The sequence below is a fragment of the Vulpes lagopus genome, chromosome 21 (genome assembly GCF_018345385.1).
Source record: "Vulpes lagopus strain Blue_001 chromosome 21, ASM1834538v1, whole genome shotgun sequence".
NCBI classification, from domain to species: domain Eukaryota; kingdom Metazoa; phylum Chordata; class Mammalia; order Carnivora; family Canidae; genus Vulpes; species Vulpes lagopus.
The window spans coordinates 7893321-8169458 of NC_054844.1; the positions used below are offsets into that span (position 1 = coordinate 7893321).

At 46.7% G+C, this 276138-nt stretch overlaps 13 protein-coding genes and 2 non-coding genes across 25 annotated transcripts; 9 read left to right on the forward strand and 6 right to left on the reverse strand.

Moving 5' to 3' along the window:
* Positions 1-13946: 13946 nt before the first annotated feature.
* On the forward strand, positions 13947-19479 carry LRRC23 (leucine rich repeat containing 23). Of its 2 annotated transcripts, none has more exons than XM_041736905.1 (7): positions 13947-14069; positions 14163-14272; positions 14694-14947; positions 15522-15652; positions 16322-16458; positions 18500-18734; positions 19372-19479. In XM_041736905.1, the coding sequence occupies exons 1-7, from the start codon at positions 13947-13949 to the stop codon at positions 19378-19380; spliced, it is 999 nt and encodes a 332-aa protein (XP_041592839.1). In that variant the 3' UTR covers positions 19381-19479. The 2 variants fall into 2 exon arrangements, with proteins under 2 accessions (XP_041592839.1, XP_041592838.1); XM_041736904.1 differs by having other exon boundaries at positions 18500-18794; positions 19372-19477.
* A 583-nt stretch (positions 19480-20062) lies between these two features.
* Positions 20063-27939, forward strand: ENO2 (enolase 2). Of its 2 annotated transcripts, none has more exons than XM_041736903.1 (12): positions 20063-20161; positions 21320-21416; positions 21930-22025; positions 22166-22224; positions 22535-22604; positions 23065-23198; positions 23410-23632; positions 24676-24873; positions 25881-26082; positions 26372-26480; positions 26645-26703; positions 27007-27939. In XM_041736903.1, exons 2-12 carry the CDS (start codon positions 21332-21334, stop codon positions 27074-27076), a joined length of 1305 nt encoding a protein of 434 aa, XP_041592837.1. In that variant the 5' UTR covers positions 20063-20161; positions 21320-21331; the 3' UTR covers positions 27077-27939. The 2 variants fall into 2 exon arrangements, with proteins under 2 accessions (XP_041592837.1, XP_041592836.1); XM_041736902.1 differs by having other exon boundaries at positions 27838-27939.
* Positions 27940-32082: 4143 nt separating this feature from the next.
* ATN1 (atrophin 1) lies at positions 32083-44030 on the forward strand. Of its 2 annotated transcripts, none has more exons than XM_041736202.1 (10): positions 32083-32335; positions 36743-36937; positions 37094-37231; positions 37385-37498; positions 38206-40244; positions 40485-40707; positions 41084-41780; positions 42641-42784; positions 43093-43273; positions 43464-44030. In XM_041736202.1, the coding sequence occupies exons 2-10, from the start codon at positions 36911-36913 to the stop codon at positions 43495-43497; spliced, it is 3597 nt and encodes a 1198-aa protein (XP_041592136.1). In that variant the 5' UTR covers positions 32083-32335; positions 36743-36910; the 3' UTR covers positions 43498-44030. The 2 variants fall into 2 exon arrangements, with proteins under 2 accessions (XP_041592136.1, XP_041592137.1); XM_041736203.1 differs by having other exon boundaries at positions 38209-40244.
* Positions 44031-44842: 812 nt separating this feature from the next.
* On the forward strand, positions 44843-46549 carry C21H12orf57 (chromosome 21 C12orf57 homolog). Its single transcript, XM_041736204.1, has 3 exons — positions 44843-45202; positions 45439-45615; positions 46317-46549. Exons 1-3 carry the CDS (start codon positions 45151-45153, stop codon positions 46466-46468), a joined length of 381 nt encoding a protein of 126 aa, XP_041592138.1. The 5' UTR covers positions 44843-45150; the 3' UTR covers positions 46469-46549.
* Positions 44861-44922, forward strand: LOC121480458. Its single transcript, XR_005984976.1, has one exon. It is a non-coding gene; the product is annotated as a U7 small nuclear RNA (small nuclear RNA).
* A 441-nt stretch (positions 46550-46990) lies between the features above and the next one.
* PTPN6 (protein tyrosine phosphatase non-receptor type 6) lies at positions 46991-62639 on the forward strand. Of its 2 annotated transcripts, none has more exons than XM_041735332.1 (16): positions 46991-47255; positions 51569-51691; positions 51890-52084; positions 55423-55612; positions 55755-55871; positions 55978-56091; positions 56235-56331; positions 56753-56832; positions 57012-57161; positions 58682-58813; positions 58937-59091; positions 61259-61326; positions 61432-61583; positions 61681-61772; positions 62146-62266; positions 62451-62639. In XM_041735332.1, exons 1-15 carry the CDS (start codon positions 47242-47244, stop codon positions 62258-62260), a joined length of 1794 nt encoding a protein of 597 aa, XP_041591266.1. In that variant the 5' UTR covers positions 46991-47241; the 3' UTR covers positions 62261-62266; positions 62451-62639. The 2 variants fall into 2 exon arrangements, with proteins under 2 accessions (XP_041591266.1, XP_041591267.1); XM_041735333.1 differs by lacking the exon at positions 46991-47255 and adding an exon at positions 51043-51478.
* A 4570-nt stretch (positions 62640-67209) lies between these two features.
* On the reverse strand, positions 67210-71873 carry PHB2 (prohibitin 2). The gene is made up of 10 exons (XM_041735994.1): positions 71590-71873; positions 71345-71429; positions 70958-71037; positions 69929-70113; positions 69358-69487; positions 69156-69259; positions 68673-68750; positions 68233-68309; positions 67753-67758; positions 67210-67567 (listed from the first exon to the last, which is right to left on the reverse strand). Exons 1-10 carry the CDS (start codon positions 71714-71716, stop codon positions 67540-67542), a joined length of 900 nt encoding a protein of 299 aa, XP_041591928.1. The 5' UTR covers positions 71717-71873; the 3' UTR covers positions 67210-67539.
* Positions 68832-69096, reverse strand: LOC121480470. Its single transcript, XR_005984986.1, has one exon. It is a non-coding gene; the product is annotated as a small nucleolar RNA U89 (small nucleolar RNA).
* An 83-nt stretch (positions 71874-71956) lies between the features above and the next one.
* Positions 71957-78027, forward strand: EMG1 (EMG1 N1-specific pseudouridine methyltransferase). Its single transcript, XM_041735995.1, has 6 exons — positions 71957-72274; positions 76330-76431; positions 76528-76669; positions 77080-77138; positions 77237-77386; positions 77715-78027. The coding sequence occupies exons 1-6, from the start codon at positions 72107-72109 to the stop codon at positions 77826-77828; spliced, it is 735 nt and encodes a 244-aa protein (XP_041591929.1). The 5' UTR covers positions 71957-72106; the 3' UTR covers positions 77829-78027.
* Positions 78028-78225: 198 nt separating this feature from the next.
* On the reverse strand, positions 78226-118352 carry LPCAT3 (lysophosphatidylcholine acyltransferase 3). The gene is made up of 13 exons (XM_041735993.1): positions 118110-118352; positions 84521-84628; positions 83873-83979; positions 83220-83313; positions 83011-83048; positions 82364-82542; positions 81433-81541; positions 80599-80685; positions 80332-80498; positions 79348-79495; positions 79111-79269; positions 78870-78998; positions 78226-78634 (listed from the first exon to the last, which is right to left on the reverse strand). The coding sequence occupies exons 1-12, from the start codon at positions 118258-118260 to the stop codon at positions 78882-78884; spliced, it is 1464 nt and encodes a 487-aa protein (XP_041591927.1). The 5' UTR covers positions 118261-118352; the 3' UTR covers positions 78226-78634; positions 78870-78881.
* Positions 118353-160118: 41766 nt separating this feature from the next.
* On the forward strand, positions 160119-169782 carry C1S (complement C1s). Of its 2 annotated transcripts, none has more exons than XM_041736764.1 (12): positions 160119-160290; positions 161374-161521; positions 161793-162000; positions 162116-162293; positions 163170-163295; positions 163742-163941; positions 164147-164300; positions 164741-164856; positions 165265-165343; positions 165826-165954; positions 167159-167233; positions 168562-169782. In XM_041736764.1, exons 2-12 carry the CDS (start codon positions 161499-161501, stop codon positions 169359-169361), a joined length of 2088 nt encoding a protein of 695 aa, XP_041592698.1. In that variant the 5' UTR covers positions 160119-160290; positions 161374-161498; the 3' UTR covers positions 169362-169782. The 2 variants fall into 2 exon arrangements, with proteins under 2 accessions (XP_041592698.1, XP_041592699.1); XM_041736765.1 differs by having other exon boundaries at positions 161423-161521.
* A 15361-nt stretch (positions 169783-185143) lies between these two features.
* Positions 185144-194429, reverse strand: C1R (complement C1r). The gene is made up of 11 exons (XM_041736823.1): positions 194272-194429; positions 193314-193542; positions 191832-192024; positions 191151-191297; positions 190853-191049; positions 190430-190577; positions 190201-190322; positions 188303-188381; positions 187879-188034; positions 186470-186544; positions 185144-186010 (listed from the first exon to the last, which is right to left on the reverse strand). Coding segments are annotated over exons 1-11 (2118 nt in total). The 5' UTR covers positions 194274-194429; the 3' UTR covers positions 185144-185240.
* Positions 194430-197825: 3396 nt separating this feature from the next.
* On the reverse strand, positions 197826-210488 carry C1RL (complement C1r subcomponent like). 3 transcript variants are annotated; one of them, XM_041736833.1, is made up of 6 exons: positions 210362-210488; positions 209584-209812; positions 203041-203230; positions 201901-202035; positions 201701-201775; positions 197826-200099 (listed from the first exon to the last, which is right to left on the reverse strand). In XM_041736833.1, exons 1-6 carry the CDS (start codon positions 210442-210444, stop codon positions 199327-199329), a joined length of 1485 nt encoding a protein of 494 aa, XP_041592767.1. In that variant the 5' UTR covers positions 210445-210488; the 3' UTR covers positions 197826-199326. The 3 variants fall into 3 exon arrangements, with proteins under 3 accessions (XP_041592767.1, XP_041592766.1, XP_041592768.1); XM_041736832.1 differs by having other exon boundaries at positions 201901-202062; XM_041736834.1 differs by having other exon boundaries at positions 199499-200099; positions 201701-201809; positions 201888-202035.
* Positions 210489-231765: 21277 nt separating this feature from the next.
* Positions 231766-265449, forward strand: CLSTN3 (calsyntenin 3). 4 transcript variants are annotated; one of them, XM_041736707.1, is made up of 19 exons: positions 234144-234722; positions 237163-237218; positions 241354-241476; positions 241911-242106; positions 243941-244149; positions 244419-244568; positions 244794-244979; positions 245414-245695; positions 246487-246599; positions 249068-249230; positions 249813-249869; positions 250594-250751; positions 250885-251033; positions 255318-255544; positions 255851-256021; positions 257091-257236; positions 257458-257593; positions 264120-264322; positions 264556-265448. In XM_041736707.1, exons 3-19 carry the CDS (start codon positions 241401-241403, stop codon positions 264694-264696), a joined length of 2763 nt encoding a protein of 920 aa, XP_041592641.1. In that variant the 5' UTR covers positions 234144-234722; positions 237163-237218; positions 241354-241400; the 3' UTR covers positions 264697-265448. The 4 variants fall into 4 exon arrangements, with proteins under 4 accessions (XP_041592643.1, XP_041592642.1, XP_041592641.1 ...); XM_041736709.1 differs by lacking the exons at positions 234144-234722; positions 237163-237218 and adding an exon at positions 231766-231787 and having other exon boundaries at positions 264556-265449; XM_041736708.1 differs by lacking the exons at positions 234144-234722; positions 237163-237218 and adding an exon at positions 233563-233665 and having other exon boundaries at positions 264556-265449.
* On the reverse strand, positions 233202-237033 carry RBP5 (retinol binding protein 5). Its single transcript, XM_041736710.1, has 4 exons — positions 236785-237033; positions 236322-236500; positions 233982-234083; positions 233202-233545 (listed from the first exon to the last, which is right to left on the reverse strand). Exons 1-4 carry the CDS (start codon positions 236855-236857, stop codon positions 233492-233494), a joined length of 408 nt encoding a protein of 135 aa, XP_041592644.1. The 5' UTR covers positions 236858-237033; the 3' UTR covers positions 233202-233491.
* Positions 265450-276138: the final 10689 nt, after the last annotated feature.

Here is a 276138-nt window from a genome sequence, read left to right on the forward strand (position 1 = left end):
TATTAGACATAGCATATGTTAGTTTTACATTTAGTATTTATAAAATATTTTATATATTGTATTTATAAAATATAGTATGGGCAGTATCATACAATAATGTATGAATAAAATTGTATCATTTTAATTGAAGACAAGAAAATATATCAAAAAGATGTGAACCTGAATATCCATCATCTACCCAATGTGGGTGTTCTTGCCAGTGTGACTACAAAAATGACATCATGACTGTGGGCAGTGGCCTATGATGAATATTAGTGCAGGAGCTGTATGATAACCGGGTGGATGAAGGCTTCGGGGACAAAGAGCAAGCCTCAAACACGGCCGACTCTAGTTCAAGGTTGAGAACTGCACCTGCTCAGCTGCTGGTTGTTTTAAACATGGTATTCACCAGTTGTTACCACTGAATCTTGAACTGCTCAAACATTTGTTGATAACAGCTCAAATATTACATAATGCTACAAGTGGTTTTATCTTGTTACTTTGTATTGAGCTGTAGCAAATACAAAGTAAATGAATCTTAAATTGTTCAATGCATCTTTACATGTGCTGTGTGACCATCACCAAAAAGATCAAGAATGTTTCTAGCATTCCAGAGGTTTCTTCTTGCCCTTTCCCTGGCACTACATCCTTAAAGGTAAACTCCTATTTTAACTTCTGTCAGTATAGATTAGCTTTGCCTGTTCAATTTCATATGATACCATAAAGCATATATTCTTTTGTGCCTGACTTATTTTTCTCACCATTATGACTGTAAGTCCTCTATCTTGTTGCATGAAATGGTAGCTTATTATTTTCATTGTTTTATATTACTCCATTGTATGGACATACTGCAATTTATTCTACTGTTGCTGGCCATCTGAGTTGTTTTCAAACTGTTCTAAAGAAAGCTACTATGTAGAGTATTATACAAGTCTTTTAGTGGACCTAGGCACTCACTTTTGTTGGGTGTATAACTTATATGCAGAATTGCTGAGGATATAGTGTGAACCACATTTAATTTTCTGGTTTCTTCCACAGAGAGATTTTATTCTGAAGTTAAATCATTCAGTGACACCTGCGTGACTCAGTGGGGTAAGCATTCCCAACTCCTGATTTCAGCCTCAGGTCTTGATCTCAGGGTTGTGAGAGCCAAAGAGAACAGAGTCTGATCTCCCATCTGACACTTGCACGGAATGGTGGCTGGCAACCTTCTGCCCAATTTAACTAGTTCACGTTAGATGCACCTATGTTGAAACTCCACGGCATCTCATCAAGTCCAGCTCCATGTTAGATGAGGCTCCTACTTTGAAAAAAAAAAAAAAAAAAGGAATGAAATCATTCAGGTATTTCAGCATTTTTGCAGCAATTTTAACATATTTATGAAGTAGTGATCTGGGTTTCCCTTCCTGTTTATCATATCTTTATCTTCTGGGATGATTTTATCAGTTCCTCATTCTTTTTATTAGTGTTTCTCTGTGGCTTCCAAGTTCAATTTCTTTCACAAAGCCAACATGATTCACTTGCTAGGCCACTTGAACAGTGTGTTTCATTTCTTGGTTAATAGAAACCCCTTAAAATCCTAAACACATTCTTCTTAACATGCATGGGCTGTTTTAAGCTTGATTGTTGCCATGACTGTTTAATATATGTGATGTAACTGGCAATACTGAAGATTGTCCAACTCTTCCAACACATTACCACATTTACTTATTTTTAACAATTTTATGTATGTGACACAGAGTATAAGCAGCCAGAATGGCAGGCAGAGGTAAAAGGAGAGGGAGAAGCAGAGGGAGGAAGAAGCAGAGAGGGAGAGGGAGAAGCAGGCTCTCTGATCCCTGCTGAGCAGGGAACCCAACAGAGAGCTCTATACCAGGACCCTAGGATCATGACCAGAGCCAAAGACAGATGCTTGATTGACTGAGCCACCCAGGCACCCCTCATTATCACATTTAGATTAGGGTCAGCACTCATGGCTCTGGGAGTCAGAGAGGAATCTCACTCATTCCCATAGATGTGGCTTTGAAATAGCAAATCCTGCCTAGGTCAGCAAAGTGAAGGACAAGGGTGATAGTGGGGAGAGGTAGCCTTTTATGTCTTTTGGAGCACGTTCATACAGTGTGGCCCCTCAGATGGTACTGTAGTCTATGCTCAACACTAAAGCCAAAGCCTTTCTCTATAAGGTCCTACTGGATTTCTAGAATGTAGAACTATAAATCCCAATTGTGGAAAGTGCTGCAGTCACCTAGCACTTTGCGTTTAATTGCTGGAGTACAAGCAGATCTTTTTTGTTTTTTAGGGCACTGGCATTTGTATCACTGTAGAACATGTCTGGCTTTATTACATACAGGGCTACACTGCCGCCATGAAAGAGGGACAGAACGGTGGTCACAAGGTCATTAATTGTTTTCAATCCAGGGCCTGTGTTTCTAGTTTGGAAATATAAAAGCAGTTGGGCCTTCTCCCCTGCCCCCACCCCACCCCAAGATACCAGCCTCATTCTATTACAGAACATAGCTATTTGGCCAATAATTGTTTTTAGTAGCTCTGGGTGAGTTTTACTCCCTGTTCTCCTTGGCTATGTTTGAAATTCTTCCACCTGAAGCTGTCTTCTCTGGCAGGAGGCTTGAACTCTGACCTGAGTTTCTTTTTCCTTTCCTTGCCATGTACTGCCATCATTAAGCTCATATACCTGACTCCTTTTTTCCACCAGTAAGTCTAGTGCTCTTTCAGTCTTCATTAAAGGCTTATCATCACCTGTACTTTGCTGTCACTCTAGCAGTTGGGGGAGAACTTGATGACCTGGCTCCCAAATTTGTGGAATCTTGAGCACCCGGGAGGATTTCCTGAGGTCGTATCTACGTGCCACGCTGGGGGCGGACGGACCGCCGCGACTGCCTTCACACGGGGCGTGGTACAAAAGAGGCATCGGAAAACTCTAGAACCTAGTTTTAAAACCAGAATGCAAAAAAATTAAAAAAAAGGGGGGGGGGATCCCTGGGTGGCGCAGCGGTTTGGCGCCTGCGTTTGGCCCAGGGCGCGATCCTGGAGACCCGGGATCGAATCCCACGTCGGGCTCCCGGTGCATGGAGCCTGCTTCTCCCTCTGCCTGTGTCTCTGCCTCTCTCTCTCTCTCTGTGACTATCATAAATAAAAATTAAAAAAAAGAAAAATAAAACCAGAATGCTAGAATTGCGGTCCGCCTCGGCGGACAGAGGATCCGAGAGAACTGGAGCCAAAGAGAACAGGGCCCGGGCCCCGTCGGGCCCCCGCGCGGAACGCTGCCTGGCAGCCTTCGGCCCGATTCAACGGGCTCGCGTCGGGCGCCTTGGATGAGACTCCGCCGCATCTCAGGAAGTCCTCGGCGCCGGGGACCCCGTCTCTACAGATTCGTAACCCGCCGCCTGGGGAGGCTACACGACCCGCCCCAGACTACGGGGCTGCAGGACGGCACCATCAGGACTTAAAGACGGGAGCCGCTCGCAAAACACAAGGGCGGCGACGAAACGGCGACGGAAAATCCGTCGGCCTGGGCGACGCGCGGCTCCCCGGCGGAGCCGGCGGCGGGCGGAGGAGCGGGCGGGGGCGGCCTCCTGGCCCGCCGCGGTCACGTGGGCGGGCGGCCTGAGCCGGGGCTCGCGCGCCCCCCAGCGGCCGCACCCGTGGCCTGCCGCCGCGGAGGCAGCCCCGCCCCCGCCCCCGCCCCAGCCTTCCGGCGCGTCTGGAACGTTCTGCGCCGGAACAAAGGCCCCGGGGCGGAAGCCCGACCCCGAAGCTGAGAACCGGCGCTCGGAGGCGACGGCCCCTGAAGCGGCCGCGGCGGGGGGCTCTGGTTCAGGGCTCCAGAGGGGCGTGGAAGGGCCGGGGCCGTCGGCCAGGTTCGGGCTCCAGGCTTCCCTGCTGGGTCTCTACAGTCAGAGGCCCCCTGTGGTTCCACCTCGGAGTTTCCTTGCTTCGCCCCCTGGCCTCCCTCCCGACCAGTGTAGAGGTTGCCCACTCAGGGAGTGAAGCTCTGTTCACCTGGGAGCGGGGAGGCCGGAAGCAGGAGACACGCCGGTTCCACTAGAAGCGCGAGGGTGGAGGGGCGCGCACCTCTTATGATGATCATAGACGCCTTAGCTCCGCAAACCTCACCTGGGTTGGTCAGCCCATATCCTGCTTGCCAAGTCTAATACGCTTTTGTTTATCCTTGCTTATTTAAAAAATACTCGAGTTCTTCTAGTTTTTCTTCCACCTTTATATCCTTCAGGGCCTCTACTTCTAGTGAATCCCCCCCCTCCTTTTTTTTTAGACATTTTATTTATTCATTCATGAGAGAGAGAGGCAGAGACATAGGCAGAGGGAGGAAGAGACTCCCTGCGGGGAGCCCGACTTGGGACCCCATCCTAATCCTAGGACCGAGGCATTTCGACCTGAGCCAAAGGCAGCTGCTCAACCACGGAGCCACCCAGATGCCCCTTCTAGTGAATCTTAATGGGGTATTGCACTGGCTGGTGCTTGGTTCATTCCTCCTCAATGACTCTCAAAGTGTAGGGAGGAGGGAAGGACGTTTTATCCCTGTGGGTAAATCCAAACCGATGGGAGGATGTCCCCGATTACTTTCACTTTTTAAAAGAACATCGAGGGACACCTGGGTGGCTCACTGGTTGAGTGTCTGCCTTTGGCTCTGGTCATGTTCCGGGGGTCCGGGGGTAGAGTGCTGCATCAGGCGCCCTGCAGGGAGCCTCCTTCTCCCTCTGCCTCTCTCTCTCTGGATCTCTCATGAATGAATAAATAAAATAGAAAAAAATATATATATATAAGCTATATGTAGGTTATGCACTGTACACCATCTACATATACACACTCCTGTGTGTGTGTGTGTGTGTGTGTGTATTTCTTCCTTTTCAGATTCAAATTATACTCGAGACTAACACCTTCCTAGTTGTGATGTGCTACTAAATGATGGCAGGCATGGCGGGCAGAACAAAAAGCCCTAATTTTGAGCATTTACTGAAATGCTAAATACTCCCCCCATGACTGATTTGAAGAGGTAAATAACTCTAAGAACATAGATAATAGCAACATTGTTAGGTGTGAAATTTGCCCTCTTCCGGTCCATATTTTGAAGCTTTAACTCTCAGTACCTCAGAATGTGGTGTATTTGGAAATAGGCCCTTTAAAGTGATGATTAAGTTAAAATGAGGCCGTCGGGTAGGCCCAAATCTGACTGGTGTCAGTTTGAGAAGAGGAAATTTGGACCCAAAAGTGCAGTGCACAGAGAAGACTGTGTGAGGACACTATAAGGCAGTCATCTGCAAGAAGGGCCTCAGAAGAAACCAAACCTACTTACTGACACGTTGCCCTAAGACTTCTTGCCTCCAGAACTATGAGAAAATTAAATTTTCTTGTTAAAATACTCAGTGTTTTGTTATGGCAAGCTACTATAAAAATATAGTAGAAATAATTGGAATGTGATGACTTGTAAATACTTCTTATTCTTAAAATATATATAAATAAAATATGTAATTTATTTAGGGGTGCTTGACCAGCTCAGTCAGTAAGTAGTGTGTGACTCTTGATCTCTGAGTTGTGAGTTTGAGGCCTACATTGGGTGTGGAGATTACTTAAAATCATTTTTGAGAGAGAGAGTGAGCACAAGCATGGAGAGCAGCAGGCAGAGGGAAAAGCAGGCACCCCCCCACACACACACACTCATGACCTGAGCCAAAGGCAGACGTCTAACTGACCAGCTGAGCCACCCAGGCAGCCCTAAAAAAAAATTTAAAAAATACGTAAAACACAATTTAGTTAAATCATATGTATGCAATTAAAAAAAAAATAGTGACTGTCTTTAACACCTGGCTTACAGAATTCATGAAAAAGTATCAGTTCTTACAAGCCTGTATGACCCAGCTTCAGCATATCATTGCATATTACACTGAATTCCAAATTTCTATTTTCAACCAAGAACTCTTCTCAGTGCCAGGCTTATCTAGCTAACCTCCTACTTCTCCCTTTAGGTGACTCACAGACATCTCAAACTTAACATAGCCAAAACCAAATCCTGTATCTTTCCCCCTAACTCTGCTTTTCTTCTGTATCACCATTCAGATGTTCAAACCAGAAACCCTTGGGGTCATCCTTGTCATTTTTTTCTCCCTCAATGACACTTTTCCCCACTGGCCTCCCAGTAAGGAGAGTAATCCATTCTCCCTCCAAATAGATCTTTTTTCTTTCTTTCTTTCTTCCTTTCTTTCTTTCTTTCTTTCTTTCTTTCTTTCTTTCTTTCTTTCTTTCTTTCTTTCTTTCTTTCTTTCTTCTTTCAAGATTTTACTTATTTATTCATGAGAGACACAGCATGGCAGAGACACAGGCAAAGGGAGAAGCAGGCTCCCTCTGGGGAGCCTAATGGGAGACTTGATCCTAGGACTCCAGCATCATGATTCAATCCAAAGGCAGACACTCAACCACTGAGCCACCCAGGTGACCCACCATCTTAAACTTTATTGAATCCTCCACTTCTATTAAATAGACAGGCTATCTATTTTATTATTAGAAATAATAAGGTATGGAGCACCTGGGTGGCTCTAGCTCCTAAAGAACAGAATAAAGTGGAAGTAGTGGTATGTGACTTTGGAGACTGTCATAAAAGGCATAGTGGCTTTCATCTTGGCCTCTTTCTCTCTTGGATCACTTGCTCTGGGGGAAGCCAGCTGCGATATTGTGAAGACAGTCAGGTGGCCCTATAGAGAAGCCATATGGCAAGGAACTATCTTGCCAGCTGTCATATCATGGATGAACCTTGGAGGCAGATCTTTCAGCCTCGGTCAAGCCTTCAGATGATTGCAGCCCTAGCCAACAGTTGGGTGCAGCCCAGCTAAGCCACTCTTGGATTCCTGATCAGAGAAACTGAGATAATGAATGTTGTTTCAAGCTACTACGTTTTGAGATAATTGGTTATAATCAGGTAAGAATTGCATCTGGCTACAACATAGATTCCCCCAAACCCAGTGGCTTAACCTATTTTCTCTTTTATAAAATTAAGTCTCCAGAGGCAGTTCAGAGTTAGTATAAGAGCTTCGTGATAGTTTATATTTCATATGCTGCTCTCTATATTTGTTCTAGCATTTTAGCATGTGGCTTATGTTCTTGCCGTCATCTTATGGTCCCATGTAGTTGCTAGAATGGCAGCCACCACATTCCTGTTTTAGACAGTAAGAGAAGGGGAGAGGAAAAAGGGACTTTCTAGAAGTTTCATCCAGTGACTTTCACTAATAATATCATTGACCTATCAGCAATGCAGGCTAAGAAATATTTTTTAGCTGGGTACAATGCTGCCCCCAGTAATATAAAAGTTCTCTTAGTTAGCTTAATAATGAGAAGACTGAAAAAACCAGTTGAAAAATAAACAGTCTGAATAGACAGTTCTCCAAAGAAGATATACAAATGGCTGATAAACACATAAAAAAATGCTCAACATTTTTAGCCATCAGAGAAATGAAAATCAAAACCACAAGAAAATACCACAGCACAGCCGCTAGGATGGTTAGAATAAAAAACACAGATAATAAAAAATGTTGACCAGGATGTGGCAAAATTAGAACCCTCAAACACTGTTGGTGGAAATGTTAAATGGTGCAGCCACTTTGGAAAACAATGTGGCAGTTCCTTAAAAAGTTAAATATAGTGTTACCATATGATCCAGCAATTCCACTCCTTACAGTTCTACCTGTAAGGAAAAAATTGCCAACAAACTAAGTTGAAATGTCTGAGGTTAGGTTGTATTTGTAATAGATTTTTCACTTTTTTGAAACTTTTATTTTTTATTTTTAAGTAATCTCTACACCTAACATGGGGCTTGAATTCACAACTCCAAGATCAAGAGTCGCATGCTCTACCAACTGAGTCAGCCAGGCACTCCTGTAATAGATTGTTCAAATGAAAATAGTTTCCTTCTGAGGATTTGCATATAACATTAGGCTCTTAGCAAAATGCTTAGTACATAGCAAATGCTCAACATATAGTTGACTGAATGAATATTTTGATACTGTAAATATTTCAGAATGAAATCTCTGTGGCAAGGAATTATGTCCTCCTTTGGAATCTATTCATTATAGCATAGAATTCAATATTTTGATACTAAAAATATTATTTTTGTATTGATATTAATTGGGTATGTAAGCAAGACAAATGAAAACATATGGCCACACAAAAATTTGTATATGAATGTTCATAACAGCATTACTCATAATAGCCAAGAAATGGAAACAACCCAAATATTCATCAATTGATGAATGAAAAAATAAAATGTGATATAAATCATACAATGGAACATTGCTCAGCTCTCAAAAGGGATGAAATACTGGTAGATACTACAACATGGAGGAACCTTGAAAATATGATGCTGGGCAACCCGGGTAGATCAGCGGTTTAGCGCCGCCTTCAGCCCAGGGCATGATCCTGGAGACTCGGGATAGAGTCCCGCGTCCGGCTCCCTTCATGGACCCTGCTTCTCCCTCTGCCTGTGTCTCTGCCTGTGTGTGTGTGTGTGTGTGTGTGTGTGTGTCTCATGAATAAGTAAATAAATCTTTAGAAAGGAAGAGAAGAAAGAAAAGAAAGAAAGAAAGAAAGGAAAAGAAAGAAGAAAAAAAGAAAAAAAGAAAGAAGAAAGAAAGAAAGAAGAGAGAAAGAAAGAAGAAGAAAGAAAGAAAGAAGAAGAAAGAAAGAAAGAAAGAAAGAAAGAAAGAAAGAAAGAAAGAGAAGAAAGAAAGAATACGATGCTAGGACACCTGGGTGGCTCAGTGGTTGGGCGTCTGCCTTTGGCTCAGGGCGTGATCCTGGAGTCCTGGGTTTGAGTCCTGCATCGGGCTCTCTGCATGGAGCCTGCTTCTCCTCTCTCTTCCTATGTCTCTGCCTCTCTCTGTGTCTCTCATGACTAAATAAATTCTTTTTTTTTTAAATTTTTTATTTATTTATATTTATGATAGTCACAGACAGAGAGAGAGAGGCAGAGGGAGAAGCAGGCTCCATGCACCAGGAGCCCGATGTGGGACTCGATCCCGGGTCTCCAGGATCGCGCCCTGGGCCAAAGGCAGGCGCCAAACCGTTGCGCCACCCAGGGATCCCGACTAAATAAATTCTTTAAAAAAAAAAAAGAAAATACAATGCTAAGGTGAAAGAAGGTGGTCACGTAGGACCACATGTTATAGGATTTCATTTATATAAAATACACAAAATAGACAAATCTATAGAGACAGGACGTAAATTAATGGTTACCAGGGGCAGAGGTGAGTGGGGAGAGGGGAGGGACATGATGGCTAAGGGACATCGGGTTCCTTTTTGGGGTAACAAAAAGGTTCTAAAATTGATTGTGGTAATAGTTGCACAACTCTGAATATACTAAAAGCCACTGCATTCTACATTTCATTTTACTTTATTTTTAAAGATTTTATTTATTTATGAGAGACACAGAGAAAGAGAGACAGAGACAGAGACTTAAGCAGAGAGAGAAGCAGGCTCCCTGTGGGGACCCCAATGTGGGACTCGATCCTGGGTACCCGGGATCACAAATTGAGTCAAAGGCGAACGCTCAACCACTGAGCCCCCCAGAAGACGTGGGACTTGATCCCGAGACTCCGAGACCATGCCCTGGGCCAAAGGCAGGTGCCAAACCGCTGAGCCACACAGGTGTCCCAGAAGATCTTTTTTTTTTTTTTTAATTTTTTTTTTTTTTAATTTATGATAGTCACAGAGAGAGAGAGAGAGAGAGAGAGGCAGAGACATAGGCAGAGGGAGAAGCAGGCTCCATGCACCGGGAGCCCAACGTGGGATTCGATCCTGGGTCTCCAGGATCGCGCCCCAGGCCAAAGGCAGGCGCTAAACCGCTACGCCACCCAGGGATCCCCCAGAAGATCTTTTTTAAAAAAATAAAATAATGCTGCTTACAAGCAGTTCAGTTAGTAAGGAAGAAGGGTAGACTGAATAATAGGTAAGCAACTGGCAGTTCCTGCCACAGTTAGTCTCCAAATCATAAAGAGCTCCTAAACATCAATTAAAAAATTAATGATTCACAGTAACATGAAAAACAACTTGAAAAAGCATTTTTTCAAAGGAAACTCTACCCCCAACACGGGGTTCAAGTTCACAACCCAAAGATCAGGAGTCCCATGTTCTACTTACTGAGCCAGCCAGGTGCCCTAATGTTGACAATTTTTTAAAGTTAATATCCAGGGGATCCCTGGGTGGCTCAGCGGTTTGGCGCCTGCCTTTGGCCCAGGGCGCGATCCTGGAGTCCTGGGATTGAGTCCCACGACGGGCTCCAGGCATGGAGCCTGCTTCTCCCTCATCCTGTGTCTCTGCACCCCCCCCCCCATGTCTATCATGAATAAATAAATAAATCTTTAAAAAATAATAATAAAGTTAATATCCAGCAATAGGGAACACTTAAAAATGACCATATGTCCATATAATAGGCAACTATCAGAAAGAAAGAGGTAGATATATGATTAATGATATTAAAGATGTCCAAGACATATTATTAAATGAAAATAATCCTGTTGGTGAACAGTGTGTATGATTGATAGCATTTTTGTCTTTTAAAAAAATCTATATCTTTATTCATAAATGATAGTGATGCTGGAGGGAGTTCATGGACTTGTGTGTTCCTCTATATACACTTCTCTAGTATTTGCATTTTAAGTTTAATTCAATATTACTTTTATAATTCCAGGAAATTCTACCTAGACCATTCTAGAGGAAAGGCTGTCATCAAAGAGGATGTAGACATCTAGCTGTCATTACACAGTGTAGATTCAATCCTCGTCAATGAAACACAAAATAAAACCTCTAGTGGTTCCTCACGGTTTTTAGGATAAAGGCCTTAGTGTGATCAGCTCTGTTTGCAGCTCCTGCCTCATCCCTGTAAGCATACCTACTGTTCCATCCAGTAGAACTACCTACTTTCTTTGCACAGGTACCAATCGGGCTCTTTCTCCTCGAGGCCTTATGAAAAGTGCTTCCTCTGTCTGGAATCTCTGCCCTGAATATATGATATTATCTAGATACGTGTACTATAAAATTATCCCCCGGCACTCAGTAAAAGCTCTGTAAGTGTCAGGTATCATTATTATAACATCTGTCTCATTATATTGAATTACTCGTTTACTTAACCCAGTCAGTGGCTTGTAAGGCTCTAGATGATGAGAACCGTTTTACTGTCTTTGAGTGCCCAGTACTTACAGCCTGGTACAGAGAAAGTGCTTAATAAGAGTATGCTCAGTGATACTTCCCCAATCTTTCTGTCATGGCTTTTTGTTCCCACCTAATATGTCTTCTTCTTTCTTCTGGGCCAGGAAAAAACCACATCCTTTCCCTTTGGCTACATCAAACCACATGGACTCTTCCTTTCCCACTCCAGTAATATGGTATCATTTATTGGCACCGGCATTTCTAACCTTCTCGAGTGTTTTCATGTTTACTGTCTTACTTCACAGAACAATCCCAGGACTGAGGAAACAGGCGGGAAGTGGGGAGGGCAGGGAGATCCTGGCTGAGGAGGGTCAGCTAAGTATAAGGCGGTTTCCCCCCATTGTCTCTTTTAACCTTCTAAGAATTCTTCTGGAAGTGGACATGTTTATTCCCATTTCACAAATGTGAAAATTAAACCTCAGTAAAATCATATAACCTCCTGAGGAACACATAGCTATTAAATGGTAGAGTGGGTTTTGAACCTGGTGTGTCTGACTTTACAGCCCCTACTAGTTCCATGATATCAAGTGAACAGATTTTTTTTAAAATATTTTATTTATTTATTTGACAGAGAGAGAGAGCACAGCACGGGGAGCAGGCAGGCAGGGGAGATGGAGAGGCAGGGTCCCTGCTGTGGGCTCGATCCCAGGACCCCAAGATCACGACCTGAGCAGAAGACAGACGCTTAACCAACTGGGCCACCCAGGCGTCCCTCAAATAGACTTATCTGTATTATCCAAGCTGGACAGGGCAGGAGATAACATGTCCTGATTTCCAGCCCACCACATCTTCCATTAGATCACTTTGCACATTTTATAATATCTGTAACACACAATTTAACAATTAATCATATGATATCTTACCTTGTTGCCTAATTGTTTTATTTATATTAGATTCCATAAGATTGGTACTGTCTTGGGGCAGCCCTGGTGGCTCAGCAGTTTAGCGCCGCCTTCAGCCCAGGGTGTGATCCTGGAGACCCCAGATCAAGTCCCACATCAGGCTCCCTGCGTGGAGCCTGCTTCTCCCTCTGCCTGTGTCTCTGCCTCTCTCTCTCTCTCTCTCTCTCTCTCTCTCTCTCTCTGTGTCTCATGAATAAATAAAATATTTTTTAAAAAAGATTGGTACTGTCTTCCTTTCTCCTGGCAGGAATTGTGTCATAAATATTAACTGCCCTGAGCTTTAGTTTCCTCCTCTTTCAAGTATTTATCTCACAGGATTGATGTAAAAATTAAATCACTTGTGAAAGCATCTCATACAGTATCTGACACAAATGCTCTGGAAATATTTGTTGAATCTTAACTTTTTTCTCATCTCTTTCAACAAGTCACACAGACCTGAGTGCCTGGGCATGGCTCTATCAGGTCTTGTTGTCTAAATAACAACGTTGGATGAGGAGTTTTTCATTGGGCACTTGTTGGATTTTCTCTCTTACTAGCACCCCCAAGAAGTTTGTAACAAACCAGTCCAAGTTATGAGGAAAAGTGAGAAGTAATCTACAACCCAACCCATTGTAGATTGGGTTTAGCAATCTACAATGTACTAGCATAGATTACGCTCGTACTCATACCCCTCAGTTGGTGTAGCTAAGCCTATTTTACAGATGAGAAAGTAGTTTTAGGTAAGCTGCTAGTAAACTGCAGATCTGCCAAGACTTCAACCCAGGTCTTAAGGTACATTGGCCTGGGCTCCTTCCACTCCACCAAGCCACCTTCCAAAGGTCAACTGAGTGCAAGGCTGGGTGGGAGTAGAAACCAGATCACGTACCTTGGGATTTCTTGGTCCTCTTCCCCCTTTAGCTTCAGAGCATATTTCTTTTGAATTCACAATACTTTTGTTTTGAGGATGTGCGGTCCCTTTAACGTCTTGAGCGACTTCGCATAGCCCCACCCATCTCCCCTCCCACTTCTCAGTTCCAAGCCCCACCCACTGCTCCTTGCTACCTGCCAATTAACGCTTGTAATCGGATTGGGAATTTGGCCTCTTTACCGGGCGACTACTGGTCCGCTTGCTCTGGGGCGGATTTTCCGTTCGGTCTGTCGCGGGCCCCTCGAGGCCCTCCTCTCAGCGGTTGCCCCAAAGAAGTAGCCAAGTGTCCCGCCCCCTCGTTGCCATAACAGCAGTACACAACGCCTCCTTGAGCCTTTCCCCTCTTCCAAAACTACCTTTCTCAGTCAGAGCCAAGACCCTCTCCGGAACCTCACCTTTAGTGGAGCAGAGCCAGGGTCTGCGCCCCTTGCGAAGGATTGGGTGGGAGGGTTGGAGACTGCGTCAGTCTGGTGCCCCAGAGGGGACAGGGAAATGGGGCTAGATAGGGTGGGAAAGTAAAAAAGAAATGAATGGAGCATGAGTTAGGAATAGAAAGGAGGGGAGGGTTGTAGGAGGTTGGTAGGGGAACGTGGTTTAAGGAGGAGGTGGGAAGAACTGGGGAGGAGAAGGCCAAGAAGCAGGGAGGCGGAGCTACAATGGGACAGTTGGAGCCCCGCTGGAGGGCTGGAAAGGCCTGGAAAGGCGTACTGAAGGGACAGAAGTCCTTGGTGGGAAATCGGAAGTGGAGGCTGGGAGTCAAAATGAGGTGTTCTCAGGGATAAGGAGAGAAACGCAGTTGGGAGGAGGTCAGGGATGATGGATGGGAAGGGTATCCCGTCAATGGAGGCAAGCCGAGGAGACAGACATTCTTTCTTGGGAGGGGCACTGAGCTTGATCTGTTACTCCAGAGTCGTCAGCAGAGAAGAAAGATGTCAGATGAAGACCTGGAAGATTTCGAGCCAGATCAGGATGATCTGGAAAAGGAAGATGATGAGAAGGAAACAGAGGAGTGGGAGGACTACAAGAAGGAGGGAGAGGAGTACTCAGAGGAAGTGAGAGCATGAAATCCTGGAATTGGTGGGGTCCTAAAGCTAAGGGATCTGGTTGGGCTGGAAGGGGATGCCTGATTCCACTTCCTCTTGCAGTGGATGCCCACGCCACTCACAGAGGACATGTTGAAGGAAGGGCTTTCTTTGCTCTCTAAGACAGGCAATGGACTGGCTCATGCTTATGTCAAGCTGGAGGTTAAAGAGAGGTGCGCTTATGGAGGACCAGGCTGCCGTCGTAGGGCCCAATCTCCTTTCTCACCCTCATTCCTGGGTGTTGCTGCTGGGAGTTTGGATCTCTCTTACTCTGGCCAGTGGAAGGGAAGGATAGAATTTGCTTTTCCAGAACCCTGTGACTCCCCACATTAGAGCTAGCCTGGGGAATTAGACGCTGCAAGGGTATGTTGGGGAATTCCTACTGGGCTCCTTCAATTGTCCATCAGAATGTCGGTTCTTGGCTTTTTGCAGACATATGCCCCTGATCACTGTTAAGAACACACCTATCTTCTCTCCTCCCTCACCACTCCCATCAGTCACCCATTCTTCTCCATCTCCACATTGTCCTCTGCTTTAGCACCTCTGCTTCTTACTGGGTACTTAACCCTAACTCTGGCCTCCTTCATCTCTTAGGGACCTGACAGACATCTACTTGTTGCGTTCCTACATCCATCTGCGCTATGTGGATGTTTCTGAGAACCACCTGACAGACTTGTCACCACTCAATTACCTTACCCACCTGCTCTGGCTCAAGGCTGATGGCAACAATCTGCGGAGTGCCCAGCTGAATGAACTGCCCTACCTGCAGGTTGCCAGTTTTGCCTATAACCAGATCACTGACACTGAGGGCATCTCTCACCCTCGTCTGGGCAGCCTGGATCTCAAAGGTAGGTCCTTAAGTTGGGCTACACAAGGTTCTCTCCTTCATAGCTTGGGGCCAACAGAAGTGGGCAGTGTGGTCTTTGGCTGTGCCACACAGCAATTTCCATCCATCCATCCATTCATTCAGACAGTCCTTATGCTCCATTATGACATTTCTATGTGCTGGAGATGTAGCAGTGAACAAACAAAATCCCTAGTCTCATACAGCTTCCATTCTAGTCAGGGGGAGACAGACAACTATCAGTAAACGTAATAACTAAGTAAATCTATAGAGTATGTTAAGAGGAGATATGTGTGGTGGAAAATAGATTAGGATAAAGGGACTAGAGATAGGCACAGGTAGCAACTGCAAACAGGTTGGTTAGGACAAGGGTCATTGAAAAGCTGACATCTGAGCCAATATTTGAGGGAGGAGAAGGAGTGCCCCAGGGCCCCAGAGGTGTTAAGTCTGGAGCTGTCCCTCCTCATAGCCACCTCATATGGGAGGGAGAGGATGATGCAGAGGCTCCCAACATTCAGGCTCTGCTGCTGAACATTTGAAGCGGCCCTCTGAGTTCTTAACACTCTCCTGCTCCTTAGGGAACCGCATCCGCAGGGTGACAGGTCTGGACCCCCAGAAGCTGCTCAGCCTGCACACACTGGAGCTTCGGGGGAACCAGCTGGAGAGCACTCTGGGAATCAATCTTCCTAAGCTGAAGAACCTCTACCTGGTAGCTCGCTGGGTTAGAGGGTGGTTGGTGTAGGGAAAAGGGTGGTGTTCTGGGGGCCAGGATGCCTGGCTTCTAGTAGGCTCTACTAACACCATCATCATCACCACGATCATTTGGTTCATTTATCATTATCATTTATTGAGCACTCACTTGGTGCCAGATGCTGTGGGGATGCAAAATTAAAACAGACAAGACAAGGTCCTTACTACCTAGCAGGGCTGCTAATGTATAATACATGAGAATAGAGACAATTTGTTTTGACACAGGTAGTAGCATAATTTGCCATAACCGAGGTACAGATATCAAGCCAAGGGAGCCACTGAAATGTTAAGTCTTTTTGACTTGTGAGCTTCTTCATTCTAGGATGGTTGGTGCTGAAGGCATTCCTCCTCAGTGGAGCAGTGAGGGTTCTTGGGCATCTGGGTGGTTTGAAGCATCTCCTCCTGAATCAGAGGTGGCTTTGATGGGATGAGCAGCAGGGGGTTACTGCTGCCTTTCTCTGGACCAGCAGCTTCTCCTAGGCTTCTTTTCTGTTTACACCTATCTCTACCCATCTTCACTCCCCTCCTTCACCCTTCCATCTCCACTCTTAAGTTTCCTGCATCTCTGACTTCTCTTCCCTGTCCCTACCACCTTTTCCCAATCCATGGACTGTATCCTGGGGGCTAGGCCCAGAACATGCTGAAGAAGGTGGAGGGTTTGGAGAACCTAAGCAATCTCACTACCTTGCATCTTCGAGACAACCAGATTGAAACTCTGAGTGGCTTCTCCAAGGAAATGGCATCACTGCAGTATCTCAACCTGAGGTAGGCACCCCTTCCAGGTCCCACCTTGTTCCTGCCCTGGACCAGGAGAAGCTCTTGACCTCATGTTCTTCCCTGGTTCCAAACCCCCAATCCTAGTCCACTCCTAGATTCTCACCTCATTCTTCAACCTGATATTTACCCCTCCTTTCCTGACTGTGTATAGCCTTGGGATCCCTGATTCTTTTTTTTTTTTTTTTTTTTTACGATTTTATTTATTTATTCGTAAGAGACAGATTTTGAGGGGGGTTTCTCTGTGCCTCTTAGACTTGGATGGCTGTTTCCTTCTCCAGACTAAAGAAGTTCTCTGCTATAATTTTCTTTTTAAAGATTTTATTTATTTATTCATGAGGGACACACAGAGAGAGGAAGAGACGTAAGGCAGAAGGAGAAGCAGACTCCCTGCAGGAAGCCTGATGCAGGACTCGATTCCAAGACTCAGATCATGACTTGAGCCAAAGGCAGACACTCAACCACTGAACCATCCGGGCATCCCTCTCTGATTCTCTATTCAATAAATCCACAGTTATTGAGAACATGGTATGTGCCAGAGATGGTCCTCATTCTCAAGGGACTTGCAGTCTGGCTCCAATTCTCTTTTCTTGGTCCTATTCCATGTAAATTTCCACTGCCCTAATACATCTCCTGGACCCCTATTTCCCCTTCCCATTTCCTGCCTCTCTTCTCCTGAGAAGATGGCTCCCTTACTGATATAAAAAAAAAGATGTGCTATTTGAGGAGATAAGAGTATTTGAGAGAAAATCTTTAGATAGAAAGCCACTGGGGATTGATTTGGGGGATTTTCCTCGTCTGATGGAGGATTTTAGGCATGTTTCTTTAAGTAAGATGTCAGGAAATTGCCTGCTTAGTCAACACGGTCAAATTCTCAAAGCTGGCAATGGAAAGAGAACCTCCAAGTAGGGAGAGATGGTTACACCTTGAAGCTCCCAGTTCCTGCCATGGTTCTTAGAGTGATCTTTTGCTAATTAGTTCTGCCATTCTGGTTGGGTAGGGTTGGGGGAGTGCTCTTTTCTTATTGATGGTCCAGATAGAGATAAGAGACCCCTCCCCCCCTGCCCCAGCCTTCAGTGGCTGCTAACTGGGGTTGTTTGGAAGTAAGGGTAGTGGGAAAGAGGTATCTCAATGACTAGGAAATGCCTCTGGGGCCAAAGATACTAAGCCCCCTGCCCTGCAAAGCACAGGACAGTCCAGCACAGAGTGCACGGAGTGCTCCGGTGATAAACTCTTCATGAGGTTTAGTCACCTCTATTGAGGTTAAGGCCGAAATGATTAAACCTGATTTCATAGGCAGCCCGGGTGGCTCAGTGGTTTAGCGCCGCCTTCAGCCCAGGGCCTGATCCTGGAGACCTGGGATGGAGTCCCATGTCGGGGCTCCCTGCGTGGAGCCTGCTTCTCCCTCTGCCTGTGTCTCTGCGCCTCTCTCTCTCTCTCTCTCATAAATAAATAAAACCTTAAAAAAAAATCTGATTTCATAAAGGCATGAGGCAAGAACATGAAAAGAAACATACTGCACAGTGAGGCACATTAGATGAAGCTTGTTCTTCAGGCCAGGAGGCCTCAGACCATCCCTAACCCTAGGCTTCTTTCTGAGGGGAGCACCAACACAGCACCCACCTTCCTGAGCTTAGATCTAGTTCCTGCTCCACTGGCCTGGGGCCTCCTTTCTAACCTTTGATTAGATAAGACTGACAGAGAAGAAGTCTGACCCTGAGAGGGAGATTCCCCATCCCTCCAACTACAAGACAGGGCTGTGACCTAGCTTTGTGGCTGCAGAAGGAGAAATAGCATCAGCACACTGGTGTGTTACAGAACACACTGTGGCTCTCACAGCTTCCTGGAAGGGGAGAGGCAGGAGTGGAGGAAGGTCGGACAGCCCTGGCTCTGCCATACTATCTGGCTATGCCTAGCAGTTTCTAGGGAAACTGGAACCCAGTGGGAGAGTCCCCCAGAGGTCCTATTCCTGGCAGTGGAGGGGCCCCCAAACCCATTATGCCCCCGGGGTAAATCCCTCCTGACCACACAGGGGCAACATGGTGACCCACCTGGAGGAGCTGGCCAAGCTTCGGGACCTGCCCAAGCTGCGAGCCCTGGTGCTATTGGACAACCCATGTACAGATGAGGCTGACTACCGCCAGGAGGCCCTGGTGCAGATAGCACACCTCGAACGCCTGGATAAAGATTTCTATGAAGAGGAGGAGCGGGCCGATGCTGATGAGATCCGTCAGAGGTTGAAGGAGACCCAGGAGCAGGAGGCTGAGGTTGAGCACGACTCAGAACTGGACCAGACATCTATGTAGCTCTTCCCGCCTCCCAGGATAGTAAGGAAGCTGATGGAGAGGCAGGAGGAGGCCAAGGGTCTGTCAGACAGGGCAAGAGAAGTTGCTCACTGAGGAGGTGGCTGAGGAAGGGATATAGCAAGGAGAACCCCTGGAAAGACAGACTTAGGAGTCTGGTGGAGGGTGTGTGTCTCAGGGTGAGTAGAGACGACCAGAGGGGCCTGGAAAGGGGTGAGGAAAGGCTTAGGAGAATACATTAGGAGAGGGAAAGGAAGGAAGAGGCCTGTGTGGGGCGGATAGCCACATCTGACACATCTGTAGATCAGCCAGAAAGGACAGGTCTGGGGCATGGTGGGGGTAGGGGAAGGAGGGTGGAGGTGGTGGTGGAGGATAGAAGCTGGGTGGAGGAGAGGAGGCAGGGGAAGAAGATCTCGCACTAAAAATCTGAAGCCAAAAATGACAGGAAACAAGGAGGGTAGGGAAAGAAGGGTAGGATGAGGCAGAAAGAGACTGAGGAGATGAGCCAAGGAAGTGTGGTGGCTGGGCACTCTGGACCTGGTCACAGACAGCAAGGGGAATGAGGCATGGCCCGGGGTTTACTTCTGCTGTCTTCCTCCAGGAGATCTGACACTGGCCCCGGACCTGAGAAGTCTCCTAGGAGCCGTGCTGCTACATTCACACCCCTCATTCTGAGACAGAGCCCACCTTCTCTTGCCTCAGCCCTGGGAATTCATCCCCGCCTGCCGTCCAGGCTCTGTGATGGGCACCTGGGCAGCCTCGGGGTGGGCCCGAGCCCCGCCTGGAACCTGGGGGTGCGTGTGTAGGGTGGGGTAGGGTGGGGGTGGGTGGGGCGGGGGGCCCTCAGGCAGGTCTGGGAGAGCCAGGCCTGCACCCAGGGGACGCTTGTAGAGTTGGCTGCGGAGGAGCTGCGGAGGCAGCTGGGTGTGTTAGGAACAATTTGGTTATCAAATAAAGAGACATTTTGATACTCTTGTGTCTGAGGGAGTTTATGAGACACCAAGGCTGTCATGGGCTTCACTGGTGCGGGGCTGTGCCTGTTACTTTCGAGGGGAGCGGGGCGTGGGTGTGAGCGCGCGTGGGTGCTGGGGTCCGGGTCCTGGGTCGCCCCCAGCCTCTTCCGCATCGCTCTCCTCCGGGACCCCCCTCATCCCACCGCCGTCGGCCCCCCGCCCGCGCTCCTACGTGCTCCTCCGCCGGAGGCTCCTGACTCATCGGGGGCTCCGGGTCACATGCGCCCGCCCGGCCCTATCGGCGCCTCCCCCCGCCCGCCCCCCGCCCGGAGCCGCAGCCGCCGTCGCCGCCACTCCCGCTTTCTCTGCGCTGCCGCCACTGCCGCCGCCGCCGCCGCCGCCGCCGCCGCCGCCACAGGCTGAGTCTGCAGCCCCGAGGTGAAGCCCCAGCAGGCCCCTAAGCCCCTCCGGCCCCCTGCCCTAGCCGCCGCGCCCCCCGCCCCCGCCCCGGGCCCGCGCGCATCCCTAGCCCAGCCGCGCTGCGCACCTGCTCCGTCATCCGCACCTTCCCCGGCACCCTCCCTCCCCGGCCTTCTGGGACCTCTCCTCTCGGTTTCTGGCCGTCGCCCCCAACTCCTTTGGGCACCAGGCCTCTCTACACCTGTTTCTAACTGGGCCTTTCTCCACCCTTGACTGACCCTCTCCCCATGCCCCTCTTCGCCTCCGGTTCTGTCGATGTTAAGTTCGGGGTCCCCCCCGCCGACTGTGCTTTTTTATCCTGGCACGTCCCCTGGCTTTGCTTGTGGGGAAATATCTTCTTTTCCCATTCCTCAGCATCCCTAGACTCCTAGACTCTCCTCTCTCACTCCTCCCCCACATTGCCTCTCTCCTTTTACATTACCTCTTGCTGCTGCACGGGGGAGGGATGGGAGGAGGGGAGAATTTGTCTAGCAGAGGGGGGGTGGGGAGGGCGGGCAGGGGTTGGGACAGGGAGGATGGGCCCAGCCTTGCCTCTCTCCCCAGATCTCTTCTCCCTCCCTGCTCAACCCCTAGGGACTGAGGGCTTCCTTAGGACCCCTCCCCAGACTTTTCCACTGTCTGTCTCTTGGGAAGAGGAGGGACGTACGTAGTTTGGGAGAGAACCTGGGATCGTAGAGTGGGGGTTGGGTGTTAAGTTGGCGTGGGATGGGGGCTCCGGAGGAGAGGCCCCAGCTGCCCAGACAGCCCATCCTCTTCTTGGCTCCAAGGAGAAATGCAAGCCTGGCAGCCATTACACTCTGAAATGGGGGAACCCCACCAGTCGGCTGCTGGAGCTACTGAGGGGGCGCCAGGGAACCTCGGCCAGTGCCCCTCCCTCCTCCCTGCGGTGTCCTCCCTTCTCACCGTTTGATCCTACCCCGCCCCCCACTGCATTGACCTTCTCTCCCCACGGCGGGGGGGGTCCCTCCTAAAGCCCGGACTGCAGCCAGCTCCTCCCCACCCCCCACCCACTGCAGTAACCTCTTTCCCGTCCCTCCCAGCCTTTAGCCCCGCCCACTGATCAGGCTCCACCTCTCTAAACCTCTTATCTTTCTCCTTCCTTCCTTTCCACCCAAGATCTCAGCCATCATGTCGATAGAGAAGATCTGGGCCCGGGAGATCCTGGACTCCCGTGGGAATCCCACGGTGGAGGTGGATCTCCACACGGCCAAAGGTAGTGAGCAGGGCATGGGCCTTTCCCCAGCCTTCAGGCTGGATTTCCCCTGGCCCCGGAGGGAAGCTGCCTTGATTCCCAGTGGGGATGGGGTGCTGGGCCAGGCTTGAAAGCCTGGGTTATGGGGGTTGGGTCCTCCTCGTCCAGGGGCGCCAGGATAGGCCGATCTCTGTGTTCTATTTTAGTATATGGAATATACCGTGCCTCTGCACTTTTGTGTGTGCACCTATGTGCATGTGCATGTGTGCATGTGTGTGCTGCCTGCATAGCTTCATATCTGTGGGTTCCTACTTGTGCATGTGGGACCTCAGCTGGGCAGATGAGGAGGCCAATGCCTGTGCTTGAGACTAGGTGTGTGTGTGTGTGTGTGAGAGAGAGAGAGAGCGCGAGCGAGCAGTGTGGGGATGGGACTGGACGAAGCAGGCAGTTTGGAACTGGAAGGCTGAAGGAATCTCTGGTCCCCTTAGTATCCTTCTGTGCCCCCCCCCCCCTTATTTCATGTTCCTCTCCCAGGTCTTTTCCGGGCTGCAGTGCCCAGTGGAGCCTCCACTGGTATCTATGAGGCCCTGGAGCTGAGGGATGGGGACAAGCAGCGTTACTTAGGCAAAGGTGAGGACTTTGCTCTCCTCCAGGCTCTCTCATTGCTCAGCTTAATACTCCTACCTCCCACAGGTTCCTGACTCCCTTCTTGCATGCCCCCCACCGCCCCTCCCAGCCTGACCCATTCTGGCCTCTCTGCCTCTCCCCAGGTGTCCTGAAGGCAGTGGACCACATCAACACCACCATTGCTCCTGCCCTCATCAGCTCAGTGAGGCCCACAATTTGCTGGGGGCAGCAGGGGCGGGGGTGGGGGATGTGGATGGGCAGGACCAGGGTCCCCAGAAGGAATCCTGGATTAGAGGAGGAGGGAGAAAAGGGAGAAAGGCCCACCTCTTGGGAATCATGGTTACCAAGGGAAGAGTGGGAAGGCTCCTTCATTGGCCCCTGCTTCCATGAAGCTCAGGTCCCCCGATGCAGACAAGCTGCTCTCAAGGAGAGTATGTGTGTATGGGGTGGGGCCCTATTCTTTAGGGCCCAGCCTCCATTCTGGCGGGTGGTGATGGTGGCTTTGCACACAGGGTCTCTCTGTGGTGGAACAGGAGAAGCTAGACAATCTGATGTTGGAGCTGGATGGGACCGAGAACAAATGTAAGCCAGGGCTGGGAGCAAGTGGGGAGGCATGAGGGGGAGGACGTGTGGAGCAGACCACATGGAGCACTGTGGGGGCTTCCCAAGGAAGGCCTGCCAGGACTGAGCCCATCTCCCATTCTCGTCCAAAGCCAAAATAAGAGGATGAATTTAACTGTAGTGGGAGGGAGTGACATTAGGACAGAAGGGAGAACTTCTTGCAGCACCAAGAGGGCGAGCTGGCAGGAGATAGTCTGTGGTCTCAGGGTCTTTAGAAATAGGTGGAGCTCTCTGCCCTTTCCCATCAAGTCACATGTGTGTGTACGTGTCTCCCCACTGTTTTTAGGAGAGTACCAACGAGGTATTCTAGGAATGCAGAAGGGGGGGTCTCCTTTACTGGCTCCGTTTGGGGAGTATAGGTGGAGGCCAGGGCTCAAGAAGACAGGGGACATGCTCAGCACCTTCCTCTCTAATCTCCCAGCCAAGTTTGGGGCCAATGCCATCCTGGGTGTGTCCCTGGCCGTGTGTAAGGCAGGGGCGGCCGAGCGGGACTTGCCCCTGTATCGTCACATTGCTCAGCTGGCTGGAAACTCGGACCTCATCCTGCCCGTGCCGGTGAGCCCTGCCCGCCGTGCCCAGGCCTCTCCTAGGAGTGGGGTGGGGGAAAGCATGAAACCTTGTGAGGAATGATGAGGGCAAAGTGCATCAAGTCAACCAAAGTGAAAAGATGGGGACAGCAGACTTCGAGTCTGGGAGGTTGGGGCTTAACACTCCCAGGAGTGGAGGAGGGAAGTGCTCTGTGACTTTTCTGCTCTGTGGCCCCCAGGCCTTTAACGTGATCAATGGTGGCTCTCATGCTGGGAATAAGCTGGCCATGCAGGAGTTTATGATCCTCCCAGTGGGCGCTGAGAGCTTTCGGGATGCCATGAGACTTGGGGCGGAGGTCTACCACACACTCAAGGGCGTCATCAAAGACAAGTATGGCAAGGATGCCACCAACGTGGGAGATGAAGGCGGATTTGCCCCCAACATCCTGGAGAACAGTGAAGGTGAGGCCAGGAGCCCCACTGACTGCTTTGGGTCTCACTCCGTCTTGGGACGGAGGGCCAGGAAGAGCTGCATACTTCATCGGGGCCTGAGGAGTATGGGTGGGAGGCCCTCGATCTGGCTCAGAGAGGTACCAGTGCTGGGGCTGGGTCCCCGAGGGTCTGCCACATTCATTCACAGGCAGGCCTAAGAGGACAGCCCTCATCTGCACAGCCAGATCTGTTAGCAACTGTAAGTTCTTACTAGAGCCCCTGGGAATGCTGGGAGGTGGTCTAGGTGTCTTGGATCCATCCTGGACTTGAACCTCATAGGATTCTCAGTTTGATGAGACACACCATACTCTAGAGATTCTATTCTGAGTCTATCCCATTTCCACCCCAACCTCTCAGGCCTTGAAGATGACCAATTTTTCTCTGCCTTGGCAGGAGCTGTATAATGAATGGAAACAATAACAAGAAGTGGCTGAGAGTTCAGCCACTTGGGCCAAATTGCCTGTATTTGAACCTTGACTTGAAGAGTTACTGGCTGGTGATCTTTCCTTTTTTTAAAGATTTTATTTATTCATGAGAGACACAGAGAGAGAGGCAGAGACAATGGGTGAGGGAGAAGCAGGCTCCCTGTGGGGAGCCCGATGTGGGACTTGATCCCAGGACCCCAGGATCACGCCCTGAGCCGAAGGCAGACGCTCAATCACTGAGCCACCCAGGAGCCTCGTGATCTTTCTTACTTCTCTGTGCTTATCTTTCTTATCGGTAAAACAGGAATAATAACAGTATCTACCTCTTAGCATCATTGTACTAGGTGACATAGTTAGCTCTCAATAAATAATAACGGTTTACAAAAAATCTGTTATGAACAGAATTGCATTCCTTTGCCCTCTTAGAAGATGGGCCTCTCTTCCCAGCTGTGGGGATAACCCCACCAGCAACTGGAGTACGGCTTCTCCCCAGCAACAGTGCTCCGCCTGGGCTCTGAATTCCTTTCTTACTCTCATTCCCCTTTGCCCACCCTTCCCGCTGATAATTTCACTGTATTCCATCCCCAGCCTTGGAACTGGTGAAGGAAGCCATCGACAAGGCTGGCTACACAGAAAAGATTGTCATTGGCATGGATGTCGCTGCCTCGGAGTTTCATCGTGATGGCAAATATGACTTGGACTTCAAGTCTCCTGCTGATCCTTCCCGATACATCACTGGGGACCAGCTGGGGGCCCTCTACCAGGACTTTGTCAGGGACTATCCTGGTGAGAACAAGGGTTGTGGGAGGGAGGGCAGCGCGAGGGTCAAGGGGCAGGCAGGGACATGTGGGGCAACTCTGGACCTTGTGGGGTGCTGATTCAGGTGTCAGAGGTCTGAAAAGAGCCTGAGAATCAGGCCTGGGGGTGAAGGAGCCTCCTGCAGAGACGGGCTGTGTCTGTAGTGTCAATGTGCAGGTACCTATGGTGAATCTGTTTCATCTACTTCGTCCTGATCAAAGTTCCAAAGCTACTGGGATCATGGGGAGGGCTTTGGAAGGAACCAGAGATGGTGAGACGGTTACCGGGCCCAGCAGAGAACTTGTACTTATAGGTGTTTTTGACTAAGGAAGTTGTGGATGTGGAGCGGAGCTGGAAGCTCTGTGGGAGCAGAACAGGAAGGCTGAGGAGGAGCTGGGTTCCTCTCTCCAGGCCTTCCAAGGGCTGTGACCCCCGCATGGAGGAAGCTGGTTTCTATTTCCCTGAGACAGAGCAAGAGAAAGCAGCAGAATGAGGATTTAGAATAGCACCAAGGAAAAGCTTCCCAGCGGTGAAAGTGGGAAAAATGCAAAGATAGTTTTGAGAAAAACTCTGTATCCTTGTTTTTTGGCAGCTTTTCTTTTCTTTTTTAAATATTTATTTGAGAGGGAAGGAGCATGAGGCAGGGGAGGAGCAGAGGGGAATAAGAGGGAGGGGGAAAGAATCTCAAGCAGACTCCATGCCGAGCACAGAGCCCATCAAGGGACTCGATCCCATGACCCCAGGATCAGGACCTGGGCTGAAACCAAGAGTTGGATGCTCAACTGCCCCCCCCCCACCGCCCCAGGCACCCCTGGAAGGATTTCTGAAAGAATTGAGATAGGAATCAGGGCAGGCTTATCTTGGAGGCAGGGAGTAAGGATAAGCAGGTTCAGTTAGCCAGGGGATTCGTCATTTCAGAGAGTGATAGGGGAAGGTGTTCCTGCTTGCTGCAGAGCCCCAGGGAGGGTCAGCAGCCCCTCCTGCTCTCCCTGCAGTGGTCTCCATTGAGGACCCCTTCGACCAGGATGATTGGGCTGCCTGGTCCAAGTTCACAGCTAATGTAGGGATCCAGATTGTGGGTGATGACCTGACAGTGACCAACCCAAAGCGTATTGAGCGGGCGGTGGAGGAAAAGGCCTGCAACTGTCTGCTGCTCAAGGTCAACCAGATTGGTTCGGTCACTGAAGCCATCCAAGCGTGAGTGTCCCCAGACTCTCCCCAACCCAGCCCGTTTCTATAGGACACCTCTGGCAAGTGCGCCCAGCCTCATACTGGTACAGATGCTGAAGGGAGTGGGAAACCTGCAGTCACCTTCCCAGCTCTTTTGGTTCTGCCCCACCCCCCAATCCACCCTACACTCTGTGCTCCTCCCAGAGAGCTTTCTGTCAGGTGTTTCTTGACATAGAACCAGTGTTGGTTCTATGGGCTAGGAAGAGAATGCCTGGTGTGTGGGCTGGGGGATCAGTGTTGGTGTGTATGGCTGCAGGTGCAAGCTGGCCCAGGAGAATGGCTGGGGGGTCATGGTGAGTCATCGCTCAGGAGAGACTGAGGACACGTTCATTGCTGACCTGGTGGTGGGGCTGTGCACAGGCCAGGTGAGTGCAAGAGAGATCTGTGTGGAATTGGTGGGTTCTAGTCAGGTGGGTGGGGCTCTCTTTCCAGGGGTCCGCAGGTGTCAAGGGAATGTCAAGGGAGCTTGTAAGTTTTCTTTTAGGGGATGAAGCAGCCACTGAGCTGCTTATCTCTGGGGATGTTTCAGATCAAGACTGGAGCCCCATGCCGTTCTGAGCGTCTGGCTAAGTACAACCAGCTCATGAGGTGAGGACACCTGGGGAATGATGGGAGCCCAGGGCCCAGAGGGTTAAAAGCTCTGTGTGCCCACCATTCCATCTCCAATACCCAGGGCCTGGAAAACAGTAGATATCCAGAAAATATTTGTTTTTGAATGATGGCTTTACTGAGGGCCTGATCCACAGCTCCTGGAGGTCAAAGCCAGGGCATGTCCACGCTTGGGCCAGGACCTAGAAGCAGGTGGTGTGCCTGGCTCAGAGCATAGGGGCTTCCTCAGAGCAGGAGCGTCCTGCTTCCCTGATTCTTTCCTTTCTGGCTCATCTCTCTCAGAATTGAAGAAGAGCTGGGAGACGAAGCCCGCTTTGCCGGACATAATTTCCGCAATCCCAGCGTGCTGTGATCCCTTGACTTTGCGCGGAGACCTGGAACCCCCCTCCCGTCCTCCTGGAGCTTCTTCCTTCCTGTCCTGCTCTAGGACATTTCACCCTGGACACCCCTGCTGACCTGCTGCACCATGTTCCTTGGCTTGTCTGGCCCCCTGCTGTGTGCTCCCCCCCACTACACCCCCCCCGCCCCCCCGCCCTGGTTCCATACTCTCCACTTCTCTGTCCTTTCTCCTCAAAAATTGGCCATGGGACTGAGGATTATAAGGGCATCCAGGCAGAGCAATCAGGGTCTCACAGGTGCATCAGGGTTGGTTGGTGAGGTGTTCAGAGAAGGGCCATGGGTCACCGTGCTTTGTGCTGCATCCACCCATTTTCCATGTCTCGGGGAGCCCAGGAAGGTCATCATGCCCAGGTGGAAGGGAGCGCTGGCTGCATGATCTAATGAGCCTGGCCTGAGACTTTAGGGGATTATTTATTTATTTATCGTTGATTAGTCTTATTGATTGATCGTTTCTCCCTAACTCCAGAGCCCAAATCTGGCCTGACCGGAGAGATTGTGTGTGTATTTCACGGGTCATAGAATCGAAGATGGCCTGGGCTTGGGAGGGTCTTGCTGGAACTGGAAGGGTAACAAGGAAAGGGCCTTGGTGTCCGCCCCTTTGTGTCTACACCAGCCCTGAACCGAAGCCGGCTAGGTCGAGGTGGGGGCTGTGTACCCTGGGGACGCTTCCCCATCACTCTCTCCTCAGCCCTGGCTTCCCTGTTCTTCCTCCAGCTGCACCAGAGCAATGTCTTGCTCCCCTGTGCCATGTTCCACAGTCGCCACCACATCTGTGGCGTGGGAATGAGCACCACCATTAAAGTCTGAATCACAGTGCGTTGTTGTGTCTGAAGAGTCTTACTCTAGTCATATGCGGGGAGAGAAGATGGAGCGCCCACACCCGAAAGTTGGTGAACTCGGATAGCAGAGCTGGGGAGGACCCAAAAAGAGGAAGAAACTGAACAAGTATGGCTAAGACGATGGCACTGCCTCCCCTCCCTGGCCAGGCGGGGACCCTTGTTGCCCCCCCACCCCTGCCTTCTCAGCATCAAGCCTGGCCCTGGGACTGGGGTGAACCAAAAGTTCTCCACCGAGAATTCCCAGAAGTGTCAAAAATGTGTGTGCGCATTTTTTAGGAAAAGGGGTGCAAACTATTCTCAGGTTCCTAGAGGGCCATGACCAAAGAGGGGATAAAGCTGTGTACTGGAAAAGCTCCCATCTAGGCCTCTCCCCAATGCAGTCTTGGTCATTCTGGGTAAGAGCACTGTATGGGCATCACCCCCTGCAAGATGGGGACCCAGGGAGGGGAGTGGTACCCGGGGCTACAAAGGAGGGTCTGAGGAAATGGAATCTTCAGGAAACTGGAGAGTCAAAGCCACAAGTGTTGGGTTTACCTTTGAGCAGGACCCCAGTGTGTGGCTGGAGACCCACTATCACTCTTCAGTTCCAAGGGAGCCCTGACTTTGGCACAGGGACCCAGGAACTCCCCAGGAGGAGAAACCCTCTCCTGGGGCTGGGACACAGAGCAGAACCCAGCAGGCAAGGGCTACACACGGGAGCTGTGGCCACTAGAGGGAGGCAAGGTTCCGTGGGACGCCACACTCAGCCCGAGCTAGGGGTGTGATGGGAGGAATTTCAAGGTTGTCCCCTCTGTGGGCCTCCTAAACTGTTTCTACTCTGAGTTCTGGTCCTGGGCTCTCTGCCATCCTGCCCAGCTCCAGGACAAGGAGAGGATTTTCGTCCTGAATGGGCAGGACCCATGTCTCTGCTCTTCTTCCTGTGTCACTGACACCTCAGCCATTTTCAGTTCAGAGAGCTTCTTGCCTCTGCTCCTCTATGCCTCTTAATTTCAGGGTGGGCAACTCATCTTTCTCTTCCCTCCTGTCTCCTGGCGCCCCTCTCTGTTCCCTTTGGGGCATGCTTTTCTCTGTGCCTCTCCGTTTTCTCTGGGGTCCGTGATATCCATCTTTCTCCTCCAATTCCTGGACTGATCAAGACGATTGTGATTGGAGCCATATTTCCTAACCTCTGCCCTTTCCCCCCACTCCTTGCTAGGTGGCCTCCTCTGGTAGCCATGCCTCCCCCCCCGCTCCCCCAGGTACTGGGTTGGATTGGGTTACAGCTAGCTCCATCTGGGCCTCCCTGGCCCCTCTCTCCACTTTCCCTTTGTGCTGTTGCCTGGAGACCAGTGAGTTGTGGGGGGCTGAGGCCATAAAGAGAGCTGGGGTGAGGGATGGTGTGGGGTGTGTGTATGTGATGATGCACCCCAAAGCTGAATGGTGAGCCTGGTCCTCAGGCTGGGGAAGAATCAGAGAGGATAGGCCCTGGCTTCTCTGACTCTCCCTATCTTCTGTTCCTACCTTTGCCTCAAATTTTTCTTTTAGGCTCGGGTATGTCACCACCCTTAGCCCATCCCTCGGTGGTTAAAAAACAAGAGAGAGCAGCTCCGGCCTACAAGGGAGCTGGGAAGGGCCTGAGCCCAGGCCCAGTGGGAGAATGAGCTGAGATGTGAGGAAGGAGAGGAAATGCGAAGGGGAATGAGGAGGAAGAGGAGGAGTCTTGGAACAAAGTTGTTGTGGGGTGGAGAGAGGGAGCGGGGGTCATCCTAGGGCACTGAGGAAGGGAGGGCGGGAATCCCATGGAGGGGAGATAAGGAGCTGGCCAGGTCTCTGGAAGGCACTGAGGGGATAAAGAAGGTGAAGCTGGGCTAGAAAAGTGAGTTGCCCACCAATTCAGCAGTGATGAAGAGTGGTGATTCATTGCTGGGCCAAGGTGGCCACCTTGCTCAGATTCGTCAGTACTTTAGAATCTATTCAGAGCTTTTGGGTATTCCCAGAACTCAGCTGAGTCTGGCCCAAGGAAATATGAGGCAAAATCCACTGAGTTGCTACAAATCCAATCTCCATCCTTCCCAGAAGGATGGTGGGATCCTGCCATCCAGGGCCCATCCATCCTGGGCCTCTGGTTGGCTGGGCTCCTGCATTTGCCCTCTTCCCACCCCAAATCTGGAGAGCTGGTAAGAGCTCCCAATCCAGGCTCCAGCTCCAGATCCAGCTCTTCCAGTTTCCCAGCCTGCTCCCTCCTATTCTCTGGCCTTCCCAATCTTAGCTGCCAAAAATCACCCAGCGTCTTGGTGTCCTTTGTCCTGGGAGATGTTGCTGCAGGGTGTGGGGCCAGGGAGACATCCCAGAAGAAGACACTGGGATGGGGTGCTGGCTTCAGGCTGAAGACTGGAAATGGCTGGCTGGCTGACAGTTAGGCTGCCTGGAGAGTGAGGAGGGTTGAAGGAAGAACCTGTGGTCTGGGGGTAGGGTGGGGATTGTCTCCACAGTAGAACAACTGGGATTGGGGAACCAGGAACCAGGACATCGAGGAGATTTGGCTCTACCTTGAGCCTAATCCCCACTGGGCCCCTTATCTGTGGCTCAGAGTACTGTCTGTGGTGACTTCAAACAGGTCTGAGAAGGGAAATTGAGACACCACCAGACAGAAGGGCCTGAAGATAGTGTCCCACTCCTATAAATGAATCCCTTCCCTACATGGGGGCTTGCCCTCCCCTGCTTCTATGGTTTCCTTCTACTGCTTTCCCTTCCCATCTCCACTCTTTGTCTTCCCAATCTCTGACCTCCCTCCATGGCCTTGTTTATCTTCCATTTCCTTCTAATCTTCTTTACCTACTTCCCCCTTGGCCCCCACCCCATTCTATCTACCTTTGTCTAGCCAGCCGAAATCCTCCTCGGAGACCCCCACCCCCACCGCCCCAGCGGTCCAGCCAGTGTCTTCCCCGCAGCTTTCCCACCCAGCACTCAGGCCTCCCTAGAGTAAGTCTCCGGCCCCACCTCCCCCACCCCCTTCATCGCTTCTAAAAGTTCCTCACTTCTCCCCCTCTCCGCGCTGACCCCTCTGAACTCTCCTCAGCCTTCCCTCATCACCGCCCCCCAGTTCTTGTGTTCCCTATTCTTTTCCCGACACCAATCACCTCCAAACTACTCTCATGCAGAAACCCCATCCGTATATACAGACAGATATATACTATAGGTACAGGATACACATATCTATATAGATGTAGGACTATAGATATAGGGTATATATATCTCTCTCCATCTTTCCAATTTCTTCCCCTCCCCGTGACCCCACGTCTCCCGCTACAGGTCGGCCGCAGACGCTGTCACCCCAAGCTCCAGCCGCCCCTCCCGTCCACGCCTCCCCGCCCCCTAAGCCCCCGCGAACCCCCGACAGGCCGATCCCAGCCGCACACCCACAGCCTCCCACTTCCTCCGTGCCACGGCCCCTCGGCCCCCAAACTTCTCCGTCCGCCCCCGCCTCTGCCAGCACAGCCCACGGCCCCTCCCCCAGCCCTCCGGCTCCCCGCCTCGGCCGCGGCGAACCCCTCCCCGCGCCCCAACCCCCGCGGCCGGCCTCGGCCAAGTCGCGCGGCGCCTCCCCTCTCCGGCTCCCCCGCCGCCCCCCCTCGCAGCTTGCCTCGCTCCCTCCCTCGCGGCTCCCTCCTGGCCCCTCTCTCCTCCGTTCCTCCGCGCTCCCTCCTTCTCCCTCTTCCTCCCTTCTCCCATCCCCCTCTCCCAAGCGCCCTCCCTCCGCCGTCCGCTTTCCTGTGCGAGTCGCCGGACGCGCCGCCCAGCCCGCCCGCAGCCCCGCGTCGGGCCGGGGCCTCCGGCCGGGACCGTTCGGGGGGCACCGCCGGCCTCGAGGAGGGGGCGAGGAGAGGGCGAGGTGGGGGGCGGCCGCCCGGGAAGGGGCGGGGGCCGCGGGCGGAGGCCGCGCGGGGGGCCGGGGAGCGCGCGAGTGCGGGCTGCGCGGGGCGGGCGCGGGCGCGGGCGCGGGCGCGGGCGCGGGCGGCGGGCGGAGCGGCGCGGAGGGCCGGCCGGGGCCGCGGGGGAGGGCGGCGGGGGCGGGGGCGGGCGGCCCGGGCATTCCGGGCGGCGGGGGAGGGCGGGGGCAGCGGCGGGCGGCGGGCGGCGGGCCCGGGGAGGGGCTGAGCCGGAGCGGGGTCGGGAGCTGCTCCGGGGGCAGGCGGGCGATCGGGGCCCGGTGGGGGGAAGGGGGATGGGGGCCGCCCTCCGGGGGGGTCGGGGCCGCCGCCGCCGTCGTCGCGGCGGCGACTGAAGCCGGGAAGAGGAGAGGGGGGCGGGGGAGCGGCCGCCGCCGCCCCCCCAGAGGCGCCGGAGCCCCGAATCCCGCTCGGAGCCAGCCAGCCGTCCCGAGCCGCGACCAGGTAAGATCTGCTGCCGCCCGGGCCTCGGGCCCGCCCGGGTTCTGGCCCGCGGCTCCCCACCCCCACCCCTCCCCTCCCAGTTCCCCCTCCCGCCGCCGCCGCCGCCGCCGCCGCCTCCATTTGTTATTTTCCCGATCCGGTTTCCCCCACTGCGGGCTCTGGCCGGCCTGAGGCTGGGGGGCTCTGGGGGTGGGGCCGGCCCCGGAGGAGGGATGGGGGCCAGAGCACCCAGAGGGTCGGGAAGGTGGAGAGGGACGTGGGAGGGTCTCAGGAGGAGGGCTGATGGGGCCAGAGGGGAGCCAGGAGCCCAGGACCAAAGGAGGAGCTCCGAGGCGGAGGGTTGGCAGAGGAAAAGGGGGTGCCCGCGAGGGGGCTTCGGGCGAAGGCAAAAAAGGAACGGAGATATGGCAGCGAGGTGGGGCATCAAGGCTCCAGCCAAAGGCCCAGAGCCCGTGTTTCAGAACTCGGGTGGAGGGTGTTAGGTATGGAAGGAAGGGAAGTGGGAAAGGGGGGAAGGGGTGTGGTAGGCGGAGAGAGAGGGGTTGTAGCTGATGGGGGAGTAGGGAACCTGGGGAGAGGGGGCTCTGAAAGGGCCAAGGAGAGGTTCCACCTTTGAGAAGAACCAGAGGTGTTACAGAGACGATGGGGATGCCTTTGTGACTCGATTTTCTTTCCCCTACTTCAGGTCACCTCTGACCTTGTTTCCCCAACCCCAGGCAGACTTACTTCTTGGAGGGGGGTACACTGGGGCAGAGGAGGGTGGTCCCCCAAGAACTAATGAGGGGGACGATGGGAGCATTGAAAAGAGAGTTAGGGAGAAGGGCTTCCTGGGAGGGTGGAAGAGGAGGAGAAAACTGGACGATCTTGTAGGCACTCCAGGCAAGTTGTGACCTCCACCCTCAAATCCCTAGGGCACCCCCTTCCCCTCTAGCTGTGGTTTCTGAAGGGGGCGGGCATATCTTCATTTCTGTTTTGAACTCAGATTTCCCTTTGTGCCGGGGCTTATTTCTTCGGAGGTAGGTACTCTTAAGCTCCCTTCCCTGAGGGTGCTATAGGAGGGTAGGAGTTGCTTTGGCAACTGGAGGGGGAGTGGCTGGCACATAGACTCCTGGGATAGACTCTTGAGGGGCAGGTTCTACCATTTTGTTGCCATAGCAATGATCCAGTGGGATGTCCTATAGGTGGGGTTCAGAATCTTGATTGGATCTTGGCCTTTGGCTGTGTCCTTGGGACTCTTGGCTGGGTTCTGGAAGGTGTTTCTGGTGCTGCTGGTGGATAGGAGGTTTCCCAGGGGTTCCCCACTCCCACCCCCAACCCCCACCTTCCATCCAGCAGTCTGTTGGAACAGGTAGACATGTTATTTGCAGGTCATACTGTTGTTCCAGGTTCCTCCCCCTAGGCATGGCGCGAGCATAGAAATGCTTAAGTTACACACCATCTTTTGCTAGTTCTTTCTGGCCTCTACCTCTCTTATTATTAGGAACTTTCTGTGTACAGTAGTCCTAAGGATTCTTTGCACTGATATTCTTCCATTTTCTTAAGCTTGAGTGTCCTTTCCTGAGCCTCCCTTTGCCTCTTTCCCAGACTATCAAGACAGTGACCCCTTCCCTCAGCTAACCTTCAACCTTCTATTTCCCTGACCTTGTGAGGGTGGCCCAGGAGAGAGGGCCATGGCAATACTCTGGAGCAGGAGCCAGGATACCTGGCTCTAGTCCTGGCTGTACCTCCAACTGTGGCCTTGGGCCAGTCACTTCTCTTTGGGTCTTGGTTTCATTGTAAGATGATGGGGTTATAGAGAAGATGATTTCTGAGGCCCCTCTGACAACCTCAGATTCTAAGAAGGCTTAGACTGGTGCATTGTTATCTGCTGGTCTGGGCTGCATTGTTATCTAGGAGTCGCTTTGGACTGGTTTGTTAGGCTGGTAGGTCTGGAATGATGATGGGGGCTGGGCCAGTGATCCTGAAATTCACCCTGCAAGCCTTTCCCAGAAAGCCTTGTGCCTTGATTGTGTATTCCCTCTGACATCCTGCTCTATTTCCCCTTTCTTTTCCTTTTCTTAGAGACCTCTCCCTTTTTCTCACTTTTGCCTGTCTGGTCTTTGTCATTTTTCTTTTCTTTTCTTTTCTTTTTTTTTTCTTAAAGATTTTTATTTATTTATTCATGAGAGACACAGAGAGGCAGAGACACAGGCTGAGGGAGAAGCAGGGTCCTTGCAGGGAGCCTGATGCAGGACTTGATCCCAGGACCCCAGGATCATGACCTGAGCTAAAGGCAGACACTCAACCGCACCTGATGCACCAGGTGCACATGGTCTTTGTCATTTTTCTTTTGTAGTAAGGCTGTGAAGGGGAATGTGGGTAGTGTGTTTGCCAGATACATAGTAGGTGCTCTAGAAGTATCAGTTACGGTGACTGGCTACTAGGGCAGGACGAGTACAGCTCACCTCGTTGATGTAACACATGCTCGGAGTTCAGAAACGTATGCACAGCCCAACCCTAACTCCTCTCCTTTGCCACTCCTTTCCCCCAGGATTGCCTGTGCTTTTATGACTTCTTTTTCTCCTTCAAAGCTACTAACTGATAATTTTATCAGATTTCAGCTGTTTAAAACAGTTGCGGTAGGGGGAGGGACACGCTGATTGCTGTGTTTTTCAGTTACATTCATGCATTTCACTGACCTTTTGGATCTCTTCACTCTCACTGATGTGGTGGATGGATTCTGGGATGAAGAGGAGAGTTGGGCACCCTCCTCTCGAGGAGGGCAAAGACACACCAGTCACAAATAGTCATTTTTGCTGTGTGGTTTTGTTAAAGAGTGTTTTTCCCTTTTGTTAACCCTTCTATTAATAGGGTTTTGTTCTTTGGATTTTGGGGGTTTGACAGTGTTTTAAAACCAATCTACACATTTCCAAAATGTGGTAATAGTTGTAGTTGAGGAAAAAGGACTAGCTTACTGGGCAGAGCATCAGTTCTAACTTCAGAAGATCTGGAGCTCTGTGTCAGTTCTTTGTGACTCTAAGTAAATTATTATTATTTAAGTTTCCTGGAAAGGTCAGGTTCCCCCCTCACTGCCTGTCTCAGTAGGGTTCAGTGGAGATGAATGAGAAGTAATTACTCTGTATTCCTCAGGAAAAATATGTTATAGACTGTGGAAATGCCATTTACCTAGCCAGGCCTCCTACTTCAGGATAGGTAGCTAAGTTTACCCTGTTCCCACCAAAGCCAGCAGGATTTTATTAGAAAAGATCCATCGAAGTTAGTGGGTTTACAGGTCACTATCAAGGATAGAACAGAGCACCCATATATATGTGACATCAGTGGGAGATACAGAAAGGAAGAAAACAGTGGGAAGCTACCGATCTTGCTCTCAAAAGATCTTATGGTCAGTCATAAGGAGACACATAACAGCAAGAAATACAAACAAGTGTGAATGAAAATAGCTGACTATACATATATATAGGTACAGATGTAGACAAGTGGTGAGGTTGTGTGTCCCTGGCTAAGCCAAGTGGGGGTGCAGGCTCAGAAATTTGTGAATTTGTATTATGTGCTCACTGATACTCATTGGTTTGGTTGGTAAATTGAAAGTTGTGACTTTCTAGCCTTAGGGAACCTAAGCACTAGAGAGGGGGTCTCTATGGGGCTCGCAAAAGTGAAGTTCTGTACTTTGAGGATACCCAGGTTTGGGCTTGGGGTGGGTAGGACTCTGTGCACTTGTGTTATAGAATGGGACATGCTTCTCCCACCTACTCTACTCTTTTCATATCTCTAGGACTGATCTAGGCCTTCTGAGAATTCTCCCTACCTGCTTCTGACGAGAGTATAGCAAAGTCTGGAAGAAATAGCATGGGCTTTGAAGTCAGGGAGATGTGGATTTGATTCTGGTGCTATCACTGGTTTCTGTGTATTTATCACATGAAGTTGGGCAAGTCACAATCTCAATTTTCAAGCCTTAGCTTCCCCACCTATATAATAGAAATAAGAATATATAACCTACTTTGCAAGGATACAACCAACTTTGGTTGGTTGTAAGTATTAAATGAAATTGAACGTAAGGGCTTGACGTAAAGATAGCACTCAATAAATTCCTTAATACCTCAGCTACATTGCTTTATGCTCCCTGGTAAGGCTGTGTGGAACTGCTGGACACAGGTATTTCCTAGGTATCATGAAGGATAAATAACGCGAGCTCATAGGTACATCTGAATCTTGTGCCTTCTCCAGAAATGAAAGAGATGATGTTGTGAGCAGAGTCTCCTCCACTTGTAGATAGCTGGGTAGTCCATGGGGCAAGCCAACAACATCTTACGGGTCGTGTGCCTCCTGGCTCAGAGGCCTAGGGCTGGGCCACTTAGCCCCTCAGACACTGTTCCCCAGTATGGAGACTCTGATGGTCTTTCCTAACAGGCTTCACTGGAAACAGATCCCGCGAGTTCCAGGCGCCTCCACTGGGAACTTGGGAGATCCTGCTTCCTGCTTCCCAGACCACAGCTGTGGGGAACTTGGGGTGAAGCAGAGAAGTTTCTGTATTCAGCTGCCCAGGCAGAGGAGAATGGGGTCTCCACAGCCTGAAGAATGAAGACACGACAGAATAAAGACTCAGTGAGTAACAGCTAAAACGAGAGACATGAAAGACGAGGGGCAAAGTAACTAGGGGTGAGGGCCTGGAGAGGAAGAATAGAAATAAGGCACATGGTAAAGTTAGGTGCTCTGTGAAAAAAAAACCCTACACTACCCGCTTCCCTCCTTCTCCCACAGATGTCAATGAGGAGTGGACGGAAGAAAGAGGCCCCTGGGCCCCGGGAAGAACTGAGATCGAGGGGCCGGGCCTCCCCTGGAGGGGTCAGCACGTCCAGCAGTGATGGCAAAGCCGAGAAGTCTAGGCAGACAGCCAAGGTATTCTGTCTTCAGGTCCTCCCACAGGATGCCCAGACACTAGGGCCGAGGGCGTACGTGTGTGCGTGCTGTGAGGGACCTTCCTGTCTGGCAGAGGGGAACGGTGGAGGCTTGGGAGGCATAAGACAGGAATATTCTCTTTCTCCTGAACAGAAGGCCCGTGTGGAAGAAGCCTCCACCCCAAAGGTCAGCAAGCAGGGCCGGAGCGAGGAGATCTCAGAGAGCGAAAGTGAGGAGACCAATGCACCAAAAAAGACCAAAACTGAGGTGGGAGACCCTGACCCATTTTCTCATCACTCGTTCCTGAAAACTCCCTTCCACTCCTGATTCCTACTTGAATCTTGCCTGATATAGGAGGGAAAAGTCCTATTGCTGTGCCTGTTAAAGGAGTCCTGTCTGTAATGTGTCACAGATCTTTAGGGCTAGTAGCCAGCCCACCAGATGACCAGGCAGGGCCAGAGGGGACTGGGAGAGTGAGGAGGATTCCAGCCTTTCCTTTTCAAGGTCCTGGTTCTCATGAAGGGGCTGGGGAGGAGGTTAAAGGTGAGAGGTCTTCGTGGAAGGAACAAATAAATCATAAGGAAAATGCAGGAGTGGTCTTTTTAAGAACCAAGGGTTTCTGGCATGTGTAGTTAAATAGGGTAAAGGAGATGGGGGTGGGTGAGTATGAGCTAGTGGAAGAGAGGGATTTGGGCTTAGCTGTGGATGGTGGGCGAAGGTGCTTGAGATGGACATTGAGGAAGGAATGCAGTTTTCCAAGGAGGGAAACAAGACTGGCTGCCAGGGAGTCACTGACAATGTGGGGAGACAGGGGCATCCCCACATGTGGCAGGGAGGTGGGCTTGAGCAAGAGTATTCATCACATGGTACAGTGGTGTGCTGGGAGGGGGAAATGATTTTGTGCAAGGGAGGCCCGAAATCTAGGGGAAGCAAGGAAAAAGAAGAGAGATGAAATGATCCTCCTTTTTCTGCAGCAGGAGCTCCCTCGGCCACAGTCTCCCTCCGATCTGGATAGTTTAGATGGGCGGAGCCTCAATGATGATGGCAGCAGTGACCCTAGGGATATTGACCAGGATAACCGAAGCACGTCTCCTAGCATCTACAGCCCTGGAAGCGTGGAGAATGACTCCGACTCATCTTCTGGCCTTTCCCAGGGCCCAGCCCGCCCCTACCACCCACCTCCACTCTTTCCTCCCTCCCCCCCGCCGCCAGACAGTGCCCCCCGACAGCCAGAGCCTGGTTTTGAACCCCATCCTTCTGTGACACCCACTGGATATCATGCTCCCATGGAGCCCCCCCCATCTCGAATGTTCCAGGCTCCTCCTGGGGCCCCTCCCCCTCATCCACAGCTCTACTCTGGGGGCACTGGTGGAGGAGTTTTGTCTGGACCTCCAATAGGTCCCAAGGGAGGAGGAGCTGCCTCTTCAGTGGGGGCTCCTAGTGGGGGCAAACAGCACCCCCCACCCACCACCCCCATTTCCATATCAAGCTCTGGGGCTGGTGGTGCTCCTCCAACAAAACCACCTAACACTTCAGTGGGTGGTGGAAACCTACCGTCTGCTCCACCACCAGCCACCTTCCCTCATGTGACACCAAACCTGCCTCCTCCACCTGCTCTGAGACCCCTTAACAATGCTTCAGCCTCTCCTCCTGGCCTGGGGGCCCAGCCACTACCCGGGCATCTGCCCTCTCCCCATGCCATGGGGCAGGGTATGGGTGGACTTCCTCCTGGCTCAGAGAAGGGCCCCACTCTTGCTCCCTCACCCCATCCTCTGCCACCTGCTTCCTCCTCTTCTGCCCCAGCCCCCCCAATGAGGTATCCATATTCGTCCTCTGGTAGTAGCTCGGCAGCAGCCTCCTCTTCCAGTTCTTCCTCTTCCTCTGCTTCCCAGTACCCAGCTTCCCAGGCATTGCCCAGTTATCCCCACTCCTTCCCTCCTCCGACGAGCCTGTCTGTCTCTAATCAGCCACCTAAGTATACTCAGCCTTCCCTTCCATCCCAGGCTGTGTGGAGCCAGGGTCCCCCCCCACCTCCTCCCTATGGCCGTCTCTTAGCCAACAGCAATGCTCACCCAGGCCCCTTCCCTCCTTCTACTGGAGGCCAATCCACAGGCCACCCACCAGCCCCAACACACCACCATCACCACCAGCAACAACAGCAGCAGCAGCAGCCGCCGCCGCAGTCGCAGCAGCAGCAGCCGCAGCAGCAACAGCAACAGCATCATGGGAGCTCTGGGCCCCCTCCCCCTGGAGCATATCCCCACCCCCTGGAGAGCAGTAGCTCCCATCATGCCCATCCTTATGCCATGTCTCCCTCCCTGGGGTCTCTGAGGCCCTACCCGCCAGGGCCAGCACACCTGCCCCCACCTCACGGCCAGGTGTCCTACAGCCAAGCAGGCCCTAATGGGCCCCCTGCCTCTTCCTCTTCTTCCAACGCCTCCTCCTCCTCTTCCTCTCAAGGATCCTACCCATGTTCACACCCCTCCCCGTCCCAGGGCCCCCAGGGAGCTCCCTACCCCTTCCCGCCGGTGCCTCCGGTCACCACCTCCTCGGCTACGCTTTCCACGGTCATTGCCACAGTGGCTTCCTCGCCAGCAGGCTACAAAACAGCTTCCCCACCTGGGCCCCCGCCGTATGGAAAGAGAGCCCCGTCCCCAGGGGCCTACAAGACCGCCACCCCACCGGGGTACAAGCCGGGGTCACCTCCCTCCTTCCGAACGGGAACCCCACCCGGCTACCGAGGCGCCTCGCCGCCCGCGGGCCCAGGGACCTTCAAGCCGGGCTCGCCTACGGTGGGGCAGGGCCCCTTGCCACCTGCCGGGCCTGCAGGCCTGTCATCCCTGCCACCACCGCCTGCAGCCCCCGCCTCGGGGCCGCCCCTGAATGCCACGCAGATCAAACAAGAGCCAGCCGAAGAGTATGAGACCCCCGAGAGCCCAGTGCCCCCGGCCCGTAGCCCCTCGCCCCCTCCCAAGGTGGTAGACGTGCCCAGCCACGCCAGCCAGTCGGCCAGGTGAGCCGGGGGGGGGGGGGGGGGGGGGGGGAGGTTGGGCCTGGAATGGGGGATGAAGATGGGGAGAGACCGGTGGAGGCCCAAGAGGGAACGCTGCCTTCCTGCGGTGCTTTTCAAAGCTGACTCCGGAGCCCTGCGTCCCCCTGGCGGTGTGCGCAGGCGGGCACGGGGCAGGGTCCGCGCGGGACCGCTCCGGCCGCTCGCAGGGGCCTAAGCGCGCGCCGCCCTTGCGCCCGGCAGGTTCAACAAGCACCTGGACCGCGGCTTTAACTCGTGCGCGCGCAGCGACCTGTACTTCGTGCCGCTGGAGGGCTCCAAGCTGGCCAAGAAGCGGGCCGACCTGGTGGAGAAGGTGCGGCGCGAGGCCGAGCAGCGCGCGCGCGAAGAGAAGGAGCGCGAGCGCGAGCGGGAGCGCGAGAAGGAGCGGGAGCGCGAGAAGGAGCGCGAGCTGGAACGCAGCGTGGTGAGTGCGTCACCACACGCGCCGCCCGCCTCCCGGCCCCTCCTCCGCGCCGCGCAGGGAGGGTCGAGGGCCGGGGGGGCGGGGGTGGTCATTGCGCCTCCTGTCGGAGAGGAGGAAGCACGGCGGCCCCGGGAGTGGAGGCGGAAGGATCCCGCGGGAGGAATCCTGGCGCTCCTGCGTTGGTGGAAGGGCAGTTCAGATCAGAGTCCCTGTGGGTGGTGGGGAGGGCCGACATCGGGAGAGGGCTTAGGGGAGCGCCTGCTGCGCTGGGCCGGCAAGCAGAGGGCCTTCAGCTGGTGAGACAAGTGAGCGGCTCGAGGCCAGCCCCGGTTCCCAGACCTGCCCTTTTGACTCTGTTTCTCCCTGTGTCCCACAGAAGTTGGCTCAGGAGGGCCGGGCGCCAGTGGAGTGCCCATCTCTCGGCCCGGTGCCCCATCGCCCTCCATTTGAGCCGGGCAGTGCCGTAGCTACGGTGCCCCCCTACCTGGGTCCTGACACTCCGGCCCTGCGCACGCTCAGTGAATACGCCCGGCCCCACGTCATGTCTCCTGGCAATCGCAACCATCCTTTCTACGTGCCCCTAGGGGCAGTGGACCCGGGGCTTCTGGGTTACAATGTCCCGGCCTTGTACAGCAGTGACCCAGCAGCCCGGGAGAGGGAGCGGGAAGCCCGTGAACGAGACCTTCGTGACCGCCTCAAGCCTGGCTTCGAAGTGAAGCCCAGTGAGCTGGAACCCCTGCATGGGGTCCCTGGGCCAGGCCTGGATCCCTTCCCCCGACACGGGGGCCTGGCTCTGCAGCCTGGCCCACCTGGCCTGCACCCTTTTCCCTTTCATCCGAGTCTGGGGCCCCTGGAGAGAGAACGTCTAGCGCTGGCAGCTGGGCCAGCCCTGCGGCCTGACATGTCCTACGCCGAGCGTTTGGCAGCTGAGAGGCAGCATGCAGAAAGGGTGGCAGCTCTGGGCAATGACCCACTGGCCCGGCTGCAGATGCTCAATGTGACCCCCCATCACCACCAGCACTCCCACATCCACTCCCACCTGCACCTCCACCAGCAGGATGCCATCCATGCAGGTGAGACTCCTTTGTCTTGGTCCCTGGGGGCCACCTTGATCCCTGTAAGTGATTGGGCTCTTCGGTTGCTCAGGCCAAGACATCCCTCTAGTCTGGCATGAGCCTCTCTTCAGGGATTGCTCCCCTGATCTTTGCCTCCCTGTCACCCTCCACCTTCTCATGCCCCAGCCTTGCCACAGAGACTAATAACCCACACCCCACCCCTCTTCAGAGTCTAGCATTCCTCCATGATAGAGGAAACCTTTGAGGGAATGCTACCTTTCTGCCCTCAGAGTCCCTCCCCTGCTTCACATACTTGTTTCCTTGCTTCTTTGGATTCAACTCTGTTGTCATTTCTAGCTGTCTTCTCTCCTCCCAGGTGGAGGTATTTCATGTTCTTGACCATCTCTAGATCTGCAACCTTCCAGAAAGAGCTCTATAGCTTTGGCTGGGGATTTCATAGGCGCTAGTGATCTTTATTATCCTTTTGCCATATTTCTTACTGTCCAGAACATTGCCTGATCTAGCCTTATAGTCACGGTTATTCCAGGCTCCCTTGTGCTTTCTCTCTCTTAACCAACTCTCTCCCTGTCTTTCTAAACTTTCTGCGCCACCCCCCCAAGCAGTCCATGTCTCTCCTTTCAGATCCCTCTGACAACTGTAATGTTCTGTTCTCTGCCATCCATATATCCCTACTGCAGTAAGGTCATGTTCTGGCTGCCCACCAGGCTCCTAGTTCTCCCACTGCACCTCCTTGTTCCTCACTGGGTCTCCCTGTGTTTGATCATCCATCTCGTTCCACGCTTGGATCCTTTCACCCAAATGCATGGTTTTCCCCAAACCTGCCTTTTGGTGACACCTTCCTCTTCTCTACCCTCTAGCTTCTGCCTCTGTGCACCCTCTCATTGACCCCCTGGCCTCAGGGTCTCACCTTACCCGGATCCCCTACCCAGCTGGGACCCTCCCCAACCCCCTTCTTCCTCACCCTCTGCACGAGAACGAAGTTCTTCGTCACCAGCTCTTTGGTAAGGATGGAGGAACGGGTGGGGAAGGTCTAATGAGAGAAGGGCAGGAAGGATGAATTTGGGTGGTGGGATTGGGCTATTTGGGCTTGGGGAGGGGTGAGGAGGCACCAGAGGGGCTGGGAATAGGAGAAGGAGGGCCCAAGCCCTCTGCCCAAGAGAGGCACAGATTTTAGTGCCAGGTGGAAGTTTGAATCCTGTCCACTATTGGCAACTTGCAGGTCTGGCTTTGCCCTGTTGTAGTGTCAGTTTGATGTAAGGTGGCTAGCTATCTCCACCAGTCATATGCCCTCTGCCCTTCCTGCCCACAGCTGCTCCTTACCGGGACCTGCCAGCCTCCCTCTCTGCCCCGATGTCAGCAGCTCACCAGCTGCAGGCCATGCACGCACAGTCTGCTGAGCTGCAGCGCCTCGCGCTGGAGCAGCAGCAGTGGCTGCACGCTCATCACCCACTGCACAGTGTGCCGCTACCTGCCCAGGAAGACTATTACAGGTACCCCTGGACTCCCCTAGGCTGAGAGTGATGGGATATGAGCTTAGCCAGATGGGGGTGTGGGCAGCAGACTGCTGGGCTTCAGGCTCCTGGGGGAGGGAGGGAACCCCTCCTCCACCAGCCTCTAACTGGGGCTCGGTCAAGGTTGACCTCAGTCTTATGCCTCCGCTCTGCATCCCCTCTCCACCAGTCACCTGAAGAAGGAAAGTGACAAACCACTGTAGAACCTGCAATCAAGAGAGTACCCATGGCCCCTGCATCTGGACTCGGAGGCCCTCTGTCCCATCCGGCTGCCCAGAGCTGAGGAGGGAGGGGTGCTGCTCCTTTGCAGAGTTTCAGCAGCTGGGCAGAGGGAGGGAGGGAGGGACAGATGGAAGGCCAAGCCTCCTGTGGTATGCAGAGGTGGGGAGGTGAGGTGAGGGGGGGGGGGGCAGAAAGCGCACAGTAATCTTGGGCCAGGTCCCTCTTTCTAGTCCCTCTGCTTTCTTCCTCCCTGAAGCTCAACCCCCCTGGTGGCCACCGCCCTTCCCCCACCCCTTTGGTGTGATTATTTCATCTGTTAGATGTGGCTGTTTTGCGTAGCATCGTGTGCTGCCCCCGCCCCGCCCCTCCTCAGTCCCTGTGCGCGCGCCCCTTCTGCGATGTATGGCCCTTGCCCCTCCCCCACATTAATAATTTATATATATAAATATCTATATGACGCTCTTTAAAAAATATCCCAACCAAAACCAAACAAAAACATCCTCACGACTCCCCAGGATGATGGCTGTGACTAGTTCTTTGCGGGTTATGGGGCGGAGTTGGGGGAGGGGGCGCGGTGGGGAACTTGCCAGCGGTGCCTGAAGAGAAAGCTGTGGAACAAGTGGGTGTAGGGACCTTGGAGGGTTGCAGAGGAGCTCTTGGGAGAGCCCAGGGCCCTGGAACCTGGCTCTGCCGGAGGGGTACCCAGACCTGGTCCCTGCATCCAAGGCTGGGAAGTCCAGATGTGGAGGCGGGGGACGGGCACTCCTCGGACAGGGTCAGGTCTAAGAAGCCGCTGGCCCCACAGCTGGGAGCCACCAGAGGCCAGAATCCTTTCGGTCGGAGAGATTGAGAAACGCTTACGAAGCGGAGGAGCAGGGGCATAGTTTCATTAGGTTAAAGCGATTAGAACTCTAGAGGCGTTAAGTACCCCATGGTGTGGGAAGGGGGTGGGAGACCATTTCAGACGTCTAGAAGAGAGGAAGAATCGGAGGACGTTAGGCTGGAGCGCACAGCAGGGACCAGACCATCTTGGGAGAGCCGGAGAACCGCCTTAGCTCTCAGCCTTCATTGCTGCGAATCCCTTTCTCAAACATCTGAGGGGGTGTGGCCAGCCTTGCCAGCCAATCAGCTTCGAGTTAATTTGCATAGACTCGAATCAAATGTTCACAAACTCTAGAAATGAATGATATAAATAAGTTTCGTTTTCCCCTGTTTTTCCTTCTGAAAGTCACAATGTTGCCCGTTGGTTATACGTCAATCGAGATTAGGAAACACCACCCTGCGCTCACCCTCACCAAGAGTGGCATTCCTGGATACCCCATGGTCTCTCCAGGCCACTTCCTGTAGTGTTACAGCTCTTTTAGAATTTGTCTAGCAGGTTTTCCGGCCCTCGCCGGAAAACCCCCCCACGGCTCGTTGTCAACAATAGAGGGGTTTCAGCTGCGGAGGTCGGGGAGCCCGGGTGGTCTCCCTCCGAAGACGTTTGGGCGGTGGTGCCGCGCGGCGCCGAGAAGCTGCCTCTGCTTCCGGCCGCGGTGGATGCTGCTTCCCTTCCACCCCCGTCAGCCGTGAGAGCTCCTCTCCCTTCTCCCGAGCGGCTCTGGCCCCGCTGCACGTGCAGCGATTGTTACCCTATGGCGTCCGCCTCGGCCCCGCCCGCGGCCCTGAGCGCCGAACAAGCCAAGGGTGAGGAGCGTTCTAGCCGCCCGGCTGCTGGGGAACGGTGCGGGGGGAGGTACAGAGCGTGGGGTGTGGGTGCACCGGTACCCCCCTCCTCCAGGAGCCCTGGCCCCCTGGAGCGAGGGAGTTTATCGGGCTGCTATGCCTGCAGTCCACTAATTGCCTGCCCTCTTCCCTGCGTTGCCGGCCGGGCCCGCCTGCCCTGCTCCGCGCCTACCCCGGGGACGCGTCTGATCTCGCAGTGGTCCTGGCCGAGGTAATCCAGGCGTTCTCGGCCCCGGAGAACGCCGTGCGCATGGACGAGGCTCGGGACAACGCCTGCAACGACATGGGCAAGATGCTGCAGTTCGTGCTGCCTGTGGCCACGCAGATCCAGCAGGAGGTTATCAAGGCCTATGGCTTCAGCTGCGACGGGGAAGGTGGGTCGGCCTGGGAGTTGGGGTGGAGTGGATCCAGGAGAGGGCGCTGCATCCATCGGATCCTCCTCGTGTCACACGGAGGCAACCACAATCGGACTGATAGTATTGGGACCGACAGTATCGGCTGTCAGAGCCCTTCAGAGCCTAGTCTGAACTTGGGCCTGGTGAAGTCCAAAGTGCTTTTTGTGGTTACCAGTTATTATACTGTTATCCCATTGTAAGATGAGGAAACAGACTCTAGTAGGAAACTAAGTGCCTGAGGTCACAGCAGAGCTGGACCTGAACCCTCTTCTGATAACTTGTAGTGGGATGTCTCCTGCAGCCCCTCTTAGGTGTTTTAGCTAATCTCTGTTGGAGGGTTGGCTGGTCAGTTTCCTTGATGAGATCATGGTGTTCCCCAAGGGTGCTTCTTGATTCTGCCGTGCTGGCCCATGGCCTTCCTGTGTGTGTTCAGGTTATAGATTTGGGGTCTTGTGCGTGTTCATGGGACTGAATCGCCAAAATGGTCCACGTGATTACAAGAAGCACACTGCTTTGGGATACTTCATTCATTACATCCCATCCGGTTGTGCCTTGTTTTGTAGACAGCTACCTGACCAGAGGGGGAGCAGCCAGTGACTCCTGCTCACGCTGCCCTCTCCTGATGTGTGGGCACACCTGTCCCCTGGGGGTGTGGGTTGATGTTCCACTTCTCTTTGCAGGTGTCCTTAAGTTTGCCCGCTTGGTCAAGTCTTACGAAGCCCAGGATCCTGAGATTGCCAGCTTGTCGGGCAAGCTGAAGGCGCTGTTCCTGCCACCCATGACACTGCCTCCCCACGGGCCTGCTTCTGGTGGCAGTGTGGCTGCCTCCTGAGGCTTGGCCCTCCTCTGCAACACTGCCCAGGAAGGGAAGATCTTGACATTCCGGAGGATAATAAACGTGCCTGTGACAGCCTCAGCGTTAGTCTTTTGTGACCCTGACAACCCCCACCTCTTGGTCCCAGATTCCTTCCGCCATTCCAGGTTGCTTCATCTCCCTGTCCAGATCCTTCCTATGCTCCTGCTGGGAACAACCCTGCTGTGCTTCAGGGCAGGGTGGGAGGATGGACTTGCCCCTTAACACCCTGGTGGTAGGGATGGGGGTGGGCCTGCCCAGGTGGCGCCTCCTCTGAAGAGTGCAGCTTCCTGAGCTTTTTCAGAATCCCTTTAGCTTCTGTGTGCGGGGAGGCTCCCCCATTGGTTCATGTTCCCTTGGCCAGGGTTACTTCCTGGTCTTTGCTCCCACCCATCTTCCCTCCAGCAGCTCTGTCAGCCTAAGCTCCAGGTGGAGCTCCAGGTGGCTCCTCCCCTCCCAAGGGAGGGAGGTGAGGACAGGCGGGCCCTGGACTACTCAGTGGGGCCTGAGGGAGAGGCAGGTGGCTGTGGGCAGTCTGAGGTGCGGCCCTCCCACCGGTCCCTTTTCCTGGGATTATTAGACCAGTGGCTCATTGCTGTGGTGTCATTGGCCTGGCGGGCTGCATCAAGGAGGAAGTAGCCGAGCTCCCAGTGTTCTTCCTCACCTGTTTGTGCTGCTGTGCACAGCTGCGCCCAGGCTCAGCCCCACCCCTTGTGGCCCTCAGCCTGTGACTCTCCCGTCCCTCTGGGGAGATGCTGTCCCGTGGGTAAGTCCCCGGCTCCACCTGGATGCCACAGTCTCCTGTTAGGTTGGGAGAGAGGGGCAGGGTTCATACTCCTCGCTGCTGGCAGGTGTGCAGACCATGAGTGTGTGAGATCTACCGCTGCCCCCTGGCCTGGGTTTGCTTCCTGGCCCTCCCTTGAGATGTGAGGAACTCCAGTCTCATTTAGGCTCCTCAGCCCCTTCCTCCTTTTCTGTAGCACTTTCCCCCTGACAGATGTGTATTTCTTCTCTTCTTGGGTTGGTTGTCTCCCTTCACTCTCTGGTCCCCTGCCTCTGCTGTCTGCTTACCCAAAACCTGGGGTAGCCCACATCATCAGAAATGGAACACGTCTGAAAGGCAAATCTGACAGAGCTCCCCCTTTCCACGTAACTTCCCAACATCTGGTGTTCATTCCACCTTCTTTCGGTGTCCCTTCATTTCCCCCTCCCATGTATCATTTCTTCTATAGATGCATGTTGAGCATCTGTTAGGGGCCAGGTATTTTTTGAGATGCTGGCAGCCATGTAGTGAAGAAGACAGACATAGTCCTTGCTCTCACAGAGCTTCATTCAAGTGGGAGGCAATAGACACCACAAAGAATCCAATAAATAGGACTAATTTTAGATTTTCAGAAGTGTTATGTGGAAAACGAAGGTGGCTTCTTCGTGTGTTTGCAAATGATTGGGAGCGCCAATGGCATCATTAACTGGAGGGATTCAGGAGGGCTTTCCTGTGGAGATGACAGGTACACCGAGAGCTGGATGATGATTAAGAGCCAGCCAGGTGGTGACCAAGAGTCAAATGCCTGGGAGGCACAGGCCCCGCTGTGGGAACAAAGGAAGGGGTGCACAGAGCAAAGCAGTGGAGAGGGAGACATGGACCCGCAGTGTCATGTGTGGCCAGGATGGTGTGTCCATGTGTGGGTATTTGCACTGGGCCAGGTACGTGTGTAGATGGACACAGATGGTGAGGTGCATGCACAGAGTGGGACTGTGTGTGCATGTGTATGTTTGTATGTCATCTGTGTATGACAAGCAGGGTGTGTACGTGTAGGACTGAGAGCTGAACATGCCTGTGCATGGCTATTGGTGAGCTTGTTTATTGGACACGTACTCTGCATGAGGCACTATGCTAGCCTTTGAACTTCCGAAGGTGAGCATGACTGACTGTGGACCCCCGCACCCCCTGCAGTGGACCCCACTCTGCAGATCCTCTTTATGCCTCTAGCTCAGGGAAGGGATATGTGGGCTTTCGGTGGGGCTCAAAGTCCAAGACTGAAAGGGTAGTCAGTATTAGGTCATAAAATAAACAGAACAAATTTCCCAGGTTCCAGAAAGGAGGGGGGAAAGGGGGAAAGCCCATTTTTGGGGGGAGAAATTGATGTTTGAAAAAGTGATAAAGTAGTCATTGTAGGAAACCAAGACTTTAACTGAGCTTTGGCACTTTGTTTATTTTTCTTATTTTTTATTGAGGTATAGCATAGTTTTCATGAATGTTAAGCAAACGGCCTGATGAACATCATGTTTATGTACACCTGTGTATACACCAGCCAGATTAAGATGCAGAGTGTTCCCAGCACCCCAGTGGTTTCCTAGAAATTGCCATCTCCCAGTCAACTTATTAATTTTTATAAAGGTAATACATATCCATGCTATAACATTAAAAAAAAAATGTAGGCAAAGAAATCATCCAGATCACCAACAGACACATGCTCAACATCGCTCATCATCAGGGAATGCAAGTCAAACCCAGAATGAGATACCATCTTACATTCGTCAGAATGGCTAGAGTCAGAAAGACAAGAAATAACAAATGTTGGTGAGGATGTGAAAAAAGGGACCCTTGTACACTGCTGGGCGGAGGGGATGTCAATTGGCCCAGCCACTGTGGAAAACAGTATGGAGGTTCCTCAGATAATTAAAAATAGAAAAGCCATTTGATCCAGTAATTCCACTACTGGGTAATTACCCACATAAAACAAAAACTAATTTGAAAAGATACAGGTGCCACTATGTTCACTGTGGCATTATTTACAGTAGCCAAGGTAAGGAAACAATCCAAGTGTCTAGCGACAGATGAATGGATAAAGAAGATATAGTACATACATACAATGGAATATTACTTGGCCATAAATGAATAAGATCTTGCCATTTGTGACAACATGGATGGATCTAGAGGGTACTAGTGAAATAAGTCAGGGAAAGACAAGAACATATGATTTCACTTATACGTAGAATCTAAAACACAAAACAAATGAACAAACCAAAAGCAGAAACAGATCCATAAACACAGATAATAAACTGATGGTTGCCAGAGGGAAGGGGGAGGTGAGAGGGACAAAATGGGTGAAAGGGGAGTGGGAGGTACAGGCTTCCAGTTACAGAGTGAAAAACCATGGGGATGAAAGGCACAGCATAGGGAATATAGTCAGTGGTATTGTAATAATGTTGGATGGTGACAGGTGGTAGCTATGCTTGTGGTGAGCGGAGCATACTACATAGACCTGTTGAATCACTATGTCGTACACCTGAAACTAACAACATTGTGTGTCAACTACACGTCAATTAAAAAAATAAAACCGGCATAAGGGAGATGTAAATATCCCTCTCAGCCCTCTCCCCCAGGCTCCCTCCCTGGGGGAAGCCACCAATCTGAGTTTTCTATGTTTCCTTTGTTGGATTGTTTTCCTCTTGTTTTGGTTTGGTAGTATTTGTGGGGTTTTTTTTTTAATTTTTATTTATTTATGATAGTCACAGAAAGAGAGAGAGAGAGAGGCAGAGACACAGGCAGAGGGAGAAGCAGGCTCCACGCACTGGGAGCCCGATGTGGGACTTGATCCCAGGTCTCCAGGATCGCGCCCTGGGCCAAAGGCAGGCGCCAAACCTCTGCGCCACTCAGGATCCCAGTGTTTGTATGTGGAATTACACATGGGGATCATCATGAGCTCCTGGGGTGTAGGGCCTCTCAATGTCAACCAGCCCTGAGAATATCAATCATGGCAGGGACCTCGGTCCCCAGCCCACAGGAGACAGGCCCCTAGTCAGAGTCCTGAGCTCTGAACCGATTCAGACCAGATCCCTTGACAAGAATCTATGGTTCAGGCATAGGGTGGACATACCCAAGGGGGCTACCCCCACCTGCATTCCTAGATCTGATGCCCCTTGCATTCTGTTCCTTGGCTCCACTACCTGGTTAGGGCACAGTGGGGCAAAGACTTGGGATAAGAAGTAGAAAAGGTGTAAGTCTGACAGCTGTGCAGGAGTCATTCTGTCCATCCCTCTGTCCCAGCGGTGCCTCTTCAGATGTGTGTGCCAGAGGAGGTGAGGGTGTCTTTCCCTTTGCAAGCATCTGCTTGGTCTTGGCTATTATTTCTAATAAAGTCTCCCCCCCTGCAGCCCCCAGTGGACAAGAGGTCCCCACCTCTGTCCTTTGAGTCCCCAAGGGCTGGCATACAGCTGCTAAAATCCCTGGCTTGGGAACCACAGTGTGAGGTCACATCCCAGCACCACCCCTTACTGACCGGCTGACCTCAGGCAAGTTCCCTACATTCTGTGAGCCTCAGATTCCTCCTCTGTAAAATGGGGGAAAAAACAGCATGTGCTTTGTGGGGCTATTAGGAAGAATGAACCAGATGAGGTACATAAATGACATGCTAGCATGGTGCCTGGCCTACAGTGAGACTCCGTGGAACGAGAGTTGTCACCGTCACCATTATCACGAGCTTGGACAGGGGAGGGGAAGGGTGTGTGGAAGCAGCCTGTGGAGGAAGATGAGATGGCCTGTGACTGCGGGGGTTCATGCTTATGAAGCGTGGCCTCCACTCATCAGGTGCCAGGCATAGTTGTGTCCCTATGTCGTGTGTCGTCACGTTTGCAGAGTGCCATGCTCCTGGAGCCTTTGATGGCAGCCGTGTGGGAAGTGGGCCCCATCCCCACCCCCACTGCCACCCCGCTTGGCTTCTCTTCGCTCTGCCCTAAAACGAGAAGTACAGTGAGTTCCCCCAAGGGGTCGGCCGCGCCCCTTCCTGTCCCCGCCCTGCTGCCGCCTGGCCCTGGGGCCAGTGGAGTGGCAGCCCCAGAACCCACGGCCAGGGCTGACAGGCAGCCTGGGCGCTCGAGCAGAGCCGTGTGGAGGCCTTAGGCCCAGAGCTCTCTGCCCGCCCGGACTCGCCAGTGCACCTCGTTCCCTGCACCCCTTTCCTCTCAGGGAGCCCCCAGGATGGTGAGGTAAGGTCCTGGGGCCTGCGGGATGCAGGAGGCAAGGGGGCCCTGCGGATGGAACGAAGGACCTCTCCTCATTGCTCTGCGGGCCTCCAGGTGGTTTCACCGAGACCTCAGCGGGTTGGACGCAGAGACCCTGCTCAAGGGCCGCGGTGTCCATGGAAGCTTCTTGGCCCGGCCCAGTCGCAAGAACCAGGGTGACTTCTCCCTCTCTGTCAGGTAGGTGGCCCTCAACTCCGGCCAGGGCAAGTGGCTCCCTTCTGGTTCCCTTGTAGCAGTGCCGACTCCCCAGGCCCCGGCACCCAATGTGTCCCCCGGCCCCCTGTGTGTGCCTGGGACTCTGGACCTCAGCCCATCCCCCCTCTGTCCCCATCTCTCCTCTTGCACCCACTGGTCTCACCGCCCGGTGCCCTGCAGGGTGGGGGATCAGGTGACCCACATTCGGATCCAGAACTCAGGAGATTTCTATGACCTGTATGGAGGGGAAAAGTTTGCAACGCTGACAGAGCTAGTGGAGTACTACACGCAGCAGCAAGGCGTCCTGCAGGATCGAGATGGCACCATCATCCACCTCAAGTACCCGCTGAACTGCTCCGACCCCACCAGTGAGAGGTGAGGGGCTTCCTGGCCCACTCCCACATGGAGGCGGGCTGACTTCCACCCTGTCCTGCCCAGGGCTCTGTGGGCCTCTTTCTTCTGTGTGATCCCAGGCCCGTGCCTCAGGGGACTGACCTCCCACTCCTTTCCCTCAGCCCCTGGGAAAGCAGGGAACATCACCTTCCCCTTTTCCAGGGTCTCCACCAGCTGGCAACCCAGGCCCTCCTAGTGATGGAGAGGCCTAGTGGCTACATTTGGTAGTAGGCCAGCTCTGTTGTTAGAAAGCTCTCCTTCCTTCTGTGGAAACAAATCTGCCTTGCCATACTATTCTCTCCCCCAGCACAGGTTAATACATGGAGAGATTGATGTTGAGGAGGAACATAGGGACTTATATTTATGAGGACATTTAATGCCTTATCTCAGTAACACAGTGATGACGGGTCTGCTTTTGGGGACTTGGGAGAGCTTGACCAGTCCCTTGCCTGGAACACAGATCAGGGGATAAGTATGATATGGTCGCGTGTGCAAGGGGCCTAGTACCTGGGCACAGGGTAGTACTCAAGGCATTGCCCTCCTGTCCCCTTTGGCTCCAAAGATGTGGTCTCCAGGACTGGGCAGGCTGCCCCTCACATGGTCTTCCTAAAGCATGGGTGGGGGTTGGGAGCTTATTTCAGCAGCTGTATCCCAGTGACAGCTCCATTAAGGTGAATGGCAGACGAATAATTCTAGGAAATTTTTTTTTTTTTTTTTTTACGTTTTGGGGCCAAGGCAGCTTGCCCTTGTCCTGTATTTGTGCATTGACTGTTGACCTAATGATGGACCTTGATTCCGTCAGTTTTCACTCTTTCTAAGATGCATGACTCTTGCCCAGTATTTTTGTTCAAGTCACTGATGGCAAGTTCGAGATGCGTGAGGATGAGGCCTAGGTGAGGGCCTCGTGGCCCACTGCTGGACGCCATTCTCCAGCCAACATGAAGCCATAGATCCGTTTCCTTTGAAGCCACCTCTTGGAGGAGTAAAGCCCAAGCTTGGATGACTGCTCATGGTGGCCCTCCTTGGTCCTTTCTTGGTATCCACACCCTTTTGCCCTCTTCCTCCATCCTGCTGACAGCATTCATGGGGGTTTGCCACTCAGACCCTCTTGAACTCTTGGGGTCCTCTCTTCCTCTTTGGCCTAAACCAGCCTCTGCCCTCCTAGATGGTGGGCTGGTGGAGGCCCTAGAGGAGCAGGAGGTTGTGGATGGAGCTAGAAGAAGGAAGGAGAAGCTCTCCTTGGGAGAGCCTGAGGCCTGGAGTAGCAGGAGGAGGACAGAGCTGGGGGCTGGCAGGGAGGGAAGAATAGAGGGTATTGAGGCCAGGGAAGCTGACTCTCAGAAGCCTTTTTGGTCCCTCACATCAGGACACCTGGCTAACCCCTGACCTTGGGATTGTGTATGGGAGGCTCTTTCTCCAACCCTCTCTTGTGTTCCTGGCTCTGGAGGCTGCCCCTCCTCCTCTGAGGGAATTTGCATTTGTCCCGCCAATGGCTAGCACTCTGCCTGTGGTCAGCCTGATATTTGCATGGAAACTTCCTCATCCTGGGCCAGGGGGACCAGTGTCAGCCCCCACCCCATTGCCAGAGTGGGCGTGTGTGTGGGGTGTGCCCTGGTCTATCCCTGAATGGTGGGGTGGGGTGGCCTCCCGGTACTGCTCCTGGACAGGGCAGGAGTGTGTCTGGGCAGGACCCATGTGCTCCTCCATCCTCCCCCCCCCATCCCTGCGGTTGGAAAATGCCCCCTCCCCTGGTCCCTGGGCTGAGGAAACCTCACACCCTCACTTCTCACTCTCTCCCCAGAAGGAGTTTTGTGTTTTTTCCATCACGTGGTTTCCTGTGGGGCTGGGCATTGTGGGGCTACGGTTTCCTCCTGGGAAGGGGGTGTGCTTCGGGGAAAGGTCCTAGTTCTGCTTTCTGCCCTTTCTGAACCCCTCTGAGCCCCAGTCTCCCCTCCAGTGATGTTATCCTGAGCCCCCCAGAGCCCCCCAAACCACCGCTTCCCCCACAGGGTTGTCTGTCTTCCCTGTCATTGAGGGGTGGGTGGCCCCATGAATCCCTTGTGACCCTCATCTCCATTGCCCTTGCTGTTTGGCCTCTTTGTTTCTCTTGGTCTCCCTCCTCTTTCCCTAATCAGTCCTGGCTTTCCTGGGACCCTTCCTCAGTTTTTCCCCTCCAGTTGTTCTGCATATGGACTGCCTTTCTGTCTCTGGCTTAACACTCTCAGAGGCAGGTCTGGTTAGAACTCCCGAAGCTTCCTTAGCAGGCCAGGGCCTTGGGCCAGTGTACGATCGCTCAGCTTCAGGTTCCTCATCTGTAAAATGAGATGGTCCCTACCTCTCAGCATTTTTGTGAGAGCAATGGACCTAAATATGGTGGTGGCTTTGAGGGGTGCCTGGCTGGCTCAGTTGGAGGTGCGTGCAACTCTTGATTTCGGACTTTAAGTTTGAACCCCACGATGGGTGTAGAGATGACTTTAAAAAAATCTTTAAGCCACTTGTGTGGCTCAGTTGGTTAAGTGTCTGCCTTTGGCTCAGGTCATGATCTCAGGGTCCTGGGATCGAGTTCTGCATTGGGCTCCCTGCTCAGCTGGGAATCTGCTTCTTCCTCTTCCTCTCCCTCTGTCCCCCTGACTCGTGCTCTCACACATTCTATCTCTCTCTCTCAAATAAATAAAATCTTTTAAAAAAAGTCTTGGGGTGCCTGGATAGCTTAGTCGGTTAAGTATTTGCCTTTGGCTTCGGTCATGATCCCAGGGTCCTGGGATGGAGCCCCACGTCGGGCTCCTTGCTCCGAGAAGACTCTGCCTCTCCCTCTCCTTCTGCCTCTCCCCACCCACCACTCGTGCTCTCTCACTCACTCTTGCTCACTCTCTCTCTGAAATTTATTTTATTTTATTTTATTTTATTTTATTTTATTTTATTTTATTTTATGAGAGACACACACACACACACACACAGAGAGAGAGAGAGAGAGAGAGAGAGAGAGAGAGATGCAGAGACACAGGCAGAGGGAGAAGCAGGCTCCATGCAGGGAGCCCGACGTGGGACTTGATCCCAGGACCCTGGGATCACACCCTGGGCTGAAGGCGGCGTTAAACCGCTGAGCCACCCAGGCTGCCCTCTCTCTGAAATTAAGAAAAAAAAAAATCTTTAAAACATTTTTTAAAAAGTCTTAAAAAAATATGGTGGATTTGAAAGCATCTAACATGGTGCGTGGCACGTCACAGTCACTCGATTTCCCTGTCCCCCTCTATGAATGTCTCTGCTTGGTGCTGGCCCCTTGGCTCAAGTATCACCTTCCCCAATGTCGCCTTCTCTAGGTGGTACCATGGCCACATGTCTGGGGGGCAGGCAGAGACACTGTTGCAGGCCAAGGGTGAACCCTGGACATTTCTCGTGCGTGAGAGTCTCAGCCAGCCTGGAGATTTTGTGCTGTCCGTGCTCAGTGACCAACCCAAGGCTGGCCTGGGCTCCCCGCTCAGAGTTACTCATATCAAGGTCATGTGTGAGGTAAGGCCACTGAGTGGTGGGAGGGCATCCTGCCAGGCGGAGCATGGATGGTGGGGAGGATGAGCCTGGGCTTTGGTCCAAGGCTGGGGGTCGAGGGAGGGAGACTCAGGTCATGTGAGTGGCCTGACTTGGCATCCCTCAGGGTGGACGCTACACGGTGGGTGGTGCAGAGACCTTTGACAGCCTCACAGACCTGGTGGAGCATTTCAAGAAGACAGGGATTGAGGAGGCCTCGGGTGCCTTCGTCTACCTGCGGCAGGTGAGAGGGGTGGGCCTGGCTGCCTCCTTCCATTTTCCTGAGCAATCCCTCAGACACGGGGGCTTCTGAGATAGCAAGTTGCTGACCTCCCCCTGTCCTCGCCCAGCCATACTATGCCACTCGGGTGAATGCAGCTGACATTGAGAATCGGGTCTTGGAACTCAACAAGAAGCAGGAGTCTGAGGACACAGCCAAAGCCGGCTTCTGGGAAGAGTTTGAGGTGTGTGGTGGGCACCGTCAGGGCGACTGACGTGGCGACCCGCTCCCTGTCTCCCCACCTCTCACACTGGTCTGCTCCATTGTATCTCCAGGCACGATGCCCCTCCAGGGGCTGGAGCTTTATTTCCCTCTCTCTCCCCTCAGAGTCTGCAGAAGCAGGAGGTGAAGAATTTGCACCAGCGGCTGGAAGGGCAGCGGCCAGAGAATAAGAGCAAGAACCGTTATAAGAACATTCTCCCGTGTGAGCACCATACCTGCAGGCAGCCTCCATCCCTCCCCCTTCCCAGGCAGCGTCTCTTCACCCAGGAGACTCCCCTTCCCCGAGCCAACCTCCACCCTATCTCACGGGTCTCTGCCCCCCGCTCAAGGAGGGTCTACCTCCACACCCACACAACAGAGCCTCCCTGCATCCAGGAAGCCTCTGCTCCTGTCAGGGGAGCCTCCTCACATCCCGCCATCCACCCTCCTCCCCAACATCCACCATCCTCCCTCCTTGGAAACCTTCACCCCCCTTCCCATGCAGATCCTCCACCCCTGCCTGCCCACAGTGCTCTAAGAGCCTCCTGGCTTCTGAGACAAGAATGGCCTGTGAGCTTAGGAAGGGTCTGATCCAGGGGCTGGTGAACTCTTGGCTGACCCAGGCCTGTCTCGTCTCCTCCCAGTTGACCACACCCGAGTGATCCTGCAGGGACGTGACAGTAACATCCCTGGGTCCGACTACATCAACGCCAACTATGTCAAGGTGGGTGGCACCCACTTGTTAAGGGAGGAGAAACCGGGCCCTGGGGATTCCCCGTCTCTGGGCGGGTACTGGGTCCAGAGACATGTAGGCAAGGCCGAAGCCAGCCAGTTAGCAGGTGAGGGGGGTGAGGGTGAATGGACTCACAGTCCTGGGGTGCAGCTCTCTACACTTGCTTCCAGAACGAGCTGTTAGGCCCCGATGAGAACACTAAGACCTACATCGCCAGCCAGGGCTGCCTGGAGGCCACAGTCAATGACTTCTGGCAAATGGCATGGCAGGAGAACACCCGCGTCATCGTCATGACCACCCGGGAGGTGGAGAAAGGCCGGGTAAGGCCGAGTCCCATGCTGTCCCCTGGTCCCCACCTCCAACCCCTCCCCAGTGCTTGCTATCCACCACCATTAAACCAGAGAAACTCCAGATACCAGGGCAGGAAGGAACCTCAACCCTTGTTGGGAAACTGAGGCAGAGAGACACTCTTGGGGATATACTATCTCCCAGATCTCTGCTTCCAACCTGGGGTTCTCCTGACCACCAGACTCAGGTTTTATTTGTTTATTTTTATTTTTAAAAAATATTTTATTTATTTATTCATTAGAGATACACAGAGAGAGGCAGAGACACAGGCAGAGGGAGCAGCAGGCTCTCTGTGGGGAGCCAGATGTGGGACTCGATTCCAGGACCCTGGGATCAGGCCCTGAGTGGAAGGCAGACGCTTAACCGCTGAGTCACCCAGGCATCCCTATTTTTATTTTTTTAAGATTTTATTTATTCATTAGAGAGAGAAAAAGCACATGAGTTTGTGTGTGTGGGGGCAGTGCAGAGGGAGAGGGAGAAACAGATACCCCACTGAGCAGGGAACCCCATGTGATATGGGGCTCCATCCCAGGATCCTGAGATTAGGACCTGAGCTGAAGTCAGACGCTCAACTGACTGAGCCACCCAGGCACCCCCAGACCCAGGTTTTAAATGGGCTTTCTTCCTTAAAGTGTCTCTTGCCAGAAGTAACCTGACTCCTGTCCTCTCTGCCTCATAACTCTCTCTGGAGTCTGCCCCTCACCCTCACCCTCACCCCACTGCCCAGCTGGCCTCCCTCCCTGTGGGCTGCCCCCTCCTCCCACATGTCTGCACAGAAGTCAGAGGGTGCTCTGACTTCTTCAATGCTCTTAGAGCATTCACTGCATCAAGATGCTCCCTGGCTCCCTGGGAATTTTTCGGTGGCTCCCAGTGGTCTTCCGGATAAAGTCACACTCTAAGACCTGGCACTCAAGGCATGGTGGCTTCCCTACAACGTTCCGCCCTGCCTCAGGTTCTCACGCCTTGGCACAAGCTTGCTTTCTGCTAGGAAAGGACTTCCTCTCTCTGTACTATCTCTGCTGGACAGACTCCTCATTTTTGAAGACCCCGCTCAAATGCTCCCTCCTCTGTGAAGCCACCTCTGATTTCCTCCATAATCTAGAGGGAGGGTTACCCTCTCCCTCTGTACCCTGTGTCCCTGAGCGGTTCTGTTTTCCCTGCTCCGCTCTCTGTGAATTCCTAGAGACATAGAGGCCCAGATTGCTTTGTAGTTATGTTTGGGACTCCAGCATGGTCTGTACAACTTCAGATACGTTGTGTGCCCCAGCCGGTGTTTACTGAATGAATTGTAAGGCCAAGTGGCTCAGTCAGGGCTCACCACCTGCTGGTGGCCAGCAGGACCAGATCCCGCCTCTGACTCTTGGCCAGCATCTCTATTCATCTAGCAAATGTTAACTGGGCCAGCACCAGGGACTCAGGACCTCAAAAGGGGCCTGGAACATGCCCCCATACATTCTGTTCCTCATTTCTCACCGCCACCCTCCCTTTGCAGAACAAGTGTGTCCCGTATTGGCCAGAGGTGGGCACTCAGCGTGTGTATGGACCTTACGTAGTTACCAACTGCAGGGAACATGACACTGCAGAGTACAAACTCCGTACTTTACAGGTCTCCCCACTGGAAAATGTGAGTATCCTCCACTCCTGCCTCACTCTTGGGGCCCCTCCTTGGATCTGTTGTTTTGTCTGGTTGGGTGGGATGGGGAGATGTGTGGGAACAGAGGGCACTGGCCCTATGCGCTCTGCCCAGGAGGACCTGGTTCGGGAGATCTGGCACTACCAGTACCTGAGCTGGCCTGACCATGGGGTCCCCAGTGAGCCTGGAGGTGTCCTCAGCTTCCTGGACCAGATTAACCAACGGCAGGAAAGTCTGCCTCACGCAGGCCCCATCATTGTGCATTGCAGGTGAGAACAATAATGATGTGAGTAGTAGTAATAAAAATAAAAGAGAGGTCCTGAGATCAGGACCTGAGCTGAAGTCAGACGCTCAACTGACTGAGCCACCCAGGCACCCCCAGACCCAGGTTTTAAATGGGCTTTCTTCCTTAAAGTGTCTCTTGCCACCGAGGCAAGATAAAAAAAAAAAAAACAAAAACTTTTATTTTTTTAAAATAAAAGTAGTAGCTGGCTAGTAAATACTGCTAACTCAGTGCCCTGGAAGCACTAATTTACATGTTAACGCATTAAATGCCTCCCCCTGCTCATGGCCTCATCCGGGCTCCTTGATGGTTCCAGATCCAAGGCGGAAGCGTAGCTTGAGCTAACCCCACTGATTGATCCTGTGCCTGAGGGGTGGCTTCTTTAGAGACTTCCCTGTACGTACCATCTCACCCAACCCTGCCAAATACCCATGAGGAAACAGGCCCAGTGACTTGCCAGCTGGCCAGCGGGAAAGTGCACTGACACTCACCACACACCTAGGCTCTGGTCGCTCCTGTTGTCTCTCACTGGCTTCCTCAGCCTGTATTTCTTCTTGGGCCCTGCCACCTTCCATCTGGGGTCGGTGTGGCTCTCCATTTTTTTCTTTTTTCTATCCGTAGTCCCAGGGATGCTTAGCCTTCCTCTTTCTCCCCCTTCCCAGCTAGTGACCCCAGCTTGGCCTCCAGGGTTGTGTGGGGATGGGTAATGTCTTCCAAAGGGGCACATGTATCTCTAGGTCACTGGAGGACCTCGTGTTCATGATCAGGAGACCCTGTTCCTGCTAGGCAGCAAGGGGGGTGCGGTCAGCAAGGAGGAGTAGGAGGAGTGAGGGGCAGAGTCCTCACTGACCTGGCCTGGGTCCGTGGGGGGCTGTGGGTGCAGGTTCCTGGACAGACACCGTAGATTAAAATCCTGGCTCTTCTACTCACTGGCTGTGTGTGTGTGATCTCAGACAAATTACTTCACTTCTCTGACCCTTAGATTCCTCATTTGTCACTTCAGGCTCTCCTGTGGTTGATGTGAGGATTCAATAAGACCCCGTCCCTGTGTCTGGAATGTAGTAATCCCTCAAGAAATGGGAGCCGTTGCTGGTTTAATAACTCCCATCAGGCTGGGAATGGGGAAATGGGAGCCTGCTTCATCTGCTTCCCTTCCTACTCCCTTCAAGTGACCCCAGGCTGGGGCCTCACATGTCTTCCTTCTTCCCACCAAAAACTTTTGCCCTGGGACAGGGCTGGGTGGGCTGAATCTGGGGGTGCCCCTCACATGTCATCTCAGGGACTCTGCCTCTGGGGGCTGGCCCATTGCTAAGTACGACCCTCCTGTTACTCCCCTTCCACTTCTTGAAATCCCCATGGCCTTTATTTAGATGTTACAGGAAGGAAGTGGGTTAAAGGGGGGTTATTTTTGACAATCTGGGTTTGAAATTAGACAGTGCAACTCAGGCCACTAGCCTGGCGGCCCCGCGAAGCAGACAGGACTGGGGTCTCTGAGGGATCCTGAGTTTCCTGGGATCTGTTTGCTTTAGGATGCTGATGGAGGGTGGGGAAAGAAGGGAGACCTCACACTTCACACAGCATCTCCACATCATCTCCTGACCCCAGTGATCTTTCTGCCCTGCTGCCCTTTCCTGGTCCTCAGGGTCTGAAAAAAAACGGGAAACAAAGTCCTCTCGAAAGAAGATCTAAATAAAACTTTTGAAGAGTGCAAGGTGGGGCTGGGGTGTGCAGTGGCAGGGAAGCCTCATTCAGGCCAAGGGTGTGGGAGAGGGCCAGGGGAGGCCCAGAGTGCCAGAGTGGGTGGGGGGAGGGACCCTGGTGGGCTGAAGAGTAGCCCCCAGCCAGCAAAGAGGAGGCAGAGCAGGAAGTGGAAGGGTGAGATGCTGGAAAGAAGGAAGGCCAGGTGGGGCGGCCCTGGGAGAACTGGGCCCACCCACAAATCCCTTGGCTGAAGTGTTGAGTGCAAGTGCCCGGACCTCAGGGTCCGGCAGGCTTCTGCCTCTGGTTAGGCTGCCCAGTGACCCTGGGCATGTAACCTCATCTCGCTGGAGCCTCAGTTTCATCCTGCCACCGTGCTGGAGTTGAACGCTGGGGCTCTCCCTTCCTGGTGAGGCATGGCCGGGGCCTCTGATGGTGCCCCCTTCCCTCCCCAGTGCAGGCATTGGTCGCACAGGAACCATCATTGTCATCGACATGCTCATGGAGAGCATCTCCACCAAAGGTGAGGGTGACCCATGGGGATGCAGGTGTTTGGGGGTGTTGGGTGAGCGGCCCCTCAGTGTCCTCTTCTGCCTGAGCCTGAGGTCCAACTGCCATGCCTGCCCAGGGTTGGACTGTGACATTGACATCCAGAAGACAATCCAGATGGTGCGGGCGCAGCGCTCGGGCATGGTGCAAACGGAGGCACAGTACAAGTTCATCTATGTGGCCATCGCCCAGTTCATTGAAACCACGAAGAAGAAGCTGGAGGTCATGCAGGTATGTGCAGAGCAGGGCCCAGCAGAGCGGTGGGGGGCCGTGGGTGTCTCCTGGTCCTGCTGGGACCACTGCCCTCCCACCACACTTCTGCCCACAGTCCCAGAAGGGCCGGGAGTCAGAGTATGGGAACATCACCTACCCCCTAGCCATGAAGAATGCCCATGCCAAGGCATCCCGCACCTCTTCCAAGTAAGTGATCCCTGCCTACCCTCCTCCCTGGCCCGATCCTTCCTTTCCAGAGATGACAAGTGCCGCTGTCAGAGAGACCTGGGTTCAAGTTCAAGCTTGCCTCTTACTACCTCTGCTCACAAATATTTCCTGAGTGTCCTCTACCTGGGTCCCATGCCAGGTCCTGGTGGTATTACTAATGTGTGAGATGGAGCTGTTGCCCTCAAGGAGCTTCTAGTCTAGGGAAAGGACGCTGACCGGGTCTCCTTTCTCCTGGCCTAAGTTTGTTCACCTGTGAAACAGGGGTGGGCCAGAGGGGGCTGCTGGTGCTGGGTAATCCTGCCCCATCTCCTGACCTGTGGCAACTGCCCACACTTGCCCACCCCACCTGCAGACACAAGGAGGACGTATATGAGAATTTGCAGAGTAAGAACAAGAAGGAGGAGAAGGTGAAGAAGCAGCGGTCGGCGGACAAGGAGAAGAGCAAGGGTTCCCTTAAGAGGAAGTGAGCCAGGGTATGGCCTCTCTGCTCCGGGCTCCGCCTTGCCCTGCCCCAAGTGTTCCCTGGATCCAACACTTTCCCCTGGATGGTTGGGGTGGCTACAACCTCACCCTGCCCTTTCCAACCATTATGGATCCTTTTGGTCCCCTTTTCGGGTCCAGGCACCCTCTTACTCTTTTACTCCCTTCTCTCTGCAGCCTCAGGCCTAATCCTTGCAGAGGCCTCCCGTGGACCAACCACAGCCGGAACTTAGGAGCCCGCCCCCATTCTATTGTAATTTAAATGACTGCATCCCTACTTCCCTCTTCCTGACCCTGTATATAGCCCAGCAAGGCCCCAGGCGGACCTAGGCCCTTTACTCTTGTAAATAAAGCCCCAGGGAATCACTGTGTGTGGGTCTCTAATTCTGAGCGCTTGGGTAGGAGGGGCTCAGAAGGGGACGAAGAGGGAGGTGAGTGTGTGCGTGTGTGTGTGCGCGTGCGTGTGCGCGCACTCGCATGAATTAAAGCTAGGGCTTCACAGCCATACAGACCTGGTTCTGGATTCTGCTAAACATACTAGGAGTGTGACCGTGGGCCAGGTTCCTCAGCCTGTCCTTTCAGGGAAGAATGATCAAAGGCATAGCGTAGGGAATATAGTCAATGGAGTTGTGATAGTTGTATGATAACAGACGGTGGCTACACTTACTGTGGTGAGCGAGTGTAACATACAGACTTGTGGAATCACTATGTTGTATACCTGAAACTAATGTAACATTGTGTGTGAACTATACTTCACTTAAAAAAAATAAATATATATATAATAAAATGGAGGATGATCCTGACAGAGTGATTGTGAAGATCATTGTGACAAGGGAGAAAGACCACAACTGGCAATGATAATTCATTACGCACTTGTCATGCATTAGGCACCACTTAAAACACTACAGATATATATATTTTAAAGATTTTATTTAACCATTTGACACGCAGAGAGAGAGAGGCCACAAGCATGGGGAGCAGCAGAGGGAGAGGGAGAAACAGGCTCCCCGCTGAGCAGGGAGCCCCAGGTGGGAGTTGATCACCAGTCAAAGGTCAACACTTAACCAACTGAGCCAATCAAGTGCCCCCAAAAGACTACACATATTAATTCAGTCTAGGTACCTGTGTCACTTTCATTTCACTGTGGGGGAAACTGAGGCACAGATCAACTACATGACTTGCTCACAGGTGCAGAACTACTGAGTAGTGAAGCTAGGATTCTAGCTCAGGCCGCCTGGCTCCAGAACACATACTCCTGGAGGCATGGCCAGGGTCGCCCTGAGGGGACACAAGCATACTCCTCTGGGACTGACTTCTAGATCTGAGAGCCAAGGCCAGGAAGCAGAGGCCTAGCACCACCCACCACCCCTCCCCTCTCTGGGCTCCTGCGGGCTCATGAGTGCCTCTTGCTCCTCCCTTCTCTGGGGCCACCTCTGCCCCTGTGCTCCTGGCAGTTTTATTTTTGTTCCCTCTTCCTTGCCCTGTGTCCAGGGTGAACTGCTAGAGACTCCTTCCTTGTGTTAGGGCTTTACCTTGATTAAAGGTCCGGGTCCTGGCGAGGAAAGCCTGTGAAGTTCTGCCTGGGAAGGACTGGCTCCCTGCTGCAGGACAGGCCAAGAAGGGCACTGACCCTGACTATTGTACAGCAGGTGCTTTATGGTTGGGTGTCCACTGTGTCACAGGCCCTGGAGCAGTGCTGGGGCACGGTGTGAACAAGACAGTTCCTGTCGTGGGGAGCTAGGAGGCAGAAACAGGCCACAAACAGCGAATATGTACAGATAGGTGTTAAGGATGCAAACAAAGGAGACAGGGGGCGCAGGGTGGGGGGAGGAGACAGAGAGAGAGAGAGAGAGAGAGAGAGAGAGAGAGAGAGAGATGGCTCGAGAGAGGAGAGCTTGGATTGGGCCACACTATAGCTCCTGGGGCCATTGCCCTCCGGGGGGTGAGTGGGTGGGGCATCGCCTGTGGGCCTCAAGGTTCCTCTCCCTGCAATGCCTAGGGCTGCACAAAAGAAAGGCAGGGCCCACCCCTCTAGCCTCCCTAGGGCTAACTGCCCATGGGCTGGGACCTAGACCCAGCTCACTGAAGTGGGTCCACGAGCGGCTCTGCCCTGAAAGGGTGCGTGGTACCCCCACCCCCACGGGACGGGGCGGGGGTCGCTTCTCCCAATGGGGCCAGTGCAAGGGCTGCAGGGGAGCTGCTCAGTACTTTAATGGTCAGAGTCAGTGCTGGTGTTTCTGGCCAGCTCTGGCCTCCCGGAAGGGTGGGCTCCCCAACATGAGGGCTGAGGACAGGGAGGCAACCCCCTCTGGGATCTGCCTGCCCTACAACAGGCAGAGCTGCCCAGCACAAGCTTGGGGGGACCCCAACCCATGCCGAGCCGACCCCTCACTGACCTCAGGGCTCTCTGGCCATGGGCAGGGTAGGAGCCCTCAGAGAAAGGGACTAGCAGGGCAGGAGTAGCTGTGGGGAGACACCAAGGAGGAAGGCACAGGAGCCCAAGACCAGTCCCTCTCTTTTCCCAAAGGAGATCAGGCTCCCGAGTATAGGCCCAGGCGGCAGAGGAGGCTGGTCGGAGAGAAGAGACCTGTGGGAAAGGGTAGGAAGGCCTAGTGAGGCGGCCAGGCCTCAGAGGAGGTGCCTGCGGCGGCTGGGGAGGGAAGGGGTTAAGGCAGTGGGGGGGCAGCCTATGGCAGGAGGACACACCTGTGCGCAGGGGCGGCGGGCGGGGCCCAGGTGAGGAGCCTGCGCTGCCAGGCAGGCGGAGGAGGAAGGAGGAAGAGTGGAGGCCCAGGCAGGCGGGCTCTAGGCCTTTGGATCCTGGGCCTCGACTCCCCTTCCTCTCCTCGGCACTCACTCCTTGGGGGCAGGCGGCCCAGTGACAGGTAAAGGCCTCTGGGAGCTGGTTTCTGGGGCTGAGCTGGGGACCTCGCAGTGGGGCTCAGGGCTGATGGATGCGTGTGGGGGCAGGACAGGCCCTGCGGGCGGCGGGGAAGGGGCTCCAAGGCGGAGAGCGGCTGGGCAGGGGGCTGCGGAAGACCTGCCCGGGGCGCAGTGGATCCTCAGCTCAGGGTGGGGCTGGCGCGGGCTCCAGGGCTCACCCGGAAGTGTCCCCAGGGACTCGGGTGGTGGGGGGATGGGAACCAGGGTTCCGCAGCCTCTCCACAAGGAGCCCGGGCGGAGGACCGCCTGACCTGGACGTGGGCAGGCTGGGTGGGGGCCCCCGTCTTACCCAGCAGTGTTTGGGTGCTGGTTGGGAGTCTCTAATACTGCCGGGTAATGATGGAGGCCCCTGCCCCTGTGTCAGCGACATCTATCGCCTTGGGGCCCCTGGCCCCCACTGCTGGCTGTGATCCCCTCTCCCGAACCTCCCCCACACCGTGGAAGCCTCTTCATCTTGAGTGAAGGGTGCTGCCAAAGAGGTGGCTCGCGGTTGGCTGGCTGCCCACTGAAGGGACACAATGGCCCCGAGCCCCTCCCCCAACCCGGTGTGATTTGTCATCTGGTGGATCCAGAACCCACAGCCGACCTTGAGCTTGGGATTGGCTACATCCTCTCAAGAGGCCTCACCTGGCCTGCGGCCAGGGTCCCTGTAGCAACTGGTCAGCTCGGGCCTGGAGCTGCACGTCCGCCGGCTCTGGGTCCATCTTCCAGTACAGTGTTGGATGGTCTAGTCACGAAGCTCCTAACACTGTCTGGTAAAGATGGCCCCCGGGCCGGTTCCCTCAGCAGTGACCTTCAGGGCGCCCTGAAGACCATGGAGGCCTCCTGATGAATCACCTCTGACCTTTAGCCTCTGGATGGGGGGTATAAATCACTAGAAAAGGGGAACAATGGGGAGGAGACAAAATGGCTGCCCCCGGAGCCGCAGCAGGATTTGGAAACACACTTGTTTGCCAGGTACTTCCATTCTCTTCCCGCCTCGGGAAGGTGAAAGAAATAAAGTGTGGATCGGAACTGGTGGTGGATTGATTCAGGTCGCTTGACGCGTCTTTTGTCTAATTGCTGATTTCATCTCAGGCTCCCAGCCCCTGAGTGGGGCTTCCAGATCTGCTTCCTCTCCCTGACTCTTTTATGATACTTACCTGCAGAGCAGAGGAACATTAATCTACTTTTCTTCGACGATCTGAGGCATGGAAGATGAATCCAGTCCCTGACCCTCTAGGACTCATCTCCTCTCCCTACCCTGTACTCTGTAATTCCCATACTTTTGCCCCCAGGGCTAATGGTTCCAAATGTTCCTTGTCTCCCCATAAAGACAAGGGATGGGACATGGGGGCTGTGGCAATTCATTTCTCTGGTGCTTGAGATGCTGAGGGCTGCCTTGGGAAGGATATGAGGCAGCTGTGTAGGGACTAAAAGGGTACCTGCTGTGGGGGGTGCAGAGCTGCGGGCGTAGAGCTACCTCTGTAGGTAAAACCCTGTTCCACAAACGGCTTCTCACACGCGGTGACTGAGATTGAGCGTGGGTAGCTCACAGCAAGGAACATGATCCACTGGGCTTTTGAACACAAAGTCCCTCGACAGGCACAACTGGTTTCCCCCACAGCTACATGGAACCTTGTTACCAAGGAAGCAGCTCGTGTTGGGGTCATCAGATTTTTTTGGTCTAGCTCAGCAAAGCCACAGCTGCTCCAAACTTAAAAAGGAAACGTTGGTGAATAAATGTTGGTGATGTACAAGTGGAGGGTGGAGTGAAAAGTGCAGCTGGGCCTCACGGAGGACCTGTTGCTCCCAGCGAGCGTCCTGTTTTGGTTTTTATTCCACTGGGCCTCGAGGGTGAGCTGCAGTACCGCAGGCCCGGGCCCTTAACTCCTGAACTGCCCTGGTCGGAATCTCTACGCCCCCTGCTGGCAGACACGGACCCAGCAGGGGGTGATGTGAACCTGCGCATGCGTGCCTCCCCTCACCCAGATGAGACACTTGTCGCAAAGACTTCCGTTTAAGTAATAAAAATTTATTGAGAATTCCTGGGATGGTGGTTATTGCCTCCCGACCTGGAGGGAGGAACCAACACTGTAGGAAATCACTCAGAAATCACACTGTCCCCAACACCTCTGGCCAACACAGGGAGGAGCAAAAATCATCCCCCAGGGGGGAAACGTGTCAGGCTTTGTTCATCCAAGGGCTGGGAGGAAAGATGCAGGAAGGGGCCATCACATGATACTGGGGGTGGGACAGGGGTATGCTGGACCTCAAGCTGGCTCCTCAAACACCAGGGAAGAAACATCAACTTCTCTGGGAGTCGGATTCCTGGTCACCAGGCTCACTTCTTACTCTTGATGAGGCTGTCACTGTGCAAATGGGAAAGACGCACGTTAAAAGAACTAAACCTGAGAGGCAGAACCCCGCAGGCACTCCCTCCTCCGGAGTGAGGGGACAACCCCTGTGATGAGGTCAGAATGGGGACGCAGGGAGTGGGGGGGAAAGAGGCAGGGACTGCAGACCCCAAAGGAACAAGGATGCGCCAACAACTCACCTGCCCCTGTGGATACCAGATCAACAGGCAAATGGGAAACACAGGAAGAGAAGAGAAATGCATGAGTGATTAGAAAGTTTCGGGTCCAACCCACTCTAAACCCTCCTTGGACAAATGGTTGAAGCCAGGAGTCTCACTCCAAGGAGGAGGAGGCTGGTTCCCTTGGCCACTGCCACTTCTCACATCTCCTTTCTAGCATCCTTCCTACGCCCTCGAGCTGCAATTTTAGGGCCTCCCAGTACGCAATATTATCTTTTACTACTTTTTGGTTAGGATGAAACCTCACAAATCCAGTGCTTTTTATATGAATAATCCTGTTTGAGCTCGTAAAACCAATATTAGGGAAAAATCAAGTTAAAGATGGTCAACCACCCACTTTTCTAACTTTGTTTCAGAGAAATGGTGTCTTTCAGCAACCAGAAATGGCACCTTTTCAGGTCCCGTGCTCTGACACTCCACCGTGTAGGCCATGTGTCTTACCGGGTAAAACTTTCATCCTGTAGGTTCAAGACGAGGTTGTCAGCAGTGAGATAGATACGGTTCTGTGATGTAGCGATCTAGAGGCAGGAAATAAAAAACGGATGCTAGTATTCACACCTGGATGCCTACCTTGCAATTCAATAACCACTGATGGAATACACGTGGGTTAGGAACAGGGCTGTGGCAATCAGTGAAGAAGGCATGGTGCCTGCCCTCAGACAAAGATCCAGAGCAGGGAGCAACTATGATGTATTAGCACCGAACAGAAGCATAAAAAGGCCAGGGAGCCCACAGAAATAATGTTTAATGGAGGAAGTGTGCTGGAAAAGCCGTTTGAGTAGAAACCCCAACAAGCAGGATTTTAATCCCCTCATTTCAACGTGCTTTCACTTAAAACAATTCCAGACTCATGGCTGCCTTGCGGGGAACGTTGGGCTCACCGTCTTAGAGATGTTCTGGGCTGCCCGGATCTTGCGCAGTTTGATATAGCCAGGGTTCTTGCTCAGGGCTTCTCCAAGGTGAGCAGGTTGGGTTAAGGGTTCACACAAGGCCTGGCCGCAACCCTTGGCTGTGCTTACTACTCTAGCCCCTCTATGGGCTGTCAGATCCAAGGTTGCGCTCAGATAGCTCGTGCCCAGTCCCATATTGGTCCCCACCTGTAGGCCCCCCTGCAGGCGGCTGCCAGGAACTGGAGGCAGCAGCAGAAGTGGAGACAAGGCCGGCATTGCTATGGATCTGCCTTATAGTGAGGAGCCAGGCCTCGGGCACCCCACTAAGATTTCAGATCCCGTTCAAAACCCCCAACCCCAGGGAGCCAAGGGCCAGAAAGCACAGAGTCGCATTCGCCTTAGTGTCATCAGCCGGCCCAGGAGGGAGAAGGGGGAAGCCAGTGCTGGGCAGAGAGTTCTCTAGCAGAAGGATATCATTCTGGCGGCCTCAGCCTCACCCTCGGCCTGCACAATCTTCTGCCGTTGCTCCTGCTTTGCTTTTTCTACCAAAAACTGGGCTCGCTGGGCCTCCTGCTGGGCTGTGGTGGGGAAAGTCAGGAAGTCACAGATGTGAGGCGTCTGGGACCCCACCTCTCATGTTCTCAGAAACCCTGGCCGCATCCCTCTCGGAACTCACCCACTTGTTTGGCTTCCACAGCAGCTGTGTATTCTCGGCTAAAGCTCAGCTCTGTGATGGCCACGTCATCCAGGATGAGGCTGAAGTCTTTGGCCCTCTCCGTCAGCTCCCGTCGGATCAACAAGGATACCTGGGGGTCAGGGAGGGGTGGACTGAAGGGACTGGAGAACTGGAAGGGAGGAGTATTGCTGTGATCATCTGAATACCAGATCTCCTGAAAATGGCAGATACAACTAACCCTTTCTTGGTTCCTCAACTACAACATCTGAGTTGGAAAGGACTTGGTCCAATCTTTCCAGCACGTCACAGTGAAGCCTAACCTTCTGCTCTCCCCTGTACAGTGTGTACCTCTAGACCTTGCTAGTGTTTTCTCCCATGCTTCCTAAGGCTGAACGCCCTTGAATACTGGTCCTGACTCTCCTTGTTTCCCCACAGTGGCTGTTAGTCCAGTTTTAAGGTGAAAAGGAAACCAGAGTCATGAGCCTTTCCTAACAAGCTGTCCTTCCTAATACCCACTGCTCCAGGCCGAGAAGGGAAGGTGTGAAGCTATGTAGACGATGACAGGTCAGACCTGGGCCCTCTGGGTGATCAGCTGCGAGGCATTGAACTTGGCCACCACACTTTTCAGGACCTCGTTGACAATGGACGGCAGCACTCGCTCCTCGTAGTCCAGCCCTAGGCGCTGATACATACTGGGAAGCTCCATAGCATTGGGTCGAGATAGCACTCGCAGGGAGATGTTCACCATCTGCAGGTCTGAGAGGTCAGCAGGGGCTGATCAGGGCATTGGGGGCCTCATCTGGCCTTTTAGCCAAGCACCCTGCCCCAAGCATTTTCTCCTCCACATGCCTCTCTCTACACCCAGTGCGGTGCTGTGAAGGGTGACAGGCCAGATGTTCCTCTCCCACTGTAAAGTCTTGCCTATCCACCAGCTCTCCACCAGTAAAGCTGACCTCCCATTTTGCTTCTGCGCTGTGTTCAACTTCTACCATAGGTTTGTCAAGCTTCATCATAATCATTTGCCTTTTTTACCAGACTGTATGGACTTGAGAACAAAGATTGTTTTATGAATCCTTTATTCCCAGGGCCTAGGATTCAGGGAATGCTAAGCTATCACACTAAAAACAGTACTAAGCAGTACATTACAGGTGAATTACTTGAATTACTGTGTAAGAGAAAGGAGTCCAGAGCATCTCAAAGACACAGCTTCTATGTATGGTCTAGAAGGGAACACGTGCACCAGAGAAAAGTGGGGCCAAGTTTCCCCAAGACAGGGGAAACTAGTGGATAGAATCAGTCAAGCAGTTAAAACAAGGCTTCACAACAAGGCCTTGATCTACGCAGTGAATAAGACAAAGGACAATCTGCTCTTGCTGAATTTACATTAGCAGGAAGATTCACTTGATAGATATGAACACAGTGTGTCCAGAATGTACTGCTTTAACCTCAGAGGCAGATACTTTTTATCACAGCTCTTTTGCAAATGTAGAAACCAAGGCCCAAGAGATGTGACCTCTCCTCTTCCCCTAGATCTCCTGCCAGGCTCCCCTGCTTACTTCATGTGGCCACCTGCCAGGGACTTCCAAGTGCCCAGACCTACCTTTGGAGCCTGTGGGGGAGGAAATTTTTCGCGGTCTGGCCCGAATGTCATAGATGATGGGGTACTGGAACCAGGGGATCCTGCAGGGGAGGGTGCAGGGACAGGTATTAGGAGCCTGCAGTCTCACGAGGTTGCCGGCTTTTCCTCACCACGTGTTTGCTGGCCTGCTCCACCTCTCAATGACCAAGGGCAAGGAGAAATTCTCTTCTCCCTCTGGAGAACACTTTTTGTGCTGCAGGAGTTTTGGGCAGCACCTACTGTCCAGGACATGGGGTGGGGAAGTAAAAGGGCAGCGCTGAATCAAGCCTTTGAAGTCCTCCCGCAGCCACTGGTGGGTTGGCTTTCAAGGGTGAAGGGTCAGGGTCAGTCCGCTCTGCCCGCCATTACCTGAAGTGAAGGCCCTCGGCCAGTATGGTGTCCTGCTGCACGCCACCGATCCGATTAAAGAAAATGGCTCTGTGCCCGCCTTCCACTGTGGGGAGAGGGGTGGGGATCAGGCCCAAACGTGCGGAGTGTGTACTCGCCTCCGGTGGCGCAGGGAGAGGGGCGGGGTCTGCGCGGGGCCCCGGCGGGACCGGGCAGGGGGTCTGCGGGGAGCCGCAGGGTCCGGAGAGCGGGCAGAGGTTGCTCACCGGTGAACACCGACTCGCGGACGCCGTACGCCACGGCGCCGGCCCCCAGCAGCAGCTTCAGCGCCGTGCCCATGCCCCGCGGCCCGGAGGGCAGCCGTCCCGCTAAGTCCTTCAGGTTCTGGGCCATGTCGGATCCTGAGGCCGGCGGCACCAGACGTCAGAAGCGGGCGCCGGCCTACCTCGACCCCACTCCAGTTTAGAGATCGCACCCTTCCCACGAGGGTCCGGAACCCGCGGAGCTCGCGGGAGAAAGGGCACCGGAAGTGCGCTCCCCTCTAAACCCTCCCCAGCGTCCACGGCGGGCCCGAACCTCGCGCACAGGAATTACGCACTCGGGAGTTCCCGCCCCTTTCTGGAACTCTGCCCTTCCAGAGAGGCTTCAGTAGCGCCAGACTGCTAGCAGTTGACATTTCCAGGTGCCCACTTTCAAAATGGCAGCCGGAAGGAAATTTGAGAGATAGGGCTAGCGCGAGGTTTAATCTAAGGACCTTCGCACAATTTCCGGTCTGGTTGCAAGATGGCTGCGCCCAGTGGCGGATTCCAACCTCGTGAGCGGCGTGGTCGGGAGCCAGAAGAGGGCTGGGGTGCTGTGGTTCCCAAGCGGCCCCGACTTGGGGCGGGAAACAAGATCGGAGGGCGAAGGCTCATTGTGGTGCTGGAAGGGGCCAGTCTGGAGACGGTCAAGGTAGCTTGGGACGAGGAAGTGGAGAAATACTGGATGGATAGGATGGGACCCCGAGGGATGAGACGATGGAGAGGCAGAGAGGGGAAACGATCTTCTGGAGGAAAAGTGGCCTAGTAGGCTCTTGATTTAACATCCTAGGTTGGCGTCACTCGTTTTTTCCTGCTCTTTTCATTTTTAAGATTTTAATTTATGAGAGAGAGAGAGAGAGAGAGAGAAGCAGAGAGGCAGAGAGGCAGAGATACAGGCAGAGGAAGAAGCAATTTCCTCGCAGGGAGCCCCATGCGGGACTCGATCCGCGGACCCGGGACTACGCCCTGAGCCGAAGGCAGACATCCAACCGCTGTGCCACCCAGGAGTCCCTTCTGTCCTTGAATCCCACTGCAGCTGTCACGTCCTGACCATCAGTTGATTTACTGGGATTCTGCGATAGAGATGCAGGCATCTGAGGGGAGGGGAAGTATGTCCATGGCGTTATCCCATAGTCTAAACCAAGATTTTGAGCAAAAGAGAAAGGTAGTTACTGTAGCTCAGCCCCTTTATCCGTCAGGACTTTGTGTTTTAATTCGTTAACCTGCGTTTGTTGTCAGCTTCCTTTATGTTACTATCCACTTCGAAACACTGGATCAGATTATCCTTTGATACTTTTACAAGTTATTTTTAAACATCATTCGGCTGTTTTCCCGAATAAATCCAGCAAATTCCTATCTTAAAACTGCGATGTTCACAGTCTCTCTCTCTCTAGTAGACCTAGAAGAAATAGCCCTGGTTTATAAGTCATACTTGGGTTTTATCTTGGCTTTTATACTTATTTTAAATGATCTTGAGAAAACAAGTTTGCAGTTTGTAAAGTGGGGGATAATACTTTGAAAGTGCTTTGAAATTATTTTGATAGTAATATAGTGTGATTCTTTTCCATTTCAGCTTCCTCAACCAGTTACTATATTAAGCTATTAAAAAGGGACTAGAAAGCCCCTTTTCATTTTTTTAAAAAAGTAATTTATATTTCTAACTTAATTATAGGATCTGATAGTCATCCTTCACTTAATCACTTGCTGTCTTTCCAGTCTGTTAATTCTGAATGTCAGGTAACCACTTTGCTTCTTCATATAGTCCATGGGGATTATAGTACCTATCATACTGGGTTGTTGAGGGGATGAAAGGAGGTGATCAGTAAAGGGTTCAGAATAATGTCTGTCACTTGGAATGATTACTGTTGATTATAGGTTCCTTATTAAATTGAAATGGGGGCACCTGGGTGGCTTAGGTCATGATATCAGGGTTGTGAGACCAAGCTCCGTATCTGGCTCCACACCGAGCCTGTTTAAGATTCTCTCTCCCTCTGCCCCAACCCCTCCCACCCCCCCACTCATACAGTTTATAAAGAAAAAAAAGTTGAAAACGTCATGGTCGGGCAGCCCGAGTGGCCCAGCGGTTTAGCGTCGCCTTCAGCCTGGGGTGTGATCCTGGAGACCCAGAATTGAGTCCTGCATCGGGCTCCCTGCATGGAGCCTGCTTCTCCCTCTGCCTGTGTCTCTGCCTCTCTCTCTCTCTCTCTCTCTCTCTGTGTCTGTCATGAATAAATTAAATAAAATCTTAAAAAAAAGAAAAAGAAAACGTCATGGTCAAATTAAAATTCTTAGAGCATGGTGGAAGAATTTAGGTCACATTGTCATTAATGGTACTCCAGGGATGACTGAATTCATAGCTGGCGGCAGTCTATACTGTTTTCTCTTACCTGCCTTTGCTGGCATCTCTTGTTCTGCTAGCCTCACAAAGCCTTCTCTCTCCCATTTATCCTTATATTCCAGCCTCATTGGCTTTTGTTCAGCTCTTTTGGAAGCACTGTGTTCTCTGATATCTTAAGGCCATTACACATAGTGTTCTCTGAGTCTCCTTTACTCATCTCTTTTGATTCATTAATTCCTACTTAATGTTCATTCATTTAACAATTACTGAATCTGTTATTGCTCTTCATTCTTCAATTAATTAGTTTAAATATCTCCTCATAGAAGTGACTCTCTTCCTGGTGTAAACCAGGCCTTCCTGTTCATCCTTTAATGAACAATCTACTTTTCTTTCAAAATGTTTATCACAATTTGGTTGTAGTTTCAGGTGCTTGTTTACCATTTGTCGCTCCACTAGAAGTCTCCATGAAGGCAGAGAATAAAGTTTTAAAAGTTCTTATATCTCCAATACCTGTTACAGAAAATGAATACACAGTATTCATTCTCTGATTAGTTAATAGTTTTCAAGCTTATTAACACAAACCACAACGAAAAAATTATGTCGTGAGCAAGTACACACATGCAACAATAAGATACCAAAAATTTCATAAATCACTAACTACCATTACTACATGTAAAGTATTCGGTCTTCTACTCTATTTTGTTAAAAGAACAAAACCCCTAGTTATAACTTACTAGTGAATAGAAACTAGATGTTCTATTCAAGAGATTCTTTTTCTTTGATAACTAATAGTCTCATGGAGGTGGTTCTTGGTCCTTTGTTTTTTCCCTGTGCTTACTCTCTGACATGCCTGTCATTTCACTTAGTTTCAAAATCTACATGCTTCTGCCCCCAAACTTTGTGGAGTTCTAGATCTCAAGCTGTTGCCAGACATACAAATGTTCTGATTCATAGAAACATAGCCTTTCAAATCCTGTATTTATATTTAATGGTGTGTTTTTAAGACTTTTTACTGATCATTTTAATGCTCCTTATGAGTCCAAATTGCAATTTGTAATTATTTCTTTTAGCTGCTGTAGATGTATTGGGCCAGATCTTTAGTATTGCACTTCTGGCTAGTGTGTTTTCTTTTCTTTTCTTTTTTTTTTTTAAGTTTTTATTTATGAGAGAGAGAGAGAGAAAGAGAGAGAGAGAGAGAGAGAGAGGCAGACACAGGCAGAGGGAGAAGCAGGCTCCATGCAGGGAGCCCCACGTGGGAGTCGACTCGGGGTCTCCAGAATCACGCCCTGGGCTGAAGGTGGCGCTAAACTGCTGAGCCACCCGGGCTGCCCTATCTAGTGTCTTTTCAAGTACAGAGTTGCCAGGATAATATTCCTCACTCAATTCATGTCCCTATTACTCTAGGATTATTTCTGGCTTTATGCTTGATACTTGAGGAACTTGCAGTTTACAAGGCAGTTTGCATCTATCAAGAACCACCTGGGTTTGGGTTGCTTCTAATCTTGGCTATTGTAAATTAATGCTGTAATTAAAATACAGGGTTGCATAGGTCTTTTTAAATTAATATTTTTTTCTTTGGGTAAATACTGGTAGTGGAACTCCTGGGTTGTATGGTATTTATATTTTTAAGTGTTTGAGGAACTTCCATTGTTTTCCACAGTGGTTTGGTAAATTGGTTGTCCACCAACTTACATTCCCACCAACAGTGCACCACTTTTCTCCACATCCTCATCAGCATTTAGTTTTTGTCTTTGATACTAGCCATTCTGGCTGGTGAGGTCATATCTCATTGTGGTTCTGATTTGCATTTCCCTGATTAGTGACGTTGAGCATCTTTTCTTGTGTCTGTTGGCCATCTGTAGGTCTTTCTCAGAAAAATGTCCATTCAGGTCCTCTGCCTATTTTTTAAGCAGACTGTTTGTTTTTTGGGTGCTGAGTTATGCATGTGTTTTGGATATTAAGCCCTTATTGGATGTCATTTGCATATCTTTATATATTTTGGATATGTCATTTGCAAATACTTGCTCCCATTCATGAGGTTGCCTTTTTGTTTTTTGGTTTCCTTTGCCTTGCAGGAGTTTAGATCATGTGAAATCTATAAACAGGCTGTGTCCTCCTTTCCTTTTTCTAAGATCAGTTATGGTGGAAAGGGAGAAAGGGTCAGCGGCCACACAGTAACTCCCTGAAGGGCTTGATGGGTCCCACCCCCCCAGTTCCTAATGAGAAGATCTAGAGCAGACTTGAGAATTTGACTAACAAGTTTCCAGATGATGATTATGATGATGATGCTGGTCTGGGGACCACACTTTGAGAACTACTAATTGAGATAAAAGGTTATGTTGCTCTCTGTCATGTTCTCTTTTCTTAAGGTAGGGAAAACGTATGAGCTACTAAACTGTGACAAGCACAAGTCTGTGTTGTTGAAGAATGGACGGGACCCTGGGGAAGTGAGACCGGACATAGCTCACCAGGTAACTCCAGGGACAGAACTTACAACCCCCTGAGTCTTTGAGCAGAAGACTAGGCAGCAGCGTGCTGAACTGTGCCATGGTTTCTGCCTCCCTCAGAGTTTACTGATGCTCATGGACAGTCCCCTGAACCGAGCTGGCTTGCTACAGGTCTATATCCACACACAGAAGAATGTGCTGATTGAAGTGAACCCCCAGACTCGAATTCCCAGAACCTTTGACCGTTTCTGTGGCCTCATGGGTGAGACCATTAGGACTAAAGTTCAGAATGAACTTGGAAGTAGTGAAGAAGGGAGGAAGAGGACAAGGGTTAAATGAAACATGAACTTTCTGAGTGGGGGGAGTGGGGAACATGTTTGATACCAGAACAAAGGCTCTTCATTGTCTTTCCAGGGGCATGGGTAAGACTTGCATGGCTTCCTCGCTGAGTGAAGAAGGGAGAGGGACTCCCTTTGTCATCCACCTAGTCATATGCTCAACAATTTGCTTGCTCGTAACATTTTAGGACCAAGTGTGGATGTAAAGGGCACACAGAGCCCACCTGAACTACCTGAACTATGGATTTTTCTGGTTAGATTTCTGGGCAGAAGAAATAGGGTCTCTACCTAGCTCTGAACTCTCTTCTCTCTCCCCCTTGACCTCCCCACCCAGTTCAGCTTTTACACAAGCTGAGTGTTCGAGCAGCTGATGGCCCCCAAAAACTCCTGAAGGTGAGGTATAGGCACCTACTGGTTGGCTGGCGGTAGGGTTCTGAGATCATTTCTGGGGCTGATCCCCCCCCCCCCCCCCCCCCGCCTTCTTTCTTCAGGTAATTAAGAATCCAGTGTCAGATCACTTTCCGGTTGGATGTATGAAGATTGGCACATCTTTTTCCATCCCAGTCGTTAGTGATGTACGAGAATTGGTGCCCAGCAGCGACCCTATTGTTTTTGTGGTGGGGGCTTTTGCCCACGGCCAGGTAAGGTCTGGGCTCAACTCTTGGGTTCTTCATGGAGCGGAGGCTTAGTATACCATTCTCAGAACAGCTGGCATTTTGATGACCTTGGGAAATAGAGGGTGAGAACACAGCTGGAAGACAAATGGGGCCTTTACATCCTGCCCCAGGCTGTATCTTTTGAGGGCTGCCAGCATGTATGTGACAGGGAAAGTCAGGACCTTCTTCATCCTCTGTACAAATTCGATGTTCAACAGTTCTGTGACATACTAGCTCAACTGTGTTTTTCTTGACCCAAAGAACGGCCGAACTTGTCACAGACAGTCAGCAGACACAACTCTTTCTCTTTTAGGTCAGTGTGGAATATACAGAGAAGATGGTGTCCATCAGCAACTACCCCCTTTCTGCAGCCCTCACCTGCGCAAAACTCACCACAGCCTTTGAAGAAGTCTGGGGGGTCATCTGACAGTAGCGTCTTGTTCTGGGACAGAGATTGGCCATGGCATCCCTCGACCCCGCTTTCAGCTCACTGCTTGGAGGGGACCTTCCTGCACCCAGACTGTGGGGGCTCGGGGAGGCGAGGCTGTATATTTGCTGCTGGTTTATCGTATAAATACTGTTCTTGTAAACCTGGTTGTTTGCAAGAATTTCTAAAATTAGCAGTATCTAATGGTGTAAACTGGTTCTTGTCCTCAGGCTTCAGGAAAAAAGACGTGAGGTTACAGTGTTTGCAGTTTGGTTCCAGGCTTTGCAGGTAGGCTCTGACTCCAAACTTCTGGGAGATCAAGGAGAGAGCCCTGCTTATTTCAGCTATGGTGAGCCTGGAGGGCTGTGTGTAAGAAAGCATCCAGGAATGCTAGCAGTGAAAAACTGAACAAAGAGAAGTGATTTTATCTGGTATAGTTCCAAGGTAGAAAAAGTGGAGCAGGTGGGGCCTGACACCTTCCCCTCCCCCCCATGGGGGGGGTGGTGGTAGCGGCACATATACAATCATAGTAAATTGGCAGAAGAAAAACACAACAGATTCCTGGCTAGAGGGGGAGAGATAAGGCAACGTGCATGGGGGAGCCCAGAGGGGAGACATGGGCCCTCTACTCCTCCCACGAGAGTCTCCCCTTTGGCCCCAGATGAAGAGTTGGCTGGCAGCAGAGGCACAGCTAGGAGTACCATGTCTTCCCACTCCCTGGCTTCTCTGTTCTCTGTGCTCTGAGGCGAAGGAGTGCTGTGGAAAGGGATACGAGTCATTTCTGCACCAGCCCTGCTCTAGGCCACCTGCAAGAGAAAGATACTTGATTGGCAGTCTGGTCAGAATCACTCCTTCTAGTCCCTGGTCTCCAGCCCTTCCAGCTGTTTCCTGGCAAGCCCAAGTTGAGTAGTCCATGCCCCATGCTGTGTTTCCTAGAAGCCAGGCCAACTTGAGATTCACTCCAAATGTCCAGTACTCCCTGCCTCCCACCCCCAATCTATTGCTCTATTCTGTAACTTGGCTACAGGGATGTTTACTTACCAGGGAAATAGATTATCCCATTTTCTTTAACTTTTCTTTCCTTGGCACCATTGCTTTGTGAACATAAGGCAATATAAAGAGTAGGCTCAAGAAGAAGACGTGGCCGAGAAAATAGATGGACTTATACACCTGTGGAGAGATACAGGCCACTGAGGTAGACACGGGGCAGACACCAGCCCTTACGGCCTGAGGTTTCAGCGATTCTTCCCCTACCCAACCTTGCCAACGGGCCCTTGTTTACCTTAAACCATTTGTCCCATGTGAAGAGGCAGAAGGCAGTCATCGAGTAACCCATGAAGAGCCAGTGGATGGTCTGCTGCACCAAGTAGTAGAAAGGTTGCAGGACAGTAATGGAAGCCAGGTTGCTCAGGGTCGGGCTCTCCTGAATTAGGCGGGCAGCCTGGGGAACATAGGGAGAGGTCATCAGTGTCCTGCCCCTTCTCATGTTCCCTGTTCACCCACCACCCTTCAGGCCTACCTGTCTTTCCACAATAACAATGAGGAATTCCATCTGGAAGCAGACCAGGTATCCTGAGTGTAGTCCATGCCAGAGGGCCAAGAAGAGCAATGAGAGTCCCTGGGATAGTTCTTTATTTCCAAGGAACTTGAGTCGTTTGAAGAAATAACTAGAGTAAAGAGTGGGGGGGGGGGGGGGGGGGGGGGGGGATGAGCCTCAGACCAGTCTGCACCGCCACCATCTCGCCTCTGGGTTCCTAGTGCCCTGAGGTGTGCAGTGGTGGCGACTGGCTCCTGCTTGGGGCCACCTGGGGTAAAGGAGGCAGCACCATCGGATTAGTTTTAGAGATGAACATAGGTGAAGTTACCACTCAGTTCAGACACAGAAAACAGACCCCAAGCTTAGCTGGGTGAGCCTGGGCAAGCCACTTCGTCAACAGGTGCCTGAGCACCTGCTGCATACTTGTGCCTATAGGGGTGAGCAGGACAGACCAGCTCTTGTGCCGCTTACACTCGTGTGTTGGGCACAAAGAGGTCAATGGCAATGGGGAACATAAAACCAGTGGCAGAAATGAGATTAAAACTCGAGGCACTTCTTGGGGTGCGTGGGTGGCTTGGTTGGTTGAGTGTACAACTCGATTTCAGCTCAGGTCATGATCTCAGGGTCATGAGATGGAGCCCTGCATCGGGCTCTGAGCTGGGCATGGAGCCTGCTTCAGATTCTCCTCCCTCTGCCCCTCACCATCTCTCCCTTCCACTCTCTAAAAACCAAAAACAAAACTCAAGGCACTTCCAGGTCTTGCTTGTGTCTTGCAAATATGACAGGAATGGGTTTTGGGGAGATGGGAGTGTGGATAAAACTAAGTACGTGTGTGTGGGTATGTGGATGACTGGAGGTTCTACCTAAAGTGGTAAAAGATGGATGGTACGCACATCTGTGCCCTTAAATCTGGGAAAGCGGCTGAATGAAGGAGCTCGGGCCCAGACCTCCCCTCCAGCTGCTTACCGGGCTACCCAGGCATTGGTGTTGATGTTGAATGAGGCGATGGTGCCTGTGAAGCGGGGGGTTGTTTCAAAGAGCCACACCTTCATGTTGGCACAGGCATCCCACTTTGCCTTTCCACGTTCATTGAAGTCATTGAAGCCCAGCCCCGTCAAAATGCACACTCCTTCCTAAGGGAAGGAGCCACTCTGTTAGCCTTCTTGCTATTCTCCTCCCCACCACGCCCCACGGCTTGCTGAATGAGGACCCTATTTCGTCTTTTCTACTTACTGTGACCAGCCAACAGGTGACATACTTGTACAGCACAAACTTGCCCCAGAGCAGCATGTACATGCAGCGAAACCAGAAACTGTGGTTCTTCGGAGAAAAAAGAACACACACACGTTAGGGCGACTACCTGGGCAAGGCAAATTTCCCTCAATGCTCTTCCTTTCCAAACGTGCTGCTGACTACTGCACGTCCACCTGACAATCTGCTGGGCTGTCCTTCTAACAGGCTACGAGGAACACACAGGGAACCCAGTGAACATCCATTCACCTTTTCCTTTGTAGAGTCCCAGAAACAGAGCTGTCCCTAACTCTTCTAAAGCATTGAGCATTCAGGAGACCAAGTATTGAGGGACTTTTATAAATCCATGGTCAATGTTAATTTAAGAGGCAAACCTACCCAGAGTGCGTAGGGAACTGCTGCAAGCCTTTCAGCTGGACAGGAGCAAAAGCCAGCACTTCCCCCTCCCTTGGTTTTTGAATTCCCTAGAAGCCCCCAATCTATCAAGAGAAGAAAACAGGCTGGAGAGGACCGGAAGCTACTAGGCTCCAAGGAGTCACTGGCTGTAATAAATCAAGCTAAGAGCTGCTCCTGAGGGAGGTAAGGGGTGCTAAAAGTGCACCTGGCACAGCCCTGTGCCCGCGAAGGTCGTTCAATGCTGGCTGATGAACATGTCCCGGCCCGGCTGGCATGGACGCCAACTCTCACAGATCTAGAGCAAAACCAACATGCAATTGTAGATGGTATTACCCACTTCTTGGCTATCTACAGGGATCCTGGCCTGTCCATTTCTAGCTCTGATGCAGTCAACCTGCTGCTGTGTTAGTAACCACTCACTTCATAGTCTTCAGTGAGGAGATAGTCTTCTGTGATGTGGGGGCTAAGTAGAGTATAGCCCACTAGGTAGACGAGGCCCAGGCCCAGGCGCTTGAGAGCAGGTATGGTGCTGGAAAGGAATGAGCAGGGTCACGACAGGCAGAGGCCGGTCCCTCTACCTTCTAACCTTAATTTACGGAGAGGAGTGTTTCAGAGTGGCTACCCGCCTGGAATGGGACAAGTAGCTCTCTGTCCAAAGCCGATAACTCAGTGTCCGGGAAGAAGCTTTATGTGGTTGGCTTTGAGGAACGGTGAATGCAAAACCCTGCCATTCACAGGCAAAGGAACAGTGTGCAGGAGTCTGGGGAGCTTCCCCTTGGGGATGCTACAGGTCTCACGGCCTTGTTGGCCTTCCCGGTACACACTGGGACAGAAAGGCCAATGCAGAGGCCAGGAAGTGACCAATTCTGAATCTGCACCTTCCTACCCTGGTTGAATCCATGCTTCCACACAGGCTAGACAACTTCTCAGGAAAGGGTTTTTTCTGATAACTTCAATTTGCTACTGTGATATACAGATACACATTTTTATATATTTAAGTCTTTTTTTTTTTTTTTTTTTAAACTGAGAAAATGGGTTTTAAAGGCATGGACATGACTGTTTGGGCAAAATCCTGTGGCATCAGAGTGAAGTCTTATGTTTGTGCTACAGGGTCAGAATGGGTGGCTGGAAGTAGTCGAGGTTGAAAAAGGCCCACTGCCTGTGATGAGCAGGTACAGAGTGCCCATGACAGCAGATGGCCCAGGGACGACGAGGCACAGACTATGAGCCAGGACCACGCTGAAAGACACATGGGGGGCCAGCTGGGACTGGCCTTCCGGAAGTCACCTTGAAGTGGCTTTGTATTGGATGAGACACCTACACAGAGGTCTTGACCAAGAGGGGCATTTACCTGTTTGGTATCTTCCCTGGTATGTCAGTCAGCTGTCCCTGCACCAGCTTCATGTAGTGGTTCATTGAGAACTGGGGCCCTACCAAGAAGGCCCCATAGAAGTAGGAGAAACCAGCAACTTCCAGCAGGGAAGGGACACCCCGTATGGCATATTTCTGTTGCTCAGAGGACAAGGAATTCTATGCCGAGAAGAGAATGAATGGTTCAGGATAGCCTTGCATCTCCCCACAAGATCCAGTTTGTGTGTTCCCCACCCTTGTGCCCCACTGAACCGGGGTTCTTAAACAGCTGTCTCTTTGAGGGCACAATAGGGAGAAAAGTCATTTGCTTCACGTTGGAATGAGTATGCGCTGGGCAGTGGCGGGGCGGGGGGGTGGTGAGGGTAACTTAGCAACAGCTGGCTGCCTCTCTTCCAAATGCCATGCTGGCACTGATCTCTGGACTTTGTGCATGAGCTGGATCTGGGGAAATTAGATTTGTTGATCCTTGCTCAGTGCTATCTGAAACAGAACTCAGGCTGGGGATGAGGGAGAGACTCTGCTCCTGGCCTTGGGGTCCAGTCTTTTGGTAGCAGGAACCTTTTTCTCCTTCCCTCTGGCTACATTCTCCTTCCTCCTTCCCTTAACCTCTCTGTGGAGGATACTTACCAGATCCTTCCCTCCGTCAAAGTAGTCAACAGCCAAACCTGAGCAGAGAGAGAAGGCGTGGGTAGAGCAGAGGGAGGGCACTGAGGATGTGGCCTGTGGGCTGAGTGTAGCCAGGAGCATAAGGGGGCGGGGCACAGGACACAGTAAGTTTATGGTGGGACAGGGAGGAGCCTAAGTGTAAAAGGGAAAGGCAGCGAGCCACCACTCACCAATCAGCTTCAAGGTCAGGACACAGTGCGGCATTGTCCACTTGATATCATAGTTGCCAGTGGCTGTGTAATAATATCCAGCAAGAAGGTAGGCCTACGAGGGGGGTGGAGTTTATTCTACCACTTGCTAGGGTTTCTTCATTTTCACCCTGCTCTGAAATCTACTGTATTCTTTCATTTTTTCCTTTCTCCTGCTCTCCTCTTTAAAGGCTTTAAGTTCCTATAAATGGAAGAAAGCGAACCTGCAGAGGGGAAGAGATGTGCTCAAGGCTTCTCAGCAAAATGAGGGCTTAACAGAGAATTCAGAGCTTAGAGTCTGTGGCTCATTTCCTTCCTTGCCTTTAAGTGACACCACTCATGGCCAGCTAGCCGGGCCAATCCTGGTCAGAAACAAAGACCCCGAGTGGCCACAATCCTGTGTAAAGGGTTAGCTGGCACCCTTCCCTGGAGGCACCAATACCATCTGCAGGGAGCCACCTGGCGCCCGTGAAAAGTGACCTACCTGAAGTCGTGCTGCTAAAGTGATGCTGGGAGAAAGGACTAGAAACTGTATCTCCTAGCTTGCTTTCTCTCTGCCACCTTCCTCCCAACCTTCCCCCACCCCAAAGTGCTGTCAGCTGTGATCTGAGCTGCTGAGGGAGCAGCGCGTTTACCATCTGGAAGCAATAGGTAGTGAGGACAGCAGTGATGGTGCGGCCCATGAGTCGAAGGATGAGGAACTGAAGCACAACACATAGCAGGGAGTGGTAGAGTTGATTTCCTGCATGCAGAGGGAAGAGAGCACAGCTTAGCTTGTGGTTGTTGGGAATTTTTGTTGTTGTTTTTGTTGTTTTGCATTCCCACCCTTTCTGAAACTTCTAAACACAAAGAGAATACTTAAAGAAGAAACCTTGGTATAAGGTCTTTTTGAAAAAGAGACTTGTGTTTTGGAGGTAGGGAAGGAAATGAATTGTATAAATATAAGGGACTGTCAGGGAGTTACTGTATTTTTGAATGTTTGAGCTAAAGGGATGCTCCCGAAGAAGGCTACTTGCATGTCATCCAGTGACAGCCCCAGCAGAGAAAATGATGGAGTCAGCTCAAGGTAGCCACTCTCAAAATGTTATCGGAATGATCGGAATGTACTGAAGAGGAAAATTAAGCTCTGTTCCTGTGCATACAAACGCTTTTTTTTTTTTTTTTTTTTTTGCAAGCAGAACATCCTAACTTCCCTATCCAGCAAATTCTCTCCGGAAATTCTGTTCAAGTCTCCTCTTTCCTGGGTTTCCCTCCAATCGTGGTGCCACTGCTAATTCACTCACCAAAGTTAAAATAAGCGATTGAGAGGCCTGTGAAGGTGTGGAAGAGATGGATGAGGTAGCTGTCCTTGAAGAAAAGGTAATGCCGAAAAAACAAAGCCAAGGGGTAACCTAGAGGGGAGAGAAATCAGTAGAGTGTTACCCATGCCTGATGCCCTCCTGGTTTTGTCTTAGAAGTTTAGCTGGCATGAAATGCAGCCCAGAGTGGAAAATACGTACATTATATGGACGGCGACAGAGAAGATAAGAGCATTCCCAAGAATCAGAAGTCTCTTGCAAATACAATTTAAAACTGAAGATATGAATTGTATATGGAGGCAATACAAAACTGGGTCCAAAGACTAGGTTTCCCTTATGGCCCTACTAAATATTGCTTGGCTTTTTCTCTTGCATTTTTTTTTTTAAAGATTTATTTATTCATGAGAGATAGAGAGGGGCACAGAGACACAGGCAGAAGGAGAAGCAGGCTCCTCATAGGGAGCCTGATGTGGGACTTGATCCCAGGACCTGGGATTACACCCTGAGCCGAAAGCAGACACTCAACCGCTGAGCCATACAGACATCCCTCTCTTGCGTTTTTCTAAATGACTCAAGGACTTAAGAGTGCCCAATTCTGTCCAAAGACACTATTTTACATCTTAATGATCCATTATGATTTCATCACCTATCATGTTAGCAGAGTAAGATCGGCTTATTTTAAGATTAAGAGGACATACATAAATTAATGTCGGGCTGCCAAGTTGTATTCCTGACTGCATACACAGTTGCATACTCCACATATACTGAGGTCTGGGCATCAACTGTGTTAGGAGTCCTTGTGAGTATCCTGGAAAAATGTCATCTAAAGCTGTGATTCCAAGTATGGTCCCAGGGCCATGCCTGAACTATAAGGGATCTCTGGTGAGGCCATAAACTGATTATGCATGGTGAAAGGCAGCTTGCTGAATTAAAGGGGTCACTAAAGATTGGGTATTCCTCAACTACAATTGGCATGTTCCATGGTTTTACTACACGTCCGAATTCAGTGTTCCATCAAGAAGTCTGGCTAATGTGCTCAGCAACACTTCTATGGCAGGAGTGTGTGTGCAATGAATTGGAATCCCAGTGTCTTTCTGCAAGGACATTTCATCTACCCTATCATTGCATAATTAGCATTCTTGAGTTGCTCATGGTTTACAGTTGCTGCAATTCTTGCCGTCAAATTATAGATTGCAGTTAGTTTTTCATGGGCAGCATGGTGGTGAGCTTGGCTAACTCTGCAGTGCTCAGGAAAGTATACACAGAGAAAGTGCTTAATTATTTATCAAGTGAACAAGAAAATGGATAACCATGTTATATATTGGCCTATGTCCTGCTAGTCTGTTTTCCCATGCTTTTTCTCTTTTAACTTAACAACATAGTGGGGTACTTATCCTGGGTACTTACAAAACACAACTTATCCTGTTCTGTTTTGTTTTTTTCCCATGTAACAGTGTATCAACTATTTGATCTTGGTGCCAGGGTCTGATGTTCTTGGATTGCTGTTCTCATCAAGGACTAGGCTCTTTATCAAGCTTACAGCTTCATGCAAGTAGTTAATTTTACAGACATCCTGTGCATCACTGGCTCATTCATTCGACACATTTGTTAAAGCCTACTGTATGCCCGGTATTCTGTTTGTAGAGCATAGGATGAGTGAGGAGGTAGCATGTCAGGGTTTATTTTCTTGCTAGCTGAGATGAAGTGATATACGATTACTAGCTCAAGGGAGAGGGAGACACTTATGACCCTTTCACAGTCAGATGAATGAGTGAAGAAACAGGATTGAGTTTCATTACATATCACATGGGCAGAAATTTGGCAGGGACAGAGCACCAGGTTAGCAGCAAGTTTTGCTAAGAACCAGAGCTAGATACTAGAAAGTATAGAATGGGGTCTAATTGCCTTAAATCTTTTGCTTTTTATTTTAAAGATTTTACTTATTTATTAGAGAGAGAGTGCGAGCGTGTGCTCACATGAAGGGGTGCACAAAGTGGGGAGGGCAGAGGAAGAAGGAGAAGCAGGCTCCCCACTGAGCAGGGAGCTTCCGACAACCCCAGGCTCCATCCCAGGACCCTGAGATCCCAGGACCTGAGCCGTAGGCAGAAACTTAACTGACTGAGCCACCCAGGCACCCTGCTTTTTAATGTTTTAGGAACGGGGGTAAAATGAATAGAAGCAATAAATAGGGTAGATTTTAAATATCTAGAGTACTGATAAATAAGTTCAGGTAGCCAAGAGTTTACCTCTTTAGGTGCTAAGAACTTTAACCAAATGGGGAGCCTGGGTGGCTCAGCAGTTGAGTGTCTGCCTTCCACTCAGTGCGTGATCTCAGAGCGATCCCAGATCCAGGGTTGAATCTGCAATGGAGTCTCTGCATGGAGCCTACGTCTCCCTCTGCCTATGTCTCTGCCTCTCTGTGTCTCTCATGAATAAATAAATAAAATCTTTAAAAAAAAAGAGCCTTAACTAAATGGAAGCCCTAAAGCCATTTAGAATGCTTAAAATTAAAAGACAAAACAAAAAACCCCCAAATAAAAAACACAACACCTCAAACACCTTGTTTGCCTCAAGTCAAACATAATTTAATGAACATAATTTAACATTTTCTTGGTGATGTGGGCCATAATTAGAGTACAGTCATGACCTATCAAGGTGTGTTAACTGTTTGCACTGACCCTCGTAGGCCGTCCACTGCCCTGCATTCTGAGTTCTCGTATCCATTCCTTAGAGCTTTTATGCCCCTTTCCTTATTATTCAGGGATCAGTAGTCACTTCTTGAGCTTTTTCAGAGTGCCTGCCAAGAACCCTTCCTTTCCCTATTTCTAATTTATTGCAGGCCTTAGAAACCATAACCATGTTTTAAAGGTATAAAAAAAAAAAAAAAGATCTAAGAGCAAGAGTCTTAGGTGCTTTCCTTATAGACTCAGTGCATAGGCCTGGTGACATCTGTCCTGGCCACTCAAACCCTCTTTCACCTGTTTTCAGGTATATGTTGGGGTGTGTGTGTGCGTGTGTGTGTGGTGGGGACCACTGAGTTCCATACAGGTAAGTGAAGTATTGGTGCACACAGGTAAACAAACACACAAGATGGAGTGACCGGCAGAAAAATAAAAACGCGGCAGGCCAGGTGACCCAAACAGAGGATTATCACACAGAATAGCAAAGCTGGGAATGAAGCCGCAGAGAGGAAGAAGGAATCGTGCTGGGCGAGTTGCTGGGACAACCCAGAGCTGATTTTTGAGTGTGTAAACATCAAACCTTACTCTTGGCTGCCGCTCAGCTCAGCAGGCTTTGGGGCCTGGCTGCTCTTCAGGGATGTGCTGCTTTGGGGAGGGTGTTGTCCTACAAGCTGTTTCTGGGTCTTAACGCTTTTTCATGGGAGCCAATGCTTAATATAATGGCTGTAGTCACCTGAAGAATTTTTAAAAGCCAACAAAGCACCTCTTCACTCACTCACCCACCTGTGAGTCTGATTTGACAGGTCTGAGGGATGATGACGTGTGGCCTGGGTTAAGAAGCATCGCTTTACTATAAAAATCCTAAGGGAAGGCAGCGGTCTGTACTAGGTCCCGAGAATAAAATTCTGAGCTTGTCAACTGGGGGTGATGGTCTTTCCTTTAATAGCACCAAACAAGCAGAGGTTTGTTGTATAAACAAATGTATAGCTTCAAGCAACTAGTTAATTTTCTAGATATCCGGTGGATTGCTGGCTCATTTGTTCCTTTGACAAATGTTTATTCGGTGCTCACTAATACCAGGTATCCTGTTTATGAAGCATGTAAGCATTTGTTTGGCTATACTGTAACTGTTTCTTCTGATTATTTTTTTAAGGGGAGAGGGCCTTCAGAAACTTATTAGCAGATGCAGGGTGATGATCTAATACACATGCTAAACCTGAGAACCCCGACTAGAATGGGAACATTCCAACAGCAAAAACTAGGGCATTCAAAATGATGTGAACCTTAAAGCTCACAGAATTGGGTCCTCCTCAGAGGTTTAGGAAGTCATGGAGTATCCAGCTGTATTCTCCAGTCAGTCCCTGGATGTTTACCAGGGTCTAAGTGCCATCTGAGTCAGAAACTAGGATCTGTCACAACCTAGATCACTCATGGAACTCCTTATTCTCTGTATAATAGTTGTGAAATTACTTATTAATCCTACACGTTCTGAGGTTTCATCTGAAGAAATAGAAATGAGGTGTTTACATTTACAGCCTGATAAATTTCTTTGACCTTTCAACCTTTATAGCTATTTCTAGATAGGATATGACCCCATTTGATCAGTCAGTGGTTCATATGACCCTGGTGAAAAGAAAATAGAGCATTTTTGGCAAGTGTGTGGTAGAAGATAGAATTAGACAGAACTGGCATGTGTTGGCTTAGTCTGATACTGATACTGGTTTGTCAAAAAAAAACAATCTACCTCAAACACCATGCAAAGTGTTGACATAAAATCCACATAGCACACCAGTGGAGTTCAAACATTTTGGTCTCAGGACCACTTTAGACTCTTAAAAATTACTGAGGACCTCAAGCAACATGTTAGTGTAGATACTATCTGTCAATATCTACTGTGTTAGAAAACAAAACTAAGAAAAACTTAATTTAATTACTAATTCATTTAAAAACAGTAAACTGATGACATCATATGTAAATAACATACTTTTAATAAAAACAACTATATTTTCCAAAACAAACAAATAAAGCAAACCATTTAATGAGAAGAATGGCACTGTTTTTACATTTTTACAAATTTCTGGCCTTTGGCTAAATAGATAGCTGGGTTCTCAAATCTGCTTCTGCATTTAGTCTGTTAATATGTTGTTTTGATTAAAACATATGAAGAAAATCTGGCTTCACACAGATATACAGTTGGAAAGAGAACCTTAATAGTCTTTTCAGATCGTTTTGAATATTATTCTTTGATACTATACTGAAACTGGACAAGTAAGTAGTTTCTTAAAGGTTAGTTGCAACGCAGGACCTGCCAACCATATTAGTGAACTTTCTGCTGTTACATTAAAATCTACGGGCCTCTTGTGTGCTTCAAATGGATCTTTCACCCAGGCATGATTTTTCTAACACCATGCATTGGTCATTTGGAAAATATTAGTTCACTGAGTTAAGCAGATCTTCCAGATACTGACCTATGTCGTTAGAATACGATACGGAAAAAAAAAATCCTATTTCTTTTTTTAAAAAAGATTTATTTACATATGTATGTATGTATGTATGTGAGAGAGACAGAGAGAGAGAGAGAGACAGAGTGAGAGACAGAGTGAGAGGGAGAAGCAGACTTCCCGCTGAACAGGGAGCCTGACTTGGGGTTCAATCCCAGGACCCTGAGATCATGACCTAAGCCAGAGGTAAATGCTTAACCTACTGAGCCACTCAGCTGCATGCCCCAACCTCCCATCCTATATCTTAATATCACCACCAATTTTTAGCAGCAAAGTCTTTATATACCAAGAAGTTGTCAATCTCTTGGTAACAGATACAAGTTTTCCCAAATTCAAATTTTCACTTGAAAGCCTGAATTTTAGTACTGACTACAAATACTGTCAGTTGTTTTGCTTGAAGTGAGAGACTCACTTTGTACATTTTCGGGAAACGATCTGCCAAATGCCTAAGTCTAAACAGCCACGGTTGGCCTGTCAGTCATTATTTCAAAAAAAATGGTGTTCAATGAAAAAAGAAGCTATTCGTTCAACACGCAGCTCAAGCACAGCACAAGAGCTTTGCCTCCAGACAGCCACTGCCCTTCAGTATGTAGAAGTGCTTTGTGCAGACTTCTCATTTCTTCAAACAGAATGTGAAAAAGACTGTATTCAAGGGCTGAGATTTAATAAAGTAATGCTTCATCAAGGACTTTTTTTTAAAAGATTTTATTTATTCATGAGAGACAGAGAGAGAGAGGCAGGAACATAGGCAGAGGGAGAAGCAGGCACCCCGCAAGGAGCCTGATGTGGGTCTCGATCCTGGGGACTCCAGGATCACACTCTGGGCCAAAGGCAGATGCCCAACTGCTGAGCCACCCAGGTGTCCCCCAAGGACTTTTTTTTTTTTAAGATTTTTTTTTTTTTTTTTTTAATTTGAGAGAAAGAGAGAGAGAGAGCAAGCGAGCATGAACAGGAGGGAGGGGAGAGGGTGAGGGAGAAGCAGACTCCCCACTGAGCAGGGAGCCTGAGGTGGGCCTCTATCCCAGGACCCCAGGATCATAACCTGAGCTGAAGGCAGACGTTCAACTGACTGAGCCACCCAGGCACCCCCATCAAGGACAGTCTTAAGTGAACATGGCCTTTTTGGGGGGATTGGGGGGGAACTAAGAGTGTGCAGCACTGAAGAATACTGCTAGTGTGGTGCGGTGCTCCTGCCTTGATTCACGGTCAGGCACCAGCAGTTACAACCATTGCTTTTGTACCATCAGAGCAAATGTTGATGCAGCAAACCTAGGGGTTCTTGGACTACACTTGGGGAACTGCTGAATTGCTGACATATGGAATCATGTTTTGGCTTCATCTTCCTTCCTTTAATGCTCAAATCGAGGCCTTTTCTTCCTCCCTGCTTTACTCACCTGCTCTCCTGTGCTGTTTTTTTTTTTTTTTCTATTGAGGTATAATTCCCATACCATCAAATTCACCATTTCAAAGTGTAGAATTCAGTGGTGTTTGGTATATTCAAAAGGTTGTGAAACATCCCACTACTTAATTTCAGAACGTTTCCAGCTCCCCAAAAGAAACCGCATACCTGTTTCCCAGTCACTACTCTCCATTTGCTCCTGTCCCCAGACCCTGGGAGCCCCTGGGGTTACTTTATGTCTATCCAGACTGCCTATTCTGGGGATTGCATATAAGTGGAATCCTGTCATACGTGGACTTTTGTGTCTGGTCTTCTTCAGTTAGCATAATTTTTTTCTTTTTTCTAAAAGATTTTATTTATTTATTTGAGGGATACAGAGATAGCAACAGAGATAGAGAAAGAGAACATGAGCAGGGAAGACAGGGAGGAGCAGGCTCCCCACAGAGCAGGAAGCCAGATGTGGGGCTCAATCCCAGGACCCTGAGATCATGACCTGAGCTGAAGGCAGATGCCTAACCCACAAAGCCACCCAGGAGCCCCTAGCATAATGTTTCCAAGGTTCATTTATGTTGAAGCACCTACCAATGCTTTATTTAAAAACAATTTTTTTTTTTTTTTTTTAGTATAGTTGACACATAAGCAATGTTCTATCAGTTTCAAGTGTATAACAGTGATTCAACTCCTCTCTATGCTTCCATTCAGCAGCTGATGGAGATTCAGGTTGTTTCCACTTCTTGGGTATTACAGAGTAATGCTGTTATGGAGCATTCATGTCCAAGTTTACGTGGGAACATATAGTTTTATTTATTTATTTTTAAAGATTTTATTTACTTATTCATGAGAGACACACACAGAGAGGCAGAGACACAGGTGGAGGGAGAAGCAGGCTCCATGCAGGGAGCCTGATGTGGGACTCGATCCCGGGCCCAGGATCACACCCTGAGCCAAAGGCAGATGCTCAACTGCTGAGCCACCCAGGCGTCCTGGGAACATAGAGTTTCTGTTCTCTTAGGCATAAACCTAAGAGCGGGTCTTTCAGTCCTCTTACTCTCGAGCCCTGCACTGCTCTCCATTGGTGGTGTAGACCAGTTTTTTAAATATCCCATTTGTTTGGAACCAATACTTTTGCAAAATACCAAATCACAGGCTACAAAAGTTCCTAAACATTTACTCTCTCACTTTCTGGGCTTGCTTTGACTGGCAAGGGGTGGCCGGCTAGAATCTGCATAGATCACACGGACTTTTCTTTTTCTCATTCACTGAGGGCTTTTCTCTGGGTCCTAAGTGCGGCTGATCTCCAGGATTCGGCCTTGACCCTCTACTGTGCTTGCTACACCGCCTCCCTGGAAACCACATCTCCTCTCCTGCACCTTAATAGAATCTTCATGCCAAAGACAAACACATCTTCATCTTTAATCCTAACTTCTCAAGTTTCGGTTCTGCATTTCTTACTTCCTGGTAGGACATTCTTCGTTTGGTATTGCATACCATTTCAAACTCTGTATTTACAAAAACATGACTTTCCCCCTTCTCTTGGCGGTGGCGGCGGCTTCTTCTTCTTCTTCTTCTTCTTCTTCTTCTTCTTCTTCCTTCTTCTTCTTCTTCTTCTTCTTCTTCTTCTTCTTCTTCTTCTTCTTCTTCTTCTTCTTCTTCTTTCTTCTTCTTCTTCTTTCTTCTTCTTCTTTCTTCTTCTTTCTTCTTCTTTCTTCTTCTTTCTCCTCCTTCTCCTCCTTCTTCTTCTTCTTCTTCTTCTTTTAAATAAATTTATGGAGCTTCCATTCTCCAAATCACTCAATCACATTCAAAAGCCTAAAGGTGTCTTTGTCTCCTCCCTATCCTTGGTTCCCTGGACATCCCTCCTTTCCAACAGTTCTCGCCACTGTCACCTCCACCCCCCATCCTTTGCATTCTGTGCTACATTTGCAGCTAAGACCTTCAAGCAGTTGCCCTTGAACTCCTGCCATGACTCCTACTTGATCTCTCGTGCAGCCTCAGGCTCCCAGCCACCCTCCACCAGAATACTTTTCCTTCAAGTCCTGCTCAGAAAACAGTGACCCCCAAATGACTACTCAACATAGGACCAGTCCCTAAGTCTAAGACTCAAGGTCCATCTTCTAAACTACATTTCTAGGTAAAGCTTCCATTTCTTGACTACAGCTAAAACTGATCTGCTAGTTTTTGCCCAAACATATCTTATGTCTTTTGTCTCTAGACCTTAGCTCATGCCAACCCTTTGTGTGGAACACCCTTTCTGACTGCTCCTCTACCAAGTGAAATTCTTCCTACCCATTCTCGGAAACCCAGCTCAAATGTTTCCTTCTCTAAGGCCATCTCAGACCACACTGAACTCATGGCCCTGTGTATTACGGATTCATGCCTTAAATACATGGCACTTAGGACTACAACTCATTTGGTAAATCACTGTATACTAGAATATGCCACTCCTTATATTTTTGTTTTATATTACAATTTTTAAAAAAGATTTTATTTGTTCATGAGAGACACAGAAACGGAGAGGCAGAGACATAGGCAGAGGGAGAAGCAGGCTCCCCACCGGGGAGCCTGATGTGAGACTTGATTCTGGTACCCCGGGATCACGCCCTGAGCTAAAGGCAGATGCTCAACCATTGAGTCACCCAGGCACCCCTATATTACAATTTTTATATGTTCAATCTCTTTTTTCTTTTCTTTTCTTTTCTTTTCTTTTCTTCTTTTCTTTTCTTTTCTTTTCTTTTCTTTTCTTTTCTTTCTTTCTTTCTTTCTTTCTTTCTTTCTTTTCTTTTCTTTTCTTTTTTAAAAAAGATTTTATCCATCTATTAGAGAGAGAGAGAAAGAGTACAGCACAAGCAGGGGGAGCAGCAGAGGGAGAGAGAGAAGCGGGCTCCCATCCAGCAGGGAGCCTAATGTGGGGCTTGACCCCAGGACCCTGGGACCATGACCCAAACTAAAAGCCAGATGCTCAACTTACTGAGCCACCCAGGTGCCCTTGTTCCATTTCTTTTCCCATAGGCCTCCTATGTCTTTGGATCTTCTCTCGCACACTATCCTGTATACTTGATTTTTTGATTGATTGATTAATGGTAACAGACACTTAATGGCCATTTGACCTTGAACATCTGGTCAAGATTAAATTTCCTCATCTGTGAAATGGGCTAGCACCTGCCTCAATGAGTTGTTCTAAGAGCTATAGATGATGACACATATAAAGCAGTTCACACAGTGCCTAAAATATTGCAGGTGGCCACAGACTTATGCGAATACACATTTGCACAGAGTGAGAGGGAGGAAAACAGGGCAATGTTTGTTCTCCAAACATTCCTTTCACCCTCCAGCTAATGGCCTTTCTTCCCTTTGTCTTCTCAGACCCTTACCACTCTCCTTAGCTCATTTTTTTTCTGCTTAAAAAAAAAAGGAAAAAAAAAAAAAGAAGTTAGTGGGGGAGAAGGGCAGGCTTTTCTGAGAAATTCTAGGGCAAATGGATATCAGAACTTCTGAATCTAATCTTCATTCCATGTGATGACCAAATGACTACGGGGTTTCCTTTCCATCTGTATTTCAAAAGATAGCATATTTATTTTAGAAGGATACTGGTTTTGGCTTGCCAAGAGCACTTCTCCCAAAATGCAGTGTACTACTGAATTATGGTGCAGGATGGTTAGAAGAACATGGACTTTGGAGTGAAGACATCTCAATTTGAACTCTTGTCCTGCTACTTACTAGCTGTCACCTCAGGCTGGCTGACTCTTAACCTTTCTGTCCCTCTTTCTCTTTCTTTTTTTTTTTTTTTTTTAAGAGATTTTATTTATTTATTCATGAGAGAAAGAGATAGAGGCAGAGACACAGGCAGAGGGGGAAGCAGGCTCCATGCAGGGAACCCGATGCGGGACTTGATCCCAGGACTCCAGGATCATGCGCTGGGCTAAAGGCAGAAGCTTAACTGCTGAGCCACAGGCATCCCTGTCCCTCTTTCTCATTGGTAGAATGAGCATCCAGTTGTGGGTTTGTCTAGTAAGCCTGGTACACATCAGACGCTCAGCAAATGTGAGATCGCTCCACCTCTGCCTTAACAGTGAAGTGCCCAGCGATCTCGTCTAGTCGCACAGCTATAAATACCATCCATTTGCTGACGTCTCCCAAATTTTCATCTTCAGCCTGGACCTCTCCCCTGGACCCCATACTGGGGTATGCACACTCAATACTTTGGGGAAGTGCATTCCTTTATTTATTTATTTCTTTTCTTTTCTTTTTTTCTTTTTTTTTTTGGGGGGGGGGAGGTGCATTCCTAAACAGATACCTCCAAGTCAACAGGCACTGCTGACGTACCGTACCGACCTCACTAAACCTGCTCGTTCCCTAGCTGGCTCCATTTCAGCAGACAGCAACTTAACCTTCTTTCCCCTATGACTGAATCCCTGCAACCCTGCCACCATTCTTGACCGGCCCCCTTTCCAACCTCAACCTGATCAGTCAACAAATCCTGTCTGTTTTACCTTGAAAATAAACCCAGAATCTGACCTTCTCTTCCCCTGGGCCAAACCAATACCATCTCTGGCCTGTGTTGTTATCGTTTGCAGCCTGATGGACCTCTTGCTTCTATCATACACAGCACCCACGAGGATTCTATAATAACACAGTCAGATCAGCTCCTTCCTCTGCTCAAAATCCTCAAGTCTCCAATCTTGCTAAGTAGAAGCCAAAATCCAAACAGAATAGGATCTGGTTGCCCTTCCCAGCCTGAGCTTTCTTGGACTCATCTCAACCACCCTGCCCCAGCCAAAGCTCTCTCTCCTGGTTGTCGGGCAGGTCTGGCCCCAGAGCCTCCATGTTCATAGGTTCTGAGCCTGAAATATCCTTGGCACAGATAAGCTCAAGTCGCTGAGGTCCTTACCAAATGTCCCCTTATCGGTTAGGCCTTCCCTAACCTTCCTATCTAAAACTGCACATGCTTCCCGCTCCCCCCAGCCCACACCCACCACCAACACACTCTTCTGTTCTTCTGGTTCACTTTTCTATTTGCCCCTTAGCACTTCTTAGTCTTTTACACACTAGATATTTTATTTATTTATCCGCCTTTGGAAGTAGAGATTTTGTCTGGTTTTTCCTCTGCTGTACCCCAGTGCCTAGTACAAATCCTGGTAAAAAAGGTCTCAAATATTTGTTGAATGGGTGATAGAGTGAAAGAATGAATGAGTGAGCACTCTATCTCTAGGCAGTCAATAAAATACTTATTAAGCGTCCATTATGTGGTCAGCTTTGCATTAGGCCAAAAGGGGGATGTGGCAGAACTGAAAGAGGTGTCTTTTTTTAAAAATATTTTATTTATTTATTCATGAGAGAGAGAGAGAGAGAGAGAGAGAGAGGCACAGACACAGGCAGAGGGAGAAGCAGGCTCCATGCAGGGAGCCTGACATGGGATTCGATCCCAGGGCTGAAGGCTGTGCTAAACCGCTGAGCCACCCAGGCTGCCCAAGAGGTGGTTTTTTTTTTTTTTTTAACTCTTCAGGAACTTTTTAGAGAGCGAGAAAAGAAATCTCAGATGCCAATGTTCTGTAAGTGCTAACCGCAAGGGACAGCCAATGCTGTAGAAGTCAGAAAGGAGAGAGATCAACAGTGACCAGAGTAATGAGGACGAAGAAAGATAAGGAAAGAGCAGTCTGGAGGAGGGGGAGGAGGAGCGGGATGAGGGGGAGGAGGACGAGGAGGAAGAGGAGGAGGAGGAGCAGGAGCAGGACGAGGAGGGGGAGGAGGAGGAGGACGAGAAGGAAGAGGGAGGAACAGGAGGAGGAGGAAGAGGACTAGGAGGAGGAGAAAGAGGACGAGGAGAAGGAACAGGAGGAGGAAGAGGGGGAGGACAAACCGGAGGGGGAGGCGGAGGACAAGGAGGAGGAGGATGAGGAGGACAAGGAGGAGGAGGAACAGGAGGGGAAGGCAGAGGATGAGGAGGACGAGGACAAGGAGGAGGAGGATGAGGGGGAGGAGGAGGAGCAGGATGAGGAGGAGGTGAGGAGGAGGACGAGGAGGAGAGGGAGGAGGATGAGGATAAGGACAAGGAAGAGGTCGAGGAGGAGGAGGAAGAGGATGAGGAGGAAGAGGAGGAGGAAGAGGATGAGGAAGAGGAGGAGGAAGAGGAAGAGGAGGAGGAGGAGGAAGAGGAGAGTAACTTAAAGACAGAGGTAGGAGAGAACCTGGAAGAGTCACTTCAAGGGGGGCTAATTACAGGAGGGGTAATACAGAGTAACAGGACAGGAAGGCTGGGAAAACCCAGTAAGAGTCTGAAAGTGACACAACAGGAAAAGATCAATAGGATTGACTGAAACTGGATGTGGGGGATGATGCAAAAGGATACATTGAAGATGAGTGAGCCACTATGGTGGTCTTTAAGATTTTCACTGGAATAGGCCCTAAAATATGAACAACTCTATATTCCCTGTCATAGTTTTAAGTTGCCATCTATCATTTGTAAGCTTCAACGAGAGCAAAGGATGTGTTTTTTTAAATGTCCATTGAAGATGTCCTTTAAGTATACATGGAAAATGTCTGCTGATGGCAGGCTAATCGGCTTGATCAGACTTCCTTTCTGTCTAAAGAGGTCTAAGCTCATCTTTTTAAGTTCCAGTGAACATGTTAATACGTCCCCTCAGAATGACCATCTTATTTCTGAATTCTAGTTTTTAGACAGATAGATACAGTTGCCTTGAGTCTGTCACCTGGATAAAACAAGGGGCGCTCAGCTTATATAACACTGTATGTTCATTATACTTAAATTTTTTTTTTTAATAAGGGGCTGCTCCTCTTTGCATTACTTTCGTGGCATCCTGTGAAATTTTTATACCGTGGGGCAACACACTACGCCTTTTCCCCCTTGTCTAAGGGCTAAAGGGTGACTTAATTTTATTTTTGATTTTTAAAAAAAGATTCTATTTATTTATTCATGAGAGACACAGAAAGAGAGGTAGAGGGAGAAGCAGGCCCCCTGCAGGGAGCCCAATGTGGGACTTGATCCCAAGACCCCAGAATCATGACTTGAGCTAAAGGCAGACGCTCAACCACTGAGCCACCCAGGTGTCCCTAAAGAATGATTTTAAGGTAATTGGGAAAGGAGATCTTTTGGAGCAGACAGTCTCAAGCATATCCGCTTTAAACAAGAGTACACCTGGAAGCTGAAAATCAGGAAATAAATTTGTTATCCATGCTCATGTATCCCCTGGAGAAAGTGTCTGTGTACCCCTAGAATACGTGTACCCCAACATGAAGACCCCTGGCCTTGAGGTCTCCCTTGTCAGAGGTTAGAAAGAAGGGGGTGCCACTCACAGGGACACAAAGACTAGAGGGGAGTTGCTGGCTCTGGCAGTGCTGCTGCTAGGGAGAGCTGAAGCCAGGAAAAAAGATAAGTTCTCCAGGGGACAGGCCACAAAAGAAGGGCAGCCCCAGGGCTGAGTCTTGGAAAATGCCTGTAATTTAAGGGAGTGTGAGTAAAAGAAACTGAGATAAAGCAGGAAAATAAGGGGACATCTGGGTGGCTCAGTGGTTGAGCATCTGCCTTTGGCTCAGGTCATGATCCCAGGGTCCCGGGATAGAATCCCACACTGGGTTCCCCGCAGTAAGCCTGACTCTTCCTCTGCCTATGTCTCTCCCTGACTCTGTATCTCTCATGAATAAATAAATAATATCTTAAAAAAACAGGAAAATAAGGAGGTAAATCAGGAGAGTGTACATGTGAGAAAGGAAGCAGAGTATTTCAGTAGGAAAGGAATTTAATTACATCAGACCTTACAGAGCCCAAGGAGGGTGAGGAAGAGGGCAAGGTCACTGAATTCCTAGTGACGTCACTAGGACCTGCAATGGCAGCAGCACGGGGGGGACGGAGAGACCAGGAGACGGAGGCCAGGTAAGAAGGCAGTGAACAGATAAAGAGGAAATGCAGGCGGGATATGAAGACTCCCTGGGTGAGAAGTTTGGCAGGAAAGGACAGTTGGCCAGAGAGCTTGGCCACTGAGTGAAGGTGAACAATTTCTCACACAGAGACGTCCTGTCCACATATGTTTTATGGGAGAAGAAAGTAGTAGAGCAGAAAGGAGACTGTGTATGCCATAGGAGGAAGGATTTACCTTAGAAAGGAGGAAAACCCCTGACTCTTCCCCTGAGACTGGAGGGCAAGGCGAGGAGACTGGCACAGAAACATGGAAGGCAGAGGACAAAGCTCCTGGAAAGAATCTTCATCTCCTCAGTGAAAGGGTTGATGGGAGTCATTCTTGGGGAGAACAGAGTGAAGGAGAAGCATAGTGTGACAGGGGTGGGGACTTGTGGGGAAACAGCCTATCCCCAGGGCATCCATCAATGAGATGATCCTCCTTCTCTGACATTACTGAAAATAGCAGTGGGCAATTCCTCAGCTATGAAATGTTTTTCTTTTCTTTTCTTTTTTTTTTTTTTATTTAAAGGTTTTATTTATTTATTCATGAGAGCCACAGAGAGAGGCAGAGGCATAGGCAGAGGAAGAAGCAGGTTCCCTGTAGGGAGCCTGATGTGGGACTCGATCCCAGGACCCTGGGATCATGACCTGAGCCCAAGGCAGATTCTCAACCACTGAGCCACCCAGGCGCCCCTATGAAATGTTTTTCTTTCTTCAGAAGTTGGCAATTCTATGGGAATGTGGCAGAGAGCTCTGACTTTTGATTTAAAGCATTGCTGCCAGTTTACATCTATCATTGTCTGAACACGAGCTGCTCCAGTAGGGGAGCCTGATGGAGGCTGCAAGACAAACCCGTGGCACATCTGCATTATGAGAAGTTTTGCACAAAGGATTCCAAGCAACATAACTGGTAAGTAACTTCATTGTATTAAAACAAATAAAGCATACACATCAGAATGCACAGTTGCCCTGTATTTTAAAGACACAATGTGAGACTTCAATGACATTTCTGTCTGTGCACAGACACTGTATGGTAAGGACCCCAAGCCTGAGAGCACACATTTATTTAGTTTTCCACCACGGTCTGCAGGGAACTCTCTGTGAGAAAACTGTGAAGCTCGGCTTGAAATCCATGCTTTTATATCCTTTTTTCCAGATCCAGAGGAAGGTGTCCCTCTCTCTGCTTTAAACATCTCCTCCTCCCTCCCAGGGTCCCAATCCTCAGAATCTTATCCATCCTAGTCTTCCCCGGGAACTTCCTTTTGGGTCTTTCTTGCTAGCTTTCTTATTCTTTCCTTCTCAACAATAACAATTTATTATTGTCACTAACGCCAGTTAATACCAACGAACCTTTACTGAATTCTTACTCATGCACAGTCACGCACTGAGTTCTGTACTTGACACACATTAACTCCCTTAATCCCCATAACTATTTAAAGTAAGGAATAATATTATTGTTTTCATTGTCTGAATAAGCAAACACATCAAAGCTATTAGCTCCTTGGTCTGTGCTGATCAGTGAGTAATTGATGCAGGTAGATGCTAAGCTCCGGGTCTCACTTCTAGCTCTAGCTTGTGATCTCCTTTACCTTCAAACAGCACAGGCTCTCCCTTCTAGGTCTCCTCACCCAACCTGTCCCTTTGCTGCTGCTTCTAGCTACTGTTCAATTTCACTTACTCCCTGTCGTCAATCTCATAAAATCATGGCCTAACTTATCCTCTATTTCTTGCCTACCCCCGTTTCTTTATCACCCTGTTTACTGACAAGATTATGGCAACTCTTTGGAATGTCTACTTAGAGATGGCTGAAAAAAATCTCAGTTTTTTCCTTATCTTACCTCGATGTTGTAATTTTTCTAGACCACAGAAGGTTACCATAGATAACGGGTATTTTGCTTTGGGCAATATTGAAAGGATCTATTAAATTTCATTTAAATTTTCCCAAGGACCACAGACCAGAATATAAAATAGGACTACTTTGGAACCTGGCTTACTTGTAGTTTATTTTTTATTTTTTATTTTTGCAGTTAATTTTTATCTATTATTTTCACGTTAATTTTATCGTTAATTACTTCAACTATGAAGATCTGCCATTCAATTCTTTTTCCGCCAAAGTGGAAATTCCTTGTGCTAAACAACCAGGCAGAGAAAAGAAGACATAGAAATAGGAAGGACATTGCTTGCCACTGCCTATTCAAGCGATCAGGAACTGATTAGGCACTTATGTAGAGGTACTGATCACTCTGTCAGCTGGAAGCACACTTACAAATTAGGGACATTTTAGGTGAGGAGGAAGCTCTCATCTTTGGAATTTCTTCAGAACTGGTCCTTTGTTTCTCTTTACCAGATTAAGTTTGTTGATAGTAAGGGCAAGGTGCCAACACACCTTCCATCCTCTGATAATCCTGTATAGCTCAGGCTGAGTCATAGATATAGATTTCCAGGATCTGAAGAAATCTCAGAAATCACTGACTCCCAAGCCTTCACTAGATAAGAAATGAAGTCAGGGTGCTCAGTCAGTTGAGCATCGTTTTTGGCTCAGGTCATGATCTCTGGGTCCTGGGATCGAGCCCCACATCAGGCTCTCTGCTCAGCAGGAAGTCGGCTTCTTCCTCTCTCTGTGATCTCTCTCACTCTTGCTCTCAAATAAATAAAATCTTTAAACAAGATACATAAGAAATGAAGGCCTAAAAGGGATAGGGGGCATGCTCAAGGTTAACAGAGCACAGCTCAAATTAGAATCCACATCACTTGATTTCCATTCTGATCTTCTTGCCACATGCCTTGGCACTTGTCAATGACCTACAAGGGAATCACTAGTAACTAGCTGTGTGCTTTTAAAGCTACAGCTGTATTATTCTCTGATTTCTCAGCAACAATCTATATTCAAGCATCTGTTTGCAGATGCATGCACACTCACAATTGTTCATCTTCCTATCTAAAAACAATTAAAAACTACATTTCCTCCCCAAAGATTTATTTATTTGAGAGAGAGAGAGAGAGAGAGTGAGCAAGGGAGGAGCAGAGGGAGAGGGAGACAAGCAGACTTCCCGTTGGGTGGGAAGCCAGATGGGTGGGATGCGGGGCTTGATCCCAGGACCCGGAGACCGTGACCTGTGCCGAAATCAAGACTGGATTCTCAACTGACTGAGCCATCCAGGTGCCCCCCAAACTACATTTTAATATTAAATCTAGGTGCTCTCCTGTACTCTCTTCATTAATCTAATTCTTGGGGACTCCCTGTCCCTATCCTCATGCAGTGCAGTAAGAATATAGCAGTTCCTTTCTGAAAGTTTCCTCCCCCTGAGTGTCTCAAACATTTTGTCAACTCTGATCCAGGATTCAAGAAAACTGGGACAAGTGATCAAAATGTCCTGGGGATAGAATAATAGAGGGGATATTTCAAAGGTAAACTAGTGGAATGGCTGTTACTTGTGAGAAAGAAAGAAAAAGAGTTTGCTAAGAAGGTTAAGAAATACTAGTTTTTTAGTCACTTGACCCAACCAAATCACCTTGAACCCAAGCTGCCCCAAAGCCCTACCAAAAGTAATTCTTTAATGGTTCCATTTACGCCAAGTGCTCTTAGTAATAAGCAAGGCCATCTCAAGCTTAGTGCTACTCGCTCATGGACACATGTTGGCTAACTGGTAAAACCTGCTATGGGGCCACCTGGGTGCCTCAGTGGTTGAGTGTCTGCCTTAGGCTCAGGTTGTGATCCCGGGGTCCTGGGATCAAGTCCCGTATTGAGTCTGTATCGAGTCCCCGCAGGGAGCCTGCTTCTCCCTCTGCCTATGTCTCTGCCTCTCTCTCTGTGTCTCTCATGAATAAAATCTTAAAAAAAAAAACGTAAAACCTGCTATGAAAGCTGAAAAATTATAATACAACACAAGACTGACTTGGATGTTACCAATGCTGCCTTTTGTCATGCCACAAGGAGTTAGACACGCACAGGTTCTCACTAGCTTCTTAGTCTGGGAGTTAGCTATCCATCATGGCAAGCCCTACCGAGCGTTTCAAGTCTGATTGGATGGCAGAAGAGACATCAAGTGCATTAGCCACACATCTGAGCATCTGGTTATGGTATTTTTCTGTACTACTAGTTTGTTTGAATGGTCACATAGTTTGTTACTTTAGATAGCAGTTTTTCCCTAAAACTTATTCTACAAAAATTTAAACTGAAAGAATGTTAATGCTAAAAGAGACTGTTGACTGGCATTTCTCCATTTTAGTTAAACAGGGAAAACAGCTGTTCAAGACTGACTTTGAGGCACTTTAAGACACCAAAATGCCTTAACTAGCAAAGATGAAATGACACCCCTGTTGCCTGTATTCAGTGCATTTTATCACATTTTAAAATTCTTTGTAAATTAATAAACCACATGGTGGCAACTTCCAGCCAGATTATCTGATCAACTAGAATATCCCTGGACTCAGGGGTTAAGAGTTATCTAGTTGAGAAATTCAGCTCTGCAGCTTAGGTGAATAGATAGGCCCTTTGTATCTCAATGTCTTCATCTGTGAACTCGGCAAAGTGCCAGCCATATCTGCAGGCTGTTGTACAGATTAAAAGAGAAAATATCTGTAAAAGTATCATACATGGACACCCTTGAGGCCACTTTAAGAATATTTATGTATGGGCAAATATTTTATATAAGCATATCTATGCCTAACTTAGAGTATTCTTTTAACTGGTATGGCCTCTATCCACCTCATTATAATTTAACTAAATTAAACCTCTAGCAAGTTTCAAAAATAAAGGTCTGTGAATTGCACCTGGCACTCCCAGGAAGAGGCCCACTGGCCATGAGGCCAATAAAGCTTCAGTTTCAAGGCCTTTCCTTTGCAGAGGCCCTTTTTAAGTCCCTGGGGAGGGTAGAGCGGTGGTGGAGGTAGGAGCTAACAGGTTCACATGGTCATAAGTATTTGTGAAACTTATAAGCTATTTTTGTAGCCTTTTTCTTAAAAAAGGTCCCCAAGATTAGAAAAACTTCAGGTCTCCCAAATCTTGGATTAAAAAAAAAATCAGCCACTACAACAAAACTTGGCACAGGTCAGAAAATACTCTACTCCCAGAATCCTGTGTTTTGGGCTTCATCTGAGGTCTTCCAAATGACAGGCATATTCCCCACATAAGTTCTGGTGGGGGTTTGGGGTGGGGTAGGGCATTTGGCATAAGTGGGATCCTGGCTCCATGGCTGCACAGGCCTGAGGAGGCATGAGGCCGAGAAGGCTGTGACAGGATTGTGACTGGTAGGAAGAGCCAGCTGGGATGTGGGATGCAAGGGTGGTATGTGGGAAGCAAATCTGGAAAAGAAGTTTGAGATACATTGTCACCTCTCAGTGAGTATGTGGAGTAAGGGAGTGTCCTGCTCCCTACAACCCCTCTTCCTTGTTCATTAACAGTCTGATTTGCAGTGGTTAAAATGGGAGGGGGCCATGAGATGGGGGGTGGGGGTGAAGTATCCAGTATTTCGTTTGCTAAAGCTGTGTATTTCAGACAGCAGAGGCATCTGTTCAAGTCCAGGAGAGGACAGGATTATAGAAATCATTCAGCATAGATGTTTATCACCTGGGAAAACAGGCCCTTTACAGGCACAGTGAGTAGCAGTGGGCTGGCTGGGCTCCCACAGACCACCCCCCCTTCCCTGCTCTCTGACAGGTCGCCCCTCCTCTTGCCTCTTCTTTTCCTTTCTTTCCTTTCTGTTACTGTTTTTTCCTCTTCCTTCCCTTGTATAGACCTGAAATGTATTATCCCTCGTTGTTTGTTTATTTAAGATTTTATTTATTTATTCATGAGAGACACAGAGAGGCAGAGACATAGGCAGAGGGAGAAGCAGGCTCCCTGCAGGGAGCCAGATGTAGGACTCAATGCCAAGACCCAGGATCACACCATGAGCCAAAGGCAGATGCTCAGCCAGTGAGCCACCCAGATGTCCCAATCCCTCGTTTTTTAAAAAATGATTTTGAGACACAGAGAGAGAGTGAGAGAGAACTTGAGTGAGCAGGGAGAAGGAGCAGAGGGAGAAACAGCCTCCCTGCTGAGTAGGGAGCCCAATGACCCTGGGATCATGACCCAAGCCAAAATCAACAGTCAGATGCTTAACCGAGTCAGCCAGTTGCTCCTAATCCCCTATTTTTAATGCTTTCTGGATTTTACATGTTATGGGTTTACTCTCAAAAATATCTAACTAGCACGAAGTAACCTGGGTTTTTCCTCTCTTTTAATTTATGGCACTGGTTTTCAGTGGAGAAATGGCCCGTTGGCTCCTGTTGTGACTTGATCTGGCCTAGGGTTGCCCAAGGGTTGTCCCATTGCACCTGTCAAGTGGCTAATTAGCTGCTCTTTCTCCAACACTCCCAAATACTTGTCATGAGAATTTCTCTCTTGTGTTTGGAGTTGCCAAATCTAATCTTTGTAAATACAAACAAGGTAGGTGAAACTTTTTTCTCAGCAGGCATTTCAGCAAATGAAACAATAAGCTCTTTCTTACAGCCAAGACTCTTAACAAGAAGAAAGATAATAGCATTACACCCTGTAATTGTCCTCATGAATCTAAATAGGTGTAATTGTTGGGTTCTCTCTCTACCTGAGATCATACACAGTCCCTCTTTGGTTTTTTTTTTTTTTAAGTGTAGAATTCAGGGAATTTTAGTGTATTCACAGTGTTGTGCAACCATGACCAGTGTCTAATGCCAGAACATTTACATTAGCTGGGACAAGAAACCCCACACCTTTAGCAGTCACTTCCAATTCAATCTTCCTCTCATCCCCTGGCAATCACCAATCTACATCTGTCTATTCTGGGCATTTTATATAAATGGAATCATACCAAATGTGGCTATTTCTTAGCATAATATTAACATAACGAAAGCATTACTGTAATATTTTCAAGGCTCATCCATGCTGTAGAAGGTAGCAGCACTTCATCCCTTTGGCTATAGAATATTCCACTGTATAACATTTTGTTTATTCATTCATCTGTTGGTGGACAAAGGGGTGTTTTCACTTTTTGGCCATTATAATAATGCTATGAACATTTGTGTACAAGTTTTTGTGTGAACACATGCTTTCAGTTCTCTTGAGTATATAACTAGGGGTGGAATTACTATGTCATTACTGTAACTGTTTAACTTTGAGAAACTGCTAAACGGTTTTCCATGGTGGCTGCACTGTTTTACGTTCCCATCAGCAATCCATGTTCTAACACTTCCTGATTCCATGTTTTAAAAAATATTTATTTATTTATTTATTCATGATAGACACAGGCAGAGGGAGAAGCAGCCTCCATGCCGGGAGCCTGATGCGGGACTCGTCCCGGGACTCCAGGATCACGTCCTGGGCCAAAGGCTGAGCCACCCAGGGATCCCCCCCTGATTCCATTTTTAAAATTATTATAGCCATACCAGCGAGTGTGAAGTAGTATGTCACTGTGATTTTAATTTGCATTTTCTTAATGACTAATGAGTTGAGCATTTTTCTCTATGCTTATTGGCCATTTGTATGTCTTGCTTAGACAAACATCTATTCATACCCTTTTGCCCATTTTTAAATTGAGTTATTTGCCTTTTATTATTGAGTTTAAGAGTTCTTTTTTATTTTATTTTATTTTATTTATTTATGATAGGCACACAGTGAGAGAGAGAGAGGCAGAGACACAGGCAGAGGGAGAAGCAGGCTCCATGCACCGGGAGCCCGACGTGGGATTCGATCCCGGGTCTCCAGGATCGCGCCCTGGGCCAAAGGCAGGCGCTAAACCGCTGCGCCACCCAGGGATCCCAAGAGTTCTTGATATAGTCTGGATATTAGATCCTTATCAGATATGTGGTTTACAAATATCTTTTTTTAAATAATTAAAAAAATTATTTATTCATGAGAGAGAGAGAGAGAGAGAGAGGCAGAGACACAGGCAGAGGGAGAAGCAGGCTACATGCAGGAAGCCCGACGTGGGACTCTATCCCAGGTCTCCAGGATCACGCTCTGGGCTGAAGGTGGCGCTAAACTGCTGAGCCACCCGGGCTGCCCGGTTTACAAATACTTTTATATTCTGTGGGTTATCTTTTCATTTTCTTGATAGTATCCTTTGATGTACAAAAGTTGGAAATTATCTACTTCTTTATCAGCATCTCAATGTTACTTGAAGATTTGGGAAGAATTTAAAAAACACTTAAAAATTATATATTTTATTTTTTTAAAGTAGGTTCCACATCCAGCATGGGGCCCAATGCGGGCTTGAACTTATGACCCTGAGATCAAGACCTGAGCTGAGATCAAGAGTCAAATGCTTTACCAAAGGAGCCAACTAGGCACCCCTAGAAAATTATATTTATTAAATACTTTATAAAACAAGAGGGTAAGACTTGAAAAATTGGGAGCTTTTGATGATATCATGACCTGGGTCCCCATAATTATGTTAGGTTCTTAGTGTATATAATATAAATGCATGCCGTCTAGTTCCTAGTTTTGCTTTTGTTTACTACTCTGTCATTTGTCATTTTTTCATTTTTTCAAAAAAGATTGTACTTACTTGAGAGAAAAAGCATGAGCAGGGGAGAGGGGCTGAGGGAGAAGGACTAGCAAACTCCCTGCTTACTAGGGAGCCTGATGTGGGGCTTGATCTAAGGACCCTGGAACTATGACCTGAGCTGAAGGCAGACTGAGACACCACGCACCTCTCCTTTTTCATTAAAAACATTATCATTATTTTAAAATAATCTCTACATCCAACATGGGGCTTCAACTCACAAGACCGAGATCAAGAGTTGGATACTTTATTGACTGAGCCAGCCAGGCACCCCTGTTTATTACTCTTTTGGAAGAACCAATGAAGAATTAAAAAGTGGAGCCAGATTATCCTTTGGCTAGAGGATGAGGATTTCTAGAAGCACTATGGTTCAATGTTTTTTGTCAGGGCCCCAGTATATTTGTACTCGAACTATAATCAATCTTTCCCCCTTTTGTTGGAGGTATATGCCTTAGGAGACTTACAGGCACCACTCCAGTTGGCCTCTGTTTGCTGGCTTACAAAGAGAAGTTTCATATTTATGAACAGTGATCCAGAGTGGTGTCCAAGTCCATCTGAGTTTAGAATTGCTATCACAGCAGAAATTGGAAACTTTAGGAGCCAGAAGGCATTTACCACGTCTCTGTGGATGCCACTTCTCATTACAGCATACACAAATATACAGTGATCAGAACTTTAACCTAATGGGAGCTCATATCCTCCTCAGATCTGCACATGATATATGCACATGAATCCTTTTCTTTTATAGTGAACTGCCTGCAAAATTACTATCTCACCATTTTATAATTTTATGTAGCAGAATGACCATGTAGGCTTTTCTTATGAAAATGCCATAGCAACATGAATACTTGGTACTGAAAAGCATCTTTAATTGACAAAAGCTTTTTATTTTTAATTTAAACTTAGCCTATGCTTACAGTGGGACATTTAAATAGTCAATTTGATGACTTCATGTTGACTATTTGCCCAACCAAAACCTGGGTCTGATAATTTCTGGCTTGATCTTCTACTGGCTTTCTGACAAAATGTCCCTACAGTTAGAAGGCAATGATATTTCTACCCGAAGCCTCTAGTACTAACAATTCTGGTACATATGGTTCTTAGAATACTTCATTCAAGGTGTCCAGAATTTAATGAATCTCACTTTATCTTCAAAGCCAGTGTTTGAATAGAGAGGAACTTGGATTTAAAAACGAGTCCATTTTAAGCCCAAAGGCAATTCTTATCCAGAAATTACTTATCCTTATTTTTAGTGTCTGACTTGCCACCCCCCCTTCTCATTTTGAAAACTGGGAGGAATAAAGATGCATACAACATCTTTTGGGCTGCAGGAATTAGGGACAGGCTTTGAGGGTCTCTACAGGAACTACTGCTGCTTTATCCCAAGAACTCCAGATGGGCCCTAAATCTCCGGGCCCTTACTTCAGCAATTGCTGAAAAATATCCACACACACACACAGCCCTACCTTAAAAACTCTATGCTTGAGGAGGCCAGTTTACTTAGAACAGCTTTCCCTGGCAGCTGCAACTAGGGCGCTTCATTTTTGTTAAAGCTACAAGTTACAGTTTATTAACTATATTCTGAAGTGGGAGATAATAGATGAGGAGAAGGTTGGACGGCTTGAGGTGACCGACACAAGCCAGGAGGGGAAAGATGAAACTAGGAGTCCAACCACCTGATGTGAATAAAACAACCCTACATATTTAACCTTTTCATCAAAAGTGTGAAACAGACGGTGGAGGTAAGAGTGTGAGTTAGACAGTAGAGATGACAGTGATATCACTGTAATAATATTAACAGTAAGATTCAGTAAGAATAATAGTATTTGAAGAACAGCAAGTGATATAAGATGACATTTCTTTTTTTTATAGTTATTCATTCATTCATTCATTCATTCATGAGAGACACAGAGAGAGGCAGAGATACAGGCAGAGGGAGAAGCAGGCTCTCCGTGGGGAGAGCGGAGACTCGATTCCAGGACCCAGGGATAACCTGAGACGCTCAACCACTGAGCCACCCAGGCACCCAGAGAATGGCATTTCTAACAAGTTCTTAGGATGCAAGCCAGGAGATGCTAGGAGGTCCTGGGGCTTCTGGACCCAAGACCAAACTCAGAAAAGGAGGAGATGAGTACTTATTGAGGGAAGGAAGGGAACAATTACTTAACAATGACTTTGGGTCATGCTTGGTCAAATGTTTACACGTCGTAACCTCATTCAGTCCTCACAGGTGCCTAATGATCTTTCCAGTTTGCTCCCCTAACTTTTCCAGAGCAGAGGAGGAGGGATGCATCCTCACCAAGGCTATGCCTGAGCCATTCTCTACAAGGAAGGCATTTCTTTGACGACTTATGCTATTTTTCAAAATTCATGTATATTTCTCACCATTGCCAAATATTGGTGCTTGTTACGAATTAAATCCAATTTAAGTAATTATCAGATAAACTCCTTAACTCTTAACCTCCATCTGTTAGCAAAATTGCCCTTTGGGAACATGAGGAAATGGACGGCTGAAGTTTAATAATTAGACTACAGTGGCACAACTAGTACCTACTTAATCCAAACACAATCTGTGCCTACGCCAGCAGGTGTCTGAAGACAATGCACATCCTATGACCTACTCCATTCTTTCACCCCCGCCTACCTGAAAGGTTGTCAGGTTTCTCTCTATCACTCATTTATGGATTCTCTATTGTTCTAATCAAACAGGACCACTTGCTGTTCTTCAGGTTCTTCTCCCTTTTCCTGATCTCCACATATAGGTTCATTATTCTTTGCAGCTGGAAAGCTTCCTCTCTCATCTTTACCTTACTAGGATCTTCCATAATCTTTAAGGTCCAGCTGAAATGCCATTTCCATTTTGAAGACCAATCCCATTTTTGAAAGGCTGCTGCATTGAACACCTCCAGTGAGTTCTGATGGCTGCCCAGACAGAGTTAATGTCAGTGGGTATATATTTATTTTTGCTAGTGTGTGCCTACAGTCTCATGGGCCCAAATTTATATATGCCTCTGCAAATAAATGATTCCATTTGACATTAAAGTTATACTGGCATTCAAAACATGAAGTTTTGTGCAACGTAAGATATTGGAGTGCAGATAAAAAAGGGATAAAAAAATAAATTTAAAGAAATCGCCAGGGGCAGCTGGGTGGCTCAGTCGATTAAGCAACAGACCCTTGATTTTAGCACAGGTCTTGAACTCAGGGTTGTGAAACTGAGCCCTGCATCAGACTCCACACTAGATGTGGAGCCTGCTTGGGATTCTCTCTCTCTCCCTCTGCTCCATTCCCTACCCTCTCTAAAAAGAAAGAAAGAAAGAAAGAAAGAAAGAAAGAAAGAAAGAAAGAAAGAAAGAAAGAAAGAAAGAAAGAAAGAAAGAGAAGAGAAAGAAAGGAAAGGAAAGAAAGAAAAATCTTCAAACAGAAAGATTTAGACTACAATAAAATCTGTGGCTAAGAATTAGAATAAAGTCTCAAAACGTAGAATATATCTAGGCTTCTAGAATTGGAAGGAGGCTTTAAAGTTATCTAAGACAACCCCCTTATTTTCTAGTAGTAGAATTTCTGGACCCTGCTTCCTATTATGGTCAGAAGTCCCATTTGTTTAGCTAATGCTGTTTAATTTCCATCTAGCTTGGCTTTGGTCTCTTTATATTGCAATTTCAGTGCTACCTGAAGAGAGCTTTTTGCACTGAATAACAGATTTAGTTCTGAAGGGCCAGACCTGACTTTAGTCCAAAGGGAACTGAGTGCAGGATCTACTTTGATTTTAAAGGTTGTTAACCTTAGTGATGCTAACATGAACCTCTGAGGAATGAATCCTTACCCTCCTGAGTACAATTTCTTTCTTCCTTTTTTAAAGATTTATGTATTTATTTGAGAGAGAGAAAGAGGAAGGGCAGAAGGAGAGAGAGAATTCTGAAGCAGACTCCCTGATGAACAGGGAGCCCAACATGGGGCTCAATCTCACAACCCTGAGACGAAATCAAGAGTCAGCCACTTAACTGACTGAGCCCCTCAGGTACCCCCCAAATGCAATTTCTGATAAGTCTAATAGCCAAGCCGCAGTCATGGCCAACACCAGAGGAGAACACACTCATGCTAAGCAGGTGGCCATCTGCTCCATTTGGCCAGCTCCAGCCTTGGATGCTGAGAAGTATTTCACATGCTGATTACATCTTGGTTTAACCACCTAAGTGAAGAGAAGAGGACACCATGGGCATTTACTGTTTCCATCCCTGCATTCTCTTCGCAATCCCAATGTGCTCAACAGCAGGGACATTAGAGTTGGGTAGAAATGGGTATGACCTCAGACAAGCTACTTAACCTTTGAAGGCCCCCATTTCCTACCTGCACAAGGGTGATGATAACAGCAATTTAATGATCTTATGGGTGACTTAGCAGGTGTAGGTGGGGTATTGTTGAGCACTTCAGACAATGTCTGATATGTGCCAAATCCTTCATAAATGTCAACAGTTGTTATTATTGATCAGAGGTGGCAATGTTAACATACTCCATCAACAAGAATTGGGTGCTCTTCTCTCCGTATAAGCTTTACCATGGCATTTCATGCCCTCCCTGATTCAATTATGATACCAGTACTGACTCCTAAAACCGTATCTGTAGTCTAACTTCTCTCCTGAGCTCGTTTGGGTTTCTCAACTCTTAAGACACCTGGAGATGCCTTGGGAACCTAGAACAAATCCAAAACGAGATCATTACCTGGCATCAAACAGTATTTGATGATCCTCCTAATGTCTCTGCATTTGTGAGATATCATTATCTTTCTAGCTATTCAGGCAGAACTTTTTTTGGGTTTGTTTGTTTTTAAACTGCTTCTTTATCATCCATTTAATCAGTTGCCAAGTCATTCATTCACATGCTCACTTTGTCAACAAATAGTTCCTGGGCCTTTCCCATAAAGCAGGCACAGTGTTCAACTCTGGGAATACTATGGTGGACAAAACTAACACGTTTTCGGCTCTCATCCTCTCATCCACAAATACAGAATTACCAATTGGAATATACAAGTGGAAGGAAATTTCAGTCTGTACGAGAAAGTAAAACAGGAGACATCATATAAAATGAGAACCAGAAAAGAACTCTCAGAGGAAGTGACAATTTGAACTGAGACCCAAAAGATGAAAGGAGCCTGTCAGGTGACTAATGAATGAAGAACATTCTAGGCAGCTGCATTAGCACGTACAAAGACTCCGAGGTAGGAAAGGGCTTAATGCCTTTCTCCAAGGAACTGAAAGAAGACCACTATGTGGCTAAAAAGTTGTGAACTTGCTTGAGATGAGGCTGGAAGAGCAGGCAGGGGCTTACTGACTGTTCAGAAGCCTTTGAAGAGTTCTGAGCAAGAGAGGCACAGGATTGGACCATTTTGCTTTGGGAGGGGCGAGAACAGAATTAGAGACCAGTTGGGAGGCTATTCGTGTGGTTCTGGTAACAGATGGTCAGCGGTTGTGGTGATGGAGAAAAGGGGACGTATCTGAAACACAATTTAGAAATTTGGAGGTGGTACTGACAGGACTTGGGGACTGCGATATGGGGTGAGAGTGAAAGGGAGGAGGCAAGGCTGATCCTTAGATTTCTGGCATGAGCAGCTATGTAGATGCAAGTGTATGCAGAAGCTACCTTTCAAAAGATTCTGTGTTCTGAAAATATCTCACACAAGATCCATATTTTCCCCTCTTGGTGTAACCACTTTGCCTCCAAATCAATATAACCATCTGGATCATTGTTCTTTCTCATTGGTTTCCCTACTTCTTGTCTGTGTCTACTTCATATCACCCCATGCTGTGTTATCTTCCTAATACAGCTCTGGTCAAATTATTGCCCTTTCAAATACCTACCTATCACCTACTTAATTAAGTACGAACCCTTTGCCTAGGCTTTCCAGGCTCTATGACCTACCTTTCCAGTATTCCTTTTTTGGGAGTGTGCAGTGGGAGAGGGAGGGAGACTCCCAAGCCAGGCTCCATGCCAGAGCAGAACCTGACATGGTGTTCCATCCCAGGACCCTGAGATCATGAACTGAACCAAAATCAAGAGTTGGATGCTCAACTGAGTAAGCCAACCAGGCACCCCTCCAGCCTTATTTCCAGCACTTCTCTATTTAAGTCCTGTTTTAGTCCAAGTAGACTACTTCCTGTTCTTGGCCATGTCATCACACATTCCTACCTCAATGTCTCTGCTCACGCTATTCCTTTAGTCTTACCGTCTAAGTCTGCTGGAACCTTATTCAGCTTTCAAAGTTCATTAAAGGTCCAATCTTTCAGTATCATAAAGTTTTGTAATTCTCTTATGGCACTTAGATTTCTGCTTTGTATTGTGGTTATTAGAGTACTTATCTCATCCCTCTAACCCTATGGAATACTTTTGAGTGCCTGGCTTGATTACTCATACTGCACCAGTGTACTTGTCCTTGCAGGGTCAAGCAAAGGGTTTAACTCACAGTAGGTACATTTTATTGAATTTATTGGGAACAATCCATGTTATTGACAAGGGATCAGAAAGCAAACTGAGGACAAAGCACAAGCTGACACCCCTCAAACTCCTCCCTCCCTGCCACTCCTGGGTGGGATATGTATGACATTCCTCCAGGAAACTTCCAACTACCTTAAAAAAATTATTTATTTGACAGAGAGAGACAGCAAGCACAAGGAGAGGGAGCTGCAGAAGGAGAGGGAGAAGTAGATTCCTCACTGAGCAGGAAGCTCAATCCCAAGACCCCAGGATTATGACCTGAGCTGAAGGCAGATGCTCAACCACTCAACCGACTGAGCCACCTAGGCACCCCTATTTTGAACTATCTTAAGGCCAATGCTTTGGTAGAGGGAAAAAGTAAACCTTAGCTTGATAATAGTAAGGCCTCCAGTATCCTGAGGTTCTTCTTTAGCATTTCCAAGTCCTTTTGGACACCTCCGTTTTTCCTTACCTCCTTGGGACTCCCAAGTATATAATCAGCCAGTGCAGCTCTTTCTGCCCACGGGTCCCATCCCTGTGCTTTCATAAAATCACCTTTTGGCACCAAAGATGTCTCAAGAATTCCTTCTTGGCTGTGGGCTCTGGACCTTTGCAACATTCCAAAACTACAGAATTAAGTATCCTAAGTGATACTTAAGTGATGAGACCCCAGGTGTTCAAGGGGAATTATTTTCCAGTTGTATTTGCCAGCAAATTTCACCACAGCAAAATTCACCTTCCACCAAATTCCCTGTGATCTTAAAAAAGACAAACATACACATATACCTTTAATGGAGTTTTCTGGCTGTACAAAATAATCCAATGCAACAATCCTCATAAGCTTATCCTTTCCTTGAAGTGCTGGATATTAAAAATTACAGCCTCTAACTCAAGATTTTTCAAACTACTTGTAACCCATTAATAAGTCATGAAATCAACTTAGTGGGTCATTAAGTAATAAGAAAAAACAAAATAGAAACTAGCTAAACACACAGCTTATGTAAGGATGAGTAATGTTCTCTTGAAGCTTTTGTTTCAGATACATATATATACATGTCTGTGTACTGGGTCATAGTTAAAGCATATTTCTTGCCATGGGTCCCAGTCAAAAAGGTTTGAAAACTACTGCTTTAATGATCTACAGCCGACCCCAAGATCTGTACACAGAACTCAAGTAGGAAAGGTAAGATGTTAAGAAATAGCAATGAGACTATCTGATTAAAAATTATTCATACTTTAGGGGTGCTTGCTTGGCCCAGTTGGTTAAGCATCTGACTCGATTTCAGCTCAGATCAGGATCTCAGGGTTGTGAGATCAAGCCCTGCTCTGCGCTGAGCATGAAGTCTGCTTAAAACTCTCTCTCTCTCCCTCTTCTTCTGCCCCTTCCCCACTCTTTCCCCAATTGCTATCTTTCTAAAAAAAGAAAAAAGAAAAAAGAAAAAAAAAAGAAAAGAAAAAGAGAAAAAAAATCTCTTTTTTATTTTTATTTTTATTTTTTTTTAATTTATTTATGATAGTCACAGAGAGAGAGAGAGAGGCAGAGACACAGACAGAGGGAGAAGCAGGCTCCATGCACCGGGAGCCCGACGTGGGACTCGATCCCGGGTCTCCAGGATCGCGCCCTGGGCCAAAGGCAGGCGCCAAACCGCTGCGCCACCCAGGGATCCCTTTTTTTTTTTTTTTTTTAAATCTCTTTTTTAAAACAGGGTATTCATACTTTAAAACATGAATGTCTGATATACCTAGTTCTTTCCTTGGGGTATCTGCATTAAAGTGTCTTTAACCCATATTTATTGTAAATTAGTGGAAAGTGGGTCATAAATCATTATGGAGTACAGGCCTTCTTGGTAGAGCTAACAAGGATTTTCTCCAGTATCCCAGTTCCCCAAGACAGTGGGGTTCCTGAACCAGGAACTCCATCCAGTGCTGAAAGGCTACTGGTCTCTAGGTTACAATACACAGAAATGGTAGTACCTTTGTAAGGAAAGCATTTACAACCAGAATGCACTCTTTCCTTCATGCACATGTCAAGCTTATCAATTTATGTTGACATGTACATATTTAATCCATACCTAGAAAACACAACCCTGTATATCTACGCGTAAGAGCTATGCCTCATCTGAGGCAACGTGAAGCCCCAAGCCCATCTAAACATGAGAAATACTGAGTTAACTGAAGGCAACAGCACGTGGGAGTTAGGAAGGAGGGATCTGGAAAATGGTAGACTGTCAAAGGGACTTGGGAGTGCAGTAGGTGTATTGCACAAAGTGTTTATCACTTGATGACGGATCATAATGGGAGAAGGAGAGTAGAGGGGAAAGATAAGGAGAAACAATTCCCCAGTATCCCCCATGATAGTACGGAGCAGTAGCTCACCAGGAGTACACAGGCAGTATTTGATGATGTCAGCACAAAAAGGACACATTCCAAGTCCTAATTTCAGCCCTAGCTCCATTTAACAGGTTGCCCCTAATAATTTGTTGCTACTTGTGTTATGTTTTCAATTTATAGTTGAGAAATCAACAGTGAGCTTCCAAACTAATGAATGTAAACACTCTTAATTGCCAATTACAACCCCAACAAATAACTGGGTGAGAAACAAGGCTCAAGGAGAAGTTCAAAGCTGCTGTGGTGCGAAGAAGATTAGGGGTGTTGATAAATCTGGGTTAGATCTGAGAGAGATTGAGGTGACTTTCGCCTCGAAAATTTTACAATTCTACAAGGGAGGGAAAAGGTGACTAGTTGGAAGAAAGGAAGATCAGCTTGGTTTTATATGTAAAAGGCAAGTAACAATTCTATTAGCTGCTAATGTTATTTAAATATAAAATAATGCCTCACATTATCTAGACCTACTTTAACACCCTTCAGTGATATTATATGCCAATGTCTCTACTGACTACTGGGTACATTCCAAACTTCCTTCTGGCATTCAAGGCGTTCCACATCTGCCCAACTTTTATCTCTAACTTTTAACGACTCTGATCTCTAATCTGCTTTTGTTCTAGTCCTATTTGCTTTCCCCACCCCTACTCTCCTAGCTAAAGTCCCATAACCTTCATAAAACCTTCCAACTATTCAAATATTTATGCATCAGATCTTGACCTTTGAATTCCTACAGGACTTTGCAAGCTATCCTGTTAGGTAGGCATTACTGTCCTCCTTTCATAGATAAGCAAATCAAGGCGCAGAGAGGTTAAGTGACTTGCTCAGAGTCTCACAGTTTGCAAGCAGCAGCAGGGGTGGGTCTTCCCTTGCTTGCCTTCCAAGTCTACACTTCTTTTTCTTTTCCTCATTGGGCCATGCTGCTTCCCTATATTAAAAAAACCATGGAGGAAGGATGCAGTAAAAAAAAAAAAAGCCTATAAAGCAGTTATAATACAGCTTGTTGTGATACAAAGTCAGACACAGCACATCCTTTGAACCATATGGGTAATAAACGCTTGGAGTAGCATAGTTTTTAAGGGAGCTGTCAATCCAGTTTCCCAAGCGCAGCGTTAAAATGATATCCCAGGGTAAATGACAGGTGAGAGGTTAAGGGAGGGGGGAAGCAATATGGTATCAGAGGAAATATTAGAAACAGGACAGAAAAGAGAAGAAAGTGTAATATAAGCTGGCAATGCAGAAAATGACTCCGAATATGGAAGTATAGGATACGGGGTAGGGACCCACAGGGTAATACCTAAGTTAGGGAGCCTATGCCTACCGACAAGAAGCGCGCATGTGTGAGAGTTGATATTAATAACAGACAGCAGTACACATGGACAGAGTAGAACTCAAGAGAGAGAGACAAATAAGGACAGGTCGCGGGGACACGGGGTAGATCACGGCAGGATGAGACGGTGGTGGCGCCAAGTAAGGGGCCAGAAGGGTACAGCGGGGGTCGAGGAGGAAGGTAAAGAGGTTCAGAGGGCGCCCCCAGACTCGAGGAAAGACTTGTCTTCCTCTCGATAGCTGGTTGGCGTGATTTAGGATTCACACCCGCGCCCCCACCAAGCCTCCCTCCGTGGCTCCAGAAAGTGAGGGAGGGGGTCACGTCCCCATTCCCCGGGGCTCTGCGAGGGGGCGGAGCGAGGCAGGAGGGTCCTTACCCATAAAGATGGAGATGATGAGCCGCAGCGCCTGTTCCGACGCGCCCAGGGACGTCGCCAACTTGTTAAGGCTCAGCTCGTCGAGCCCCCACCGCAGCACCCTCGCCAGCTCTGCCACCGTTCCCACGTCCCCCTCAGCTGCGGACGCCATCTTAGCTCCGGGCGTCCCCCAGGGACCCCAGCTCCGCGCGCCCCGAATGTGGGCACAAGGCTGTAGCTTCACCCCCAATTCCGGCCCGGAGCCCGCCCACGGCGTGCGCATTGGCTGCGGGCCCGCCCAGCGGCTCCGGGCTCCTCCGGCTATTGGTCGGTCCGAGCAGGGGGGCGGGGCCTAACGCAGCAAGGTAGGCAGAGGGCGGGTCTGAACGTTTGTAAAGCAAAGGTGACTCCCGCCGAGAATGAACGCGGGGCAGGCCGGGGGCGGGGCTTGGAATCGGGAACTGGAGTTGCGATTGGAAAAGTCTAAACCCGGCGGCGAGGTGATTGTACAACTCGGTTCTAACTGCTTGGGGGAGGAGTCGGTGAGGGCGAGTGTCCGGCCGGCTCGTGCGCTGCCTCCCTATTGGCTGAGGCGGGAGCAGGCGAGAGTCGGGGCGGGGGGGGGGGCCGTCACCCGACCGCGAGGTTACTCTCGGTCGCCGGCGCGCCGGGGTTACTGGGGCATGTAACGGAGAGGGCGGGAATTCCTGGAGCGGCTTCGCGAGCGCCTCCTAACGGCACCTCCGGGCCGTTCTCAAACCGTTAGGTGCGCCGCCTTCACCCCGCAAGGGTCTAGGGGGAGCCCAGCACCCCAGAACACTGCTCCTTTTATTTCATGCATCCCCTTTCACGTAATTTCTTATATTAAACCCTTACCCTCTTCCGAGAGGCGGGGAAACTGAGGTATGCCGATTTAGTCCTTTTTAGTTTCATTTAAAATAATCTGTCACTAAGTAATACGGGCTCATGGTCAAGGTTCAAACAGTTTTTATTTAAACTCTTAAAATAAGAGTTCTTTCTTGCCACCTTGCTTCCCCATTCTTCCTAACGTAACCACTGTTTGGATTGCGCTAACAAAAATGTGTTGAGCGCGTTTTGCTAAGTGTGCCTGGGACTGTGCTGTCCTCTGGGGAATATAATGATGAGCCCAAAGCTATGGAGTGGGGGATGATGCACAGTCATAATAGTGTTAACGCATGTGTAGTTGAAAGCAAAAGTACGTGCTCTGAAGGAAAGGAGCAAGGTTCTACGAGAGTACGTAACAAAAGAACACTAAGAGTTTCTTGTAATAACTGGAATTTGTGGAACGTTCTTGTGCAATTATGGCATATACTTCTGTAGCACCTTGCGCATCATAAAGCACTTATATCCATATTATCGCATTTAATTTGGCTGTGAAACAGGATTTTTTTTTTTTAATTTTGATGTCCTCTTATAGGCAGAAGCTTGGAGAAATTAAGGAACTTACTAAGTTCCTTTGCCAGTAAGTGGTAGAGACTGAATTTAAAGTTAAGTCTGTTAAATTTGGGACGCCTGAGTGGCTCAGCGGTTTAGCCTCAGCCTTCAGCTCAGGGCATGATCCCGGGGTCCTGGGATCAAGTCCTGCATTGGGCTCCCTGTAGGGAGCCTGCTTCTGCCTCTGCTTATGTCTCTGCCTTTCTCTCTGTGTCATGAATAAATAAATGAATAAATAAACGAAATCTTTTTTAAAAAAAAAAGTCTGTTAATTTCATCTCCCTCCCCCATTTTTTTAGGGAAAAAAATTAAAAATATGAAATATTCAGAGCAGTTGAAAATAAGATAACTCTCTCCTACCCCCTAGATTAAGAAACAAACATCTCATATACAGTTGAAGAGGCTGGTATATTCCTTCCCCATGGCATTTCCCTCTTTCCCTTCTTGGAGGTCACTACTTTGCTGACTTTGATATTTATCAATCCCATGCCTATTTTTTACTTTACATACAATGTGCATCTAAAGAGAACATACAATATAGTTTGCATGCTCTTAATATTAATGGTGTTACAGTGAATGGATAATTTTGCAGGTTGTTTTTATGGTTAATATCTTTATTGAGATATAGTCATGATTTTACATGTAGCTCTAATCCATTCATTGTATGATTATACCACATTTAATTTTTCAAAGTCAGGTTGAGGAATACTTGGATCATTTCCTATTTGTTTATTTTATGACAAACTTTGCTGCAGTGAGCATTCTCCTTTAAGCAAGAGTGAGAATTTCTCTAGGCCTGTGACGTCAAACGTTTTTTTTTTTTTCTTTATTTTTTATTTATTTATGATAGTCACACGCAGAGAGAGAGAGAGAGAGAGAGAGAGAGGCAGAGACACAGGCAGAGGGAGAAGCAGGCTCCATGCACCCGGAGCCCGACGTGGGACTCGATCCCGGGTCTCCAGGATCGCGCCCCGGGCCAAAGGCAGGCGCCAAACCGCTGCGCCACCCAGGGATCCCTCAAACGTTTTTTTTTTTAACTGAGATCTTCTGTAAGAAACACATTGCTATCCAGTATACACATATATTTATACACTAGACACATACACATATAATACTTACACATACATATCCACATTACACGCTGCCATACTAGTGTGTGTTCTCTGACACTTTCTCCTCTATTTTAATTCACTAAAAATTGTTGATTAAGATCCACTAACTTGATATCAATATGTACCAATAGTTCATGATCCTCATTGAAAAAAAGACTTCTCTAGTGTTTGTGATCAAGAGGGGAATTATGGGTTGTAGGTTATGCATGCCTTTAACTTTATTAGATTTTGCTGAAGTGTTTGGCTAGATGTTATTTCAGATTGTTACAAAATCTTATTTGCTGAATAAGTAAAATATATTTGTTAAAGCATCTAGTCAATTAGACCTTGTTTAAAAATGTAAAAACTTGTGGGACACCAGGGTGGTTGAGTGTCTGACTCTTGGTTTCAGCTCAGGTCATGATCTCAGGATGGTGAAATTGAGCTCCAACTGTAGAGCTCTGTGCTCAGTGGGGAGTCTCCACTCTCTGCCTCTTGCCTTCTGCTCCTCCCCCTGCTTGTGCACACGTGCATGCTCTCTCAAATAAACAAACAAAAAACAAACAAATAAATCATTTTTTAAAATGCAGAAAGCTGTTTTTTCTTTGTGTTAATATGACTGGATAACATGTCTGCTCCTTCTTGCGCTGCTGGTGTTCCAAGAGAAGGGTGGGATGGGACTGAGGCTGTGTCTCTGTTGACACAACAGGTGCCTATTTTCCTTTCTCCTCAAGTGTTTGGTCAGACACATTCTCTTCATTCTTCCTACTGCTCCAGTGCAGCACCTCTTTCCCCAGTTACAGTAACTGGTGAGTGGAAGAGATTATATGGCCTCTCACTTTGTAATTAAACACACCGAGCGCTTACTAAGTCAGGGTCTGTGCTGGACCCTCAATACAAAGATGAATAAGAGACAATCCCTGCCCTCAAGAAGCTCTGTGCCTAGTGGGAAGAAAGATATGAAGAGATAATTATAAAACGAAGTGGGAGTGTTTGTATAGAAATAAACAAAATGTATTTGTGAGATCCTTCTTTTCTTGCTACTTTTCCCTGTCCTTCCCTTCCCTCTACAGCAATCTCAAGATGTCTTTCTATTTTTCCATTCCTCCCTTCTTTCTTTCCTTCCCATTGGCTCCTTGATCTCTGTCTATTATTATCAGTAGGGCTTCCCATCTTAGAACACCTTGGCTTTCTCTGTAGTACTGTCCTCTTTCCCTCCCTGCCATAATTTTGTGAAAATAATCTCACTTTCTCACCATGGCAGACGTGGGGGTTGGTACTCACTCAATATCCATGCATGTGCCTATGATTTCTCAACTCCCTTGCAGTCAGCTTCGGACCCTGTGACTAGTTATGGCCAATGAACTATAAGCAGAAATGGCCAAGGTAGTAAAGAGCCAGAGTGACTCCCAAATGTCTCTTTTCCCTTGCTATTGTAACCTTGCAGGGGCCATATGTTCTGTATGGTATTGCTATAAGGTAGGAGAAGGGGCTCCAGACTTGGATTGAGTAAGAAATAAACCTTTGTGGTGTTTTTTTTTTTTTAAAGATTTTATTTATTTATTCATGAGAGGCAGAGAGAGAGAGAGAGAGAGAGAGAGAGATTGGCAGAGATGCAGGCAGAGGGAGAAGCAGGCTCCAGGATCACATCCTGGGCCAAAGGCAGCGCTAAACCGCTGAGCCACCCAGGCTGCCCACCTTTGTGATGTCAAACCCCAAGATTTAAAATTACTGCTTCAACTTACCTCAATTAACACACTAACCCACCAGTCTTTATATGCATTAAAATTTGCTATTCATCTTCAACATTTATGAAACTAATCACCCAAAACCACCAACTACTTCTTAATAGTTACACTTACTTCCCTTGTCTGTCTCATATTTTTAATTTCCAAGACCTCTTTCTTACATTGGAATAACTTTTTTAAAATTTTTTTAAAGATTTTATTTTTAAGTAATCTCTACACCCAACGTGGGCTCGTACTTACAACCCCAAGATCAAGAGTTGCATGCTCCCCTGACTGAGCCAGCCAGGTACTCCAGCATTCTTATTTTATGTAGCACACAATCTGTTAGCTTCCTGAGAGAACATAATTAAGGATTTTGGAGGAAGGTTTCTTCTTTTATTTATTTATATTTGTCATTGTCCTTTTATTCTCTACATTTTTCTTTTTCCTCTGGATTTTTGTTTTCTTTTTGTTTCTTTTGTCTCTTTTATGATGGTGACTGTCCTTTCATATACAAACTAGGAATTACAAAGTTGATTCCTAGGGGATGATTGGGTATATATATATATATATTGTGTAGGGCTTGATGACCTAAAGTTATTGGGCTGGGAGCTCTCCTTTAGGTTGAGAAACTCCTACATGTCAGTATGTGGAGGGTTCATTCTTTTTTTTTTTTTTTTGGAGGGTTCATTCTTTAGGATTCTTCAGTTTCTTTAAAGGAACCTGACAGTTTTCTGCCAGAAAGGCATATACCTGTTCTTGCCTTCATAGCATGCCTACTGTTCCAGAGTTTCTCACATCCATTTTCTCAGATTATAGCATCAGTTATCTGCCTGGTGCTGATGGGGTTGGGTATTTACCTAGCTGTGATTGGTGGAGGAGGGGGCCTGAGTCTAGGCTTTCAGTCCTCCGATTTTGGCTGCTGGCCAACTACTACTCTCTGCTGTATCATCTAGGCCCCTCCCCCCCATCTTCTTTCCATTGTCCAAAAATGTATTTAAATGTTTATCTGCTGGCACCTCTTCTTCCATTTGTAACTAGCGTGTGGGGGCAGGGTGTGTGTGTGTGCAAGAGCACTTGGTTCTGGGGGTCTCAAACAGCTACTCACCGCTGACAAAATCCAAAGGTACAGAGATGAGTGGTGGTGAAATCAGAAAGGAATTTATTTCAGTGAGGCCAACACTAGGAAGATATAGACTATCTCAACGACTGTCTCCAAAGTGCTGAAACGACTTTGAGGCTTATATAAGACAAACGTGGGACAAGGGTTGGTGGATACATGTAGGTGAGCAGTAAAGCCCAGGTGAATCATTATCTTAGGGTCAATCATTATCTCAGGGTCTTGCTGGTTCAGGGTAATTCTTATTGCTTGAGGGGGTAGTTTGGTTCCCATTACAGGATATTTTGTTCACAGGTCTTTTGTCTGAATTAAGAGATAAGCTGGAAAGAAAAATTTAATCAGAAGGTTTGAGGTCAAAATGAAAGTAGTTGAAGTCCTTTTTCACCTTCACTTTATCTTTATAGATTTATATCTTCCCCATCCTATCCTTTACTATTATTTTATTTTATTTTTATTATTTTTAAAAAAGATTTTATTATTATTATTTTTTATGATAGTCACACACACACACAGAGAGAGAGAGAGAGAGAGAGAGAGGCAGAGACATAGGCAGAGGGAGAAGCAGGCTCCATGCACTGGGAGCCTGATGTGGGATTCGATCCCCAGTCTCCAGGATCGCGCTCTGGGCCAAAGGCAGGCGCCAAACCGCTGCGCCACCCAGGGATCCCCTCCATGGCCTTTTTACCCAAATCAGTAGCCTGATGTAAACCCTGTATTATTTACACTGGTTATTTTTGGATATAAAGACTTTCCCCTCATTATTAACAAATCAGTCCTGCGCATTTTTGAGTATCTTTATTCCTGGGCAATTAAATTTCTTGGTCTGAATAGACTGGATTTATGGACTTAATTGGAGTTAAGACTGGTAAAAGACTTAATATTTGTTTATTTTGTGCTGTATACTTGGCTGCACGGCCTACTGAATTGTTTCTTTAGATTCTAAGGTTATATCCTTTGATGGATCTGACATGAAGCCATTATAGTCATGGACTGTACCATAGTGAACTTTGAGGCTTTTTCTATCAAGAGGACTGTTGAATCCTTGGCTAAAGGCTTTACTTGCAATTTTATATTATTAGACATGGCTTCCAAGGTTAAATATGACTAAGGAACAAAACCATCAAGAAGCCCTCTTTATTTGAGGCCCATACTTAATAATGTCCTAATGATAAGGAATCATTGGCAAGTGGGAGAAGACTTGTCTCAAGAGATAAGGGCATTCCCATGGCATCATCCAGTGCAATCATAAAGAAAGTGAGGTCATTCATTTTCTCCAAAAGTCCATAGTTAACCCTATAGAGTGGGGTATGCTTTGGCTTTTAAGGAGTGATTTTGTCATGCCTGACACACAGACTTGGTCAAGGTGTTAGCCAAGTTATACAATTGTTGGTGAATCAATCCCATTTTTCAGCTGTTCAAATAATCATACCCTTAGGGTCCTGTTATTATCCCCACAGAATAACAAGCAAGAAGATTGTCTGTACATGAGCTATTGTGGCAATTTTTCTGAAGTTTACCTCAAGTTGTATAGCTTAGGTAAACAACACTCGAAGGCAATCAGAACTAGAATTTAACATCTGCAAAGGTGTGTTATTGAAACATAATTTTTCTCTCTAAACTCGCCCTTATTTCCAAAGGTAGCCAAATCAAGACTAATTTTTTTTTTGCAAAACAAGTCCAGTTTTAACAAACTTGGCCTAATGATTTATATAAGCTCAGCAAGAATAGCAATTGGCCATATAGATCTTTTAAAATCTGCTCTGCTGGAAACTTTATAAGGAATATAGAATGAACTTTGGGTGGCCTCAGGTCCAGAAGCCAAGCCTAATAGTATAGTCAATATAAATATCAGTTTTTTTAATACTGATGCCTGCAATACTCATGGATTTGGGAAAATTCCTCTTCATGAGGTTCCCAAAGTATCCTGAGGTTCCTGCACCTGCCAGGAAGTGACATTCCTTACTCATCTGGTGAGGCTGCTGGGAACTCGGTAAGCAAGGTATCAGGCCAACAGTTCCAAGGGGCTTTATGGCTCCATGTTTCATAAAGTCAACCTTAGTTCCTTAAAGCTGTTTGGTCATATCTGAGTCTATGCATGTCTCTCTCAAATATGATATTCTAGTCAAGCCTTGATAAAATAACCAATGTTTCCAATGGTGTCCTGTTACAAGGAGAACAGATTCTTATTGAACTTATGCAGATGACTATGATTGCTAAGGAGGAAATAGTAATACTGAGACCTTTTGGATTTCAGAGGGTTCAGGTAGAGAGAATAAAATGCTTCAATTTGTTCACAAATGAATACTTTATCATGTTTCTGTAAATTATAGATATCTTAAGAGAAAGTTTCCTTAATCTGGAAGAGTAAACATTAGAGAACCAGCAATGTTTCAAACAAGAATCACAAGACTATCATCACCTCTTTAGTTCATTTAGTCCTATGTTACTAAGTCTTGTTAAGTTGAAAGCAGCCTTTCAGTTAGTTCTGGGAATTCTTAGCCATTTCAGTTTTATGATCTTAAAGATATTGAGTACCTGTATTTGTCTTAAAAGTCCTTTATATTAACCGCCTTGAAGACGAAATTCATCTGGTAAGAGAATAAGAACAATTAGAAATGTCAAAAACTCAGAAATGGACATTTTTAATGATCTGATGTGAGAGTTCATTATGATACAATTGACAGGGAAATTCACTTATTTCTGTGACATGTAACACTTTAATAATCAGAATATCTTTTTTTTTAATAATCAGAATATCTAGTGATGATGACCTTATACCAGAGTGTAACATATCAAATAAATAACCTGATTAGTCAATGAGACTTCATTCATGATTTAAATCTTGGGGAAGTTGTTAAAATCTTAGAACTTTTTAAAAGAATTTATTTATTTATTTGAGATAGAGCAATAGAGAGAGCATGAGTGAAGGAGGGGAGCAGAGGGAGAGGGAGAAGCAGGCTCCCACTTGGCAGGGAGCCTGATGCAGGGGCTGATCCCAGGACCCCAGGATCATGATCTGGGCCAAAGGCAGACGCTTAAACTGACTGAACCACCCAGGTGCCCCAAAACCTTATAAAGTTTTAAAGCACATGTCTGAATAGGGTTAGGGAGCAACAAAGACCTGATAAAGGAAAAATATAGAAACTGTTTTTTCTTGTCAGGCAAAGAGAAAACAACTGTTTACATTTTCCCATCAAGAGCAGACAATTCAAGAAAACGTTGTCTTTTTAACAGAGAAAATGCAGACTTTCAATCTTAGACTAGTATGCTTTTAAAATCCATTCATTTCAATCTTACTCCATCCTGACTGTACATAAAATTCCTTTCCAATGTTTTCCCATCACAAATCTTCTACAACTTTCTTTTGCATTCAGATTTTGTCCCAAGCCATTTCTCTTCAAACAGCCAGTCTCATTTAGGGCAAAATTGCTTTCTTTTACTTTCAACAAAAATGTATTCCCATTCCTTATATCTTTCTTACACATACAGAGTTGCTTCTCTTATTTCCATCAGTCTAAATTACTTTTAGCGGAATTTTGCACTCTTAGAAACCTTAGTTTCCAGAGAAAACTAAATAGTAATCAGTTGTGAACTATTACACAAGAATTCTTTAGAAGGCAAATTTGTGAATCAGTTAAGCACAATGCATGTTTACCAACAGACTCAAATATCTTTAGTTTCTCTGCAATAAGAAGTCAAAAGCACAAACTGACGTCCAGTAATTAATGCCTTAACACTTTATCGTATTTGGGAAAGGCCTATATGTCCAATGAATTTAATCCATTTATCTTTCAAGCAAAACTTTAAAGTTACAGGTTACCAAAGACTTTGAAAGCTATCTTACCAATTACTGATGAAAACTTTGAGAAAGACAAGATTAACCATCATTTTAAGTCATATTTTTGCTAACAAATTGCAACAGAGATAACATGAGCTTATTTGACCTTCAGCAAACCTTGGTAGAATAAAATTTTCACATTTAGAGGTGATAACTTTAAATACATGTCTATCTTAATTAAACTCAAAGACTTAAATTAGTTTAAATATTGAATATGTTCTACCTGGATCCATTTAAAAGTCAATAAATTTGTTCACCATTGTAATTTTTTTTTCTTTTACCTGAGACACTGGTGGGGAAATCTGAAGTGGGCAGTGTTAAGTCCAGGGGTGCTCTTCTGGCTCCTTGACAGGGAGAGGAGAAGGAGCCATGGTGCAGTGGCACCAAGGATTGTACAGAAGCCAGTTATGCAGGCTACACCCAAGGTGGTACAGAAATAGGAAGAAGGGGAGGGGGAGGCAGAAGATATGAGGTGTGGCCAGGAAGGCAGAGAAAAAGAGTTCCTGGTCTAAACGTCATCAGCTCAGACAGAGGAGCAGATGCCATGTTTTTTTTTTTCCACCAGAGCGGAAATGGGCAGTCCATGTTGGGCCAGAGAATACTGGGAATTTTCTTGACCATAGTGGGCTCCAATTATAGTCATTAACCCGGGAAATGAGGGAAAGCCCCCCCCCCCCATCTATTAGGAGGAACAATGAAAGAATCAGCATCTCCTTTGCTAGGGTTGGCCTGTGTTTCTTCCAGAAACCTGAGTTTATTTGGAGGAGGCTTATTTAGATAATTATCATCCAATAGGTCAGGTGGGAGTGTACTAGCCTGGTTACTGACCAAACAATTCTACAAGAGGCCCTTAGGTCTGATCCCTGATCTAGAGCCCTGTTTCCCACAGAAGAGATCTAACCAATAGATCTACCAAGGCCATGCAGTGTTATAGGAGAAGAGTGGTTTCCTAAATTTTGCAATCCGAGCTGTTTCCATTGGGTTAAAAGGCACCCCCAAAGAAAGAGTCCTTGGGACCTGAAGAAGAAACCTACTGAGGTCATGCTAGAGAAGGTCCATTACCAAAAATCCATCCCCCCATGCCGACTCTCCAGGTGGCATATGTCAGAGGTTCTGTGTGTCAAAGTGATTGGAGGTATCCCTCAAACAAAATCACTATTAATCATTAAACTGCCTTACCATGAAGGCATTCCTGCTGTAAAAGTCCCCATAGGAGGGATGCTAGCATCTTTCTTCTTCTCCATTGCGTCCTGGGCTATAGATGGGTACCTGGTGATTGGACGGAAATGTCCTACCATGTTGTCTCAAGACCCCGAAGGCTGCCCTGCCATTAGGGTCGCACCTTATTTTTCCTTGCCTTCAAGAGCCTGCCATTTTTAACCCACGGGAAATACTAGAAACATTTTACAGGGGGAAATTACCCAATTTTGTAGTTTGAGTATTACTAGAGGACATTGACAGAAAACAAAAAGGATAGAAATCCATCATAGTTCTAAGTGACATTCCAATACATGTAGTCTTTACAGCCAACTTCTCTAGGAAATGGTCCCTGGCTGGGTTTTAATTCAATCGGGTACTGGTTTCAGTTGGCTCCCAGTGAAGTTCTCTTGGCCAGAAGCAACTAGACCAGGGATGTGATGGGAATCACATTAGACCAATGAGGAGGAAACCTCACACAGGAGTCTTAAGATTGACAGCATGGGTGCCTGGGTGGCTCGGTCGGTTGATCCTATGACTTCAGCTCAGATCATGATCCCAGGGTCCTGAGGTTGAACACTGAGTTGGGCTCCCTGCAGACTGGGGAGTCTGCTTGTGGATTCGCTCTCCCTCTTCCCCTCCCCCTGCTCATACTCACTCTCATTCTTCCAAATAAATCAATAAGATCTTAAAAAAAAAAATTAGCAGCCATGCTAGTCACTTAGGTGGCTGTCCCATGCCCAAGACAGACAACTTTGTATAAGGACAGGAGAAAAAGAAAGGACATTAAGTTTCTGGGTCTTATTACCATTGTCAGCAGGGTATTCAATTCCAGCCAAAAAGCAAGCTTTCTCCTCCCTATAGAGTAGCCATGAGCTAGAGGATTGCAGCTTGAGCAATCTACATGCAAGTGTTCCAATAAGACCATACCCCTCAAAAGCCCCTTGAAATGAAAGTAAAGGAAGAAAAGAGAAAGTCCTCACCACTGCTCAGAGTCCACCTTGGGGGCCAAATGATATAGGAGATATTAGAGTTCGAAGTCGATGGCCAAGAAAGAATTCTTGAGACGTCTTTGGTACAAAAAGGTGATTTTATTAAAGCATAGGGACATGACCCATTAGCAGAAAGAACTGTCCTCGTGTCATGAGGAGTGGCCCATTATATACTTTCAAGTTAAGAGGGAGTTAGGGATAGCACATTTAGTGGTGATAAGTCTCTAAGGAATTTTGGAAGCAAGGTTTCCAGCTATTGTTGGGAAAAGGTCATTTATTACTGTCTAATAAAACCTTAGTTATCAGACCCTTCAGATGTATATCGGTGGCTCATATGCTTGGGGGATGATTGCCAACATATATCGTGGGGGGTAGAGATAAAGGAAGTTTCCAAAGGAATTTTCTTTTAAAGATTTTATCTATTTATTTGAGGGGGGTGGGACGAAGAAGGGGGGAGAAGCAGACTCCCTGCTGAGCAGGGAGCCTGACATGGGGCTCCATTCCAGGACCTGAGATCATGACCTGAGCCAAAGGCAGATGCTTAACCCACTGAACCACCCAGGTCCCCCTCCAAAGGAATTTTTTTATGTTAAAGTAGACTTAAAGGATCCTGGGGGTCAGGCTAAGATTGCCTTTTACTCTTAGCAAAGTATTAACATAGAGGCAACTGAGTTTCTAGAGAAATGTCATTCTATGTGTTTTAAGGACTTAGCAGTAGTAAGGAAATTAAAATGTTCTTTTGCCTTTGTTTCCCACATCAGAATGACTCAAACCTTCATTACTGAAGGATTTGGGCCAATAGTGTGAAGCAAGTCAAAAGGGCCCACAGTGACCACCAAGCTGAATGCATTAAGTGACCCATCTCAAAATAGACATAGGCCCTAACTAACCAATGGGCTACTTACAACCAGGCACAGTTACCAACAAAAAAAATAAAGGTGGGGGGAGATTGCATTCATTCCCGTACCTTCTCATTACACCCTATAACTGTGGTACCTCACCGCTACTTTGTGACAGACAATATATTCAATAAACTTCTATCTCCTTTGTTCTGTGTTGGGTGAATTCTTTCACCACCTGCACCTCTGGCCCCCACCCAACAGAAGTACCTAACATTTTGGTGGCCCCGTCTGATCAGGATATCCCACAATCAGTAATCCTACCTGGTTTCAGTTGTCATTTTTCATTGACCTTAATCACACGGCATGGTAATACTAAGAGAAGCCTTAGGGCTCTCCTGTATTCCAGACATACTCTTCCTTGCTTCCACTGTGCATCAGTTCAATTTCCCCTTGGTAGTCAAGATCAATCAGCCTAGCCAGGTCAGTATGTCCCTTCTTTGTTGATTTAGAGGCACTAGGAAATCCAAAGTGGCTGGTGGCAGTCTTAACTTCTAGTTCTGTGGAATCATTGTTCTGTCTCCAGGTAGAAGTCCTTCTCCCTCTGGAACTAAGACCTCCAGGTCTTCAGTGTATAAGGATGCAGGAATATGGAGCAAAAATTTTACTAGTGAGTTAGTAGGGTTAGTAGTGACTTGTGCCACTCCCATTTCCACTCTCTTGATTCCTGAATCTGTGAATCTTGGCTATGAAAGAAATAGCACTATATATTAGATACTGATTCAGAGTATGTGAAACCTTTTGCCCCCACCCTGCAAAATATTGTCACCTAGCTGATTCTGTAACTAAGTCTTTAAAAGGCCATCCCATCATTCTTTCAAGCCAGCTACTTCAGGATGGTGGAGAACATGATTAGACCAGTGAATTCCATGAGCATGGGCCCATTGTTATGCTTCTTTAGCTATGAAGTGAGTTCCTTGATAAAAAGCAATGCTACTCATCCATGATGTTGAATAAGACATTCTGTAAGTTCGTGGGTGATAGTTTTGGCAGAAGCATTGTGTCTAGGGAAGGCAACTCTATACTCAAAGTGTTTCTTTGTATTAAGAAGCAAATGCTGGCCCTTCCATGGTGGAAGTGATAGAATAAAATTAACTTGCCATAACCCTTGAGAAGGTGTCATGTTGGGAACTTAGTGTTGATCTCTGCTGTTGATTGTCATTCAGCAGTGGGTATAGGTGATGTGGGAAACAAAGGCAGAAGAAAATGCAGATAAAATTAAATGCCCTTATAACCTGCAGCTCATTGACAAATACTTGAGGTAGGTAGAGTATAATATTCCCAGGAAGCTCCCTACTGTCTTAATGTGAATACCTTGCTAGAGGAAAAAACAACTGTGGGTTGACAACAGCAAGGTCTCTGGTATCTGGTGAGTATTCTTTGGCAGATGAAAATCCTTTTGGAACTTCCCTTCCTCCAACCCCAACGTGTATAATCAGTTGCTCCTCACAATCCTGGGGCAGTAGCTCTTTCTGCCCACAGGCCCTGTCTCCATGTTTAATAAAACCACTTTTTTTAAAAAAAGATTTTATTTATTTATTCATGAGAGACACAGAGAGAGGCAGAGACACAAGCAGAGGGAGAAGCAGGCTCCATGTGGGGACCTGATGCGGGACTCTATCCTGGGACCCCGGGATCATGCCCCGAGCCAAAGGCAGACGGTCAACTGCTGAGCCACCAGACATCCCAGTAAAACCACTTTTTTGTATCAAAGATGTCTCAAGAATTCTTTCTTGGTCATTGCTCCAGACCTTATCAACATTCCAAAACTACTCATAGCCGGTCAGCCTTGGGCAGTAGAGGTTCATGTTACTGAGCTCATGCATAATTTCTATCTTTGCCACCATGGCTACTTTGTTCATAAATCCATTGAGTGATGACAAGAATGACTGGGGAAGGAGGCTGACCGGTATCCACAGAGTCAGTTATTCTTTACTTTTGATCCTTAAAATCATCTCTTAATGAGGTCACCCTGTGGCAAGCATTCACATGGAACACAAATATCTTCATGTTTTTTTTTCCTATTCAGAGAGATCTATCTATATACCTCTTTCCAAAATTTCCTTGTCACCAATTTTCCAATATGTTCCTTATAAGTATCTGACTATTGGGATGCCTGGGTGGCTCAGTGGTTGAGCGTCTGCCTTTGGCCCAGGGCGTGATCCTAGAGTCCTGGGATTGAGTCCCACATTGGGCTTCCTGCATGGAGCCTGCTTCTTTTTCTGTCTGTGTCTCTGCCTCTCTCTGTGTGTGTCTTTCATGAATAAATAAAATCTTAAAAAAATTATCTGACTACTCAATTAAACTTTTGTCTGTAGCCTATGAACTGGTATATGATTGCACATCTAGCCATTTCTCCTTCCAAGCCAAGTAGACAACCAGGTGCACTGATCTATATGTTGCCTTCAAAATCCAAAGAGGCCCACTAGGTGTCATGCCTCTTTTTTTGATTATGTGAGAAGCCAGATGTAGCTTATCCTTTACCTTTGATGGGATGTCTCAAGATGTCCCACATCATTGGACCCTGAGAAATTTTACTGAGGAAAAACCTCCTGAAATTTTGTTGGATTTATATCTTGCTCTCTGACATACAAATGTCTTATCAATAAGTCTAGAGTAGTATTAAATCCAATCAGCATAATGTTATCAATGAAATGGACAAGTATGATTATCTTGTGGAAAGGAAAGAGAATCAAGATCCTTGAGAGCTTAATTATGATATAAAGTTAGAGTTGATATGTCTCTGAGGTAAGATAATGAAGGTTGAGTTGTTGGCCTTGTCAGCTAAAAGCAAACTGCTTCTGGCTGTCCTTACTAACTGATATTGAGAAAAAAAGTATGTGCCCGATTAATAGCTGCATGTCAGGTACCATGGTGTCAGATAATAGAAAATATGTGTGTTGGTCTCTGCCCACAGTTCCTGGCACAGAGCTCCTAAAACCCTTATAACTTCCTAAGTGATAAGAACACTAGGAACATCTCTTGTTCTTTTTTTTTCAATTTTTAAAAAAAATTTTAAAATTTTTATTTATTTATGATAGTCACACACACACACACACACACACACACACACACACACACACAGAGGCAGAGACACAGGCAGAGGGAGAAGCAGACTCCATGCACCGGGAGCCTGACGTGGGATTCGATCCCGGGTCTCCAGGATCGTGCCCTGGGCCAAAGGCAGGCGCCAAACCGCTGTGCCACCCAGGGATCCCCATCTCTTGTTCTAATATTGGTTTTTGACCTCTTTTCCTCACATAGGGCTCCTGAAACCCTTATAATTTCCTGGGTGACAGGAATGTCTTTTGTTCTAATGATGGGCTCTTGGAGGACTCCTGGATGAGGGCTGGTCACAGGAAAGACCAAGCCATGACTAGAAGCTTGGAATTTTCAACTCCACATTCCCATCTCTTGAGAAGGGAGAAGGGCTGAAAATATAGTTAATCAATCATGCCTATATGATGAAGCCTTCATAATATCCCAACAGGATGGGATTCCAAGAACTTCCAGGTTGCTGAATACTGGATGTTCTGGGAGAGTTGTGTACCACTTCCCACATGACTTTTCCTATGCATCTCTTCCATCTGATTGCTCCTAATTGTATCCTTTTATAATAAACCAGTGATCCAATAAGGAAAAAAACCTCTTGAACAACAAGATTTGATGAGCTTCTGGGTTGATAAACATATCCATATTTGAGGAGAGTGGTGCACTCCAGTTTCATGGATTCAGAAGCTCCCGCACTCAGGACTTCCAGCCCCTGCTCTATGTACCTTTTCATCTGGCTATTCATCTGTATTCTTTTTTTCTTTTTTTAGAGATTTTATTTATTCATGAGAGAGACACACACACAGAGAGGCAGAGACACAGGCAGAGGGAGAAGCAGACTCTATGCAGGAAGCCTGACGTGGGACTCGATCCTGAGTCTCCAGGATCAGGCCCCGAGCCAAAGGCAGAGCTAAACCGCTGAGCCACCAGGGCTGACCCTAATCTGTATTCTTTATAATATTCTTCATAATGAACTGGTGTTAAAAAGAAAATCACAGGCCCAACATGGCGTTACTTAAGTTAAGGCTTGAAGTCAGTAAAAGCAACACTTAATGTTTAATACAGCTGCAGTTTCAACTCTCTAGGAATATGAGATTTAGCCAGTCAACATGGAATTTCCTGGTCAATACTAGGAAATTTACTGATAGACCTTTTCCACTTCCCTTAGGAGGGCAACCTTGCATAATCAATGCATTCCTTGCTAATAAATTCCCTTCTTCTTCTTTTTTAAAAATCCTCTCTCTCTGCCTTTAAAACCTTTCTTTTGTCAGTGGAGCTCCCCTCTACTTGCTAGATGGGATGCCACCTAATTTAAAAGTTGTTTATTAAAGCCAGTTAAATCTTCAAATTTAGTTGGTTTTTAACTTATTTTTAATGGTGATAAACAGAAGTAAATGTTTCTCTGGGTTCTGTGAGATACTCTAGAAATTAATCAAATCCAAGATGGGATGGGGCTGTGGGAGTCTCTGATTTATAGCCAGTCAGTCAGAAGCATAGGTAACATCTTGGACTTGCAATTAATGGGGGCAGTCCTTTGGGACTGAGCCTTCACCTATGGGATCTGACACTATCTCCAGATAGATGATGTTAGAATTGAGTTAAGTTTTGTAGGATACTCAGTCAGTGTCCACTGAGAATTGGAGAATTGCCTGGTGGTATTATTTCGAAGGCATGGAGAAGGACCAAGGAGAGAATCCTGGAGAATATAAAAATGTACAGGGCAGGTAGGCGAGCTTGAGAAGGAGCCCAAGCAAGAGCACAAGTAGTAAGCAGGAAATCAAGATAGAGTAACACAAGAAAGTGAAGAGAAGACAGAGTTTAAGGATAGGGGAGTTCCAATAAAAGATGGTTGAGTAAAGATTTACTCACTTCCTAAAATACCAAAATTAACAAAACGAATATTAGAAAAGAACACCTTATCTGCAACAAAATTAGAATGTGGCAAATCATTGACTATAAGGAATATCTGCCAAGTATAATAAAAACTTGAACCAAAACAAGAGAGGACACCTGGAGCAGATATGTCCTCAGATATCAAGGGAGTCATACATTTCTCTAAAAGTGAGCAGGCCCTAAGAGACCTTCTCAAGCATCCTTTGCTAGGATGATAAGGAGTAGGAGCACAGGTGTGTCATAGTTGAAGCAGAGAACACTTTTTGACAAAGTCCCAGCATGCACCACAGCTGGGAAGCAATGTGGGTGCCATCTTTATTTTGTCCACTGTTGCCCAGACTCTCACTGGGAAAAAAATTGCCTGGAAGTGAGGCAGGGATAGAAAGGCCTACCTCAGCCAATTTTATGAGCTGTTAATTTTAGACAGTTGAACAGAGATAACTAAATAGCAAATATCTAAATAAAATATACCTATAAACTCTGAAAGCCATATAGAGAACTGCCAAAAGTGAGGTGGAGGAAGGGAGGGGGGATGCAAGAAAAAAGAGGAAGAGAGTTGTGGTAGAGCAGATGATACATCACATTGATTAGAAAATGTCCTGATGCAACAAGATTGCATTGAAACTGCCAGGTCCCTTGAAGAACATCCCTTACTTCTTCCCCAAGTCAAGATGAGAAATACACAAATAAATTTGAAATGATACCTGTGAACAAAAACCATTCCCCAAAGAAAACGGAGAAATGACTCCAGTAGAAAAGAGAGCACTGACAGCCCATGATGTGATCTGACAATAGAGATACACAAAATATCTCCATTGGATACTCTCTCTCTCTTTAAAGATTTTATTTATTTATTTATTTATTTATTTATTTATTTATTTATTTATTTGAGAAAGAGAGACCACACAAGCAGGGATGGGGTGGGGAGAGTTGCAGAGGGAGAGGAAGAAGCAGATTCCTCGCTGAGCAGGAAGCCTGATGTGGAGCTCAATCCTAGGATCCTGGGACTATGACCAAAGGCAGATGGTTAAGTGACTAGGCCACCCAGGCACCCCAAGTGTCTGACTCTTGATTTCAGTTCAAGTCTTGATCTCAGGGTTGTTAGTTCAAGCCCCACTTGGGCTACATGCGGGGCGTGGGGTTTAGGAGACCTGGGGAGGACAGCAGAGGACAGGCTGTCTGCAAGGAGGCATTGGTGGGTGGGGCTGTTTTTATAGGGGGAAAATGAGGAGGTATGGCAATATATGGAATCTTTTTTGGTAACTGTGTCTAGTTGTAAGTAGTCCATTGGTCAGTTAGGGCCTATGGATATTTTGAGGTAGGTCACCTGATGGGTCTGTCTGTATTTAGCCAGGTGGTCTTGTAGGCATTCCTACATTCTATTGTTCAAGCCTGTTTGCCTAAAAGCAGCCTCTACGTTGACCAGGAGATTCCATGTTGACTGGCTAAAGCTCACATTCCCCGGGGTGGGATGGGGTCGAAATTGCAGTTAGGTTAGGTATTAAGTGTTGGTTTACTGACTTGGGGTCCTAACTTAAGTGACACCATATTGGGCCTGTGGTTTTCTTTTTAACACCAGTTTATCATGAAGGATATTATGAAGGATACAGATGACTAGCCAGATGAAAAGATACATAGAGCAGAGTCTGGAAGAGTCCTGAGTGCAGGAGTTTCTGTCTCCATGAAACTGGGGTACACCACCCTCCTGAAATGTGGATATGTTTACCAACTCAGAAGCTCATCAAATCTTGTTATTCAGGAGGGTTTTTTCCCTTACTGGATCACTGGTTTATTATAAAAGGATACAATTAGGAGCAGTCAGATGGAAGAGATGCATAGGACAAGGCATGGGGGAAGGGGCATGGAGCTTCCAGGCTCTTGGCAGGTGCACTTTCAGAACCTCCATGTGTTCATCAACCTAGAAACTCCTGTTCAAGAGTTTTGGATTTTTTTTAAGATTTATTTATTTATTTATTCATGAGAAACACACACAGAGAGAGAGAGAGAGAGAGAGAGAAAGAGAGAGAGAGGCAGAGACACAGGCAGAGGGAGAAGCAGGCTCCATGCAGGGAGCCTGATGTGGGACTTGATCTGGGGTCTCCAGGATCACACCCTGGGCTGCAGGCGGCGCTAAACTGCTGCGCCACCTGGGCTGCCCGAGTTTTGGATTTTTTTAAAAAAAATTATTTATTTATTTGAGGGAGAGAGAGCCCGAGAACAAGCAAGGAAGGCAGAGGGAGAGAGAAAGGGAGAAGCACACTCCCCGCTGAGCAGGGAGTCTGTTGCAGTGCTTGATCCAGGCCCCTGGGATCATGACCTGAGCTGAAGGCAGACACTTAACCAACGGAGCCACCCAGGTGCTCTGTTCAAGAGTTTTTATAGCTTTAATCTTTAGTTCCTTCTTCCTTTCCCTGAGGTCTGCGGAAGGGGCTGAAAGTTCTAGCCCTCTAATCATTTGGTCTTTCTGGGGGTCAGCCCTATCCTGAGGCCATCTACGGGCCCTACCTTAAGTTACCTCATTAGCATAATATTATAAGTGGCCCTTTATGAAAGACAAAAGACACTTCTATCAGCAAATTCTAAGGGTTTTAGGAGTTTTGTATCTGGAACTGAGGACAAAGATCAAATAAATTTCTTTTTTTTTTTTTTAAAGATTTATTTATTTATTTGAGAGAGAGAGAGTGTGTGTGCACATGGGACAGGAGTGGGTGAGGGCAGGGACAGAGGGAGAGAGGGAGAGAATCACAAACAGATGCTGTGCTGAGCACAGAGACTGACTTGGGGCTCTATCTCACAGCACTGAGATCACCACCTGAGCTGAAACCAAGAGTCAGAGATGAGCTGAAACCAAGAGTCAGAGAAACCAGAGATGCTCAACTGACTGTGCCACCCAAGGACCCCTGTATTTCTTATTATACCACACCCCTCAATCCCTAGTTTATATCAGACCCCCACCCACTCTATCTCAGAGCCTATAGAGCCCAGGCAGATAATATAAAAAAGTGAAGTAGGTCATAAATATATTTTTCATAATCATGTCTTCAACAGAAGTTTTTTTTTATATAGCAATCTGGTAAGTATATTCTTTATTTCCATGAAGAGATAGGTTCTCTCCCATTTTTTCACTTTTGATAAATACAGGGCTATAATCATGACTCCTTTAAGTCTTTTTCTATGAAAAGTACAGTGACAACTGACTATTGACAGGGACAATAGGGAGTATAGAAACTATGCAACACTGTAGTGTATGCCTCAAGTGGAACTTCAGGCTAGATATTCTGTTTTTTTCTAAAAAAGGCTGGAAATAAAGGTGTGTGTGTGTGTGTGTGTGTATGAAACTTCTGTTTTTCAATATTGACCACTAATTTAAAAATCTTAAAAATGCTATGTAGGCCAATAGAGTATAAAACAAACCAAACATATTTGCTGGCCAGGTTTGGTCATAGCACATTAGTTCATAGCCTCTGTTCATAGCCTCTGTTTTCTCTCTATTTTCTCTCAGTGGCCTCATCCTTTCTCATGGCTTTGCCCATGTAGTGGGAAGCTGAGAGTGGCTATCCCAGCCTAACTTGGCATTCATACATGTCTATTTCTCTCTGGTGAATGGGTGAGGTGGGCATATCAGTAACCTATTTTCACCAGGAGCCTCCTGGCAGAGAACTCACCCAAAGGGAAGAAGGAACCTGGCACGTTATGCTGAAATCAGTAACAAAATCTCAGGGTCAGAGCTATGTGAGACTCTCCCCAAAATAGGCTGTGACTTCTGTAAGGACAAGAATTGTGTCCATTTTGTTACACTCCATATCCAGAGCTTAGCAGAGCCTGGCACACAGTAGATACTCAATAAGTAATTGTTGACTGACTTACTGACTTACTGAATTGTTATTATTGCTCAGTCCATGTCACTCAAGTTGATCTTCACCTCAGCCCTGAATTCATACCTGGATCCAGGAGACTGTATGTAAAAACTGCAGGAATTGCATCACAGAAAACCCTGTGAGATATTGATACCCCCTACACCTTGCCTTGGTACTCTTTAGAAGGAATAATAAAAAAAGAGATGGCAGCCCGGGTGGCTCAGTGGTTTAGCGCTGCCTTCAGCTCAGGGCCTGATCCTGGAGACCTGGATCGAGTCCCACATCAGGCCTGTGTCTGTGCCTCTCTCTCTCTCTCTCATAAATAAATAAAATTTATTTTTTTTTAAAATAAAAAAATAAAATTTATTAAAAAAAACCTCACACACAAAAAGAGAGAAGCAAGTGTTTTTCTCTCTTTATCTTACTTTTGTCAAATGAAAAAATGACAAATGTAAATCAATTTAGTAGTGGGTTTGGTATTTTTAATTCAAGAGAAAATAATCCATGGATTGGGGGAGTATAGTGTCTCCACAAGCAGTGGAACACTCTCAGGAGGGATGTTTGGGTAACAGCAAGTTTTATAGAGCATCAGCAGAGGCTACTCATGATTGGCATGGAGGTCAGAGATTTCCTTATTCCTACTTTCTAAGGTAAGATAAGCTAAAGCTGACTGGGAGGGCTGTGATTGGTGTTAGGTTCCTTTGACAGTGAGGCATTTCTTTTTATTTTTAAAAATTTATTTATTTATTTATTTATTTATTTATTTATTTATTTATTTATTTTTAGAGAGGGACAGAGAGAGGTGGGGGAAGGGCAGGGAGGACTTGGACTTGGACTAGAGGGAGGGAGAGAGAGAATTTTAAGCAGGCTCCATGCCCAGTGTGGAGCCCCATGCGGGGGTCAGTCTCACAACTCTGGGATCATAGACTGAGCCAGAAACAAGAGTTGGACACTCAATTGACTGAGCCACCCAGGTACCCCAACACTGAGGCATTTCTGTAAGTGCAGGCCGATTTAAATTTAGTTTTGTGACCTGGACCAGGCCACTGGGGCAGCTTACATTTTGTGGGTCTCACCGATATGAATTAACTTTTTCACTTTCCTCACTTTTCATTACTGTGCAGATGTAGCCTTTAGTGGGCTTTCTGTGTAATAGCAAGAGGTTCCTTCCAGGAGATGTTGCAGTCCCTATAACATATGGTGAAGAGGTTGCCAGGTGATAGCAGACAAGAGTGTTTATGAACATAGGGCTGGAGATCTAACATAAGTGTGTACAGGGGAAGAGCCAGAAAAATGTTACTGAGACCTCATTTATATCCACAGCTTGGGGATATATGCATTATATCTAAAGGCAGTGGCAGAGACTATTAGCTGCTCACCAAGTCCCAATCTCTTCATCCTTCTGGGCACACAACCCACACAGGTGTGACCTCATGGTTGAGTTCTAGTCAATGGAATATGAGTAGCAGTTGTCTGGACCACACCCAGGCCCGGCCCATAGAAATCTCCCTCTGTGATGCTCCATGTTCTTCCTTGCAATGGCACTGGAAAGAATGTACTGAAGATGGCAGGGCCTTTAAGGGTGTCTTGCTGACCTGGGACCATTTTGGACTGTTTTTGTGGGTAAATAATAAATTTCCATATATTCGAGCAAAAATAGTTTTTTAGATTTGTTATTGCATTAGCCTACCTAATTAATATAGGGGTTCATCTAATATTTTTATATGTCCTGCCACTGTATATACCTGCAATACCCTCCATTTGTTTATTATCTAGACTTAAGAAAGGGATGGGAAAATATTAATAATACAGAGAATAAACTATAGCTGTTACATTGCATACAGGAGAAAAAAGTGATGAAATATTCTTCTAGTATTTGAAAACTATCATCTGATTAAGCATTTATTTGTTATTTATTTGATGAATGGATGAAGTTCTGAAATATGTCTTGTGTTTGTTTTACTTCTGCTTTATTAACATGAATGAAAATATCAACAAAAAAAAATCCGTTTTTCTTTATTGTCTCTCATGGCTCTGGATATTCACTGGGCTCAGCTAAGCAGTTTGCACCAGGGTATCTCACATGGTTACAGTCAGATGGGGCTGGAGTCATCTTGAGAACTCCATCACTTGCATGCCTGGTGTTGAGATTGATGCTGATTGACAGCTGCAACCTCAGTGTGCTTAGCTGGAACATATATGTGGCTTCCATGTGGCCTGGGCTGCCTCACAGCATGGCCTCTGGATTCCAAGTGTGAGTGTGCCATGAGGGCCAGGTGGGTGCTTAACCTAGCTTTAGAAGTCATGTAGGCTCAGTCCTACTGCACTCTCTATTGTTGGAGCAGTCACAAGCCCTCAGCCACATTTAGGGGGAGGAGACATAGGAATGTCAAAGAATATGGGGGCACATTTAAAGACCACTGCAACTGCTATCACAGGACTTTTTTAAAAAATTTTTATTTATTTATGATAGTCACACACAGAGAGAGAGAGGCAGAGACACAGGCAGAGGGAGAAGCAGGCTCCATGCACCTGGAGCCCCACGTGGGATTCGATCCCGGGTCTCCAGGATTGCGCCCTGGGCCAAAGGCAGGCGCCAAACCGCTACGCCACCCAGGGATCCCTATCACAGGACTTTGACATCATTTTCTTGTCTTCTTCTACTAGAAAGTAAGTTCCTTGAAGGCACCGGGATTCTCGTTAGTGTTTGGATTTCTCAACACATAGTGGGCATTCAATAGCTATTTGCTGGATGAATGAATGAATGAACACAGTAATATTGGAGGTTTCAATAAGCTGTCATTAGAGAGAGGATGTTCTGTTTGTGAGAAATAAAATATTTGGAGGAACTGTCATTGAATTCTGAAGATGCAGGGAAGCCATTAAAGTGTTTTAAAAATGTAATTAAGGTTGTCATTAAGGAAGATTAATTTTTTAGTTTGTGTAGGACAGATTGGGGACGGTGAAAAAGGGGGAATGGGGAAGTTTGAGGGCATCTATCCACCTGATATGCAGAGGCTCTGACTTGGACTAGAGGAGTGGATGAATGACAGGGAAAAGGCAGAAACAACAAGCCTCAGCAAGGACCAGGGATGAGAAGAAGAGTGAAAGATAGTTAAACTTTTGAATCTGGGTGGTTGGGAAAATGGTAGGGTTATTCACAGACAAAGAGAAGGCAGAGGAGGACCACAGCTGAAGTGTTGCTGGTCAAGTTCCATTTGAAATCTCAACTCTTCCATGGAGCCTTTCTGATTTCTCCTTAGCCAGATGTAACTCTCTCCTTGTCACTTGGTTATATTCTGTAATGTTGTTTAGCTTCCTCTACCTATCATCTTTGTGTCCCATGTAGAACTGATGAGAGAAAAACTCTACAGGCCTGATAAAAGGGAGGCCATTTTAGATTTCTAGGTCAACATGACTGTACATAAATTTTGTTTCAACCAGTAACCCGATTTATGACCCATCAAGTATGCATCGTACATCTGCTTTATAAATGAGTAGCTTATAACAAAACATCTTGCCCTTAAGATATTGATCAATGCTCCTACTCCCTACATGACATGACATTAAAACCAGTGATCCCTGCCTATATGTTAAACTAATCTCTTTGAAAGTATTTACCTATGACATTGGTTTACAGATTTTTAGGTTAAAAATGTATATAACCCTGTAAAAGCTGTTCATTCCCTGGAGGACTTTTCCCCTTGTGAATATCATTCCCTGGAAAGCTGTTCTAATCTGTGTTAGAATAAAATTCTATTTTTTAAAAGAACCATCTTAGAGTTCTTTCTGGCCAACTGGCAAGGAGATTTCTTGGCTTAGCTGGCAGAGTATCAGCGAAAGCCACCTGAGGCCATGGGAGGTCTACTGGAACCTGGCCTTGGTATCAGCATGGACCCTTCATACCCCTGTGGCTTCTCAGCGACCTTTGAGTGGATCAATGAGTTCTGATATCCAGACATCCCTATTTTAAGTTGACAGTCTGATTTTTATTAAAGCTGTTTTTTAGATTGATTTTGTTTGTACTGGTAAGATTTTCTGGGTAGGAAACCTACGGACAAGGGCATAAAACTTGGCTTGGCTAATTCATATTTGGCTTTGATCTGGCAATAAAACTGAACACTGGATAATTCTAACTAGCCAGAAAATGAGAGACCAAATTATTTAGCTCCGAAGAGAAGGGACACTTGCTCCTTCTAGCTGAAAGGTGTTCTCATGTGACCAAGAACCTAATGGAAGTATCTGAGGTTATTTCTCAAGATGAGAAGTCGTCCCATAGGGAATTCCATATTCTTCACATAGTAAATAAAGTTTGGCTTGTCTGGAGATGCACACATAAGGATTGATCATCCGGTGTTCAGACTCCCATGGCAGTTTTAGACTACCAGTGGGAAACACCGGGACACCTCAGTGTTTTCACAGCTTCCTGGAGGTGTTACTCATAAATTGTACACTTCAATCCACCACATTCTTCTCTCTTAGGAGAACTGTCCAGACTTTATACTAAACTAAAACCAAAAGAAGATGGGAAATCATGCTTCTAAAGCTGAACTCCCAAATGCACCACAGCCACCCGTAGGAACTCCCGCAGGTTTATGTATAATACACATAGGATTTCTACTCTCAAGTTTTGACTAAATGGGAAAATTGAACAAAAGATAATCTGTCTTAGATGGCCAAAATGGGGTTCATTTGATTTGCCAAAAATAGTTTTCTTGTGAGCACAATTGGAAAAAGCAGGCTGTAAAACAGAATGGGAAGCTTATTTTAAGTGGTATTCAGAAGCTTCAAAACATAGTAAGGATATGACAATAGCCAAACTGGAAGGAGCCTCAGTATCCATGAAAAGACGAATGGATAAAGACGCTGTGGTCTACATATACAATGGAATATTACTCAGCTATTAGAAACAACGAATACCCACCATTTGCTTCAATGTGGATGGACCTGGAGGGTATTATGCTGAGTGAAGTAAGTCAGTCGGAGAAGGACAAACATTATATGGTTTCACTCATATGGGAAATATAAAAAATAGTGAAAGGGATTATAGGGGAAAGGAGAGAAAATGAGTGGGAAAAATCAGAGACGGTGACAGACATGAGAGACTCCTAACTCTGGGAAACGAACAAGGGGTGGTGGAAGGGGAGGTGGGTGGGGGGATGGGGTGACTGGCTGATGGGCATTGAGGGGGGTACTTGACGGGATGAGCACTAGCTGTTATACTATATGTTGGCAAATTGAATTCTAATAAAAAATACATATATTTAAAAAAAGATATTTTCCTTACAGGAAACTAACAAAAAAAATTTTAGAATCTATTCCTAGAGAAAACCATGGAAACACCTTCCAGCTTCGGTTTCCAACTTTCACCCTCTTCTGCTCCTTTAACATCCCCTTCTTTCTGAGCTCCCCATTCTGATTTACCTGCTTTCCCAAAGGAAGAACCAACCCCCCAAAGCTCAGGGGATTAACAATTATTGTCGCCCCTTTAAGGAAAAACTTGTGTCGGGGAAAGTTGAGCAAGCACTCACTTATACCCCCTGGACCAGAACAGAGCTTAAAAATTTAGTTAAAGATTTCCTAGACCCTTTATAAGATGCCATAGCTTTCCTGGAGAATTAAATTTGGCAGTTAGGGCATATGAACCTGGATATTCTGACTTATGCCACCTTGTGCATATATGCTTATATCTGAGAATAAAGCAAAGGAATGGATAAATAAGGCAGAGTGAGGAAAACACCAATGGAAGATTTCCCTAGACACGAAGCAATTGATCTTGAAAATTGTAGAACTGCCCATAGTTTATATCAGGCAATCCCTGAGATCTTCCCCAAAAAGGTAGATTGGACAAAAATTCAATAATGTAAACAAAAGCCTGGAAAAACTATTTTGACTATTTTGAAAGATTCAAAAAAACATTTAAGGGATCCCTGGGTGGCGCAGCGGTTTGGTGCCTGCCTTTGGCCCAGGGCGCGATCCTGGAGACCCAGGATCAAATCCCACGTCAGGCTCCTGGTGCATGGAGCCTGCTTCTCCCTCTGCCTATGTCTCTGCCTCTCTCTCTCTCTCTCTGTATGACTATCATAAATAAATAATAAAAAAAAATTAAAAAAAACATTTAAGCAATACTCTAGAATGAATCCTGAGAGTTTTCAAAATCATCAAAACAATCAGCTCTTAAATTCAGTCTTTCTAGAAGGTCTAGATGAAGAATTGGCTTTATTAGTAAAGCAATACAACTTAGGATGGGCAACATTACCTGCTAACGCAACCGTTTCCCTTGAGGATCAACTTTCTAAGACTTTACAAAAGAAAGAAAAGAAAGAAGCATCTAAAGTTATGAATTTACAATTACAACAGCTTAATGATTTCACCAAAATGCTTTTCCAAAAATCCAATCAAAAGCAAAATGACTGTCTGCTACTATCGTAAAAAACAAAAACAAAAACGAAAACAAAAACAAAAACCTAGACATTTCAAGTGAGACTGTCTCAAATTTAAGTGGGATATCTCAACCCTACTTTTCTTCATTACCCTCAGAGTAAAAATTCAATTCAAGTGGTAAGGGATTCAAATCTGCCAATTTGGGTATTTATTTATTTTTAAAAGATTTTATTTATTTATTCATGAGAGACTCAGAGAGAGAGAGAGAGAGAGAGAGAAGAGAGAGAGAGAGAGAGAGAGAGAGAGAGAGGCAGAGACACAGGCAGAGGGAGAAGCAGGCTCCATGCAGGGAGCCTGACATGTGACTTGATCCGCGGTCTCCAGAATCAGACCCTGGGCTGAATGTGGCACTAAACTGCTGAGCCACCCAGGCTGCCCCAATTTGAGTATTTAAATCAGAATCAGTAACTTTACAGTTAGGAGATATTACAGGAAATCATGTCTTTCTGCTGGCCAATTGTGTCCTGATTTATCTTATAGGACACGACCTTTTAGAAACATATAATGCTCATATCAGTTTTCTTAAAAATGTGAAATGTTTCTAGATTTAGAAGATGGAGAGGACAGAGCACAATCTGGTTTCTGAAAACTTAATGATTATCAAAACAAATAGACCAAACAAACCAACAGGGAGATAACCATGTTATTACAAATCCTCCCCCAAATTATGGTCCTTTTCCTTCTGATATTGGAAAAATTAAATCAGCAACTCCTATTATGGTGACTGTCAATAACACTAAATCATTACCTAATATTTGATAATATTTACTCAAATTAGAAGCATTAAACAAAATAGAACAATTATCCAAGAATACCTTAAAAGGGGGGCTCATCTTTCCTTGCATGAGCCCTTGTAACACATCTATTTTGCCAATAAAAAACCAAATGGAAAAGGTTGGAGATTTGTTCAATACCTGAAAGGTATGAATACTATTGTGGTACTTTGACATTTAGGTGGTTCCAAATCCACATACTTTGCTCTCCTCAATTCCAACTAATATGCACTACTTTTCATAGTGATAGATTTGTGTAGCTCCTTCTTCAGTACTCCTGTAGATGCATTAAAATCCATATTAACTAGAGCTCCTTCCCAAACACACCCAAATTAGGACTTGCCTTTCTTCATTTTTGTAGACAAAAACAAAGGGAATGCCCTAAGTGTATTAACTTAGAAATGTGCTGGTCAACATGGACCTATAGGATATTATAGCTAACGACTAGGTTCAGTGGCTAAAGGACTTCCACCTTGTGTGAGAGCAATTTTGGCAGCCACACTCTTATGCAAGCCACTGAGGAAATAATAATGAGCTCCCTTTAACTATTTATGTTCCACATTCAGTTGAATCTCTTCTATAATCTCATTTTACTCAACATTATTCTATAAAGCAGTTAGCCTCTTAAAAGGTAGTATTGGGACACCTGGGTAGTTCAGTGGTTGCGGGTCTGCCTTTGGCTCGTGGCCTGATCCTGGAGTCCCAGGATCGAGACCCACATTGGGCTTCCTGCATGGAGTCTGCTTCTCCCTCTCCTTCTGTCTGTGTCTCTCTCCCTCTCTCTCTGTGTCTTTTATGAATAAATAAAATCTAAAAAAAAAAAAAAAAAAAAAGGTAGTATCATGGGCACCTGGATGGCTCAATGGTTGAGCATCGACTTTTGTGGCTCAGGTCATGATCCTGGGGTCCTGGGATCGAGTCACCTGCAGGGAGCCTGCTTCTCCTTCTGCCTATGTCTCTGCCTCTCTCTGTGTCTCTCATGAATAAATAAAAAAATACTTTTTAAAAAAGTAGTATTATTCTCCACATCTGATAGTACTCCAGCTTGATGAAATAACTTTAATCCTGCAACTTTACTTCCAGATCTACATGAAGTCCTTGATCATGACTGTATTTCATTAACTGATTATCTTCTTACCCCTAGAAATGACTTACATGAGACTCCCATTGATAATGCTGACTTAATTTGTTTAAAGGTAATTATATCCTAAAGATGAAAAAGGACATTATCAAGCTGGATATGAAATTACTTCTTTAACAGATATAATTGAAAGTTCCTATTTACCCAAAATAAAACCTTAACAGTCTGCATTAATTACACTAACTTGAGCTTGTTAATTGGCTAAAAATCAAATAATAAATATCTACGCTGGTAGTCACCATGCCTTTGGAATAGCACATGATTTTGGGATGTTATGGAAACAATGAGGATTTTTAATTCCTCTGGACAACCCATAAAAATGGAAAGGAGGTTGTAGATCTACTAGATGTGATACAACTACCAAAGCAACTTGCCATTATTAAGATGCCTGGGCCTTCTAAATTTGATGCCAAATTTAGAAGCAAGAGGAAATCATTTGACTGATGTAACTGCCAAATGATCAGCTCTAACACAAATTTTGTTTAGCATCAAGACTTTCATTGATCCTTGATACTAATTCCATTAAAAGATCTTTTACAGGCTCAAAGGAGGAAATTCATCCCCGTCACTCAGATATGGGTTTGACTTACCAAAAAACCTGTTGTTCCCTTTGGAGCACAAATACCTTTACTTTCATATATTCATCAATTGACTCATTGGAGACCTTTAAAAATGATTTTGTGGGGTAAACAATACTTACGGAAATTTCTCCTACAGTAGCCTGTCAAGTGTATGCTTGCTGTACTATTTGTCCAAAATATAATCCTGGAAAGCTACTATATGGATCACAAAGCCATTTCTCTCTTTCCAAAGGACTATTTGAAGTATGGCACCTGGATTTTGTCTAGATGCCACCATCTCAAGGATATAAATGTGTTTTGGTTATGGTTTGTTTTTCACATTGGTTTGATCTTTTCCTTGCAGAAGAAAGCTATGGCATTAATAGTAGACAAATTATTATTAGAATAATTTCTGTTCGGGGAATTCCCTCCAAATTACATCGTGATCAAGGTTCCCATTTTACTGGACATATAATTAAAGCCATTTGCAATATTTAACTGATAATGCAACATTTCTGTTGCACTTTTCATCTGCAATCCTCAGGGTTGGTGGAAAGAAAAAAATGGTACCATTAAGATTTTTTAAAAGATTTTATTTATTAATTGAAGAGCGAGCCTGATGCAACAGGCTCAATCCCAGGACTCCAGTATCATGACCTGAGCTGAAAGCAGCCACTTAACTAACTGAGCCACTCAGGTGCTCCTACCATTAAGATTTAATTGGCAAAATTTCCAGAAACATTTAAACTTCCATAGCCAAAATCTCTCCCACTAGTACTTCTAGGTCTTAGATCTACTACTTTTGAAAATATTGATTATCCCCTTTTGAAATAACAACTGGATGATCCAGGAGGTTAGATGAAGGAATGTATGAACCAACCTTATTAAAATTATTGACATTACTGTCAAGGTCTCATTACAGCTCTTAATAAAAATTTGGTTAGCAGTTTCTTTTACAGTGAACTACAGGGAGATAAATATTTCTAAGACCACAGATTGCAACCTAAGGATTTTGTTTATTGGAAAAGGCATCAAATAAAAATCTTTACAAATTTGCTGGAAGGGACTTTAGCAAGTATTACTACCTAATCCTTGTGCTGTTATGGTACAAGCTGTAACCTCATGAATCTACATTTCTTTTTAAGATCCCTTCGTCAGAGTGAACTTCAAGTCTTGTCTCTGACTCTTGACTCCAGCTAACTAAGCAATGGTTGCCAGACCAGGATAAAAGTAGATGACGTCAGGGTAGACTACTTTTTCCAAGATTTGGGATCAAGTATATATTTCTACTCTTCTTTCTTTTTTGATTTGTAATATTAGACTATAGTAAACCTATATGCTTGCTTTCCCTTTCCCTTTTATTATATCCTGATAAAATATCATAGTTACCTGCAAATTTAACTAATATAACTTCAAATGTTACTCTGTACTTTACAATGATGATAACTTATATTTTTTTTAATTTTTATTTATTTATGATAGTCAAAGAGAGAGAGAGAGGCAGAGACATAGGCAGAGAGAGAAGCAGGCTCCATGCACCGGGAGCCTGAAGTGGGATCCGATCCCGGGTCTCCAGGATCGTGCCCTGGGCCAAAGGCAGGAGCCAAACCGCTGGGCCACCCAGGGATCCCCAATGATGATAACTTAGATGGAATGTTCATGATTCCTTGGACAAGCTCTAATCTTCCTTTAGCTTCTAATGCTTGTTTTTTAAGGATATATATATATATATATATATATATATATATCCTAAAAAATCCTTTTATATATATATTATATATATATAGGATATATATATATATATATATATATATATATATATATATATATATATATATATATAAAGGACTTCTATTAGGAAAAGCCTTTCAAAAAGCAGTATCTAACCCAAATTTAACCTGTTTTGATTCTGATACTCAACAGATTGACCATTTGTGTCTACATAAACTTAGATGATAATTTATTTAGAAAATTTCCTGGTTACAATGGGAGAAACAGGGCAGCTTGTCCAACATGCCAAAATATTCAATGTATTCAGAAACCAAGTTTTTGTGGATGGAATGGCCTAAGACAAAAAGAATAAATAAATGGGTATCTATCAGAGGTACTACTTTAGGAGTGACTTGGTGGATTCAGTACTTTCTAAATCTAACTTTGCCATATGATCCAGAAGATTATGAGGAGCCTTATGGTATACCTAGATTAAATTACATTTAGGAGTTCCTATTACTCATTTAACACTAGTCTGGGGTGAAACCCAACCCTTTTGGTTTCAAAATGTTTATCCTAACTGTCCTAAAGCTGTTAGTTTACAATGTTAACAACACATCCGGTGGATAAGTCAGCGTTGGCCCCAGTGAAGAAAGTGGGCTCTGAGTCATATAGGATCAGGTCTGGGTATCCTTGGTCAGGCTGAGCTTGCCTTTAATAAAGATATGCCAAAGAAAAAACACTCTTGTCCAAAAAGGAAAATTAGAAGGATTTTATTTCAGGAAGAAGGTAAAGGATGGAAATCTCTTGGGTTGCTAATCTGGCATTAATACAATGGCTAAATCAAACAGCATATTATGATCAAAACATCTCATATCCAAAAATGGGGAAAAGCATGTACTTTAACTCAGGGGCTCCTAGATATGCTAACCAAAATGGAATCTGAAGTATCTATGAGTCAATGGCCTTCTAACTGCAGAAACTCAAAATAAACCTATATGGAAATTAGCTCTCCCAATCAGTGGAAAATTATTAAAGCCTCCAGTAACTTATATAAATGTTCAATTACTTAGTATCCAAACCTATGGCTGACCAGACTTATGATGCTGTTCATTAGTATGAACAGGAACTGTTGTAAATACCACCCGAGTTCTTCCCATTGGAGGAAGATGGACCTATTAAGGTCATTAGCCAATGATTAGCCAATGATTCTTATTGAATTTTAATATCTACTGACATTTGTGAATTCAGGCAAAATACACAGCTATGCTCTAACAATGGAATCCTGAATTCATTCCAAGTTGGCCTATAATGCCTATACTATGTGGTATACGGGAAAAGGAAGATTTTGTTGGGAAGGTTTATAAAACACCTCTGTAATACTTCTTGATTTATTTTGTAACCAGAGTACTTTTCATCATAACAACACTGCCATGTGGTGTAATACTGGCTTTGCAACTCAAATAGAATTGCCTGATGCTAACAAAAATTTTACTAATGTTGGTATTGATGACCAAAGGTTTTGGGAGAGAGAATTACAACCACCACAAGATGTGATATCTATAGAAACTAACTGGCCAGAGAAATTCTTACAGATAACATTTAATTACCATTTTAAACCAATAAGCTCAAACATATCATAAAGTAACTACAGATAAAGAAGATACTCAAATTAATTCAAGATTATCAAAATAACCTGTCATGGATTTTTTTGATTCTTCTCTTGTCTTTCCAATTCTGTACCTACTCCCCATTGGTTGCTTCAAATGTTATTAATTGCATTTTTATTACTATTTATGTGTTTATGTTATGGATGTTATACAAAAGGCAAAGGGAAAAACTCACCACAAAGCACGTGTGCAATATTTGCATGACAGTTTGACCTCATGAAAAAAAGTCAACTGTAATATTCCCTATTAAAAGCCATACTGTTGATCTCCATCCCTACCCGCGCATAGATTCCTAGGCTACATAAATCAGGCCTAGCATCAAGGGACATGATGGACTCATGGCAGATAAGGAATCACCCTGATATCAAAGGACAAAATAATGATCATCAATGCTTTCTGAAAAAAGATTATTGATTAAATGGGGGGTGGAGTAGGATGTGGGGAAAGCAATGAGAGAAAAACCCTTTAAAGGCCCTAATATAAGGAAGGCCATTTTAGATTTCTTTCTAAGTCAACATAACTTTGTTTAAACCAAAAGCTTGATTTAAGGCCTCTTGCCAAGCATGCACTCTGTACATCTGCTTTACAAATGAGCAACCTGAATGAAAGCCTCCTGTCCTTAAGGTGTCGATCAATGCTCCTACTCCCTATATTCTATGATGTTAAAACTCGTGATTCTTGCCTACATATTAATCTATAACTTTTCTGAGAGACTGTACCTCTGACATATTGATTTATGGCTCTTTATGTAAAAAAGTAGATAACCCTGTAAAAACTGCTTATTCTCCAGAGCACTTTCTTCCCTGTGAAGATTGTATTTCCTGGGCAGCTGTCTTAATTTGGGCTTGAATAAAACTCTTCACTTTCTTCATATTAGAGTTCTTTCTAGTCAATTTATGTTGACAGAACTAATATAGCACTTTGTACTTAATAAGCTGTTAAGTACAGGTACCAATCAGACTTTAGCAGTTACTGCTTCTTGTCCACATTTACTTTCTTTTATTCATCTCCCCCACTTACATTTTATTTGTTCTGATATAGCTACACTTTTTTTCCTTAGGATTTTTCTTTTCTTTTATTTTCTTTTAAATATTTTATTATTTATTTGAGAGAGAGAGAGAGAGAGAGAGTGAGAGAGTGTGAGCGGGGAGGAGGGGCAGAGGCAGAGGGAGAAGCAGACTCCTTGCTGAGCAGGGAGCCCCATGCAGAGCTTTATTCCAGGACCCTGGGACTACAACCTGAGCCGAAGGCAGATGCTTAACTGACTGAGCCACCCAAGTGTCTCCTCTTAGGATGTTTTTATGTCAGGATTTTTCACTATTTGGTTTTATTGAATAATAAATGAATTGGTATTTTGGCAAGCACAGTTTATATTAGAGTTTTTTGATACCCTGTACATTGTAGTGGTGGGATTCTCTTAATGACTCCACATGTTTCCTTATAGGAATGCCTCCTTTAAGGAAGCTGAGTTCTACATATGCTACAGAGCCCTGGGGAGATTGTAGCTTTCATATTTGAGTGCCTGGCTAAGGTAGGTAGTGCTAAGTTGGCCAATGCCACTTTGCATTCAGGGCCAAGGAGGACATTGTTAAGACTGATCTTGAATTCAAGTGGCTTGTTCACAGGCTCCAGAGTGGCAAAATCTCAAAAAATTACTGGGGCCACAGAGGGTGAGGGGGAAGCATTTCAAGGTGAGATACTTATCATAGATAGGCTTGCTGGCATTGCCCGTGCCCTAATTTGGGAAATTACTGTAATCTGTTATTGAAATTAAAAAGGGGAAGGAAAACTGGCCTTAGGGCATCTGGCAGAGATATTGGTTCTTAAACTAAATGCACAGGCTTCTGAATCTTTAGTGTGAACCTCAGTTTCAAGAATCTACTGAAGATCTTTTTTCCAGCTAAAACAAACATGGGGACCAAGAGAAAGCCCTCCTTAAAGGAAGGCTTTTCAGGTCTTAAAGATTCCATTAAAGCAGCAAAGGCCACTAAGGCACATGGTGGAAACCATCTGTCTTCTACATTGTGAAGTCTGGATGGTAGGCAGAGCTCACCTCTCAATGTAGCACTGGGGGCCAGAAGTTTGGGACCAAGTGGAGAAATGGAAATGAAATGTTCCATACAAGAGGATCCCCATATGGTAAGTACAGAATGCCCAAATTAACCTTTTTAAAATGTTTTCTTTCACTTGTATTTAAGTTCAAGAGATATGGATTCTGAACGGTTGGCATAAACCCAGTGGCATTAAGGTGAGGCCAAAAACTAAGATTTTCTCCTTCCCTCAAGTACTACTGAATTTCTTCTTCAGTCTTTAGCAACATTAAGTACTGGGTTTTGGAAATACAATTTTAATTTTTCTTGGGATGTCTGCTTTGAGGTCTGGGGATGGCTGATTTTAGAAATTTTGTGGTTGTGGGGCTGGTGTTGTGATATTCTTGTGTCTCACCAACTCTTTGGACTTTTCAAAACTGGGTGCAGGAAAGGTTGACCTGGGAGCTAGCACGGTCTCTGAAATCTTGCAGGAACTCACTCATGCAGATTTAGAGGAAAATACCGTTGTGGTTGAAACCCCCAGATGGCAACACTGTGGCCACACAGTGGCCATTCTTATTCCACAGGATAGGAAGCACATCCTAGGGACAGCTGGGCACCTTGGACAGCAGGGCTTCCATGCCAGGCTCATCGTTCTTGGTTAGAAGGCAGCGGCTGGACCTGCGCGCAGACACACCATCTGAGCCCACCAGGAACTTCTTGAAGTTCCAGGAGACATCGTTGTGATACATGGGAGATCAGGTGATGAACCTGGGGTCCATCCTGAGTGCAGTGGGCTCTCACCGGGGGCAGACAAGCCCCCACAGGAAGACAAAGAGGGAGATGCATCTGTGCATTGTTCACCTCACCCTTCTCAAATAGCAGCAAAGTGGGCTTGAACCTGCAGGCAGGTTGGATGTTCTTGAGGGGATTCAGGATCTCTTCCTTCCTGGCAGTCTCCTGATGCATGAACTGGTTGCATGGGAAGCCAGGAAGCCGAGCACCACTAGGCCCTGGATCCAGAGGTGCCGCTGCAACTCCTTTCATCTGGGCTTAGTCTCTGATGATCATGTCCCGGAGAGAGTCCACATTCTCTAATACATCATGTAGTCCCACAGGGACACTGGGCTCCCTGATCCCTACCAACCAGTTGGAGTGCAGAAAAGGCCTCCACCCAGCGGAGGCCCAGCAGAGTTGTGCACTGGGAGCTGTAGGACCAGAGTGCCTATTGTTGTTGTTTAAAAAAAAAAAAAATATATATATATATATATATATTTGAGAATGAGTGAGCAAGAGAGTGCATGAGGGGAGGGGAGAGGCAGAGAGAGAGGGAGAAGTAGGCTCCCCAGCTGGGCAGGGAGCCTGATGCAGGGCTCCACCTCATAATCGAGCCCCTGAGACCACAACCTAAGTGGAAGGCAGATGCTTAACCAACTGAACTACCCAGGTGCCCCTGATATTTCTTAATATCATCACTTAATCTCATTGCTGAGCTCTGATAGCTATCTTGGTTAACAAAGCTGGATGTAATCTGGGATGAGACTGGAGGAGGTGAATTTCCAATCTTGGGTGCAGAATACAGTTAATGGTAATGTATTGTTCAGAATAATTTTGGGGGCTTCTGAGGCCAGCACTGCTGGAGGTGGCAAAAGAGGAGCAGTGGCTGGCCTTGGGTGAATGGAACCCTAAGTAGATTCCTGATCTCATCTCCCAGGTAGACTGCCACATCCTTAGTTGATTACATGCTTAATTGTCAATTCTAACAGGTTAAGGAAGAAAAGCCAAGGGAATGTTGGGTGGGGGGGTGGTAGTGGTGGTGGGTATTTATACCACCTCTGATAGGGAAAAATGGAGAGAGCTCCATGATATGACTCTTGTAGTTACTCCATTCCATCTCTTGCTTAGCTCTGGGGAGGAAGAGTGAGTGACTTACTTAACTGGTAAAGATGGGAAGTATAAGTGGGCGTGCTGCCCTTAGCTTGGCCCTTCTTCCTCTTGGGAGTGAGCTGCCCACAGGGAGCATATATTCTCTGCTTGAGAAGGCCTTCCCTGGCCTGGGGTCTGTGTCTAGAAAAGTAATTCTAATTCTGGGGTTCAATTAGCCACCGTTTGGCTTTTACACTAGGCTACTTACTCTATCTTGGCTTTTATTGCTATTAAAGATAATATTTTGAGCTCCCTTTGCTGCTTTTGTTTGATTTCTCAGTTTCTTTAGGACTTACTTAGTACTTCTGAGTGACACTAGCAATTATTTTCTAAAATGTCTTCAGGGCACCTGGGTGGCTCAGTTGGTTAAGCATCTAATTCTTGATTTCAGCTCAGGTCGTGATCTTGGGGTTGTGGGATTGAACCCAAGCTCAGTGTAGAGTCTGTTTGTCTCTCTCTCTCTGCTCCTTCCTCTGCTTCCCCTCTCTCTTAAATAAATAAATAAATAAATAAATAAATAAATAAATAAATAAATATCTTTAAAAAAATGTTCTTTTTGGAGTATCTGGGTGGCTCAGTGGTTAAGCGTCTCCTTTTGGCTCAGGTCATGATCCTGGGGTCCTGGGGTTGAGTCCAGCATGAGGCTCCCCATAGGGAGCCTGCTTCTCCCTCTGCCTATGTCTCTGCCTCTCTCAAGAATAAATAAATTAAATCTTTAAAAAAATGTTTTTTCATGTTTATACACATATGTGTTATTACATTTAATACTAACATATAAGGTTCTAATTTCAGTTTGTATATTAGCATTATCACATCAGCTGGGGTTCAGGTGACCCTGAAGGTGAAAATAAGCAATATAATTTTTATGATGCTCCATGATTCTGAGCAGATTATGTAATAGTTTCATTTTCTTTTTTCTTTTTATTTGCTTGAGAGAGAGAGAGATAGGAAGAGAGAGAAAGAGAGCACAGAGGGAGAGGGAGAAGCAGACTCTCCACTGAGCAGAGAACCTGATGCAGGGCTTGATCCCAGGACCCTGGGATCAGAACCTCAGCTGAAGGCAGACACCTAACTGACTGAGCTACCCAGGCACCCCTGTGTAACAGGTCTTGGCTTGAGTTCTTGCTGAACTGAGGAAGGTGGCAGGGTCACCTGTGATTTGTTGTCTTCCTGAGATTTAGAGAGAAAAATAAAATATTCTAGTTGGATGACAAAATTGAAGAGGTGAAGTTAAGACACACATAAGGGTAGGAGAGAGTCACTAACTTTTTTGGTGAGTGTTGAATTCAGAAGGCAATGAAGAAGCAAACCTGGACAATTTGGTAAGATGCTTTTTTTTTTTTTTTTTGGCCCTGTGTACTGACGTATACTGTGAAGCTCTTGAGGAGAGTGATGCTGCTACTGCTGGTGCTGGTGTTTGGAGATGACATTATTGTTGTTTGTTGAGTAAGGGCTTATTTAGCACCAGATATATGCTGAATGCATAGCATACATTATCTCATCTAACAAGGCTACTGTAGGTCTTGGTGTTGCAGGATTGCAGGGTTCCTGTCTCACAGAGTTGAAGAATGAGTTTCGTGGACACAAAAGGGTGAAGTGAAGTGAAAGTTTATTAAATGAAGGTGAGAGTAGAAAGGAAAAGAGAAAGCTCTCTAGAGCAAGAGGGGTGCCGAATGGGTTGCCACTGAGAGCTTTTAGTGGAAGTCTTATTGCAAACTGACTGGGAAGCTTGTGGCCTTGAGATTCTTGTGCCATCTTGGTTTGAGCAAGGACTATTGATAGCACCCTTAATGGCTCACTTCTCTGAGGACTGATCATTTTCTGTGATTACAATGTAGTTGCCCACCCCCCCCCCCAAAAAAAAAAAAAGAAATTCCGTAACATCCAGGGCCAGGTGATCTGGTTTGTTCCTTTATTTCTGGTTTTGTGTGCCTCAGCATTCTCCACATTTGGGATTTCTGTGAGCCTGGTCATGTAGCCCCCTGGAAGAGCCTACTCTGAGGAGTCAGGGGCCTCCTGTCCTTCCCTGCCTAGACCTTAACACTCTCCATATTCACTGACAATGAGCTGTGTCTGAGGGAGGTGTTATTGTCCTCATTTTACACATGACAAAGCTGGGACTCAGAGAGATTAAGTAACTTTAAGGTCACACTCCAAAAAGCAGCTAGTAAATGGCCTGAATTCATTAGGTCAATCATTTCTCAGGTACTCAGGGAGCGTGTTGTATTAGCCATTGTTCTAAGTTGCAAGCATCAGAAACCAACTCTGGTAGATTAGTGCAGAAGAGGAATTTATTAAAGGGATCCTGGATTGACTGCTCACAGAAGTGCAGGGAGAGCTGGAGTACCAAGTGTGGAAGCTTCACAGCAGGAACAATGGTCAGAATATGGCTGCCTCTGCTGCCACTGTCTTTGCTAGGCCTTAGACACTTCAGCTTGTGATGCTCATCCACTGGGGCTTGGCACTGGAAGCTACTTGCAAGCCCTGCTTCCTCCCTTATCCTTTTTTTTTTTTTTTAAGATTTATTTATTTACTTGAGAGAGAGAAGAGAGAGAGAGAGAATGTCAGTGGGGCAGAGGGAGAGAGAATCCTGAAGCACTCTCTGCTGAGAGAGAGCCAGTCAAGGGGCTTAATCCCAGGACCTTGAGATTATGACCTCAGCTGAAACCAAGAGATGGCTGCCCAACTGGCCAAACCACCCAGGCACCCCTGCCTGCTCTTTCATCTTACTGCAGCCACCACTGTCCCCAGAGGCTCCATGGTCTCTGCTTCTTGGTATGAGAACTTCTGGAAGATGCTTTGATGAGTGGAGTGTGAGTACATGGGCCTGGTCCAGAGCTGCTGGAGAGGGGAGCAACATACTTCCTGCACTTGCATCTTCTCTCCTAGGAGGTGGGCTCTATTCCCAAGACTCATATGATGAGGAACTCCCCAGATATGGTAAAGACATTCAAACACTGGAGAGCCAAAGGAACAAAAAATAGTCATATGAAAATCTACTATATGAAATGGCAGTGCTAGACATGGTAGAGAATTAAAAAGATAAATTGGCCCAGAATCTACCTTCAGAGACTTTATGGACTCATAATTCTCTTCTTTTTTTAATGTGCATATTTATTTGGCATCATAGTTTGCAAAGCTCTTTCACTCTCATTGTTTCATTAGATCCTTCTGACAGCCATGGAAGGCAAGCAGAACTGATGTTATCTCTCTTTTATACTTGAAGAAGCTAAGAAGTTAGGTAATGAGCCAGTCCTCTGACTCCAGACTCAGTGCTGAATGAGTCAACCAACAATTGATTCCAAGGCATGTGGTTTCCCTGACATTTTAAAAAAAGATTCTATTTACTTATTTGAGAAACAGAGAGAGCACAAGTGTGGGGGGGGGGTGTCAGAAGGAGAGGGAGAAACAGACTCCCTGCTGAGCAGGGAGCTTGACTTGGAGGGCTGGATCCAGGACCCCAGAATCATGACCTGAGCAGAAGGCTGACTCCTACCCCATTGAGCTACCTAGATGCCCTTCCTCTGACATTTTAACACTCCTGAAATCAGGAGGCATCTTATAATCAACGGTATATCATAGTTTAATTGATAGCTTTTTATTCCTAGTGGTATGTAAAATAAGGGAACATCTTCAATTGATAAAGTGTAGATTCATTAGAACATAGTCACTAGATAGGGGTAAGAAGTAATAAGGGACATAAAGGTAAGCTGAGAGATCAGGGAAGACTTTGTGGGGGAATGGATTATATAGCCCACCATCCCTTGGTCCCTTATCTACAACTCTGAATTCCAAAAGGCTTTTTTTTTTTTTTTTTTTGCCTACAAGTTTGGCACCAAAAGTCATTTGTCAGCAAAATCTGAACTGAACAGATGTGAAGTAATTTATAGCTATAAGGAATACATAAATATAATATGTAATTATAGCCAAATTATACTTTTAGTTATTCTACTTACCATGAAGATCAATATGTGTAGCTGCATAAATATTAATGTTTGATAATGGAGTATTATTCCAGGCCCTCAAAAGGAAGGGGAGGAGGTGGTATTACCTAATATTAGGTCCATGTACTGCACTCTTTTTAAAATCTATAAAATTCTGAATTTTGGAAACCATTTAGACCGAAGGGTTATGGATAAAGGACTCTGGATTGTATCTGAACTGGGGCTTGATTGGTGGATACAATTTAGATATTTGGAGATGCAGAGGGGATTTTTAGGAAGAGTAAGAGCATCATCCCACACCAGCTTGGGTCTCGGTCTAAGTCATTATCCAACCATTAAATTTGCTTTAAGAGCAGAGAGTGATCAGTACTTTCCTTTAAGTTGCGATTCATACACAGTTGGAGGGTTGGACTTTCTGGGTTTGGTTTTCTCCCTCAGAGTATTAATCCCCTCCTTTTCCCAAAAATCACCTGACTTCTGAGAAAACTCTAACACACCCTTTGGCTGGAAAAGAACATTAGGCAATCAATGGAATTCCCCACTCCTTTCTCCCCTCCGGAACCCCGGATGGAGGGACCTTGAGCATGAAAGAAGTATGCAGTTCTTGTTTCAAAAGCAGAGGGAGCTCCAAGATCAAGGCTGAGTTATCCTTTCCCTTGTCATGGTCTCCCAGCCCCCTCTTTGTTTAGATCAGGGAATTTCAGACATGCACACTGGGATAGAAAATCATAAGAACAGAACCAGGACAGGGAGGCCGGCGGAGGTTCCTGCAGAGGGAGCGTCCTGGCCCCGTGCTGCTCTCCCTGGGAGCCGGCAGGGTTGCCCAGCATGCCCACTGGCACGAGAGAGGGGACTGACCCACTTGTTTCCATCAGCTTCTGAAGGTAAAAACCTTAAACATTGAGGAGCAGAGCTTTGATGGAAGAATAAAGAAAGGCAGAAAACTTCACATGGGAAGGTTTTGGGCAAAGATGGAGGGCTGGAAGGAGCAAAATAATAGAAGGCAGAATGTAGGCAACCTCTTTCTCTTACGTTGCCTCCCCCTTCCCTCACTGTCATCATTTTCAGGGTTAGAAACATTTTTGGCAAGACTCTTTGAAGAACTGTGGAAAGATATCTCATCTTTTTAGTAAAGAAGAAAAACCTCAAACCCTAGAAAATTAACATAGGAAATTGAGGGAATACCTTTCCTTTCCTTTTGTGTCTCTTGTCATTCAGCTGCCCTTTGTCTCATTCCCCACTCCACCCTGTCTCAGACCACTTCTCCCAAGGTCACTGCCTTCTAGTAAAAGAAGCTCATCCCTCCATCGGTGGTCATTGGGAGCATCAACAGAAATACATGCAGTAAGAAGCATAGTAAAGAGAGCGGGTGTGAAGTGATAAAGGGGATCTTCGGGGATCCCTGGGTGGCGCAGTGGTTTGGTGCCTGCCTTTGGCCCAGAGCACAATCCTGGAGACCCAGGATCAAATCCCATGTTGGGCTCCCGGTGCATGGAGCCTGCTTCTCCCTCTGCCTGAGTCTCTCTCTCTCTCTCTCTCTCTCTGTGACTATCATTAAAAAAAAAAAAAAAAAGATAAAGATAAAGGGGATTTTTGCCAAAAAAGGAGGGAGAAATGTCCTAGATGGAGAGTCATGATGGGGAAAGACTCCTGAAAACCTGAGTGGAAATGGGGATATTGTTTTGTGAGGGCAGGAGAGAGACTGATAGATACAAAAGGTGCACGGGTCACGGGTGGGGGTGAGGAAGGAGGAGGAAGAAAATTGGGAGAAAGCACTCATTTTTTTGGAGAAAAACTGGGAGAAGACCCAGAGAAGCAATGGGAGAAGGAGAAGATCTAGTTTTAGTCTAGAAAATGAATTGAAGTAGAACCAGGGAGGGTGTGAGAGGACAGGCATCATGTGGTGATCAGTGTATGGTTTTGTTTAACCTGTGTGTTATTGTTATGAATGTGACATTGAACCCCAGGTGACCCCCACCACCAAAGCAGGTACCTGTGTTTGTTTGACAAATACAGCCAGCCCTGCCACCCCTTTGCTCCAAAGTCCAAAGGTGCAGAGGGCCAGGAACTAGAGGCCTGCTGTTGACCAGGGATGAACAAATTGCCAGAGATGTGGTAAGTGATCATGAGTCTACAGAGATATACATGGACTCTATTCCTTTTATCTTCTCAAGAGAACAGCTCAGATCTGAAGCCCAGGGTTCAGTTTGACCTGGGCCTTTTTGCTTTTTATTTCAACTTAAGATTCTTCTGCATGAGCTGTTGCCCTCCTCCCTTCTACTTGTTTCCCTCCCTTTCCCCTCCCTTCTACCCATGACAAATGTTAGGGCACTGCACTAGTCTGCCAGTACCTGGGTCATCCACCTCTCCATGTCTTTTTTTTCAGGTGCATTGTCCTGTTTTCCCTTTTGGCATCAGTTTATGCTGAGCCTACTATGTATGGAGAGATCCTGTCCCCTAACTACCCTCAGGCATACCCCAACGAGATAGAGAAATCTTGGAATATAGAAGTTCCTGAAGGGTATGGGATCCATCTCTACTTCACTCACCTGGACATAGAGCTGTCAGAGAACTGTGCATATGACTCAGTGCAGGTATATTTTAAAAGATAGGGCTGGGAAGGGTGGTGTCTTATTCTCTCTCTCCCCTTCTCTGACCTCCATTCCAAAATACCACCCTTTCTTAGCTTTCTTTTGACTCTTCTCTTAGATAATGTCAGGAAACTTTGAAGAAGGGAAACTCTGTGGACAGAAGACCAGCAAGAATCCCAACTCCCCAATTGTGGAAGAGTTCCAAATCCCACACAATAGACTCCAGGTGATCTTTAAGTCAGACTTCTCCAATGAAGAACGTTTCACTGGGTTTGCTGCATACTATGTCGCTGTAGGTAAGGCTCACCCTTCTCCATGTACGTTATTGATCCAGCTAAAAGATTAGAAGCAGGACAAACACTGAGAGATTCCATGAATAAGGATTCTGTTTATAATAATAGCTCTTATGAAGTGTTGACCAGACTTGGATCTGTCCATGGATTGCCTTTGTGAAATTCAAACATATGATTATATCTCAGTGGTGATGATGATAATGGTAAAAATAGGCAATAAATAGTAATTTATTGAGAACCACTATAAATTTGGCACTGTATTAGTAACTTTACCTATATTTACTTAATCTTCATTACAATTCTTCAAAGTAGGTATAGAGATCTCCACTTAAAGATCACTTAAGGAAGTGAGCGCACTAGGGAAATTAAGCAACTTGCCAAGAATCACATTGAGAATGCATGATATTCAAACCCACCCAATGGCAAACAAACCTTCAAATTCTGTGTACTTCTATACCTAACTCCAGATTAAAGTGAAATTAGAGCATCTCATAAAGCCAAAACTATTGTTTAGATTTGACAGAAATGCCCAAATCCTCTAAAGTGGCAAGTGTACTTATTACTCTTCCCCTCAGAAGATATTTCATCCTGTATATCTTATAGAGTGTTGTCTCTGGAGCTGAAATGCTCTGTTAGAAAGGCCAAGGGTCCCTCTGTAAGGGAGCATTGAGAGCTCCCTTTAGCTGTGCAATAGCGGGCACAAGTCTAGAATCATATTGTAGGAGAGTAATATATAGAATAATACCATCCTGAAATGTGATTCATTCATGTTAGCAACAGGCCTTTGCTACTTTTTCTTACCCTTGTAGTTTTGGGTTTAAACTCATTCTTCCTTCTGGATCTTTGTTACTGACCCCAATCTTTCTCTACTTTTTCTAGATATAAATGAGTGCACAGACTTTGCAGATGTCCCCTGTAGTCACTTCTGTAACAACTTCATTGGTGGTTACTTCTGCTCCTGCCCCCCAGAATACTTCCTCCATGACGATATGAAGAATTGTGGAGGTGAGCTTGCCATCAAGTGGGGTGCATGTTCCTTGGGATTTCGAATGGCTTGAAGTTTCAATTAGAACTTTGTTGACCCTTCCACTTTTGACTAGCCTCAGCCTTGCTTTGGCATGTATCCTTAGTTATTACCTATGAGCCCCTCTGAAGCTCCACAAGAGTGGAGGAAGACAAGCCTACAGGGTCAAGTAAATAATTGGAGAAGTGAGATAGATGCTTGTGAAGAGTCTGCCTGGGACTGTTCATAACCATAAGGGGCTCTGTCATAAGCAATGTGATGGAAACCCAATAAGCATTGGATATCTCTACCGATTTGTATTGGGTGTGTAATTGTGGCATGGGGACTCTAGTCAGGGATGGTCAATTCATGAGAAGAGTCATAGAATGAGGCAGGAACTCCTTTACTTGACCCTGTATTTGATTTCTTTTCTCTTTTTCTCTCTTAGTCAATTGCAGTGGGGATGTATTCACTACACTGACTGGGGAGATTACAAGTCCCAATTATCCCAATCCATACCCAGAGAACTCAAGGTGCGACTATCAGATCCAGTTGGAAGATGGATACCAAGTGGTGGTGACTGTGCGGAGAGAAGATTTTGATGTGGAATCAGCTGATTCAAATGGCCACTGCCCTGACAGTTTAGTTGTGCGTGATGAATGATTAGTTTTCCTTCCAACTCACACAGAGAGCTTTCTCCTCAAAGACAAATTATCTTTCTTTCTGTCCTCTCTTTTTTTCTCCTTCTTATTTTATGTATCTTTTATTACCTCCTTTACTTTTATTCCCTCCATTTTACCCCTTTCTTTTAGTTCTTTCTCTCTTCTGATTTTATCATTTCATTTCTTTTTAGTTTGTTGCAGGAGACAAGCAATTTGGTCCTTACTGTGGTAACGGATTCCCTGGGCCACTAAATATTGAAACCAAGAGTAGCGCTCTTAATATCATCTTCCAAACTGACCAAACAGGGCAAAAAAGGGGCTGGAAACTTCGTTACCGTGGAGATCGTGAGTAACCTAGAAGTTGCTATTTATTGCTACCAAAGTCCCGGGACAATGTAAAATCCAAACGGGTAGATTGTTATATGTATAGGTATCCTGAGATACTTCACTTCTTCAGCAAGATCTAAACCTGTCAGTGGTTGACAGTATGACTGAACTTCTAGGAATCCTCCAACTGGGCTTACAGGCACAGACAATTTGGGGTGGTTAGTTAGCATGTACAACTTTGGGGTGGTTAGTTAGTATATACTAACATGACTGGGAGGCTGGAACTAGCTCAATGACTCTTTCTGGAGTATGTAATGTCATATTATTTTAACATCTCCATTGGAATGTTAGGCGTCAGGATTAAGGACTACTGAATGATTTCAGAAAGTGTGAAGATGATGTAAATTGAACAGAGATTCTCCAACTATTTGGTAATTTTGTTTTCTGTCCTATCTAAGCAATCCCTTGTTCCAAAGAAGTCACTGCCAATTCTGTTTGGGAGCCTGAGAAAGCAATATATGTATTCAAAGATGTGGTAAAGATAACCTGTCTGGAAGGGTTTGAAGTTGTGCAGGTAAGGTACTGTTATGATCTCCTCCCTAATCCCTACATCAGGGTGAGCATATTGGAATTGTTGAATGGTGTACTGAATGTCCTCGTTTGAGCAAGATATAGCACCTTTTCCATAAATAGAACACCTCAAGGATCTTTTGTCCTTCTTTGTGAGTCATGGAATTTCTTGGCCAGATTGACATTCTCATCCTGCCTTTAGTCTTCTTGGGGAAGAGGACCTGATATGCTAGGGCAAAGTTGTCTTTAGCCTCAACTCCTGGGTGCTTTGGGTGCTTTGCTACTAACATACCCCCAAGCTTCTTGTGGTCAGGACTCCTTGTTGAACCAAGGCCAGAGATAAATTTCATTTTTGACTTTCATTTCCCATATCTCTCCTTACAAATTAATGGTGATGTGTATTATTCTCCAGGGAAGTGTTGGCTCATCATCTTTCTATTCTACTTGTCAAAGTAATGGAAAGTGGAGTAATTCCAAACTGAAATGTCAACGTATGTATTTCTTTAAAATGAGACTCTTTTTTTTTATTTCAATGGGAATTAAAAGATCAGTTCATCAAAATTCAAATTCATGCTTTCCTCTTAGGCTTGTGAGAGAGTGGGTTGGATTTTTTGAAGGGAAGCCATACATGAGGTGCTAGCCCAGATCTGGTCCCAGACAGGCCAGACAAGCAGGTTTCTTTCAAAGAAAGGGGCTGTGTGATTGGTAGAGTTAGTAGGACCATAGAGTCCATTCCTGACTTCTGCAGGGGCCTCCACCAACCACTGAGAAGCAAGTTACTCCCTGTAGCTTTTGGGGGGCTATCTGCATTGGGAGGACTCAGTGGTCTGGGAAGATTCATCTCAGGTTTGGGATGTGCTTATGGATGTGGGGTGGGAAAGAGTGAGGAATATGGCTGGAAGGATGAAACTGGCCCAATGACTCTAGAAGAAGTGGATATCCTGACCATCACTCTCCTACCTTCTTCTTGTAGCTGTGGACTGTGGCTCTCCTGAACCCATTCAGAATGGTAAAGCTGAAGATCCAGAACATACTTTATTTGGTTCTGTCATTCATTACACTTGTGAGGAGCCATATTACTACTTGGAAGATGAAGAAAGCGGTAGGTTTCTTTGACTAGAGAAAAAAGGAGAAAGAGTAAGAGTGCTAGAGAGTGAATCGAACCATTTTTCTGGGTTGGAAGAGAGTTTGGAGGCAAATGAAGGAGATGGGATGGACTTTGTTTATCCTCTTGGCTTAATCTAAAGATAAAAATTTCCTATAGGGATATAGGATCATCCTTGGGAATTATAGAGGTCGCTGAGTTTAGCTTCACAGCTATGGCAAGAATTCCCCCTACAATATCCATTTTCATATGATTATCCAGCTTTTGACCAGTTATTTAGTGTAGAACCTCAGGAGTAATGCTTCCATTGTTAAGTTACCATACTATATGACTGGCTTTCTCGATGGAGAGGCCTTGGTAGTACTAGGCAAAGGACTGGATAAGGCATGATATGTACCACTTCATTGCTTTTAATTTATTATTTTTTAAAAGATTAATTAAATTGTATTTTTAAAAAGATTTTATTAATTTATTTTAAAAACACTTCATTCATTCATTCATTCATTCATTCATGAGAGAAACAGAGAGAGAGGCAGAGACATAAGCAGAGGGATAGGCAGGCTCTCTGCAGGAGCCCCATGAGGGATTCGATTCTGCACCTTGGGATCACACCCTGAGTCAAAGGCAGATGCTCAACCTCAAACCTCTGTGCTGAGCACAGAGCCCAATGTAGGGCTTGATCCTATGACCCAAGCTGAAATAAAAAGTCAGATGCTCAATCGACTGAGCCATTCAGGCACTCCTAATTTATTTATTCTAGACAGAGAGAGAGAGAGAGTGTGAGTAGGAGGGGCAAAGAGGGAGGGAGAGAGAATGTCAAACTGAGTCGGAAGCCCATTGCAGGGCTCAATTTCATGACCCTGAGGTGACCTGTGCTGAAACCAAGAGTTGGACACTTAACTGATTGTGACACCCAGGTGCCCCACTTTTAATTTAACTTAATTTAGTTAATTTTCCCACTTGAAGTCTTTTTCTAATCTTTGCCATAACCCTCTTCGTTTTTGGAGAATATTCCTTCCCCTCCCTTGGGAGGATAGAGGCTAGAGGGATTGTGGATAGGGGGATCTCAAGATTCTTTTCTAGTTGATTTGATTTGACCCACTCCTCAAATCCCAGAGGAGCTGAGGCTCTGAATGAAAGGGGAAATGGAAGAGAGGAGGTATGGTGGTGAGTGTGTCCTATGTCCCTTGTGCTATTCCAGGAGAGTATCACTGCGCTGGCAACGGGAGCTGGGTGAACAAATTGCTGGGCACGGAGCTGCCAAAATGTGTTCCAGGTAATCAGGGCTCAGTCTTGGGGAGACACCATATATACAGGTGCTGGCATGTGGGGCCACTCTCTGAAAGTAGGTGCAGTCCTTTTGGGAAAGGACTTAACTATCTGGGTGTAGCAGAGTCTATCTCAGTGAGATGGAAACACTGGGCTGTGAGCCTGCAAGGGTTTGGGGGAAATTCCTTCACTGCAGTGAGTCAGGCCAACTGACAGGAAATATAAGATCAGCCAGTGACAGTTGGTATCAGATTAGGGGCCAGTTAGATTGGTAATGTAGCTGTAGTAAGGGGATGTAGAAGTGATAAAAAACAGGACCTGAAAATTGAGAGTGAGGAATCCACATACTGACACAAGACCAGTTGAATAGCTCAGTTATTATGTAAAAGTCTCTATGACAATAAGATATATGGCAATACAAGAAAGGAGGAGTTGCAGACAGATCAGAATTTGATAGAAGCAGGCTTTCAGACATAATAATAATAATGATCCTGGTAGTAACAACAGTGTTATTGAGAGCTAAGGACTGAGCTAATTGCATTTATTATCTCATTCCAGTCACTGCAACAACCCTTTGAGATATTATCAGTCCCATTTCACAGATAAGTGACCTGAGTACAAGGTCACAGAATTAGTAAGAGGTAGGAGTAGACTTTGAACTCAGGTCTTTCTGAGTCCAAGCCTTTTATGCTCACCTCAGAGTCTATTCAGGCTGACTACTGAGAGATTTAGGTAAGCCAGCTTCATCTGGAATAAAATTTAATATTAGTTGTATTCAGTAATGGCAAAGTGATCAAACCTGGAATCAGTGGGGAATGAGATGAAAGATTAAAGAAGAGAACCCTCCCTTTGTTCTACTTCCATGGATTGCTAGGAGGGACTCAGCTGCAATTAGGACTTCAGTAAAGAAGGTGATAAACACTCAATCTGGCATCAGGAGAAGGTGAAATGCTTTCCTCCTCCACCATCTGTATGAGGAAAGAGTTTCCCAGCACTGGTTCCAGTTGGACCCCTGTCCCCATGGGCTGAACCTAGGATGAAGTGCACCTCTACAGGGGCTGTTCATATTGTGAGGCACTAGCTCATTTGGACTCAGCAAGTCATACACTGCTTCAGTTTAACCAGTTTTTCCCATAAGCCTGCCTGTGGCTTTGGAAAAGTGAAATGTTTGGTGATCGCATTCAGGATGAGTCAGGTACTGAGATGGTTGACCAAATATAGGGTTGGCTATACTATGCTAGAGAATTCTGGAGCCTGGCAAGTTTTTGAGTGGTCGGAGGATTTGCAGGAGGCTAACGATTTCTTTCTCTCCACCTTGTTCTTGTTCCTTCCCAGTCTGTGGTGTTCCCAGTAAGCCCTTTATGGGAAAGCAGAGGATATTTGGAGGATCCCTTGCAGAGATTCAAAATTTCCCCTGGCAAGTCTTCTTTTTGAACCCGTGGGCTGGTGGGGCTCTCATCGATGAGTACTGGGTGCTGACAGCTGCCCATGTTGTGGAGGGAAACCGCGAACCAGTAATGTATGTTGGGTCCACCTCAGTGGTTACTTCAGAACTGACAAAAGCCCAGATGCTCACTGCTGAGCGTGTGATTATTCATCCGGATTGGGAATTCCTGGATGACCCAGAAACACGGAAGAATTTCAACAATGACATTGCACTTGTGCAGCTGAAAGAGCCAGTGAAAATGGGACCCAATGTCTCCCCTATCTGCCTGCCAGGCACCTCCTCAGAATATGACCCCCCAATGGGAGCCCTGGGACTGATCTCAGGCTGGGGCCGAACAAAGGCAAGAGATCATGTGATCATGCTCAGAGGGGCAAGCTTACCCATTGTTCCCTTAGAAAAGTGCCGGGAGGTGAAAGGAAAAAATGTCAAAGTGGATATAAATACCTATGTTTTCACTAATAACATGATCTGTGCTGGAGGAGAGAAGGGTGTTGATAGCTGTGAAGGGGACAGTGGTGGAGCCTTTGCTCTACGGGTTCCCAATGAAGAGACCCTCAAATTCTATGTAGCTGGTCTGGTGTCCTGGGGCCCCCAGTGTGGAACCTATGGAATCTATACACGAGTGAAGAATTACATTGACTGGATAAGACAGACAATGCAGGAACATAGTACCCCCAGTAGGGACTAATCCATACACCAGACCACCAGTCTCTCTAAGGGCTATGACCAATCCGTTGCTTTCCTCTCAATATTCGCATTATTTCACCATGACTGAGAGAATACTTGGGAGTGTGATTTAAATAGAACTTGATCATTGGGATACTTAGCTGGAAGTTGCATTTGATCATGACATCGTATTGGTCATTTGGTGTGATCTGAATCTGTGGGGTCCTCTCCCCTAAATACCAACTATGGATCACAACATGAGAAAGGTTGTCCTAGGGAGTTCTCTTTCCTGATGATTGCCTGGTGTTTCAGTTCTGACTCTGAAATTTATTGTTGGGCATACCTTTGATTTTTTTGTTTCCCCTTTATCTGTTCGAAGTTTCATTTGCTTTATCATACTCAGTGTCTACTATCTACTGTAATAAATCATGTTTATAACCCAATTCTGGCTGACTTGTCTTATTCCACATTAGGACCTGAGTCCCAGAGAAAGGTGATGAAAGGCTGTTGTGTCATGGAGATTCAGGCATTTATTTATTTATTTATTAAAAATTTTTTTATTGGAGTTCAGTTTGCCAACATATAGCATAACACCCAGTGCTCATCCCACCAAGTGCCCCCCTCAGTGCCTTTCACCCAGTCACCCCAACCCCCCGCCCACCTCCCCTTCCACTACCCCTTGTTCATTTCCCAGAGTTAGGTGACTCTCATGTTTAGTCACCCTCACTGATTCAGGCATTTAGCAGCTCGTATTGAATAGTCGTGAAAACAGGGAATTCAGATTTACTCCTCTTTTCTAATTGAGATTTACTGAATATTATTCATCAGCATGAATATTATCAACACAAGGTATCATATTCTGCTTTTGAAACTTATGAAACAAATCTGAACCCCATTCAGATGTCCACATACACTAGTTAGAATTGGCTGTTAAAGATCTTTAAGTATAAAATTTTGAGGTATAAATTGTTTCAATATCTCCTAAAAATTAATTTTCTTTTAATACTTATCTGTATAATATATGGGTTTTTTTGTATAATACAATATTACAACTTCATAAAAAGAAGAAAAAAGAAATTGATCATTCTCTCATGTGCTTTCCTGGTGGTTTTGATCAGTTGGTCAGCCAGGCAACAATGTCTTCTCTGGATTAAACTCTGTGCCAGGATGTTACAGCTGAAGATTCTGGTGAAGGTGGACCCAAAGTCTCTCCTTTCTAATTTTTTTTCTGAGGGAATGGAAATTAAAAAAAAAAACAACAAACTTCTTCCTTACCACAAAATTATTAGTAATGAAGAGTGATCACACAATTGAGACTAAGTATTTTTTAAAATGTGGACAAGAGGCCTATTTAGGGTGGCAGTTGCCCTAACAGGGTGTCTTATGAAAGCCATGGAGTAAGAGGAAGAGTAGGAGTTCAGAAAGACTCTGGTCTGTTGGATGGGACATGAGGCTTTCATGAGAGCAGTTTTTTTTTTTTTTTTTTTGCCAGAAGCTAAAAGGTCTGTATTTGGGGCCCATCAGGAAAGGACTTTGATTTTTTTAATAGACCAACAGGGCTAAATTCAACAGCTGGCCTTAGACTAGAGATTAGCACATGATGAAGTAAACAGAACTTTAATGCAAAAATCTGAAGAATCCAAGGAGAATTTTAATAAGGAAACTTGGAAGGATTGTGTCAAGTAAACCAAGCAGCATAAAGCCATTTGCATTATTCTTTAACTGTGTACCTCATAACTACCTTTGTTTACCTGCCTGTTATGCAATGGGATTAACACTATAACCTGGACTACAATGTTTTGGATGGGAGAAGGGTGATTCCTCTAGAGAAATTGGAATTGGAAAAAAAGAATTGTAAAAATATTAAGAAACTTCCTTGTGATGTAGAAATTGTCCTTAAAAAAAAAAAGTAATTGAGATAATACTAAAAAATAACCTGGAATCTGACAAGTAGCAGTTAAAGGAAATCCGTCTATGCCAGGATCTTTGGTCTTTGGGTTGTTCCTTTGCAGATGACCTGGGGTATTAGGACAAAATTCCCTCACTGTTACTGCCTTATGCAGTAGGATGGTTATGGTTAACTTGACTACAGGATCATTTCCCTGTGTAAATGGCAAAGAGGGGATCCAAATGAATCATTATCAGAGACTTCAGAGCCAGGAAGGACTCATCAGCAAGGCCTAGAAGGGCTAGAGAATCATTCATTGTGACTTAGAGGGTATCAATCATATTGCCTCAGAATGATGTGTGTCTGCTTCACCTGAAATTCAGGAAAAGACAACTTTTAAAAGTGGGTGAATTATCACGTTTCTTTGGTCAGAAGAAAATGGACTGGTGGATCAGTTTCTCATGCCAGGGGGAAAAGATGGCCCAGAGGCCAAGAGGACTTAATGGAAGGAACCTAGTTGAAATTGGACTGGCACAGAAGGTGTTGGCAGGATTCCAGGACCCTTTTAAAGTTGCTTTTAGTTGATCCCTATAATCAGCAACATGTTCTGTAGAAATGTGACTATACTTTTCACATTCCTGTTCTTTTTTTTTTTAACTAAAAGTACAAGAAAGCTCTTTTTTTCAGCTTTATTGAGCTATGACTGACAAAATTGTAAAATATTTAAAGTGTGCAATGTGATGATTTCATTATACATATATATTGTGAAAGGATCTCTCCATCCCATTAAATTAATTAATCACTTCACATATTTATTCTTAAAAATATTTTTTTTGGGTGAGAACACTTTAAGTTATATTCTCTTAGCAGATTTTAATTATACAATGTAGTTTTATTAACTATAGTCACCATGTTATACATTAAATCCTCACACTTTATTCATCTTATTACTATAAAAGCTTTTACCTTTTTACCAACCTCTCTCCATTTCCCCTACACCTCAACCCTTGACAACCACTTTTCCACTCTCTGTTTCTATGAGTTTGACTTAATTTTTTTTTTTTTTAAAGATTCCACATATAAGCAATACCATGCAGCATTTGCTTTTCTCTGTCTGGCTTATTTCACTTAGCATAATGCCCTCCAAATTTGTCCATGTTGTCACAAATGACAAGATTTCCTTTTTTAACAACTGAATGGTATTCCATTGTATGTAATATATACTATGTTTTCTTGATCCATTCATCTCTTGACAGATACTTAGGTTGTTTCCATACCTTGGCTATTGTGAATAATCCTGCAAAGAACACTGGGGTACAGATACCTCTTTGAGATGATGATTTAGTTTCTTTTGAATATATACTCCGAGGGGGTACTGCTGGATCATATGTATTTTTATTTTTTATTACTTAAAAAATCTCCATACTGTTTTCCATAGCAGCTGTACCAGTTTACATTCCCCAAAACAGCGTAGAAGTGTTCCCTCTTCTCCATATCTTTGTCAGCATTTGCTATCTTTTATCTTTTTTTTTTCATAAACATCCTAACAGATGTGAGATGATATTTAATTGTGGTTTTGGTTTGCATCTCTCTGATGATTAGTGATGTTGGTCATTTTGTATGTCCTCTTTGGAAAAATGTCTAGACAAGTCCTTTGTCCATTTTAAAATTAGGTTATTTCCCTTTTTGCTATCAAGTTATATGAGTTCCCTGTATATTTTGGATACTAATCCCTTATTGGATATATGGTTTGCAAATATTTTCTTCCATTCTGTAGTTTGCCTTTTCACTTTTTTGATGCTTTCTTTTGCTGAGCAGAAGATTTTTAGTTTAAGGTAATTCCACTTACTTATATTTCCTTTTGTTGCCTTTGCCTTTGGTGTCAAATCAAAGAAATCATTGTCAATACCAATGTCAAGAAGCTTACCTCCTATATTTCTTCTAGGTGTTGGTTTATAGTTTTAGGTCTTATGTTCAAGTCTTTAGGAATAAAGTCCTTTTTTCTTTCAGTTGATTTTTGTGTGTGATGTAAGATAATGGTATAGTTTTATTGTTTTGCATATGGCAATCCAGTTTTCCCAACATCATCTATTGAAGAAACTATCCTTCCCCCATTTTTGACTCTTTTTAAAGAGTTTAATTGGCCATATGTGTGGGTTTATTTCTGGGTTCTCTATTTTGTGCTATTTATCTATGAGTCTGTGTTTATGCCAATACCATACTGTTTTAATTACTATAGCTTTGTTATATAGTTTAAAACCAGAAAGTGTGGTGTTCCAACTTGGTTTTCCTTTCCAAGATTGCTTTGGATATTCAGGATTTTTTGTGGTTTCATACAAATTTTAAGATTTTTTTATTCTGTGAAAAATGTCATTGGAATTTGACAGAGATTGCATTGAATCTATAGATGGCTTTGGGGGTAGGGACATTTTAACAATATTAATTCTTCTAGTCTATGAGCATGGAATACCTTTCTATTTATTTGTATCTTTTTCATTTTCTTCCATCAATGTTTTATAGTTTTCAGTGTATAGATCTTTCACCTTCTTGGTTAGATTTATTCCTAAGTATTTTATTCTTTTTGGTGCTATTATAAATAACATTGTTTTCCTAATGTCTAATAATTTGTTTTTAGTGCATAGAAACACAACTGATTTTTGTATATTGATTTTATATCCTGCAACTTTACTGAATTTATTTACTGAATTTGTTTATTCTAACAGTTTTATTTTGGTGAGATTTTTAAGAGTTTTAATATAATTTCATGTCATCTGCCAATAGAGACAGTTTTACTTCTTTCTTTCCAATACGAATTCCTTTTATTTCTTTTTCTTGCCTAATTGCTCTGGCTAGGACTTCTAGTACTATGTTGAATAAAAGTTGTGAGAGTGGGCATCTTTGTTTTGTTCCTGATTTTAGAGGAAAAGCATTCAGATTTTCACTGTTTAGTATGTTAGCTGTGAACTTGTCATATATGGCCTTTGTATTTTGAGGTACATTCTCTCTATACCCAGTTTGAGAGTTTTTATCATGAAATGATGTTGAATTTTGTCAATGCTTTTCTGCATCTAATGAGATGATTATATGGTTTTTATCCTTCATTTTGTTAACACAGTGTATTACACTGATTTTGGATGTTGATCTATCCTTGCATCCCTAGAATAAATGCCCCTTGATCGTAGTATAATCTTTTTAACGTACTGTTGAATTTGGTTTGTTGATATTTTGTTGAAGATTTTTGTATCTCTATTCATCAGAGATGTTGGTCTGAACTTTTCTTATACTGTCTTGTCTGGCTTTGGTATCAGGGTAATGCTGGTTTCATAAAATGCATTTGGAACTGTTCCTTCCCCTTCTATTTTGGGAAGAGTTTGAGAAGGATTGGTGTTAATTTTCTTTAAATATTTGGTAGGATTTATCAGTGAAAACTTCTGGTCCTGGGACTTTTGTTTGTTGGAAGGTTTTTGATTACCAATTCAATCTCTTTACTAGTAATTGATATATTCACATTTTCTATTTCTTCATGATTCAGTCTTGGTAGGTTGTTTGTGTGTGGGAATTTATCCATTTCTTCTTAGGTTGTCCAGTTTGTTGCCATATATTGTTCACAGTAGTCTGTTATGATCCTTTGCATTTGTATGATATCAGTTGTAATGTCTCCTCTTTCATTAAAAATTGTATTCATTTGAGTCTTCTCTCTTTTTTCTTGGTAAATTTAGCTAAAAGTTTGTTTTGCTTATCTTTTCAAAAAACCAGCTCCTAGTTTCTTGGAAATCTAGCCAAAGGTTTGTCTGTTTTGTTTATCTTTTCAAAAAACCAGCTCCTAATTCTTTCTTTCTTTCTTTCTTTCTTTCTTTCTTTCTTTCTTTCTTTCTTTCTTTCTTTCTTTCTTTCTTCTTCTTTCTTTCTTTCTTTCTTTCTTTCTTTCTTTCTTTCTTTCGGTTCTATTCATTTGAGAGAGAGAGAGAGAGAGAGAGAGAAAGAATGCACAGGCAGAGAGGAAAGACAGAGAGAGGTATAAGCAGGTTCCCTGCTGAGCAGGGAGCGTGATACAGGGCTGATCTTAGGACTCTGAGATCATGACCTGAGCTGAAAGCAGATGCTTAACCAACTGAGTCACCCAGGCATCCCCTAGTTTCATTTTCTATTGTCTTTTTAAAAAGTCTGTATTTCATTTATTTCTGCTCTGATTTTTTTTGTTTTCTCCCTTCAACTAACTTCAGGATTAGTTTGCTTTTTTCCTGGTTCCTTGAGGTATGAAGTTAGGTTGTTTATTAGGGACTTTCTTGTTTCTTAATGTAGGCATTTATCACTATGAACTCTGCTTCTTAGAACTGCTTTTGTTGCATCCCATAATTTCGCATGGCATATTTCCATTTTCATTTGTCTCAAAATATTTTTTGCTTTCTCTTTTTTGATTTATTCTTTAACTCACTGGTTATTCAGAAGCATGTTGTTTAATCTCCACATATTTGTGACTTTTCCAGTTTTATTCTTGTTACTGATTTGTAGTTTCATATCATTGTGGTCAGGAAAGATGCTTGATATGATTTCAATCTTCTTAAATTTATTAAGACTTCCTTTGTGACTTAACATGTAATCTATGTTCCACATGTGCTTGAGAAGAGTGTGTATTCTACTTCTGTTGTATGAATTGTTCTGTAAATGTCTTTTGAATCCATCTGATCTAATGTTTCCTTATTGATTTTCTGTAGGGATGATCTGTTCCTGAAAATGGATAGAGAAACTTTATGTTGGTCAAACTCATAGACTCTGCCATTATGTTTTAATGATGGTTTAAAAAATCATTTTCTTTTGAAATATAGATTCATAGGAAGTTGCAAATATAGTACAGAGAGGTCCTATGTACCCTCCATCAGTTACATAGGATGTAACCATTAGAGGAAATATCAAAACTGGGAAACTTATATTGGCATAGTGTGTGGGTGGTTTTGTGTGAGATTGTAAAATTATAAAATTGTCACTTGTGGAGATTCATAATCACCACTGCAATCCAGATATAGAATTGTTTCATCACCATAAATAATTCCTTTAGGCTACCCCTTTCTTTTTAATTTTCTTTTTAAATTAAAAAAAGGCAATTTTAAATATCCAACCTTTCTCAGTTGTGCTAAGGAACTGAGGGAATAGGATTTCAGATGTGCCCACCCTTCCCCCAGAGAAAGAGGCAAGTAGATAAATGATGGGAGACAATGAAATTGTGGTAACAAGATCCCCAGCAAGGGAATTCCTTTTGGAATTAGTGAGAGCCCCCTAACGGGTCTCTGTTTCCTGGGGTGCAGGTTCTGTTTTTAAAATCTCTTGTTTTACTACAAGGGAATAGAAAGGACATAGAATTTCAACAATTGCTGATAAGGCACTAGTTCTAATTTTAGTCACTTTATGCTGTCCTCTAAATATACTGTTTGTGATCTGTCTCCCTTTATGTTTAGTGTGGAAGCAAATTATTTTTTTTCCTCACTGTTTGGGACTGTGAAATATTTTTTGGCTTAATATGCTCAGATTTTCCCTGGGTATCCATCTATTCATAGGTAAAATAAAATGTTTCTTGATCTCTCTTAGATGAAAAGCAAGAAGAATCTAAGGTTTCCAACAGAAAAGACAGAGAGAGAGAAAGAGAGAGAGAGAGAGAGAGAGAGAGAGAGAGAGGATGTTTAGAATAAAAATTTATAGAAGCCAGGAAAAAAAGGAAGAAGTTCATGAGTACATGGTTGAGAGAAAACCCAGGACAAAAGAAACAGAATCCTTTGATCATTAGAGGCCTATGTCCCAAAGTACTTCCAAAGGAGAGACTCTGGTTTTCTCATGGAACCAAGCAGAGGTGATGAGTGTGGAGGAAAAGCTGAACCCTAGAGGCTGGCCAGAGATATCCTGAGAGAGATTTCAGAAAACAATAATCATTTAGGTTGGGCCTAGGCAAACTCTACTTCTACTTTTAAAGTGTGAGATTGGGGGTCTCTTCCTGTGACACAATTTGAAAAGTTGTGAACTTAAAAAATGAAAAACATTTTTTTCTCCAGTAATTTATGAAGCTGTGTTAGTTTGTCTTTGGCTACCCCTAACCTCCTTTCCTGGTCCTTGGCTGTTGGATCCTCTTTGGTCATCCTGTACTTTCCTCATGACCATCTTTTATCCTTTAAGTACAAATAGGTATAAGTCACCTCATCAGGTTGACCTATTTCTAAAGGTTTAAAGGACTTTTGCTTCTTGTTAATGACATTTCAATCATCAGCCAGAAATGGGAGAGAGTTCTTGAGGTGAGGGGCTTAAAATTTTCCTGCGACCCTGGAAATCATACCACTTCCTTGTAATAGTAGTAGTTTTTATTGCATTACATCAGACTGAGTGAAAGGAGTGTCGAGAGGGTAAAGGGGTTAAAAGTATGGTTCTAAGACCACAACCACAAAGAAAGACCTTGCCCTCTGGTTATGGAAGTTAAAGCAGTGAGTAGTGCTGTTAACTTAGGACTGTTAACTTAAGGACTTTAACGTAAGGACCAGAAGGACATTTCCCCAGTGTAGCTTACTATAATAATGCATGGCACTACATTAAGCTTGCTTTATGTATTTGCTCATTTAACTCTTCAATATTTGTATGAGATACTATTGAATGAAATTGATGTGAGATACTGTTACAAACTGAGGCTCGGAGAGGTCAAGCAGCTTGCTGGGTTACTGTGGTAGAAAGAGACAGGCCCCTTGACACAAGTGAATGTCCTGAACTTACCATACCCTCTTGCAGCTTACTCAGTTGGTGACTGTCTTTTTCTCTCCCAACCTCTGTTCTATAGGGCCTGGCAATGTGTGATTCTTTGAGCCTCATTACCGTATACAGATCATTCTGGTCTTTTCCCAGACAATTAATGTTGAAGCTCATGGCATCAAACTATATCATCTACATCTATTCATTGTTGTAGTCCTTTCCTGGAATCTGGGTCATTCCTGTCATTTTTCAATGATCTTGGTTCCTGACTCACTGTCTTTCTAACACATTCCTGTCGTTTTTGGCAATTTCAAAATATAGGTAAGTGATCCTTCTAAAGCTTTGGCCTTATGGTTCCACAAATCTTCTTCTCCGATACTTTTATCTTCCAATTTATCTCAGCCACACACTCCCATGGTCATGCCTAGATAGGACTTTTCATTACCAGTAACTGCAACCTCTCCTAATTATCCCAACTTTGCACCTCCCATTCTTTTGCCACCACCTCCTATTTTTCCAGGTCAGTTCCTATATCCTACATTTCCTGTATCCTCCAATACCGGAAACCTCAGTACATCAATCCTACTGCATATTTACTGTCCATTATTCTCTCTGTGCTTGGTCTCCTCTTTATCCAGCTTAAATTCAATGTAATAGCTCTCTTGTGTACAACTTGGACTCTTATGCCCTCCCATAGTTTAAATATATTCACTTGGCAAAATGAAAGCCACCTTCTCTAGACCTGTATTGGTGCAGCTGATAGTGGCTGGGGGAAAATATATGACCTAATTCACACAACTGTCTCACAAAGGTGAGAACAACCATTTCTTTTTTTAAAAAATTAATTAATTAATTAATTATTTTAAAAATTAATTTATTTATTCATGAGAGACACAGACTGAGGGAGAGAGGCAGAGACACAGGCCGAGGGAGAAGCAGGCTCCTCTCAGGGAGCACAATGTGGGACTCCATCCAGGATCCCGGATTCACGACCTGAGCCGAAGGCAGGTGCCCAACCGCTGAGCCACCCAGGCGTCCCGAGAACAACCATTTCATTTTAATTTGTGACCATGCGTCTCAAGTGAACCCTTAATACTCCCAGGCAATCAAAATTCCCTAATCCATTCTCTATCCCATTCTCCTTGATGATTATTTCATTCTTTCTTCTCTCTTCTCGAACCCCCATATCCTTCATCCACACTCTCAGCTAATAACCTTATTTTCTACTCCACCAGAACAAACGAAGAATTAGAGAATACCTAATCCAGCATCTTATACTCTGCTTGCTGTCTGTTAGCATAGATAACACATCCATGCTTCCAATTGGATTCTATCTCTCCCCCACTTCCACTGACCATCATCATTTCCCCTATTATATAATTCCCATCAGCTTATAGACATGTTACTTCTCTAATTAAAAACAAACAAACAAACCTTTCTCTTGACTCCAGTTTTCCCAATAGCTTGTCCTGTTTCTTTGTTCCCCTTTGCAGCAAATTCCTTAAAATAATAGATTATACTTTTTGTCTCCAGTTCTTCTTCCACTCTCCAACTCCAGTCTGGCTTTTGCTCCCATCATTCCACTAAACTGCTTTTCTGGCAGTTTAGTTCTCTCCCGGGACCTTGACATTGGTCTATCCCAGGATCAATCCTCAGTCTTCATCTTGACCTATATGTGACATTTGCTAAGTCAATCAACTGATCACTCCTTTGCCTTGATACATTTGCTTTCCTTGGGTTCAGTGGTCACTGTCTTAGTCAGCTCAGACTACTATCATAAAATATTAGAGACCAATGGCTTAAATGATATCTCAGAGTTCTGGAAGCTGCTAAGTCCAGGATCAAGATGCTGACAGAGTCCATTTCGGGGAGGTCCCTCCTCCTGGCTTGAAGACAGCTGCCACACTGTGTGCCCATATGACCTTTTCTTGGTGCTTATGTGTGGAGAGAGATCTTCTTTTTCTTATGCCACCCTCATGACCTCATCTAAACCTAATTACTTCCTATTGACCCCAGCTCTGAATACCATCATGGTGGGATTTGGAGTTAGGGCTTCAACATATGAATTTTGAGATTCACATTTATTCCTTAACAGGCATAATTTCTGAGTCTCTTTGGCTGATTTTTTCCTGTTCTCACAGACTTTTATAATGGCATGCCTCAGGGTATAGGCATTGCTTCTTCTGTCTATTGGTCTTCACTCCCTTGTTGGCTTTATTCAACTTTGTGGTTTTAAACACCCAACTGTATACCTACCAATGACTGCAAATTTTGCATCTTTAGCTTAGACCTGTTTCCTTAACTCCAAATTTATACATCAAACAGTGTATTCAGTATCTCTTGTTGGATGTCTAGAAGACATTTATTTAATTTTCTGAACATAAGGATGAAGTTACAGCAATTGTTTTAATGTCCCAGTCTGGTAATTATTACATCTGTCAGTTTTTACTTGGTTTTGATGGACTTTTCTTCTCATTATGGATCATATTTTCCTGCTTCTTTGATTGGTTGCCAGACTTTGTGAATTTTATCTTGGGTGCAGGATATTTTTTTAACTCTATAAGTATTCTGGAGCTTTGTTCTGAGACTTAGTTAAGTTACTTGGAAATAATTTGATCCTTTTTTTTTTTTAAAGATTTTATTTGTTTATTCATGAGAGACATACAGAGAGAGAGAGAGAGAGAGAGAGAGAGAGAGAGAGGCAGAGACACAGGCAGAGGGAGAAGCAGGCTCCATGCAGAGAATCTGACGTGGGACTCTATCCCGGGACTCCAAGATCATGCCCTAGGCCAAAGGCAGGTGCCAAACCGCTGAGCTACCCAGGGATCCCCCAATTTGATCCTTTTGGATCTTGCTTTTAACATTTGTTAGATAGGACCGGAACAGCATTTAATCTAGGGTTAGTTGTTCCCTATCACTAAGGCAAGACCCTTCTGAATACCCTACCTAATGCCCCATGAATTCAGTCTGGATGGCAAGATCAGGTGCTATTCCCAGCACCTGATTGCCTGGTACTGTTTCATCTAATCATGTCATACAGCTTTTTTTCTCTATCATTGAATAATTTTCTCACATATGGGTGAGAAAATTGTAGGGATATTCTACAGATCTCTGGAGTTGTCTCTTTATGGCTTTCTCCTCTCTGATCTTCAGTTCTGTGAACATTAGAAGTCTTACTCTCCCCACGCGTTCGGCTCAACTCAGGGAGTCAACTAAACACTACCTGGGTTTCTTCTTCCAGTATCTCAGCTTGGAAACTTGAGGCAGTAAGCTGGGGCAATCATAGAGCAATCATTGTCCTTTGTTACTTGAAATTTAATGTCTTGAGAACTATTGCTTCATATATTTGATGATTTTATTGTTGTTGCTGTTGTTTGTTTCAGGAGGGTGGGTAAATCTAGTCCCTGTTACTCCATCTTGGCCCTAATCTAATAGGCATCTGAGATTCAACATGTGCAAAAGGCATGTCCTCATGTTTTTCATCAGACCTGCTCCTCTTATAATCTTCTGCATCTAGTTGACTTCTCTTTTTTTCCTCATTCAGCTCTAATATTTACTCCATCAGAAAATCTACTGGCTACTCTTGCAAATTTTATCCATAATATGACTACTTTCTATCACTTCGATTGTTACCGCTTGGTCTGAGTTACCATCACGTCTGCCTGGATTACCATAATTGCTTCCTAATTGGTCCTCTTTATGCCCTTTCCCACCTGCAGTCTGACCTCAATTCAACAGCCAGAGGGAGACCAGCTAGTTGAAAATGTAAGTTTACATTTCTGTGCATTGGCTGCTCTGCAACACTCTAGTAGATCAAGCATGTTCTTGTCTCAGGACCTTTTCACTGCCTGTTTCCTTTTCCTGGAATGCCTTTTCCTAGATTTCTGAATATCTAACTTCCTTCAATCTTTGCCAAACATCCACCTTCTCAATGATGTTACTCTTTTGAAAGTTTTTTAAATTTAAAGAATGTTTTAATAGAGCTCTGTCTCCATTTTTGGGCTCAAAATTTGAAAGATCAAAAACATACACAGTAATAACTTTTCTTCTTACTATTGCCCTCCCCTAGAAACTACCATTGTTTCTTATATATCTTTCCAGCAATATTTTGTACGTATAGAAGCAATATATACTCACTCCTATTTTTATACAAATAGTGATATTTTATACACACTGTCCTTTTTACATTTTTCATTTAGAAATTGGATGACTACATTATATTTCATTATTTGGATATTCCATAATATACTGAAACTTTGGTACCAGACCTTTCAGAATTCAGGATTCTAATACTTTGCTGTCATAAACAATGCTTCGATTACTAACCTTGTACATATGTCATTATCTCATATGTGAGAATATCTGTGAGAAAAATTCCTAGAAATGGAATCTCTGGGTCAAAGGCATGTGCATTTGTGGTTTTGATTGCACGTTGCCACATTGCTCTATAGAGTGTGTACCAGTTCACATTCCAACAAGTAATGCATGCGTGATGCTTTCTCTACATCTTCACCAACATAATATATTATCATTGCCAATCTTACAGCTAAAAAGATGGTGTCTTAATTTAAGTATTTTCCTTTCATTGAGTTAGCTTACACCCCAAAGCTTAACCTTAATTTGTATTTTCTTTTTTGATCTCTATTCATAGGACATTGGTTTCAACCTTATGTATTTTACTCCTGAGTATTTAAAGGATAAGCCACATAAGACTTTGGAGGAGGGGCATGGGAACCGGGAGGATCAGAGCTGTCACTGGGCTCTCCTGGGATCACATTTATGATTACAATAAGGACAAAGGACTGAGATTCTTAAATTTACAGGAACCTTAGAAATAATATAGTTCGATATTTTCATTTTGGTTTCAGTTTTTGTTCTCACCACTTCTGGCTCCTCTACTCACTCCTCTCCCATCTCCATTGGAATCCTGGAATTCTGAAAAATACTAAATTACTACATCAGCATGTGCTCTGCACACATTATCTGTAACTTGTGGATGCTTTTGTGTAGACTATACAAGAAGACATTTTCCTGTTATTTCTGTCTATGCAAGTCCTGAAGTCTGTAACACAGACATTTAAAGTGCTCCTAAAACCTAAAAGTGTTTTGGCACCAAAAGTTATTTAGTGGCAAAACCTGACCTGATGGGTAGCTGTTTAGAGTCTTTATCTATCTCATATACTGTGAATATTCAAATGCTTTTTGGAGGGATTATTCCTCTGTTTTATTGCCCTAGAGTGCTGCCCTAGACCTGCTGGGGACATTACATAATAGACAGTATGTTATGTTTCTGAAATTTGTAAGATCTTGAATATTGAAAAGCACTTGGCCCTGAGGATGTCAGATAAGGCATCGTGGACTCGGATTTGGGCTTAAGAATTCTCATTACTGGGGTACCTGGTTAAGCGTCTGCCTTTGGCTCAGGTCATGATCCTGGGGTCCTGGGATTGAGTCCCACATCCAGCTCCCTGCGGGGAGTCTGCTTCTTCCTCTGTCTATATCTCTGCCTTTCTCTGTCTCTCATGAATAAATAAACAAAATCTTTAAAAAAGAAAAAGAAATTCTCATTACTTACTTAGGAAGGCTTTAATTCTGCACTGGTCTTTATTTATTTATTATTTTAAAAATATTTTATTTGTTTAGAGAGAGAGTGTGAACAAAGGGAGGGGCAGAAGGAGAGGGAGGGAGAGAATCTCAAGTGGACTCCATGCTGAGTGCAGAGCCCTATATGGGGCTTGATCACAAGGCCCTGAGATCACAATGACCTGAGCCTAAATCAAGAGTCAGACAGTCAACCAACCAACTGAGCCACCAGGTGCCTCTGCATTGACCTTTTAAAGTTCAGACCTGTGTATGTCAGTTCATGTAAAGTTGTTCAAACAAGTACAGAAGAGTCAGTTATGCAATAACATTATGATAATATTCTATTATAAATACTTACTATGCTATTATAAATACTTACAATGCTTTCAGGTCCTTCTCTGACCCTTAAATGTGTCTTAGGTAATACAGGTTGTTTGAAAATATTGTTAATCTTTCAACTTGGAAACAAAAGTTTCATACCACTCCTCTTTTATGAAATATTTAGAGGGGCACCTGACTGGTTCAGTCAGGGGAGCTTGTGACTCTTGATCTCAGAGTTGTGAGTTCAAACCCCACATTGGGTATAGAAATTATTTAAATATGAAATCTTTGGGCAGCCTGGGTGGCTCAGCGGTTTAGCGCCGCCTTCAGCCCAGGGTGTGATCCTGGAGACCTGCGCTTGAGTCCCACATCGGGCTCCCTGCATGGAGCCTGCTTCTCCCTCTGCCTGTGTCTCTGTGTCTCTCATAAATAAATAAAATCTTTTTTTAAAAATGAAATCTTTAAGGCAGCCCGGGTGGCTCAGTGGTTTAGCGCCGCTTTCAGTCCAGGGCCTGATCCTGCAGACCCAGGATCTAGTCCCACATCAGGCTCCCTGCATGGAGCCTGCTTCTCCCTCTGCCTGCATCTCTGCCTCTCTCTATTTCTCTCTCTCTCTCTCTCTCTCTCTCTCTCTCTCTCTCTGTCTCTCATGAATAAATAAATAAAATCTTTTAAAAAATTTAAATCTTTAAAAAATAGAGAAAAATATTTAGAGATTGGAATATAAGCTTTAAAAAAAACCCTTATATTTGCAACTACATATGTGGGAAAATCAGGATTTTCTTCATCATACAATCAAAACAAAATTATAAATAAAATGTTACATAAAACCCTAACTGCAAATGTGTGCATGAATTTTTTTGTTCTTATTGCTTTCCTAAGAATTTTTTTTTTTTTTAAGTAGGCTCCATACCCAACATGGAGCCCAACACAGGGCTTGAACTCACAGCCCTGAAGTGAAGACGTGAGCTGAGATCAAGAAGCAGGTGCTTAACTGACTGAGCCACCCAGGTGCCCCTGCTTTCCTATGTATTTTAAATATGTTACTAAATATTTTTATATTGATAACTACTTTTAACTCATTTTGCACACTGGAATTTCTCATAAAATTTTATTTGGAAAGAGTTTCAATTATCCAATGGTATAAAGATGGAAGAGGACAATGATAAGTAGAGAATGTGGAGTGTATCTTCTATAATCCTTGAAGGGAAGAAAGATGACCTTTGTGTTGTTTTAGGCAAAGAATGGGAATGAGGTTATAGAAAAGAGCATTTATTTCACACGGTGTCTTTCTGCATCAGTGATTTTAATAAGGATTCTTAGTGGTTATCAGATAATTTTTTTTAATGCACTGCTCTCTGGATTCTGATCTAGCGAATTCTGGGTTCAGCCCTCCCCCTCCATCTCCTTCTTGATCCAGTCCACATAGTTGAGTAATTTGGTGTAGAAGCCATAGCCCCTGCTGCACCCGATGCCCCAGGATACAATGCCTGTGGCCACCCAGCGATCACTGTTCTCATCCTTCACTGCAAAGACCCCTCCGCTATCCCCCTGACAGGCATCCTGCTTTAGAGATGGGTCCCCAGCACAGAACATGTTTTGAGAAAACACATCCTTCCTTTTATTTTTCCTGAGCCAGCTCTCACATGCCTCTCGTTTAGCTACGGGCAGACGGATAAACTTGAGGTCATAAGAAAGCCTCTCTTCCATTATCCCAAAGCCACTGACATAGCCCATGAGGCCCCTATCATAGAAGGTCTCGTTGTCAGGGAGGCAGATGGGAAGGAGGTTGGGTCCCAGGGTGACACTATTTTCTAGCTCCAAGAGGGCAATGTCCCCCTCAAAATTGTGGGACTCATCCTGGCGGTAGTCCGGGTGAATGCTGACCCTGCGGACAGGATGGTTTGCTAGTTTTGTGATCTCTTCCACGCTTACGTGGCCCAGGAACACATCCACAGTGGCATTGCTTTGTGCATCATGTTCCTTGGGGTAGAGGGTGTGGGCAGCTGTGAGGATCCAGCGGTCTCCCAGCAGGGCTCCACCCCCTCGCCCATAGATGTTGGTGAAGGCTTGCCAGGGGAAGTTGCCCAGCTTGGCCTTTTGCCCTCCAATGATGCGCTGCTTCTGTTCCACAGGGTTGACGGGTTTCCCACACACTGGAAAGGAGAGACAGAAGGCGAGGACAAGTCAGGCCTGGCCTGCCCTCTTCCTTTTTTGTGGTCAGTCAGTTCCCCCTACAGCCCTTCTTTTGGCTCTGGGCTCTTTCCTCTTTCTCCTCCCATTCCCACACCACTGTCTTTGGCCTTTTGTCAGCCTCTTCTCCTGGTTCTTATTTATTTCTTCCTGGGAATTTTCTTGCTTTTTAAAAATCCCTGATTCCCTGTCTCCTCAGTGAAAAAGCAGGACTGTCAAGACTGAATCTGATTCTCTGGGTTCCTCTCTGCTTTTTTCCTGGGATATCACCTTTCCTCTTCCCCATATTCCTTTTATCTATTTTTGACCTGAATCTGGATTGTCTCTCCATTTACTTTGTCTCCATCCTCTGTGCGTGCTTTTTCTGAGGCCCTGGAGGGCTGCAAAAGGCATTGGGGTGGCCCTCAAGGACTTCCACTCACCTGGCAAGCACCGAGGAATCTTCTCTCCTTCCCATTCATTCTTCCAAATGCCCTGGGCGGTGCAGGTATAGGCCCCTGTGGGAAGAGGGGGCTATGATCAGGCTAGGAGGTGGTGGACAGGGAAACTAGGTCTAGGAGGCTAATGAACATTGAATGTGCAGGACAGGCACAGGAGAGATTCGGAACTAACACCAACAAGGATCAAAGGGAAAGGTTCAAATACGTAATGATGGAATATTAAAAGCGTTTAGAGGCTCCCAACATATGTTTTTGTTTTAATATTCAGTGAAAAAATCAGAACACTTAACTCCATGTTTGATGTGATCCCTATTTGTGAAAATAGACATAAAAACGGGAAGGAACATATGAAAATCTTATCAGTGATTGCATCTTAGTAGTGGGGTAGTAGATGATAATGGTAGCTACATCTTCTGATTGTTGACAGTATGCCATGCTTGTTGCTAAGCATTTTATCTACATTATCTAATTTAAGCATCACAGTGACACTTTCAGGGATTCATTATTATTCTCATTTTTTGGATGAGGAAATAATACCATATAATCTATATGTAATATTTTTTCTTTTTTCTTTTGGATGTTGTAGCCCTACAAAGCATGTGATTTCTTTCATTTTAAAGAAAAGTTTTGAAGATGAGTTTCAGAGTCATTTAGTAAAACCTAAATGCAAAAAATCACAACATAGTAGCAAGGGAGTGGGTATGTGGGGAGAATTTTGGGGGAAGTCCCATGGGTACAGTTGTAGTGTGGTTGTGGTGGTGGTGGTGATGATGGTGGTGATGGTAGAGGTGTTTGGAGGTGGTGGTGATGATGGTGATGATGGTGGTGGTGGTGGTAGAGGTGGGGGTGATGGTGATGATGGTACTGATGGTGGTGATGATGGAGGTGGTGGTGGTGGTGATAATAGTGTTGTTGTTGGTGATGATGGTGGAGGTGATGGTGATGGGAGGGGTGGTGGTAATGATGGTAGTGATGGTGGTAGTGGAGGTTGGGGTCGTAATGATAGTGGTGGTAGAGGTAGAGGTGAGGATGGTGGTGGAGTGGGATTGTCATGTTGGTGGTGGTGAAGGTGGGGGGTAGTAATGATGGTGGTGGTGGTGGTGGTTGTGGAGATGGGGATGATGAAAATGCTTGTGGGGGTGGCAATAGTAATGGTCATGGTGATGGTAAGAGAGAGTAGACTGTTTATAGGATTTAAGACTTTCTTTGTATCAGTTCAGGTGCCTCCTTCAACACTGTTAGATGCCTCTTGGCACTATACTTAGGCCCCTAAAGCCAGTGTCCTGGGACGATACCTCAATATACATCTCCTAAGAATTACGTTGGAAAACTCTCAGAAGATGTCCTGAAAAGATGGAAGGAAGGAGGCTGCCATTTGCACGGGTTCCTACCTCGCTGGATCTCACTGATGCCACCTCTGGTATGCATCTTGTAATAAGGCTCCTGGCAGTAGTACTGGATACGGGCCTGGTAGGTGTTCACCCCCTTTGTGGTGGTGTAATTGAAGGCCCCATTTGTCAGGCTTCGTGGTGGCCCGCAGTCCTTGACTTGGAGAGAACACAGGGCCATATGAGAACTGAGAGTGATGGTACTGGAACTTCAGTGGGAAGAACCTGAGTTTTCTGTCCACAAAACAGGCTGAGAACCTTGAAAATTCGGTCAGTGGGGGGCACTTGTGATGGATGGGCTTCAAAGGAGAAGTAAGGGGGAGGTTGTTTGCTTAGTCTAGACCCCCTCTTCCTTTCATAGCCTAGGTCCCCATGGCTAAGGGCTGGGAGCTCCCCAGGGGCAGACACCTGCTGAGTTGTGACTTACTCCTGCACCTGGGCATGGCACGATGCCAAGTGCCATCATCTTGACATACAGCTGTGAAGGAGAGCAGCACCTGGTTTCCCTGTATGAGAAGAGGTAGACAGATGTAGAGGTGCCATTAGCATGAGGAGGCACTGAGGTTGCCTTCCTGCCTTTCCCACACTGGAGCAGCAGGGAATGCAAGGATATCTCTCAGGCTCTCAGACCTCAGCATCCCCTTGGATGTGACTCCTTTGTTTTTCTCAGACCAGAGGTGCAAATGGGAGCACTGAGTCACACAGCAGAAAGTCAGAGCAAGGGCTAATTGTCAGACCTGATAATCCTCTCTCTAGACTCTTGCTGTTTCCACTGCAGTCCCTTTGAACCCCACTATTTTATTTTATTTTGTTTTATTTTATTTATTTTATTTTATAAGTAGGCTCCACACCCAATGGGGGGCTTGAATTCACGACCCTGAGATCTGGAGTCACATGCTCTACTGAATGAGCCAGCCAGGTGCCCTTGAACCTCACAATTTTAAATTAAAAAAAAAAAAAAAGCAACCCTGGTTGTATGTTTCCTGCATTGGAACAGAAGACTGTGCTCTGAAGGAGAACCATATTTTTCTCCCTCTAGAGTGCCTATTGATCTAGGCCTGCATCACCTCATCTCTCCCAGACCACACTGTTCTGAAGGGCAAGGGCCCAACCACTTTCCAGGGTGTTTGAGGTGCCAATGTGTGCTAAGTGCTATTGTAGTTGAGTAGTTAGCGGGGACAAAGCAAGAAAATGGCATCCTCTGCGGCAAAAAGTAACTGGACAATATGAATGAGCCTCATTAAGGCCAAAAACCATCCCAGAAAGTCAGCCCTGGAAACGACTGCATAAGCACCTGTATAAGAACTAGGATGTTTGGTGATGCAAATAATGAGAGAAGCTGTATGACTTACTTTAAATTCTATGATGTAAGTGACAAATGCCAAGGTAAGGGTTGTGGTAGCGTATCAAAGCAAGGGTTATAACATAAGCAAAGAGTGTGTGAGTGTCCAGTGTTCTGGGCCCAAGACATCCAGTCCTCATGGTATAGCTAGGAACATCCAGGAGTAAAGAGCAACTCATCTTGGCTAGCTCAGCTTGATGCAACATGCCAATGCCGTGCATGAAGGCTGTGGTGAATATGTGTGTTTCTTTTTATTGACCTCCTGCTCCTAGGACACTGCCTCACACTCAGTTAGTGCTTAAAACATTTGTTGAATGAATGAACTACTACTTAAGGACATACCAAAGGTCTTCTCTCAGATTCTAATTAGGTCTTCCAAGTGGATCTATTGAACAAAGATAGGATGTCCATTCCTGTGTCCCTCCCCAGGGGTCACTCCAATTGTATGTTTTTTAGAAGAGCATTTTAGTTTACCAGTTTTTGTGAGATTAACCAATAATACCATGTTCATTCCTGAGCCTGCAAAGCTGAGGGCAGTGTGGTGGGTCCAGGGTGAGCACCATTGTGAATGAAAAAACCCTGGGGCAAGCGGTAGGAAATTTGGTTCTAGTCCCTGCTGCACAAAATCACTGTGATGTTGAGTGAGTCACTCCTTGCACTCCACCCTACTTTTTCAGTTCCTAAATCCTACAGTTATTACACTAGGCCAGTAGTTCATGAGCTTGGCTGCACATTGGAATCACTTGGGTAGCTTTAATTCATCCTAGCTACACTCTGGACCAATGGGATCAATCTCTTGCAGGAGACCCAGACATCAGTGCTTTTAAAATTTGAAGTGTTTTCAACGTCTAGTCAAGTTTGAGAGCAGGTAAATCAAGTAATCTTCCAAATCAAAGGTGTGAATCCAGCCAGCCCTGGGCCTAAATCTGATATGGACCTATGCACCTGGATGGCTGGGCCACCTTTCTTCTTTGGGTTCTTACCTCCACAAGCTGATAGCCTTGTTGGCAGGTGGCAATGAAGTAGTCACGGAACTGGTATTGGGGCTGTAGGTCCTGGATGATGGTGAACTTGTCTAAGGTCTTGGGCTGGGGGCACTTGATGACTGTTGGGGAGACCAGACCATGTTTATTTCAGAGCCACTGTCCTTTCTACCCATCTGATTGTGCCCTGATGCTGACCAGTGAGAGAGGCCCCCCCAGGCAACCTTACCTTCAGTGACATAATGCAGCTTCCAGCCTCGGCTGTCACCCGACTCATCTGTGAAGAACAGCAGATCCACGGCATTGCTGCTAGTGTCAAAGTCAGTGGGTCTTTTCTTCCCACAGAACTCGCCGATGTTCCTCCCATTGGCATAGATCTGGTGGGCAAGAGGAAAGGGCCATCTCTCCAATTCAGACATTTTCCCCTGGACCAGGATGGTGGTGGTGGTGGGAACTCTGCTTTTTGCATATGTTTTCAGCCGGAGGAGAAAAGGGATCCCCAGGACCTACTTGTAGTTGTGTGGGAACTTGCCTAGCTCCTGTGTGATGCTGGTTATTCCTGTCCCAGCTGGCCAGAGGATCTAGTGGGAAGTAGGGAAGAGGGGAGGGGAGGGAGAGGAAGGAGGTCTCTAAGGGAGGAGAGTGGCTATACCTGTAGCTGGTCATAGGGGCAGTGTACTTGCTGGTGGTCATCGATTTCGAAAGGCTCCAGGAACTTGAGGTGGAGGGTGAGGCCACGCTCCACCCGGATGCTGTAGTTGCAGCGCAGGTCAGGAGGGTAGGGTTGGGGGTACTCCAGGCTGGAGACGTAGCCCGATGGCTCTGTGAACAGCTCATTGCTGCACTCAGCTATGAGAGCAGAGCCAGCCGGGGGTCACCAGGGACTCTCTGGCTCGCCCCACAAGCCATCGCTCAGTCCCTGCCTCCCCCCCACAGTGCCCCGACCTCACCCTGGCAGGAATGCCCATCCTTCTGAAGTTCATAGCCTGGACGGCAGGTACAGAAGTAGCCGCCCACATAGTTATGACACAGGTGCTGGCATTGGGGCTGGAGATTCTCCTCAACTGAGTTGAGCTGGGAAGCACATTCATCGAGGTCTGGAAGACATTCCAGAAGGAAGAGTTAAATCCTTGTCTGCTGGGGACTTCTGTAATGGCTCTTCTGTCAGAGAGGTCAGTCACCAGAGGTCTAGAGATAAAATCATCTCCTGGCCACCTGAAACTCCAGGCCTCCCCTTGCCCTCTTTTTTTTTTTTTTTTTTTGAGTGGGGGGTTGGGGACAGCAGAGGGGGAGGGAGAGAGTGAATCTTATGTAGGCTTCCCGCCCAGTGCAGAGCCTGACACGGGGCTCGATCTCACAACCCTGAGATCATGACCTGAGCTGAAACCAAGGGTCAGACACTTAACTGACTGGGCCCCCCAGGCGCCCCAACTTCAGGCCTCTATCATGCTTTCTGGGAACTGCTCAATGGTGACAGAATCCAGGTTGGCAGGCTTCTCCTGGTAAAAGCTCTCTTCAGAGGGAAAAGAAGGAAGGATAGGCTTCCTGTTTCAGTGGATTCAAGATTCCCCTTCTCTGGTCCCCATTGAACACCCTCAGGCCAGGCAACAAGGCACCTGGGGGCCACTCACCCACAGCCTGGTAGTAGGCCAGGAAGCCCTTGTGGAACATAATGGTGCCATTCTCCTCGTTGGAGAAGTCTGTGTGGAAGGTCAGCTGCATCTTGTTCCCTTGAGACACGAATTCCCTTGCTTCTGGGGGGTTGCCCAGTGGAGAACCCAGCTGCCCACAGAACCTCCCCAGAGTTTTTTTGTCAGCAGAGATCTGGTGGAGAAAGGACAAGGGGTGGGAAGAAGAGCTGTTGAGGAGACACGTCCCATGCGGAAGGTCAGCAGAGGCCTCCTCTTGTCCCAGAAAGCGAGCGGTGCCCCACTGCTGGACCAGCTTCCGCCTGCTTTCTCCCGTGGGGCTCTGGCTATTGTAAACTACCCCCAGTGATCGTTTTGTTGTTGTTGTTCCCCTGGTGACTCATCTTTTCAGCTGAGTCTTCAGTGGCTAACTCCTTGCACGTTACCCTGTGCCTGGTACATCGCCCTTTCCCTTGTTCTATGTCGCCCAGCATGTGTCAGACCGTTCTTCATTTCCGCCACCTCCCATGCTCATCTTCCCCTGGAATCCTGGTTGTCTCTACACAGCCATTAGCATCCCTTCATTCCTGGGGCCCGGAGTGGTCTGCTTTATTTTCTATCCAGCTACTTCACCTCACCTTATGCAAACCATTCACGTCCAGCCATGCCTTCTGACACACTCAGCTGAGGGTGAGCCTCTCCAGCCTCTGCCTGGGCCAACATCACCTAGCTTCCCTTATCTCTTTCTTCACAGGTTCCTTAACCCCTCAGAAATGGAAGACATCCTGCCCCCACTCTATCCCTCGCTATCCCTGCCACCAAGACCCCTCCCCGCAGCCCTGCAAACTTCTCTAGTCCTCTGGCCTGGGAAACTATCATTTTCATGCTATTCTCTCATAACCTCCAGGGGGTCTCCTGGGAGTGGTATTCACTGCTTGTGTGTAGGCTTTACTTGAATCCTGAATCAGGAACCTCATTTTTATTCATATAGAAAGTTGAGACTGGGAAGGTACACTTGCTCATTACAGAGGCGAGGAGACAGCCCACTGACCTTGCTGAGGGTTATGATTGAGCTACCACCATACACATTTCTGTTCCCCACGTTCCTGTTTAGGAAGGCAGCCATGTGATATTCTACATGGAAACAGGGAAACTGAGGCACAGCTGTTTCCAAAGACTCTCAGCAAGTCAGCAGATAAGGATGGTTTTTCTGACTCCTTAAGACAGAATTTCCTGGAAGTGGGGCCTGTGATTCCTTCCTCTGTGTTTCTCCCTTCCGTGCTCACTGAGGTCCTCTAAACCCAGTGGATATTCCATCCATGGTGTCACCTGACTCTCAGAACTCCACTGGGCCATCAGCTCTTGCAGGGCTGGGGCTGTGTCCATGGTGGGGGGTGGGGATGCTATCCAAGGTGGTTAGAGCACAAGTCCTCAGTTTCCAGAGATACCCAGGCCTCCCTCTGCCCTCCCAACCGGATCCCCTACCTTGACATAGTCATACAAACAGCCTTCGGAAGGCTCCAGGTCAAACTGCCAGAAGACAAGCTTCACCCTGAATCCTGTGGGCACTGTAATCACAGTGGTTTTGTCAAGGTTGTTGGGGTAAGGCTTGGGGTACAGAGGAGAAGTCACTTCCCCAAAGAGCTTCTGTGAAAGGGGGATGGAGCCCCCCATATTGCAGAACAGGATCGGCACCAGGAGATAAAAGAGCCACCTGCCAAAAAGAAAGTGGGTGTCTAGTGCTGGAGAGGGGTAGCACCCCTACATTTGGGCAGCGACTGGGGTAGGGGTTGGGATGGTCATACCGCTCAGCATTTTCCTCTCTGGCCATTTTACACCTTATAGAGATTTTCTAGGTGGGGGTGGGTGAAGGGGAGAGGCTGGTCTTTGCAGCCGCTGCATTGGGTGTTCCTCCCCTCAGGGCAATGTCCAGTCTAGAGGTCATCATACTCCCTCTGCCTGTCTCCCCATCCTCCCCTGCCCTCTCCCACCACTCCCCTCCTCTTCCCGGAATAGGGCTGGCTTGGGACCAGTTAATTGAGGCTGAGGGTTACCAGTCATGGCTCTTTGATAGGGCTCCCAAAGGCTCAGCAGAGACCTCTGGAAGAAACAGCCTATGGAATACGGAGTCATGCACAGAGCATTCTCCTCCTGGGCACAGTGGATCCTCTCCTCTTGCTGCTCCCCTGCTAGGAGCTGGGTGGGAGAAGGGAACATGGCCATCATCTCATGGGTCTAAGACCTCCTTTTGTCCTCAGGAGGAGGGATGGGGGGGATGTACTGACATGTGCACGCTTGTGTGTAAGGGGATAGGTAAGGTGTATGGAGAGGGAGGGGGTGTTCCTATCTTCCTGAATGAATTTGGGAGCAGGTTGCCTTCCATGCCCAGGATTCTCTCCTCTGGCTTCTCCCTCCCTCCTGGGTCCCCATCAGCCTTACTCACATTTCTCAAGGCCTGTTTTTGGATCCTGGACTCTGCTGACAGTGTCTTCATCCACTCCGTGTTGAGGGAGAGAGCGGTCATGCAGGGGAGGGAAGGCGGAGGGAATGACTGTGGAGGGGAAGGAGGGGACCATTCCCGGAGGAATGTTGTAGGGAATGAACTATTTGCATAAACAAAACCGAAAAAAAAAAAAACCAAATCAGTTTCCAGTTTAATATAGTTTTGGTTTTGAAATCCCTGATGGTGGTGCCACCTGCTGGCCGACCAGGGGAAAGGCTCAGGAGATGGGCCTGAGTTTTTAGCCAGGAGAAAGCCCTCCGTGGGAAGGCCAGACCTCTCGGTTTCTAAATCTGATGTGAAGTCTACCTTTCTTCGGGGACTGCTCCTATGACAAAGGCAACGGAAATTGCAGTTGGGGGTTGGGAGCTCTTTTTCTGCATTGCCCTGTTCCATTAATCCGGTTCTTCCTGTCCTTAGTCACCCAGGAATGGTGAGGCTTTTAAGGTCCAGGACGGGGTAACAAGAACAACAGTGAGGCAGAGAGGGCATTGCGGGAGCAGATGGAAGAGAATGGAGTTTGGTTGCATTGGGGCCCCAACCTACATCCCCCATGAATGACTTAAATATGGAACACTGATTGCTATGTCGGGGTGACCCTACAGCAGCACTAGAGTCTGTTTTAAAACCTTTCCTCCCAACTTCAATGAAGTTAAGCCTGCCAGTGAATTTGGCTGTTCTAGAGGCAAGGGAAGCTGAGTGAGGGTAGAAACATCCTCTTCCTCTTGGCATCTGGTTTGAGCCCCTGAGCGTCAGTCTGTCTAGGGCTAGGCAGACAGTGTGGCTGTTGACCATTGGTGACTCAGTCTTTCTTTGAGAAAGCCAGGCTCCTGGGAGGGAGGGGGTGGGCCTCTAGTCTCTCCTGTGCTCCAGATCCTAGTCTCCTAATTTAAAAGTTTGCTCTCTGTGGAAGCCTTATTTCTCAATTCTCCATGGCTCAAATGCCCTATGGCCCTGGATTCCAGAGGGAGGCTCAGACTGGCCCTTGTAGCCTATCCTGCTTGTTTCTCCAATTAGATTAATCCCTCCTTTCCTCCACCCACCTGCCCACTCATCCATCCGTGTATGGATTACCTATTACATGCCAGGCACTTTTCCAAGCAGTGGATTGCAAGGACTCACAAAAAGATGGTGCAGTTCACCATTAGGCAGTGACTAAGTCATCACTGCATGTAGTTCGAGAGCAGGTATAGGAAGAAGGGAGGTCAGCCAAGGTGTGGAGGGTTCCCCCAGCAGGCCTACAGTGTCAGAGCTGAGGAAAGAACCTGATAGCAGGGCTGATCCATGACATAATCCCTGACATGACCCATGACCTTGTCAGGTCAAGAAGGACAAAAGATAGACGACAGGTTAAGGACCTGATCAGGAGACAAGAAAGAAGGGGGGTGGGTATTGTCCAGCAAGTTGCACATTAGCATTTGGACAGTACTGTGTGTGCGTGTGTGTGTGTGTGTGTGTGTGTGTGTGTTGCGTTCATAGCGGAGGCAGAATGGTGGAGATCACAGATAAGGAGCAGGTGGTCCAAGAAGGTAAGTCTTAGCTGATGTTTCTCATCCATCCATCCCACGCATTCTGAGTTCTGTGCTGGTATCATGATCTCAAGTGACAAACCTGGGCCTGCTTCATCAGTTTGGTCCCAGCCCTGTCTTCCCCCTGCCCCGTCACTCAAGGGAACCCTTACTTGCACATTTATTGTATACCCTTGACTTATACCAAGGATAGAAAGAAGAAATGGCTGTATGTGGATTGTCTCTGCACTGATTTATTTATTTATTTATTTTGAATGGATAAATAAATTGTGGTTTATTCATACAATGGAATAATATACAACATAAAGAATTTCACAAATCTTCACAACATTTTCAGATACATTAATAAACAAAAGTAGCAAATCACAAAAATATGTAGTATGTGATGTCAATTTTATAAACTTCAACATAAGCAAAATTATTCAATATGATAAAAGTCAGAATAGTGTGTATATCTAGGCAGATACTGACTCTGAAGGGCCCTGAGGAAACTTTCTGGAGTGCTGGGGATTTCCATAACTTGATCTAGGTAGTGGTTTTATGGATGTATATATATGAGAAAAAAATAAAACTTTCCTATTAAAAGATTAGTATACCATACACAATAAATGTATGCTATACCTGAATTAAAAAGTATAAAACCAAACTTGATGTCAGTTAATGCATATTTGTTGGGAATTTGACAATGTGCTAAAAGTTATTCATGATAAAGAATAGAATTTATGTTCTAGCCAAGAATTTTTATAAAATTACAGGATAAAATTGGAAGAAAAACATTGTAAATGCCTCAAAATTACCAGAAAAAGCAATTCAAATTTCTTTTTTTTTAGTTTTTTAAAAATTGGAGTTCAATTTGCCAACATATAGCATAACACCCAGTCTGCATTGGTTTAAAAACCAGTATTGAAGACAGTGTCTATTTTATTCTTCCTTCCTCTTAGGTTTGGATTCTGGAGGAAGAAAGTTTCTCTCTTAAAGTAGTGGTAGGTTTCCTATTGTGGCTATATCTATATTTAGATATCTAGCTCTATATAAATCTACAGGTATATACCTAAATATATATGCCTAGATATATACCTAGAAAGAAAAAAAATTTTTTTCTTTTATTTTTAAAAGATTTTATTTATTTGTTTGAGAGAGAGGGACAGCTTGAGAGAAGAGGAGAGAGCATGAGTAGGCGGAGGGGGAGAGAAAATAGAAGAAGCAGAATCCTTGCCTAGCAGGGAGCTTGATGCCGGGTTCTGTGTCAGGACCCTGAGATCATGACCTGCGCCAAAGGCAGATGCTTAACTGACTGAGCCGCCAGGGGCCCAGAAACATCATGTTTTCAATAATAAAAATCAGTAAAAAATACATGCTCATTAAATTAAATTTAGCAAATGCAGAAGAGTAGGGGAAAACAAACGGCCAAAATTATACCACCTAAAACAACTTCTGATTAATATTTTAGAGTGTTTTTATTTTTAATTTTTTATTATTTTTAGAGATTTTATTTACTTATTCATGAGAGACACACAGAGAGAGGGAGAGAGAGAAGCAGGATTCATGCACGGAGCCCAATGTGAGACTTGATCCTGGGATTCCAGGATCACGCCCTGGGCCCAAGGCAGACACTTAACTGCTGAGCCACCTAGGCATCCTTAGAGGTGTTTTTTTTTTTTTTTTCTTTTTAAGATTTTATTTATTCATTAGAAACAGAGAAAGAGAGAGAGAGACAGACAGACAGACAGACACACACACACACACACACACACACACAGGCAGAGGGAGAAGCAGGCTCCATGCAGGGAGCCCCACGTGGGACTCGATCCCGGGTCTTTAGGATCATGCCCTGGGCTGATCCGCTGGGCTAAACCGCTGAGCCACCCAGGCTGCCCCCCTAGAGTTTTTAATAGCCTTTTATACTATAAGTTTAAAATGGTTTATTTTTAGAGATTTTATTTATTTATTCATGAGAGACACAGAGAGAGGCAGAGACACAGGCAGAGGGAGAAGCAGGCTCCCCGCGGGAAGCCCCATGTGGGGCTCCACCCTGGACCCTGAGATCATGTCCTGAGCCAAAGGCAGACGCTCAACCACTGAGCCACCCAGGTGTCCCTAAAAATGGTTTTAAAAATCGAAGTAACCATATGTATGAACAATTTTGAATCCTGCTGTTTTTCAAAGACCAATTTAACCTTTATTATTTATTTAAGACTTATTTATTTCAGATTTAGAGAGTCTGTACATGAGTGGGAGGGGCGGAGGAAGAGAGAGAATCTCAAGCAGATTCCTTGCTGAGCCCCAGGTAGGGCTCCAGCTCATAACTCTGAGATCACTACCTGAGCTGAAGCCAAGAGTTGGGCACTTAACCAACTGTACCACCTAGGCACCCCAAAGATCAATTTAACCTTTAGCCATATAGCTAACTTGACCTTCAATGCTAGCAAATTTGCTATCTTCTATTTTGTGGTATTAATTTTCTATTTCCATTGAACAATCATATTCTACTTGTATCTTTCACTGTAAATCATCTCAAGTCCTTACTAAAAGTGAAAGAGTTGGTCTTCTCAGGGGGCGCCCACACCAGGTGTCCAGCAGCACTGGGGGGGTGTCTGCCCAAGCATCCAGCCCAGTGCTGGGCTCATCTTGGTGTCTGCAGGAGATGGGGCCAACAGGAAAGTGTGATCCTGGTGTTGTCATCTTCACTGAAGCAGGAATTCCCAGGGGAACCTGTAAGGATGTGGGGATTGGGATGGGGAAGCAGAGTAGGTGTTGAGGACAATCAGGAGGTATCCTGGTGTACTGGAAGGCATATGGCCTTTGCAGTCCTCTGCTGGCTGCGGGTTTGGGGCAAGTCACGTCATCCCCCTGGGCTTCAGTTTCCCTGTTTGTGAAATGTGGCCAATAACACTCCATCGCAAACTTGGTTTGAGGAGTCAACGAAATAACCCGTGGAGCACCTATTATGCAGAACAGCTAAGCCAAAATGGGCCACTTACTATAATTGCAGCTAGGAGATATGGTGGGTGGTGAAGCCAATAGTTTGAATGTGTGAAGGCCAACTAAAGGGGCTTTGGAACGTTTCAGAAAGAAAAGCAATTAAGACCACATCCCCCATACTCCACTTGAACAGGGGGACATGAAGGTGACTGTCTCCCATGAGAGTACAGAAGAAGCAGTGTCAGCAGGACATGAAATTTAAAGCGAAACTGGCTGAGATGTCCAAGGCTTCCCTGGGCAGAGCACAAACTAGCAGAAAGGTAGAGGAGGAAGAGGAGGAGGAGGAGGAGGAGGAGGAGGAGGAGGAGGAGGAGGAGGAGGAAGGGGCATTAGGAAGGAGGAGGACTTCTCTTGCACAGGGGACAGGGCAGCAGTCACTTGAATAGGGATTCCCTGCCCCCATCCCCAACCCTGAGCCCAGTCCTGCTCCTAACCCTCTCTTGCGGGACCTCCACAGCTGAGTGTCACCGCTCAAGGGTCCCCAGGGTCAGTCCTTCCCATCCATCACTCCCTTGATCCAGTCCAGGTAGTTGAGCACTTTGGTGTAGAAGCCATAGCCCTTGCCACACCCGATGCCCCAGGAGACGATGCCCGTGGCCACCCAGTGATGGGCACGCTCATCCCACACCACATAGACGCCGCCACTGTCCCCCTGGCAGACGCTCTGCTGCCTCATCTTATCCCCAGCGCAGAACATGTTGGCAGAAAACACCTCGGATCTCTGCTTGTCTTGGAGCCAGGCCTGGCAGGCCGCTCGCGGGGCGACGGGCAGCCTCGAGTACTTCAGCTCAGTGGTTAACCAGCCCAGGTCCACGCCGAAGCCGCTGACGTAGCCCCACACGCCGCTGCGGTACAGGGCCTCGCGCTCGGGCAGGCAGACGGGGAGCAGGCTGGGCCCGAGCGGCACGCGGCGCTGGAGCTCCAGGAGCGCGAGGTCCCCGTCGAAGTTGCGGGACTCGTGCTGGCGGTAGTCCGGGTGCACCACCACTCGGCGCACCGGGTGGCTCCCCAGCCGCAGCATCTCATCGATGCTCGTGTGGCCCAGGAACACATGCACGCTGCGGTTCTTCCCGAGGGGGACGCCGTCCTTGGGATGGATGGTGTGGGCCGCAGTGAGGATCCACCTGTCTCCCAGCAGGGCCCCGCCCCCTCGGCCGTAGATGCTGGTGAAGGCTTGCCAGGGGAAGTTCCCCAACTTGGCTCTGGAGGAACCGACGGCCTCCTGGCTCTGGGTGATGGGGGCCACGGGCCGGCCACAGACTGGGAGAGAGGAGAGAGGTACAGGTGACGATAGCAGCTGCCGCAAGACGCATTGGTTAAAGACCTGCCTCTGTGAAGTGCTCCCTCTCCCGCCTCCTCAAACATTTTCTTTTTCAAAAAGAATCACTCTTATTTATTTGACCTTAACACTGGGATTTAGAAAAAATTTAATTCCAGTGTCATTAATACACAGCGTTCTTATATTAGTTTCAGGTGTGCAATATAGTGATCCGACACATTACTCCGTGCCCATCGCGGTAAGTGTACCCTTGATCCCCTTCACCTATTTCCCCCGCCCCTCAGACATTTGAAAGCCAGTTCTTTAGACTGTAGGCAGGGCCATCCTGAGCAAAATTATGCAGCAAGCAGTTTGTCCTTAGTGCCTGCTGCCTCTGTTTTTTGTGTCCTTCCTTCATGGTTGACATCTTCCACCATCACCTGCCCTCCAACCCACTCCCAAAACACTGCACCAGCCTGGCCTGACAGCTTTCTGAGGGTCAGGAGCAGGATCTGAGGTTTATTCAGATTGGGTTAGAAGGGCAATGCTTTGACTCAAAAAAAAAATACAAAAGGATTTCAGAAACAGTGAACTTCAACCCTGTATACTGCTGGTGGGAATGTAAAAGGATGCAGCCCCATTGGAAAATAGCCTGGCAAGTCCTCAAAAAGTTAAACACACAGGTGTGAAGTGACCTAACAATTCCCCTCCTAGGGGTATGCCCAAGAGAATAGAAAATGTTCACACAGACACTCGTACATGAATGCTCATAGTGGCAGTATGCAGAAGGCAAAAAGTGGAAACAACCCACATGTCCCTTAACTGATGAATGGATGAACAAAAGGTGGGATATCCATGGAAAGGAATGGAATCCTGACACTTGCTACAGCATGGATGAACCTTGAAAAAATGAAAGAAGCCAGACACAAAAGGCCGAATGCACACTGTGTCATTCCCTTTATAGAAAATGTTAAGAACGGGCAAATCATAGAGACAGAGAATAGACTTATGGTTGCCATGGGTGGGGGAGGGGAGAGTCGGAGGAGGTACTGGGTTTCTTTTTGGGGTGATGGGAATGTTCTGGAATTAGTGGTAATGGTGGCACAACATTGTGAATGTACTAAAAATTACTGTATGGTACATGTTAAAATTGTTAAGATGATGGACTTTATGTTACATAAGTTTTATCTTAATAAGTCTTAAAAACATGGTGGACTTTCTGGCACTGTGGCATGGAGGTAGGGAGATATTTTGGGGATAGAGAGCCTGTCTGTATATCCTTAAAGTGGACCATCCCAAGAGAGGGATTTTTCTTATTTCCACTCTTCTGACCCTCTTCTCCCTTACGGTCTCCTCTGATGGACTTCCTCTATGCATTTACTTTCTCAGCTAATCTTTTGATCCTGAATAAGGAACATGATTCTTGCCTCCCCTTTTCTGGGCCTCCTTGGTTCCCCTCTTCTGCACCTTCTGCCTTTCTCTCTCCCTTTCTACTCTAAGGCTTTCCTTTACCTCCCTGTGTCCTGCTCCCATGCGCCCCATGCACAGCTGAGTTTTCTTTGGTAAGTGGCCACAGGGTTGGCCCTGGGAGATCACTACTCACCAGGGACACAGTGAGGAAGCTCCTTCCTATCCTGCATCTCCTTCCAGGGATTCTGGCGTGTGCAGGTGAGTGTCCCTGAGGAATGAAACGAGAGGAGAGAGAAAAACAGATTCAGAATTGGGATGTGGGCATGGTGGGGTGTCCAGAGCACCTCAGGGCTCTTGGTGGGAGTGAGGAGAACCCAGCAGGTGGGGACTCACCTGCTGGCACTGCCTGATAATAGGGCTCCCGGCAGCAGTGGTTCTGGATCTTGAGGGGGTCTGGATTTCCACGTGTGCTAATGGCCTTAGAGGCCCCACTGGCCTGGCTGATGGGCCGACGACTATGGTTCACATCTGTAGGAAACCAGTGGTCAGGAGGACCTAGAACAGGCAATCTAGGGGCTGATTCTGGTCCATGGCCATGTTTAGTTTCACTTGCACAGTCTTTTATTTAGAACATTTGAACTTTTTTCACTGATCAGGTTGTCAACAATAAAAAATGATTTAAAAAATTGAAAATAACTGTGATAAATTGGGTATGAGGAAAAAGGCATTTTCATACATGGCTAGTCAGTATGTATTAGCAAAACCTCTTTGGAGGAAAGTTTAGCAATGTCAAAATTTAAATTGCAAATGCTTTTTCACCCAACATTTCATTTTTAAGAATTTACCCTTATACTAAAGATATATAGGCACAGCAGTACTGCTTGTGGCAGCAACATATCAGCGGGGGACTGGTTAAGTGCATTATGTGCATCACTCAAAGGAATACTATATGCTTATTAAAAAGAATTAGGCAATGCTAATTACATATATATGGGTTGATCCTTAAGACATATTATTGAGAGAAATGCTAAATTTAAGATATTATATTATGCACCCCCCACGTCTGCAACAAAATGTATATTTGAATGACATAGAATGTCTTTGGAAGGATACCAAGAAGTGGACAACAGAGTCGTTTCTGAACAGGGTAACCAGGGACTAGGGGCCAGAGTCAGAGGAGGACTTACTTCTTAAACACAATTACCATTTTATATTATTTTTATGTACCATGTTTTTTTTTTAAATTATCATGTGCATACATATCTCTCAAAAATCTGAGTTACCACTTGAAAATCTAGCATTTCACTAAAAAATCTGGACTTTTGGCTTCTCTGGAAAGAGGAAATGATCTGCAAGCATTCGGCCTATAAATCTGCATGGAAACACCTGCTGGAACTGTGAGGTGGCAGTCCTTTTAATTGGGCTGCTCACCAGCAGGGGCACAGCTGGGTCACTCAAGCTTCCACTTGTCACTTTAGGAGATTAGGGGCCATGGCCATGGGCACAGGCTGAACCCCCAGGATGGACACTCACCCACAGCTTGGTAGAGGGCCAGGAAGCCCTTGTGGAGGCCAGTGGTTCTGTCCTGAGAGGAGGCGGGGGCCCGGAAAGTCAGCCGCAATCGGTTTCCCGGGGAAACAAACTCCCTCTGACCAGGGGGGCTGCCCAGCGAGGAGCCCTGTTGCCCACAGAACCGACTTGGATCCATCCCACTGGCTGTGATCTGAAAGGGGAGGTGGGCAGGCAGATGTGAGGTGAATCTACATCACAGGGTCACATCCTGGGTGTGTGGACTGTAGAAGGCCTGCACACCTCTGGGGCTCAGCAGCTGTCCCTTGGGGAGCTTTCAAGTAGCTTCTTGTTCCATGACTGACCGCCAGCTTTCTTTCATCCATGACCAGATACCTAAAATATTTCTTTAGCCTACCATAATTATCTCTAAAGCCCACTGTAGTTCCCAGGAAGCTCCTTGGGAATCCCAGGGTTCCTCCAGTGTCCACTGTATTATAAATTCTAAGAAGGCAGGAACCACATCTACTTTGCTCACCATTGACTTCCTGATGCTCCAAATGGTACATATAGCACCACAGGCTTAAATCAACAAATAGGTGGATGTAAGTCCTTCCCACCCTGCCTCCTCCACCGCCATCACCTTCCTCTTGTCCGAATAAATTCCTGTGGCCAATATCTGTGAAGCAATAAGACTCTCTGCAAAGACTGAGCCCCCCAGGTTCCTAATCTTTCCTGCTCTCCTTCTTTCGGAATGTTCCTCCCCTTACCCCATAAACTATAAATGAACCCCCCCTCCCAAGGTGTGAAATCTACAGACACAAAAGGTACAAAGAGTGTGCACTCCAGCTATTGTTGCTTTAGTATGTTCTTTAAGCAGGTTGTCTCTGCTTCTGTTCCTTCTGACTGCCTCACCCCTCTCAAATCCCTTCCTGTGCATTCCCCAACCCAAGGAAGGGCACCTTGGAAGGAGTTCCCATGGCCTGCTTCATGCCTAATCTCTGTTCTGGGCACACAGTTCATTGGTCAGCTCATTGGATTTCTGACCTTCATATTGACCCAGATACGTTGGGTTCTTGCTAGCACTTTGTTCTCTCATTCTCCCCAAATCCCAAATTCCTTTAGGGCTCCCTCCAGCCCATCTCTCCATGATCACAGTAACTGAATGAAAGTTGACACAAAGAAAAGTTTTCAATCACCTGAAATGTCTTGCTTGGGCATGTCCCAGTACTTTTCCTTCCTCAGGGTGTCAACACTTTAATGTCCTTATTTAACAGACCTGCCTCTTGGGGACCCTAGGAGACTGTCCTTTATTAATATACTTGGTTGTTAAATGATCCAGTTTTCTTTTTGCCTTTCCTCATGGGTTGTTGGCCAGCTAAAATGACTTAGGAGTCTAACTAGCAAAGTAGAATGAACACCCGACTGGGAGTCTTCAGACCTGTGCTAAATTCCCAACTTTACCTGACCTCCCTGTATGACATGGGAGCTTTCTTAACCATCCTAACTCTTGGTTTCCTCCTATAAAATAGTCTGTGAGGCGTCTTCTAGCCAGGACAACATCATGCCCTATGACACTCTCGTGTCTGCATGAAGAGCGGTGGTGAGGATGACAGTAAACACCCACTCATCCCAAATTCACTCAGTTGGGTGTTCTACAGAAGCTTGGATTTCATTCATTCTTTCATTTGTTCCTTCAACAGTTATTGATTATGTGCTGTGTGTGGTGTGTGAGACACTGGGCTAGGTGCTGGGCATACAGAGAGGAAGGACACACAGTTCTGCTACTCAGGAGCCCATGGGCTGGCTGAGCATACCTTACAAATTAAAAACTGACCTAGACTACAGGGCATTAAATTCTGCACTTGCAGTGTCTGTGTGATTTGGTCTGGAAGCAGAGAGGAGGGAAGAATCCTCTTCCTGAGCTTGAACTCCCTCAATGATAGGGAAGTCAGGCCAAGATTGAAATTGCCCACGACTGACAATAGCAGAGCTCATGGTAGGTGCTCAAGAGACATGGGCTAATTAAATAAAGGACAGTCACAATTTCCAGTAAAATCTGAAGCAGTAAACACATGCATTTATCTCTTTTCCCACCTTAAATCCCACCAACATGACAGCAAAGCGATAAAATGGTGTACATGATCAAGGGCAAGAAAGTGAGAGGATGTGACAGCAGATGAGGGATATCAACGTTTTGGAAGATGGGATGGAGATGGACAAATGGAAATGAGTCTGCAAAGGTGGGAGCCAAATAAAACAAGCAGGTTCTCCCAACAGGACCCAGACAAGTTTCAGAAATTGGAGTAACCAGGAACCCCCAAGGATGAGGATGAAGGAAGGGCTGACCTACTTGGGGAGACCTCAGAAATCTAGGTCCCTTTGCCCACCCTGTGCATTCAGACAATTCCCTCTGGCTCACCCTGGCAGAAGATCTGAGCATTAGCCAGACACCCTGGGCTAGGGGCCCCTCCTGCCCCTGCACACTCAACAGAGGAGATGAAGACCAGTACCAAAAACAGAGGGATTAGGTGAAAGTCTACATATCAAACAGTGAGATTCCCTCCTCTGCTTGTTTACCAGAATGTTGGCAACCCTGAGCAGGAAACCAGAGGATTCTTTTCTAAAAATAAATTTTTAAAGATTTTATTTATTTATTCATGAGAGAGAGAGAGAGAAAGAGAGAGAGAGAGAGGCAGAGACACAGGCAGAGGGAGAAGCAGGTTCCATGCAGGGAGCCTGATGTGGGACTCGATCCCCAGTCTCCAGGATCAGGCCCTGGGCTGAAGGCAGGTGCTAAACCGCTGAACCATCCAGGGATTCCAAAAACCAGAGGATTCTGATCTGAGATTGGCTGTCCCTAAAGAAAATACTTCCACAAGCTAATATTTGGGAGGTCCCCAACAGCACAAATAGGTCACCTTGTTGACAATTCTATTTTCAAACCCGTCACTTCACAGATTTTAGCTATCCACATGGAGCATCCAGTGCCATTTAAATATTTCACTCTTAAATGTGAATGATCTACCAAATATTCTCAGACATTGTAGGAAAGTTTCTAATATGATAAGCAGAGATCAAAAGAAATGAACAATAATTGGGTAGAGATAATACAAGGAACAGAAGGAAACATTTAAAAACAATCCATGTAGAGGGAAAGGAGTAGATATTGCCTCTATGAAACAAGAACAATCTTCTATAAAAAGATACGTTTAGAAGATAAAATCGAGCTTTTAGACATGAAAAAATGTTAGCAGAAAAAAATTAACAAAAAAGTAATATTTAAGGGGCACCTGGGTGGCTCAGTCAGTTAAGTGTCTGCCTTTGGCTCAGGTCATTATCCCAGGGTTCTGGGATGGAGGCCCACATCAGGCTCCCTGCTCAGCAAGGTGTCTGGTTTTCCCTCTCCCTTTGCTGCTCCTTCTGCTTGTGCTCACCCTCTCTCTCTCAAATAAATAGATAAAATCTTTTTTAAAAGTTGGTATTTAAAATGAGGAAATCTCTCAGAAGGTGGAACAAAAAGATGGAAAACAGAACAGAATGGATTAACAAAACTGGAGAATCAGTCCAGAATTTACAACATCTAAATTGTAGGAGATCCAGAAAGAGAAAATAAAGAAAGCAGACATCTGGAACTTATTTAAAAAATAATACAAGAGCGGCGTGTGGGAAAATGAGTGAAATAGGTGATGGGGATTAAGGCATGAACTTGTCATGATAAGCCCCGGATGATGTGTGGAAGTGTTGAATCACTGTATCCTACACCTGAAACTAATATTACACTGTATGTTAGCTAACTGAAATTTAAATAAAAACTTAAAAAAATGAGAAGAAAAGTACAACGTAAGGAAAATAATCAGTAATATAATAACATTATATGCTGACAGATGGTGACTACACTCATCAGAGTAAGCGCTGAGCAATGTATAGAACTATATTTTCAATGTTGCACAATTGAAACTAAGATAACATTGTCAACTACACATCAGTAAAATAAAAGTAAAAATAAAAATAAACATAGTCCCAGAAGGCTAAAAAAAAAAAAAAAATACAAGAGCTTTCCTGGAATTGAAGGACTAGATTTAAAACTCTTGGTTGGGGTGCCTGGGTGGCTCAGTAGGTTAAGCATCCTACTCTTGGTCTCGCCTCAGGTCATGGTCCTGTCGTTGTGAGATCAAGCCCCACATCAGGCTCTGTGTCAGTGTGGAGTCTGCTTCAGATTCTCTCTCCCTCTCACTCCCTCTCTCTCTCTAGTAAATTAATAAAATCTTTAAAAAAAAAGTCTCGGGGCACCTGGGTAGCTCGGTGGTTGAGCGTCTGCCTTCAGCTCAGGTCGTGATCCTGGGGTCCTGGGATCGAGTCCCACATGGGGTTCCCTGCAGAGAGCCTGCTTATCCCTGCTATTCTCTGCTCTCTCTTTCTCTTAAAAAAATAAACTTTAAATTAAAAATTAAAGATCTTATTTTTTTTTTTTTTTTATTTTATTTTTATTATTATTTTTGTAGACACAGTGAGAGAGAGAGAAAAGCAGAAGAAGCAGCTCAGCGAGCCCGACTGGGATTCGATCCTGGGTCTCCAGATCGCGCCCCGGGCCAAAATGCAGCGCCAAAACCCTGCGACCACCCAGGGATCCCTAAAGAGTCTTTAGATTAAAAAACCCCTGTTCAATGGATACAGAAAGACTTGCATCAAGGCACATCAGAATGAAAATTTAGAATACTGCCAGTAAAGATGGAAAATGTTCCAAAAGTTCTAGAGAGAAAAAACTAAGGTTGGGAAATCATACTTGTATCAGACTTAACATTAGAGCATGCAGACTGTATCATCAAAATTCTTTTATTTTCTAAATTTTTTTAAAAATTTTTATTTATTTATGATAGTCACAGAGAGAGAGAGAGAGAGAGAGAGAGAGAGAGGCAGAGACACAGGCAGAGGGAGAAGCAGGCTCCATGCACCGGTAGCCCGACGTGGGATTCGATCCCGGGTCTCCAGGATCGCGCCCTGGGCCAAAGGCAGGCGCCAAACCGCTGCGCCACCCAGGGATCCCATATCATCAAAATTCTGAGAGAAATTGTTTGTAACCCAGATCAACTATTCATCAAGTGAGAGTAGAACTAAGATATTTGTGGATATGTAAGATCTTTGTCATTTATTCTCTCATACCTTTTCTGAAGGAGAATGTGCGCCTCCAAAATGAGGGACTAAACAAGAAAAGAAAATGATATGGGGTTCAGTTCCAGCACAGGTTAGGTAAAGGAAATGCCCAGAGAGAGAGAAGGGACTCCCAGAACACTCAAGGCTCTAGAGAGCAAGGAACGCAGATGGAGGACATAAAGCATCAAGGGATCTCCAGGTGGGATGCCACCAATGCAGAAGATGAAGAGATTGAGATATGAAGTTGATTATGTCCAGAGGCTAAGAGTTTGGGGGAGCTTAGATAACTGATAGAACTAAGCAAACTACAAATCAAAACAAAAACAGAAAGCCCAAAAAAACTCCATGTGATTACTGACTCCTGGGAGAAAGCCAGAGAGGCAAGGACATATAATTACTGTACACCATGTGCTCAGAGGGAATATTTTAAAGTCACGATAATGTCAATAACTAGAAATGCTAATAATGGTAGATTGGGAAGATGGGATGGGGAAATGTGTTGCAGGTCTAGGAGAGGTAAAGCGAGTCCTCTTCTATAGTTGGAAATTAAGTGATCATATGAAAAAACAATAACATAATAAGCGTGCTCTTTATGCCTGTGAAAGTCAATGCCAGATGGAGCAGCTACGTGAACTATAAGCACTGCCCCTGGGAGACGGGCTTCTGGGAAGAAGGCTGGAGACTGCTGTTTGCATTATAAGCCTGTATCCTCATTTTTTACGAGAACTTTGTGCAGGAATGATTTCGATACAAATGAAATTTAACCCGAAAGATAATGTAAAGTGATGTTTTTAAAGTGTCCATATTCTGGGACGCCTGGGTGGCGTGGTTGAGCATCCTTTGGCTCAGGTCATGATCCTGAGGTCCTGGGATCTAGTCCCACATGGGGCTCCCCACGGGGAGCCTGCTTCTCCCTCTGCCTGTGTCTCTGCCTCTCTCCCTTGTCTCTCATGAATAAATAAATAAAATTCTTTTAAAAAATAAACTAAAGTGTTCTTATCCGGCCACTTGAACAGTCAGTCACCTCATCTTTCGTTATTATTTAGAACCAGCTTCCTGATCTGATAGAGCCTGTACTCCACAAATAGTTGGTGGATCTTTACTGACTGAAGTTTGAGTCCCTGCTCTTTGACTCCAGGGTTTTGCAGTATTTGTGTGTGTTCCTCTGTATGACTTCCAAAGGCAGGGCCTGCCCCGCCGCCCTCTCTTGCTTTGTGGGGCCCAGATGGTAAGCAGGGGCAGGGCCTCTGGTGGAAGGATGTGCCCTTGGGCAGACCTTGGCCTCCCTGGGTCTGACTCGGGCTCTTCATTCATCCTTTGCCATTCAAGGCACAGCCATGTCCCCCTGCCTCTGGGCTCCGGGCCAGAGGCTTCCTCCCCAGAGTTCCCTTCAGGACCCCCACCGCAGCTCACTGTGACTGAGTCCTGCTCACAGTCTTGGGATGGCTCCAGGTCGAAGTCCTGGAAGACAAGCCTCACAGCAAAGCCGTCCGGAGCCTCGATGTCAGTGGAGCTCTCTTGGCCTTTGCGATATGGCTCTGGATACCCGGGGGACGTCAGCTGCTGGGGCAGCTGCTGGGCCAAGAGCACAGAGCCCTGCGTGGGGCAAGCCTGGAAGACTCCCCAGAGGAGTAGCCACCACCTGTGAGTGGGTGAGAGCAAGATGTGGCCACACAGCTATGGCCTGAGGCCTGTGGAAATATGAAGAGCAGGGGCAGGTGAAACTAAGAGATTGAGAGGGCCAGCAAAGGCATTGGCAGCTGTGGCATGAGCCCCGGAGGCCTGGGCACCTGCTGGCTCCTCCTGCGGTGCCCCTCCTCACCCCGATTCCTTCAGCCTTCTAGCCAGCGTGAGCTCCGACTGCGAGTTTTCCACCTCTGCTCTCGTCCTTGGACAGTCTCAATCAAAGTAGCGGGCTGCTTTCTGCTTAGGCAAGTCCCAATCCCACCCTGGGACCTGGGGGAGCAAAGGTGGTAGGAGGGGGACATTTGAATACTTCCTGACACGCAGGTCATGGAGCCTGACCAACTCCAGGGAAGGCTTCTGGAGGCTACAGGCAACTCTCCAGTTCCTGGGGCAGTAACTGGCTGTGTGTGTGTGTGTGTGTGTGTGTGCACACGCACGTCCCTGGGCCCCCCCTTCCCCTCTCCCCGCCAGCCTCTCCTCCAGGCCTTTCTGTGGGCGCACTCACATCTTGCCCGGGCAGCCTGTGGACTGGGGGCTTCTCCAGAGGTCATTTCCCAGCTGTGAAACCAGGCATCTGGAACTGGACATCTGGGACCAGGACGCAAGGGAACAGGAGGTGGGGCTGGGGAAGGCCCTGTGTGGGAGGAGGGAGAAGTTACTGGAAATGAGTTAAGTAATTCTCCAGTTCCTTTTTTTCTAATTCTCTGGGTCGAGTGCCATCTGCTGTCTGATTCAGGCATAGTTCACCCACCACGATGTAGAGGAAAAACACCCGCCCAAGCCACATTGCCCTCAAAAGATAGCAGGGGGCCAGGAAGGCACCGACTCTTAACTCTTTTATACTGTTTAAAACTAATTTTTACCTTGTACACATATCACACGGTAGGGTGGCTTTTTTGTGTTAAGGATGTCATTTTTATTTATTTGTATTTTTTTATTTTTTAAAGATTTTATTTATTTATTCATGAGAGACACAGAGAGAGAGGCAGAGACATAGGCAGAGGGAGAAGCAGGCTCCCATCAGGGAGCCTGATGTACTTGGGACTCGATTCCTGAACTCCAGGATCACGCCCTGAGCCGAAAGCGGAGCTTAACCGCTGAGCCATCCAGGTGTCCCTTATTTTATTTTATTTTTTTAAAGATTTACTTATTTATTCATTCATGAGAGACACAGAGAGAGGCAGAGACACAGGTAGAGGGCGAAGCAGGCTCCCTGCAGGGAGCCTGCTGCGAGACTTGATCCCAGGACCCCAGATCACGACCTGAGCCACCCAGGCATCCCAAGGCCGTCATCTTTAATGGGCCATACCTCTCCCTCCCTGACCTTTCTACTCACTCATGTTATTAGACTGTCCTTGTAGAAATTGAAGTTTGTGACTCACAAACCTGAGCTGCTCCTTGCTCCTCTCTCATCAAACGTGGGTGGGGCCCTTGGGTAGTTCCCTGAATCCTGCCTATAGCCCCTGGAAGCTGCTTGTCTGGCAGGGTCAGGCTGGGGCAGGGGTGGGGGCAGGCCCAGACTCAAACTTCTTGACTTAGATACCAGAGACCATAGCAGGGGGCAGAGGCTGCCCTCCCTGCACCCCCAAGAGAGAAACTTGACCACGGCTTGGTAAAGGGCCAGAAGCCCTTCTGGAGGCCAGTGGTGCTGTCCTCAAGGGAGGTAGGTATGTGGAAAGTCAGCACCCTGAGGACACAAATTCCCCCTGACCAGGGAGGGCTGCCCAGCGGGGAGCCCTGTGGCCCATAGAAGACTCAGAGCAGTCTCTGATGGCTGTGATCTGAGAGGGGAGGGGATGAGGGGAAGCTGGTAGATGTGGGGTGAATATGCAGCATTGATTAGTGCAAGGTCACATCCTGTTGTGGACTCCAGCTCCTTCTAGAAGTTTTGCACATCTCTGGGGCTCAGAGTTCTAACATGTGATGGCTTTGTTGAACGGTTCTACTTACCCTTTCTCTCCCCATTCTGCTAAACACAGAGGCTGCCATATGCTGAGAATGGCTCCTTACTCCACTGCTCTTGGTCCTCTCTTCTTTCAAGAAGCTCTTTGGGGTGCTCCCAAACAGTGCTCTAGGCCAGCTAGCACGCTCCATCAAGGCATGTGGCTAACTTGGCTCACCATCACTGATGGCTAACATGGTGCCTAGCATATGTACATAACCACGAAACACATGGGGTTGAATCTTGACTATATGGGTAGAAAATCTCTTAGTTGGCTTCCTCTCTGTCCCTCCCATACTAATCCTTGAATCCCCCTCCTTCCAGCCCCACTATCACTATGCTCAGTGATACTGAGTACTTTTCTGCTACTGCTTTTTGGGACCTGACCTTTCCCGCTTTCCCTTCTTCTGCAGGATACCTCCCCTACCCCACACAGGTGGCAACACACACAGGGTTGTCACACAGCTATCTAATAACAAGAGTGAGAAAAATCTAAAGGTACAAAACATACTGAAACCAGTTTACTTCTGTAATATTGTGTAATCCTGTAATGGCAATAAGCAGCTCCTTCCAGGCTCTCTGTGGGTCATCCCAAATGACCAGGTTCCTCCTCAAGAGGCAGACCTCTGGGTTCTACACTGTCCTAGAGAATCCTTCCCCCATCCTTAGTCCAAGGGAGAGCTCACTAGGCACTCCCTCTCACCCCCGTTCCAGAAGTAATCTCTATTCTGGGCCCATGCACACTGCTCAGGTTCTGGTCATACGTTCTCTTCCTCATTACTTCTTCCCTTATTGCTACTCCCTCCCCCTTCTTCAGGTCCTTGTGCACTTGCTTGCATCCTCCTCCCTGGTCCAGACTTGAGCTCCAACAGCTTCCTCTCCTCTAAGCCTCATGTCACCCTGTCTTCCTGCAGAGTCTCTAGCTTGAGAAGGCAGCTTCCCCCTGAACCTGAGACTTTTTTTTATTATTATTATCTCTCAAGTGATAGGGATGCAGTGGAGATGGTGACTCCAAATATCATGGTCAGGGCATTTGTCTTCCTTCAGTTACCCCTAGGGTAGGGCTGTTATGGGCCACACATTCCAAATCCCCTCAAGTTAATCAAACCCAGGGTTGTGCTACTTCCCTTTTCTCTTTCTGCCTCTTCCCACAAGGCTAATTCATAGCTTTCCTGGTAGATCACAGGGCGAGGATTCCTCCTGTCATTTGAAATTATCATAGACTCTTAAACTCTTTGAAAAAGACAAATGGAGTCATGAGATTTTACCTTTATGCTTGAAAGGACAAGATAGTCCCAAAGGTATTCTTCTGTTGTAACAAACAAACAACAATTTCATAAATCTTTATGCCTTTTTGAAATTGAGGAAGTTAATTTAAATAATTGTTTTCAGGGGTGCCTGGATGGCTCAGTCAGTGAAGTGTCTGACTCTTGGTTTCAGCTCAGGTCATGATCTTAGGGTCATGAGATTGAGGCCTGCCTCTGACTCTGAACAGGGCATGGATCCTGCTTAGGATTCTTTTACTCCTTCTCCCTTTGCCCCTCCCCCTACTTTTGCACATTCTCTCTCTCTCTCTCTCTCTCTCTCTCTCCTCTCTCTTTAAAACCAACAAACAAACAAACAAATAAATAAAATATTGTTTTCAGACTAATAAGTTATTGATGGCCAGCCAGAGTTGCAGACTTTTAAGGTTTACAGATTGCATTGTATTGGTCATACAGCATTCTCCTCTGATGTTTGCATGTCTTAAAAAATTCCTTTGTGCAAATTACACTTCCAAAGATGATATAAATATAACATGGAACAGGATTACATATTTTCACACCAGTGGGACTGAATGTTCTTGATTTACCACTTTATCAGAATCAACTGTATGAAGCAGAATCGTGTCTAATTTTCTGCAACTCTAGGATAAGAGGGAATATGTTCTTATCCTGCTGAGGTTTATTTTGTGAGCATTTGTGGGGCTTGCTTCTTAAAACCAAGCACCAGAATTTCATTTTAGGGTATTTGGAGGGAAAAAAGCCTGAGAAGCTTAAAAGGTACAAAAGAGAAAGTCAACAAATGGAATATAAAGCCCATTCTGATTTTCACATACAATTGAGAGACAGTTCCATCTACTCCAGGGCAGGTGAGAGGGTTTGCCCCAAGAAGGCAGTGGGGCTGTGGCTGGGGAGGGCTCTGGGAGCAAGAAGTGGCAGAAAGTCACGGGAAATATAGTAATTCTCAGTATGGCCTTTAAAAAAAAATCTCTAGAGTAGACAGCACTTGCCATCAGGCTTATGGATAGCTAAAATATTGGAGAGAGTTTTTTTTTTTTTTTTTACTCCAGTTGAGGTTGGATGTCTCTGAGATCAAGAAGACCTCTTACCCACTAACACCCAGACTTAACTTGAAGGAGAAGCTGAAGGAAAGTTCAGTGGAGGCTTGCCAGCTGTTCATGTTTTAAAACTGCTCTATTTCTAAGACTCTATTTCTATTTCTTTATGCTCCTGTTTCTCTATTAATCACTCCCCAGACTCTATCTGTACCCTTTCTTTCCAGACCAGGTGTTCTGGGAAGTGGAGCAATGGCCATAGGGAGGCCCCAGGACACTACCTCATAGCAGAGAGAGGAAGACTCTTCTGGTGAAGGCAAGTAGAATCCACTTCCATGGACTCCTCCTCAGTTCCTGGCCTGCACTGTTCCACCTTGCCTTGAATTGGAAATCTTGAGATACAGCTGCTGTCTGAGATCCTGCCTTCTTCTTGGATGTTAGAGCATGTAAAGTGGCTGACTGGTCTTCATGGGGCCCAAGGGAGGGAAGCATGAAGACCCTTAGAAGTCTAGGTTGGGCCACTTAGTGCCAATTGCAGCAGAGGGAGGAGCAAATGGAATGGCTTCTTCTTCTTCCACAAGAGGAAGCCTTCCACTGCCCCCTGTAGGTAAAAACTTAGGACCTGCGGGGAACTGCCCAAGAATGAGAGGGACCAGGACAGGAGCCCCCAGGCATCTGCTTTGGGAAGGAGACCAGTACTGAACCAGCCATTGGATCATAAGATTTAGGGGCTGGGTATTGTATTCTTTGTCTCCGATGTTCTTTGTCATGTTGTTTTGATCATGCTTCACTATAGCCACTCCTTCATCATACATCCATCTAACCAATATCAGCCCTAAGAATACTGGCCACTTTGGCATTTATTTTCACCCACCCCAATTCACTTTCTTCAAAGACATTCTCAGAGGCAGGAGTGCTTCTATTTCCCCATCATAGTCATCATGCCCCTCTTTGAGTCTGATAGACCTAGTAGGATTGTTAGTGCTGTACCCATGAGGCTATTAACTCTCTCTTTGTAGCTTTGGTAGACTAACTATATCCGATCTTCCAGAACACTCTTTAGGGTCACCTATTGGGAGAGTATATGTCTCAGTTTGGTTGGAACAGTCTCAGTTCACACTGGTTGTCCTGGTGTAATTATTACTAGTGGCCTCCTTCTCTTTCAAAAGAGTCTTGATTTGGATAATAGACTATCTTGTCATCCTTGTGCAAGGTGCTTTGCAACTACTTCAATATGGTGATTCTGCTGCATGAGACCTCTCTCTCTCCCCAGCCCCACTCATTGTCACTTGTCACTGTAGTTGCTCCCCCAGTCTGAGCCCTGGTTACCTGGAGCACTTTCTGGCAGCTCTGTGCCCACAGTATCAGCTAGCATGCTTTCATGAGCAGCATGACATTGTCATCACATGTGTGATGCATGTTCACCAACATATCTCTGTTCCCTTCCTCTCCACCAAAATCTGAGCCTCTGTTCTACTTTAATACTTAAAAAAATGTCATCTTAATGTATTTAGGTCTAAACGGTGGGAGGCGATGGGTTTGTCCTAATGTTCTGAGGTCTGTCTACTAGCCCCTAAGAATTTATCATAAGAATGAGGCTGGTTCCTCCAAAGAACCCTCCTGCTTCTACCCTGCCAAGGAGGCTGGAAAAGAGGCAGGGTGGAGTCCTCAAAGCGGGGAAAAAACATTGTGCAAGAGATTTTCAGTGTGTTTGGAGTGAGGAAAACCAATATAGTGAAGTAGTGTTGTGCTTCACCTTGCCTCTTGACAGCAGTATAGACTGCCCTGTCAAAAACAATTCATCATCAGAGAGTGGGGATTGAAGCTGATACCTTCCCCCCACAGATCACTCAATGAAATAATTCATTTGGAAGTTGGATTATTATAAAGGGAATTCCACATATGGGTGGGAAACTATCTGTTCCAATTCCTCTTTCTCCCAAGCCTAAGAAGAACCAAGAGATTCACATGTAGACACATTCATTAATTCAACCAATATTTCTTGAATGTTACTATGTGCCAGGTGTTCTAGATATGTGGAATGTTTGGAAATTCTTACATTCCATTTGGTCCTACATTATAGACACACACACACACACACACACACACACACACACACTCACCCCTTTCATAGAAGAATCTGTTGTTTCTTCCATTTTGCATCCTGTAATGTGGTTCCTCACAAATGTAGCAAGTTATAGACCCAAACAGGGTATGTTCTGGGACTTTGGTTTTTCCAGGCTGAAAAGGTTCAGGACAGCTATGGTTCACAGTTTTGAAGGGATGGCAGGAGAGTGATGGCCAAGACAGACACAATTTCCCAGATGCAGTCCTGGTATCAGGTCTACTAGTCTTCCATATCCCAACACCTACCACACCTAGGAATAATCTCCCTTATCCATATTTTGAGGAGTAGGCCTCTCTGGCCAGGATTTCTTCCCTCTCCAGGGAGCCCTGAAACTTGATCTCTTATATAGTAACTCTTAGGGTCACATGGAACATCTGGGAGCCAGAGACACATCCACAGGGGTGAACAGTCCCAGTCCATGACCCATCTCCTGAGAATAAACCTGATAAGGCTCCAATCAGAGCTGGGAGTCCATCCCCAACTTCCCCTTCAGAGCATCATTCTCTACTTTCATTAACAGTCTGTGATGGGCAGGATTGTACTCTGCTCCTAGGCATTGACTCCATTCTCAGAGGGGCACTTACTGGGGTCCCAAGGTTAGCTCATCTGAGATTTTCTTAGAGATGTTCTGGAGGACAGGAGGAGAAAGACCTTAAAAGAAAACTCCAGAGCACATTGGGTGACCAACTGTTCTGACTTGCCTGGGACTGAGGGCTTGCCTGGGATGTTGGCCTTTCAGTTTTAAAACTGGGCAAGTTCTGGGTGAACCAGGATAATCTCCCCTAGTGGAGAGTGCAAGTGATGAATGGAGGCTGGGTGGAAAGGGGCAGGGAGGTGAGAGTCGGAAGAGGCAGTGACCATACTGCAGCTGGTGTCTTAAGCTGTCTGGAACCTGGATGTGGTCCCTGTTTTGAAGAATCTAATACTTTGAATTTGAAGGCCTGCCTTTGTCTCACACAGGTGGTGGGGTTGCAAAGAGTGTTGGGGTCAGGGGACAAAGTCTCCAGGGAGTTGGGATTAGAAAAGGAGCCTGATTGCTGCAGGCTCACGTGGGGCTGAGGCTGGGTAGCTGTGCCTCCATCCTGCATTCAGGACCTCCTCCCCTGCCCTGGGGCCTCCCCTCTGGCTGGCAGAGAGATACAAGTGGCTGTTGAGAGATACAAGTAGCATGAAGAAAAGCAAAGTGGCTACCCAAGCAATTATGGCATCAACACAGACAGAGGGACTCTTCAGGGCTGGCACTGCATGGGATGATACCCTTGTCTACATTTGGGAGTGGGGACATAGGAAGAATGCCAGGAGTTGATGACTTGGACTCTGGAGCCTTGCGGAGAGGAGCATGACTGAGGGAGAGCTAGCACTCTTTTCTTAATATTATCATCATGAGACATTTTTACTTTCCTTGATCTCTTTGGGGGCACAGGTGCTGAAATCGGCTGTGGGGCTAACCACCTCCACACACATCACATTGTGTGATGTCTGGCTTATAACCAGGTTGTCAGCTATTTGAGTGTCTCATGGATTTCTACCCTTGTTCCCCTAAATGATGACTGCATGGATCTGACTCCAGGCAGTCGAGCTAAGAATGAAAAAATTCAACTTAAATGTGAACTACTAGAGATATGTTTGTTAGATTACTCCTTTCTCCCCCTGGACGCCGCCGAGTAAGAATCATTAAAGTCTCCCCTTCCACTGCCATCATGTCTAAGTCAGAGTCTCCCAAAGAGCCTGAGCAGCTGTGGAATCTCTTCATCAGAGGTTTGAGCTTTGAAACAACTGATGAAAGTCTGAGGAGCCATTCTGAGCAATGGGGAACGCTCACGGATTGTGTGGTCATGAAAGATCCAAACACCAAGTGCTCCAGAAGCTTTGGGTTTGTCACATATGCCACCATGGAGGAGGTGGATTCAGCCATGAATGCAAGGCCACGCAAGGTGGATGGAAGAGTTGTGCAACCACAGGGGGCTGTCCCAAGAGAAGATTCTCAAAGCCCTGGCGCCCACTTAACTGTGAAAAATATTTTTGTTGGTGGCATTAAAGAAGACACTAAAGAACATCATCTAGGAGATTATTTTGAACAGTATGGGAACATTGAAGTGACTGAGATCATGACTGACTGAGGCAGTGGCAAGAAAAGAGGTTTCACTTCTGTAATAGTTGATGACTGTAACTCTGTGGACAAGATTGTCATTCAAAAATCTCATACTGTGAATGGCCATGACTGTGAAGTAGGGAAAGCCCTATCTATGCAAGAGATGGCTAGTGCTTCATCCAGCCAAAGAGGTCGAAGTGGTTCTGGAAATTTTGGTGGTGGTCGTCAAGGTAGTTTTGGTGGAAATGACAACTTTGGTCAGGGAGGGAACTTCAGTGGGTAAGGTGGCTTGGGTGGCAGTCAGGGTGGTGGTGGATATGGTGGCAGTGGGGATGGCTAGAATGGAGTTGGTAATGATGGAGGCAATTTTGGAGAAGGCAGAAGCTATAATGATTTTGGCAATGACAACAATCAATCTTTAAATTTTGGACCCATGAAAGAGGGAAATGTTGGAGGCAGAAGCTCTGGCCCCTATGGTGGTGGAGGCCAGTACTTTGCCAAACCATGAAACCAAGGTGGCTATGGCAGTCCCAACAGCAGCAGCTATGGCAGTGGCAGAAGGTTTTCATTACTGCCAGGAAACAAAGCTTAGCAGGAAAGGAGAGCCAGAGAAGTGACAGGGAAGCTACAGGTTACAACAGATCTGTGAACTCAGCCAAGCACATTGTGGGAGGGCCTAGCTGCTACAAAGAAGACATGTTTTAGACAATACTTATGTGTATGGCAAAAATCTCGAGGACCGGATCTGTGACTAGTTGTATAACAGGTTATTTTAGTTTCTGTTCTGTGGAAAGTGTAAAAGATTCCAACAAAGGGTTTTAATGTAGATTTTTTGCTTTTTTGCACCCATGCTGTTGATTGCTAAATGTAATAGTCTGATCATGACGCTGAATAAATGTGTCTTTAAAAGAAAAGTGAACTGCTCTCTTAAGATAGTGGGCAGTTTGAGGGAAGCCAAGCTAACTGCCTCCTTGAAAAACAAAATCAATACTCTCTGGAGGAACATCACAGAATCCACAGTCTTTTTAATGTATCCTCATCATGTCCAGGGTACAGTCTAAAATTGCTTCAAATATGGAGAAACAGGAAAATACAAACACACCTAAGAGAAAAGAAAACAGAGATGTCCTCCAAGATGACCCAGATGTTGGAATCTGTACACAAGGATTTTGGCACACAAATATACAAAGAAGAATATGCTCATGTTAAAGAAAAAAGATAGGAAACATAAGCAGAAAAATACAAACTTAAGAAAAGAACCAAATATAAATTTTAGAATTCAAAATTCAATGCTACATGAAATTAAAAAAAAAATCACTGGAGGGGCTCAACAGAAGCATGGAACTAGCAGAAGGGTCAATGACCTTGCAGACAGATAAATAGAAATGATGCAATCTAAAGATCAGAAGAAAAAATTTTAAAAATGAGCAGAAACTCAGGGATCTGTGGGACAATTTTATTTTATTTTATTTTATTTATTTTTTTTTTTGTGGGACAATTTTAAAACAATAACAACAACAAAAAACCCCCAAACCCTCTAATATATGTGTTCTTGAATCCCAGAGGGAGTGGAGAGAGAGGATGAGGCTGAAAAAATATTCAAAGAAATATGCTGGAAATTTCCCAACCTTTATGAAAAACAAACATTTTTAGATTCAAGAAGCTTAGTAAACTCGAAGCAGAACAGAAAATTAAAAAAAAAACAAAAACCAACAGCAATGAAAGTGCATCCAGGCAGATCATAGTCAAACTACTACAAGTCAAAGGTAAAGAGAAAATCTTGAAAGCACCCAGGCAAAAAGGACCCACTGCATACAAAAACATTTTTGATGTCACTATTTTCTCACCAAAACCAATGTAGACTGGAAGACAGTGAAACAACGTCTTAAATTCTGGAAGAAACAAAATCGTCAATTCAGAATTGTTTTTCCAGTGAAAATATTCTTTTTTTTTTTTTCAGTGAAAATATTCTTCCAGAATGAAGATACAATAAAAGTATTCTCAGATAAAAGAAAACTCAGAGGGGACGCCTAGGTGGCTCAGTGGTTGAGCATCTGCCTTCCGCTCAGAGTGTGATCCCGGAGTTGCGGGATCGAGTCCCACATCAGGCTCCTTGTGGGGAGCCGGCTTCTTCCCCTGCCTGTGTCTGCTTCTCTCTGTGTCTCTCATGAATAAATAAAGAAAATCTTTTAAAAGGGAAAAAAAAGGAGAATTTGCCATCAGCAGACCTGCAGGATGAGAAATGCTAATAAAGTGTCAGGGGCTGGGAAGGAAGGAATCCAGGTGGAAGATTGAGCTGGCGGGTGCTGGGAAGACAAATGGTAAGTTTGTAGCTAAATAGAAAACCTGTTTTTTCTTTTTAAATAAACAAGGCAAACTTGTTCAAAGCAAATACTGTAACATTGTATCATGGGGTTTATAACATATACACATGTAACATACATGAAAACCACAGCATAGTGGCTAGGGGTGGACTCCTATAGTTCTGGGGTTCTTCATGCAATATTAACTCTAAGGAGATGGAAAGCTGAGGACGAGGAGCAGCAGTTCTCTGTGGGGCGGTGACTGTCTACCTGTAATCTGGCAAGCCCCGTGCTTCCTGAGATCCTTTTGGGGGAGGGGCAGGTTGTGAGGTCAAAATTATTTTCATGATGATACTAAAATATTATTTGCTTTTCTCTGTTTCTTTCGTGAAAGTACCAGGTAGGGGCGCCTGGGTGGATCAGTTGGTTAAGTGTCTGCCTTCTGCTCAGGTCAGGATCCCATAGTCCTGGGATGGGGCCCCGCATGGGGTACCCTGCTCAGCAGGAAGTCTGCTTCTCCCTCTCCCTCTCATGCTTGTCCTTTCTCTTTCTCTCTCTCTCTGAAATAAATAAATAAAATCTTAAAAAAAAAAGTACCATGGATGCTGTAGCAGAGATGTGGCAACATCATCCCCTGACATGTGTTTGTGTATCCTTGTGTTTTAAAAAGTTCACCATTTTACTTTCTAATACAGTGACTATGAATAGATATAACCTACATAAACAGAAGCTCTTTCCGGTTCTCAATTTGTAAGGGGATAAAGTTTGAGAAGAGCTGCCTTAAAGCGGTCACTAGAAATAATACACAATAATTATAATACGCTGAATACAATATGATATAACACAATACAATACTTTTTTAAAGAGAAAGGCAAAGAGGTATAGCTACAAGGCCAATGTATCGATTAAATTAAAATGGAATTCTGAACTGGCTTAATTTGAGGGACTCGTCTCTTGTAACAGGGTGACCAATCAGAAATCGTCCCAGTTGGTCTGGGACTGAGCTGTTTCCTGGGACACAAGACTTTCAAAATGAAAACTGTTTCAGCCCCATGCAAACTGGGACAGTTGGTTATTTCTAGCCCTTCAGTCAGCTCCTTTGTCCCCCTTTCCCTTCGCCAAATGCTAGCCCCTAAAGAGCAAAAGCCACATCTGTGCTATGTGTAGGCCCCTGACAGGTAAGAGGACTGGATGAAAGAGGGAAAGAAAGCAAGTAAGAAATTATAAGTATACCATGTTCACAAAAATAGAAAACATCAATGAGAACAATCTAAAAGTACTGTGGCCATCTTAGAGTAGAGAGATGTGGATGATTTAAAAAATGTTTCTCTTTTAAGTTTCCAAAATTTATTTATTTATTCATTTATTTAAAATAAATTAATTTTTTATTGGTGTTCAATTTACCAACATACAGAATAACACCCAGTGCTTAAATGAGAAAGGGCATGATAAAGTACCAAAATGTGAGCAATAAAGTTAAATATATCCTAAAAAAAAATAAAAAATAAATAAAAAATGTTTCTCTAGGGGCACCTGGGTGGCTCAGTGGTTGAGCAGCTGCCTTTGGCTCAGGTCTGATCCCAGAGTCCTGGGATCAAGTCTGGCATCAGGCTCTCTGCAGGGAGCCTGCTTCTCTCTCTGCATATGGTTCTGTCTCTCATGAATACATAAATGAAATCTTTTTAAAAATGTTTCTCTGTTTAGTGGAATTTCTGTAATGTTATTAAATCACTTTAAAATTTTTTTTAAAAATGTGTTTTGAGTGATAATGGTGACCAGGTGGCTCTTTCTAAGCCCCACAGATTAGAGGGGGAGGCCATGGATCCTGAAGATGATGCTTGACCATAACTCTGGGGGCATGTTTAATCCATGTGATAAATGAAGAAAAACTTTCTGTCCTTCGATACAAGCTCAGGCCAGGCACAGATCCTTTCAACTTTGCAGGGGCTTCTGTCTAAAGACAAGTTGATATCCTGCTGTCTCAACACCTTCCCTCCCCCACATCTCCCATTCTCACTTAGACCTTCTGTACCTGCTTCTGGGTCCACTGAATTCTGTTTCTCACTAACAGAGGAGAGGCAAAGGGCAGAAGCAGAGAGGAGATGGTCTCCAAAGTTGTGAATGGGCTGGAGAGAAAGCAGAGGGAGTACATGGTATGAGTGCAAGAGAACACTTTCGGTTTGGATTTTTAGTTTTAGTTTTAAATTTTGAAATTCCTGTTGGTGCTGCCACCTGCTGTCATGCATTGGGGAGGGCCTACGAGAAATAGTGCTGGCTTTTCCAGACCAGGGCAGTTTTCCTGTAGCCTTCATTAGACCCCAGCATTTGGAGAGGAGTTTGCTGTCTCTTGGAATCCGAACAGCCATGAGAGATCCTGGGCTGAGATGGGAAGGGAGAGCAGTTTTCCTGACTGCTTGCTTTGGATACCTTGCCCTGGGCTGGGATGCACTGGGGCTTTAATGCTCCGCATCAGGTAAGGAGAGAGTTACAGGAAAGAAGTAGAGTGCAGAGTGGGCTGAGGAGGCCTGAGGCAGCTGGGCTGAGATTCCATCCCTAATGGACACTAGCACCGTGGACAGAGATTTAGGAGACAAGAGTGCCTGTAGCAAGAGTTGGGTCTGTCCTGCAAGCTCTGCTCTCCCCAAGTCATCTCAGGTATGCACTTTAGGGCTTTGGTGTCCATAGGTTAAGGATATTTGGGCAAAGGCTAAATCAACCACGAAGGAGTGTCAGTCACTAGTGTTGACCATCTGCTCTACCTTGCCTACTCTGTCAGCAATCTGTCTGCAGCATCAAGTGATCATGCTCCTCCCAGGCTTAAAACCTTTCAGTGAATGCACCCTCTAATCCACAAGATGAAGCCCAAATTACTTGACTAACATGGCACATTCTTTATTCATAACTGGGCTCTGCTTGCCTTATGCCATGCAGTTTCTTCCTCTCATATGAGCTCCAGCCTTACTGGTGATCTTACTATTTCTAAACATTGCCTTGCATTTGCACATGTGACTCCTTGGCCAATCCTGTTTTGCAAGCACCAGAGAACAGCACAGTGGCTAAAGGATCAGGGTCCTAAGTCACATTCACCAGGTTCAAATCCAGGCACTGTCTCTTAGAAGCTTTGTGACCATGGCCAGCTTATGCAGTTTCTTTGTGACTCTAAAGGTCCTCACCTATAGAAGAAAGATGAAGACAATGGGGTGTCTTCACCCCATAGGGGTGTTGTGAGGGTTAAATGAGCTAATAATAAAAACTTTTTTTGGAGAGTGCCTGACATTTGGTAAATACTCAATAAACATCTTACTTAGGCAGAATAGTAGCAAAATAATTAGGTCAGTGGTTTTCAACCAGGATCAATTCTGCTCCCCAGAGGATACTTGAAAATATCTAGAAATGTTTGGTTTTCACAGCTGTGGGGATACTACAGGCATCTAGTGGGTAGAGGCCAAAGAGGCTGCTAAGAATTCTACAATGCATGAGACAGCACTTCCCACGGCAAACAACTATCTAGCCCAAAATGTCAATAATGCCAAGGTTGAGAAACTCTGGGTTAGGTGGTCAGGCTCCTCTAAAACCAATCTGGGTTCAAATCCTGGCTTTGTCTTTGATATGTGACCTTTGGCAAATTACTAAAGAACTCTGTTTTTCTTAGTTTTTGTGATGGTTGATTTTATGTGTCAACTTGACCAGATCAAGGGATGCCCAGATAGCTAGTTAAGTATTATTTCTTGGTGTGTACATGAGGGTGTTTCCAAAAAGAGATTAGCATTTCAGTTGGTAGACTGAGTAAAGAAGATGAGCCTCCCACTATGGGTGAGCATCATCCAATCCATTAAGGGCCCGAATAGAACAAAAAGCAGAGGAAGGAAGGATTAGAACAGGATTAGAACACTGGTCTTCTGCCCTTGGACTGAGATTTACACCATTAGCTCCCCTAGTTCTCAGGCTTTCGGATTTGGACTACAATCACACCTTTGACATTCTGGGTTTCTAGCTTGCAGCCAGCAGTTCATGAGACTCCTCAGTCTCTATAATTGCTTAAGCCAATACATTATAATAAATCTCTGGAGAATCTTGATAAAATAGTATCCTTACCTGGATAACATTATGTCATAGGATTCTTGAGAGGAGTACATGAGTTGAGAAGTAAATGTCTGGCATCAAGCCATGGATGCCATCCATTATTATTACTTCTCTCCTCGTGTGTCTTCTCCTCTGGGAAGCCCTCCTGGAGTCAGGGTTAGATAGGTTTCCTGTGCTTATCACATATTAGCACTTATCTTGATGTATGATAACCACTTGTCCACTTGGCTATCTTTCTTACAAGACTGTGAGCTCCTTGAGGAAGGGTCTGTTCTATTGGTTTCAATATCCCCAGGACTGAGCACGATGCCTGGTCCATACTCAGGATGAGCATGGGATGAGGTGGAGAGGAAGAGGATGGACCAGATATTGGAGTTTTCAAGAAATGTGGCCAGGGAGGAAGAGAGCACATGATAGATAGGTCTAGGAGCTGAGGTTGGCAGTGGAGGCAGATGGTCCAAGAGAAGGTGCCTAAGCCTTTTTCCTGTTTTCCTGACACAGAGGGTGAGGGAGTGAAGTTTACCCTGAGCATAGTCTTGTCCCATTTACTGTTCTGTAGTGAGAGTTCTGGCCACTGTCACGTGACCCTGCTTCTTACTGTTGGGTAGAGAAAGCAGGCATATGAATGCAGGGTGTCCTTGAACGCTCATCTGGGCCCCTGGCTGCAACCCTCTATGGTCTTCATTAAGTAATAAGGCTTCGGACACTGCAAGTAGATCTGGGCTTGGTAAGTGTTCTGTTTCTCTTGGGTGACAGCAGACATTATTGTATGCCAGGTTCAGGGGCTGCCCATAGCCAAGATTGCTGGGGAGAGCATAGCAGAATAGAGAGCCATTAAAACACCTTCCCCCCGGGTGCCTAAGTGGCTCAGTCAGTTACATGTCTGTCTTCGGCTCAGGTCATGATATCAGGGTCCTGGGATCAGGCCCACCTCAGGCTTCCTGCACAGCAGGGAGCCTGCTTCTCTCTCTGCCATTCCTCCTGCTTGTGCTCTCTAGTTCTCTCTTTCTCTGTCAGATAGATAGATAGATAGATAGATAGATAGATAGATAAAACACCTTCCCTGGTGTCCCCTCTTTCCAGCCATCAGATTTGGCTACATCTGGTGGCCTCTGCACATAGTCTTCTCCTATCTCTGTTTCTCCATTTCACCCTCCTTCTTTTCAACAAAGAAATCTTTGGTTCTGGTATCACCATGCTGGCCTTGGAGGGCTGGGGAGGACTCCAAAGATTCCTTACTCTGTGAGGCATAGTTGGCCACCTAGATGTAGTTCTCCCCTGTCTTGTATGTCTGAACACCATCTCCCCCACATTGCCACTGATCTTCAGGACTCTGATGCTCTGTCATCACAGAATTTGTCAATTAGCTTCCTACCAGCAAAGATTTGATATTATCTAAGATATTCTCCTTGCCTTTGGTTATGCAGTCTCTCTAATGACATGAGGCTTTTATTGAGTCATAGTCTGCTGCATTTATCCTATTAAAGCCACAAGGCAAGCTTACACATATGTAAAAGTCGGGGGTATTATCTGAAGATGCTGGATATTCTTTTTAACAATTACCTAGGGAAAAGCTGAGTTCTCAAAAAGTACTCTGGCAGGTGGACCTAAGAGAGGAAGGAAAGGGGGCACCTATCTACCTCTGACTTCACTTTCTTTAGGCTTCTAGAGGGTTAGACACTGAGATGTGGGTTCCTGGTCCTGGATACTCAGATTGTGTCTGGGCTTAGGGTTAGGATGGAAGGGTCTGTGACACTGAGTGTAGAGCCATACCTTTTTGTGGCTGGACAGGTTTTTACTGCCCTAAGTCACTTGCCCACATAGTTTTTCCAGCCTGGCAAATATTGAGACCATGGTGCTAGGAGGTGGGCCATTTGTGATGAAATCCAAAGCTGAGAATATGTGTTAGGTGCCTGTTGCTGTGTAATAAATCACTCATACATTTAGCAGTTTAAAACAGTTTCTGAAGGTCAGAAATCCAGAAGTAGCTTAGATGAGTGATGTTGGCTGAATCTCTCACAGGGTTCAATCAAGTTATTGGCCACGGCTGCACTCATCTGAAGGCTTGGCTGGGGCTGGAGGATGGCTTCCTCACATGATCACGGGCAGGTCACTCCCTCTTCCCTGATACAGTGTAGGAGAAGAATACACGAGTATGGGAATGCCAGGAAGCAGGGATCATTGAAGGCCATCTTGGAAGTTGGTTGGGTATCATCGAAATAGACATATTATTTTAGTAAAATAAATGCAGGTCAGTTAGTAGGATGCTATTTTTTTTAGGTATGATTGTATTTCAGATGCATTAACCTGAAACCAGAGTACCTTTGGGGGCTCTGACCCTCTTTCTTACTTTAAGATTTGAAGGGTTCCTTCACTCATCCCCACCAAGTAGCAGGAACATACAGATCAAAGTATGGCCTATAGGAGACCAAACTCAAAAGAGGTAAGGCTTTGGGAGGCCGGCAAAGAGTTAAAAAGGACCAAGAAGCTGTTGAGAAGGAGAAAGGAAGAGAAGCAGGGAGAAACCCTAAATAGAATGTGTTTTCCAACCTAAGGGAGGGTAACTGTAGCATGAGTCTTAAGAATCTAGGACAATGGTCCCACACCAGCAGATTATCTAAAGGGATAAGTTCAGAGGCTGGAGATTCCAGTTCCAAATCTCCCATGCCCCATGGGCTATGTGTGGACTTTCAAGCCTGAAATAAAAGTCCTTTAGTAAAGAACTCTTTAAACATACTGTGTATGTGCTTTGCTTGTTAATAGCGAGGCAGTTCTGCTATATCCTGCATCATCCCTTCCATCCACAATGAGTTTATGGATGGGGCTGCATTTACACCTCAGATAATTGACTCATATATTACTCTCTGTTCTATTTTGCTTTTGTTTTCCCGAAGACTTTAATAAACTGTTATTTCAAATGGTTCACCTTTGTCCCATCTGTGCTAGTCACTAAGAAATGAGTGGTGGGGAAGCAAAACAGGGTGGTGAGTGGCAACAGAGACTAGGGGAGCCACTTTGAAGAGAGACAGAATGCTTTGTGATCTAGCTGTTCCTTTCCATGTTGGGGTTCTTTCTCCATTGGGGACCTTACAGGATAGACTTTAGTTACGCTAAGGATGACAATTTCCTGACTGCTAGGTCAAGGAATAGGAGCAAATCTTTTCTAAAAACAGTGCAGAAAGAGAGAGGAATCCAAGGGGAGGGTGTGGGTGTGGAAGGCAAGATAGTAGATCAGTCGTAGAACATTGAGGCTGAACAGAACCAGTTCTGTGGCACAGAGAAATGAAACAATTTGCCCGCAATCACCCAGCGCGGCAGCAATAAATGACTCCTCAAGCAGCGTTTTTAGCTCTGCCTTGCCTGTCTGCTTAGGTCAACGAATACCCACCACTACTGTTCTGTGCATGGAGGAAAGAGAAGAGTAAGTGCTGGCTCTCAGCAGTCTTAGAGAACACTGGATGAAAAGACCACATGGATAATACACACAGCTCTCCCCACACACTGTACTTGGAAGAGACATGTTATGAGACAGGCTTAGGAGGAATATGCACATTAGCGCAGAAGGAAGACTGCAGTTGATGCTTAAATAGACCCTCCTCCTCCTGGCTCATCTGTGAGGGCAGGCAGTAGGGCTGGAGAAACCCTACTGAGTCCAGAATGGAGGGGTCGCTGGGGCTTCATGAGTGTACAAGGAGGACACAGGATATTAGGCAGGGGACTCTGCCAAAGGGAAAAGGGCAGACAAAGGAAAAGAGAGTTGAGATGCGGGCAGGGGTGGCTTGCAGAGGAGTTGAAGAGAAGAGGAGTTGTGGAGGTGAGAACAAGCATATTTCTTTCTATTTCCCCTTTTGGGGTTGATAGATGTTCCCAACTTTCCCCTCTCACTTTAAGATATTCTCCACGGAGGTCTTTGGAGAAGAAGGGTTTATTTAGGGTTCGGATTTCTCTTCTAATCCCAAATCTGATTGAGGCCTATATCTGACCTGGGGCAGGTGGGTGGAGGCCTCTCAGGCAAGGAGGAAGCATGAGAAAAAGCCCCAGGACAGGCATAAAGGTGCTGGTTGGTTTTGGCATCCATACGCAAGAAGAGTGAGGACCAGAAAGATCAAGGGAAAGTGGCTGCACCTGCAGCTCGTGACCTGAGCCCCTGTCATTGGTCCAGCCTCTTAAATGGTGTAGCTTTGATGTGTACTGTGGAGGAGGGATCCCTGAGGGGCTCAGAGGTACTGCTGGAGCCTGATGGCTCCGTGTGCGCTCTCACTGCAGTGGCAGTGGCGCTGGGGCCGGGCAGCTACCCCACCATCAGCTCCCTCTCCCCTGCAGGGAAGCCTTCTCTTCGTTGGTGAGAAGGCAGGCATGGCTATGGCTTCTGGAAGCTTAGTGGGCAGGAAGAGAAATACCCATCCAGATTTTGGGATAGTACACTTGTCCTCATGGGAATGAGGGGCCACAGGATAGACAAAGAATTACTGGTTATAGAGCCATGGAGCAGGCAGGTGTTTTATTTGCCTGAGTAGCCAAGGTGAAAGCTATACTATATCTAAATCTCCAGTGTCACTTAACACTCTGGTATAAATATAATATAAGCCACCATGTGACATTGGCACAGAAGCATTGGCAGTGACGCCTTATTCTTTACTGTACAGTACAAGGCTTTGCTTCCAGTTAAGGGAATTTCAATCATCAGGGAAGAGGCAAGAGATGACAAAACTAATAAGAGCTAATATTCATCAGTTCTTACTCTATTGCAGGTATTATGCTGAGTGATTTTACATGGAATCATCAAAAAATTCCTTGGAGAAAGGAAATACTCTTGGTATTGCTTCATATGACCAGTAAAGGTGTCTTATTTACTGAGGTGATTTATTTAGTTGTTGGATACGCTCACACACGTCGTAAGATATGGCAGTTTGACTCCAGAGCCTACTCCCCTGACCACTGTGTAATACTCCTTCTCAACTTTAGGTGTGAGTTTAAGTTGATCTAGAGCTTCTGAGGCAAGTGATTTATCCATGAACCCAATGGCCTGACTATGCTGGTGACCCTCTGCTTGGGCACTGGCTATGGGGGGCAGAAAAGAGGTTCCTAGGGCTACTCTTCTCACTAGGGGTCAGAACAAAAGTGAAGGCAGAAGGAAGTGAGATGTGAGACTGGGTGGGTAGAGGAGGGCAGGAGGTTTACCCCCCGCTAGGTGGTGGGCCAGGAAGTCCTTGAGAGAACAGTGGTCTTCTTGTTCTTGATGGAAGGCTAGCTGCATGACAGTGGGTATACAGTGTGGAGCATAGGTGCCCACAGAGCTGGCCCAGAGCCTTCCTGTTGGCTGAGATCTAGGAGCAGAGGGGGATGGCCTGATGGGTGCTGATTCTGGCCTCTGGTCAGGCAAGGTCACTGCTTGCACCCTTGGCTTCAGAGATTTGGTTTCCTTCCTTCCTTCCTTTCTTTCTTTCTTTCTTTCTTTCTTTCTTTCTTTCTTTCTTTCTTTCTTTCTTTCTTTCTTTCCCTTGATGCAAACCCAGGTCAGCCCATCAGAGTCCTTCCCAGAGTTCCCTGATTTGGCCATCAAGTCCTCTCACCCAATATCCTTTAACCCTCTGTTATACCTACAAGGTCTCCCCATCCTCACCTGTCCATAATCATGGATATAGCCCTGGGATGGCTCCAGGTCATCCTGATAGCATGTGTGCTGCTGTGATTGAGGGGGTTATAGCCCGGAGAAGTCAGGGGAGACTCCCAGAGAGCTAGTGGAGATACTGGAGATGGTTCCCAGGCTGCGTAGGAGCAGTAAGCTCTAGAAGAGGAAGTCTGTGGCAGGGAAAGGCAGGCCATGGTCAGGGCTAGCTTCCTGCTCTTATCTTCATCTTTAGCTATATTGGGAACTTCTGATCTATTACTGACTTGGGTATGTAAGCCTGGACCCGATGTAGTTCTTGCCTTGTTGGGTTGGGGAAAGGGATTGATATGATGAGAATTCTGCTCTCTCTTGGGATCTCAGGATTTGCAATGGCTTCTAAGGGTCCTCTGCTGCCAGTAAGGGGTGCAACCATGTTGTAGGATGAAACTCCTGACTGGGATGACCTTTGTGCTTTAGACTTGAGGAATTTCCTGCTTTTGCCTGAGATTTCTTTTCCACATACAGGTCTGGGCATGTGGGGTGGGGTTCACGAGGGAGATAGAGGCTGAAGAGAGAGGGGAAGTGGGGAGGGGTACTTGGCTAGACTTTGCTGCTCCTGCCCACTCTCTGATCCCCTACCAGAAGGTGGAGCCTGAGGCCTTGGGCTGCATATGGTTCTCTGTGTCAGAGGGAACACACTTGCTCTTGGTGGATCCACTGCTCCACTGCTCGTCACTTTCTTCTGAGAAGAAGGATCTGTATTGATGTAGGGAATCAAGACTAAAAGATCATCTGAAGTTCAAGTCAGAAGGTTGTTTGTGACCATATGGTGCTATCTGGGCCTGAGGAAGAGGGAGCAGGGCATGGGGCTGGCTTAGAAGGGTGCAATTATTCCCTCTCTTATGGAAATAAACATTTTGGATTCCCGATCATCAACCTGGGGGCTAGGACTCTGGTAAACAAAGTTACACTTGGTCCTCAGACCCGCAGCTTTGTGTGCTCCTGGACAGGCTGGGGGTGGGACTTCCTTGAGGGCTATTTCCCTCCCTTCTTTCATAGGTTGGTACCCCTGGTAACCTTCTCTTCTATCTGAGGACAGATGGAGCAGCCTGATTTGAATGAGAGGTTGGGGTTTTATCAGGGTTAGTACACAGGTTGGGAATTGGTGGTGGTGGTATGGTGTGTGCGTGCTGCACGCGTGTGTGGTGGGAAATGGAATATTCAAGACACTGGTGGTGGAGGGAGGATTAACTTTGGATGTTTCTTTGACTCTCACTGCAGTGATCAGCGCCCCCTGCTGCCCACAGGGGAAACAGCAGCCCCAGCTTCCCAGTCTCAGCAGGTCCCTGCTCCCACCCCGCCCCTCCTTGGTGATGTGAAGCTGATCCGTCCTCTGATTGCTTGTGCTTCTTTGGGGGATCTCCAGCCTTCTGTTGGACTCTGGCTCCTGAAGAGGTAAGATCAAGTGGAGGATGTGGACTTGCAGTGTGGATGACTGGATGCTCATGTCACAGGAGTGCTGGAGGGTTTAGCTTGGACCTGACAGTCACCATGGAGGCCTCCAAACTCTGCGGTCAGGCTCTTTGGCAAGCAAGACTGCAGCAAGGGGCGCTGGACCAACATGAAGGGCACAGAGGACAGTCCTGTGGGGAGAGGCTTGGACATACCCTATGATCTCATAGGGGCCAGGACATTGCATTGCCCTGGTCACTTGGGCAATGGGTGACTATACATGGAGCATTTTCCTTTGGCTTCACTGTACCTTGGAAAGGGTCAAGACAGGTTCCATCAGTCCCTAGAGCTTCTGCTGGATGGCTTTGCCCAGAGAAGAGCTCTCTACTCCCCACTCTACTGGGGACATCTGCAGAGAAACTGTCAGGGTTCCACTCTGAGTTTTTTTCTTTTTCTTTCCCAAATTATTTCAGGGTGTCTAGTAAGATTAGCATTTCAAAACTAGTGACTGTCTTGAATGGGTAGGGGTTTAGCCATTGCAGGAAGAGGGGGCAGGGGTGATCATCCAGTGAGCACAGACGAGGGACTTTCCAACAAGCCCTGCCTCCCACACAGTCAGACTTTTTCTCCATCCCACACTGAGCCCTCCTCGCCCAGACTCTTGCTCCAAAGGACTTTTATTCTGAAAGGACAAGGCCCCTGGAGGTGGGGAGGTGTCCAGAGGCTGGAGCTGGCCCTGATCTTGAACAGGCCCCACCCTTTGGGCTCTTTTCCAGGGTATTCTGGAGCCCTAAGGGAGGGGCCTTGCTGTTCTCACTCCTCCCTCTTATCCTCTGTCCCAACCTTTCTGGCCTTCAAGCAGAGGATCCCTATAGCCAGGCATATCGGTCTTCTTCCTACTGTTGCCTTCACACCCCCATGTCCCTCATCTTTCTAGTCCTGGACCTTGTATTTTTCTTTGTCTGTTTGCCTTGTCTGTTTCCCCTTTCAATCTTTTCTAGCCTTCTTGCTGCCTATCCTTTCCAAAGGAGGCATGGAGGCCAGGTCACTATTCCAAAGCTTCGTAGCTTCCCCCAGCACTAGACAAAGGTCTTACTTACCCTGTCCCATCCCACTTACCCATAATGTAGCATGGAAATATAAGATGTCATTCAGACATTGGTACATGTGGTCTGTTGAACTCTGTGTGGATGAGGCCTGCCTTGAGCTGGTTCTGTTGATCACATGTGGCTTTCTTGAGAATAAGGACAGGAAACAGACAAAATCTACCAGGGGTTCCTACTTAAATTCTTGAACCCCAGTCGGTTTTCCAAAAGTTCCACCGAGACAGAATTCTCACTTGGCCCCAAATGCTCAAAGATCAGTTCTTTCTTAGATGGAAAATAAAAGACCAAATGAATTAAGGAGTCGAGATCCATTGCTCTCAAGGGGTATTTCCCCTTTACCTGTTTCTTTCATCTAGGAGGCCAGACCAGGAATTGGATATGAAGCAGCTATTAGGCAGTGGAGTGTGAGAAAAAAAGGACTTTGGCCTGGGAACTAAAGTTATAGATTAGCATGGGGAGAGGTGAGGAGGGGCCAGGAGGAAGAGTAGTAAGTGGCTGGAGAAGGGGACTGTTGACCTGGGACAATCTGGGCTGGAAGGAGTACAAGCAAGAGGAGTCTGGGGACTGGTGCAGTCTGGAGGGGCCATCAGCTCCTCTCTGGCTATTTGACTTTCCTGAAGACTTGCTCGCACACGGCATCCCTTGCAGTTAGTTCCTGGAGACAGAGGAGGAATAATGAGGAGAGAGAAAGAAGGTTCTTGCCAGCCACAGTTCCTTTCTTGAGGTCCTTAAGCTCCGTTTTATCCTTCAGGATACAACAACTAGAGCATTTGATGTATGGAGAATTGTTTCATTATCCTACAACTTCAACTTTTTACCCCAGAGGGAGGAAGGGAGCTGGGTCACAGAATGTGAAATAGCTAAGCCTCTATCTCTCCGCTCATGATTTATGGACATTCATCTGACTGGTAGCTAGGGCCCATCTGCTCCCCTCTATTTCTTTCTCTCTTTACTCTTCCCAGCACTTTTGTTTTCCTTTCTTCGTTGCCTTCCTTGGAGGTAGGCAGGGAGTGGAGTAGGAGGCTGATTTGATTTGGGCAAGGGGATGAGTCCTAGCTGGAAGCCCCTCTCCCAACCCTCACCAAGCTTACCAGATACAACTTCTCTCCCTCCAGCCAGTGTCTCCAGCCTCGGTTAGGGACCTCCCCTTTCTGCACACATACCAGCTGCTCCTCCTCCCAGGTTACTATGGTCTATAGGGAAAGCAGGAATAAGGGAAGATTTGGGGGCAGAACACCCAAATGTATCCAACTCACTCTGGCTGAGCTGTCCCACTTCACACCACAGCTGATACTATCCTTCATTCTGAGTGAGAGGACTGCTCTGATTCTACAGGACTCCCCTCCTCAACCCCCAAAGGCCACTGAGGGAAGGCTCATAGTTTGTCTACAGTGACTACTAGGGCAGACCAAGGATGGAACAGGATAACCAGGGGTAAAATTTGGGGGTGGGTGGATGATGAAGAACACAAACTTTGTCCTTTGGATACTTCCAGATGGACTGGAGGGTCATTTGGGAAAGAAGAGGACTGGTTGGAAGTCCTATCAGGAAATCTCTCTTCTTTCTGAGTTTTAAGGACAGCTGAAGTGTCCCTGAGACAACCTCCTGAGACCCCTGGGCATTGCAATCAACATTTATTAAACCCTTCCATAAAATAGGCCGTGGTAACCAAGGAGTTCAGCATCTTGATCAGATAGAGCAGGAAACAGGTATCTATGATGCCAGGCAAGTGTTGGGCATGGGAATAGGGAGATCTCAGTTTTAAGAAAGTGAGGAACTAGTTAGATTGGAGATACTGGGAAATTTCTTGCAAGGAATGGAGCAGCATAAAGGTAAGAAAGAAGGTCAGGGGTGCCTGGGTGGCTCAATCAGTTGGGTGTTTGACTCTTGATTTCAACTAGGGTAGTGGTCTCAGGGTAGTGGAATTGAGCCCTCCATTGGGCTCTCCACTCAGTGGGAAGTCTGCTTGAGGATTTTTTCCTCTCCTTCTCCATTGGTGCCTCCCTCCTGGGGGCGGGGGGGGGGGCGCGGATAGATAGATATTTGAAAAAGGAAAAAAAAAAAAAAAGAAAGAAAGAAGGCCAAACAGTCGTAAGGGGCTCTAAACTAGAGCATTTGTGGGAAAGACCATTGTATGCTACGGATCTCATCTAGAATATAATGGATTGTTACTGAAAGGGTTTCATTCATGGTCACTTTTACATTTTAGATAAATCTTTGTGGCTACAGTATGCAGAGTGGGTTAGAGAAGGATTAAGATTGGGGGCTGGTTTCGGGCACGAGGTCAGAAATGAGGACTTGAATGAAGGCGGCATTAGTGAGAAAGGCTAAGAAGAATCAGAGATGTTCAGTGGAAATATAATGGGCCACAAACACAAGCCACATTAGAAAAGGAAAAAGAAACAAGTGGAATTAATTTTAGTATTATATCTTATTTAACCTAGAATATTCAAAATAGTATAATTTCAGCATGTGATTAAAATAAAAATTACTGAGATGTTTTACATTCTTTGGTATTTTCTCAAAAGCCCACTATGTATTTTATACTTATACCTCAGTTTGGAATAGTTACATTTCATGTGTTCAAAGGCCATATATGGCCAGTAGCAACTATGTTGGACAGTGAAGAAATGTTACAAAGACTTCTTGACCAATTAGATGTGGTTCACGTGTGTGTGTGTGTGTGTGTGTGTGTGTGTGTGTTGGGGCGCAGGGGTAAGGAGACAGAAGATATTGCTGTGACTCCCAGGTGTCTGGTATGGCTGGCTATTGTCATTAATGAAGACAGTAAATATTAGAGCAGGAATAGGTTTGGGTAGGAAGGTAATGAATTTGGCTTTGAACTTCAGGCATACAGATGGAAACATTGTGCATGCAGATGAAAACTTTACCCGGGAGCTCAGGAGGCAGCTCTGGCTGGAGGATCTATGTCCAGGACAGTGTATGGATGGTAGCAGAAAGCATGGGTATAGATAGTTTAGACTTTGTCTGTGTACAGACAAGAGAGAGAAAGTCAAGGATAAAATACTAGGGGGAATCCCAGTTAAAGGGATTAATAGGGGAACTAGAGTCTGCAATGGAGAACAAAAGAAAAGCGTAAGAAGCAGAAAGAAATAGAGGAGAGTGGACTCATAGAGGCTAAGGGAAAAGAGACTGCAGTGATCAACATGGTCACAGTCTAGAGGGTGAACAAATATTTCTCCTTTGGACTGAGGGTGACCTGTCCTTTGTGTTCTTTTGGCTGGCGATAAGAGGGGGCAGGAAAGAGCGGGTTGGGGGAGCACCTGGGAACTGTTACCCAGGGGACTCTGCAGCCTGCTGTAGTGATCACTTTTCTCTAGTTGGGAAAGGTCACTTCGTTTCACCCCAGATTGTTAGGAGGCACCTACATGCTCCCCCATGTGCTGTCTCCCAAGCCTGAGGAAAAGTACCTGGCATTTTCGTCCATCCACGATCCTTAGATCTTCCTCAAACTCAACTCCCACCTCGAATTCCAGAATGTAGTTGCGGAACGTGCTGAGGGTCTTCACTATCATGTGGTTGCCCTGATGGTCAATCTCCTTGTCTGGCTTGAGCAGCAGCACTATCTTCCGCAGAGCCATGTTGATGTCTGTGGGGGCTATCTCTTAGCGGGGCTCCTACAAGCCAGCCAGGGGCATCCCCACCTACAGCGGCACCTTAGGGCTGTGGGCTACCCCTTAGCTGGGTCTGAGACCATAGATTGACTCTCTCCCACCAATGCCCTGGCTAGAAATGGATCCCAAGTCAGGGGTCACCACTTGAGCATTTCCACTGCATCCAACCCCAGTACTCCCTCTACTCAATGGGACAGAGAGACAGGGAGGGAAAGGGAAAAAGGGGAGTGAAAGGGGTCTGGGAGGGTGAGGCCATTACTTAGGGCTTGCAGGTAGTCCTCCATGTTCTTCTGTGAGACAAAGCAGTAGTAGCCGGTGAGGTTGGGAGGCATTGTCTGGGCTGGCCAAGATGGAGCTTGAGATTTCAGGAGAATATAGCAGGCAGGGTACGCAGGGAGCGGGTGTTGTCTGGCAGCTGAGGCTGAGAGACTCCAGGCTGGCCTACACACACACACACACAGACTGTGTAGAGGTCTATGCTTACCAGGGTTTTGAAAGGGCTGGGCCCTGTTGCAATAAGAGTTCCTACCAGACTTCCTCCCTCCTCGCATAATGAGTTTGGGGCTGGTGCCTGCAGCCTGAGGGAGGGGTAGGAACTTGGCAGCTTGGTGCCTGACCTCACTTTTTCTTGAGGAAGGAACCTGGAGCAGGATCTGGAGCTGTCAATCATCTAAGACTTGAGCCTTTCTGAAGGTGAGTTTTGGCTTCCAGCCCATTTCCAGCAGGCTTGGGAAATGTCCCAGAGCTCTGAGGGGGGGCAGTCTCCCCCGGGAGAGGTCTAGTCTTGCTGTGTTGGAGTGGGGGCTTCCAGCCTCATGCAGGGATGGGTTCTAACAATATCCTGAGATCCTGGGACTGAGTCAGGGATCCAGGAAGGTATGAGGGGTGTGTGGGGAAAGATGGGGACCAGTCAGCTGGCCAGGAGCCACAGTGAAGAAAATGCTCTAGTGCTGCCTCCCACAACTCTCTCAGACAGCTTCGCAGAGTTGGGGCCCCTGACTCTGGCATTCCAAACTGTTTGTCCTGTGGTGCCATTAGGAAGGAAAAGAGAAATTGCTCTTCCCAAGCACAGAGGGGATTGTCAGTGCGATGAGCTGTTGTCAAAATGTGTTGCGTTCAAAGTCCTGAGTAGAAAGTGAGGGAGGAGTTTGGTTAGTTATTCTGGAAAATTTTGGCTTGGAACCTAGGGGTTTCCCTCGGCCTCTGAAGTCACCTCCAATGGTTTATCACCTCCAATTCCCAGTCTTTGGACAGCTCACACTTACCATGTATGTTACCATGGTGGGGGCTGCCTAAATTATTGTGCACCTCACCTCCACCCTCCACCCCCTTTTCTCTCTCTTTCTCTTGCTCTTTCAAACCTACCAACTTCCCTGGCTTCAGAATCAACTGGGTTGGTTCATCATGGTGTAAGGTGAGAAATTCGGAAGGGGGAGGCACGGAGCTTAGGTGGTGGACAAAAGCCCAACTAGTAGTGTATCTTCTCGACAGGTGTGTGTGTGTATGCGCGCCCCAGCGCGCGCGCACAAATCTTTCCCTCTTTCTCCAGTCCCAGAACGCTTTCCGCCTCCCTGCTGGCCATCCATGGTTTCCTCAGACAGCCGGGGCTGAGAACTGAAAAGCTAGGTAGGATCTCTTGGTTTCAGGCTGTGGGTTTTGCTTCAAGGCTCCCAGGAGGCACGCAGCAGGGACTTGCTGATGGAATGGGCTGTGGAAGGAGGTTAATGCAGAGTTGGGGGGGGGGGCGGGTGACGTGATACTGCTCCTCTTCGCCTCCCTCAGGTCTCCGTTGACGTCTTCCTTTCCCACCCCCAGGCTCTGGCTTCTCGATTCTCCCAATGTCCCTCTTATTTCCCACCCCCTCTACGGCTTTCCAGCTTCCTCCCCAGCCCCCGCAGTTCCCTTGCTCCCCCAAATTGCAGTCTAGGGAAAAAGCCCTAACACAGTCTCCCGCCCCTGCTACTCGGTCCCATTGGTTCCCTCCCCCCCTGCAGCACCTGGCCCCCCCAGCCACCCGATTGGCCAGCGGCCCCATCAGTCCGCGCCTGGCCGTGCTGACGTCATCCTGCAGTAGCGGGGATGGGGTGGGAATGAGGGAGAGAGTGAGGACGCCCGGCTCCAGAGCGAACGAGAAGCCTCTGCAAGTCCCTCACCTCAGCCGCCCAGGTTGGGGTCTGCGTAGGTCTGCTCTATGGACTAGTGTGGGCGGCAGGCCCTTTTCTGTCCCTGCCTTGCAGCCCGCTATCTTCCGTCCCCTCCTTGGAGAGCCCCCCGCATCCCTCCCCCAAGGGTGGAATCAGCCGGCTGGAGGCTCCTGGGGGAGAGCGATCGCCTGGCCCTGCCCTGCCCTCCCCTGCCCACACCACACCACACCACACCATGATCCTCCTGCTGTTACCCCTCTTGCTGGCCTCCCTGTTCCCCTCCAGCTCCTCTAACAAAGGTAAGTGAGATGGGGATAGGGGGGCCCTGAGAGAGGGGTATCCAGCAGCCCGTGTAGGGGTAGGGGTGGGCAGGGGTCGTGGAAGCTTTCTGGCAAATGGCAGGTGTGGTTTCTTCTGACCATCCCCCTTCCTATACGTTTTCTGAGAGCTGCCCCCTTCTCTCCTTCACATCCCCTTCCCCACATCGTCCTCTCTGGTCCGTTTCTGCCCATGTGCTTCTCTGGCTCCCATTTGGTCCTCATTTTCCTCCTGGGGTCTCTGTGTCTCCGGCCTCCAGTTTCTGCCTGTGGGAGATATCTCAGGTCTCAGAAGGACTTGCCCCTGAAGGGTGATACACATCTCTGGATAGTTCTCTGCGCTCACTGGGGTGTGCCCGCACTGAGAGTGTGTGGCAGATCCATCTGGCTCATCCCCATCCCATCCTGGGGAGAAACAGTTCCTTGCAGCTCAGCAATTCGGAGCACGTATGTTTTGGCGTGTTCCTCTGCATCTGTACCCTGCATACAGCTGGGCTGAGGGTTATCAGAGCTGCCCTCTCTGGCAGACAGCAGGGAAATTCAGCTGGGTGAGGCCAACGGAGGGACCCCGGTGGAGGGGGGGAGGGATGGAGGGGAGGGGGAGGACAGGGCTCAGGTAGGTGGAGAAAGGCTGGTAAGGGCAGAAGTGGGTGTGTGTGTGTGGGGGGGTGCTAAATGAGTGGTGAGAGGGAAAGCTGAGAAGGAGTAGGGAGATGAGGCATGGGAGGGGGACAAGAAGGAGATGGGAGAGGGTAAAGGTGGAGGCAAAAAAGAGAGGATGGATAGGAGATTTAAGAACAGGTGAGGAGAGGGGGAAGAGAAAGCCAAGGAAGGAAGGGCAGGGAGCCAGGACTGAGTGAAGGAAATGAGCACGAAGAGTCTGTGGACAAGAGGAGAGGAACTGGGAGACTTCGGGGTGAGCTGTAGAGAGGGTGTCCAGCACCGGCCTGCTGCACCGCAGCTCCTTCATCTGCAGGCTGTAGTTCCTCACCTCAATCTCTGACCTCAGCCCAGCTTCTTAGCCTCCCACCACTTCCTGTGTTACTTTCTGAGCACCATCTTGTGGCTTTCTCCTCTGCCATTAGAGAAGGGGGTTCTGGTGATCATCTTCGAGAAAGGGGCAGGCATTCTGGTACCAGAAGGCTTTTTTTTGTAGTGTGATTGGAGGGAAGACTGGAAATGAGGAGTTTTTGTTCACCATCACACACTGGGCAGGTTTCCTTTTGGTGACTCAGTTTCCCATTGATGATACGTCTTCCTCCACCCATGTTCCACTGATAGGCCATCATGAATGGGCCCTGGGAGTTCAGTGGTTGGCATGATGGGCTTAGACAGAGCAAGCAGTTCAGATGGGATGGGGGATGATGTAGAGGGGAAGGGAACACACTGTGCTGTCCCCAGAGCCCCTCACCAGCTAGTGGGAGATGAGTCCTGGGAGGAGACACAATTGAGTGAGCTGAGTGTGGCAGGAGATAGGGAAATCTAGAGGCTGAGTGAGTCCCGCATCCTTCCTGGTTGGCTGGTGGTTGAAGGGAAGAGGGGTGGGATAGGCAAGAAGTAGGACTAAGTCATGAGTCTGTGTAAAAAGTGGGGTTCAGGGAGTGTGGGGCTTGGTGGCCTTGTGGGGGACACAGAGATGTACTGGCTATGAGTGCTCTCTTGGGTATAGGGATGAGGAGCAGGGAGGGGATTTGTCATGTTTCTAGGCCAGTTCAATAATCCCTTAGGATGTCGGCTGTGCTGGGTCTAGTCATTTGGCATTGATTCCTCTGCTCCATCCCTGCCCCTCCCTGTCCCCCTCCTCCTGTCCTATATTTTCTTTTCTCTTCGGTTGAATGGACTTAGGTTGGGGCTTGCCTGGGAGAGTGGAGGGATCAGGACTGAGATGGGGTGATGTGGCAGTGGAGAGGATAAACACTCAGGATCTCAGGAAACATCTAGATCTTCTTGTTCTCATCTCAACTCTGCTCTTAATCTATCCCTTCCCTTTCCCAGGGCCTTCTAAATGGCCTACCACTGCTTTCTGAATCTCCAGTCTCCACTTTCTAGCACTTGAAATTCCCAAAGAAAATTCTTCACCCTCTGACCACAGGTTTCCCCGTGGAGATAGTGGTTGCCCCTCTACCCCCAGAGTAGGCTGTTGCCATGGAAACTGCCTATCCTATGGTAGGAGAAGCCTGTAACCTTTCTCAGATCCTCTGACTCCTTTAATGCTGATTTCTTGTCCTCAGCCCTTCCTCCTGCAGGTGCTTCTGTAGCAGGTGGAAAGGGTGATAATGCTGGAATATAAGTGTGTCTGGGATGTACAGGAGTGGAGGGCCAGCTCACAGGTGCTTCCTCTCTTTTCCCTGGGCGGGGCGGGGACAGCCAACAAGCACAAGCCATGGATCGAGGCGGAATACCAAGGCATCGTCATGGAGAATGACAACACGGTCCTGCTGAACCCACCACTCTTTGCCTTGGACAAGGATGCCCCCTTGCGCTATGCAGGTGATTGGGGCTGGGGGATGACAAGGTGGGTAGGACAGAGAAAAAGTGGTTGGGAAGGCAGAGGGCAAAGGAGGAGCGAGGAAGTCCTGGGAGGGAGAGCAGTGGAAGTGGGGAAGAGGCTTCGGCAAAGTGGTAGAGGTAGATTTAATGATGGTGGCTGAGCAGAAGGAGCCAGAGAGAAAGATGTGGGCAGGCAGGGGTTAACCACATCAAGATTTTGTCACATCTCAGACCCAGTAGCTCTGAGAGGTTGCAGCTCTGGGAAGCTGGTGTTAGAGCTGTATGTCTGATAATTAACACTTTCCCACATTCAAGGAGGGGGGGTTGGGAGGAGAGATGAAGCAGAACCCAAGGCAGGGAGGCTGAGGCTGGGAAGAAGATGCTGGAAGTGGCCAAGGAGAAGGAGCCTCATTCCTCCTTCCCCCTTGGACCAGGTGAGATCTGTGGCTTCCGGCTCCACGGGTCTGGGGTACCTTTTGAGGCCGTGATTCTGGACAAAGCAACTGGAGAAGGGCTGATCCGGGCCAAGGAGCCAGTGGACTGTGAAGCCCAGAAGGAGCACACCTTCACCATCCAGGCCTATGACTGTGGCGAGGGCCCCGACGGGGCCAACACCAAGAAATCCCACAAGTGAGGAAGCCCTTGCCTCTTGCTCCCTGCTTCTGGGTCCTCCTCCCTCCTCCCAAGTCCCTCGTCTTCCTCTGTCCATGCTGGCATTGGATATCCACCCCTCCCCCTCTGTTCATCGTGTCCTCCAGGAGCTTTCATTCAAGGTGATAGAAACATGTAGTCAAATTTATGGGCTCTAACCCTGGTTCTGCCTCTTATGACCTTGGGCGACTTATTTAGCCTTTCTTTTTTTTTTTTTTTAAGATTTATTTATTTACTTATTTATGACAGACATAGGGAAAGAGAGAGAGAGGCAGAGACACAGGAGGAAGAAGAAGCAGGCTCCATGCCGGGAGCCCGATGTGGGACTCAATCCCGGGACTCCAGGATCATGTCCTGGGCCAAAGGCAGGCGCTAAACCGCTGAACCACACCAGGATCCCCTTATTTCTGGGTTCACTTTTACTTCTCTGCAAAATGGAGAAAATGATTATCCCTATTTTTCTAGGTTGCTGTGAAAAAGGGTAAAGGAGATGGTTTGTGTAAAAAGCATTCACCACAGTGCCTGATACACGGGAAAGGTTCAGTACATGGGAGTTATGTTGAGGAGGAGGGTAACAAGGAGGAGGATGATGAGCATCTCAGCACGCATCTGGATTCCTTCCACCCGCCCCACCAGTCTGCAGCATGCACGTACTCACACACATGATACACACATGCACAGCGTGAGGTGAGGGTCGGCTAGATGAAGAAAGCTGGGGCCTGAGAATCCTATGACTGTGTCCAGCTAACTTCTCTTCTGAGAACCAAGAAAGATTGGCATTCAGGGTTCCTGGGCCACTAAGAAGGACCAGTGATAAACGATTCCTTGTGACTTAGTTTCCCATTTGGAGATAGGACCCTGCCTCTGGAGATACATACATACATACATTTATTGAAATGTGCCTAGATCTTGGTAAGGGGCAAGGCTCAGCATGAAGGGCATAGTCCCAGGGCTGCTTACCCCATGGGGCCTGAGTAGGGGGGAGCCACACCTGACATGCACATTGCACACACATGCACAGAAGGCACCACTCCTCTTGCACTCACGTCAGATGACTTATGGCTTTTATATAAATATCACTTTCCTTCTCCTGGTTGGTTTTAAAGATTTTATTTTCTTTTAATTTTTTTTAAAAGACTTGTTTATTTATTTGAGGGGGGGGGGAGGTGGTAGAGAGAGGCAGAGAGAAACTCAAGCAGACTCTGAGCTGAGTGGGGAGTCCAATGTGGGGCTTGATCTCATGACCCTAAGATCAGGACCTGAGCCAAACCCAAGAGTTGGATGCTCAAATGACTGTGGAGCCCAGGGTGCCCCATAAGGATTTTCATTTTTAAGTAATTTCTATACCCACTGTGGGGCTCGAGCTCATAACCATGAGACCAAGATTTGGCTGTCCACTGACTGAGCTAGCCAGGCTCTCCATTCTCTGGTTGGTTTTAATTTGGCTTTTATTCTGTGTCTTCCTTGATTATGCCATTGGATCTGACTATCATGGGGGAACAGCCAGCTGGATATAAAATTCTGTTGTGTCCCTCATCTTGGCACCCAGCCTATAGCATTTGGTAGAGGAGTACTCCAAGTCAGCAGTTGGTATCCCCTGGGGTTGTTCCTTACCACTTATATCAATATCCCCTTCCCTGTGGGACCTGGTCTCCTGGGGGCGGGTGGAATAAGCATGCCCATGGCCCTTAGCTCAGGACACACTGGCTCCTGTTTGTCCTGGCTCCCTGTCCGCATTCCTAGTTGTGCTTCTCTTTATGTTTTGAGGCTGGCTGATTCTTCCTTGTCCCTCCTCCTGCTCTGGTACATGCAGGGCGACTGTGCATGTGCGGGTCAACGATGTAAATGAGTTTGCCCCTGTGTTTGTGGAGCGGCTATATCGCGCTGCCGTAACTGAGGGGAAGCTGTACGACCGCATCCTGAGGGTGGAAGCCATTGATGGTGACTGTTCCCCCCAGTACAGCCAGATCTGCTACTATGAGATCCTTACACCCAACACTCCCTTCCTCATAGACAATGACGGTGAGTCCATCTCCTGCCCACTCCAGCTGCCCATCCCTTGTATACCCATATCCCTCAGAGGATCCCGGGCTGAGCTCTCCACTTGTGCCTCTCAGATCATCATTCCATAACCTCCTTCCCAATGTAGAGCCTTTTTCCCCCAGATACATCCTTCCCAACTCCCTGCTACCTAATTCATCTGCTGCCCAATTGACTCATGAGTCATCTTGCCTCCCTAGGCTTTCTCTAGCACTCCTTACCCTCTTTGTTTTCCACCACACCCATCATAGGAAATATTGAAAACACGGAGAAGCTGCAGTACAGTGGTGAGAGGCTCTATAAGTTCACAGTGACAGCTTATGACTGTGGGAAGAAGCGGGCAGCGGATGATGCTGAGGTGGAGATCCAGGTGAAGCCTACCTGTAAACCCAGCTGGCAAGGTGAGGATCTCTGCTCTGTGATCCATTTTGTGAATTGTCTTTCACCTTGATCTCTCCATAGGGCTAGGTTAGGAGCCAGGGTAGAGATATTTGGGGGCAGACTTGCAGCTGTCTACCCTGGCTGTCTACCCAAGAGTGTCAGTGGACATGACAAGAGCAGAATGGATAAGAGCGGTTGTCTTCCTCTCTTCTCTCTCCACCACCCTCTCCCTTTCTCCCATGCAGGCTGGAACAAAAGGATTGAATATGCACCAGGTGCAGGGAGCTTGGCTTTGTTCCCTGGTATCCGCCTGGAGACCTGTGATGAACCTCTCTGGAATATTCAGGCCACTATAGAGCTGCAGACCAGCCATGTGGCCAAGGGCTGCGACCGTGACAACTACTCAGAGCGGGCCCTGAGGAAACTCTGTGGTGGGTGTGCCCTCCCCTTCCAGAGACCTCTGCCTGACCCTCCTCTGCCTCTTTCCTAAGACTCTGCTTTACATCTTCTCTTGCTCACCTACAAGGTGTATATATCCATAGAGGTTGTAGCATGTGGTTAACTCTTGTGGCCCCCAAAGCAAATCAATATATCATTTGGAAAAATGCATAATGCTAGCACATGACAGTCACCAGGTACATTGTGGAACAATGGCAGAGAGAGATGAAGGGTTGGAGAATGAGTTAGTTGGAGAGCCATTCCTTGAAGAGAGGTCCACCCTCTTGTGTCTTTGAAAGGCCAGAAAAGGCCATGAGACTAGCTGTGGGAAATCTCTCTCCTTCAGTCACTCTTGCTCTGGCTGCTTTCCTTTTCCCCAACTGTTGCCTCTCAGCTTTGACACTTGTGCCTTTTGGGGCTCCCACAGGTGCTGCCACTGGGGAGGTAGATTTGCTGCCCATGCCTGGCCCCAATGCCAACTGGACTGCGGGACTCTCGGTGCACTACAGCCAGGACAGCAGCCTCATCTACTGGTTCAATGGCACCCAAGCTGTGCAGGTGCCCCTGGGTGGCACAGCTGGGCTGGGCTCTGGACCCCAGGACAGTCTCAGTGACCATTTTACTCTGTCCTTTTGGATGAAGCATGGTGTAACTCCCAACAAGGGCAAGAAGGAAGAAGAAACCATCATGTGTAACACTGTCCAGAATGGTGAGCCTTCCCCAGGGCACTGGTCTGAGAGTGAGGAAATTGGCCTCTTATCCTGCCTCTGTCACCGCCCAGTTTGTGGCTGTGGACAGGTCACTTCCTCTCTCATCATTTGTAAGATGGCGGTGCTAGGTTTGATGCTCTCTGAAATTATGTGGTTTATTGCCTACATGACAGGTTGATACCCTACTGCTCTCAGAGTGCAGTGGGACCACTCGCTGCCCTTCTCACCTGCAATTGCCCAATCTCCCTGCATCCTGCCATGCGACAGGCTGCCCCCCAGTCTACTCCCATTGAACCATGTCTACTGCAGTGGAAAAGCCTGGATAGTGGTGTGCCCCATTCTTTCTCTCTGATCCCATCCTGTCCTTCTCTTAGAAGGGCTAGTTGACTCAATTTCCTAGTCCCCCTCTTTCCTCAACTGCAGTAGCATGTCCTTCTTGGCTCAGTCTTGTCCTAACCTTTCATTTCTGCCATTTCTCCAACCGCACTTCTCTTGACTTGAAAAGGGTTGTCACCCATGGAGTTTGCATTAACCAAAGGACCAGTAGAAATGTCAGTGAGAACAGGCTGGCCAGTGTTCCACTTGGCTAGTCAGAATGCTCAAGAAGCTCTCATGATCACTTGGACTGGACTCTGTGTGTGTCAGAGGAAGAGAAAGAGAGTAGACTCTAGGGAATACAGGAGGGAGAGCACCTGAGAGAGAAATGAGAATCCCAAGTCCTCTCTCTTTGGTGAACCTGTTCTTGCCTCAGGCCCTATGTTTGACCTCTATCTCCATCCTCTTCCCTCAGAGGATGGCTTCTCTCACTATTCACTGACCGTCCATGGCTGTAGAATTGCCTTCCTCTACTGGCCTCTACTTGAAAGTGCCCGCCCAGTCAAGTTCCTCTGGAAGCTGGAGCAGGTAAGGCCAGTGCCAGGCTCCTGGGAGAGCTGGAAGGAAGGGACTGGTATTTTCTGGGTTGCTCTCTGCTCCTTCATGCTCCACTTTCAGTGCCTGACCTTTACCCCCAGGTTCTCTTGTTCTCCTTTTTCAAGGCTTGTCTCCTACAGAAAGCACTCCAGGATTAAAAAGAAATTGGGAACACATTACTACTAACATCATACCCAACCAGCCATCTTTCACTCCTTGTTTTATTTCACCTTTTCCTTACTTAGAACTTTAACAGCACATATCCCTGACTCTCAAGCAGTTAGCATGTTGTAAGCCAGAAAGTAAGTAATTCTGAGGTATGCAAATTGGGTTTGGGTCTGGCCAGGGGAACTCACCAGCCATGAAATCTTCCTTGGTATGTTTAAATCTCAGTTTCTTGGCCTATTAAATGGGAATAATAGAAATTGTGTATATCAGGGTCATTGCGGGATTAAATGATGTGATAGACCTTATAAGTCAGAAGGAATGTTGACTCTTAATACTAATCTCTGTGATTATGAAGGATAAATAAAATCAGACCGAAAAAAAAAAAAAAGAGTAAAATCCTCTCTTGAGCTGATAGATGCAGCCTGTGCTTGTGCTTTATTCCTTTTCTAAGCTGACCACAAGGACTGGTGGGGACTAATTTGAGTTCTCATCTCCTTTTATTTTTCTTACAAACCCCAGTAGAGTGTGGAGTAAGCAGACAGCTGAAAAAAGGCAGGAAGTGGAAGAAAGAGAAAGGGAAAGGAAGAGTCTAGAAAATCCACAAATTGGATAATTGAGGACTGTCTACAAAAGCTTTCACTTTCTGTGGCACTTTTTAAAAGACACAGTCCGCCATTTGCTGCTTCTTGATCTTTCCCCTTTGTTGCTAACATTAGCAACATTACTCTGCTTTTCTTTTATTTCCCCTTATTTATTCAATAAATATTTGTTAAATATCAAGTAAGGCTCTCCCGTTCTTAGTTCTTAGTTCTAAGGATACAATGGAATATAAGATGGTACAAAGTCTTTGGCTTCTTTGAGCTTACATTTTAGTTGGAGAGGTAGATTTTTAAAAAGTAAGACGTCATCTACAAATGGTAAATTGTAATAAATTCTCTGAAAGAACAAGCAGAGAATTGAAATCGAGAATGGGAGAAGGCAAAGAGAGGGGAATTCACCTGAGATCAGATGTTCAGAGAAGGCCTGATTGAGGTGAAACTTAAGTTTTGTTCTAAAGGATAAGAAATAGGTGAGAAGAAAGTGTTTTAGGCAGAGAGAAGAGCTGATGCAAATGCCCTGAGGCAGGTAAGCGCTCAGCAAGCATGAGAAGGCCAGTGGGATTAGCATACAGTGAACAAGGGGGAAAGACTGGGCATGAGGTTGGAGAGATGGGTAGTGATCATGTTATACAGTGGACTTTGTCAGCTGAAGTTTGTTTAGATATTGTCCTATGAAGGCAGCCTTTTGAAAGGTTTAAAGCAGGGAAGTGATCTGATCAGATTTACATTTTAAGACATTACTTTTGGCAACTATGGGAGGAATGTATTGAAGAGACATAAAAACGTAAGGACCCAGACAAGGCTGTTGCCACAGTAAAGATTGAGGACTTGACTGATACATGGCAATGTAGAGAACTGCACAGAAACCCACAGCTTTTAGCTCTGTTTGGACCTAGGATCGACAATACTACTGATGGATTGGATGTGGAAGGTGAGGGAAAGGGAAGGATCAAAGGTATCCTGTAGGTCATCCATTTGAGCAACTAGACGACAGTGGAGTGTTTATGCTGGCCCAGGGAAAAGTGAGGAGATTGCGAAGGAATGTGGACTTCCATCTTACACATGTTAAATTTGAGATACCTGTGAGACCTCCAAGTGGAGAGACCAGCATTCAAAGGAGAGCTGTGGGGTGGAGTTGTAGATTTTGGAGTTACAGGCATGAATGCGGCATCTGAACCAACAGGAACAGACTAGGTAACTCCTAGAAGAGTGTGTAGAAAGAAAAGGGAAAAGGGTCTAGATTGAATCTTAAGGCATTCCAGCACTTAGAAGCTGATAAGGCAGAGAACTTTCTACCTCTGATTCCTTTGACTATCCTCCAACCCCATCTTGACTGACCCTAGGAGAAACTTCTATGGGGAGCCTCTTTGTTTTACTGTTGTGTTACAAACTTCTCTAGATCTTCCAGTGCCATACATACATACATACATTTTTGGGGGAAATTTATTCACAAAATAGTGTGTTAGTCCTCCTAGGAATGTTTATAATTTTTAGAGATTTCCCTGAAGTATAGGTACTTACCTGGTTGGTGCCTGATAGATTTGGGGCAGGGATGTTATTTTTTGAGTTGGGTAGGCAGCAATTCACTAGTAAGTCCTGCTGATACACCTGGGAATATGAGGGACTGTATCCTGTCTCCCAGGAGAAGGGGCAGTACCTTATGTGGGTTCTTGCCCTTGTACTGCCTCCCAGGTCTGTGATGATGAGTGGCACCACTATGCTTTGAACCTGGAGTTCCCCACAGTCACGCTTTATGCTGATGGCATCTCATTTGACCCTGCTCTCATCCATGACAATGGTCTCATCCACCCACCCCGAAGGGAACCTGCTCTCATGATTGGGGCCTGCTGGACTGGTAAGTCCCCTTGAGCTTCTCAGTGAAGACGCTGAAGGTTGGAGCCCATAGTGGCTTAGGATTGGTAAAGGAGTAAGAGCAGCTTGACTTCATGCATCACCCTGCAGTTGGGCGGGGTGACTCAGCTCTCCAGTGGAGGAGACCATGGTCCTCCCCTTAGCCCCTCACCCATCTGCAACTCTATTCAACTAGCTATCACCTCAGAGTGAGAATCTTTCTTTCTGTAACTTTGGCCAGTGCCCACATTGTTCCATCAAAGGGATGATTTTCATAGTACATTTCCCTGCTGGAGGTCGGTAGTACTTCAGAGAGTCATCAGTCTTCCTTAAGCTATTTTTTTCCTTCTGGGAGCCTGCACACACACACACACACACACACACACACACACACACACACACAGAGAGAGAGAGAGAGAGACAGACTTCTAATGTTGGTCTCTAACAGAGGCCAGAGAGATTGAGATGTGACATTGGTGGACAGGTTATTCCTACACAGGAGGGGACAGAGCAGAGAAGACCTCTTCTTCCTCCCTGCCAATCTGTCCCCACAACCCTAAACTCATTGCCACTTTTTTTCTTCCAGAGGAGAAGAACAAAGAGAAGGAAAAGGGAGGAGACAACAATACAGACACTACACAAGGTACTCTGTGCATAAGAACTGGAGACTAGAGAGCTCTCACCCTAACTTTCTGTGCTGTGCTCCTGATTCCATTCCAACCCCAAATCCCAGCCAGCCTGGTAGTTACTGCTGCCCACACTACCAGGAGGCAGAGCCTCCAAGAACTACTGCTGCAAGGCAGGGCTCCCTTGGAGAGGTAAGGCCAGATGGAGCTTGGTGGAATCCTGGGTGTCCCTTCCTGCCCACAGAAGGGAATGGAGGAATTCTCTTAATGGCTTTCCAAGACCACGATCCACTGGATGGTGGGAGGCAGGAGGTGGTCCCATGTAGGGAGATCTGGGCATCTGTGAAGCTCCACACCTCCCCCTGGGTCCCCATGCATGCCCTGTGACCACGACTTCTCGCCTTCCCCTCCTATTCCTCCACCTGCTCCTCTTTCCTCCCTTTGGTCCCACTCTCATCTTTCCCTTTCTCCCTCTCTTGGGGGCCTTTCTCATTTCCGTTGCTTCTGTTTTTCACTTTTGTCCTCTCTTTGGATTTACTCCCTCTTCAGGCTTCCTTTCTGCTTTCTTCAGTCTCTCCTAGCTTCACTTCCTGATCTCTTCTTTCCTTTTTCACGTCCATATTTCTCTTATTCACGCTCTTCCTCCAGGCTTCTGCCCTTTCCCTCTGCCCCTTTCCTGTTCCAGGCGCCTCTCCCCTCATCCACTCTCACCTCCTGTCCGCCCCTGTGTTCCTCCCCTAGGAGACCCCTTGCCGATCCACCACTACTTCCACGGCTACCTGGCTGGTTTCAGCGTGAGGTCAGGCCGCCTGGAGAGCCGCGAGGTCATCGAGTGCCTCTATGCATGTCGGGAGGGGCTGGACTATAGGGATTTCGAGAGCCTGGGCAAAGGCATGAAGGTATAGCCCCCTCCTCTGGCCCTGTCCTTCCCAGCATGCCCCCTGCCCCTGATCCCTGCCCACCTTTCTACCTCTGCTCCCTTCCTGTCCTGCCTCCTGGTCCTGCTCTCAGCTGTCTGTGTCTGGGGCCCAGGTCCACGTGAATCCCTCGCAGTCCCTGCTCACCCTGGAGGGGGATGATGTGGAGACCTTCAACCATGCCCTGCAGCATGTGGCTTACATGAACACTCTGCGCTTTGCCACGCCTGGCGTCAGGCCCCTGCGCCTCACCACTGCCGTCAAGTGAGTGTTGGGTGGGGTGGGCAAATCACAGAGGAGACTCAGGCAGTGTCAGAACTCTTGAGCCTTAGAGGTCACCCAGGGCTATGCACACCTCCCTCCCTCTATGGATGAGGAGATTGGGCCCCCAGAGACAACTGACCTGCTCAGTTGACATAACAATGTTTCAAGAAGAGCCTGGACTCGACTCAGGTTTAAACAATGAATTCGTTACTCTTTCTGCCAACCACCCCAGCTCCCAGGGCTTTGGGGTTTTAATTTTCTCTATGCCTCTATGCTGATATGTAAAGTGGGACAGACAGGGTACTGGACTGGGAGCTAGGAGATCCGACATTAATTCTGACTCAATGCTAATTGCCTGGATGATCTTGAGCAAATAACTCTAGTTTCACCTATTTTAGTCTTGATTCATCAAGCTCTTGCAAGGTCAAATAGGATGATCTAAATCTGGGTGTTGGTAACCTCTGGCCCAAGGGCCAAATCTGGCCTGCTGTCTGTTTTTGTAAATAAAGTTTTATTAGAACGCAGCCATTCCCATTCATTTGCTTATTATTTATCTCACTATGATGGCAGAGCTGAGTAGTTGGGACAGATCCGTATGGCCCAAAAAGCCAAAAATATTTATCATCTGGCCCTTCACAGAAAGTTTGCTGATCTTTGAATTCTAAGTAAATAATTTTAATTCTTTAAAGGAAAAATTTTACATTGTTTCAAAGTTTAAGTATGTTAGGTGTTTAAAAATGCAGATTGAGAGGTAATGAAACCATAATAGTTATGGACATAGTCTATTACTGACTAGCTTTTCATATTGAGCAAATGCTATAAAGCAGGGACAACAGTAGACTCTAACTCACAGAACTGTCATGAGAGCTAAATGATACAACCCAGGTCAACTGCCTAGCAAAGTGCCTATTCCACCAAAGTTGGCTGTTATATGCAGGCATTTTCACCCCCAGAATGTTTGTGGGGCAGTTTTTAGGAGATACTGCCATCTAGTGGGCGGATTACCACAATGTAGGAGTCAGGATTCCTGAATAAGCATTCCCTTCTTCCATACTCTGCCTCAGTTTCTCCATAAGCAATATTAAAATAAATATCTCTGGCTTGTCCCTCTCCTAGGAAGGGTGGGTTTAGAGAGGAGAGGACTCTGAGCCCTACAGAATGACTGAGCATGATCATTAGGTCTCACAGTCAGAGCTCTGGAAGGCAGGGGCAGCAGCTTTTGGGAATCATGCTTCTGGCCTGTGCTGTGGTCACGGTGTGGAGCTGAAGGCCACAGGTAGCTGGGGTCACGTGGGCACAGACCAGAGCTGTGTGCCTCCCCACCATGTTCTAGTGGGAGCTCTAGATGTTTGTTTGTTTTTAAAATTTATTTATTCATGAGAGACAGAGAGAGGCAGAGACATAGGCAGAGGGAGAAGCAGGCTCCTTGCAGGGAGCCCGATGTGGGACTTGATCCCAGGATCCCAGGATCATGACCTGAGCCAAAGGCAGACGCTCAACTGCTGAGCCACCTACGTGTCCCTAACTCTATGGCAGTCATGTTTAAAGGCAGTTAAAAGGCAGTTATGTAGAATTTAACCCACTTGAGACCAAGAAATTGCCTCATCCCCTGCACTAGGCTCAGGAGCCTTATCAGAAGGGAAAATGCTGTTTTTTAGTTTATGGTGGAGCTCTGCTGGGTGTGGGGGTGTCCCACAGTAGGAGGAGTTGACATCCTCTTTGTTGATGGACTCATCTGAATTCCTCCTACCTCTTTCATACTTAGGGGAGAGGCTTATCCAAGGGGTGGGAACTGACTTGTGGTCAGTGCTAACCTAATATTTCCTTGAGGTCATTGGAGAAAATAGAGAGAGGTGTGCAAGAGGGAGGGACAGGTACCTAACAGTACCTCACTTCCTCTGATACGTATCCTTGCCCTAGTCCACATGGCTTCCCCAGTTTCCAGCATTCAGTTCATGGGGCTCTGTCCATTTAGAGCCAGATGTATGCAAGTATTTGGTCAATGCAGATTTTCCCTAAGGTTCTTTCCTCCTCTTTCTTGGAAAGCCCATCTAGTTTGTGGCATTAACCCTTGAACAAATGGCTACCACATCTTTTTGTTTAACTTTGTCCTTTTCCCATAGCCCATGAATTTCTACCTGCTTGGTATAACTTCTGTCTAGTTCTGCCGGACAGGCTGAAGGTGAAATAATGACCTTTGATACCCAAACTAGCCCCTTCCCCATGAATTCTTTACTTCTGGGATGGTGTCTCTGACCTTGCAATCACTCAGGCTTAAAACCTCTGAGTCATCTTGGGTTTCTTTTCTTTCTTTCTTTTTTTTTTTTTTTTTTCATCTTGGGTTTCTCCCTGTCTATCTTCCATACCCCATCAGTTGCCAGGTTACCCTGATCCTGCTTGTGCCAGGTATTGGGAATCTGTCTCCATTTTCCCATTTCTGCTGTTATGACTCCAAGTCCCAGCTCTGATTATCACTTACCTAGCCTATTGTTATAACCTCCTAATGAGTTGACCCATCTCTGGTATTCTGACTTCAGTTCACCCTCCACCGGAGGCTAGGTTAGTGGTTATGTCAGAATTTTCATCCTCATATTCCCTGATGTAGAAGATATTAATGGCCTCCTCTTGGCTAGTGCTCAACAATTGTACTCAAGGTCCTCAACCATCTGACCTCAGCTTTCCTGCCTCACGTTCCTCTATTCCCCATGGTACGCTCCTCACCATCCACTCTAGGGTCTGCCTTCTGCCTCCAGGGAGTCCCTCCAAGGCAGCTCAGCTGCTACTTCTTTTGACTATTCCTTGCTAAATGCCCCATACCCATCCTAGCCAGAAATAACCTCTGCCTCTCTAAACTCTCATGGGTTTTTGTTTGTTCCACTTACATGATGATGACCATGTTTGACATTGTTTTCTAGTTGTGTGTCATATCTAAGCTCTTGGCCAGATCATTAGTGCCTTTGGGTCAGGGCTGGCTCTTTGGGTCGCCTTTGGAGTGCTCACTGCAATGGGGGTGTCTCTTGGAGCCTGTGCTTTTAGGTCAGCTGAAGTTATTTTCCAAGAAGCTTTGATCTGGGCCTCTTGGAATGACCATGCGGATTCTTAGGCCCCACTCCTTGTGGTGCAGGAACTCAGCAGGTTGTGGACATTGGTAACCTCAGAGGCTCTGAGTTCATTGTATTTGCTGAGGTTACCCATTTCCCTTTTGGCTCCCATGGTCAAGCTGGCCATACTCAGTAACACTCTCAGCACAAGTGTATGGACCATACCATAGGCCTTGTTTTTGAGTTATCCAACTCCCTTGTGAAGGCTGCTTGTTCAAGGGATACTACTTTATAAATAAGTCTGACAAACCTGGGCCCCAAATAGTGGTTGTGGTTCAGTGGAAAGAATGACCTAAGAATAAGAAGAATGGGTTTAAGCCTTGACTCTGACACTTATTTCTTGGGTGACCAAGATGCTTGGTCATCTTTGGCTTCTAATCCCGAGTCCACAGCATTCAAATAAAGTTGGATGAAATGATATGTGCAAATGCTTCAGAAACCAGCAAATGTGATGAGAAAGTAAGGTGTCATTCCTATTGATTGGTAAAAGAGGGAGCTGAAAGTGATCCTGGGAACACCTTTCAGAGCAGCTGTGCTGTGAGTTGATTGGCCTGGCTGAGCGCTTTAGGGTGCCTCTTCTGTTGCCAAGGTCAGAGAGGCTTTGTGGGACCATGGATGCAGGTCATAGTAGCTCACCTGCCAAGGTAGGGTTCTCCGATATTGAAGGGAATGAATACAAGACACACCACAAAGGAGGAAATCCTTGGATAGGATCCCCTACTGTATCCCTCCCCTCCACTTTTGTTGTTAAATATTTTTTGGCATGTATCTGCCAGGTATTTTACTGAACCCACTTCTTAATTTAAATCTCCCGAGTAAAGAACTGTGTATGCTTAAACATTTTTGTAGATTCTGTTTGCAGAATGAAGTTTTGATAGATGCCCCATAATCTTGGATTAGGGCACTAATGATGTGCTCACCTTTGCAGGTCAGAGTTGCTTGATCTGTCCCTGGCCCTTTCCCACAGTGGCATCCTCCCAGGAAAGGCTATCTCCCCTCCAGCTTTACTACAGAGTGGGAGTGGTGCTGCTGCAGAGATACTCTCTCTCTTTCTTCCCTTCCCCTCCCCAACATGGGGCACTTTTCTGTAGAGCTGCAGGTCTAGAGGGATGGAACAGAGTATGGATTGGAAGGGAGGAGATGTTGGGATCACAAGCTGCCTCTCTCCACTCTTGTCATATAGGTGCTTCAGTGAAGAATCCTGTGTCTCCATCCCCGAAGTGGAGGGCTACGTGGTGGTTCTTCAGCCTGATGCCCCCCAGATCCTCCTGAGTGGCACTGCTCATTTTGCCCGCCCAGCTGTGGACTTTGAAGGACCTGAGGGGATCCCTTTGTTCCCTGATCTTCAAATCACTTGTTCCATTTCTCACCAGGTGGAAGCCAAAAAGGATGAGAGTTGGCAGGGCACAGGTAAGGATGACTCCAGGGAGTGATGTCATCCTGAGAAGCAAGAAGCAGCTCATGTCTGGAACCAGAGGGTGGGGGTAGAAAAATCAGGCTAGAAATGCAAGTGACTTCATCCTGCATTTGCTTGCTTAGAACCATTTACATTAGAACATGGAGCCAAAAGGAGGCCTGTGAGTGTGAAGAAAGTTTTGGGTAATGACATTTTTGAAAATGATGCTGACTGCTCTCAGGGAATGAGTCTGGAGGGGGAAGAATGGCCGTGAGGTGGGCCCTTTGGCTGCGACCCAGATCTGACTATCTCTCATCCAGTGACAGATACACGCATGTCAGATGAGATTGTGCACAACCTGGATGGCTGTGAGATTTCTCTGGTGGGTGACGACCTAGACCCCGAGCGGGAAAGCTTGCTCCTGGACATGGCATCCTTGCAGCAGCGAGGGCTGGAGCTCACCAACACGTCTGCCTACCTCACCATTGCCGGTCAGTGGGGACTGAGAGCCTGTCTTCTTTTTCTGTGAGTGCCCCTTCCCATAATCAAGTCTCTGGGAATTCCAGAGTGTCCTCCTTCCAGGCCAAGTGCCATCTTGCTCCTTCACAGCCTGGAAGCTCCTTTGGCTTCCAGATTGCCCCTAGAGGAGGTGTGCTAGGGTTTAGGCTCCCGAGTTGTTCTTTTTTTTTTTTTTTTTTTTTTAAGATTTTATTTATTTATTCATGAAACACACACACACACACACACACACACACACACAGAGGCATAGACATAGGCAGAAGGAGAAGCAGGCTCCATGCAGGGAGCTGGTTGCGGGACTCAATCCCGGGTCTCCAGGATCACGTCCTGGGCTGAAGGCAGGCGCTAAACCACTGAGCCACCCAGGCGTCCCTGAGTGGTTCTTTCTCCCTGCTTTTCTCTACACCCTGGCTCTCTCTGTTCCTGGTTCCACTCCTCCTGTGGCTCAGTCTTCTCTGATGGGCTTCCAATCCTCTAGGTATTTGGTCCTAGCTGTCCTCTCATGTCTTCCACCTCTCTGATGTCCGTACACACCAGAGATTTAATTCACATGCTCATACCTTAATGAATAGTGGTAATGACTTGGTAGCTTCCAAAGGAAGCCTGCTGTTCTCTGAAGGCTCCTCCATAAAGGAGGATGGAGAAGATGGTCATAACTAGTTCCCTCCTATTTCCTTTTTCTTCTAGAGCCTCGCCAAGGACTTCTGTATTTTTTGCTCTCTCCATTTCCCTCCAGCTTGCCTCCTCCCTCTGTCTTGCATGGTGTCCTTATTGCCTTCTCTTCAGCCCTACCCAGAAGCCACAGAGTTTTTAGAGAAAAGCAGAGCAGGAAATGGACCCCAGTCACTCTACCCCAGTCAGAGCTGTGCTGGGGGTGGAGGGGTACATCTCTTGGGGGAACTCCGATCATACCTCTGCTGAGGGGGTGGGACTGACCCATGCTGTGGCTATGTGTGCTATCAGCTGATGGGAGTCTGAGAGAGAGGTTTCTGCCTGGATTTTTTGCTGGCTCCTGCCCTGAGCTGCTTCCTCCTCCCGCAGGGGTGGAGAGCATCACTGTGTATGAAGAGATCCTGAGGCAGGCTCATTATCGGCTGCGACATGGAGCTGCCCTCTATGCCAGGAAATTCCGACTGTCCTGCTCAGAAATGAACGGTCGTTACTCCAGCAATGAATTCATCGTGGAGGTATTTAGGGGGTCTCCTTCCCTCTACAGCTGTCCCGCTGTCGAGGAGCCCCGGTGGAGCAGACTGAGAGCCATAGTTGGTGGGAGTGGACATTGCACAGAGGAGCCCAGGACCTGGCAGTGGCAGACGAGATGCCGTGGGGCTGGGTTAGCAGATGGGCTCTAGCGAAGTGGAGGAGGACCTGCAGAGAAGCGGGTGCCCACTGAGCTCTCCCTCTCCAGGTCAACGTTCTGCACAGCATGAACCGGGTGGCCCACCCCAGCCACATGCTCAGCTCACAGCAGTTCCTGCACCGTGGGCATCAGCCTCCCCCTGAGATGGCTGGACACAGCCTGGCCAGCTCCCACCGAAACTCCAGTACGTAAGACCTCATGGGGGCCAGGCAGGGTGGGGGTCAGGGTGGTGGTGGTGAGGAGCAGGCTGGGCACAGGCATCCTCTCCTCCACCCTGGGAAGGGAGGCAGCTAGTGGAGCTATGGTTCTGTTTCCTGTGCTATCTGACTTAACTGACCACTGTTCCAATCCCTGTAACCCCTGGACCATTAACTTTCTGTCATGAAGGATATGAGCCGGTGTCATTCATTGAGTGGGGGACACTCATGCCCGGAATCATAAAGTCAGTGGGGGGTTTAGGCCTCTTTGTTGTTCTGCTGCCCTCCCCCAGCAATATCAAATTAGCCTTGGACCTAGGGATCCTCTTTAGTGAAGCCATCAAGTATTTATGAAGCACTTGCTGTGTACTAGTACTGTCCTAAAGTGCTGTTAGGGACATAAAAGAATTATATGATAGATTCAGTCTCTATCCTCAAGGAGAAAGTTGGTGTTATTACATGTTATTACATGTATTATGTGCTCCCTATAAAGTCACAAGTCTTTCTAAAATAAAGCATGCAGTGAGGCAAAGTATTAAATCCAGATGGACAGCTGCCCTTCTGACCAATCTTTTTCCCTGACCATGGACCTTTACCAATGATGCAGGGTTTAGTTCCCAATTTAAGAGCTGCTTAATTATAGACAAACTAGAAATTACTAGTATAAAGAAGAAAAATCAGTCATAATTCATCGCAGAGAGGAAGCCATTGTTGGCATTCCAGTTTTTTTCTATGCCTTTTTTAAAAAATATATAGTTGGCATCAAACTACTTTGTAACCTGGTATTTACACCTAATATTTTAAGAGGAGTTTTTCCCGTTATTAAAAACTGCAAAATGATCCTGATGATGCTGAAAATGATTTTTGGAAACCCTTTTAGAATTGCTTTTAAAGTCAATTTATGTGATACATTTATTTTTATTACTTTTTAAGCTACACCTTGCTTTTGACCCATTTCAGTATTACCCAGTTTCGTCAGCCACTTTTGTCAGAGTTGGCTTTGGATATCATTTGAAGTTTTTTTTTTTTTAAGATTTTATTTATTTATTCATGAGAGACACATACAGAGAGAGAAAGAGAGGCAGAGACACAGGCAGAGGGAGAAGCAAGCTCCATGCAGGGAGCCCGACGTGGGACTCGATCCTGGGTCTCCAGGATCAGGCCCTGGGCTAAAGGTAGTGCTAAACCACTGAGCCCCGCGTGCTGCCCTCATTTGAAGTTTTTAAACATACAACCCACTCTCAGAGGGCCCAGATTTGTCACTTTTGAAAAAAGTCAAAGGGTGTATTATAGGCTCTGAAGGCAATTTCCTAAGGAATTCTGAAAAATACTTTCTTGGAAGAAGTCCATGGTCTCCAAACATGACCTTGAAAGTCACAGAGTTCATATCAATACATTTAATAAGAAAAATAGTGAACACATAGATATGTGTACCAGGTACCTTGCTCATGGGCTTTTATACATATTAACTCATTTAATAATTACGAACAACAAATAAAATAGGTACTAGAATTATCCCCTTTAAAGGTAAGGGAACGGAAGTTCAGAGAGGTTAAGCACTTTATCCAAGATCACACAGCTAGAAAGAGATAAGAGCTTGGATTCAGATCCAGGCAGCAGGATTTCAGAGCCATACCTTATCCACAGCTATGTTTGATGTTTGCTTGCTTGCTTCTTCTCTTGTCTTCTCTCCTCTCCTTTCTTCTTTTTTTCTTTCCCTCCTCCTCCCTTTCTCTCTTTCTTCTTTCTTTCTCTCATTATTTTATAGTTGCATCTAATTTGGGGGAGCTCCTGAGGGCTTCCTAGGGCTTTTTTGGCTGAGGTTAGCTCCCTGGTACTCCCAGGGAATCCATCTGGTTTCCTCCCCTTAAGTGGTGGCCATCACTAGAAAGTTCCCTTTCCCTGGAACGGGTACCCTTCTTCCTTGTTGTCTCTAGAAACAATTGCAGGAGTCTCTCAGTGTTTTACTTACTATGGCAAAACAGTTGGAGGTAGGGGTGGAGGAAGTAGGGATGTAGGGGTGAAGAGGGAGAGCATAATGCATAACCAAGTTGCAAAGCTTCATAGAAACGTCACACAATCTTTAGAGACCTGTGAGCAAGCTAAACCCATTTTTGTTAAAAAGGTCCCTTGGGCCAGCTCTCCCCCGCCCCCCTCGCAGCCCCCCACGATACCCTAGCTCTTTCTCCAGTTCTTTCCTTGGGAATCATCCCACTCAACCTCATCTGGGTTGGATACTGGATTCTACTACTTAGGTTAGGCTCAAAGTAGATCCGGATTGGCATTGCTGCTGGGCCTTGTGAGATTCTCAAGCCTTATTTTCTCTGATATGAGGTTCCTGGGGGAGGGAATCACTGTTGTAACCACCCCAGAGCTTTGTGCCCTGAGCAGCCAGCTGCCCCACACTGGCTGGCCTGGCAGTCTTATTTTCTCACCCCTCATCCCCAGAAGCTGCCTGGGAGTGCTCCAGGGTGTGTGAAGGTTGCCTTTGCTTCACCTCCTCAGAGTGAAACCCAGCCTCCCCATCTACTGTTCTGAGCTGATGTCCACACCAACCAAACTTCTCTTTGTGATTTCAATTGAGAGAGGCAGCCTGCTTTTACTTTTTCTCTTATTTTGGCCTGAGTAGGATGCAGGGTTCATGGTTCACCAAAGGGATTGGTGATTGACAGCTCCTGAGCATACCAGAAGATCCACTTCATAAAACCTGTTCCCTATGCCTTCTCTATTTGCAGTGTTCCTTCCTTTCACCTCCCAACTGTCTAGGAACCCTCTCAACTGCAAGTGTAGTGTTACAGAGTTATGGCTTTGCAATTTCAATTTGCTCTAACCAGGGAGATACTGAAGGAGGCCACATCCCCTCCAATGGGATAGGGAGTTCATTTCTCTGAAGCTCCTAAGCGTGCCAGAAAGGAGAGATCAGTGTGAATTGGGACAGTCAGGGAAGGCTTCGTGGTCCAGGTAGAGTTTGAGCTTGGACCTTGAAGGGTAGAAGAGATTTTAGATGAGCGTGAGAGAGAATGAGAATTTGAGCATGGGGCGTAGGCAGTGGCTTGGGGTGTTCATGGCTTGGGAGAAGAAGGTTGTCTCAGAAGGGTGTGGTGAGAGATGAAGGCAATATTTATCTAGTCATCCTGAATTTTGATACACATAAGAATCAGCTCGGGAGCTGTAAAAACACTTGGTTCCTAGGTTACTTTATGCCCCATACCAGTTAAATCAGAATGGAGGTAGGAGCCAGGCATCAGTGGTTTTTAAAGATCCCCAAGTGATTCTAACATGCAGCCAAGTTTGGGAATGGCTTCCCTACTTTGTTTCCTACAAGTATGTGAAGCTTTGCAAGAAGATCTACAATGAAATAGCGTAAGCATAGGGGTGCTTAGGTGGCTCAGTTGGTTAATCGTCTGCCTTTGGCTCAAGTCATGATCCCAGAGTCCTGGGATTGAGCCCCGCATTGGGCTCCCTGATCAGTGAGGAGTCTGCCTTTCCCTCTGTCCCTCCCTTGTTCATTCTCTCTTTCTCTGTCTCTCTCTCTCTCCCTCAAATAAACAAATAAAATCTTAAAAAAAAAAAAAAAAAAGGAAAGAAATAGGGTAAGCATAGAGGCACCTGGGTGGCTTAGTTGGTTAAGTGCCTGACTCTTGATCTCAGCTCAGGGCTCAGGCCTTGATTGCAGGGCCATAAGTTCAAGCCCCACACTGGGTGCTGGATATGGAGCCTAAGTTTAAATAAAAGGTGGGGGGAATAGGGAAAGCATAGAAAATGAACTAGGGAGTGTGTGTGTGTGTGGGAGGGATAATAAGAATAAGATGCAGGCAGGGAATAAAGTCTATTCACAAAATACATACCCTGAGATACTTGTGGTTGCTATAGTGGGCTAGAATTTGGGCTCTGAGCTTCCTTGCAACTTAAGCAAGAGGAAACCTGAGTGGTTATGAAGTCATATGATAAGAGCCAGCCAGTATTTCAAGAGAAGTCCCACGACTGAGAGCAGAAAGAAATTTCTCCCAAGGCTCTTTAGAAAGGAGGCACCATGCAGGACTATCGCCAGGGCTTTCAACAGTGTCCTCACAACTAACTGAAACCAGAAGTTTCACAAGGGCTATTTGATAAAACACCCCTTCATGTTGGCTACTGCAGGTCATTCAAGGCCAGAATGAACTGCTTGGATCTAATGTAGCAAGAAAGGTTGATTGCCCTTTTCAAACTCTTGGTTTTTGGGTTTTTATCAGTCACTAATTAAAAAACCCTGCCATCCTGCTAGTTTCTAGGCTCATTTTTAATTAACTATATTTGTTTGCCTGCAGATACATGGTTTGCATTTTGTCTGTCCTGAGGTCATTTCTTATTTCTGGCAATCAACTTGTCCTTTGCTTCACCAGGCTCGGGGCTCAGATGAACAAACGCATTTGATTAAGGCACAAACCAGAAACTTTAGCTTTTCATCATTGTGCTCCTAGAGCAAGTTTATCTGCAATGGCCTCCACTCTGAACGGGGAGAGCATCTCCATTCTAGAGCCTGAGCTTAACCACAGAGGTCATCTCTTGGCAGGGTTACTGCTCCTGGATCTTGCCCACTGACTTGGCGACCTGGGAAGGACCCTTCCCTTGCAGATGGTCAGAAAAAGCACCTCTGTCCCCTTCTCCTCTCCTCCTTCTTCCCTAAGCAGTTGAGAAATGCTGAGCTAGCCAGGCCCATATCTGCCCTAGAGCCAGTGCCCAGGGAACCTGCCGGTCCTGTTTAGCAGAATCAGCTCTCATTGGCAAGTGGCCGCAAGTGAGCTATAGGTCAGGTCAGGATGGGGACCAACTTGGCAGAGGGCCATCAGGGTGGCCTCAGGGAGGTGTGAAGTTAGTGTGTCTGCTGAGGCAGGGCATTCTCCACACACTTGATTGGCCTTGGAGCTCATGGCAGTCTGCAGGTGCTGGTTGCTGGGGAGGAGGGGTATGCAACAGGCTGTGTGTGCTTCCATGCTGTATGCTTCTTTATATTCTGCTCTGTCTCTCAACATGTGAGTCTTCAAGGCTGTGAGTAAATTTGGGACCAGGAGGTATATGTATAGGCTGTGTATATGCCCTGCATACACATGATCATCCCTGAGTGACGGGACTGTCCAGATTCTGGGCTTCACGGAGCCTCTGTGGTTGGGAGGTTCTGTGCACAACAGTAAGCAGGTGTGTGAACCCATGTTGGGTAGAGTGGCCCAGCTGCCTACGCAGGCCCTCAGCCTGGGGACACTTGTGTGGGGTCTCTACCTCCACTTGCTGTCTGTGGGGCTGTGGGCTTTCCGGTCTTGGCTCCTCCTGCCTCCCTGGGTGCTGTATGTATGTGTGCGGGAGGCGGCCAGGGCCATGCTCACGGCTGCCTGTTCTGTGGCTCTCACCGCCCACATTTGGGCTGTTTACGTCTTCCTTCAGGGGGTTGCCTGGTGTGCCCAGCTGGCAGGGAGCTGGGTGACCCTGCACATATGGCTCTGCTGTGCCTTGCTGGAGACCCTCAGACACATCCCTTTGCTCCAGCTGTGTGAGCAGGCTGCCTGGTGGCTTGTGCAGGCGGCTGTGTGGGCTGGCAGAGTCCTGACTCGGGTACAGGGTGTGGTAGCTCTTGTCCAGCTGTGTGCCCACACTTTCTTCCTGGGCGTATGCTTGTGCGCACACCTCTGCTTTGCCGCCATCAGCTCTGAGGTCCATGTGAGAGTGCAGGCCCCTCTCTCTGTCTCACTGCCCTCCAGGGTCCGTGCTCCCCTGAGGCTCGGCGGCACAGTAAGGCTGCCGGGCCAGGGGTGCGACACGGTCAAGGGGGAGGCGGGTCTACCTCAGGGGGAGATTTGGGGGGAGAAGAAGCCCCAGAGGTCCAGGAGCCCTGAGCCCATGAGGAGAAGGGCGGTGTCACAGAGCAGGAATGAGCGCAGTCCAGGTAGGTAAGTGAAGGGGCTGTGCCTTGCCCCTTGGATCTGTCCCCCAACCTTGGGTGTCAGCATCTCCTGGCTTCTAGGCCAGGCTTGGGGCCTGCCTCTCCTCTCATGATGCAGGAGGACATTCTCTCCTCTTGTACCATTAAGCCTGTGTGACTGCCTATCTCCTTTCCCAACTGGGGCCAGGCACCTCTTCCCTAGGCTGAGTGGTCTCTGGGGAAGGCAGAGGCAGAATGACCCCGGTAGGCTCCAGTCCTGCCCTCTGTTGACTGAGAACAGCGCTACTCCTAATAGCCTTGGGCTGGGAGCTCTCCTCCCCTGCCCATGCCTCCCTTTGGACAGCTCCCTCTGTCTGTCCCTTTGGCCTTAGCAGCTCTTCTGCCCCCTTTCTTCCCTATCTCTTGCTCTTACAATAGGGCTCTATTTCTCCTCCGGCTTATACAGGGTATTCCCTCCTTCTGGGCCACGGAGGATCCTGTCTTCTCTTACTCCAGGACTTCCTCTTCCCCAGGGTGTCCCCCACCCCCCATCCCCCTCTGTGTCACGTCCCTGTAGGTGTGCCTGGCCATAATCTCCTCACTGCACACTCTCCCCACAGTGGTTCCTAGCGCAGCGACTCTCATCATTGTGGTGTGTGTGGGTTTCCTGGTGCTCATGGTCATCTTGGGCCTCGTGCGCATCCACTCCCTTCACCGCCGCGTCTCAGGGGCCGGTGGGCCTCCAGAGGCCTCCAGTGACCCCAAGGACCCTGACCTCTTCTGGGATGACTCCGCGCTCACTATTATCGTGAATCCTATGGAGGTGAGTGGGCTTGGGAAGTGGGAAAGGGCAACATTCAGCTGGAGCATATGAATGGCCAGGCCCTGGGCAAAAAGCTCCAGTCTGAGCTGCCAGGACTGGGAAGGAGAAAGGTGTGGGGGGGTGGGGGGTGGGGGGGGGAGTAAAAGGCCTGAGGGAGTGTGGCCCCCAAAGGCGAGGCTTTGGGGTGTGTGCAGACCACTGAGCCCTGTGCTTTCTGCTCCCTCCTCGTCCAGTCCTACCAGAATCGGCAGGCCTGTGTGGCGGGGGCTGCCGGTGGCCAGCAGGAAGATGAGGACAGCAGTGACTCAGAGGCAGCGGACTCCCCGAGCAGCAACGAGAGACGCATCATTGAGACCCCTCCGCACCGCTACTAATGCAACACCCCTCTCCGAACAGAGAATTCTGCCCTGGTGAGACAGAAGCACCCCCAGAAAAGAGACAAGGACACTCTGAGAGAAGAGACCAAGAGACAGAGAGCTCTTCAGAATGAGTCATCCTTTAATCCCCAAATCCCAGTGGGTGCCCCCGCTGGGATCTGCCACCCGCTGCCCCCAGCCCACCTTCCTCCTGTGCCTCTGGGCTCCTGTTCCCTAGAGACTTTGGCTGCCTTCTCTGCCCCCAGGGTGGCCCCTTAGTTTGGCCCGTGTCTCTGTCTCTCCCCCAGGGCCATGTGCTGGATGGGGAAGGTGGGGGTGTCACTGGCAGCCAGGGGTGGGATTGAAGGCGACCCTTCCCTACTCTCCTGTCCATGGAGGCCTTCCTTCCCTGGGGCTCCCTCAGCTGGGCCTTCATGGCTTCTCTTCTGTCCCCTCCTCTCTCTCTCTTTCCATTTCACTCCGGGGACCCCTGCTTCTTCACCTTGCCCACTCTCCTTCCTTTTCTGTCCTCTTTCCCCTCTTCTCCTTGCCTGAGGCCCTATAGCCCCTGCCCCTTCCTACACGACCTGGTTGTGGCTAGGGGGAATGTATGGGGGGGTCAGGTATTATATATAATGTATATTTTTTCATGTTGCTGTGAGCGCAACCCCTGTGTTCTGTGTGTAGCTCACAGCCTTGTGTGTGTGTGTGGCATTGTCATGTCCTGGGGTGGGGGTAGGGGGATGGGTGTGGTGAGGGAAGGGATGCACCCTAGGGTTTTCAAATAAAACAACAAGAAAAAGCTCTGTGAGCTGCATCCTCCCTGCCTGATCCTGTGTGGGTGCTGTGTAGGTGGCAGGCTCTCCAGTCTCAGGGTTGGTTTGGGTTTCTGAGCAGGGCTGAAGTGAGGGGACAGGGCCGTCAAAGAGCCCCCCTCGGGTAAATCTCCAGAATCCAGGCCACTGGGAATGAGATACTATTGTCCCCGCTGCCTTCTTCCTTTAGCACCACCTAGAAAGCATAGATGATTTGGGGAATGCCATGGATGCCTGGGCTTTGGGGGAAGACATTGCCAGCCCCTCCTCATCTCTTGGATCTGTAGCTTCTAGCCCAGGAGTCCAGCGTGGAGAGGGCAGGTGACTCTACTATTTGTAACAAGAGACTGGGCTCTGGTTCATGTTCTCCAGGTAGTAAGGAACAGTAACAAGATGGGCTCGTTTCAGAAGAGGGAGCTGTATTGGGAGCATCCTTCTGGTGCCCTCCATGTTTGGGAAATACCAGGGATCCACATCTTAATTCCTTTCTATCCAGTGAGGAGCTTGGAGCATCAGTGGTTCTTTGTGGTTCTCAGTAACACAGTTGGGATGGAGGTGGAGCTCATGGGCGTAGCCCAGGCTCCATCCAGGGCCCAGATGCCCTGGCCTTACCCATGGCTTTGTCTACCAGCTGCGTGCTGATGCCTCCACGTGTGTGTCTCCCACCCACACCCCTTTCCCCACCTCTGTTTACACATACATATCATTGTCCCCTTGAAGCCACCCTTTGCCCGAGTTCTGCTCTACTCCCTGCTACCTATCCCTTTCCCCTTTGGCTCAGTTTCCAAAGCTGAAGCCTGGGAGTTCGTCTTTATTTCTCCCCTTCCCTAACCCCCTGTCCAAATGGTGACTAGACGTCTCTATTTCTCCCCTTCCCTAACCCCATGTCCAAATGGTGACTAGATCCTGTCATTCTTACCCCTTAAAATCTCCCAAAGATGTCTTTCTTCTCTTCCCCCTACTAGCTGTTGCTGTCTCAATTCATACCTCAAGATACACCTGTTGTGTTATCTGTTGCGAGAGCCTCCTCTGTGCCTCCTCCCACCTGGTCTCCTTGCCCGATGTCTTGCTCCACTGCAGCCCAACTCTGGGTCTCAGCGACCTTTCTAAAGTGCAGCTCTGGTTATGCCACTCCCCTGTTTAGAACCATCCCTACTCTCTGTCACTGCCAGGACCGAGTCCTGTGACCTTGGGAGGTCCTCTAACACAGGGGGTCAGGCCCAATCTCCCTCTCTCTCTCTGTCCTCTCTGCCACCACCCCTGTGCACCTGGGCTCCAGTCACACAAACCATTGGTGCTTCTCCAAGCCCACCTTGCTCTTTCTGTGCCTCTGTGTCTTTGCATGTGCTGTTCCCCCTGCCTAGCTCGCCCTTTCCCCTTTGTGTGCCTAGCAGTCCTCCACGTATCACTGAAGACTCAGTTTGATGCTGCCTCTTCCAGGAAGTCTGTGCTCTGGTGCTCCTTGTTCATGCCTCCACCACAGCATCTCCTCCCAGGCTGTGGCCTATGCCTGTCTCCACCACCCAGTCTGCTGATCCTCAGCCACTGACATAGTGTCAGGCACGTGATGGGAGCTCCGTGAATAATGAGTGAGATGACCTATGTGGCTCTCAGACTGAGAGAAGACTTTATTAGCAGCAGGAGAGGGGCTCTGGTGGCCTCTGCCTGGGAAAGGGGGCAGTCAGTGCACAGAGGACCCAGCAGATGCCCCACAGCAGCCTGTCCTATAGGAGGACCTTCCCAGATGCTAAGCTGACAATTGCATTTCTGTGGCAATACCAAGTGGGAGGTGGCCCTACCTGTTCAACCAGGAGCTCTTCAGAGGCTCAGGTGATGGCTCTGTAGGTAGAGCCTTCAAACATCCGAAAGCCTTCGCTCTCAAAGGGGTAAGAGAGAGTTTTTAGTGAGTTACCTCCATCTCCTCCTTCTTGCTTTTCCTTACTTTCCTCACCTGGCCCTGGTCTCAGGGGCTATAGCTTCCCACACAGTGAGTCCCATTATTCTTGTCTTGGCTCTTGGTGCCCCTCCAGTGTGGCTGAGACTCGGGGTTTTTATTCATCTCTGGTTCAAACTCTGACTCTAGGGAGCAGGTGGAGGAGAGGACAACCTTGTTGTGAACTCTGTCCCCCCATTTGTTGTATATACATCTGCAGCAGGTAGAGCAAGTAGCAGCAGAGAGTCTTCCTCTTAACATCTGCCCAACCTCGGCCTGACTCGGTCTTCCTGGATCATCTGTCTCGGGGACCAGAGGTTTCTTCTGAAATGTTCGTTTCCTAGAGACTCTCTCCACAATCAGAACCACTGACGACCTGTTATGTTTTATAGGTGTAATCTTTCCTGTCTCTCCTCTTTATGTTCAGTGTCTGACACCAAGATCTCAGCCCTGGGGGACCACTATCTCCCTCTATGATAGTTGGGCAGGTAGATGTGTCATGGTGGGTAGAGGGTATAAGTAGGAGCCTGGAGGCCTAGAGAAGGCCTTGAACTCCTTGTGCCACCACATCCTCCAAACTGCTACTCTTGCTTGCTGGTCTGCCTTCCCTTTCTGTCTTTATCTCTGCCTCTTTGTCTCTCTCCTCTCCAGCTCCCACTTCACACACACACACACACACACACACACACATGAAATAAGAATCAGGAAGGGCCTGGATGGCTCAGTCGGTTAAGTGTCTGCCTTCAGCTCAGGTCATGATCCTGGGGTCCTGGGATTGAACTCCAGATCAGGCTCCCTACTCAGTGGGGAATCTGCTTCTCTCTGCCCCTCTCCCCTCTCCTTCCACCTCTCTGTCCATTTGTGCTCTCTCTCTAATAAATAAATAAAATCTTAAAAAAAAAAAGAAATAGGAACCAGGAATGAGGCAAGATGCCAACTACAATCATGCAGAGAAAGGGCACCAGGCAAGAGTCCAAATGGGTTTTTATTTTGTTGCTCAAGATCTCCTAGAAGGATGTTCTTTAATCCCCCTCACAGTAGCCGGCAAAGCTTCAGGATCCCAGGCGTTGCACAGGGTTTCCAACTTACCTATTCTCAAGTTAATTAGAAACAGCAAACATATCTCCGTTGGTCTAACTCAGATCTTTCCTTATGCACTAGAAAGCTGTTTCTCCCATAAGTCTCCTTTCTGCAGTGTAAATTGATTCGCTTCCTGAAAGATGCTTGATGAAAAGCTATGCCCTTGGGAAAAGCCATGCTGTCACCACCAGTTCAAGAATAGAGTGTGTCTTTCATTCTGTTACCAGATCAGAGACCTGAAAGCTCACCTGAGCCTTGTGGGCAGGTGGACACAGACACACTGGTGCTGTGTAAACACAGCACCCTGCCCACTTCAGGAGTCTCTGATTCCACTCTGCACTCTTTGGGCTGGTACACTAATCAGCAACAATTCGGAAGCCTCCATTTCCCCACCCACCAGCCCCCCACCCCTGGGGCTTTATTGGGGCAAGCCAAGAATGGCGAATTTGCTCCCGGTCTTCTAGGAGCAATGGAAGATCTCATATTCCCTTCAGATTTTAATCTCCATGCTGGGGACTCCTGAAAGCACATCCCCCAAGCCTCCCCAGACTTATCACACCTCAGGGCTCCTCTGGACAGTGTGTTGATCTGGTGAGTCCCTCAGACACTGGAGTGTTCCATGGCGATGTCTGCAAGCATGGACTAAGGACGAGTTTCTGTCCATTTTATGCTCTTCTATAGCACTGTGGGTCTTGCTTCCTGGGACTCCACCTTATGGGGATCCTCTCCTCACCCAGGTTCCTGCTGAGGGCTCATGATGAGTTCCCTCCTGGGAGAGAGTCAGAGAAGGGGATAGATGAGGAGGATGATGGGTTAGTCCCTGGTGGGTGGGTATGTCTGACAGACAGAGAGGAGGAGCTGGCATGCTTATTTTCACAGTGCTGGTGTCACTGCATCTCCTGCGGCACACGTTGTCACTCCCTTAAAATACATCCTACAGGAAAAGGACAGATGAGGGTTTAAATTTAGCAACAGTGGTAGGAGGAGGGGGAATAGAGGCTCTGGGATGTGGTGGAGCTGGTTCTGTCAGAAAAGGAGTAAGGGCGGTGCCTGGGTGGTTCAGTTGGTTAAGCATCTGCCTTCAGCTCAGGTCATGATCTCAGGGTCCTAAGATCAGCCCCACATCATGCTCCCTGCTGAGAGAGCATGGAGCTTCTCCCTCTCTCTCTCTGCCTCTCCCCTCCACTTGTATGTTTTCTCTCTCTCTCCCTGTTTCTCTCTCTCCCCCTTCAAATAAATAAATAAAATCTTAAAAAAAGAAGAAGAAAGAAGAAAGAAAGAAAGAAAGAAAGAAAGAAAGAAAGAAAGAAAGAAAGAAAGGAAAGAAAGAAAAGAAAGAAAAGGAGTAGGAACCCTATGGGCCTTGGTGAGGATTCTAATCCACAAGGGAATCTCTGTCCCAAATATCCAGTCTCAAAGATCTGACCCCCAAATTTGAAGTTCTCACTCTACAGCCCTTTCCTACCTCCCCCATCACATGTAGTCATTTCTCCTCAAGTGTGTGCAGGTTGAGATTATGTTGTCCTTTTTCCATTGGCTGCAGTGTGGCTGGCTCTGTGGAGGAATAGGTTAACTGGACAAAGCATTTGAAAAGACCTCTGATTTTCACTTAGGCCACTGGAGGGGAAGTAGTCTTCCTTCATTCCATGGCACTACAGAGAGGGTAGGGTCCAAAAGGCATGAAGCAGAGAAAAGAGGGTAATACAACTTCCACCTAACAACTGAGCAAGGCCCCAGGGTACTAGGCCCAAGGTGGATTTGGGGTGTTCACATTACCTTATCCCCTGAAAGTTCAGCCATCTCCTCACAGACCACTGGGCCAATAACCTTCTATCTCAGGACCCTTCTGTTGAACTGCCACCTTTTTGCTTGGAGGAAGTGGTGGGGAGAAGGAGTTGAGGTGGGCTTTGCTGTCAGGCTCCTGTGTTCAAATCCCAGCAACTTGGAGTCCAGTCTTTTTTTTTTTTTTTTTTTTTAAGATTTATTGATGCATGAGAGACACAGAGAGAACGAGAAAGGGGCAGAGACATAGGCAGAAGGAGAAGCAGGCTCTTCGCAGGGAGCCTGATGTGGAACTCCATCCTGGACCGGGATCATGCCCTGAGCTGAAGGCAGATGCTCAACTGCTGAGCCACCCAGGCTTCCCTGGAGTCCAGTCTTAGTCTTTAACTTCTCTAATCTTTGGTTCATCACCTAACAAGGGGGAATTACTTACTCACAGGATTGAATGAGGCTTAAATGAGGTAACTTTTTCCAAAGTAACCAGAATCAGCATATTACAGTAGCTATCATTATCATTAATTATCAGGGGATGGGCAAAACCATCCCTAGTCCCAGGGGCAATGGTGTCTTTAGAAGCACAAAGTCTTGGCATGGTTGAACTTCCTTTCATCCGAGGCCCAGGCTTGTGGGTTTGAACACATAGTTAGTTTGGAGTCTGGCACACCTGGGCTTTGTCTCACTCACCTTGGCAACTTACAGAAGCTTATTGTGGTTCATGGCCATAGGAGGGTGACTATTTTGATAATTGCCAGGCTATTTTAAATGGGTTATTTTTCAATAGGTGGGGGCTTAAGCAACAGGAGCTTCTAGGGTCTTAGTAGTCAAGAGCTCATAGACTTTTGAGTGTGGGCTCCTGACCTTGAGCTAGATGGGCAAAGGTGACCTAGAACTGGAGTTAAAGTGAAAATAGAGATTAGTTTACCAAACAGATAGTCTTTTGATCTCACTTCGAAATGGGCAAAATTTTAACTAGGAAGTCTTTCCTGTAAGGTGTTGGTGGATGGATTAACATTTTGTTCTGCTCTGTTTTTCAACCAGATTTTTAGGTTGGGCCTCAAAGGAGTCAAGTTCCACTCTGGAGCATGGGTGTGTGAACTTTGTGCAGGCTAGGTAGGCTGTGCCTGGTCAGCTTCTTACTGTCATTGGGAACTGTGTCATGCGACAAGGGAAAGGGGTGTGGAGAGGCCTGGAGTTACCTCCAATCATCTAAAGGTGGCTCTGGAATTATACCCTTTATACTCCTTCAGTTAATCCTATAGTCTTTGGCCATGAATTTGAATCTTGCAGACCCAGACTACCTACCAAGGGTGGCAGTTTTTTCCAATAAAGAGATCAAAAGAAGTGAAGTCCCTTTATTATGTATAGGGGATATACCATTTTTAAAAATTTTAAATTCAATTTACTAGCATAGAGCATAACACCCAGTGTTAATCACATCATGACCATTTTCTTTCTTTCTTCCTTTCTTCCTTTCTTTCTTTCTTTCTTTCTTTCTTTCTTTCTTTCTTTCTTTCTTTCTTTCTTTCTTTCTTTTTTTAATAAAGATTTTATGTATTTATTCATGAGAGACACAGAGACATAGGCAGAGGGAAAAGCAGGCTCCCTGTAGGAAGCCCGATGTGGGACTCGATCCCAGGACCCTGGGATCATGCCCTGAGCTGAAGACAGACACTCAACCACTGAGCCACCCAGGTGCCCCATGACTATTTTCTTGTTAAGATAAGTAATTGAACTTACAGCAAGGCCAAAGGCTCAGGAAGGTGTTTAAAAAGGCCTGCGTCTGGAACTTTCTGACTCCAAGAATCATGTTTGCTCAAGAAGTTGAGAAGAACTGCTTGAGAACAACAACAATCATTTCTTGGCCTTTTGGCAAAGATCAAGTTAAAAACAACAGAACAACATAGCATTTGGTTTTACTCCTGGAACAGGAGAGGCAGAAAATTGAAAGAAAAATAGAAGGCTGATTAAGCTGGAGGAAGAGGTAGATTTCATTGGAAGAAAGGTTTATGGTCTTTGAAGATAAGCTAGACACAAAGGAAAGGAGCATGGGGTCTCAGAGGTCAGGCCAGGCAGATACAAATGGGCTAAGATTTATGTGGATCTGGGATCCCTGGGTGGCGCAGCGGTTTGGTGCCTGCCTTTGGCCCAGGGCGCGATCCTGGAGACCCGGGATCGAATCCCACGTTCGGCTCCTGGTGCATGGAGCCTGCTTCTCCCTCTGCCTATGTCTCTGCCTCTCTCTCTCCCTCTGTGTGACTATCATAAATAAATAAAAATTAAAAAAAAAAGATTTATGTGGATCTGATGCCCCTTAATTAGAGGGTAAGCAGAGAGGCCAGTGACAGGGCTAGATAAGGACTTGATAAGGCTAGATAAGGAAATTTGCTGAGAGCTAGGTGGGGTATAGTAGCAGTTCATGTATCCAAGATGGGAGAAGTTAGCTTTGCCCCCAAGTGTTCATGTCCTGCTTTTCAATCTGATAACTGTTTTATGGCACAATTTTTTTGACCTCGTGATCTCAGCCTTCCTGAGATAGTCAAATTGACCTTCTGAGAAGATATAAAATTGAGTATAGAAACAGTGAAGTATCATAGTATTTTGATGTTAAGTTTAAGGTAAGTTTAAAAAATCTTGACTTTAAGTTAAGCTTTGTATTTTCAACTTGGAATGTCTGTTGATTTTAGAGTTATGACTTTTAGTTGAAAATTATAAGGTAGTGCTCAAGCTTATAAACAGTATTAGAATATTTAAGAGAAATCTAACATCTGAATAAGGTAAATTAAGTAATGAAATTTACAAGAGTCACTTATGTTATAAGAAAGATTTCACATGTAAGGATTTTAACCCTACCTTGTCAGGCAATTAAAGTGAATGAAGAAAAAATTTTAAAAAATCAAATATATTAAGCATATGAATGCAGCCTAAAACAGTTATGGAAATTTTAGGAAGTTTGTGGATGGGACTAATTATTAAGGAAATTTGAATCTGTTCAAGTTGAGTTAAACACCAATCAAAGAACAAGTGGAAGTGATTAAAATGTACCATTTGGTACATTTATAAATAGAATTTCAGGATTTGTAAGTTGAATTTAAATATTTAAGCAAAACTAGATTTTATACTTACAATTTTAATAAGTTAAATATTAAAACCCTGGTAACCAGAAATAGTCTCTTCCACACACACTAGACATTACAACTCTTCACGATGACTCAGTGTGTGTGTAGCCCCTAACAGTTGTTGGATCAGAAAGAATGATGGGGTCTAAAGAAATCTAAGATGGAGGAGACATGTCCTGGAGAAGAGCAGAGATATCACGAGAGAACTCTCAGACAGGTCACAAGTGAAAGGTGGCTCTTCAAAGTTGCAGTAGAGCCCATGATGGAACAATTGAAAATCAGAAGATTGAAAGATTGAAGATTGGAATATTAAAACAGCTACACTAAAGTGTTGATTGGAAAATCTTTTCAATGGAGTTTAATTTCATAATCACTGGCATAGCCTGATATGGATGAGCAAAAGGGAATATAACTCACATACTGTACTTCCCCTTTTAAAATACTCAAAGTTTTGAATACTGAGACACATCTAGCTTGAAGAGTTTAAGGTGAGGGACTATGGACCTGAGAAAATGTGGGCCTGGATTGTGTATGCATTGTCCTAGATTCTGGGATATCTTGCTTGGGATAATCAGTTTTGAATGAGAAACTCAGGCTAAAGGATGCCTGGGTGGCTCAGTGATTGAGTGTCTGCCTTTGATTCAAGTCCCACATTGGGCTCCCTGCATGGAGCCTGCTTCTCCCTCTGCCTATTCCACCCCCCCACCGCCCACCCCCCCTCCCCCATCTCTCATGAATAAATAAATAAAATCTTTTTAAAAACTCAGACTAATGCCATCTGATGCCTCTGTCATTTTCAACACATGATTTCCAAGGTCACTTGGAAATGGTGCATGGATGGCTGCACCAAGCTGGAAAGAGTAAGAGTCAGAGGATGGCTTGTGGCGAGATTTTAGGCCAGACCCGGAAATAGTGCTGCTTATCATTCTGCTCAGGTTCTGTGAGCTCATGTTTAGTCATTGGCCACTAAAACAGCTGAAGAAGCTGGGAAATGTAGTTTGGCTGGGTGCTCATGATGACAAGGAATGAGGTTTTGTAATTAACTTGGCAGTCTCTATGACAGTCCATCCTTCTGGTATTTTTGGCAGAATATCCATTTCATCCTTCTTCCCATATAGGGAATACACTCACCCCTTTCCCAAGGGACACACCCAAGTCCCAACCAGGCATTTCTGGGTGGTGTGTAGTATTCTCTATGTTACTCCTCATGGTCTGGTGACTTAGGAGCTAAAAGACAAGTTATCTGAACACTGCTATGACTGCACTGGTGTTCAGCTTCCTTGTTCAGTCCTGCTTTCTTTGCTCTATCACACACGCTGATCCTAGAGGCACTCCCCAATAAACCTTATGCATGCAAATTTCCATATTCAAGTCAGCTTGCAAAGGAGGACAATCTGTGATAAAAGAGGTATGTGAAGTAGTCTCATAATATTTTTATTTATTTATTAGAGACACAGAAAGAGAGAGAGGCAGAGACACAGGCAGAGGGAGGGAGCCCTGCAGGCTCCATGCAGGGAGCCTGACGTGGGACTCGATCCCGGGTCTCCAGGATCAGGCCCTGGGCTGAAGGTGGGTGCTCAACCACTGAGCCACCCGAGCATCCCTCTCATAATATTTTTAAAAAATTTCCTGTTTTTATGATTATTTCTTCCTTGTTATTTCTTATTTTGTGTATTTATATTTCCCCTTCTGCCCCCTTGACTAGGTTTGCTGGTAGTTTATTTATGTTCTTAACTTTTCAAGAAACCATATTTTTGATATATTTGTTTTGCTATTTACCAATTTAAAAAAATTAATAGACTTTACTTTTTAAAAGGAGATTTTAGGTTTACAGAAAAAGTTTTAGGTTTCCAGAAAAATGAACAAGAAGTACAGAATTTACATATATCTTCTCATACACTCCCGCATTCCCCCTATTATTAACATCTTGCTTTAGTGTGGTTATGTTTGGTTCAGCTGATGAATCAAAACTGATATATTATCAACTAAAGCCCATAGTTTATGCGCAGCCCGGGTGGCTCAGCAGTTTAGTGCCGCCTTCAGCCCAGGATGTGATCTTGGAGACCGGGGATCAAGTCCCACATCGGGCTCCCTGCATGGAGCCCGCTTCTCCCTCTGCCTGTGTCTCTGCCTCTCTCTCTCTCTCTCTCTCTCTGTGTCTCTCATGAATAAATAAATAAAATCTTAAAAAAAAATAAAGCCCATAGAGTTCACTCTTTGTGTTGTACATTTTATGGGTTTTGACAAATGCATGATGTCATGTACTCACCATTATAGTATCATACAAAACAGTTTAACCCTGTGCTCCATCTATTCATCTCTCCCTCTTTCTTGTCCCTGCTGGAAATCACTGACCTTTTAATCTTTTTACCGTCTCCATAGTTTTGTCTTTCCTAGAATGTTACATAGTTGGAATCATAGAGCATGTAGACTTTTCAGATTGACTTCTTTCATTTAAGCCTCCTTCATTTCTTTTTTATGGCTTGATAGCTTTTATTTATTTATTTATTTATTTATTTATTTATTTATTTATTTATTTTAGAGAGAGAGAGAGAGGGCACACTGGAGGGAGGGCCAGAGGCAACGAAGAGAGAGAATCCCAAGCAGGCTCCACGCTCAGCATAGAGCCCAATGCGGGACTCAATCTCATGACCTTGAGATCATGACCTGAGCTGAAATCAAGAGTCAGATGCTTAACTGACAGAGCCACCTACATGTCCCTCATTTGTTTTCT

Excerpts from the sequence above, each read along its gene's own strand:
- C1RL (XM_041736832.1), bottom strand. The coding sequence starts at position 210,444 with ATGTCCAGTTCCAGATGCCTGGTTTCACAGCTGGGAAATGACCTCTGG. Across the intron at positions 203,231-209,583 it reads GTGAGCAGGACTCAGTCACA|ATCACAGCCAGTGGGATGGA; the intron begins GTGAGCTGCGGT and ends CTCCCCTTTCAG. Across the intron at positions 202,063-203,040 it reads GGCCCTCTACCAAGCTGTGG|GTCCTCCTGACCACTGGTTT; the intron begins GTGAGTGTCCAT and ends TGCCTGTTCTAG.
- CLSTN3 (XM_041736706.1), top strand. The coding sequence starts at position 238,905 with ATGATCCTCCTGCTGTTACCCCTCTTGCTGGCCTCCCTGTTCCCCTCC. Across the intron at positions 242,107-243,940 it reads AACACCAAGAAATCCCACAA|GGCGACTGTGCATGTGCGGG; the intron begins GTGAGGAAGCCC and ends TGGTACATGCAG. Across the intron at positions 257,594-264,119 it reads CAGCTCCCACCGAAACTCCA|TGGTTCCTAGCGCAGCGACT; the intron begins GTACGTAAGACC and ends CTCTCCCCACAG.
- RBP5 (XM_041736710.1), bottom strand. The coding sequence starts at position 236,857 with ATGCCTCCCAACCTCACCGGCTACTACTGCTTTGTCTCACAGAAGAAC. Across the intron at positions 234,084-236,321 it reads TGGATGGACGAAAATGCCAG|ACCATAGTAACCTGGGAGGA; the intron begins GTACTTTTCCTC and ends CTTTCCCTATAG. Across the intron at positions 233,546-233,981 it reads AGGGAGAGAAGTTGTATCTG|GAACTAACTGCAAGGGATGC; the intron begins GTAAGCTTGGTG and ends CTCTGTCTCCAG.
- LRRC23 (XM_041736904.1), top strand. The coding sequence starts at position 13,947 with ATGTCAGATGAAGACCTGGAAGATTTCGAGCCAGATCAGGATGATCTG. Across the intron at positions 15,653-16,321 it reads AGCTGAAGAACCTCTACCTG|GCCCAGAACATGCTGAAGAA; the intron begins GTAGCTCGCTGG and ends CCTGGGGGCTAG. Across the intron at positions 16,459-18,499 it reads CTGCAGTATCTCAACCTGAG|GGGCAACATGGTGACCCACC; the intron begins GTAGGCACCCCT and ends CTGACCACACAG.
- EMG1 (XM_041735995.1), top strand. The coding sequence starts at position 72,107 with ATGGCTGCGCCCAGTGGCGGATTCCAACCTCGTGAGCGGCGTGGTCGG. Across the intron at positions 76,432-76,527 it reads GACCGGACATAGCTCACCAG|AGTTTACTGATGCTCATGGA; the intron begins GTAACTCCAGGG and ends TGCCTCCCTCAG. Across the intron at positions 77,139-77,236 it reads GCCCCCAAAAACTCCTGAAG|GTAATTAAGAATCCAGTGTC; the intron begins GTGAGGTATAGG and ends TTCTTTCTTCAG.
- ENO2 (XM_041736902.1), top strand. The coding sequence starts at position 21,332 with ATGTCGATAGAGAAGATCTGGGCCCGGGAGATCCTGGACTCCCGTGGG. Across the intron at positions 22,225-22,534 it reads CTCCTGCCCTCATCAGCTCA|GGTCTCTCTGTGGTGGAACA; the intron begins GTGAGGCCCACA and ends CTTTGCACACAG. Across the intron at positions 26,704-27,837 it reads AAGTACAACCAGCTCATGAG|CTGCACCAGAGCAATGTCTT; the intron begins GTGAGGACACCT and ends TTCTTCCTCCAG.
- ATN1 (XM_041736202.1), top strand. The coding sequence starts at position 36,911 with ATGAAGACACGACAGAATAAAGACTCA. Across the intron at positions 40,245-40,484 it reads CACGCCAGCCAGTCGGCCAG|GTTCAACAAGCACCTGGACC; the intron begins GTGAGCCGGGGG and ends TGCGCCCGGCAG. Across the intron at positions 41,781-42,640 it reads GCAGGATGCCATCCATGCAG|CTTCTGCCTCTGTGCACCCT; the intron begins GTGAGACTCCTT and ends TCTACCCTCTAG.
- C1S (XM_041736764.1), top strand. The coding sequence starts at position 161,499 with ATGAACAAATTGCCAGAGATGTG. Across the intron at positions 165,955-167,158 it reads CTTGGAAGATGAAGAAAGCG|GAGAGTATCACTGCGCTGGC; the intron begins GTAGGTTTCTTT and ends GTGCTATTCCAG. Across the intron at positions 167,234-168,561 it reads GCTGCCAAAATGTGTTCCAG|TCTGTGGTGTTCCCAGTAAG; the intron begins GTAATCAGGGCT and ends GTTCCTTCCCAG.
- PHB2 (XM_041735994.1), bottom strand. The coding sequence starts at position 71,716 with ATGGCCCAGAACCTGAAGGACTTAGCGGGACGGCTGCCCTCCGGGCCG. Across the intron at positions 71,038-71,344 it reads GCCGAGGGCCTTCACTTCAG|GATCCCCTGGTTCCAGTACC; the intron begins GTAATGGCGGGC and ends CCTCCCCTGCAG. Across the intron at positions 69,260-69,357 it reads TGTGGAAGCCAAACAAGTGG|CCCAGCAGGAGGCCCAGCGA; the intron begins GTGAGTTCCGAG and ends TCCCCACCACAG.
- C1R (XM_041736823.1), bottom strand. Across the intron at positions 192,025-193,313 it reads GTTTGTATGACTATGTCAAG|ATCTCTGCTGACAAAAAAAC; the intron begins GTAGGGGATCCG and ends TTTCTCCACCAG. Across the intron at positions 188,035-188,302 it reads TGCCATGCCCAGGTGCAGGA|TCAAGGACTGCGGGCCACCA; the intron begins GTAAGTCACAAC and ends GTTCTCTCCAAG.
- PTPN6 (XM_041735332.1), top strand. Across the intron at positions 55,613-55,754 it reads ATATCAAGGTCATGTGTGAG|GGTGGACGCTACACGGTGGG; the intron begins GTAAGGCCACTG and ends GGCATCCCTCAG. Across the intron at positions 56,332-56,752 it reads TTATAAGAACATTCTCCCGT|TTGACCACACCCGAGTGATC; the intron begins GTGAGCACCATA and ends GTCTCCTCCCAG.
- C21H12orf57 (XM_041736204.1), top strand. The coding sequence starts at position 45,151 with ATGGCGTCCGCCTCGGCCCCGCCCGCGGCCCTGAGCGCCGAACAAGCC. Across the intron at positions 45,203-45,438 it reads GAGCGCCGAACAAGCCAAGG|TGGTCCTGGCCGAGGTAATC; the intron begins GTGAGGAGCGTT and ends CTGATCTCGCAG. Across the intron at positions 45,616-46,316 it reads CTTCAGCTGCGACGGGGAAG|GTGTCCTTAAGTTTGCCCGC; the intron begins GTGGGTCGGCCT and ends TTCTCTTTGCAG.
- LPCAT3 (XM_041735993.1), bottom strand. The coding sequence starts at position 118,260 with ATGGCGTCCGCAGCTGAGGGGGACGTGGGAACGGTGGCAGAGCTGGCG. Across the intron at positions 82,543-83,010 it reads TTGACGGAGGGAAGGATCTG|AATTCCTTGTCCTCTGAGCA; the intron begins GTAAGTATCCTC and ends TTCTCGGCATAG. Across the intron at positions 80,686-81,432 it reads TCCTCACTGAAGACTATGAA|AACCACAGTTTCTGGTTTCG; the intron begins GTGAGTGGTTAC and ends TTTTCTCCGAAG.